Source organism: Besnoitia besnoiti, chromosome VI, assembly GCF_002563875.1.
Source record: "Besnoitia besnoiti strain Bb-Ger1 chromosome VI, whole genome shotgun sequence".
Lineage (NCBI taxonomy): Eukaryota > Apicomplexa > Conoidasida > Eucoccidiorida > Sarcocystidae > Besnoitia > Besnoitia besnoiti.
The window spans coordinates 3019122-3253434 of NC_042361.1; the positions used below are offsets into that span (position 1 = coordinate 3019122).

Here is a 234313-nt window from a genome sequence, read left to right on the forward strand (position 1 = left end):
CATGGAGGCAAACCGAAAAGGAAAGCACGAGGCGTGAATACAGAGGCGAGAAACGGGGATGCTGTCTTTGTAGCTGTAGCACGGAACAAGAAAGAACGCCGGCGTGGCGATCTCTTCTTGTGTTCCTGCTTCTCCCGCTCAAGGTTGTGCTACGCGCTGCCTGAGGCGCACAGAAGGAAACAGGACCAGGCGCTTGGGGATCTCCTTAGCAAAAAAACGTCAGGAAGGAGAAGAGGCGATTCAGAAGACAAGGATAATTGCAACGCATGCTGCTTACCGTGAACCAGAATCGACTGACTGTGGCGCGGGTGGCACAGGACTTGACACTGGAGGTGTAGAGACAGCAGGTAAAGGACAACAGCAGGGCATGGACTCCACGCTCTGTGCATGCATCCCTGCCTTGAAAAAAAACCCAAAAACTCGAAGTGTCACCCTTTCTGGCGAGCCTAATACCCAGTATTGCCAGATGGTGTACGAATGATTAAGCAACCGTCAAGCGTGCCTTCGGTGAGCCACGCTGCATGTTTGGCAGCCGCACACTGGCTGTGCATGCACACGTGGCAGGGACCGCGCGATTCGGCAGGCAGAGCCACTTTGGTGAATGCCCCTGACTTCAGTCCGATTTACACAGGATCCGGTGACCGACTGAAATGCGCTTTCCTAGACGAAAAGCACTCTTTGACATCGGCGGGTACACTCCCTTGTGTACCTGTTTGTCAGCAGTCTGAGAACGAGACGGCAACCCTTTCCACCTCATGAGTGTCGATTACGTCGTGTCTAGAGGTGAACGGCGCACCGTTTGCGAGCATTTACGCGGCGAAGGACGATGCGAACGCAGAAGAAGAAATTCTGGCCAGTATTTCAGGCTATGCAATCTCCACATGCTTCCCGTGCCAGCTGAAAACGAATTCAAGTCGAAGGCGTACTTCCGTTTCTAGGTGGACATGTCCGAGGTACCGGCTGCGTAGGGTAATCGAAAGAGCTTCGATAATAAACGCTACCAACAAAACGCCTTCGGGACGTCTTCTTCTTGTCGCGGCCTCGCTGTTGAGGGAGCTAATGCGGCTCTCCTGTCTTACCCAGTAGATACATGAGCCAAATACCCTCGTCTGCATCTAGGCGCCTTCTGTCAGGTCGGTGAAGGCACGAGTGACATTTGTTGTTCACAGACCATAATTGAGGCCTGAAGTGTGGAGTCCTCCATAGCTTATTGAACGAAATTTTATTGCGCTATTATGGTTTCGAGAAATGATGGCTGGTTTTATAGTTTCTAAGATTGGCTACCTGTGACAACGAGAAGCTGTGCGCCTCGTCAGATTTCGTAAGCGGCTGGCGCACACGATTCCGCATCAGGGGCAGCATTATCGTTCAAGCTGTCTGTCACCGTGGACAGCTCCGCGTTCTTTCGGAGCATATTCCTTTTGAGCATGAAGAGATCCTCTAGCAGCATGGAGAAGCAGAGTGGCTTGTGAAAGTCATTGACGAAGGGCCAGCTCCCAAATGGTAGACTGTATTCAGAGTCTTCGCAACTGAGCTGCTTGCCTCCAAACGGGCTGCGAATGGAGTCCCCTATACCGGTCGAGAAAAAACCAGTCTCATTCCGATGCCCGCTGAAGGCTGAAGCGGCAGACGCGCAGAGGAGTCGTGCAACCTTTTGCAGTCGCTGGCAGAAATCGAGCTTCCCTGCTGTCATTCTCAGTTGATGTTTAATCAATGCCCATGCCCTTCTCAGCAGACAAGTGATCGAGACTGCATTAGCTGCCCATAAATCAAAAACCACTAGATGAGCAATAGGGGAGCACAACGGCAAACTTGTGTGCTCTGGTGGGACCCTGTTTCCAACATTGATGACCCGGTCCCATTTAGAAAGTGAACAGAGCTGAAGGATGCATCATTTCAGCGTACAAAGAGCGACCGCGGGCGCCCGTGTGCGCAACACCGATACATGTTCCCTAGACCGCAACTCTACTGCGTCGGACTCGATCAGGCGCGACCGAGGGCTACGACCCGCGTTACCCATCCCTGGCGCTACACCAGGGGGGTCTCGTTGCATGAGGCGGCCGTCTTGCTCGTACGGCTATTTATTGAAGGTTTCCTTGGTACGCTCGTCACATCCCCTGCTGTCTACACTCTATCGTTTGACTGTACTGTCCCGTCGATTCTCCACATGTCTCGTCGTTTGCCCCTTACGCTCCTTAGTGCCCCCCCTGCATTTGGGGCCCAGGGGTGTCTTCCAAGCCCATTTTCTGTCTGTGGGAAATGGGAGACTGAGTTTTGTCTGAGTGGTGCTACGATAGCTTCATGCTCCGATCCGCGTCGCCCTAGCGGTCGCGATATCGGCGGACGATCACGCGTCACCTGTCGCCCGATGGGGACTGAAGGTTGGCGGGCAATAATCAATGAAGTCTCCATAATGAAAGAGCTGCTACGCAGACGATGCGTCATAAACAGTTCCGCCGTGAAACCATCCATCCTGCAGGTCGAACCCCAGAAAGACAGGAACAGGGAAAAGGTCGCGCGTAGTGCCCTCCGTTACCGGGGTTTTGTCCGCGTGGCACCTGCTCCCCCGATCCTGTGGTGGAACACGGAACTTCGACTCTTTACATAATTTCCAGACTGTATGCACTGGAAACCTACATATTGCTTTGTGTACCCCCGTATGAGCTACGAAGAAGTCGCGCGGCTTGAAAGAAAAAGAACACAGGCCCGCTAGCGCCGGTGTCTGTCTGCCCATGGGTGCCGGAACGCTGTTCTGAAGCTCCCCCTTCTGTCCCGCCGCCACGCAGCCGCCCTCTGCTGCGATCAGTCCGACCTGATAAGCTGCAAAGTGCCTCATCTAGTTCCTGTTTTTTTCGCCGTCATTGTCCGCCTATATTTGTCCTCTTTCCTCCTTTATCGCAGGGCAGCTGCTTCTCGCGTTCGCAGCGTGATTTCCACTGTGAGGTCCTGCTGCCTCGTGGCGGGTCTCATGGAACCCTTTCTCCTTCGCGTACTTCGCTTCGCGGCAGGCTTTTTTTCTTCCAAAGAGACAGAGTCTCTGTTTGCAACTGAAGAGAAGAGAGAAGGATCTGAGGGTTTTTCGCCCCGTTTTCCGTCTCATGCACTTCCCCTCTCCCACCAATGACCCGCGGAAACCAGCGTGACGTGGACCGTGAGCGGTCACAGCGGAGGAATCAGAAGGCGGTCCAAAATTCAACAATTAAGGACGCAAACAAAAACCTTTCTGTTGTCTGCGATATCTGCAAGCAGAGCTTTATGTGTACAGTGAAAAAACCGACGCTTGATCAGCATGTTGACGCCCGTCACCCGAAAAACACGTTCAAGGACTGTTTTCCAAAGTGGGAGGGTTAACGGAGCTTATTGGAGCGCAAGTTTTAGACGGGACAACGTTAGTGGAAAAAAAGGCATATTCGTGGTCAGCTTAAAGTGGACAGTAGCGATGCGAGCACGCTACATGCGCAGGTCCGCAGCATCGAGGGTGCAAATACGGGGTCCTCATGCGCGCACGCACATGTATGTATGAACATGCAGTGCCGAATCGTTGTGTTGTTCGTTCACATTCGGATTCGTGCACGCCCCGGCACTCCTAGACACCGAAGAGCACCACGTGCCACTGCGTGACTTGGTTTGACGCAGGTTCGAGAGTCGTGTTTCAGGAAGTATCCATCGTGCGCGCGGCAGGGCTGTACCCGGGAAGTCTCCATGTCTTTTTTCTCTGTGGTGGGTTCGTCAACCGTGTTAGAGGGATATTATCGTACGGGAAGTCGCACATGCAGTACTTGTGTATGCGTTGAGTGTGCTATGCTTGACGCCATACGTGCGTGCATCTGCACACAGTATTACCGATATCGCGCGATTCACGTCCAGTTGCGAAACTGCGTATTCGTGGAAAGCGTGAGTAGACTGAGAATGAACAACAAAGTGAGCGATCGCCCATATGGTTAATCGCTGTGAGAAGCAAGGGTTGAAAGTACATCGCAGGCAAACGCAGAATGCAGCGAGCGCTTCTTCATTTGGCATGTTGGCAAACGCAAATCTGTTTTCCCGTCACACATATGAAGTGCTTCATGTCTTCCAGTTGCACGACGAATGCATCACAGGGTCACCGATCTAGTGGAACAGACAGCACGAGGTTGTCGCCCTTCAGAATCCGCACTTCTTGTTTAGATGCCTTCTGTGGAGCGTCGCGTAAATCTTTTTGGTGGATGCTGATGAGCGACACGGAGTACCGGATTCTAACTCTCGTAGATTTGTACTGTATTGCTGGCCTATTAAAGCACGTTCACCGCCAACGAATGTGTCAGCAATGGCGATGCATCGCCATGCACATCCCTTTGAGTAGCAGCAGTTGAAAAAATTTTTATTGTAGTATCTTGACAAGGCCACCACGTGACTGTTCCCTACACTCTAAAAGTCTCGCGTTGAAGCGGAGGCACCAACATATAAGACAAAAAACTGGGAAGGCGTCGCCGTGGCGTTCTGCAGGACCAGACGGTAATTTCCGAACCCCCCCTCCCCCCCCCCCCCCCCCCCCCCCTTTCCCGAGAAAAGTGCCATCTTCGGATCCCTCAGTTTCCCAGTTTCGGCGAAGCCATTTGCGAAGAGGTACCCACATGCGTGCATCCATGTATGCATATAAAATCGTCAAAAACACCCCTTGAATGATCGGAAAACTCTCAGGCTCAGGGGTAGCAGGTACATATATATGTACAGATATACACATAGATAGTCTTGCGAATAAAGGCATTTGTGAAGCTCACACATGTGTGCACGTATGTCTACACACAACGGTAGTTTTTATCAACATGAAAGAGTAGTGGCGTATAGTCTGTATTACGGTGGGCCATCTGCGCGGTCTCTACTCCTTCCCATTAATGTGTCTGTCAGCTGCCCGCCCGGTTTCCCTGTCCCCCACCTTTGTTCGTCTTACTGCATTCGTGTTCCTGTCCTAGAGGTGCAAGCGACGTTTGATTCGCTATACAGCGAGTGCCCTCCATTCAATTCCATGGTCCCGCCCGCCTTCAGTCCTCTTCACTCCCTAGTTCTCGCTGAACAATTTCATGCAGTCTACGTCTTTGCTCCAGGTAAGCTTCTGCGCCGCCCCAGTTGAGCCAGCGGTGCTCATTCGTTTCCTCGCGGTCGTGCACGTCAGCGCCCCTCGACATGGGGTATCTTCGCCGCCTGTGGCCTGATCTGGATCTCTTCTCCAAGCTCAGCACCTCCATGAGCCCCCTTTCTTCTTCCGAATCCTTCCTCGTTGATGGCAGGCAGCAGACGGAGTCACTGTCATCGCTCTCTGTTCCCCTCCTGTCTAACCACGCCCCAACAGTTGCCCTTCCTCTGCCGAAGAACACGTCTCCCGAGGTGCGACACCCCTCGCGCCCGCGAGAACTGTGCTCGGCCTCTCGGGGCGCCACCGCGCTTCGTCTCGAGTGCCGTGGTTTGTCGCTTCCTCCGCAAGACCAGTCTCCCTCTTGAGCGAGGGCTTTTCGCTCGTCGGTCATTTCTGGCGGCGGAAGACTTCCCAAAACGCTGAGCGGCTGCCGGGCAATGATTTCGAGAAAGAGGCTTCGCTGCTTGCTCAGCATGTCCTCCCATTCCGTGAAACCAGTCTCTGGCACTCGTGCGCTTTTCGGTCCCTTAGTCGAGTCATTCTGGAGCGTGTGTTGTATCTCGCTGAAGGACGCGATGAGCCACCCAAGCTCAACAAGCTCCTTCGGAGCCCGCAGCCTGTCTCGCAGTTGCAGCCTCTCCTGGCCCTCTGGGCGACCCTCCTCCGGAAGTGTACCTCCACCAGGCAGCTGCCCATCTTCTATCTTGCCTCGAAAAAGCCCTTCTGGCCCTCTCCTTTCGCCCTCCAACTCAGAGGTATTCAGCCGGTCGACGTTCTCTCTGATCCCCTCGTCGGGAACGTCCATCAGCTGCTCGTCCTGTGCGGTGCCTGCAGGTGCAGGGTGCACCCTCGGGGGCGCCTCCGCTCGGTCTTCTTGCTGCTTCTGCGTGAGAACTGCCTCCGCTTCAGTGTAGTCTTCGCGTCTGTCTTGTCCGCTTACCCGCGCGCTTTCCGCAGAGTGCGCGGCTGACAGCTGGTGCCCTTCCTGTCGCTCCGCAGGCCTCCTTCGACCTTGTGCGGCAGGCAGGCCGCCTTCTTCGCGAGGCGCTGCAACGGCACAGCTCCACTCCGCAGTCAGGGAAGCCGCCGCGGAGTGCCCTTGCATATCAGCGAGGGAAGGAACACCCTGAGGAAGAGCGCTGGCGTTCTCAGACGGGCCCGCGGCTGCGTGCGCCCCGGAGCCCTGGGCAGCTCGAGTCTCACCGCAAGTGTCTGCATGCGCTGTTGATGGAAATTTGCTTTCGCGATCCAGAACGGTCGGCGGTTTGTGGAGTCCCTGCCCAGACGCCCGAGCAGCGAGGGGAGCAGAGACTGATGGCAACTCCTTGTCTCCTCGCTCGGAGTCGCCTGGAAGGCCCTTGCTGTCTTGAAGCTGCTCCAGCAAGCGCTGCAGGAGGGGCTGCTGCGTTTGAAGGAGGTTGGTCAGCATGGGCAAGAGCGACTTCGGAGGCGAGATCTGAGTCTGGGTTTCATTATTGAATCCTTCTTGTGGCCTCATCTCAGTCTTTTCGTCCCCTTCGGCGCGTTTGCCGCTTGAATCTTCGTCCTTGCAGTCCTCTGCTCGCGTCGGTACAAGATTCCGAGACTGCGTGGCCTGAACTGCACCTGGAGTCTCCTCACAGTCCACTGATGCATGACGGGTGGCTAGTGAACCTCCGTCCTCCGCTCCGCTCACGCGATCACGACTTCCTTTCTCTGGCTGATCGTTGTGTGCAGCAGCCGCTCTTAGATTCGCGCTGTCTGCTCGCGGAGGACGGGCACGCGCGTCCAGTTCCTCGGACTCGCGCACCGGCAGCCCCTTAGGCCCCTTGCTGCGCAGGCCTCGTGACCCCGTAGAGCCAGAAGGCAGATCGGCATTAATACCGGAGGCCTGATTAACAATCATTTCCTCCTGTCCCAGGCCCTTTCCTTCTTCGGGAGACAGGGACAGCCACGCCGTTTCAGCTGCCAGCGGCGCAAGAGTCTCACAGCCGAGGACATGCGCCGCGTGCGCGGACGCAGGACGGTCGCTCGCCCCTTCGCAGTATTCACTGGTGCCATGACAGAGAGCAGCGAGCATCCCACCCAAAGATGCGCCAGATCGGGAAAGAGATAGAAGATCGTCGGCTTGGCTTTCTGTCGCGCGCTTCCCACAGGTTGCCCTCCCCGGGGCTCGTTCGATTTGGTGCTGTGAACTTTCTGTTCGCGGCGCGGCCTCGCTCCGCCTTCTCGCTTCGTTCTGCCTTTCGGCGCGTTCCTCTCTCGCCGGTTGACTTCGCTCTCCCGGTCCTCCCTCTGCATATCGCGATCGTTGATCTCCGCTTCCCATCGCGCTTTCCGTCAGAATATCTCCTTCCCGTCCCTCTGAGCCCGCCGTCACTCTGTCGTCTAGTACAGCACCCGCGTCTTGTGCGGAGCCTTTCAAAGAAAGCGCCTGTCCTTGTGCGCGGCACGCAGCGACTTGCGCGAGTCTCTCAAGATTAGCCGATTTCGGCGGGCAATCATCAATAGACACATGATTTCCATCGTCGTTTTTAATGGTTTGCTCGCCCTCGAACTTCCCAGCCGTAGGCCCTGCCGGCGACCCGCCGTCGACGAAGCGCGGAAGATGCGGCGCAGGCCCTTCGAGTGCCGCGGCCTCCTCCAAGAGACTCTGAAGCTGCTGAATGTCCGCGAGCTGCGCCGATAGGGTCTGCCCCAGCTCTCTGTCTTCACATGGTCGCACCTCCTCGAATCTGTCGTCGGCATGCGGGAACTCCGAGAACAGATAGGCGCCGGACCTTGGGGAAGGTTGCGACTGCGGCTCTGCGTCGTGTCGCTCAGCCCCCTCGCCGTCTGCAACGCTTTTGTGCGCAGACGTCGCTCCGCTCAACGCGGTCTCACCTCGACACGAGTTAACAGGAGACAGAGAGACGGTTCGCCTATCTGAAGCCCCGCCATTGATTCCCGCGTGCTTCAAACTCTTCGTTTCTTCCTCCTCGTGTGACACTGCGTCAAGCTGCTTCCTAGGTCTTTCCGGCGCAAGTACCACATCGTTATCAGGTGTTCGCAGCTCTCTCGGCATGTCGGGCCTCTTCTCGCTCTCCCCGTGCATTCCCACATGCGCCAAAGGCGCCCGCGTATCGGCTGCTTCGTCTCCTCCATCGAGCTGTCTCGTGGCGCGGTGTGCGCAGAGGAAGACGCGGCGACCGCCAGAAGACGCACCGCCTGCCTCGGTCTGCTGAGTCGGCAGAGACCCGCGCTCGCCAGAGGTCTCTCCTCCGGATTCTGCGAGAACCTCAGACGCGTTGGAGAGAGACCGGAGGAGGGCAGAGACACGGAGAGGCCCCTGGGGGTCGTCACGGCCGCGGAGAGTCGAGAGGTGGAATGTGCCGTCGGCGTGGATCTCCACATCGGGTGTTCCTTTGAAAGTCGCTCTTGGAGCTGGCTGGGGCACCTCGCCGGGTTCGTATGCTTCCTGATGCGTCCCTCCGGCTAGGACCGGTGTGGAGTCACGAGTGTTTCGGCTGGACGCGGTCGGTTTGTGCCTCGCTGCGGAGCCTGGCTCTTCCTCGAGATGCGAATCTTCGGAGACGAAGGAGGAGAGGAGCTGTGAAGACCGTCGCTGCACGGCCTGATGTGCCGTTTCCGCGTTTGGCCCCGTTTGCAGCTGCTCGGCGAGACGCAAGCTCTCGCAGGGCTCGCGGGTCTCTGGTGTCTTCGAGCGCCTGTCCCGTGCATCCGCTCTTGGCGGACGCTCCTGGAGGCGCACGAGCGTGACATCGATCTCAACTCCAGCCCCCGGGGCTCGCTCCTGCTTGCAACCTCCGCGTCTCTGCTCCGCCAGGACGGGCTCGGCGGAAAGAGACAGACGGAGGTCGCCTGAGTCTGAGAGCCGCACGAGGTCGCGCGGATCCCCGCGGCCTCGGTCCTGGCAGCCGGCGGCAGGTTGTGTGACCCCTGAGGCGGCTGCGACGCGGTTTTTCGACGGCGAACACGAGCGAGACGAGGATGAAATGGAGAGCGAGAGGCTCGAGAGCGGGTTCCAGGCGCGGGAATGGCTCGCTCCATCCTCATTCGCCTTCAAATAGGCATCGAATCCTTCCCTCTCTTCGCCCTTCTCTGGGGAAATTGCACGTGTCGCGGCGGGGTGTGCCCGCGGGGGAGGCCGCACCCTTCCTGACTCTTCCTCGCTCCAGGCGAGTCCCACCTCAGCTCCGCGAGCGTCTCGACTAACCTGTGCTCCACGCGGCTGCGGCGTGTCGACCGACGCGGCGACGAAGGCAGGCGAGTCGTGGTCAGGCGCGCGGAGCGAGGGTTCTCGCCTCCGTCCTGGCCACGGGCTGCCAGAACCATCTGTCGCATCGGCTAGGGTTGTGGCCTGTCCCTCCAAGCGCTGCTTCCTAGGCTGCAAGCGTCTCTTTTCGTCCGAGCAGGGAGAGGCACCGACCAGGGACGCTCGATCGGGCGACGACTGGCGCGAGGACTCAGAAGACACAGGAAGACCCAGGCGCTTCTTTATGCGGCGGACAACGTCTACAGGGTCCTCCGTGAGGGGATTGTATCTCTTCTTCGTTTCCCTTGACCGGCCTTTTCTCCCCGATCTCCGCGCCGTCCCGGTCGCCCTAGCGCTGGAGACGTCGGCGCCGCCGAGCCGTAGCCTGGGAGATCGGGAAGGGAACGAAGACGAAGAGAGGGACTCGCGCCTCCGCCCTGCGCGGTCTCGAGAATCTTCCTCACTTTCGTCCTCACTTCGGCGCGTGCAGATTGGACTGCTCTTCTCACGATTGCGGCGCGGATGCAGAGTAGAACCTGTCTCACTTTCTTCTTGGCGCCTTCGGCGTCGGCTCTTCAGACAGGACGGCGATTCCAGCTGAGCGGAGGGAGATTGCGGTTTGCTGTCGGCGAGTGCCTGACTCTGGAGAAGGGTCGCCGAGTAATGGAGCCACTTGGTGATGAGCGACGGCGCAGACGCGCTGCTGGTGCTGCTCGCCAGACTCGCTGCATTCCCCAGCGCGGCTTGCTGGCCTGGAGACAGAGACGAGGGAGAAAAGAGAGAAGACGCCGACGCAGAGGAGGGACCCGCAGACGAGAGCAAAGACGCCGACTCTCGAAAACTGCTGAAGCTCCCCGATGTCGAAGGCGAAGCGGACTCAGTCCATTGCTGCCGGCGCCGCGTCGAGAGCCCGCCCCAGTTTGCTGGGCTCAAACTCTGGCACAGAGAGGGAGAAGAAGCACACACTTTCAAATTTAAATGTTTTTTGAAAGTTCAAACTATCAAAAAAAATCTTAGAAAAATAGATAAGGGGAGCATCTCGTGTGGTCGAAGAGACCGACACGGGAACAGACAATTCACCAAAAAGTCGCAGCAAAATGTTTTCGCCTCTGTATAAAGGCGTCACTTTCGGAACACGTCACACACCGTGTTAGAGCCTGCGTGTCTCCGCTTGGTCGCCAGCGTCTGGATGACTCTCACACGAAACTCGAAAGCGTCCCTGCCGCACGTGCAGTTGTTCGCCGTACCTGGTGTTTGTTGGGACGAAATCCACGTTTCCTTGAGCGTCGCGTCTCACTCTTCGCAGCCCGGTGCCGCACGACTCTGGCGGCGGTGTCGCTCTCAGACGTTGCGGCCCTCCCTGCACTCGGCGGCCTTCGCCGCGTCCGTTGCCCTCGTCCTCGAGCTGTCAAGTCAGGCTTTCCTTTTCTTCTTCGCTCTTCTTCTACTTGCAGAATCCGCCGAAGCCGCCTCACAATGCTCCAGCCACTATCACTTTCGGCACTTGTTCGGGATCTGCTGTCCTCCACACTTGCGTCTTCATCTTGGAGACGGTTTGAAAATAATCCTCGTTCTGCCCCTTGTTCGGATCGCACTCTCTCTCCCTTTTTCCGGCTTGTCAACGAAGCATGCGTCACCCTCGGGCACGACGCTCGCGGGCTCTGCCGGCCAGCCAGCGAATCTCGCCGAGGGTCCTTCCGTGCCTCTCCGCCGAGTCCCTCGTCGTCTTCTTTCCCGCCCACCCGACCTTCCCAGTGTTCGCCCTTTCTCCCCGGCTGCTTCGCCTGGCCCTCTGCACGACGCAGGCGCGCTCTGCCTTGTCCTCCCGCAGACTCCGGGCTGTGGCCTTCAGCTTCCATCTCCTCTGTCTCAAGAAGCCGCGCGCGGAGCATGCGAACAAGCCGCCGCAGTTTTTTGTCGTCCTCCTCTTCTGGTTGATACTGCAGATGTCCTCGCGCCTCGCAGGCGTCCGTGTCCTGTCTGCCCCCGCAACTCAGGCTGTCTCCGTCACGCTTCCGCCTGCTTCCCAGAAGACCCTCGCCGCACACAATCAGCGTGTCTCGCCCCCTCAACTCTCCCTGACCTTCTCGTCGCAGAGGCACAGAGCAAGGCTTTACCGGTGCGACAGACGTTTTGAGTGAGGACGGCGCGGAGCGCGGGTCGGCTCCACTCCCTTTGGAGTGTACGGGGTCTCCTCCCCTCGCGGGCCTCAACCCCTCGCGCGGGGGCTCGTAACCCACCAATGCTGCGGACCGGTAGTCCGCTCTACGAGACGGCACGGGGGCATGGCATTCTCGGCGTCTGGGCTCCACCGCATCAGACGGAGCAGCGGAGTCGGAAGGTAAACTGAGGTTGCCCCCCCTGCCCCCCCGTTCATCACGTTTTCTCCGCAACGCCTGCGGCGAGGCGTCGCCCGCGACTCGGGTCAGGGCAGCCCTCGCGGCGCGCTTCTCAGCGACGTTCACGCCAGACTCTCGCTCCGCTGCGTTGGCTGGCCCTGCTGAGTACGGGTGAGCCAGCTGCCCTTCTCGAGTGCGCACGCGCACTTTCACCGGCTGTGTCCTCACAGTCGCTCCACCGAGATCGGTAGACCGTGACGAAGGCCCAACTGGTTCTGTCGAGCAGCGTATATCACTCGAGTGTAGCCCCTTGGCCTTTTGCGTAGACGCCTTGGCAGTCGTTGGTACGAAGAGGGAGAGGGCGGGCGGCGCCGCCCGCGCTTCGGCTCCTCTGGTCTTGGAAGCCGGTCCCTGGCCACTGAAGCGAAGCGTCTTCGCGTGCGCGGGGGATGGCGTCTGCTCAGAGGGACTTCCGCGCGCGTCCGTTCGCGGAGGCTGTCTCGATTGCCCGCGAAGCGTAGCTCCCTGCTCGGCTTTCTGGGTCTTCCCGCTCGCCTGAGTCGTCCGCTTTCGCGCTTCTTCCTCTCTCCGTTGCTGCCGCTCGAGTCGCTGCAAGCGTTCCTGCTGCTTCCTCTCGCGGAGCTTCAGTTGTTGCGCCAAGTGTTTGTGAGGCGGGCAGATGTCGCGCGACCGCCCGGAAGGGAGAATGTAGCTGATTGGCTGCTGAATGGCGCCCGCGCTCTGTGGGGTTTCGTCGATGGCCCGCGCACTCAGCTCAAAAACCACGGCCCCCGAGTTTCTGGACGCGGGCAGCACGCTCTTCGTCCTTCTCTGGCTCTTGTCTGCGGGGGTAGCTCTCTCGTCGGCGTCTACCGGGTACTGTCGCCAACTCAGACTTCTTCGCACCGCACATCCAGACGCTTCGCTGACCTGGAAGCAGGCCTCTCCGGGCCTAGCAAGAGGAAGGGGCGAGAGAGGCAGCGACGCCGCCGCAGCCCACTCACACTGAAGCAGAGTAGGCGCGCGCGTCTTCCTCGAGTGCGCAAGGGAAGAAAAAACGGACGCGCAGGCGGCGGCATCCGGTGTCTGTTGGGGCCTGGGGACATCCGAATCGACCGGATGGCGGAGGGGACCCGCTGACGCCGACACAGCAACTGGAGAGTTTCCAAAGGAGGCGCAAAGGCCTGAGGAGCCGAGGGAAGAAGAAAGAAACAGAGAGGGGTCGCCGGGCTTGGAGAGAAACGACGGCAAGGCAGAGTCCACGGAATCCACGAAGCAGGGAAACTGCGTCGAAGTGTACCTGCGCGCGCCGACATAGAGGACACAGACACAGCCGATGACTCCTCTGAGGAATGCAAGAGAATGCACCACCGACGTATTGCACAAGTCCTCACTCTGGGATCTCCTTCTCAAAACTGAAACGGAAGCTTCGTACTCACCCAAGGTAAGCTATCTCTAACATCGCATTCGGCGCCGCGACCGGGTGCCGCACAGCGTCAGCGGCCGCGCAAGAGAACGCAACTTACCCATGCCTCCCATTGTCTCTTGGCGCGCGATTCTCTTTGTCGCCGTAGACCTCGAGAGAACGACTCCTCGCCCCGCAACCGGAGAGCGGCTGCAGGCTCTCATCGCCCGCTGGGGGGCACTGTCCGTCTTCTCCCGAGCCCGACAGGAACGAGTTCGGCAGAGGCAGGAGGTCTCCGAAGGAGAAGTCTCGATCGTGGGCCTTCTCCTGCAACGCGTCGTTCTGCAGCGGGAAACGATCGCTAGAAATTTCGACTGTCACTCTTCGTCCAGCGTTCCCTCCTCCTCGATACGAGAGCTTCTTCTGAAACTCCCGGGCGCCGCCAAGGGGCTCGGGGTCTGGGCCTCGTCCCCCCCCTACCCCACCAGATGTGCGGATCGCTGCTGCCCCGAGCTGTTGGCTCTGTTTCTCAGCATCGCTCGCTTTCGAGGGGTCCCCTGGAGCGCTGCTTAGCCCGTTCAGCAGCGCTACAGCGTCTTCGGAATGTGAAGCTCCATCTTGCGCCGTTTCTTGCTCTCGCTGTCGCTGCTCCTCTTGCAGGGCCACCAAGCGCCGCTGGAGCTTCTCCTGCCTCTGCAGCAGGTCGAGCTCCTTCAGCTCCTGCATTCTCTGTCGAGTCGCCAAGGCACCGCGCTGGGGGCCTTCCGGGCTCCAGCCGGCCCCCCCGCGATGGTGGAGAGACTGGAGACACCCGCGACGGTCACCAGCGAGTGCGGGCGAGGCGCCGCGTACGGAGAAAGGAGCGGAGAAAACTGAGCAAGCCCGCGGGCGAGTCTGGGCAGTCGAGCAGCGGAGCCACGCCCAGTATCTCCAGCATCGGAAGACAAGGTCGGAGACGGCCATGGAGAGAGGTCCTCGAACATTTTTCTAGAGAGGTAGACAGCAAGGCTGCACAGCACCAGCCCACCGGTGTACGGGGGATAGTTTAGGCGGGAGAGAGAGAGAAAGAGGCCCTATGTTTTTCTCTTTATCGTCCACATACTCAGCCTCCCGTTTCGCGTCGTGTTCGGCCGCGTGTGTCTTGGATAGACTTCTCCGATACCCTCTTCAACTCTTGCCAATGTCTCTCTCCGCATGTGAGGCCTCAGGGACGCTCAGCGACGGGCATAAGCTGCTGGCCTCCTGTCACCGTCACAGCAGAAGGGCTCGTTGGGGATTTGCCGCGAAGTGTCGCCGGTTGATGCCAGAGGACCCGCTGCCTCGTTGTTTCGCGGCAGTTACTTGACGTTCGGACGATATTGACTGAAGACACCTGCGCCAGCTGTCAGCTGCAACATGACAAGTCATCCGCAGACGAAGAAGTAGGGACGGGCGGACGGAGGAAGACGGGGGGGCGGGGGGGCCGAATGACATCTCTTGCGTTTTTCCGGAGCCAGGATCAAACTCGTATTAATTCCTGAACATTTTCTGAACATTTAAGGGAATTCTAAATATATATTGGAGATGACACGATTGCCAGAGGATGGTAGCTTTAAGGAGGAGGCATGATGGGCGCTCGACTCTCACCTTTGTGGAGACATGCTGGCGAGGAGGTTTTGATGCCGAAGAAAACATGAGGAATGACTCAGATTTCCGGTGCAGTTTCCCTTTCGAAAGGAGATTGCGCTGCAACGCAAAGTGGCCTTGTCCAGCGAGTGTGCAGGTGTGCCCGGAGGCGCTGAGGTATTGAACAGGAACTCAGAGAGAGCCCTTCAGAAGCAGACGCTCAAAAAAGTTCGATATGCAGGTCAACACACGAATTTGGCTCTGTACCGGTTTGTCAGCCTTGGAGGTCCTCAATCTACCAGACGGGCGGTAGAAGACACCGCCTAGGACCAGGCGAACGAAATTCGCAAGAGCTGGCCGCCTTCGGCGATGTGCGCGCGTCTACAGGTGGTTTGCCGGCACCGTACTAGAAGAAAGGAGCCAGATTTCGAGACCGGTGTCTCCCTTGTGGACTCACGACAAGGCTTCCTCCAGCTTTCTTCACTGTATTTCAATTACCGAACCCGAGGACCCCCCCTACGTAAAAAACGCTTCTCAAATCCACCTTCCTCGCGCATGCGCGCGGTGTGATTGTCGCCACTGCCCTCCAGCCTTGTTGCCACGTAGTGAATAATAACTATGGTTCAGCCCAGCGTGCTCGAAAAGATAAACTAGTTTCTGTAGTCACAAACATGGATTGCACGATGGGGCGCATGTGCTTTAGAGTGTTTCTGTGCGGATAAGTCATCTGAAAGGGTGACCTCGCCTCACACGCGCACCCCAACGTCGCAGTATTTGGAGGCGATGGCTCGAGGTGTCACTTCACGTATACTATCGCTGAGTCCCCGCTCTTACTTTTGTTTCTCGTTATGTGTGCTCAGACGTGCCTGCTGCATTATTCCATATAACGATATTTCGTCTATACCATTCTTCTTTCTGAAGTTCAGTGCATGTGAGCCAGCAATAAACGCACCGCGAGGAAACGTAACGGCGTGCGTTGCGCTATGCTAATGCACGGCTGTAGCGTTTTAGGGGTGTGTCTGTGCGGGCATGTATCACTGTGTGACAAAAACTGTCGGAAAAAGGGATAGTCCTCCCTCTGGCTGCGGGCGAAATGCTCTCCTCGTGGTCTGCAGCGAAACGGATTCAGTCTAGACAAAATATTAGTTGACAAAGACAGCACTGGCAAGCACTAGTAAGTACAACGCAGAACTTGTGGTTGAAATGCAGCACATGCACGCACCCAGTACGCTTGTGTCATTTTTTTGAGCAAGGGGTAGCCACCTTCTCGCCAGTACCGAAGCTGAGCACTCCAATCGCCTGACAAAACTGGAGAGTCTCCCACATTCCGAAAGCAGAACGCAGAGAAAATTCAGTGGGCACCCGGGAATCCACGAGACTGACGCCCGCGGTGGAAGCTCGTCAGACCGCGACCCACCTCACGGATGCCACAGTGTGCAGCGGAAAATCCATCAAGCCACAGACTCAGGTGAGAATGGGCCTTGCGCAAACGCGACGGTATATGCAGGGACGCCTGATATTCCCACCGCTCGTCAGTAAACACGAGCGGACCGCTGGGTGATACAAATCGACCGAGCCTCACACAGGACTCCTCATGGATGGTCTAAACAGGCGGAAAAGTAAAACTAGTAAAAGCACGCGGCTCTTCCTTGATTCCGTCAATTCATGCAACGCGCCTCCGCGCGTCTGACAGTGCGTCGGGTATCCTCCCTCGGGGGTAAGCACACAGCGGAAGGGATATCCCCATCACGCGAAGCTGTTCGGCTTCAGTCTCTGGCATGAATGTAATGGTTGTAAGTCATTAAGTTGTGTCGTTTCTTCATGCGCGTCGTCGTATGCCTCAAGACGCCATTGGTCGACTGAAGCGCCTGAGACATCTCCACGATCGCTGCCGGGTTCGTGCCGAAGGAGAAGTAAAAGAGACGTCCGAACCAGAAAATACCTTGGCGTGGCTTGATGATTCTAAGCAAGACAAAAAAAAGAGAAATCGTAATGTCGAGGAGTACATCACACGCAGTGGAGTGAGAATTTCTGCGGTGTCAGAAAACAAAGATTCGTGTCCACAAAACGTGTGAGCGAAAAGACGATTTCCCAACTCAGCATCGCCCGCAAAAATAGGAAGGCAGGAATGCGTAAAGAAACAAGCGGCGATATGTAAAGCATGTAGATTTGCGTGACGAGAAGACTGCCTCTAGATATGCATACGCGAAACAGCTGAAATCTAGGTGTCCACTGTACGTAGGCGCGGGCACACGCACCGCTTTCCTATGTGGCTGATCACAAACGCCTCGTCATCAACCCTCAGTGGTCTCAAATGGATGCAACGTCACGTCGAACTTCACGTGAGAGACGAGAGAAGGAGCCTCGGGCGACACGAAAGGAACGAGACAAATATTGGCTTGATATTGCGTTCTTCCTGCACAAACATGTTTTCCTACGAAAGGAGGTGCACTGACGTAAAGATATTGCGTATGCTGTTGTCCGGGATCAAGACAATCCTTTGTGCGACTCACCTGAAAGCAGTTTTCCTCCAGCCAAGGTCGCGAACAGCCAGCATACTGCCGCTGTGTTTTTCAATGAGAGTCTGTTGCTGCTTGAGAACTTGGCGAATGTCCGCGCGTTGCATACGCTTGGACAATAGCACGAAAGTCTCGTAAAATACCATGGTGGAAAACAGGACAGGACGAAACGTTTGAGGTTGTAGCGGTGACACTAGCGACTGCCTCAACTGAGGGTGTGCCTCTAGGTCTAAGGTTGGAAATTCCCACACCGGTGGCAGAAAGATAGCGCCAGATCCGGCGTCAGTCCTCGTCGGTGTTTCTCTCCCTTTGGGAAGGTGCGAATTTTACACGCATACACAGACTGGATTGTTCATAACGGTACGGAGTTTAGTAGCAAAGTGTTCACTCCACGATAGTTCGGAAGACGTGAGGCCCTTTCGATTCCGGGTCCCCAATTGTCATGAGGGCGAGGTTCATCTTAAGAAAAAACGGGCCAGAGCAAAAAATATGCAGCATAGAGTTCCGTGGTCGATGAAGTTCGGGCGCCCTAGTAGATGAAGAGCCTATCTGTCACAGACAGCCCCAGCACCGGAACCCGACGACACTCGCACGACCTCGACCCAGCGAGGCGCGACAACCCAGAGGAGACAAGACCGCTCACCATACTTGGAAGAAACCTTCTTCTGTGCCGAAGTTGTCAAGAAGCTGGCTGCGAATTTGCTCGGAAACAAGAGACAGTCTCTCGCATGCAGCGCACCTAGCGTGCATGCGCCGGCAGACAGCACCCATAGTTAACTCAACCGCTTGAGCACTCGCCGACTGTGCAGTTGAATCATAAATGTAGTGAGCGAGCGCATCATGGCTGAAGCAACGCCTACGATAACGCTCACAGGTACGGATTACCGAAAGAGACTTGCTTTCGCAATCATGACGCTGCATTACTAACACACGCAAGGCAGTCCGTGTTCCTACACCGACAGGAATGCGGTGCCGACTTCGTTTTCTTCACCAAGTGGCAACGTACTCGTAAATCTGAATTGCTTCGGGGGAACAGCGCCTTTGTTGGCGCGATATAGGCTAGCGGGTATTTGGTCACATGAATGGCATCGTTTCCAAGATCAGAGGGGCGTCGACGACGTTTTTAGTTCGTCGTTACGTGCGCAAGAGGCAGATGGACGTGAATCCGTGTGTCGCAATCGAGGGGAAGTGCCCACTTGAGTCATGTAGAATCCGCGCTGGACGAAATGCGGCACAATCTACAAGACCGCCGTGCTACATGGTCGACTCCCGGCTCTCCCGCTCCATACGTTTCTTCCTCGAGGCTGACGTTTTCCCGCGAAGGGAGTACTACGGTGTGACGAACTCAACGACATTTCTCGGCTTGTTGCACTTCCCCGTTCGGATCTTGCTGTTTCTTGAAGGGAATGGCTCGTTGATGCGAAAAAGGGGTGAACAAGAAAACCTCGATCGAGCAGTGGCGACGGTGATCGCCAGTTGTGAAACGAATCCAGAGGCTTACAAACACACGTTTCAAAAACGCCGGCAACCTTCAGTAGTAAGATCACAAGTACGAGCGTGGACCAAAAGTCCGGTTCGAGTGGGACAGGGAAGAGTGCTTGAGTTGTATTTTTAACTATAAATTCAACTGGTGGCACGCCAGAGTACGCCAAATGAAGGAAGAGCGACCGCATTTTCAGCCGTGACTGTCACAAATCCTAATGAGCATACTGTCCCAAGATCTTGAGCTGTCGCGTTGTCTGCAGAGACACCGCAAAACTATGCATCTGTGAGGAAAGAGAGTCTCAGCGTGGCAGGTGCATTGCGAGAAGTCAATTCACTCGTACTGCAGCACATTCGTGTCGCGTCTCGAGTTCTTCGGGGGAGCGCTCGTCGAGTGTCGATCGCCAGAGCTGAATCGGCAGAAACATGTCCTCAGTAGCATCGCTATCGCTAAAGTCATCAAGCTGCATATACGGTCTAACCTCGCTCCTCAAATAGCCAATGATCAGAGATTCCATGTCCCTGCCTTCCCCGCAGAACACAATCTCAAACGAGTAGCGCGAAAGCCCGTATCTCGAAAATGTGCCACTGTTGCTTTTGCTTTTGCCACAAATTGTGCATACGCGTAAATGTACGTTCGAGCCGACACCGCAGAAAGCAAGTTTCAGAGTTTGCCACTGAAGTACTGTCATTGAGAGACGTGGCTGAAGGTCGGTCATCCTCGCAGCTACGAGGTTGTGTTCTGCACGCCTCATGGTTCGATGGCTGGTCCATTAGCGCAACGTGCAACTTCCTTCTGCGCGGACTGGCCGCCGGGACTGCTGCGACCTGTGCTTAGTTTCAGTCTGACCGGGGGAAGTTGAGTCGAAGAGGCAAGTGGCTGCCGCGAGACAGCTGGATTGACCAGAAGCAACGAATTCGGCTTCCGCATTGTGTCATCAGTGACGGAAACGCTGGCGATAAAATTGTCGAGCTGAATCCTCAATTTGTCGGTCTGGTCTTCAACTAGTTTCTTTTGCTTCTCAAAGGCTATTCTGCAGAGAGCGGTCAAAGCAAAGATGAGGAAACTATTCCTGGGGGGCTGAGCGCATATCTTGACGAATCACCTCGGTTGGCTTGTAAAACGACATGACAGCGGCTAATGAGGTTTTGCCTCCATGCCTGCCATCGGACGCGTGTCACGAGCCAAGTCTTGGAAGCACAACGAGCCTCGACAATGTAGAAGGCCTCTGCTATATCTCAAATGGGTTCCATGTGAGATGGCATCTATCCCAGCATTTTTTTATGTGAGAGAAGTGCGGCTAACCCTCTCCCGGCCGAATATACTCCGGGGTGTACCCTCCGCCATTCCAGCGCAGGAGCTCTGCTGCAGAATGGTTACGTAGCGTAGCTTTGCACACCTTCTATTCATGTTCGTTTTACGTTCGCATATATTTATATGTATATCTGAAGTGTTGCATCCATATAGGTTCTCCGTCTACGCGTGGTTGCCCACGGCTGCAGACAGCGGCTCTTAGACGTGTGTATCGAATCGACTGCCTTCATCTAGCAGGCACCCAGCAGGGCACAAATCTCAAGTTTACTTGTCCAGGAGAACCTTGTTGTAGCGCTTGAAGAAATTGTCCAGATAGTTCCATTCGTCGATACCGTCGTCTCCCAGTACTTCCTTCACATGAACGCACGCTCTCAAAGGCGCTTGGGCTTCTGCTATTCCGAGGTTGGATACAGATGCCCAGGCTGAAGGAAGGCTCTGATCGCCTCCACTACACGCTCCGGCGCCGAAAACACGTGTGTCACCTTAGCTATCGTGCTTGCTCTCATGTGGTCCAGATGCTGATATATTTGTCCTCGGCCTGGATCGACTGAGCCGCCAGCAGGGAATCCCATTCTTACCAGAATTTCTTCTTTGAGTGACTCGCTGACCTCATTCCAGGCCACATCATCCGCTGCGTAGTGCTGCGGTGCTGGCAGGGGGGCGACCTTCTCTCTGTGTGTCTCGAATTTCCTGGCAGCAGTTGAAGGCTGATCGCGCAGTGTAATGAACTGTCACTCATCCCCGCACTGGTGGTGTGTTCAGTCTCTTCACTAACATTTTCTTTATCGCATCATGACACTGCGCGCGAAGCATTTAGGCATTTAGCAACTCAACCTTGCCGCAACACCAGGTTCCAGCGCTTCAGTTGCCTGCCAGCTTTGTACGCTTCCGCGAATGCGTCGATGCTGTTGATGTCCCGATCATACAGCCGTGACTGGCTGTCACGGTCGATGTGCCTTCGGAATGCCTTGAAGAACTATACCTGCAGAGTTCTGCTGTCCGGAGGATTCTTTCCGCTATCTTCAGCTGCTCAGCGAGTTTCGTCTTGCATTCCCGACTATATTTTGAGAGGTCAATTAGTCTCTGTTTGTCGCATTGTCTTGACAGAACACACACAGAACGCGGAAGTGGAAGGTGCCCGTGACGTCCCTATCTTAGGCACCTCGCTCGGTATGCGGCGGAACCCGTTTCGAGCGAGAAGATGAAGGGATGTACCTCGCTCGGTTCATTCTTGCCTTCATCTCCTTGCAGTGTCGCCGCAGCTGTTGGATCTCGCCCTTCATCTGCCCGTTACGGGACTCGCACTCCTAAGCGTACAGAAATCAATGACGCACTCACTCAATTCCTGCCGTGTCCCACCGCTGGCGTCCACGTGTTACGGTACGGCACATCTAGAAAGCGCGCCAGTGAGTCTTTCTTACAACCAGGCCTACCGAATCTGTTCAGATCGTTCCGAGACTAACGCGTGGCCCCATTCAGGTCGTGCGCTACTATGGATGGGGCGGCTACAGTCACCAACCACCAATCAGAAGGGCTGAGACTCTCGCTATCCTCCGAGATGCGGCAGGCGGTCCTACAACATCGTACGGGCCAGGTGCTCTCTACCTGCTTATTTTGGGCAAGTTTTGCCTTCCAGTGTGCAGTGGCTGCCTGCAGCCTCTCAACTTGCTTTAACTTGATATTGAGTTGTTTTGATAGGGACACGTCTTGCTGTAGAAGTTTCTTGTACTCCTGAGCATTTGCGTCTGTGCTCGCTCTATGGTTCTGAAGAGCTGTATCGCAGCGTCCCTTCAAACGATCAATCTGTTCATCTAGAGCCGATTTCAGCTGATGGTCTGACTCGATGTTTCTGTTGCGGGTCAACTCGTACTGAGTATTGTGTTCGGTCGTTTCTTCATGAGCCCGAACTCTTTCTTCATTTTCGATCTGCAAGATACAGCGAGCACAAGGGAAGGCAGAGTCAGTTACGGAAGCGACAGCTACATTTCAGGACATGCGCACAGTTGCATGTACGCCAATGCATATTCTGCACGGTAGATCAGTCACCGTGTATGTGCAGGCCGAAGCAGAGGACGACAGGAAGCCTCGGCGCCAAACGGTGGTGCTTCAGTTAGACGTCCACAGTTACATCTCGCGGCAAATAATACCCTTACATTGTGCATGACGAATGAAAAAGGCGGGATCGCGCTGGGTAGGCCTGCCGGCTGACACGGGTAGTCTACATCTCTGTGGATCCTCCGCAAAGACCCAGGACGCAGGACTGCTTCAAGAGAAAGCAAAGTTTCTGGCAGGACAGAAGAGGTCCGTGCGTAGCGCTATTTGCTGGGCGGGGTTCGTTGTATGGCAAATTGTTCGTATGATCTCGCCAAATTGGCCGAAGGAAGCGATCCGCGGCTAGCGGTGGACATGGTTCTAAATCGGTTTTATTTATGTGCCAGTGTTCATTTGTTTGTGCGCATAATTGTCTGCCACACCTACTTGGGCCCACTGTAGAGGTTTCTAGAATACTCATCATTGACCAATAACATATTCGGGGAACCCCTGCGCATTTTCAATATTGTAGTGTATATTCAAAGAGGTGTGTAGAATCAGGCTACTGCGCCGCTTGAAGCGGTTCCTCGTTCCTTGACGAGCGTGTTTCGCACCTGGCAGCCTTGCGTTCGCTTACAGAAGAATCAGCGGTATCGAGCGTATTTGGCGTCTCACCTGCTGAATAATAAGCTCTAGCTCATGCTTGAACGAACCGTGGGCGTTACTGATGCCTCTTATGTCCTCTTGGAACTGCTGTTGAAGGAACGAGAGATGGTCCCTGAATGACTGCTCCAACTTTTGTATCCGTGCCTCCTGCAGCTGAATAAGTTTACTGATATTGATTTTATGAGAGGCTATTATAGTACTTTGGTGATCTTCTGCATCATCCAAGTCGAGGTCCTTCATTTCCAGCTGGGCGTCTTTCCGTTCTGCCTTTACTTCGCAGTTCGAGATGTAGTCGTCGACGTCCTTTCTTAGCTCTTGAAGCTGCTAGATGAAAGGAACAACCGAGGCCATCCTTGCAGGGAACAGGGGAGCAAGAGACAAGGACTTCACTGGTGATGCCTTTTCGCTCCCCGATGCCACGTACGTACCTTCACGGCCCTCATAACAGGAAGCCAATTTGCAACCACCTTGTTCTGGCTGTGAGTGGCGGCCTGCTTCGTGCTTTTCGCATGCTCCTGACTCGCAGCGCCTCACAAGGGTAACTGATTCTCAGCAGTCGTCAGGCAGAATTTCCTCGCCCCTGCCCCGTACCGCGAGTAGCCTCAGATAAAAATTACTTAGGCCCGCATATCGCAGCTTCACCCTCAGACCGCATTCTTCCGCGACGAGGCACATACATTCTACCCTCGTGTGCCAGGCAGTGCCGGAGATAGGTTCTTTCCAGTATCACGTGCATAGTTGGGGTCGATAAACACGCTGAATTCGTGGCTTCACAAATCAGCCAAAAGTACCTGGAGGTATGCTTTTTTTGCATCAGTCTGCAGCTGCTCCTTTTCGTTGGGCGCTAGCGCTTTGGCGCCTCTGGGGGCGGCAGCTTCGCCTCTAGAACCTCCATTAGTTTTGGCCTGTGGGGACATTTGCCCTAAATAATTAGAATGCATTCAGCCCCGCTCCGGCAGCTCAAAGAGGATACACGTGACAACTTCTGAACACAAAAAGGCAGGCGGCAACGAGGGAGCAGCTGGCGCCTTGAGAGCGAATAACTTCAACAAACAACCAGAGTACTCCTCTCGGCAGCACAGATAACAAGTACGCACGCATGCAGGAAGCCGTTCGCCCTTGCCCCCCGCCCCGCTTAATGGACTTGGCGCGTCTCACACCAGTGGAGGAGCGACAAGATTATAGCTTGCCTCACGTGCTTCGAACTAGTTAAATCAGGTATCTTGCACGGGGAGTACCTTAGAGCTGCACTGAATCCTTTATCCAATGATTTTTTATCGGACCACCCCGCGAATGCGCGACGGGCAAGACCTCCACAAAAATTTGAGTCCACTGTTGGATAGGGAGGGAGAGCAATAGGCAAGATATGACAGGGTAAAGCACAATAGCAGTCTCTGGAACGCAGGTTCAGCAGTGCTTCACAGAGGCTGTCGTGCAGTAACGAAGGCGCCTTGTGGGACACCGCTGAATCTGCTTTCCGTAGATTTACACCGCGGGTGGCCGTGACAATGCCCACATTGACCAGTCGTAACGTTGTATCAAACCAATGCCGTGGTAACAGCCATTGGCGAGTGGACACAAAAATTGGAAGCATCCCTGGTGTGCTGCCAGAGAGCGAAAAGGCTCAGGCAGTGATGAAAGCGGCCACCACGTGAGCGCGCCATTGACAGGGGAGCAAAGAATGACACCCCAAAACGCAGCAAGTGTTGGCTTGACGATGTCATGTCGTAGGCGGAGGGAGTGCTACTCTCAGACACGTGACTACACAGAGGTCATCAATTGAAGCAGCGATGCGATAAATCAAACAAAGCCGGGGGGCAAAGACATATTACAGCACGCCGTCGGGCGTCCTGGAAGCGTAAGAGGGTTCACGCAAGGTTCGGGGTGCGGGCTACGCCTTGAGAGAGCAATTTGTCAACCTCACACTCACAATTTTCTGCATACACCGTCTCCTGCACAACCACACCGCCGGTTCCTCAGCCAGACATACACAGTGCGTCTACTGTAGCGCAGCCTTGAGGAGAAAAAGGGAGCCTGCTTTTTGAGGCACCCGGGGGTGGAGTGGGCGGAGGACGGTCATACCATGTCTCACAGTACCCTATGGGCTACATCTGGCGGTTCGCATTTTCCTGTTCCCCCAGGAGTGATTCACAGGCGAAGGGCATTGAAATCGTCTGCTTTTGCGCAAGAACGAAAGTATGGAATGATACCTTCTTCCAGGCGTAGCATTTCTCCGTGGGCAGGAGCATGTCCACGGATCTTGGAAAGCAGCAAGTCATCGTACTGCAAGATATCCGATAATCTAGAGAGCGGTCACTGACACTGTCAAGCTCCGGAGTCCTGATTTGTTGCGCTTCTACAAGCCTGGCATACAGTCAACTCGCATTATTCTGAGTTGCAACGTGGGGACCTGGGGATCACAGGGATGCTGATGCACTGGAAACAAAGAAGCAAGCTGGCTTCAGAGTGGTCGCACCTACACACAATGCCGGCCACCGTAACTCCTAGTTTGACACGGAATCAGTGCCGTGAGCAGGTTCGTGGCCTCTTCTACGAGGGAGGCGTACAAGCGTTTGACAGCAGCGCAAACGAAACATGTACACCGCAAGGATACACCACACCTCCTACAGACACTGTTTGCCCACATCGCGGCAAGCCATCGGCGGTAGCTCTACTTGCCGCCGTGTAGCACCACGCTAACCTCGGTCCGACACATCCCGACGATGCTACAGCAATTCCTGTCGAAAATAAACAGTTCACTTCTATAATAGACCTGTTCAGCTAAAAGCACAAGAGCCCAGATGCAACCGACTGCAACTGAGTGCGTGATTTCGAGACGAACGGTAGCTCCTTTCGCGTGCCCCCGCAAACGAATCCAGCCACGGGAGGCTCCCAACTGAATGACAGTTTTGCTATTCCCTTCATCGACTGAGCCCGATGACTAGTTATACGGTCAACGGGCGGGAGCCTCACTTTACGATCATTTGATCGCCCTGTCGGGGGCAGTGCATTGGTCGACAGCACGCAGCGAAGCTGGGACCTACACTGAATTTTTGTGCAACATAGCAGCGAGGTGTGCTCGCCATATGGTAGTAATACCATAGTAAGACGATGTGGTGTTTTCTGGATCTGTGTGCGGGCGTTCGCGCAATATCGATCAGCCTTCCTCAGGGTACTGGCTGCGCATGCAAGAAGGCTGGCTCGCCGTCATAGCGGCGCTGACTAGCGCATCGCCACAGGCCGCCCCCAGTACAGTGCATTAGTTACTCCAGTCCCGGAACAGAAACCACAAAAACCACCACTGGAACTGTCACCAAATCAACACAAACTAGCATTTCCAGACAAGCACCTCCCTCGAGTTTTGGGGTGTAGAGAGGTGGGGCAGTGGCATTATCTTAAACTACGTATGCTGCGCTGGTGTCTGTGCCCCCTATGCTCGTGGGTGAAGACAGGGGGTCGGGAGGAGTTGACTTCTGGAAGCCTGGATACGAGTATTTGCCTCCAGTTTCGCATGATATATGGTTTTTTACGTTGGATCTTAGGTTTCTATTTGTGCCATTAAGGCACGCAAAACTTGAAAAAAGCTGCTCCCTTCGGTTGCCGTGCCGCGGAGCGCCAACTGACCCCCTTGGCGCGAAAACGCCACAATGAGCACCTTGCCTCAGGCGCCCATGCATGCAGCACTTGTTCTTGCTGTAGTGTGTTCTCTGGCGGTAAGCGACCCCATTTTTCCGCGCATGTGATTTCGCATGTGCTGAGGCAGGCCGACCCGCACTAATTTCTCGCACCCGGACCTTTTCTAGGGATTCACTGGGCTCCTACGTTCTATCAGTCAAGTGGCTGACATGCACGTGCAGTCGCAGGGAAGTTATACTCTGTGGAGCATACCAAGTAACGTCCATAACACCAACCAGATGATCGCCTATGTGTACTCTTCAACTGTGGAAGCGCTGTTCAGATCTCCAGCTGTATGCCAAGGACGCCTGCCACGAGCCGCACGTGCGTTCCTGCCAACGGACGGCATGGATGACGGCGAGTGTAATTGCCATTTGTTGTGTCTCCCTGCAGATCTGTTTGATTATCGCCTACGTCACTTTCGTCTTCCTACCATGCCGTCGTCGAAGCCGAAAACGATGCGGATGGGAAACTTTCCATTCGTCCCCGACCACGACCTGCACGACTGAGTTGCGACGAAGAGCAAGCATTGAGCGCAAGCACTGTAGTGGCCAATGAGCGTCCGCGCGGACCTACACACGACATTTGCTACGTGTACCGCGGTCGCCGCTGCAGCAGTCTTGTTACTACATTCGCGGCCGAGTCATGTCTCACACCTGAATGAATTCGACAGACAGCAACCATTTGTTTGTGAAATGCTTTTTTGGCAACCCACGGTGTTGCAAGCCGAAAGGGGAGGGATTGAGCTTATGGCTTCACTCTGTACCTGGGGACGAAACAGGCAAGACAAATAAGGTATCTGGTTTGTCATCGCAGGAACAGAGCGTCTTTTTTCTGACGTTGAGAGTCTGAATGAACGCTTGCTCCTAACGCAGCATTATAATAACCGGAGGTGCAGCGTTGGCCCCTGGACCCCTAATTATGATTGCTGCGCACGACCTGCGGGTGGTGTTACGCGCTGACACAAACGCGCTTGAAGCTTATAAGTCCGTGTTTAGACTACAGCGTGGTCGGCGACGCCCAACTGTGATTGCAAGCACATGCGCCAAACTACAGAGCTTTTCATCCGCCGCTTCGCTGGATGAACGCGCTCCCTTCATATTCCATTCATGTGCCCCGCCCAGTCATTCGTAGAAGAATGCCAGAACAGAGAGATGAATTGCCTTGATAGTATGAAATGAAATGATACCGCGAAGCTGTTGTTGACGCGCTAGTCGAACAATAGAAACAATATGGGAGAGCTTCAGTGACGCCACAAAAGCCGGACGTTCTTGAACGTTCTGGGATGAGGCGCGCCGCCATCAAGTAGAACCTTACAAGCATGACACATGGCAGCTCTGCCTTTCCATTTTCACGGCATACCTTGTAGATACACACTCTTCAAGCGTGAACCCCCTTCCGAAACGGAAAATTTCACTCGGAAACCCTCCCTACTTTCCATGCTTACTGCCGACCATCTCCCCCCTACGAGTCACGTTCTCTAGTTCTCGTGCTTTGAGCAACCACGCGACAGGAGGGGCCGGCAAACGATTCGCCAAAAATATTTGCACATCTATGGAGAGACATGAGAGGTTGAATCCGCGCATTACGATTGCTTTTCGTGCTCCGATAGAACACCGCAACCCTCTACAAAGTCGAACTGATGAACGGAAAGATTTGGCATGGCGCGCAACTGTTATCGATGTTATATTAGGCAGCAACTGATGATGCCTCCAGAGGTTTCAAAACCGCACCGAAGGGAAGGACGAAGATCGTCTGCCTTGCCATCTCTTATTGTGCCCCTCTCCCCAGACCCCCCCTCCCCTTCCGACGTTAAAAGGCACATAATTCTTAATCAACGAAGCGAACAACAGTTTGCTCACTGAACGAGAAAAACTATGATGCCAATAAATCCAAAAATGTCCTACTGTCACGCAGTGCCCCCGCTTGCTCAGCCAGATCCCTCGAAAACGCAACATGCGACCCACGGCACATGAACAACATGACTCGCTAGGGTTTTCGCACATAAAATAATAAACCAGAGATCGCAATGGAGGACCAAAAAACAGTAGAAATCTGCAAGTCTTCTGACGATTCACGCAACCTTACGCCTCTACCTCGCGTGTTGATCGAAATCTCGGTAACACACAGGAAAAGTAGAAGATGATACCCCTGACTATTAACATCACGGCTTTCCGCAGAACTCCATGATGCTTCTCCACGGGCTCTTCCGCCCAGGAAACAAATCGGCTCGGTGGCCTATGACCACGACACGGATTACATTGCAGTCGATCCCCTGCGCCCGGCGGAAGCGAGCCCTCTTAGTCAATGCCAAGGGTCTCCATCCCTGGTCTACAGCACCACGAACACCAACCCTCTTGTGGACTGTTTCCTCGACGAGCGACAAGTGACTCGTGGATGGTATCAAGAGAGCGCTTCTGAATATCGAGGTAGTAGATCGTCGCCATCACCGTGAACGCAGCTGCGCGTCTGCGCGCTACACTGTCTTCGAACTGCATACGATGTTCTACCAGGCAGTTGGCCAACGTCAGCGTTAAGTAACTGAACGCAGTTTCCACTTGGTCACGACATCTCTCGTGGACCTGCAAACATGCAGACAAGAAAGCGGATGTAACACGGACACATCACTAGAATAAGAATCGATCTGCACAACTACTGGTTGATTTTTTTCAAAATATACAACACTCATAGACTTTGTCAGAACACTACTTCGCTTGTTGTATCGCCTAACTGTCCAACTTAAGCCGAGACGTGTTTGACTGCTCCAGATGTGCGTTCGGTGCCGTTCTCGGTTCGCCTTCTCCGTCCACGACATCGACCATGCGCACACGGCAAAGCAAAAGCTCTAATTGAGTGCCTCACTATACGCCATCATAAGCAGTGCATTACGGCTTGACTCGTCACTAAATATGATGGACACACCCATCCCCACACGGATAACACGTTCGCCAACCATCACTTACCACATCGGGCAAATCCGGCTCGATCTGCGTGTCCGTCTTTGCGCCACTTAGGCGTGCCATGAATCGATCAACAGTGGTAGGGACAACAATTTTCAACTCCATCACAACCGCATCCGTCAGTTCTTTTAGAGCTTGAACAGCAGTCGCCAGTTCGCGCCGAAGCTGGGCACCTGCAGACATCAAATTATGACCAATCCCACTCAGCTGGAAACTGAGACAAGAAACACTGCCACAGCTGGCTATGTACATCTTCGACTGTTCATCACGATCGAGCACACCGTGCCTCACTCTGCTCAGAACTCCGCAGTTCCAACGGTCAAGTACGGCACTTGTGAGCAGCGCATCATGCGACGGCGTTTATCTCGAATCCTCACCGGATTTTGTCTTGAACAACTCCGTGATAGCTGCCGCATTCCCTTCTTTCAAGACGTAAAGGCTTCCTTTCCTCTTGTGTCCAAAACGTGGTGCTTTCTCCGGGTTAGCAATAGAACGCACGGGAATCGCCGGTGGGGACCCACTCTCTTTTTTCTTTGTATCCTCGACTTCGGTTTCGTTGACCACCTCATCAACCGCCTGGAGGTTTCCGGGGCGCTGCTCAGTAGGAGTTGCTGCGGTATTCACGAGCAGTGGAGAAAACTGATGCGGCGACTTGTCTTCTTCATTTGCCTCAGCACTCGCCTCATCAGCGAATGCGGACACACGCTCGTCAACACTATACCCTTCCGTCATGAAGGCCTTGAGCAAGTCACACATGTTTTCGTTCCGTTTCCTCATGCTTCCCACTGCCAGATATACTTCATCCAGGACTGGATTTGTTCGCCATGGGAAATACCACAACTGGTTGCACCCCTCCTTGTAAAAACGCTGCCCCGCATCCAGATACTCGGCTGCTGGTCCTCTGAGGATTCTCAAAGCCTCCTGCAGGGAATCCTCGGGAACACTGCACACACAAAACAGTGGCAAACCACACGAGCGAAGAGCTATATTTGTACGACAGCATCCTAGAATCCAGGCCAATCAAGCCAACGGACTGTCCTCACCTTCCTTTGTCAGATTGAACCACATACATTTGACACGACGGGTTGCATTATAACGTTTGCGCGTGCATCGCTGTTGAGTACCGTGGTGAGTCGCCAAACAATGATACGCTGTTCTTTCGTCATAGTCACTGAGCCACGGAGTCCCTCGGACGAGGGTGATGGAGTTGATGCGGTACGAAACGTATCCGTTTGATCACACGGGGTTTAACGACTAGCCGAACCTTCACCCTCTCTCCCAGTTGCAAATAAGCCATCAGCCAACAGCCCCTACAGCCAGCTAAACAGCATGTATCTATGTTACTCTGACAAGGCAACCCTCCGACTTACTCTTTATCATCCGTCGCTGCTGCACCGCCTGTATCGCTTTCGTCGCCGACACGTGTCTGAACACTGTCCAACCGTTTCCCCGTGTCGCAGGTGCTAGCGCCCTTGGGTCGGCTCCCTGCACTATTTGCACCACCTGACGACGCCAGGGCTGAGCGCTCGTCTGCCGCATCCGCGTTGATAAGAGGGACAGTATTTTGTGCTGCAGCAGCGACAGTCACTGCACCTGCAGCTGCAGCGTGAGCCTTCGTGCCGAAATAGGCACTACTGCGAGAATCAGACGGGGCAACGGCTCCCGCCTGCTGGGAACCAGCCACTCTGCTTGAACCACAGGGAAGCAAATGCGAACTGGAACGACCCTTCGTTGCGGAATTTGCGTGGTCCGAAGCCTCCAGCAAATACTGAACGGCCTTATCCACGGCAAGTGCGCAGCACTTTAGCGAATCACCGTAGAGTTCTGACGCGGCATTGTTTCCGCTGCATACCGGTGGTATATGCGCCACCACCAGGGCAAGCAAAATGCCGAGCAGATTGGAGACAATGCGCGTCACCGTAAGATAGTCTCGCGATCCTGAACGCAGCACAGTTGCGCTATCGAACCAAACGCATGATCCATTAACACAGGCGATCTGGTTGCGCCGAAACTGAACGTGCATCTTGTTAACTCCGTCACTCTGCTAAACACCATGCAGCAAGGGATGTACGTCCTCTGCCCAATCGCTATAGGTCGCAAACTAGACATGGAATGCCGCGCACAGCTTGCATATATCCACCTCAGTTATCGGTACCTCTCAGCATCGCAGCAAGTCCCCTGTCGCGTACAGGTGTTCAGCGCTTGGAAGATTCACCCCTGACCTGCCGTAAAAATCTGCGACACTTCTGATCAGTATGTGCACTGCAGTGGATACTCACCAGTCAGGCCGCCTAGAGACTCGAAAGCAAGGCCAATGATAAGAGCGTGGGTGTAGGTGAAGACCATGCCGGCATAGCCCCAAACTGAATGGAATCCGTAGTTCGGATTTTTCCAGTCAGTCGTCAGGAAGATATCGAGGAAAAGCAGACAACTGCTGAAACACACGATCTTCGCCACGCTATGACCGCAAACGTACATGACGATCCACGCGGTACCGGACCCAAAGAGAATACCGATCATACGATTCAGACCCCGGAAGACCGTCCCGTTATATGTCGGCTGCAGACAAGTGAGGAAGCCTAGCATTATCCATGGCACTGCTCGTGTCGTGATGCCCTGAGTGCAGAAATCGAGGATGTTGGGATCTGTTGCGAGTTGCTGACCTGCAAATATGCCACATCATACGGAACAAAACTCCGATGGCACGAATGTCATTTTCAAACATTCGAACATATCTGGAAGCCGACCACGTTCCACGACCCGAAAGGAGCTGCACGAGAGGGCGGCCCAGCAACTTGCGCGTTCACCTCTCACATCGACACGGGGAAACTACTGCATCCCCTGATTGAAAAGAATCCCCCAAAATGCGGCGTAATTTCCACGATCGCTCTGGGTTCACTCTGCCAGCTTCCTGTTTGTTGACTTACCCCACGTGTACTGGGAGAAATCTTTGTAGAAGACTGCGAAGGAGAAAAGTAGCATCAAGGGAACGAAGTACTTTACGAGATACCAGAATTCTGGATCCCGCCACCACGCATCCGGGCCTCGCCATTTCTTGCGCCAAAACAGGAGCTGCTGGAAAGGCGTAACCGTCAATCGTCCAGCATGCACCAGCATCGGGAGTAGCGGAAACGCCAAGTTCATCATCAGGTTTTTCCACGATCTGCGCCGCTGCGCCACGTGCAAAGCCTCGACCGCCTTCACCAGAGCAACTGGCTCTTTGTATGTCGCATGAAACTTAGCGACAAGTGCCATAGAGAGCGGCATGTGATCCATTGTTTTACTGACGTTTCTGGCCTCCTTCTGGTCCAGAGAAGCCAAAGGGTGCTGCGCCTTCGCCTCGTACCTGAGGTGCATATGAGACGGGCTCCGCCGCGCCTTCGCCGCCCGCGTAGGATCAGCTCCCTCTTCCTCTGCTAGACTCTCGTTCTTCTTTAGTGACGCCATTTCGACCAAGCCACCTTCGCTGTCGACAACTGCTCCAGTGGCTTCGCCCTCACCTTGCTGCTTCCATGCCGTGTCTGCTGAGTTGGACTGAGAAAACAGTTGAGATTGCCGTCCAGAGACCTGCGAGCCTTCTTTCGAGGCTCCGAGACAAGTTCCGGACGCAGCTGGCGGCACCGCCCCGAACTGCCCTTCAGGCTGGGAAAGCCTCGCGCCGGGACTACCGGCTTCAGTGTCCCGTGTCTCCACCGGTCCCGCTGCGTTCAGAGGCGAGGGCGTCCGATCGTCGACCAGCGGATCTGCCCTCGGTGACGGAGCTCGGCTTGACGACTCCTCGTCGGTGGCCGAATACGGATCCCCGAATTCGTGGAATACTTTGTCGGTCGCTTCGTTCGCAAGCTCGTTGATTTCCTTGTGAAGGGCCGCCAGCTCCAGCTCCAACCGCTTCAGGTGTGCGAGTTTCCCGTCCACAGTTGCGTGGTGCTTCTTACGGAATACCCTCGCCGGCTGCATCATGATCAGTTCTCCGCACGTCTGGTATACTTCTTCAGCCTTCGCGATGATTGCTTCAATCTTGTACATCGTCGGCGTCCAAATGGAAAATTCACTATTGACAACACTGCTCCGGACCACATCGAAGAGAACCCTGCAGAGCTGCTGCACGTATGCCGAGCACTGCAGAAGCCGCTCGCGGACCTCGTTTACTTCTCTTACTACAAACACCATCGGACCCGCACTGATCAAATACGGCTCCATTCCGGACATCAGTACCCGTTTCTGATCCTCATGCAGTTTGATGATAGACTGCTTCAGCGGTACTGCGGCCTCGACGAATTTCGCTGATGAGAAGGAGAGCGCCTTGATGTACGACGAGCTCGACTGCCCCCTTCGCGCAGGAGACGAGGGTATGTACATTCGACCGGCTTCTAAGTCTTGATCCATCGGGCGCGAGCCCTGCTTGTGCATGCCGCCTCCACGGGCGTTGTTGTTACTCCCTCTCGCGCCCCCCCGTAGGCTCGTTCGGGCGTCACGGTCGCATGGGGAGCCCGGCAGCGACGAACCGGACTCCCGCCCTCTACCAGTTTTGTCCATTCCGCGAGTCCCTTCCAGGCAGTGAAGCACCTCCCGGGTCGCGCGAAGGCATCTGCGGTTTCAATACACGAAGACAACACACCAGTTAAGACACTCTACAGAGTAAACACGAGAGACTCGTAACCACTCAATAGGAAGGGCGCCGTACAGCCTACTTGCACAGCGGAGAATACATACATGCTCAAAGTATTGTTTCTGCCTTGGTGAGCTACAAGCGCGTACGAAAGAAAAATTACATGTATGCCTTCTACATAAGCAGGAAGCCTTGCTGTTGCTGCTTGACTACACAGCGCCTGACGCATGTTCCGGAAGGTACACTATTTGGCAGGTCCACACCGACGGCGTTCACCTCCAATTCGAGCATTAAATACACAACGCCTGCTGACTCGGAGTCTCACCTGTTGATGTTGATGGTACAGTCTGCCATATCGCGCCGGACGACATCACGCTGTCGATGAATCGGCGGAGTAATCATTACGAGGACCCATATGGAATACCCTAGACAGGCAAATGCTAGGAGATTGCGGAGGAAGCCCAGTCGTCCCTCAGCAGTCCAGAGAACCTTGACCAACCAAAGGCCCGTCTCCACAGACACGAGGATGCCTGAATTGAGCGTGCCGTACACACTGCACGGTGCGCCCTGGAGCCAGCCGAAATCCGTGTCAAGTTTGTCGAGGTTTTCTATTTTGAAATGGAAGTCGAGGACTTTGTCCCCGGGGAAGAGAGTGAAGAGTGCTTTAATTAACGTTTGCATGACGACGACGGGGTCAAGCTTTTGGGTCCACGGGAAGAGAGGCAGCCCGGCGTGCGTCTGTGTGTTAATTTTCAGAATGATCAGATTAACGAACCTCGGATCAGAAAAAAACTTGGTGACGAAGGCCTGCAATACCGCGGGGTCTTCCCCAAAGTATGCAGCCAGTGCGTGGACAAGCAGTTGCATGACCTTCGGAGACGCGCTTTCGAGGACGCCTTTCATCTGATCGATCATCTCCGGGCTAATAGGGATCGACACTCCCCCCACGGCGTAGGGTAGGGCGATAAGCGATGCAAGCGGCATGACGTACATCAAAATGTACGAGCCAATGATGGTCATCTCTTTTTTCTTGCCAACATTCAAGCCCAGCGCCCATGCCATGAACACGCCGTACATTATCACGGATGCGATCTTCCCCTGTGGATCGCCCAGCGTCATCAAGCTCAACAGTGCGCTTACACACCCACAGACGCAGACGATGCAAAATAACCCAGCAAATACCAAGAGCGGGATCGTGCTCCAGAACGGCGGTGTGAGAGCGGCAACGACCCAGTAGACGAACGGAGCAACATATCTAAAAGAGTAATCTAACGAGGGGATATCAATCATGGACAGAACATACACCAATGCCCCACCTAATGCCAAACGGATGCCTCGTTCAAACCTTCGAACGACATTCGCTGCGACTGATGACTGCGCCGGAAAAATCGTGTAAGTATTCCAGTCAGCGTCCTCCCCTTCCGGGAGGCTATATGCCCCCCGGTATGCCCGAAGGAACCCCGGTAGTTTCATGCTGACTCACGTGCCGTTCCCTAGAGTGCCGGCTGAACACGAACCGGCGATGAAGACAAAAGGAACTTGAAATTCAGGGTCACGTGGTACGCATGGACCGAAAGACAGCAGAGCAGGCAAGAGCGATCATGCCCACAATAGGGGCAACATGCATCTGATCTGGAGGCTGCCCTCAGCCGCTGGAAAAATGAGGGGATGGCACTCGAGAGAACGGACGCTGGAGACTACGCGGGGCGCGGAATGCAAGACAGGTTTCTCGCATTGACGCCTCCGCACCCCCAAGAATGATCAACGGCTACAGCCGTCACGGTAGCAGCATCCGCGACGCAACCGTCCACCGGAAAGAAAAGGGGTCGCAGTGACGCAACGCGTCGTCCGCGGAAAAACGGCCGCGTCCACGACCTGTTCGTCTAGCACATACATTCAACAACCATGTCAATTCACGAATTCCCCTTGTCCGCAGCGGTAGGCCTGCTACGAATAACCAATCTAGCGTGGAACTCGTAGAGCCCGATTGAGGCGGCGTGAGCTGTCCAGGCACGCTCCTCCGCAGACCCCCCCTGCTGACCCCTAATTCTCCGCCTAGAAATGAGAACGAGGAAGCCGGAGCAGCGCTGTTTCAGACGACGTGGGTGATTCTGTGTAAAAGAAAACTGTACGAAAGGCCACAATGGGCAAACAGATTACAACGTCGGTACAGTGCATTCGGACACACAATTTTTCAGAAGACGGCATGCGCCTATGTTCACCATCACCTACCGCACCCAGAAAAAATCCCGCGTAACGATTACTGTAAACAAGAAATGCGTCTTTCTCGACAAGAAACAAGTAAAGGTACAGCCGCGGCACCCGGAAGACGTAGTGTCCCTCTCTGCGGGGAGATGTGAATCGGTAGTGTGGAAAAAACCTACAGCGTTGCAAAGGGACAGGCACCTCACACGCGGTGGCGACAGATCACAAACGCAGTTAACGGAAAAACAGAAGAGGTACTCTGAATAACTCTGGAGAACGAGGCAGCTTCCACAAGGTCTGCAACTCTCCTCGACGGATAATGTGACGAGACTACTGAAACCGTTACGCTGAGCGAGCCGCAGCCCAATTAGCCTTGCGCCGTTCCTCTTCCTACGACGGACGGCACGGAAGATAAAACTGCCGAAGCGACACTTGGCACGCACGACTTTCCTCAATTCAATAATGCTTGGTCTTTTCAGGGAAAGCCACGATGAAGGCGGTCGAGAGATTCCCCGAGCGCGTGCTCTCCCATGCACACTCAACTAGAGAAGCCGCCGTGACAAAGAAACCCTGGGTTCCCACCCCACCAGAGCGGGATGCCGTGCCTCGCATCAGAGGTGTCCTCGGGCGTCGCACCCGTCTGCTCGATTTTGCGCCTGGCTCGCTAGCGCTCCTCACATACCTGGAGTCACACTTTATGGAGGTAGCCCGGGGAATCTCCCCGTCGCCGGGGTACCTTCTTCCACACTGGAAGAGGGCGATTCCCAGGCCGGACGCGTAGACAATCGCTGGGATTTTGGGGATCGGTGCCACAGAAGCGCGGTGTGGTGATTCTCGGTTCGTGAGCGGCGAGTTGCACGGTGGCAAGAGGGGGCAGGGTGTCAAACCGTCGTAGCAGAGGCAGGAATCAGACGCAGAGTCGAGTGCCGATACACAGTTGCTCCATGTGAGAAAATGGACCCCCCACAAGAGACAGCGTTGCGTGTTTTTCTTCGGTCGTGCCGCCTTGCTATGGGAGTTCATTTTAGCGATTTCGGCAGACCATTTGCTTTCCCGGCACTTCATTTTTGCGAACACTGGTCAACAAAGATAAGGGCTTCAGCGAGAACGCGCCGGTACAAAATACCGCAGACACAAGAGCCTTTGCTGCCCTGCCTTCGACGCTGCGCGGCTATCCCATAGAACGGCAACGTCGGGGTCTGAGTGAGAGGCAAAGTTAGCTTCGCCCTGAGTCATATGCCACCAGTTGGTCGCCTATTCTTCGGGTTCGTCGCTTGGAGACTGCGTCTTAGGGGCGGTCCGGTCAGACATCCTGTAGCAGGTTTTGTTGATTCCTACCGTCGAGACGGCAAAGGATCACTGGTCGGCTCGGTGGCCCTGCGGTGACCGGCGCGAGAAACGTCCCCCAATGTGCTGAAAAAGGCACAGCCCGAGAGTTAGTGGTAAAGCAGCTTACTGTGTTTCTTTCACCGGCTGTGAGGCCGGAGGTGGCAAGTGGGTATTGCCTCGTACAACCTGCGACCCCCCTCGCGTAGGCCGTGCAAGCGGCTTCCAGGCTTCTGCTTTCTCATACTCCACACTGAACGAGGGCGTCCCTCTCGTGAAGAAAAAAAAGAGGCAACATTCACCTGTGTGTGCCTCCTTTCAACTGTGGTGCCCGGGTACTGCACCTGCTCAAGTCATGCGTAGAACGCCTGTTCGGCGGGCCTAGTGATCTCGTCTGCCACAGCGTACGGGTCGTGCGACAACCACTGCCTGTTGCGGTTTACAAGCTTGATCTTCTGTAGAAACTCTTCCACACGCGGCAGCTTCTGAAGAGGCCCCAATGTAGCAAGAGAGCTTCCACGAGCCACATCACTTCTGCTTCGAAAGGCGGACACTAGCATCTTTATGTAGGCTTTTTCTGGCAACCGTAGAGTACCCGAAGCACGACGTTTCGTGACAGCCTGAGAACTGTCGACGAGTCCATCTAATACATGACCAATCGAGAAGACGTGCTGGCACGCAACGTTTCTACAATGAATATTGTACCCGGGCACCAGCGGGAAATTATGGTAGTGGGTAACTGTACGGCGGGTACCTGTGCACGGTATGACAGTAGTGTAGCAAAAGAAGATGCATTCTTGTGTTGGTGGCTGCGGCAGTTACAGATATGGCGTGTTGAGATTCCATGTGAATTACACTTCTGACCATGGCTTCCAGCGATGTACAACACAAAGGGGAAACTCAAGGCGTACATGTGTCGACAGTGCACTCATGATGGGGCCGCATTATAGCCATTTGCTAAAAACTCAGCCCGTGCCAGTTGCCAGGCATTACACCGAAGCGTGCATCTTCAAGCACTGCGATGCCAATGCAGTTGCCGTGCTGAATGCATTAGCATACACGCCGTGGGCCGCCAGAAGCTGCGCGTTCAAAATGCTACTTATTTGCAGGCCACTCAATTCAGTGCGCATGCTCATTTGCACGTTGGGAGAGAAATTATGATACTGCCGCGCGGCATGAATTAACTCACAGCGAAGGCCATGGCGCCTCTCTGGTCATGCACGAGAGACTACGTTGGACCTCAAGGACAGGTATGCAAATGGGCAATGCGGAGGCAAACCTGAAATATTAGGGGCTACCGGCCAAGAAATATCATCCCCTATCAAGACCTTCCTCGGAATCAGACTGGCCCCACCTGCAAGGAGGCTGTTTGCAAACATGGCACGTTTCCTCTTCATTATAATACACCGGCAGTACTAAAAACCGTCCCCTGTGGCCTTCCCAAGGATTCGAGAGACTGGTGACAGCAACCTACAACTGTCATGTTCTATTCTTGGCACATGCACATACCACACCGTCGATTTACGGTCAACAGAGACACTCAATGGATATCCAGTGACCATCGCACCTCGCTTGAGTCAGCACATGCGTAGGTAAGTCCTGAGCGCTGCTCCTCGTCAACGCTATCCTAGATTGAGATGTGGGCCGCTCATTTCCGGCGTCAGTGCGCGTCTTCGAGTGGGAGACACAAAGATAAGATGGACTCATCCGCATCTTCTCATCAAACCGTAAAATCCTGCTCATGCATCAGAGACGTCACTACGGGAAGCAAAACCCCTCGATGAATGCTCAAAACTCCTATGTTTCGCGCTTGCCTTCAGAATCTGCAGTGAAAGAAGCGGAGCGCCGGGCTTCGGCAAAAATCACTGCAGCAACAGCACCGCTTGAGAGCGAAGACGCCGAGCTGCCCTCACAACACGCGAAGGATGGAGATTCGTTTTTCTTCAAACGGTCTAACGTATGCAGACCGTGAGAGCTGGCGTTCGTATTCTTATTCTTTGATGAAACGGATCCTGCCGTCGGCCGCCTGTGCTCCACCGCCTTAGCACGGCGAGAACGAGAGAACGAACCAGTGCGCGTGGCTTCTTCAGATGAAGACGGGGGCTCATTTCGACCGCAACCGGCGTCGTGCCCGCCCGGTGTCAGGGCCGCTCTGGGCGCTGATAAGGACAGACCAAGACCACCTGCCTTGCTCTTGTGACCAGCCGGGCTACCATCGCAAAGACCCAACTTCCTCATTTCCCGTGTGCATGCCGCCGCTCGTACCCAAGTACGGACTCGCTCTGCACGCCACCACGACTGCAAACATAAGACCTGCAGGCATGCAACACACATCACATACGAGTTGGGGACTGAGGCACTGTTGCGAATACTCGTCAACACTAGAGCCGGGCGTGCAACCTTCACGAAAACGTGCTGGCTTCTTCGCCGCGCACGCGGTAGCTCTGCATGCATTGTCCCAGCACGCTGGGTTTGCCCCACCATTCCATATCTCAGTGAGACGTTTTTTCCGTGAGAAGGAATCACTACGCACCCACCATGACGATCTGCGCACTGCCGTATGATCCATAGCCACGGCAAGAAGTGCTCAGTTCACACGCTTCTAGCCAAACGCAGACAGTGTAACATGAGCTCTAACAGATAGGAGACAGATCACAGGCACAGCTGTTGCGCCGTCTCACCTTCGCCTCCAATATTTTCGGGTGCATACCCGGTTGGCGATCCCTGGTTTCGAGCAAGGGCCGCGCGCCCGCTGATAATATATCTACCTCCAAGGAGGAGACGACCTTTGTAGCGATTTCCGCTCTGCCCCCTCCGTTCTGCAACTGTTCAGACGCGCCAGATTCCTTATGAAAACGGTTCCGGGACTGGAACCTCCGAGCGTGCGCCGCTGCACCGAAAAACGCCCGCTGCGCCCTCGATGGCTCAGACCCCATTGAACCGTGGGCATCGTCCGGATTGGGATGTGGAATGCTGGAGTGACCAGCCTTAATATCGGGTGCCTTTAATTTCGCCTCGAAGTTGGCTGCACCCCCTGGCGCCTCCTCGCTGCGGGAAGCCACCGGAATCTCTGTGAGCCTCGTGCCACGTAGCCGTTTGGCGAAAGCCCCACCGGGTACAGTTTGCAGTTCTTGCGATGATCCTGCGCAGCGCGCCTTATCGACAGGCACCTGCGCATCTTTTGAAGAAAACCCTGCAGATCGGCGGGCTTCACCGTGGCACGAGGTCAGTGGTGGCAGCTTCTGCGTCATATTTTGCTGGTGACTCTCACGAGAACTGGCGGCTGCCTTTCCCTCCGAACTGAACACCGCAGCTGCATTCCTCTGGTCCACATGTCTCCTTGTCCTGTGAAGCCTCGCCTCGGATTCTCTAGCATTCGACGCGGAGCGATCCTCTACTGCACTCACCGCTGTCAGCGGCCGGTCCCGGCCAACAGAGCCGCCACGTGCGGTTGTTGTCGGAGGCGGCGCTTCGCATGCCGATAACCCAGTTGCCGCACGTAGTGCCTTTCCTTTCGCTGCTGCGTCTGAAGAAGCTGCGGCTTCAGTCTTCATTGCGTGTTGTAGAGGTTTCACCTTCGAAACGGGGGTGGCAGGACGCGTAGTTTCTGGCAGTCCTGCCCGTCTCACTTGGTACTTCCCAGCGCCAGAACGAGCTTTTGCCTCCGGTACCGCGTCCTTGCTACCCACCGCCTTGGCGGCTATCACCTCCTCTGAGAGGCCAACGCTGGCAGACCAACTTCTACTCTGTTCTTTCGGTTCTTCGGAGGCTGCTGCCGGAGTCAAACCCTTCGCGATATGCATTTGTCCTGTGATATGATTGTGTTCTGGACGGCGCGCCGCGTTTTGCTCAACAGCTGCTGGCACCCGATATTTCTGCTGCTCCTTTGAAGCCGTGCTGTTACCCCCTGCATCCTTTGCCGCACGGCCGGAGCGCAGTGCGCCACCGCTAGGGCCGTAGCTGTGACGCACTGAAGTGCGAGACGGCTGCACCTGCTGGGACATCCTCGTATGTGGCACGCCCTTGCTGGGTGCACAGACAAACGAGATGGCGTCACTGACTTTCGAGACATCTCCACCTTCCCTCGGCCGCGCGCTTTTACCCAAAGTGCGGTCTCTGGTACCGGCCAGAGAGGGCGCCCTCTTGTCAGCCGTGGGAACCGTCCCCCTTCCTGTTTCTTCCACATTCCTCTCAGGTGTCGTCCGACGGATGATATTTCTGCTTTGTAGAGAGCCAGCTACGCTCCCACCTATACTCACAGACGCATCTTTTTCGCTTGCAAGGGGTATATCCGCGGTAGTTCGGCGGAAACCAAACATCGCTTTGCTTCCATCCGACCGCTGCGGCGTGACCCCGCGGAGGCCAAAGGTGGATGGGGAACTCGGGCCTCCACCGCTGGTGGCAGTAGACCTAGAGACATTTGTTGGAGTCTCCTGCAAAAGTGTCTTGGCTTTTTCAGTGCGTAGCACGCGCTCCGGGGACTTGACGCCCTCAATCGCCGGTGAAAGCTTCCGCCGAGGTGAAGAACCTGCCGCCGACGCACGCCCAGGTTTTTGTGTCTCTCCTATTTCAGATTCCTGAATCGCCCGTGTCCGTGCCGAGGTGCCACCGCGTCGCTTGTCATGCCCGCTCGCGGCAGCAGAGAGTCGGAGGGGCTCACTCCGGACGATTTGCGCGGCCGGCGGACCGACTGCGAGTCGGCCGTGTCTGCAGGTATGTCGACTCAACACCGTTTTTGAGTCTACCTGACGATCTTTCCTGACAGGGTCCTGAAGTTTCGCGTCGCCGGGCGCTGAGGTCCTTACTTCCGCAGAAATTCCGGGACGAGTGACAGCTGCTGCAGATTTTTTCCCATCTGCGACGGACTCAGACAAGTTTGACGTCTCCTCCTCCTCCTGGCGCGGTGGCAGCAGAGCTCCGCACTCTCTCCAGCTGTTACTAGACTTGGTGTCCTTGTCGGCCTCCAGTTGAGGCCCGGCTCCGAGCGGCCTTCCTCCGAAAGTCTTGCGGAGGGAGGCGGCGCCCGATGTACGTTCGGTGAGTTCGGCTAGCGCAGTCCGCGGCGCGGAGCTGCTGCCAGGGTGCTTATTTAGAAGCTGCGAACTCGGTGACTCGCCCTCAACAGTATCCTTTGCAAGCAAACCTGTCCGCTCCTCATGGAGAGGCTCCACTATTGGCCTTGGAGCTGTGCTGCCCACCGGAGCTTCACCTCTGGCCGAAGCGTTCGCGCGATCGGGCCACCGGCGCGGAGAAGAAGCAGAACCAGAGTGATGTGACACCTGTGCGGTGCCTGATCGATCCACTTCAGCTTTACCCTCCTGCCGGATTTGCTGCCCGAGGTCTCTTCCCCTCTGTCGTTCAGTACGGCTCGGCGATCTGTGGCAGGCGTCAGCAACTCCCTCGGAGGTCAACGTCTGGAATGCATCAGGTGCGCTGCCTCCCTGCGTCGGTGGGCGGTGCGATTCCTTTAACAAGTCATCATCTACTCCCCTGAGGGTCGAAGCCACACATCTCTCCGCCGTTTGCTTGTCCCCAACGTGACCAGCTGCTCTGTCTCTCGCCAGGTTACTCCTGCCAGTCCCCTCTTCCTTCTCCATCCGAATAGGCACGTTTCGTCTCCTATGCTCTTCACCTGCGGGATAGCCGGGCTCTGCACTGCCAGCACCGGAGGCCTCCTCATCACACACCAGCGCCCTAGTGTCGTGAATTGTGGGAACTGTCTCAGGGGGTCTCGCGCCGGTTGGCTTGAGGCTGCAGAGTTCTTCCGCTGTTAGAACTTGCCGTGCAGAGGGCACTTCATTTTTCGCCTCCTCTCGCATGCTCAGATCCGTTTCTCCTTGCTCTTCGCTGCTTCTACTAGCAACTACGGTAGCTCGTTCACCATGTGCTGTCACTCCAGTTGGCTTCTGCATCTCTTCAGTCGGCGTTGACTGCTTCGGGTACGGCAGCCAGGGGAGTACCTCATGTTTGGCATCAGACGCTGTATTCACGGCTCGAGCGACGGTCTCTGCGTTACGCGCGCCGCCGCCCCCTTTTGAGCAGATGTCATTCTGAAAGTGCGCGGGAATCGATTTAGTGACGCCGCTATAGTCGCAGACGACAGGATATCCCCTTCCGCCTGAGCCAGGAACACCTTTCCACACGAGGGACAGCTCTTGAGTCTGACTAGCGCTTGATGAGGCTCCAGAATCGTCAGCACGAGAGACAGGAAAGCGGGGGGGTTGAGTGACATTCGACGATGTGGCCGCTACGTTGGCATCACGAAGCGTCTTTATCGTGGAGAACGCCATCGTTCCGCTCAGCTTCGACCGGGAGTCGTTCTTTGTTTCTCTCGTCGCAGAAGCGGAAATGTTTCTTCCTTGGAGTGCTGAAAGCGGAGACGGCTGCGGCGGGGTCGACTCCAGGCTGGCTTTAGCACTCGGACTCTGGGCACCGTGAAGCCGCCCGGAAAGATCGCTGGACCCAGGGGACGCAGCCGCGTTGGGAAGCTGAGGTAGGCTGTCAACTTCGGATGTATCGTCGTCAAAAAGAGAGGCAACAATACCTGCCTTAATGCCCTCCGGGTCGTCAGGCGCAAGCGTATTCGGCACTTCAGTCACCGCAGAGATACTTGGGCCCGCCTGCTTTCTGAAAGGATTTGCAATACCGCATCTTGCCCTCTTCTTGCCCCCCTTGCCTTCGTTCATGCGCATACGTGAACTGCCTCCGTTGAGCCAGTATAAATCAAGCGGGGGAACCACAGGATGCCGGCGGGCACCCCCGAGCGAGGGAAGATGCCGTACCGAGAAAAGAGGGGAATCGCATACAGACGACTCGTCCCTTCGACCTGCCTCACCATCAGGCGCCGAACAACGAAATACCTCGGATGATACCCCCGACAAGTCCCCGGCTGATTCCTGAACGGATCGCACACCTCCAACCCACGCTGTGTCCGTCGCGCCATCAACAGCTTCTGACGCCGCCCTCGCGCCCACCGCAGCCTCGGGCGCTGCCCTCGCCTCAGCCTCCGACATCGGTCCAAACTCCACTGCCCTTGCGCTCTCGTCACAAAGCGCTGTCGCCTCTGCGTTGGGCTCAGAACGCGCACTCTCCTCCGCGCCATCACCAGCTTCCGACGCACCCGTGGCGCCGGCCGCAGCCTCCGGGCCCGCCCTCGCGCCCTCCGCAGCCTCGAGAGCTGCCCTCGCCTCAGCCTCCGTCATCGGTCCAAACTCCACTGCCCTTGCGCTCTCATCACAAAGCGCTGTCGCCTCAACGTTGGGCTCAGAACGCGCACTCTCCTCCGCGCCATCACCAGCTTCCGACGCACCCGTGGCGCCGGCCGCAGCCTCCGGGCCCGCCCTCGCGCCCTCCGCAGCCTCGAGAGCTGCCCTCGCCTCAGCCTCCGTCATCGGTCCAAACTCCACTGCCCTTGCGCTCTCGTCACAAAGCGCTGCCGCCTCAGCATTGAGCTCAGAACGCGCGCTCTCCTCCGCGCCATCACCAGCTTCCGACGCACTCGTGGCGCCGGCCGCAGCCTCCGGGCCCGCCCTCGCGCCCTCCGCAGCCTCCGGGCCCGCCCTCGCGCCCTCCGCAGCCTCGAGAGCTGCCCTCGCCTCAGCCTCCGTCATCGGTCCAAACTCCACTGCCCTTGCGCTCTCGTCACAAAGCGCTGTCGCCTCAACGTTGGGCTCAGACCGCGAACACTCCTCCGTGCCATCATGCGCTTTCGCCTCTGCGTTGGGCTCAGAACGCGCACTCTCCCTCGCACCGGCCGCAGCCTCCGGGCCCGCCCTCGCGCCCTCCGCAGCCTCGGGCGCTGCCCTCGCCTCAGCCTCCGTCATCGGTCCAAACTCCACTGCCCTTGCGCTCTCGTCACAACGCGCTGTCGCCTCAATGTTGGGCTCAGAACGCGCACTCTCCCTCGCACCGTCCGCGGCCCCCGGGCCCGCCCTCGCGCCCTCCGCAGCCTCGAGAGCTGCCCTCGCCTCAGCCTCGGTCATCGGTCCAAACGCCACGGCCTTGGCGAGCTCGTCACAACGCCCTGCCGCCTCAGCGTTGGGCTCAGAACGCGAACACTCCTCCGCGCCATCATGCGCTTTCGCCTCTGCGTTGGGCTCAGAACGCGCACTCTCCCTCGCACCGTCCGCAGCCTCCGGGCCCGCCCTCCCGCCCTCCGCAGCCTCCGGGCCCGCCCTCCCGCCGTCCGCAGCCGAGGCCGCTGCCCTCGCCTCAGCCTCCGTCATCGGTCCAAACTCCACTGCCCTTGCGCTCTCGTCACAACGCGCTGTCGCCTCAACGTTGGGCTCAGAACGCGCGCTCTCCTCCGCGCCATCACCAGCTTGCGACGCACCCCAGGCGCCGAACGCAGCCTCCGGCGCCGCCCGCACCCCCTCCGCAGCCTCGAACGCTGCCCTCGCCTCAGCGTCCGTCATCGGTCCAAACTCCACTGCCCTTGCGCTCTCGTCACAACGCGCTGTCGCCTCAACGTTGGGCTCAGAACGCGCACTCTCCTCCGCGAAATCACCAGCTTGCGACGCACCCCAGGCGCCGGACGCAGCCTCCGGCGCCGCCCGCACCCCCTCCGCAGCCTCGAACGCTGCCCTCGCCTCAGCCTCCGTCGTCGGTCCAAACGCCACGGCCCTTCCGCTCTCGTCACAAAGCACTGTCGCCTCAACGTCGGGTTCAGAACGCGCGCTCTCCCTCGCACCGCCCGCAGCTTCCGGGCCCGCCCTCCCGCCCCCCGCAGCCGAGGCCGCTGCCCTCGCCTCAGCGTCCGTCATCGGTCCAAACTCCACTGCCCTTGCGCTCTCGTCACAACGCGCTGCCGCCTCAACGTTGGGCTCAGAACGCGCACTCTCCTCCGCGCCATCACCAGCTTCCGACGCACCCGTGGCGCCGGCCGCAGCCTCCGGGCCCGCCCTCGCGCCCTCCGCAGCCTCGAGAGCTGCCCTCGCCTCAGCCTCCGTCATCGGTCCAAACTCCACTGCCCTTGCGCTCTCGTCACAAAGCGCTGCCGCCTCAGCATTGGGCTCAGAACGCGCGCTCTCCTCCGCGCCAGCACCAGCTTGCGACGCACCCCAGGCGCCGAACGCAGCCTCCGGCGCCGCCCGCACCCCCTCCCCAGACTCGAACGCTGCCCTCGCCTCAGCGTCCGTCATCGGTCCAAACTCCACTGCCCTTGCGCTCTCGTCACAACGCGCTGTCGCCTCAACGTTGGGCTCAGAACGCGCACTCTCCTCCGCGCCATCACCAGCTTCCGACGCACTCGTGGCGCCGGCCGCAGCCTCCGGGCCCGCCCTCGCGCCCTCCGCAGCCTCGAGAGCTGCCCTCGCCTCAGCCTCCGTCATCGGTCCAAACTCCACTGCCCTTGCGCTCTCGTCACAACGCGCTGTCGCCTCAATGTTGGGCTCAGAACGCGCACTCTCCCTCGCACCGTCCGCGGCCCCCGGGCCCGCCCTCGCGCCCTCCGCAGCCTCGAGAGCTGCCCTCGCCTCAGCCTCGGTCATCGGTCCAAACGCCACGGCCTTGGCGAGCTCGTCACAAAGCGCTGTCGCCTCAACGTTGGGCTCAGACCGCGAACACTCCTCCGTGCCATCATGCGCTTTCGCCTCTGCGTTGGGCTCAGAACGCGCACTCTCCCTCGCACCGGCCGCAGCCTCCGGGCCCGCCCTCGCGCCCTCCGCAGCCTCGGGCGCTGCCCTCGCCTCAGCCTCCGTCATCGGTCCAAACTCCACTGCCCTTGCGCTCTCGTCACAACGCGCTGTCGCCTCAATGTTGGGCTCAGAACGCGCACTCTCCCTCGCACCGTCCGCGGCCCCCGGGCCCGCCCTCGCGCCCTCCGCAGCCTCGAGAGCTGCCCTCGCCTCAGCCTCGGTCATCGGTCCAAACGCCACGGCCTTGGCGAGCTCGTCACAACGCCCTGCCGCCTCAGCGTTGGGCTCAGAACGCGAACACTCCTCCGCGCCATCATGCGCTTTCGCCTCTGCGTTGGGCTCAGAACGCGCACTCTCCCTCGCACCGTCCGCAGCCTCCGGGCCCGCCCTCCCGCCCTCCGCAGCCTCCGGGCCCGCCCTCCCGCCGTCCGCAGCCGAGGCCGCTGCCCTCGCCTCAGCCTCCGTCATCGGTCCAAACTCCACTGCCCTTGCGCTCTCGTCACAACGCGCTGTCGCCTCAACGTTGGGCTCAGAACGCGCGCTCTCCTCCGCGCCATCACCAGCTTGCGACGCACCCCAGGCGCCGAACGCAGCCTCCGGCGCCGCCCGCACCCCCTCCGCAGCCTCGAACGCTGCCCTCGCCTCAGCGTCCGTCATCGGTCCAAACTCCACTGCCCTTGCGCTCTCGTCACAACGCGCTGTCGCCTCAACGTTGGGCTCAGAACGCGCACTCTCCTCCGCGAAATCACCAGCTTGCGACGCACCCCAGGCGCCGGACGCAGCCTCCGGCGCCGCCCGCACCCCCTCCGCAGCCTCGAACGCTGCCCTCGCCTCAGCCTCCGTCGTCGGTCCAAACGCCACGGCCCTTCCGCTCTCGTCACAAAGCACTGTCGCCTCAACGTCGGGTTCAGAACGCGCGCTCTCCCTCGCACCGCCCGCAGCTTCCGGGCCCGCCCTCCCGCCCCCCGCAGCCGAGGCCGCTGCCCTCGCCTCAGCGTCCGTCATCGGTCCAAACTCCACTGCCCTTGCGCTCTCGTCACAACGCGCTGCCGCCTCAACGTTGGGCTCAGAACGCGCACTCTCCTCCGCGCCATCACCAGCTTCCGACGCACCCGTGGCGCCGGCCGCAGCCTCCGGGCCCGCCCTCGCGCCCTCCGCAGCCTCGAGAGCTGCCCTCGCCTCAGCCTCCGTCATCGGTCCAAACTCCACTGCCCTTGCGCTCTCGTCACAAAGCGCTGCCGCCTCAGCATTGGGCTCAGAACGCGCGCTCTCCTCCGCGCCAGCACCAGCTTGCGACGCACCCCAGGCGCCGAACGCAGCCTCCGGCGCCGCCCGCACCCCCTCCCCAGACTCGAACGCTGCCCTCGCCTCAGCGTCCGTCATCGGTCCAAACTCCACTGCCCTTGCGCTCTCGTCACAACGCGCTGTCGCCTCAACGTTGGGCTCAGAACGCGCACTCTCCTCCGCGCCATCACCAGCTTCCGACGCACTCGTGGCGCCGGCCGCAGCCTCCGGGCCCGCCCTCGCGCCCTCCGCAGCCTCGAGAGCTGCCCTCGCCTCAGCCTCCGTCATCGGTCCAAACTCCACTGCCCTTGCGCTCTCGTCACAACGCGCTGTCGCCTCAACGTTGGGCTCAGACCGCGAACACTCCTCCGTGCCATCATGCGCTTTCGCCTCTGCGTTGGGCTCAGAACGCGCACTCTCCCTCGCACCGTCCGCAGCCTCCGGGCCCGCCCTCCCGCCCTCCGCAGCCGAGGCCGCTGCCCTCGCCTCAGCCTCCGTCATCGGTCCAAACTCCACTGCCCTTGCGCTCTCGTCACAAAGCGCTGTCGCCTCAACGTTGGGCTCAGAACGCGCACTCTCCTCCGCGCCATCATGCGCTTTCGCCTCTGCGTTGGGCTCAGAACGCGCACTCTCCCTCGCACCGTCCGCAGCCTCCGGGCCCGCCCTCGCGCCCTCCGCAGCCTCGAGAGCTGCCCTCGCCTCAGCCTCCGTCATCGGTCCAAACTCCACTGCCCTTGCGCTCTCGTCACAACGCGCTGTCGCCTCAACGTTGGGCTCAGACCGCGAACACTCCTCCGTGCCATCATGCGCTTTCGCCTCTGCGTTGGGCTCAGAACGCGCACTCTCCCTCGCACCGTCCGCAGCCTCCGGGCCCGCCCTCGCGCCGTCCGCAGCCTCGGGCACTGCCCTCGCCTCAGCCTCGTTCATCCGTCCAAACGCCACGGCCCCTGCGCTCTCGTCACAAGGCGCTGCCGCCTCAGCATTGGGCTCAGAGTGCGCGCTCTCACTCGCACCGTCCGCAGCCTCCGGGCCCGCCCTCGCGCCCTCCGCAGCCTCGGGCGCTGCCCTCGCCTCAGCCGCCGTCATCGGTCCAAACACCACTGCCCTTGCGCTCTCGTCACAACGCGCTGTCGCCTCAACGTTGGGCTCAGACCGCGAACACTCCTCCGTGCCATCATGCGCTTTCGCCTCTGCGTTGGGCTCAGAACGCGCACTCTCCCTCGCACCGTCCGCAGCCTCCGGGCCCGCCCTCGCGCCCTCCGCAGCCTCGAGAGCTGCCCTCGCCTCAGCCTCCGTCATCGGTCCAAACTCCACTGCCCTTGCGCTGTCGTCACAAAGCGCTGTCGCCTCAACGTTGGGCTCAGACCGCGAACACTCCTCCGTGCCATCATGCGCTTTCGCCTCTGCGTTGGGCTCAGAACGCGCACTCTCCTCCGCGCCATCACCAGCTTCCGACGCACTCGTGGCGCCGGCCGCAGCCTCCGGGCCCGCCCTCCCGCCCTCCGCAGCCTCGAGAGCTGCCCTCGCCTCAGCCTCCGTCATCGGTCCAAACTCCACTGCCCTTGCGCTCTCGTCACAACGCGCTGTCGCCTCAACGTTGGGCTCAGACCGCGAACACTCCTCCGTGCCATCATGCGCTTTCGCCTCTGCGTTGGGCTCAGAACGCGCACTCTCCCTCGCACCGTCCGCAGCCTCCGGGCCCGCCCTCGCGCCGTCCGCAGCCTCGGGCACTGCCCTCGCCTCAGCCTCGTTCATCCGTCCAAACGCCACGGCCCTTGCGCTCTCGTCACAAGGCGCTGTCGCCTCAACGTTGGGCTCAGAACGCGCACTCTCCTCCGCGCCATCATGTGCTTTCGCCTCTGCGTTAGGCTCAGAACGCGCGCTCTCACTCGCACCGTCCGCAGCCTCCGGGCCCGCCCTCGCGCCCTCCGCAGCCTCGGGCGCTGCCCTCGCCTCAGCCTCCGTCATCGGTCCAAACTCCACTGCCCTTGCGCTCTCGTCACAAAGCGCTGTCGCCTCAGCGTTGGGCTCAGAACGCGCACTCTCCTCCGCGCCATCACCAGCTTCCGACGCAATCGTGGCGCCGGCCGCAGCCTCCGGGCCCGCCCTCGCGCCCTCCGCAGCCTCGAGAGCTGCCCTCGCCTCAGCCTCCGTCATCGGTCCAAACTCCACTGCCCTTGCGCTCTCGTCACAAAGCGCTGTCGCCTCAACGTTGGGCTCAGACCGCGAACACTCCTCCGCGCCATCATGTGCTTTCGCCTCTGCGTTGGGCTCAGAACGCGCGCTCTCACTCGCACCGTCCGCAGCCTCCGGGCCCGCCCTCGCGCCCTCCGCAGCCTCGGGCGCTGCCCTCGCCTCAGCCTCCGTCATCGGTCCAAACTCCACTGCCCTTGCGCTCTCGTCACAAAGCGCTGTCGCCTCAGCGTTGGGCTCAGAACGCGCACTCTCCTCCGCGCCATCACCAGCTTCCGACGCAATCGTGGCGCCGGCCGCAGCCTCCGGGCCCGCCCTCGCGCCCTCCGCAGCCTCGAGAGCTGCCCTCGCCTCAGCCTCCGTCATCGGTCCAAACTCCACTGCCCTTGCGCTCTCGTCACAAAGCGCTGTCGCCTCAACGTTGGGCTCAGACCGCGAACACTCCTCCGTGCCATCATGCGCTTTCGCCTCTGCGTTGGGCTCAGAACGCGCACTCTCCCTCGCACCGTCCGCAGCCTCCGGGCCCGCCCTCGCGCCCTCCGCAGCCGAGGCCGCTGCCCTCGCCTCAGCCTCCGTCATCGGTCCAAACTCCACTGCCCTTGCGCTCTCGTCACAAAGCGCTGTCGCCTCAACGTTGGGCTCAGAACGCGCACTCTCCTCCGCGCCATCACCAGCTTCCGACGCACCCGTGGCGCCGGCCGCAGCCTCCGGGCCCGCCCTCGCGCCCTCCGCAGCCTCGAGAGCCGCCCTCGCCTCAGCCTCCGTCATCGGTCCAAACGCCACGGCCTTGGCGAGCTCGTCACAACGCCCTGCCGCCTCAGCGTTGGGCTCAGAACGCGAACACTCCTCCGCGCCATCATGCGCTTTCGCCTCTGCGTTGGGCTCAGAACGCGCACTCTCCCTCGCACCGTCCGCAGCCTCCGGGCCCGCCCTCCCGCCCTCCGCAGCCGAGGCCGCTGCCCTCGCCTCAGCCTCCGTCATCGGTCCAAACTCCACTGCCCTTGCGCTCTCGTCACAACGCGCTGTCGCCTCAACGTTGGGCTCAGAACGCGCGCTCTCCTCCGCGCCATCACCAGCTTCCGACGCACCCGTGGCGCCGGCCGCAGCCTCCGGGCCCGCCCTCGCGCCCTCCGCAGCCTCCGGGCCCGCCCTCGCGCCCTCCGCAGCCTCGAGAGCCGCCCTCGCCTCAGCCTCCGTCATCGGTCCAAACGCCACGGCCTTGGCGAGCTCGTCACAACGCCCTGCCGCCTCAGCGTTGGGCTCAGAACGCGAACACTCCTCCGCGCCATCATGCGCTTTCGCCTCTGCGTTGGGCTCAGAACGCGCACTCTCCCTCGCACCGTCCGCAGCCTCCGGGCCCGCCCTCCCGCCCTCCGCAGCCGAGGCCGCTGCCCTCGCCTCAGCCTCCGTCATCGGTCCAAACTCCACTGCCCTTGCGCTCTCGTCACAACGCGCTGTCGCCTCAACGTTGGGCTCAGAACGCGCGCTCTCCTCCGCGCCATCACCAGCTTCCGACGCACCCGTGGCGCCGGCCGCAGCCTCCGGGCCCGCCCTCGCGCCCTCCGCAGCCTCCGGGCCCGCCCTCGCGCCCTCCGCAGCCTCGAGAGCTGCCCTCGCCTCAGCCTCCGTCATCGGTCCAAACTCCACTGCCCTTGCACTCACGTCACAACGCGCTGTCGCCTCAGCATTGGGCTCAGAGTGCGCGCACTCACTCGCACCGTCCGCAGCCTCCGGGCCCGCCCTCGCGCCCTCCGCAGCCTCGGGCGCTGCCCTCGCCTCAGCCGCCGTCATCGGTCCAAACACCACTACCCTTGCGCTCTCGTCACAACGCGCTGTCGCCTCAGCGTTGGGCTCAGAACGCGAACACTCCTCCGCGCCATCATGCGCTTTCGCCTCTGCGTTGGGCTCAGAACGCGCACTCTCCTCCGCGCCATCACCAGCTTCCGACGCACTCGTGGCGCCGGCCGCAGCCTCCGGGCCCGCCCTCCCGCCCTCCGCAGCCTCGAGAGCTGCCCTCGCCTCAGCCTCCGTCATCGGTCCAAACACCACTGCCCTTGCGCTCTCGTCACAACGCGCTGTCGCCTCAACGTTGGGCTCAGACCGCGAACACTCCTCCGTGCCATCATGCGCTTTCGCCTCTGCGTTGGGCTCAGAACGCGCACTCTCCCTCGCACCGTCCGCAGCCTCCGGGCCCGCCCTCGCGCCGTCCGCAGCCTCGGGCACTGCCCTCGCCTCAGCCTCCGTCATCGGTCCAAACTCCACTGCCCTTGCGCTCCCGTCACAAAGCGCTGCCGCCTCAGCATTGGGCTCAGAGTGCGCGCTCTCACTCGCACCGTCCGCAGCCTCCGGGCCCGCCCTCGCGCCCTCCGCAGCCTCGGGCGCTGCCCTCGCCTCAGCCGCCGTCATCGGTCCAAACACCACTGCCCTTGCGCTCTCGTCACAACGCGCTGTCGCCTCAGCGTTGGGCTCAGAACGCGAACACTCCTCCGCGCCATCATGCGCTTTCGCCTCTGCGTTGGGCTCAGAACGCGCACTGTCCTCCGCGCCATCACCAGCTTCCGACGCACTCGTGGCGCCGGCCGCAGCCTCCGGGCCCGCCCTCGCGCCCTCCGCAGCCTCGAGAGCTGCCCTCGCCTCAGCCTCCGTCATCGGTCCAAACTCCACTGCCCTTGCGCTCTCGTCACAAAGCGCTGTCGCCTCAACGTTGGGCTCAGACCGCGAACACTCCTCCGTGCCATCATGCGCTTTCGCCTCTGCGTTGGGCTCAGAACGCGCACTCTCCTCCGCGCCATCACCAGCTTCCGACGCACTCGTGGCGCCGGCCGCAGCCTCCGGGCCCGCCCTCGCGCCCTCCGCAGCCTCGAGAGCTGCCCTCGCCTCAGCCTCCGTCATCGGTCCAAACTCCACTGCCCTTGCGCTCTCGTCACAACGCGCTGTCGCCTCAACGTTGGGCTCAGACCGCGAACACTCCTCCGTGCCATCATGCGCTTTCGCCTCTGCGTTGGGCTCAGAACGCGCACTCTCCCTCGCACCGTCCGCAGCCTCCGGGCCCGCCCTCGCGCCGTCCGCAGCCTCGGGCACTGCCCTCGCCTCAGCCTCGTTCATCCGTCCAAACGCCACGGCCCTTGCGCTCTCGTCACAAGGCGCTGTCGCCTCAACGTTGGGCTCAGAACGCGCACTCTCCTCCGCGCCATCATGCGCTTTCGCCTCTGCGTTGGGCTCAGAACGCGCGCTCTCACTCGCACCGTCCGCAGCCTCCGGGCCCGCCCTCGCGCCCTCCGCAGCCTCGGGCGCTGCCCTCGCCTCAGCCTCCGTCATCGGTCCAAACTCCACTGCCCTTGCGCTCTCGTCACAAAGCGCTGTCGCCTCAGCGTTGGGCTCAGAACGCGCACTCTCCTCCGCGCCATCACCAGCTTCCGACGCAATCGTGGCGCCGGCCGCAGCCTCCGGGCCCGCCCTCGCGCCCTCCGCAGCCTCGAGAGCTGCCCTCGCCTCAGCCTCCGTCATCGGTCCAAACTCCACTGCCCTTGCGCTCTCGTCACAAAGCGCTGTCGCCTCAACGTTGGGCTCAGACCGCGAACACTCCTCCGTGCCATCATGCGCTTTCGCCTCTGCGTTGGGCTCAGAACGCGCACTCTCCCTCGCACCGTCCGCAGCCTCCGGGCCCGCCCTCGCGCCCTCCGCAGCCGAGGCCGCTGCCCTCGCCTCAGCCTCCGTCATCGGTCCAAACTCCACTGCCCTTGCGCTCTCGTCACAAAGCGCTGTCGCCTCAACGTTGGGCTCAGAACGCGCACTCTCCTCCGCGCCATCACCAGCTTCCGACGCACCCGTGGCGCCGGCCGCAGCCTCCGGGCCCGCCCTCGCGCCCTCCGCAGCCTCGAGAGCTGCCCTCGCCTCAGCCTCCGTCATCGGTCCAAACTCCACTGCCCTTGCGCTCTCGTCACAAAGCGCTGTCGCCTCTGCGTTGGGCTCAGAACGCGCACTCTCCTCCGCGCCATCACCAGCTTCCGACGCACTCGTGGCGCCGGCCGCAGCCTCCGGGCCCGCCCTCGCGCCCTCCGCAGCCTCGAGAGCTGCCCTCGCCTCAGCCTCGGTCATCGGTCCAAACGCCACGGCCTTGGCGAGCTCGTCACAACGCCCTGCCGCCTCAACGTTGGGCTCAGAACGCGCACTCTCCTCCGCGCCATCATGTGCTTTCGCCTCTGCGTTGGGCTCAGAACGCGCGCTCTCACTCGCACCGTCCGCAGCCTCCGGGCCCGCCCTCGCGCCCTCCGCAGCCTCGGGCGCTGCCCTCGCCTCAGCCTCCGTCATCGGTCCAAACTCCACTGCCCTTGCGCTCTCGTCACAAAGCGCTTTCGCCTCTGCGTTGGGCTCAGAACGCGCACTGTCCTCCGCGCCATCACCAGCTTCCGACGCACTCGTGGCGCCGGCCGCAGCCTCCGGGCCCGCCCTCGCGCCCTCCGCAGCCTCGAGAGCTGCCCTCGCCTCAGCCTCCGTCATCGGTCCAAACTCCACTGCCCTTGCGCTCTCGTCACAAAGCGCTGTCGCCTCAACGTTGGGCTCAGACCGCGAACACTCCTCCGTGCCATCATGCGCTTTCGCCTCTGCGTTGGGCTCAGAACGCGCACTCTCCTCCGCGCCATCACCAGCTTCCGACGCACTCGTGGCGCCGGCCGCAGCCTCCGGGCCCGCCCTCGCGCCCTCCGCAGCCTCGAGAGCTGCCCTCGCCTCAGCCTCCGTCATCGGTCCAAACTCCACTGCCCTTGCGCTCTCGTCACAAAGCGCTGTCGCCTCAACGTTGGGCTCAGACCGCGAACACTCCTCCGTGCCATCATGCGCTTTCGCCTCTGCGTTGGGCTCAGAACGCGCACTCTCCCTCGCACCGTCCGCAGCCTCCGGGCCCGCCCTCCCGCCCTCCGCAGCCGAGGCCGCTGCCCTCGCCTCAGCCTCCGTCATCGGTCCAAACTCCACTGCCCTTGCGCTCTCGTCACAAAGCGCTGTCGCCTCAACGTTGGGCTCAGAACGCGCACTCTCCTCCGCGCCATCACCAGCTTCCGACGCACCCGTGGCGCCGGCCGCAGCCTCCGGGCCCGCCCTCGCGCCCTCCGCAGCCTCGAGAGCTGCCCTCGCCTCAGCCTCCGTCATCGGTCCAAACTCCACTGCCCTTGCGCTCTCGTCACAAAGCGCTGTCGCCTCTGCGTTGGGCTCAGAACGCGCACTCTCCTCCGCGCCATCACCAGCTTCCGACGCACTCGTGGCGCCGGCCGCAGCCTCCGGGCCCGCCCTCGCGCCCTCCGCAGCCTCGAGAGCTGCCCTCGCCTCAGCCTCGGTCATCGGTCCAAACGCCACGGCCTTGGCGAGCTCGTCACAACGCCCTGCCGCCTCAGCGTTGGGCTCAGAACGCGAACACTCCTCCGCGCCATCATGCGCTTTCGCCTCTGCGTTGGGCTCAGAACGCGCACTCTCCCTCGCACCGTCCGCAGCCTCCGGGCCCGCCCTCCCGCCCTCCGCAGCCGAAACCGCTGCCCTCGCCTCAGCCTCCGTCATCGGTCCAAACTCCACTGCCCTTGCGCTCTCGTCACAAAGCGCTGTCGCCTCAACGTTGGGCTCAGAACGCGCGCTCTCCTCCGCGCCATCACCAGCTTCCGACGCACCCGTGGCGCCGGCCGCAGCCTCCGGGCCCGCCCTCGCGCCCTCCGCAGCCTCCGGGCCCGCCCTCGCGCCCTCCGCAGCCTCGAGAGCTGCCCTCGCCTCAGCCTCCGTCATCGGTCCAAACTCCACTGCCCTTGCACTCACGTCACAACGCGCTGTCGCCTCAGCATTGGGCTCAGAGTGCGCGCACTCACTCGCACCGTCCGCAGCCTCCGGGCCCGCCCTCGCGCCCTCCGCAGCCTCGGGCGCTGCCCTCGCCTCAGCCGCCGTCATCGGTCCAAACACCACTACCCTTGCGCTCTCGTCACAACGCGCTGTCGCCTCAGCGTTGGGCTCAGAACGCGAACACTCCTCCGCGCCATCATGCGCTTTCGCCTCTGCGTTGGGCTCAGAACGCGCACTCTCCTCCGCGCCATCACCAGCTTCCGACGCACTCGTGGCGCCGGCCGCAGCCCCCGGGCCCGCCCCCGCGCCCTCCGCAGCGTCGAGAGCTGCCCTCGCCTCAGCCTCGGTCATCGGTCCAAACGCCACGGCCTTGGCGAGCTCGTCACAACGCCCTGCCGCCTCAGCGTTGGGCTCAGAACGCGAACACTCCTCCGCGCCATCATGCGCTTTCGCCTCTGCGTTGGGCTCAGAACGCGCACTCTCCCTCGCACCGTCCGCAGCCTCCGGGCCCGCCCTCCCGCCCTCCGCAGCCGAGGCCGCTGCCCTCGCCTCAGCCTCCGTCATCGGTCCAAACTCCACTGCCCTTGCGCTCTCGTCACAAAGCGCTGTCGCCTCAACGTTGGGCTCAGAACGCGCACTCTCCTCCGCGCCATCACCAGCTTCCGACGCACCCGTGGCGCCGGCCGCAGCCTCCGGGCCCGCCCTCGCGCCGTCCGCAGCCTCGGGCACTGCCCTCGCCTCAGCCTCGTTCATCCGTCCAAACGCCACGGCCCTTGCGCTCTCGTCACAAAGCGCTGTCGCCTCAACGTTGGGCTCAGACCGCGAACACTCCTCCGTGCCATCATGCGCTTTCGCCTCTGCGTTGGGCTCAGAACGCGCGCTCTCACTCGCACCGTCCGCAGCCTCCGGGCCCGCCCTCGCGCCCTCCGCAGCCTCGGGCGCTGCCCTCGCCTCAGCCTCCGTCATCGGTCCAAACTCCACTGCCCTTGCGCTCTCGTCACAAAGCGCTGTCGCCTCAGCGTTGGGCTCAGAACGCGCACTCTCCTCCGCGCCATCACCAGCTTCCGACGCAATCGTGGCGCCGGCCGCAGCCTCCGGGCCCGCCCTCGCGCCCTCCGCAGCCTCGAGAGCTGCCCTCGCCTCAGCCTCCGTCATCGGTCCAAACTCCACTGCCCTTGCGCTCTCGTCACAAAGCGCTGTCGCCTCAACGTTGGGCTCAGACCGCGAACACTCCTCCGTGCCATCATGCGCTTTCGCCTCTGCGTTGGGCTCAGAACGCGCACTCTCCCTCGCACCGTCCGCAGCCTCCGGGCCCGCCCTCGCGCCCTCCGCAGCCGAGGCCGCTGCCCTCGCCTCAGCCTCCGTCATCGGTCCAAACTCCACTGCCCTTGCGCTCTCGTCACAAAGCGCTGTCGCCTCAACGTTGGGCTCAGAACGCGCACTCTCCTCCGCGCCATCACCAGCTTCCGACGCACCCGTGGCGCCGGCCGCAGCCTCCGGGCCCGCCCTCGCGCCCTCCGCAGCCTCGAGAGCTGCCCTCGCCTCAGCCTCCGTCATCGGTCCAAACTCCACTGCCCTTGCGCTCTCGTCACAAAGCGCTGTCGCCTCTGCGTTGGGCTCAGAACGCGCACTCTCCTCCGCGCCATCACCAGCTTCCGACGCACTCGTGGCGCCGGCCGCAGCCTCCGGGCCCGCCCTCGCGCCCTCCGCAGCCTCGAGAGCTGCCCTCGCCTCAGCCTCGGTCATCGGTCCAAACGCCACGGCCTTGGCGAGCTCGTCACAACGCCCTGCCGCCTCAGCGTTGGGCTCAGAACGCGAACACTCCTCCGCGCCATCATGCGCTTTCGCCTCTGCGTTGGGCTCAGAACGCGCACTCTCCCTCGCACCGTCCGCAGCCTCCGGGCCCGCCCTCCCGCCCTCCGCAGCCGAGGCCGCTGCCCTCGCCTCAGCCTCCGTCATCAGTCCAAACTCCACTGCCCTTGCGCTCTCGTCACAAAGCGCTGTCGCCTCTGCGTTGGGCTCAGAACGCGCGCTGTCACTCGCACCGTCCGCAGCCTCCGGGCCCGCCCTCCCGCCCTCCGCAGCCTCGAGAGCTGCCCTCGCCTCAGCCTCGGTCATCGGTCCAAGCGCCACGGCCTTGGCGAGCTCGTCACAACGCCCTGCCGCCTCAGCGTTGGGCTCAGAACGCGAACACTCCTCCGCGCCATCATGCGCTTTCGCCTCTGCGTTGGGCTCAGAACGCGCACTCTCCCTCGCACCGTCCGCAGCCTCCGGGCCCGCCCTCCCGCCCTCCGCAGCCTCGGGCACTGCCCTCGCCTCAGCCTCGTTTATCCGTCCAAACGCCACGGCCCTTGCGCTCTCGTCACAAAGCGCTGTCGCCTCAACGTTGGGCTCAGACCGCGCACTCTCCTCCGCGCCATCACCAGCTTGCGACGCACCCCAGGCGCCGAACGCAGCCTCCCGCGCCGCCCGCACCCCCTCCGCAGCCTCGAACGCTGCCCTCGCCTCAGCCTCCGTCATCGGTCCAAACTCCACTGCCCTTGCGCTCTCGTCACAAAGCGCTGTCGCCTCAACGTTGGGCTCAGACCGCGCACTCTCCTCCGCGCCATCACCAGCTTCCGACGCACTCGTGGCGCCGGCCGCAGCCTCCGGGCCCGCCCTCCCGCCCTCCGCAGCCTCGAGAGCTGCCCTCGCCTCAGCCTCCGTCATCGGTCCAAACTCCACTGCCCTTGCGCTCTCGTCACAAAGCGCTGTCGCCTCAACGTTGGGCTCAGACCGCGAACACTCCTCCGCGCCATCATGCGCTTTCGCCTCTGCGTTGGGCTCAGAACGCGCACTCTCCCTCGCACCGTCCGCAGCCTCCGGGCCCGCCCTCGCGCCCTCCGCAGCCTCGGGCACTGCCCTCGCCTCAGGCTCGTTCATCCGTCCAAACGCCACGGCCCTTGCGCTCTCGTCACAAAGCGCTGCCGCCTCAGCATTGGGCTCAGAGTGCGCGCTCTCACTCGCACCGTCCGCAGCCTCCGGGCCCGCCCTCGCGCCCTCCGCAGCCTCGGGCACTGCCCTCGCCTCAGCCTCGTTCATCCGTCCAAACGCCACGGCCCTTGCGCTCTCGTCACAAGGCGCTGCCGCCGCAGCATTGGGCTCAGAGTGCGCGCTCTCCCTCGCACCGTCCGCAGCCTCCGGGCCCGCCCTCGCGCCCTCCGCAGCCGAGGCCGCTGCCCTCGCCTCAGCCTCCGTCATCGGTCCAAACTCCACTGCCCTTGCGCTCTCGTCACAAGGCGCTGTCGCCTCAACGTTGGGCTCAGAACGCGCACTCTCCTCCGCGCCATCACCAGCTTCCGACGCACTCGTGGCGCCGGCCGCAGCCTCCGGGCCCGCCCTCGCGCCCTCCGCAGCCTCGAGAGCTGCCCTCGCCTCAGCCTCCGTCATCGGTCCAAACTCCACTGCCCTTGCGCTCTCGTCACAAAGCGCTGTCGCCTCTGCGTTGGGCTCAGAACGCGCACTCTCCTCCGCGCCATCACCAGCTTCCGACGCACTCGTGGCGCCGGCCGCAGCCTCCGGGCCCGCCCTCCCGCCCTCCGCAGCCTCGAGAGCTGCCCTCGCCTCAGCCTCGGTCATCGGTCCAAACGCCACGGCCTTGGCGAGCTCGTCACAACGCCCTGCCGCCTCAGCGTTGGGCTCAGAACGCGAACACTCCTCCGTGCCATCATGCGCTTTCGCCTCTGCGTTGGGCTCAGAACGCGCACTCTCCCTCGCACCGTCCGCAGCCTCCGGGCCCGCCCTCCCGCCCTCCGCAGCCGAGGCCGCTGCCCTCGCCTCAGCCTCCGTCATCGGTCCAAACTCCACTGCCCTTGCGCTCTCGTCACAAAGCGCTGTCGCCTCAACGTTGGGCTCAGACCGCGCACTCTCCTCCGCGCCATCACCAGCTTCCGACGCACTCGTGGCGCCGGCCGCAGCCTCCGGGCCCGCCCTCGCGCCCTCCGCAGCCTCGAGAGCTGCCCTCGCCTCAGCCTCGGTCATCGGTCCAAACACCACTGCCCTTGCGCTTTCGTCACAACGCGCTGTCGCCTCAGCGTTGGGCTCAGACCGCGAACACTCCTCCGCGCCATCATGCGCTTTCGCCTCTGCGTTGGGCTCAGAACGCGCACTCTCCCTCGCACCGTCCGCAGCCTCCGGGCCCGCCCTCCCGCCCTCCGCAGCCGAGGCCGCTGCCCTCGCCTCAGCCTCGGTCATCGGTCCAAACTCCACTGCCCTTGCGCTCTCGTCACAACGCGCTCTCGCCTCAGCGTTGGGCTCAGACCGCGAACACTCCTCCGCGCCATCATTCGCTTTCGCCTCTGCTTTGGGCTCAGCACGCGCACTCTCCTCCGCGCCATCACCAGCTTCCGACGCACCCGTGGCGCCGGCCGCAGCCTCCGGGCCCGCCCTCCCGCCCTCCGCAGCCGTGGGCGCTGCCCTCGCCTCAGCGTCCGTCATCGGTCCAAACTCCACTGCCCTTGCGCTCTCGTCACAACGCGCTGCCGCTTCAGCGTTGGGCTCAGAACGCGAACACTCCTCCGCGCCATCATGCGCTTTCGCCTCTGCGTTGGGCTCAGAACGCGCACTCTCCTCCGCGCCATCACCAGCTTCCGACGCACCCGTGGCGCCGGCCGCAGCCTCCGGGCCCGCCCTCCCGCCCTCCGCAGCCTCGAGCGCTGCCCTCGCCTCAGCCTCCGTCATCGTTCCAAACTCCACTGCCCTTGCGCTCTCGTCACAACGCGCTGTCGCCTCAACGTTGGGCTCAGACCGCGAACACTCCTCCGCGCCATCATGCGCTTTCGCCTCTGCGTTGGGCTCAGAACGCGCCCTCTCCCTCGCACCGTCCGCAGCCTCCGGGCCCGCCCTCGCGCCCTCCGCAGCCTCCGGGCCCGCCCTCCCGCCCTCCGCAGCCGAGGCCGCTGCCCTCGCCTCAGCCTCGGTCATCGGTCCAAACTCCACTGCCCTTGCGCTCTCGTCACAAGGCGCTGTCGCCGCAGCATTGGGCTCAGACGGCGAACACTCCTCCGCGCCATCATGCGCTTTCGCCTCTGCGTTGGGCTCAGAACGCGCACTCTCCCTCGCACCGTCCGCAGCCTCCGGGCCCGCCCTCCCGCCCTCCGCAGCCTCGAACGCTGCCCTCGCCTCAGCCTCGGTCATCGGTCCAAACTCCACTGCCCTTGCGCTCTCGTCACAACGCGCTGTCGCCTCAGCGTTGGGCTCAGACCGCGAACACTCCTCCGCGCCATCATGCGCTTTCGCCTCTGCTTTGGGCTCAGCACGCGCACTCTCCTCCGCGCCATCACCAGCGTCCGACGCACCCGTGGCGCCGGCCGCAGCCTCCGGGCCCGCCCTCCCGCCCTCCGCAGCCGTGGGCGCTGCCCTCGCCTCAGCCTCCGTCATCGGTCCAAACACCACGGCCTTTGCGCTCTCGTCACAAGGCGCTGTCGCCGCAGCATTGGGCTCAGACGGCGAACACTCCTCCGCGCCATCATGCGCTTTCGCCTCTGCGTTGGGCTCAGAACGCGCACTCTCCCTCGCACCGTCCGCAGCCTCCGGGCCCGCCCTCCCGCCCTCCGCAGCCTCGAACGCTGCCCTCGCCTCAGCCTCGGTCATCGGTCCAAACTCCACTGCCCTTGCGCTCTCGTCACAACGCGCTGTCGCCTCAGCGTTGGGCTCAGACCGCGAACACTCCTCCGCGCCATCATGCGCTTTCGCCTCTGCTTTGGGCTCAGCACGCGCACTCTCCTCCGCGCCATCACCAGCGTCCGACGCACCCGTGGCGCCGGCCGCAGCCTCCGGGCCCGCCCTCCCGCCCTCCGCAGCCGTGGGCGCTGCCCTCGCCTCAGCCTCCGTCATCGGTCCAAACACCACGGCCTTTGCGCTCTCGTCACAAGGCGCTGTCGCCGCAGCATTGGGCTCAGACGGCGAACACTCCTCCGCGCCATCATGCGCTTTCGCCTCTGCGTTGGGCTCAGAACGCGCACTCTCCTCCGCGCCATCACCAGCTTCCGACGCACCCGTGGCGCCGGCCGCAGCCTCCGGGCCCGCCCTCCCGCCCTCCGCAGCCGTGGGCGCTGCCCTCGCCTCAGCGTCCGTCATCGGTCCAAACTCCACTGCCCTTGCGCTCTCGTCACAACGCGCTGCCGCCTCAGCGTTGGGCTCAGACCGCGAACACTCCTCCACCCCATCACGCGCTGTCGCCTCAGCGTTGGGCTCAGAGCGCGCGCTCTCCTCCGCGCCATCACCAGCTTCCGACGCACCCGTGGCGCCGGCCGCAGCCTCCGGGCCCGCCCTCCCGCCCTCCGCAGCCTCGAACGCTGCCCTCGCCTCAGCGTCCGTCATCGGTCCAAACACCACGGCCTTTGCGCTCTCGTCACAAGGCGCTGTCGCCGCAGCGTTGGGCTCAGAGCGCGCGCTCTCCCTCGCACCGTCCGCAGCCTCCGGGCCCGCCGCAGCCTCGGGCGCTGCCTTTGTTTCAGCCCGTGTTGTCGTCGCAGACACATCTTCTTTGCTGGCTTCTTGATGGCGGTCATGGCAGGCGGAGGCAGATGTCAGGACGCGTAAGTTGAGGTCTTGGGTGGAGGCAGGGTGGAGGTGTCGGCTTCGTCTGGTGAGCGGGGTTTGTGTGCGCCTGTTGGCGTGAGTCGAGGTTCTGTGCTTGGTCGTCAGGGGCACCGTGCCCGCCGGGATACCTCCGCCGTTGCTGGACGTAGGAGGAAGCAATGCGAGAAAGTGCGGCGAATCGTCGGCAGTCCGACTGCGGGGTAGTATGGGACACTCGACAGAGTACTTCAATTCCGACATACAGTGCAACGGCGAGGGCGCATCCAGTGTAGTTGCTTCAGTTGATCGACACCGCACGATAACACCTTCCAAGGCCGCAAGATGATCGCGGATGCTCTGGACGCGTTCATGAAACTGGTCAAAGTGGTGGAAGCGCGACGACAGCGCAGCATCGGGGCCGTCCTCTATATCAGCCTCCGTCGCCCATGCGCCAGCGCGTGCGCCAAAGGATGCATGATCCTGCTCACCCCGCATCACTCCTTCCGCTCTCGACACTTGTAAATCGCGCAGTCCTATTTGACAGTCATCAGTCGACGGCAGCTGCGGCTGCCGGGACGGCTCTTCATCACCAGGAAATGGCACGCGTTTTTTTCTATTACTAACGATGTCAGACAAGACAGCAAACTGGCCGACAGCGACACTTCGTGGTGATTGTCTACCTGGGCGTTCTTCGCGTACACTCCGCGAGCTCACACATCCAGAAATCGACTGCGAAGAAGACGATGCAGCAACTGCTGTTTCAGCTTTAAGACGTTTTGTTGCTACTCGGATAGATTCCTCTTCATCAGAGTCAAGCAGTGCTCGATAAATATCAGCCTTCTTGTCTTCAGGATTCATGGCGGTACCAGCGGGAGACCCTTTAGCGTGTGTGCCTTCACCGAGCCAAAACAAATTCAACGGAGGGACAGAAGAAGCGTCTGCCGGTATTCGCGCGCCATCCGCCGCCACAGAACACGCCGAAAAGGCGGCAGATGACACTGATTCCGACGGCGAAGCCGGCCTCCGCCGAGAGTCTCTACAAGCCGGCTCATCAAGACTAGATGCTCTTTCAGGTCCCCTGTACCATCGTCTTCCACTTGTATCTCCTGAATGTTGTCGTATACGCTGAGTGAGATCGGTCAGCCGTCTCGCCGAACCTTGCATCGACGACGGCGAAATTGTCAAAGATTGATACTCGCCTGGTTGGGTGAGACACGGAAACCGTCAGGCACACGAGGCATTACCTTCTGAGCTCGTAAAATCCCCATCCTCCAGATATCGTCATGGCAACTCACTGGCTGAAAACGGCGAGGCAAATGCACCCGATAAACCTGTAATATCACTCAGAGCTCACTGGGGCAGGCTGCAGAGACTCACGTGAACAGACGCCTCGAACCGGAGTATCTTTTGAGAACACTCAACCAGCATCGATCCCAGATGTGAAACGCATTTCCTGGCGCAAACGGTCATGGTGTCTACAGACCCTGGAAAGCAGCTTCGCTCTCATATCGACAGGGGGGAAAGCCTCACCTTTGAGTGCCGGCACGTCGTCTGATTTATCGGCAGACCGCCCACCGCAAGAGAATGGAGACATGCCAGTTTGCCGTTCAAGAGATTCAAGCGCAGATCCAGGCAGGGAGCGTCCTGTCCGATGGGACGTGGGCGCGCGCTGGAGAATCAGGTTCTGATGCGAGTCTTGACGCGCTGGGGGGCTACTTTCTCTCCTGCCGTGCAGACTACCGAGTTTCACAGTGCCGGACAGTGAAGGGACAACATCAACCGGGGCGATATTGGCAGCGCGTGGGCGCTCCGCCGAGTCCCCTCCAGAAGAGGGGCTCCGGGAGCAGCGCACATAACTGGGAGATGAAGGAGGGGAAGCAGAGGAGCTCTTGGAAATCACTGGAGAAAACGAGTGTCCGCGAGGCGATTCTCGAAAGATGCAGAGAGGACTGACTGCAAAGAAGCAGGAGAGGACCGGAATCCCAAGATCTGTCGTTCGGGCACAGAGCGTAGCAGTGATACCACCCGCGCAGGTGGCGCCGCCCCTTCGTCGCTCTTGCCTCCGTCGTAATTTGAATAGCTAATCGCACTCGATGGATCAGACAATGTCGGAGGCGCGGCACAGTAAAGCATCACATACCTAGCTGATGTATTCCTCTGACACAGAAACGAAAAACAGAACAGGCAACGCTCCTGCAGCACGCCCCCCTCCCGATTCCTCTCTCTCGTCCCTGGTAGCAACGACTCCCTTCGCAGTGATGAAACAGAGCAAGGAAAACGTGCTCTCTCCTACTCGAGATAAACAGCCTGTTCGTCGCTACGACTGCAGGTTCAGCGTTACCTTGAGACAAAGAGGAATAAGATGCAAGAAGTCTGCTGAAGACATTGTCGCTGCTTCGAGGAGCCCCAGCGGCTCTCGGTGCACCAGCACGCCCGGATAGCTCCTCGGTTCGCGCAGCATCCGACGTCCTACTCCGTTTCCCAGATGATCGAGACGAGTCTGCGTTCTGATCGCCGGACTCTGATGGCACAGGCGCATTCCGTTCAGGAAGCTGGAATTCAGCGCACGCGTGAGAGTCAGGGTACATCACGCAAGAAGAGACTGCTGACGCGCGGTACCGAATCTTCCCTTAGGAGGTTCTGTCAGCCCGAGCACATCCCGTACTAGTTCGGGCACCAGTGATGCGGGATGTGCAGTTGAACGATACGTAGGTGGCGGCTTAATCAGGGTAGGCGTCTCTGTTGAGTAGCGTGCATGGCAACTAATTTTTTGGCATCGCGCATGATACGCCCGTGCGTGTGTAAGGTGAAGGCTGAAGAGCAACTGCAACAACGATTGGTAGAGCGCCGGAGAGCGCGAGCGGCAGCCCTGCCAGTGCTTTCGACAGCCGCCTCCGGCGAACGCTTACAAGATGCGATCTAATCGGGCAAATCAGCTCAGTGGAAGAAGGGAAGTGGGTACCCGCGCAGCAGAGTTCTCCGCCGAACGCGCGCCGCTGGGAACACCAGCAGACCGAGCTCTTGCTGTGGGCTACTCCCCGTGTTGATGGCGCCGACATGGAGGTTCGGCGTGTGCGTCACGAGTCGTGCTCTGAACTTACTTTGCTCGCAGGGTACGCCATGAACCGCCACATGCTGAAACTCAGGGTGAGGCACGCGAGTCAGGTCAATGTCAGCCTGCACAGAGAAATATGATGCTGAGTCCGTGTCAGGCCACATGGTCCGGAGCGAACTGCTTGAGCTGTCTCCATTTTCGTCCGCTCCGCTGCTAGCCGCGAAGGCAACCTGAATTGCAGAATAATCGCACAACTGAACAGGGTGCGCTCGCGGGTTCGCCTCCAGTTGTGCTCAACAAACGTGCGTGTTTGTGCCTTCATTGCCTGTGGGATGGAGTTTTGTGTACGATATAAGCTTCGGCAGACTGTGTGTCTCTGTAGACGGTGCGAACCTCAAATCATCGTGAAACTCCACGGCAAGAAATCAGCCGACAAACTGGCATATGAAGGCCGTATTTCTGCAGCGCGCGGTTCGCTAGAATGGAGACGGAGATGTATGATGGCAGAACAGGAATCGAACAGCTGATCCACTGTCGCGAGAAAGGCACCCGCCTTTAGACAGGAAAAGGCAAAACGGGATTTCATGCATCCTAAAGCGACGGATGCGCGCCCGAGGGGGGAGGTTTGAAAACGCGTAGGTATGCGACCTTGAAAAAACAATGAATTATCTTCGCACTAGCCTTCCACAAGCGACACGGGGACGCCGTTGAAGAGCACTGTCAACACTGAATAGGCACAGCCACAGCCCCCATCGCTGCCGGAGACGCCCTCACTTTTCCGCGAGCGAAGCACTAACCCAAAGCTCCATGAGCATCTAGAGGCCGCTCAAAACCAGAAATCATGTTACATGCTCTTAAACCCTCTCTGCACACACCCACCTCAGAAAGAACTTCCTGAGGACTCCATCCGGATCGCTCTAGCGTGGCGCGTTATTCCCTTGAGGAGCCGTAAGCGACTGAGTGGCTAAGGGGGGGGGGGCGGGGGGGAGGGATTGATACAAAAAACATTCGGTAGAGGTTTCCAGCGTTTTATGAAAGAGCACCGGAAGAGTCAAAACCCCGTCACAGGGTCCCGCAATCAAATATTTACGTGACTAATGCACCGAGGACTCGCACTACATTCCCCATCAGTCCGTAGACCGAGCCACCCTACATCTCCCTCCGGCGCCCTGAAAAAATGACACACTCACGGGCGTCTTGCAGCAAACCCCCTTCAATCTTCGCCGGCCCGTCCAGCACACGACAGCTGCCTCTCTGAGTTCCCAGCGGATGTGTATCAAAAGTAACACACTAAGCTGGGAGGTCGTTGTCCATCTCAGAGGACGAATCATCTCTCCAGCCGAATGCCTTGGACGCGCCAAAGGTCTGTCGCAGCTGTCTCTCGAACGTTGCCGTCATTTTTAAGCTCACAAACCACACCCGAGTCCGGTAGCGTCTCCACGCCGCTTGTAGCAAAGTTGCCTGAGCACACAGTGGAGTGCACACTGGACACGAGGCGCCCCGAGTCACGCGCCACCTCCGCCGTCTCCCTTCCCTCCGCCCCCCCTTCAGCCTCTTGTGCTACCCCCTCCCATCCGGTCGACCGGCGTCGACGCTGCACCATTCTGAAGCCACCACAAAACAGAATTTCATGCGGCGGCACTGCCTCCTTTCCCTTAAATGAGGCTCGACCAGACCCCGCTGACACACGCAGGAATCCAGTACCGATTAGAGGCAAATGACGAAAAGCTTTTTCCACTTCAAGCCCAGGCCCAACCCGACGGCTTCACAGGCTCAAACAAGAAAACTTCCCTCTATGGCACGATCTGTACACATAAGAACCAAACGTTTCGTAGAAAACAGAGCAACCCCACTGCTCGGTTTGTCCCCGTGCTGTCATGAGAAACAAAGTACGCATTTGCTTCCGACTTCTCCTGGCAGCCCGTCTCGCGGGAAGGTACGTGGAAACACCAGACGCTCCCGAAGCGACATCAGGGCATGCAAACCAGGTAGTGCGACCATGAATTGTCAACGCATCGTCCCGATTCGAGCGTTACGAGGTGCACGAATGGGACGTCCAGCCAATCGGCACACAAATACGAAGAAGCGCCCTAACCAGGCACACGTAAGGCGTCAACAGGAGTCACACTTGTTCGTTTTCCTCAAGGAGCCCACCACCACGGAACCCACCCAGCGAAACAGAGCGAAATGAGCCACTGAAACTGACAGGAGCACATATCCAGTCTTCCCGCTTACGGTTGGCATGTAGCCGCACAATCAAATTCATCCTTGGTTGTGAAGTGTCTAGAACACAGGGATATGTGGGTGTATGGTGTTATGCTCTGACGCTACAGCTAATATCCGCTATACAGGCGCAGTGGAGACTCACCTTCTGGTCTAGCAACGTTTGTTCCCTCCGAATCCGCGGCTCACCCTGAAGGACACATATGTGCATACTCGATGCCACTTTCTTTTCGCCATCGGACACGGTGAGATAGCATCGCCACACAAACTACAACCAGAAAGGTCCCTCTTCCAGCTGCCGAAACCTTCATCCGGAGCTCGCATTTTGCCGGAGCCGCTCTTACAGCCAAAGCTCGCACCTATTCTCGCTGATTGGGTACTCTGTTGCGACAAAACGAACATCTTGCCTGGAAACGTCCCTATGTTTGCTGGGCAAGTGCAGCATCAATCGCGCGACCCCTAACACTGCTCACCTCCGAACAACGTGCATGAGGGATTGCGGGGCCCCGCCGGGGCGCTACAGTTGCTTCTCCGTCTCCGCGCACGAGACCTCCAGAAAACGCCTCTTTGGTTTGCTGTGGTCTTTCGGTGTCAGAGACGGGGCCTTTGCCAGCGTCCGAACCCTCTGCTGCAAGGTGGCGCCGAAGTGCCTCAGCAGCTGCGTGCGTTACATCCGTGCGTTCTCGCAGGAAGCTGACAGATTTTTCGGCGGGATTCCTGGAAATAGCTCGAGATGCTATACGGGACGCTATGCGGGACACCCGGCGCTCTTCCTCCAACTTCACCATGTCCAGCACTCCCTGATGGACCTGCTCGGCGTGCTTCTTTCCCAGCCGATGCTCTCCCTCACTCCCTCTTCTTTCGCCAGTCCTGGGAGGTACCGCGGTAACGGGAAGAACCGCCGTGCTACTGGGCGTGCCGCCTGACCGTTCAGCAGTTACCAGGCTGGACGGGTCACCTCCCAAGACTGGCGCTTCCATTCCCGCCATGTCCCCGCCTTTATCCTTGGGGAGTGATTCGCCGCCCATCTCCTCTCGCCCACTTACCACGCTGGTACTACTAGATTTCGTCCCTAGCGTACCTCGGTTGAGCAGTACATTGCCAACCGAGGACCGAGAGTTAGCCGATTTACCCTCCGGTGCCCCATCAAATGGTCTTTCTGCTTCAGCGGCACCAACCCTTTTGAACCCTGAGGAATCGACCGCGTCTTGATCCAAGCGTTGCGCCGCGGCACTGGGCTCCTGGAAACCCATGCGCCTTCGATCGAAAGCGCTGGGCGAAAGATGATCCGCAAAGCTGCCGCGGGGTGAAGTCGCTCTGGAAGCAACGTGAGACGCCTGCCTTGACTGGGCTCGAGACGCGCGCCGCCGTTCCATCACTGCATTGGCGTGAGCAAATTCAGCTCGCATAAGTTGAGAGACCGCCGGCCTCGACGATTGAACATGCTGTGTCGCCGGCGGCGACTGCGCTGGAACTGCTGCTGTAGATGCTTCGGAGCAAGCGCCTGGAGCATCGCCTGACGGCGGCGACGGAGTCACGCCAGGGCCAACCAAGTCGTCGGAAGAGCCCACGGGTTCGGCCGAATGCGCACGAGGGCTGTTCGCGGCGCTTGGCACCACTGAGTTTGCTCTACTTCGCACGGCCATCACATTTCTGAATACAACCACAGGACGCACAGATGGAAGTGCCGGGGGGGTTGATGGTCTGCAAGACATGCAGGTGGCCTGCAACAGGACTCCTGCCAACGACAGAAGCACACAGAAGCAGATAGTCGATATAGTGTGCGAGGCTGTACTACCTGAGATTCGACAGACTCTCCGCAGCATCTCCTCAAAAAAGCGTACGGTTCCCCCCTCTACGAGCTGGGTCCGACGGAAACGCTTGGTCGTGGCCCTTAGAGCGCCTTTGAGGACTTACATAGCAGCAGGTGCAGCAAAATAGTTCTGTGGGCGCTGCGCCCGAACTCGAGCTCTCCTAATGACCATCGTGCCGCCGTCCGCGCCTCCCACCTCTACAATCCTGTGAGACACGTCCGCGCCATCGGTGCTCCCAAGGACAGATTCGGGAACGCTCAACTGGCGTGAACCAATCTCTGCACCCCTCGCATCAGCGAGGCTATGCACTTCACCACCCTGGGGCTGTGAAGACGACTGCTCGTGGGAAGCCATTCGAAACCGATTGAACAAATGGCTTGTCGGTCACCGGCAGAGTGGCCTGCGGCAGCCCGTAGGCGAGCATGCCGGTGCGACTGCGCCAGTTAATCTTGATCGCTGACTCGGCACAGCTTCCGACAAGCGAAGAAGCCCGATATATCCGTCAGTGGAGCAGAGAATTTGTCAATTGCTTCTAGTTTTCTGGTGGTGGTACGGCCCTTGCCGCATGTTCACTGGAGATCATCGACTGAACGCCGTAACTTGAGGACCTTTCGACACGCTACAAGTTTCCAAACTGAAACAGGTCCCAGAAAAGACACAAATATCTGGTGAGTCAGACGTGTACTGGTCCAGAAAATGATTGATAAACTATGGGAAGGTGAGAAGGACTGCTGTGAGACGGGCGAAGGCACCGCGGAAGCAGCGTCCAGTGAACAACCCGGGGTGACGACGTTAAGTCTCAAGGGAAAAAAAGCACTTCTTGCGCGGTGGAGAGGAAAAGGCAGCACTCCGCCTTGCGTTGGACTGGTCGTCCGCAGAGGTTTGACCAATTCTGAGCTTGACCGCCAACCCCCCCCCCCCCAGTTGCTCGCCGCGCCCAGCAAGCGTTTCGAGGAACGTGTGTACCGCGTTCATAAGCTTCGTCGCGGACGGCGGGACGTCTGTCACACAGCACGACAGAAGGTATCACACGAAAGAGGCTTACAAAGACTACAGACCTGCTGATTTTTCAGAAGCTAGTGGAGGAAAGTGTAGCGCCCACTTACGGGCCCGAAGGCAAGGGTGGACTGCATTAGGAAAGGTCACAAACGTCACGTTCTCTCGTTTTCTCCGTGGGACCCATCTAGCCGCAATTGTGGCCATTACGGTGAATTGCTTCGTAGAATGACAGCCAAATATCTTACAAAAAAGACTGAAGATGAGACAATAAAGAAAAGAATGAGTGGAGTGCGACAATGGGAGCTTGAGTCGCCGGGAGGCAGGCAGCAGACGCGCGAGTAGCGCCGCTTGACAGCAGGCTGGAGCAGCTCAGAAGCGGAAGAAGTCCGTCCCAGACTTGAGCCGAGATAAAAAATGACAAGATCTCGCAAGCGCTTGTGGTGAAAGATGAAGAAGAAAAGTTGCCTCTTCGCCGAAGCAGCCGTTACAAACAAACGCAAGCAGCGAGCGATGAGCTCGCAGACCGGTCGAAAAGAACCAGGCTTGGCACGAGGCGCGTGTGACCCTGAATCCGTCCCCTGTCAGCCAGACACGGACCGCCATGGTAACTCGCGCTACTGTTCAGGCCTCTGAATGTTTCCTCATACGGCACTTAACTGCACCAGAACGTACACATCGGAGGGTATTCAGCTTACTCACTTGATGACTTTCCAGTCCGGGCTTATTGTCGCCAGCAATTCTTTGTCTGCAGCAGCAGTGCGTGGTTCCGTTGTAGCGGATTCGGCAGCATTAGCGTGCTGGCGTTGGATCCCGATGACGCAGCGCCGGCGCTTTCGATTCTGGTACGTAACGATGCCGCCTTTGTTTTGTCGGCATCTGGGGCCCCCTAAAATGAGTTATGTAGATACGCTTTCTTCTAGTCTCGGTCAAGCGCGTGCTGGTACGCGCCTGACCGAGGAAAACAGCTGCAACAACAGGGCGGGAGGTTACGACTGCAGCATCTGTGGATGGGTTTAGAAAGAATGTGCATTTTTTGCGGGGGGTCCAGAATCGACTATGTTTGAGCCAGTGAATGAATACATGATCAAGCAGCTTTTATCTCTCGGCGGTTACACAATAGTGAAGTAACCGGGGTACAACCACCGCGGCAGTCACCGCCTGTATCAGCATGACACGAGTGAACCACGACTGGCAACGCAAGTGCTCTTCATCGTTTGGACGCCTGCAGCTATCTCTATAGCGTAGGTCGTTTCGTGTATCAATCACATTTGCAGGGTAAATCTGTATCTGGGTAAAGGTGAAGGCGGTCCCCTCTCCTTAGTGCATGTATCATTCCGGTTCCCACGAGGAGAAGTGAGGCTCCAGCTAAATGGGGATTTACTGCACTTCTCGCGAGCTAGCCTCAGCAGTTGTCACCAGGTTCTTGCCGGACATGGCAGAGGAGCGTATGGGGTGCGTTTCGCATATACTCGGCAAGTCGCCGGCTACGTACCTAGCAGCACAGTCCTCTGCTGGTAAAGCGAAGCTCCCGACGCATCAGGATACTTTTAGCATCGCTACGCCTGCGGGCTGTCTCACTAGCGCGCGCCTGTCGTTCCACGGAAACGTGCTGCCTTGCACTGTCGCTCGCTACTGCCAACGCTGGCTTCGTGTTTTCCGCTACTGAAAGCAACTCCCTGCCTGGCTGCATGGAAATCCATGCCAAGTCTTCCGAGAGGCAGTAGCATCGTGTTCTTCAAGATGCGGTCTCAAAACAGCTAACAGCCTCGTGGGCGTTGCGAATGTGACACAGGGTCAAACAGCATAATCGACCGGTGCCTGTTCTCCATCAAAAATCACGACTGAAATGGTAGTTCATGTCTGGAGACCACAAAGAGGAGAAGCGGAGGCACCATTACACGCGTGCCGAAAGTGTTCCATGGTTCTTCATGAGGGGTGTCCATGTCACCAGACGTAATGTGTATGATAAGACGTGTCGAAGTCTAGGCCGAAATCAAGGTGGGGATCACGAGAATGGAATGCTGTGAGGTAATCGATTTGTCGGCTGGAAGGCGTCAACCCGCGTAGACCCCGAATGATTAGTTCTGCTTCCTCTGGTGTGGCGCCGCATGTGTACAGAGCATCCCTGCACTCTCGCGTCGTCAGCCAGCCACGTTTGCCACTGCAGCAACGGGAAAAGGGAAAGGGTTATATTATTTTGGAAGGCTGTGCCTTATCTCTTGTTATAACGAAGTTACGCGGTAGTATCTGCACCCAGTAGCCGTGACGTTTTGTGTGGTTGGTGTCTGCGTTGTCCGCTTGCCATCGTGTTGGGAACGTCCGGAAACACCTTCGAGCACGAGCCACACAACTGCCGCGCATGCTACGTAGGTGGACTGGAAGTATGAAACGGCATCTGTGAATGAGGCTGTCGGCTAAGAGTCGCTTTTGTACGAGCGGCGCAAAGACGGTTGGCCAGAAAAAGTAATTCTACTTGCTCATAACCGCGACAGTGTCTGGTAGACTCTGCAGCAAGTATAATCTGGGAGTAACCACCAACCATAATACAGTTCGTTGCTCCGGTCAGCTGGTGATGGACCACTCATCTTCTCTGAAGACAGCCGTAGTCGCTGCCGTATGCGTTTGTCTGACTCCTACCTATCCATGGCTTGCATAACGGCGAACAGGCTGCTGTGTCTGTAGTGCGAATACAGTCTCTGAGCTTCTAGTGCAACCTGAGGAGCACGGGGATTTCGTAAGAGGTACGTTGAACCACGAGGGGATGACCCGCCTCTCCCCTCCTCCCTCCCTCCGCAGACCTCGTGTTTGCAGTTCACGGGCGCTTTGGTTTCGGTTGCGGTGCATCGGAGAGCAACGGCTTCCCACGAAACCTTGAGGACCTTCTGCCGACTCAAGCATTCCTCCTTAGCCTGCGCTCAAGCCTGCCAGAAAGTTCCAGTTCCCGATTCCAATACATAACGCAGCCAGATTCTTCCCCCATGGAGCGCGTGCATGGAACATCTGGAGCCCCGAGCGCACCTGGACAGCGGCTCGAAGCGTCTCGGTTACGAGCGCCCGAGTCTCCTTCGAGAAAAAGAGGTGTGGGGCAGGGAAACCTCCGCGGTACGACGATTGGCGGTTTAGTAGACATTCCGCACTGCTCCTGTCTAGCGACAGAAAAGCCTTGTTGAAATCGCTGTAGCGAAGCCTATGAACAGACAAACATGTAAGACAAACATGTAATAGTGTCTCTGTTAAGCGTCCATAGGAAGGTGTAAAGCCGTCGTGATTGAGTAACCGCCTTCTGAAAAGTTGGCCGTTCGCGCGATCCGCTCCCCCAAAACTAGTTTTTTTCAACATGGCGGATCTAACACCTTCACCTATCGGAATTGCATAGTCGCGAATCTGAAAAACCCTGCGCAACACGCGCGTCACGACCAAGACTTTCAAGCACGTGTCAGTCGATGGTGACGGCCACAGAGACCGAGAGGAGAGCGGTTTGCCCGCCTCGAGCAAGACGCCTCGTACCATACGAAGACGCCACCGCGGTATGCTGAGGGGGTGTTTGTCTTTCACTTGTGGTTCCCTGCCTACACACGCTGCGGTGCCGGTTCCACAACTTTACTGGACTTACCGACCGTTCCGCAGCAATGAGTGTTTGCTGACAAAGGCATCTACCCCGTCTGGATCGGGAGAGAAGCCTATGCGTTTCATGGCATCAGTGATCTGCGCCGCTGTCGTGAAACCGCGGCATACGGGGTCAAATAGACGCCAGAAATCTAGTAGATTGAAATCCTTTCTGAGGGGAAAGGGAGGTGGAGCACGAGGCAGCCAATGAAGGGGATGTGAGACCCGATGCTCTCACCCTAGGAGCCTGCGGTCGTTGTTGGGCGATGCGGCGACGGTTCCCTGCCGGCTTCTCTATTTTCGTGCCCCGCCCCTTCCCCCCCCCCCCCCCCCCCCCCGCCACATGCGTGTTGGGTTTCAATCACCTTTGCGCAAGCATGCTTTTACAGCATTCGAATTCTCCTCGCGCTTCTTCATGGCTCTGCATGTAGGCGACCAACTGGGCAATGCCCCAGCGGCAGCTTGCTCTGGGCGGGATGCAGGGCCGCTGGCCGCTGGGGGACATTCCCCTGCCCCTGGCGCTACCTGCTGGGCTCACACTTCTGGCCCCTGCTGTTGCGCTCGTGTATCGTGGACCCCTGCGGCGCTCCCACTCAGACTTCGCGCAAGTGTGGAAAGTCGGGGAAGCGCTCAAGCATCGGCGCGCCTTCGCTTGACGGCCAGCAAAGCCTCGCTCTTCAGCGCTGGACTCTGAGGAGAAACGACCCTGCTCACACGCGGACACATCGGAGCAAAGAAACAGAGCATATGTCTAGCCGCCTAGAAGCCATGAGAAAGCCTGTTTATACTCCTGAGGTAGAGAGAGAATCTTCCGTGTGAAACGTCCCGAAGTGTGCAAGATATGCGAGATATAATAACCTGTACTCGATTACCACAGCCTGCGGGTGCCGTCTCAAAGGCGTTTCGTCCCTCAGCTCAAAAAGCTTCGCTGCCTGCGCTCGCCCCCCCTTACGGGACTCTCGTACCTTCCGCACGTAGATACTGCACGAGTCCTGTGCTGACATACACTTCATTTGCGATGTCCCTCTGAAGCACGCACATTGGCTGCAGCGCGCGGCACGGGGCCGTCCTCCTCGTAAGCATGCTCGTTGCGTGACTTCCCTGAACATTGTTCAGAGACCGACAACGGAGTGCAAAGAGGTGATTTAAGTCTTGGCAGTGCGTGCCGAGTGCCCTAGGGACAAACACAGGGCTCCAAGGTCAAGTACGTATTTTGCAGAGTATTTGTTTTGTCTCCAGTAGACGCTTTCGTGTGCAGTTCACTTACTGAAAGGACAGTGTACAGGCAAGCGTGTTTCAGCCGAAAGGTTTGACGCACACGATGTCCTTCGGAACTCATTCTATTTTGTCTTTCTTCTTACGAGATACTTACCTCGGGCACTCCGCGGCGCATGGTCGCGGTAGTGAACAGGAAGACCAGCTTGAGTGCATCTTGCCGCGGAGCGCTTGCGAAACGGAGTCGCAGGCAAAACGCGGCAGGGTATCTGGGGGAGCGAACATCCCTAACAAATCCTCGTACGTGGCGACCCCATCAGAGTCTCTGTAACCATTGTGGACACGGGGCAAAGGGAGAACGACGCTAGAGATGAATAGATGAAGCAGTGCCGTCAGCATGCCTCACGTTCGAGCTTCTCTCGCAGGATGAGACATGCTCACCTATCCAGCCGATAGAACAGGAGACGCCTTTTCTCCTCGGCGAGTTCCACGCCGCCAATCCAAAGGGCCTTTTGTAGGCTACCTGAGAATAAGCGAACGGGCAAACGAGCGTAGTGCCACTTTTGATAGTTATGAGGAGGCCCCGCCTGGGTTCATGGTACAGGTACTGCTATGTACCTGCTTCCGCCCAAGGCCGAAGGAATACCGCTGCAACTGTCGATGGCCTCGTCTTGCTCTAGTGGAGTTTCGGGCTGTCCCGCGCGCCGAGGGCAGGGGCGCAAACCAAACGTCTACACGGAATCGTATCTATGGAGGGCATCATCGAAGAATTCGCGTGTTCACTGTTACGCAGAGCCGCACGTTCTCTACCAAGCTAACAACGCGAGTAGCTCGAGCGACTTTGCCGTTGTAGGGTTTGGATCTTCACTGATTTGCTTTGTCCCTTCCCGAACGACGGCGTGACTGCGGCGGCAGCGACAGGCATGTCTCTTACTATCAGTTATGTACCCTGAGCCGTCAGCGAGAAGCCCGAAGAGAGCGGTTGCGCCATGGAACGTTCCGCTGCTCAATGCAGTCATCCAAGCCACCAAGTATGCCATCACCTCTGCCTCCTTGACGATGAGGAGAGCAACAGAGCTCTCGACTGCCGACCTTCCCCCATCCGCCAACGTCGAGAGGTCGCATTTTGCCAGTTGCACGAGCGATCGCGGAGAGATCCACCTACAGAATCTTTTCAACAGTGGATATACACATTTCGTGCCGAATGCAAGCCCCGGCCGCCCCCCCCTACCGACAACCCCCCCCCCAAAGCGATGTGCCGTCAATCGTACGCGGGCCGTTCCGAGACGTATGTGATTGGTGGCAAGCTCTCGCAAAGACGAAAAAGTCTTTGGAAGTATTTCCCTGTAAACACCTCTCCAGCTAAGCCTCCGGGGAAACTGAGAAACGGAAGATTTCATGGGCCTCACCAGCTGCAGGTCAGATACCCACTAAATACGGTGAAGGCGTCGCTTCCTCGAAAGACGTTATTCGTTGTGAAGGTCCATTACTATAAACAGCAATGCAGTCCCAGAAGTCCCAGGTATCAAGCACCAGCAGGGACCTGATTACCTCGCATACGGGAAGGGGAACGGCGACACATATCCACGACACTGCACTTTTCTGACGGCCGCCGAAGCCTCATAGACTCCCGTCAGAATGGGTGCACATTCCGTCTTTTGAATACAGTTACGGACACCATGAGGTGCAGCCGTTTCGCAGGGAGTGTTTCGCCTTCTGACGCGAGTAAACATGTCACTGTGGAAGATGTTCGAGCACTTGCAGAATATTATTTCCCGTAGAACATACGCAGGGAATCGAACAGTGTCTTGATCTTGTTCCCCGGTAATTCGGAAGATGAGCCGCCGTGCTTCTTCGTTGCTCAGATGTACCTCTCTCTCTCGCAGAAACCGGGCAAAGCTGGATCCTACACCAGATAATACAGCACTGTCACGAGTCCCTTCTAGGGCTGCAACATCGTGCCTTCAGCATAATCACCGTCGCGTATTCGACCGCCCCTGTCTGAGCTTCTGGCCAGCCGGTCCCATGGCTGACAGGAAACGTCGGCAACGAGTCACAAAGTGGCTCAGGTCATTTGGTTTAACGGCCTGACGCGACGATATATGTGCGTCTTCCTATATATACCTGTATTCGCTATGTATGAGACACCCACCTGTTATCTCTCCATCTCCAGAAGAGTCAAGAATCCTAAACAGATGCTCGGCGTTGAATGCGGCATTGGAAAAAATAGTAATCCGGATCTTCTCGATCTGAAAGAGTATTCACCAAAAGCAATCTGACTGCAGCTTCGATTCTCCTTCTCCCCCTCGTGCTGACAGAGATAGGCTCACAATCCCTTCGCTCAGCGTAAGTCACAGGCCGATGCACACGCTCTCAAGGAGAGCCTCGGTTGCCTCGTAGTGTTACGACACCGAGTAACTCCGTGCGCTTCGAAAGCAGAGAGCGTGACACCGATTAAGCTTAGACGGAATCCCTTGGTGTCTTATTGATGATTGCAGTAAAAACACATGTTACGGAGGAGGTTTCGTGATCCGGAATAATGGCACAGTTCCTGATCTGATGCTCATTTCAGTTTGCTACAGTACAGTCTTATACTGAGTACGAACCCCTCTCTCCGCGCGCCACACAACGCAAGGAAGGTCTACCTGCTGTTCTGCGTCAGCCAGAGTGCAGCAGACCCTGAGGAGGAGCTCCCCACGCGCGTGAGAGGATTCAGATTGGCATACGAGGGTGGCCATTACAAGTATGGTTAACGTTTCACATTGGCTTAAAAAAGAGTACTGCACGTGAAGAAAGAGTCCGATATAGACATGCCGCTGCGGCGCCGGGCAGACCGGCTGCGGGATTCAACACAGGATGTATGCGGATGATTTAACTGAGGCAGCTGATGCATCCGCAGAATGGGAGAGAAACCCGTGGCCGCGACCCAGTGAACAAGAACCAAGAGGGGTATATGCAACCTAATTCTGCTGCGGCCTGAATCCGGCCTCTGTCAGAGTTTCGTCCTTCCTGCCCGTAGTACGCTTTTGTTCATGTTATTTCGATTTTCGAGATATCCCGAGATTGTAATCGCTGCACGCGCCATTAATAATGTCACGGACCAAACGACATCCACAGATTAAGTAGTAGAACCAGTCAGCCTCGCTTCGAACTGCGTGGAAATGCGGCATACTTCAGCTTCACACAGAAGAAGTCTGCTTTTAGTTGATCTTCAGTGTATGCTTTCGTCGCTTGCGGAAGTAAATGCTCATGTAACGATGATCCTGTTGAACAATTCACGCCATCTCTCGCGTTTGACACCGTCGCAATCCTTGACTGGCGGAAAGGCATCAAAAGGTGAAGGTGGAAGCAGACAAATTAATAACGGCATGATCGCTGTGAAGAGGCTGTCACCCCTTGACAGCACTGGCTGACCTGCAGTCCTTGTGGCCCCGCATCGAGTGGGTGCCACCGATTTAGAACAGCATTGCCCCGCGTGCGAAAAAACCAACCCGGGGCTAAAGACCATAGCCGCCTGAAAACAGGCAACTAGCGGATCTTTCGCGGCTACGCCCTTCCTTCCACAGTAAGCGTTATATGAGTCACCCTCATGGTTCCCTGCCCCACACCTCTCAGAGCGTACGACAACTTGGCAGCAACTTCGTCCGCGCCGAAGAAAGATGCGGCTGTGACGAGTCTTGACAAAGACTGAATGAGCTCCGGCTCGTAGAGAGACAAAAATTCCGTTGCCATGTTCTATTCTTAGTACGTGGTCGCATGCTCGTCAGATGCTTGCCGTTTTGCGCCAGACTCTACGATGCAGGAGATTTCTGCTGCCACATGCTGCTGCCTCATCGTTCTTTACTGGGCAGCACTGGTTGCGCCTTAACACAGGAACGTGGACTTTCAAGGGGAATTATCTCTAGATAAAACATACGGGCATGCCGTTGACGCCGCTACTGTCCAATCGCTGGCATGATGAACAAGTACGACATGCTCGACCTGGTGGGGGAGGGGGCCTACGGCGTCGTGCTCAAATGCAGAAGAAAGGTGAGAAATCAGTTTCATCCAAGTAAGAGTCATGACTGCTTGACTCTGACAGGCTTAGATGGCCGCCGCGAACACTCTGCAGCAGCGCAGACACAAGTATCAAAGGCGGAGGCAATGAACAGAGCCAACGTCTTCGCCGACTCTCGACGAGTCGAGCGGCAGTCCCTCCGTCATTTGGCTGGAGTTTAATGCGGATCTCGTGAATACTGACCATCTCTCTGCCTATTCCTTACGTTTTCGTGCTCTGTCGTCCGCTTCTGCAACAAACATGTAGGACACAGGAGAACTCGTGGCGATTAAAACATTCAAGGGCAATGAAGGTACGCCGGTTCGGGAAGGAATGGGACAACGAGTAGCCGTCAAGAGACGAACGTCGAGACACAGCTTTCCAGCTCAGTGGCAGAGGGCTCGGCCAGCAGCATGAGCATGCACAACAACTTAGCTGCATAGATGTGGCTTTTTCGCTGCATACGTTTTAGCATGATTCCGTAGTGCACCGAAGGGTGTCAGAATCCAGCAGAACGGACTAGAGCTACAGAAGCTTTGGCTGTTTCGCTAGCTGCTGCCAGCACTCCCTCCGGAGCTCACTGTGCGGTGGACCGTTGCCGAAGCACAGGAACTATTGCGCCGAGTTGATACTGTGCATGAGCAGAAAGCACCAATGTGAAGAGAACTATTGCGCGCGAGATAAACGCTCTGAAAAATCTGAGGCACGAGAACATTGTCTTGCTGAAAGAAGCCTTCCGGTGGTAAGCGCCGGATCCATTGTGGGCTACTTACGTTTTTTTCCCTCTGACACACTCAATGGTCAAGCAGTAGTGTACGTGGATAGCACTACCCGGAGATTCTTTCTGCGAGTTTCAGACGAAGACCTGTCTTCATCGTGCTCATTCTCTGAACACAGTGCTCGCAGTTCCGTCTCAGCCTGTTGTCCATCCCGAGTGGCTTGTTTTTTCTTGAGTGTTTGGGAACTGTGAGAAGTGTAATTACCCGCCCCTCAGCCGGCCAGTAGGGCGTCAAAGGGCAGACTAGACACCTCGTGAGCTCTGTAAACTAAAAAGCCATTGACGCCCCTAGTAAGAGACGGTCGGCCAACGATGCGAATTTGCGGGCCACGGTGTCTTGTGGACCCCTATTTTCAGGAAAGGAAAGCTGCATTTGGTGTTCGAATATATACAGAAAAACCTCCTAGAAATCCTCGAAGCGTCGCCGTCCGGACTGGATGTAAGACGGTCACGGCGGCATCCAAAGAGCACGTCTTAGCGACCATCCACAAGCGCAGCCTCTGGTGCCGGAAAAACTACCGAAAAACCGCAGACCTATCGTCGGTTCCTTAATGAGCGGGCGCTACACATGTTTCGTTGAAGGGCGCTTATACCATACCGGTTGACTCACCTGTGATCTGCACGCACGCTATGTGATACACACACACTCGCCGTGGCCTACTAAGGATTCTTTCACGTGTACGCGCGATCCGCTATGGTTGTCTTTACAGCAAGAAACCGTGCGGCTCTGCATCTGGCAACTCGTGAAGGCGCTGAACCATTGCCACCGGAATGACGTCGTCCACAGAGACATCAAACCCGAGAATCTCCTTGTGAATCCGTGAGAGAAAGGCTGCACGCTACCGCTTCTGGGGGCACAGTCCAACGACCATATCATTCGGTTGTCCTCCACTCCAACATCCGGAAAATGATTTTAGGTCGTACTGGGATCAGGTACACGAAGTACGTGCACGTACACCGCGTGACATGCGACACAACACGCTGTTTGCCGTTTGCGCCGCCACTAGTCAATTCCGCTGCCTTCGCAAGCGACAAACGCAGGACCCTGCGGCTGGATCCCTGGAACCGAGCCAACGTAGTAATGGCCGGTTGTTGTTCGAATCTCCAAAGGTCGTAGAGTGATGACTGCAAGTCGCGGCTCTTCTTATCAATGCGGACCGACACATTCTTGCCTCCAAATCCATTGTCAACTTGCACGTAGACGTGATTTGTAATCCTTCGCAGGGTTCCCTGCCACTGCGCAAGTCGAAGGGCGAAGATAGCTGCAGGGTGGTGCTGCCAACTACACATCAAAGAAAACATACACACATGGGTACACACTTGCGGATGTCTCTCACAGGAAAACTCGCAAACTGAAGCTCTGTGACTTCGGATTTGCGCGCCAGCTGCATGACGCAGGGGGGCCTCTTACGGACTACGTGGCAACGCGGTGGTACAGGTCACCTGAGTTGCTGCTCGGCGACTCCGAATACGGCAGTCCGGTAGACATGTGGGCTGTGGGTGAGTTTAAAGCCTAAAGAACGTTGCCAACGCATGCGTGTTGCTGCGGACAGCAGCAGCTCGTCGTCAATCCACACAATAATTTGAAGACTGCGAATGAAGTATATTCAATCGATATATGGCAAGCCAGCACACATGTCTACCACCGGAGGCGCCACACACGCGTGACCACCGCAGGGAAGGTACACTGCACTTACCACAGCCGAGATCGCACTCTGCAATTTGTTTCGCCCAATGTGGATACGACTGAGCAGCGTTGCATTAGTGAATGGGGGAAGGTGGAAACTGGAGTACATCTCTGCAACAAGATGACCCATCCCGATACTGCGGCTTGCCATCCAGCCCGTGCTCGATAGCTGGCCCTTCACTGCCTCCAGGCGTTGCGAGACAAACGCAGACGACCCTGGGTCACCACATCCGCACACAGAATTAGCTGAGCTTAACCACCTCGCCATGGCACACAACCGCCGCTTCACTTCGCTTAACTTTCTGCCAGGCTGTATTATGGGCGAACTCATTGATGGGCAACCGCTGTTTCCCGGTGACAATGAAGTCGACCAGCTCTATAAAATTCAACTCGTCCTGGGGCCGCTTCTTCCACATCACATGAAAATGTTCAAGGAGAATCCCCGGTGGGTCGTCCGCGACGGCATCCTTCCCACCTTGCAGCAGACATTTAGCCGACCTGTCGCTTTTGCAAATGTGGCATGTGATCGTTTCTCAAAAGAAGCTAATGCCGCATGCAGACGTGCCACAGACACACCGGGCAAGCGCGCCGTGGAGAGCCGCATCCCAATTTCATATTTTCTCTCTGCGGGCAGAGGCTACACCCCCTAATCAGCGTTGAACAATGTAGGAAGGATTCCTGGCTTCCGCTGGGAAGCAGGACATGTCAGTTCGCGATGCGGTTATGACGCGGTCTGCAGGGCTTCAACGCCCTTTGGCGTAAGGATACGCACATGTGTCTTGATAAGCTGCTACGCCGCCTTGTCTGTTAGCGCCTTCTCACCAGGTTTACGGGGCTTGCCTTTCCTGCGCTTCCTCCACGGGAAACTCTGCTGCTCAGGTAGGGGCTGGCTGAGGAGGAATTCCGGTGGCCGGTAGACGCGGCTCCGATGGGACCTCGCTGACCGTTGCAGTGCGAAGAATCGTCTCTGCTGACGGGCGCCAGGCGCCAGCCAGCAAGTGGTGCACTCCCTGGCGCTGTCTGGTGCATGTCCCGCATGTGCCTCAGATACCACAACAAATTTGACAAAATCGCAATTGACTTCATGTCCAAATTGCTCTGCATGGACCCCGCCAAGCGCCTCACTGCCAAGATGGCCCTGCAGCACCCGTACCTGAAAGAGTTAGAAGCTAAAGAGCGCGAGGAGCGTAAGCGTTTGCATCGGTCGCCACCTTCTCTATCTTTGAAAAAGACCCTTTTCCGCAGAGTGACCACGTCGCGTACAGCATCAGGCACGACACTTTGAGGTTAGCATAGACCATTAGTACAGCGGCCTCGCCGGTTGATAATTTATTCGCCTAGCAGACTCCACATGAAGCCTTGGCAATCTCTTACAAGGAATTTCGCCAGCGAGCGCGTCATGCGTTACCTACAGGAGTCTGCCACCCAGCGGTGGCTGAGCTGCTCGCGACAGAAAGGAAGCGCCACACGAGCTCGACTCGAAGTAGCCAATCGAGTCTGTCTTCTTCGGTGTGTCAGCCTGACAGTTCGCCAGCGGTTGCTTTGTCACAAGTACGTCCTGCGCCTCTTTTATCCGCTTACAACTCGAAAAATGCCGCCGTGCAGCTCCGCTGCAGATGGCATGGTACACAATCGTCATCGGCACATACCTTGAGAACCCTAGTTGCTGCTGCATGCCACACCATCTCATACTCGCTCCGCGGCATTCGGGGCCGAAATCGAACCCCCCCGGGGTTGACTCCACGAGGTCCGACGACGTTTCCTCGTCGAAGAGGACTTGCGGAGGAGTACCTACCCTTCCCACATACACCACTCTCCGTTTCTGATCTTTGGTTGTCCACAGGCGCCTCCTTCATTGCCACAGGCCAGCGAGACGTCTCCGTACCCGGGACACAGCCAGCAGCCCTCGCCTCAAAGAAGTGAACAACGGAGCTCCTCTCGCGGGCAGCCAGTCGGAGGTCTGCTCACAGTGAAGATTCAGTCCCCGCCGCGCCTGCCGAGCGATCACGACATGGCGCAGGGCCGGCTCTCTCAGAAAGAACTCTTCAGCGGAGGGAACATTTTTCAACACCACCAGAGGGCGCACGCCGATCAACAGCTTGCAAACGGCTGGGGACGGGCGCCCCTGTCGCTGCAGTTTTCTGAGGAGATGCCGGGCGGGGGGTCGCACGCGGAGCCTTCACACACCGACGTCCGGCGAGCCGCCTCGCGCAACCCGGCTGAGCAGAAACGCCACCGGGAAGAGGCCACCAGTCAGGCAGGCGCACACCAGATTCTGCTGGAGGAATCGATGGAGCATCGCGGCCTTCAATGGCGAGCTGCAGACGACCAGGAGCAGACTGGTCGCCAGCACCACGCGGAACTTTCAGATCTTCCATTGAGGTTACAGGGCCCGTTTGAACATTTGGCTTTAACGAATACCCGCGACAAAGGAGAGGTGCCCAGCTCCGTTCGTAGTGAGCCACAGGGCGAGCGGAACGATCCCAGGTCAGTCAGGGGCTTCGACACGTTGAACCCTTCAAAGATATGGCGACGCATTAGCGGGGACAGCATCACGATTGTTTTGGCAACGAGAGGCCACAAATCACGCACTAAGAGTCCAAGGAAGCCTTCCAACCCTCGCAGGATACGACAACGCTTGCTTGGGGCCGCCCATTCGGTATATCCCCTGAACCAACGCGCCTTATGTATGCCTGCTCCATTCAGCTACACTAGTTTTTTTCTGCCGACTCAGCGGTGAAAGTAGCACCCCGTGGTGTGTGGGGGCCTCCTCCCCCTGCTAAAGTCTTCGGGCGCGAGCTACCGAAGAGAACGTCATCGGCATCTCTGCTGTGCTGCGTCGTTTCCTTCGGTCTGAAGCGCGGAACGACTACCAGGATGCATATCTCCCGAGACGGTAAGCAATGCACACTGTTTGTGCGGCCGCGATTCGCAGTGGGCCCCTTACCGAGTAGCCAGGCCAGCGGCTGAACTCCCACGCGTCAAACGCTTCTCCGCGCGTCCTAGCGCGGGCGTCACCTCGCATGTGGAGATGAGAAACTTTTTTTGCCGGCTAACCGGCAACGTCGTGGGCGCCGCAGGCTTTTAGTGACCCCATTATTTAGCGGAGGATGCTCCTGAATAGCTTGTGTCATGGTGAGTGAGAGGAAGTCTCCTCGTAAGCCGGGATGAGATTCACTCGCGTAGAGCAAGCGCTGCTGCAGAAGAGGCGAGTCCAGTTGCACTGTTCATCTTGACAGGGAGACGAGAGCTTGCGGACGGATGTGTGAACCCGTGTGTGACTCGAAGGCTCGCGTTCTTCCTGGCTTGCAGGCACGTGGCTTCCCTCAGCAGGTGGCGCGGCCAAGCGCAGATGTCGGGGATGTTTTCCAAACCCCTGGTTTCTGCCTCGAAACCGAGACGCTCGAAGAACCAGGCATGCCAAAGAGAAAAGCTGCCTTACCGATACTGCCCCTTCGCCTAGCCGAAGAGGCAGAAGTCCCTGGTGAGCAGAAACGAGGGTCTGACCAGTTGGGGAGCTGTGCACGCAATCCATCTGTCTTCGGTTTCCCGCCGCCTGCAGCTGCAGACGTCTGAATCCGTTTCGAATTCCTGTTTCCGGCGAAGAGATTTAGAGGGCTTCACGACTTGGCTAGGACGACGACAATTCGACGCGTGTGTGTGTACTGGGGAGAAAATCCAACCCCACACACACACGTCGACCCCCCCCCCCCCTAGTCGCGGCGCCTGCAACGCGCTCGCGGACGGCCAAGATCCACGCCAGCTGCCTCCTGCACGCACCGTGCCCCTATAGGTCATACACAGGGGAGGAGTGCGGCAGACTCTGCCAAGAAGTGGAGGAATCTATCAGACCTTGTCTACTTCTGTCATGGGTCTCGCTGCCGACTTCCTCGTGATCGCGCAGGTCACGTCTCCGCTGGCCAACGGCAAGCAGACTCGATTCGAACCGGGTCTACGCTGCCCCCGATGTCAGAACGCCAGCTGACTGAGGTTGGTACGCAGCACGGCTACAGTCCCGACGCTGGTGGAAGCCGCCACCAAAGCGAAGCCGAAGTAGCAACTGCGAGCGGCAGCCACGCCAACAACAACGTCGAAAGTTCCCTCGCGAGTTCATCGCGTGAGCTCAGCTGCGCACAACGCCGAGAGAGTCGCAACCGCTGCGGGCACCACTCCGCGAGGGCGATGTCCTGTATAGGGGATGACGAAGTCGCCAACGGGTAAGAAAAGGGAGTCGATGGAAACACGGACGTGATGCCAGTATAAGCAGTCTTTCCGTGGCTCGCTTGCCGTCGCGGCACCACATTCGGACGCCGCCTTCGATTGATTGGGACAGGATTGAAGCAAGGCGTTTCGGCGGCAGTTTAATCGGGGGCAGCTTTTGGAGGGCATGCTGCAGGCTGAAAGTAGATTGCTGAGGGGTGTCGGCAAACGACACGCGGCGCGCGAGTCTCTGGGGTGGCGGCGGGGGGGCCTATCACACACCTCAAGACGCCAGCGTTTATGCAGCGCCTGACAGCGGATCTCCCACGGCCGGAAGCATAATGAAACGGAGGAGTTTGACTATCGACTTTTAGCATAGACATAGAACCCATCCGGCAGTAAGCTACTTGAGGTATTTACTCGCCAGAGAACGGGAGTTTAGGTGAGTAGAATTTCGAAATCCAAAGCTGTTGGCTGTCGTCAGCTGTCCAGGAGGCTGGCGGTGAGGATCGCATTCGTATCTGACCATTTGTTTTTCCTCGCTGTTGTGATGAGTGAGAGAGGACTTGCAACCGGAGTCCTCTGCCCCAGTGTTTTAGGAACTCTTGCTTCAGACGCACATCGGGACCTGTTCTCGCCCGACGACTATTGTACCCTCGCTTCCTCAGAGCTCCTCTACCTCCCAACGTCTCCCCCCCGGCCGCGTTCCTGCCCGTCGACTCCGAATTAGGTTCCGCTGTCGTCGCTTTCGAACCTCAGGAGGCGGGCCGCCACCTGCTCTCTGCTGACAGCTTGTCGAGAGCCAGCCAGCAGGGCTTGCCCGTTTTCCCGCCGTCTGTTGATCATGCAGCGGAGGCGCGTGCATGTCTCCCCGCTGTCTATCTGTCGGGGAATCCTGCGCTCTGTCGAGGCCGTCCTCTTTTCGCTCAGCAGTCTACCGACGCGCACCAGATTCCACTTCGGCATGCGTGCTCTCCAGGCCAAATGGCGGCTTCTCCGCAAGCCCTACGGACTTTGGCTCGGCACACCCCACCGCGCTCAGGCGACCGCTTGCCTTCCCACGAAGGGCAGCAGGCAGCCGTTGGGAACGCCCCAGACCGTGGGGACGTGACCCAGAGGGAAGGTAATCCGGCGTGGCGGGACGTTACTCGGCCGCGGTCATCGTCTTCTGTTCGGGCGCCCGAGTCTCAAGCTGCGTCCTCGCCACCGCCTCTGCAGTCACGTGGCGACAGACTCGACTACTTGTGGGAGGCCACGGCTCACCAGAGTCGGCGGTCAGGTCAGCAGGAGAGGCCTGCATGCGCTTCGAGCGCCGATCGCCCGTGTGTCGAGCGCCATACTTTGAACACAGAAGCCGGGCTGCCAGTAGCCACTGCTTCACGTCCCTCTCCTTCCAAAAGCAGTCAAAACCTAACGGGGTGTGGTCAGGCCGTGGACGCGCACGCGCATGAACCCCCGACGGCGTTTGCGCCGACAGGCAGCCTCAGGGGCTCCACGCGTCGACGGAGCCGAGCAGACGTCAGCATGAAAGGCGCTGGGGACAAGAATTCATGCGCGACTTCCGGCCCCTTTGACCTGCGCCCGCAGGCTCCCCATCGACGGTCTACCCCCGACTGTGCGTCGGCCTCGCCTGCGCGCCTTAGGCGTCACGCCACGGACGATCATCGAAGAAGGGCCGCAGCGCCGCGCAAGCGAATTCAGATGTCCCAGACGCAAGACGGAAGAGCGCGGAGCGACAGCAGCGTGCCTGCGGGCGACACGCCGGCGCAGGAACTTTCAGGAAGCGGCCCGAGGTGGACCGACGTTCCTGTTGGGGGCGACGGCAGGCCTGCGGCGCTCGCCCCAAAGAAAGCTCGAGGCGACACGCAACTGTCGTGCAGCAGCTCTAGCGGAGGCAGCAGCAGGGTCTCAGGATCCTCTGCCGAGCGCGGCGGCGGCCTGCCTGGCCACCGCACAGTCCGGGGACGACGCGTGGGAGGCTCACGACGCAGTCGAACTATCTCGCAAACGATTCCAGGTGCGGCGACAACGCTCTAGAGCCGCTGCCCTCTCAGCGACTGATGTTTTCGCTGAGGGCCTGCCAACTGCTGTACTCACAATCACCATCAGTCGACTCCCGCAGGCCCCTTAGACAAGCGACTATCATCCTACTCTCCTCACCTTCAGCAGCATCCACGGCTCCACGGGGACGGCGGACACTAGTCAGCGTTTTTCTGTCAGCGACACAGTAGGTCATCCGTGTGAATACAGGTGCGTGATTGTGTTGACTCTGTGGTATATGCAGCGCAAAACGCTTGGATTCATCTCCAACCGACGGCGCCATCTCAACGGGAAACAGCTCCAGAATCCGTTATGGCTCGCGCTCATCACTCACCTCCCGGTCCCCTGCCCGATAACCGAAGCGAAGCCAGGCCTGAGCTTGGCACTTCAGGTTCCACTGCGGCACCGCTGCGATGCCTGCCGCCTCAGGGGAAGCAGGATTTCAGCACGCCACCAGCGGCTGCCTCAACCGCTTCTCCTCACCCTCGACTCCTTCTCAGCACGGGTCCGTCTCGCGTGCCGCCAGTATTTATCCACCAAAAGGCTGGAATGAACATCTCTGTAGCGACAGCCGCTGACCACGCAACTACTCCGCCCCGCGAAGTGCTCGCGCACATTCGGTCAACGGAGATTGCTGGGTCGCCTTCCTCCAGCAGCTCTCGCGATCCAGGCCTGCCCAGCCCCTCGGCATATTCGGGTGTAAATGCCGGCTGCTCTCCAATACTGACTTCGCCGCACACAGGGCTAGGCAGTGACGCGTCGGCCGGCGTAGAAGAGGGGGGTCGAATGCCTCCGAAGGATACCCAGCACTTTTCTTCACCGCTTTGCTTTCGCGTGATGCCTCGATGTCGATTCAACACCCAGGCCGAGTCCCTCGGCAAACACCACGTGGCGGCCCTCGGGCCTCCGCACACACACGCTGCAGCAGCAAAGTCTCGAACAGGTCATCCTGCCACATCGGCGGGCGGGGCGTCTCTGGCGACATGCAGCCCCAGTCTCTTCGTGAAAGGAGGCGCGGTACAGGCCCCAGCAGGACCAGCGCGCTTCCCGGCGACCAACAAGCAGCCTACACACTGGGCACGCGACCCTGTGCTCACGCCAGCCACCAGAGCCCCCACTCTGGGAAGAAGGCACGTGGAGGCCGTGTGCCCACAGCCGGCTGCCGCCGCATTCCCTCGGCGTTCTTTAATAAATGCGTCTTCTCGGAAGAGACACCAGCTGCCCCCGTTCGGCGGACTCAAGTTGCCGACGCCAGCGACGAAAACCGCCATGGCCGTGGCAGTCTCGCAGCAGAAGAGCGCGAAAAAGTTTCCAACTGCGGACTCATGTCGAACTCCCCTGATTGCGGAAACTCTTGTACCGTCCCTCAGACCCTCCGTGTTCCCCTTTTTGCTCACGGGGGCAGTCGGAGCCGCCGTGCCCGTGGCAGGGGGCGTAACGCATCCCCTGCTTGGCGTCCGCTCGCAGCAGGGCCAGCGAGTCGCTGTTGAGGCTGCTGCAGGCAGACAAGGTCCCGATATGCCACAGGCGACCAGGTTTCGCGTGCCTCCAAAGCCTGCAGCTCCCAAGGGACAGGTGTGTGCTGAAGGAGGCAGCTCTCCGTTCTCGCGGTTGGACGGCACAGCCGCCTCTGAAGCGCCTTCGAGCGAAAGCTGCGTCCACGAGAGTTCCCCTGGGCGTGGGCCAGAAGCTCGGCTGAAAGCAGAGATATGCACCACGGTGACTGGCGCGTTGGCAACAGGCAGCCGCCACCCGTCGCCCCTCGCACAGGAGCCACTCAGAAAACGCGCGGATTCAAGACATCTGAGACTTGGCGCCAACGTGCCGAGGTCTCAGAACATCCCCGCGCTGGGGTTGCAAAAAAGGCACCGCCAGTTGCCGGCACTCGTAAAGCCTGGGCACGCAGTTGGGTCAGGGACGGGAGTGCATGCCACTTCAAGCGTTGAGCGCCTCGACTCGTTGCGAGCTGTATATGGGTGCTTACGGCCTTTCAAAAACTGGGGGGCTCCGCCGGGCGCGACCCTCATCCAGGGGACGCCTCGGAAAAGAACGGGCTCTGGGGCGAGCAGGAGAAGCGTCGCGGGGAAGGAGCTGGAATCTGAGGAATCCCCACTCGAGTTCCCCGTAGGCCTTCCTGAAGGGAGGAAGGGGCAGCATGGGCAGAGCAAAGACACAGGCAGAGCAGGTGTGGCTGACCAAGGCGCCGGGGGTAAAAGGGCCTCAGATATCGCCGTGACACAGATAAGGGGCGGCAACTTAGTCAGGATGCTCCCCGTCAAGGAGACCAGACAATGAAAATGGAAAACACCCCCTTTTGGCCGTGTGCCTCTGGGCGGAACCCGCGGGCTCCCTGTCAGAAAGTGGTCACAAAACATAAGAAAAACTCCCGTTCTGAGCTCCACTGAAGCCCCCGCACATGGCTTATTTGCGGAGACTGCAGCGCTGTGTGCCCACGACAACCAAAACTCCAAGTGGGTTTTCTGCTGATGAATCTGTTCCTGTTTTCTGCCGTGAAGCTGGCGGTAAACAGAGCTGTGTGCGCTGCCGTTTCTCGAGATATATTTCTTCGTCGAATGCAGTCTCCAGGAGGAGTACTATACTGGATTTGTCACAGTACTCATGCATGTCGTCCTCTTCAGTCTGCGGAACAAAGTTTCGTGACCCCGAGCTACAGCTTTCTTGCTGCAATGACAATTCCTCTGGAATGAATACAGTCAACGATGTCTCAGCTAGACAAACGTGGTCGCTACGGCGGCTATCTTTTGCAGTCAGAGACGCTGACAAGTACTCATTGCGTGCTACTGATTACTGTTGCGGCCGGAGCGGAAACATGAGAAAAGATGGTTATTTCCGATTCGTTTCCTGGGTGTAGAGCGCCTATTCGATCGGTGCTGGGATTGTTTGCTCGGATTTCGCAGCACAAGTCATCGGGACTCGGGTGCACCAGATCAAAGACTGGTACCCCTTGCTTCAAGAAGGGTGCTTGCTTTGAGATACCCTACGCACGGTTTGCTAGCTGGTGTCCGCTGATTTGAGCTTTATGGGATGGAGCGTGGCAGCTGGAGGAGTTCTGGTGGATTCACGCGCCCATGCTGCGTCTAGTAAAGGAGCACTTCGTTCGTCAGTAAAACTATATGGGCACTCGCTCTCCTGACACGGATCTGTGCTAGCTGAAACGCACTGCACGGAGACGCTTGCCGTCACTGAAAGCCTCCAGCCAAACTTTATACCGATTTTCCGCATCCAGGGAGAAGCGGCTTCCCATGGCACACCGTCCGCCAGCCAGTTTCTCTGCTAGTGTGTCGATACCAGGGGCGGTTGCTCCAGCGTAGAACAGTAGTTCCCTACGTCGGGTGGATCACAACCGTACGCCCCTCCCCCCGTACCCGACCTCCAAGAGAGAATTTGGAACCGGGAGAAGTAGGTAATTCAACCCGAATGCAGAAATGCCAGAGACTGGCCACATGGAGCGCCAAATCGGTTGTGCCGGTGCCTGTCCACGCGCGCTTGCATGCAGCCCCACGTGGCGCGCCTTTGTCTTGATATTCCATGGAATTTGAGTCTTTCGCCTTAGTTGCCTTTCGGCATTTTTGCTTCGTTAACTGATCCGTTGATGGCAGTCCGACGGTGGCGTGTTCACCGTCACTGCCCGGGATAGTGTCATGCGACGGTGTACGACTTATTGCAAGTCATGCACATGCGGCAGTCGTTTGCTGGCTGGGAGCGGGAGAGTAGTGTCTTCTGCAGTGAACTCTAAAAAATACGTTCCTTTGAAGCGTGACATGACTGACGCGTTCCTCCACCAACGCCGCGGGTTCTGGTTTGGTTTCCTGCAGACTCGAGAGTGATATTTCGTGGCATTTTCCTTGGCGTGTTCCTAGTCAGGGCCCGCGTGCCTTCGCGACTTTGCGGCACCAGCGCAAATCGCCGAGCCACAGTCGGCTTGAAGCGCGGATCTTTATCTGAAGTTATGTCGCTTGTACAACACACCGACTCCGAATCCCTTCTCTGCGGCTCAGCTGCCGTTTCGTCCCGAGAGGCGATTCGGCCCCCTGTCGTCCCCTGACTCTCCGCAGTGCTGATTGTCCGTGGCAGCCTGCTTGAAGATCCCTTCACTCGAAAGAGGGTTAGATGCTGCGCCTGCCCCATGCGCGCGGAGTGCGCGGAGGAGGCCCCTGTTCTTCAATTCGGTCCTGATAGTGCGGACTGCTCGAGTGAGCATGCTGTCTCTTCCGTCCCACCCATGTCTCCTGTGCCTGTTATCTCGGCCGCATCGGCGGCGCCCTTCTCTTTCAGCCGAGCTGCACACTTTCTGACCCGCCGGGGTCGAGCTAAGTTGATCACCTGCGGAGGGAGTCCTTCGTGGCGTTTCCCGACGCATCTGACCGGGCGCGACGCACTCCGGCGTAGACCCGCCTTCGGGTTTGGCGATCCGCGCCTCGTCAGCGAGGTGTGGCCTCGTTTTCTTCCATCCGGAGGCGGCGCTGAATCAGACACTGGAGGTCCGTGCGAGTCTCGAAACAGACATCCCTCGGCGTCTCCAGTCCCCGGCGGCTCGCACGCAGCCAGACATGCGGGCACCCCGACGGGGTTGATCCATGAGGTCAGTGATCGTTTCCGCCGATCTCTGCCAAATGGACAAAACTGCCTTGTCGAGCGCGCAGCACGCTCTCATGGCAGCCTCGTTAACTTTTCAGCCGCCCCCCTGGCGCGAACGGCTTCAGTGTGTGAAGCACCTGCGTCGACAGCGTTCTCCTTGTTCGCCGGCAGGATCATGGATTCTACGCGTTCGACGCTCCCTAAGCCGAGGCGAGCGAGCGACCCTATTTCAGCAGACAAGAGAGCGATCGGCGCGTCCTCTGCCGCACATCGGCCGCCGTCGAAATGCGGAGCTTCGCAGACACGAAACCTTTCATCGCTCGCGGAGGGAGGCGCTGCCGAGAGCTCCGTTCCTGAAGGTCAATCAGACGCCACGCCAAGCCATGGGAATGTGTCTGACCCCGTTGTGGGCTCCTGTGCCTGTGTCGTTCACCTGTGCGCCTGCAACGTGCGCACACAGCCGTGATTCTCCCCGTCGTAGACTCGTTTTCGCAGCTACGTTCGCGGTTCACAGTAAATCTGTTTTCCACTGAGACGCTGCCAGTGCGTCTGCCATTGGGCGACGGTTCATGATACCCAACGTGGCGGACTCTAATTCTTTCTTCTCGTAGGAAAAAATCTCTGTTGGCTGTCTATGTTGATGGCCTGCGCTTTTCTGCAGATGCTCAGACGGTGCGCGGCGTGCTGGTTTTGAAGACTCCCGCGGGAGCGGGCGCCACCGCCCGTAGCTCTCGCCCGTCCTCTCCCTGGATTTTCAGCAATGAAGTGGCCTCTTGCTCTCTTCAGAATCCGTTCGAGACCAGCCCGTTGAAAGAGGCGTCAAACCCGGCTGCCGCCGCGAGCTTGTCCGCCTCCAGCGAGGCGGGAGACTCCGCGGCGGCGGGCGAGAGGAAGGTGGAGCGTGGAGCTCTTGTGCGGCTGCAGGACGAAAAAGGCAACGCCTACGGCATTGGATACTACAACCGGCATGCGCTGATTTCCGCGCGTGTCCTCACCGACAAGGCAGACGAGCCCATCGATCAGGACTTCTTCCTCCGCAGGTTCAGAGCTGCACTCCAAAACCGAATTCACCTGAATCAGGCGCTCTCTAGGAGCACCCCGACCTGTCGGTACCGCCAGCCGGCTGAGCCCCGAGAGCACATGGACCTGTTTTTCCGCCTCGTGAACGGAGAAGCGGACGGTTTACCCGGGCTGATTGTGGATCTATATGGCGATTATGCATGTGTCCAGTCCTTGACAAGGGGTAAGTTCGGCACACGCAGAATCAGGAATCAAGCGAAGAGTCTGTCGAGGCTCTCTCATTTAGGAAAGAACTGCAGCGTGCCGCAATATCTCGCACGCGTTTCTGACCTCAGCGTAGTGACAAGCGTACGGGGCAGCCGACGGAGGTCCGCGAGACGTACGATGGGCCTCCTTGCTGTCCAGAAGGGAGACGTTGCAGCATCGGTCTGCAGGCTGCTGTTTTTCGATGGTTTTCCTTATGTGAACAGGTATGGATATGCTGTTGCCCGTGGCGAGTTCCGCCTTACGCCGCCTGTTGGATCTACAAGGCATCCTGGTTCGCAGAGACCTCCCAGACAGAGCTCTCGAGTTCCCCTGTCCATCCCCCAAACTGAATAGCGGTGACAGCGAGAGAGTGATCGCTCCCTGGATCTCCGAACCCCGCGTCATCTATGGTAGGCCCCTGTCGCACCTTGCATCACTCGAAGTAATAGAATTCCAGCTACGTATCAGGTGTTGCATCGTGCGCGCTTGTTAGCTGTCGTCTGCGCGTCAGACCTCGCGAAGTCCGCGACCGCAGGCACCGCGACGCGGCTTGCGTGGCGTATGTGATAAAGCGCTTCGCCCTCGCCGATAGGACGCTCGCGCACTAATTGTATTACAACTTTCAGAGTGTCAGTCGGGGTCGGCATGTTCCGAAATGCGAAGCAAGCGACTGGCAAACATAGTACCGTTGTGACAAGTCTCGGATAGCGCGGAAGGATAGACTAACCTCAAAACAGTAATACGATTGCGACGATGTGCCGGCGCATGCGTGGTTTTGTTTCCTCGACCCTTTGCTGGCATTAGGCAACATTCCCGACGAGGTCACGGTTGCAGAAAACGGCTGCCTGTTCCCCGTGGACATGCGGCGGTCTCCGGAGACAGGCAAGTCGCTGCAGGCCGTGCGTTAGAAGTGAGGAACGCGGAGACAGGGTACGGCCGGCTTTCCTTCTTTGAGAATCCGTGGCCAGGAGTCTCCACCTCCAATTCGTGGCTCTTTCTCTCTGAAGTGGGCCGTCATGTGCGGGTTACGGACTAGCGGCGCGAGCGACGCAGACAAGCACAGGAAACCTGTGACGCGCCTTCAGGCTCGCGCGGGACTCAGGGCGAGGCAACTTATTCACCGCATCTGCATGTTTCAAGAAACTGATACGGCAAGTTGGGGAGAGCGCTGGCTAGCGGATGCGTCGTCTTCGTTTGGCGGCTTCACATGCCGTTGCGGGCCTTCCCTGTGCTGCATTTTGAGAAGATGAGGCAATTGCTGTCGCGCAGAGCCGTATGTGACGTGGCGCTGGGGTGCTCGTGAGCGACTCGCAGGCTGGCGCTTCGATCGAAGGGAGTTCCGGAAACAGGTCACACTCTTGAGCCAGGGCAACCATGTTTTGGAGCTGTTTGGCCATTCATCAGGTGCGTTCTCTCGCAGGAGTCATAGGGTAGTTTGTTGGGAGTCAGAGGTGGGCGGGCTGCCATCTCTGCCGGTGTTTGAAGCCGACTAGAGCGAGGTGTCGGATTCCAACTTCAGCCGCCGCCGAAGCGAGTAACTCTTTCTCCACACTAACCGCAACAGCTCCGATGCAAAAACACACCGCATCGCCACCCAGTGGAGCGCGTTTCTGCAAAGCATACTCGGAAGAGCCATTGGTGGTATGGCTGGTGCGTGGCTACAGCGTGCAGTCTCACTTGCCTCCTGCTGGGAAAAGCGAAGCGATGCGTCGTCGTGGACAGCAGCCCGCGGTCGATGGAGCTAGCCCGACGAGGCATGGAGATGAACGGCATCACTTCCGACCAGCTGCAGATTGAAGAGGAAAATGCCGAGGCTTGGTTAGAGAGCTACGCGCGAAGGATGAACAGAACCAGCCAAGGTACAAGCAACCGAAGGCCACAGCGTGCCAGCAGCAGCTCGGCCTGGCTCCACGTGCCTGGTGGCGTCTCGTCTTTTCCAGCGTAGAATTGTGGTGTTTTCCGCGTCTGACTGTTCACCCGCTGCCTGCAAACCGGAGGAAGAGTCCGCGATAGTATGAGTGGCCCAGGAGATGTAAATATATCAATTTCGGCCTAGAGACGGAGGCCCTTTCAAACGAGCGACGCACATCGAGAAGGCAAAGATCTACTTGAGGTCCTATAACTCAGTTGGTTACAGCATCCGGCTAATGACTGGAAGGTCGCCGGTTCGATCTCGGTTGAGACCACGCATTCTTGTGGCCGTCTCCCGTGCCGCGTCTCACAGGATGCACACCGCCGCGCCCACTGCATGCTTAAGAAACGTATTCGAACAGTCACCTGGAACCTGCGTTCCTGGAGAGTTCCTAGAGCCGCCTGCGAGGCTAGCTCGTGAAGCGTGTCGCCATGCGTAGTGACTAGGTTGTTCTGCTTCCCCAGTAGAGCTTGTCGAGGAGTAAGAGGAGTAAGACACGGGGTGCTTGAGATCGAACTGGCGACCTTCCAATTATAAGTCGGATGTTCTAACCAACTGAGCTATAGGACGTGTGCGGCGCCTTTCCGACGATGCCTTTGTCAGACGACGCACGGACGTGCTTTGCGTGCGAGAAAGCGCTCTGCGCTGCGCTTCCTGCAGGCGCACTGTCTTGTCGCATGCTGATGCGTTTCTGCAGATCCACGCTTGTTCGATATAGTCGTTCTCGACACACCGACCCTCGCATATCGCAAGAGCGACCTCCCGGAAGCGCGGGCGACCGTTCGGCGCTTGGTAGAAGCAGCGGCTCTTCTCACGGCGCCCCGCGGCTACATGGCCATAACAAACAGCAGCCGGCACTACTCACCTGGAGTCTTTCTGGCTGACGTCTCGGCAGCATGCGCTGGCGCAGGCCGGTCTGGTAAGCCGCTGTGGACTCACTTCAGTTAACCACGCAGACTGGGTCGAGTTCCCACCGCGGAAATGTAAGTATTTATTCGTAAGTGTGCCTACGCGTAGAGAGTGTTGCAACTGCTATCCCGCATTACAGGTAGTAGCCTGCAGTACTGACGGGATTCTCCCTGGTTGCCTCTGTTCTTTTGGGTTGGCACGCAAAATGCCTATTTGCACGGACTGTTTGCGCTGCCTGTAGCGGTTCTGTGTGCGGAGGGAGGCGCGGGCTTCGACTTTCCGTGTGACGTCAGACTGCCGCGGTCTACGGAGCTTCAGTGGGCTGTTGTAGAACTCTCTGAGCCCTAGACTGACGGTGATGCAAAAACTAGCCGGTCCTGACGACGCGACAGAGAAATCTGTTATGCTATGAAGGCAGCAGACTGTTCCACAAAGAGGACACCAGAATAAGGAAGTAGTGCTCACGAAGAACACACTACTGTCGAGAAGTTGCTCGTTACAAAAGCTATCATGCACGCTTGCATCGGTATCGCTTCAGCAGGGGTTTGGGCCTTTGTATTGTTGTGTGGTGCCGCCTCTCTGATATTTGCTACACAGAGAGGAGGACAGGTGTTCCCTGAAATTGAAGTGCTCCCCAGTAGGGACAGATATTTCCTTCTAAAACGAATCTTTAGAGCAACACGGAGTGGTGTCAAAGCCACTGGACGCTACTGTTGCTTTCAGAGCAGAAGAAAGCCAACGCCAAAAGGAAACGCTTCTGCAGTCCCTCGAAAGTAGTACGAGTCATGTACGAGTCATGCAGTCGCCAGGTACGATACAGAAAACCCGATTTAAAGTGAGGACTCCAAACACTAGCACAACTCCACTTAGAACTTTTCTGCGCACTGCTCCTTGTGACGTGAGGCACACAGGGCTCCCATAGAACCGTGAGCCACGCAGGTCTCTGAACTCGCTGCTGGCAACGACTTCGCACCATCCAAAACAGAGCTCGTGGAATCTCGAGTGAGGCCGCGTGAGCGCCGAGACACCCGGAAGCAGCCCTTGGCCGCTGCGCCATTTGACGCGCAGAATTCGCAGGTGAACCTATGTCACCGGAGGCCCTCTCTTCCCCCTTTCCCCTCCACCGGCTCTGTCGAAAAAGAATATGCCTACAGCAGCCGTCTCTGTCTCTACAAACACCAATGATCAGCTTTCCTCACTGCGAGGCACGACAGACTGTGCGCACAGAGCTCAATGGACAGACTGACCACAACGCGAGAGACAAATCTAGCTCTTTGTAGGCGGAGGCCCTACCTCAGAGGGCAATCCCCTGTTCAGTCACCGCGAGAACGAACCGAATGCAGCCGCACAGCCGACGCTACTTTTGGCGTCTTTACCCTCCAGCTCGACTGCGGCTGCTTTGCTTCCCGCCCTGCCCGCGGCCTCGGCATCCCGCCACCCCTAGAGACACAACTGTGCTCGCCCTTCGAGACCCAGAAAAAACCCAGCACCGTCACTCGCCTCTCTGCGACTCAGCCAGCCCTCTACGAGTGACGGTGGCCTTCCTCAACTGCACTCTGGGGCTTCTCGCGTGTGGGCAGCGCACGCAGAATCGATTCTGATTCTGACTCGCGCCTGAGACGCTTCAGCACTTGAAGTCCCTGAGCCCGACCTCGTTCTCCAATTCTCCCTTCTGTAAAGATACAGCATCACGCGCTAGTACATGCATACCAGTGATCACCAGACGCTTCTTCTATACGCCCGATACAAGCAAGAATTCGACACGCGCAGAAACGCCGCCCGCAGGTGGGCGCGTTCGCCTTGTCTTCACGGCCTCTCGACTACTCTGCTGCACTGGCGAGGAGGCGGGTCGCCATAGGTGTCGCGGCATTTAACACGCGCCGCTGAGGCGCGACGACGGCGGACGGCGCAGAGAAGAGGCCAGCGCATTCCAGGCTGGAGGCGGCAGCGGCCAGAGCGCCCGCAGAGTCTTCGTCAGTCGCTCTGCGGAGTCGGTCGCGCCCCGTTGTGAGCGAAATTGCGTGTTTGTAAAACTTGAGCTGCCGGCAAGTCCACACGAGAGCGAGGAGGAGACAGAGGAGCATGGTGAAAAGAGCGAGTAGGAGGGCAGATAGTGGCCGCGAGTACTGCAGCGCCACAGCGGCAGACTCCAACGACGCACTGGGCTCGCTAAACAGAAGAACGGGACCGTTTCCTCCTCTCTTCCGCGAAACGCAAACTGAGTCCTCAGAGGCGGCGCACGACGGCCGCAAAGCCGCCGCGCCCTCCTCGCCCACGACCGACCCCGCCGCGGACTCCAGCGCCGACGCCTGCGACGAGGACGCGAGCGCGGACCCGCCTGTGGACGGCGGCGCAGGCAGGGAGGCGCTCAGACTCTCTAGCACCAGCGCCAGACGTGCGCCGCCCAGCGCAATCTGCTTCTCGCAAATCGCCTGGCTCTTCTCCACGTATTCACGGCTCGGCCCGTACGGCAAAGACGCCGACGAGAACGTGGCCCAGTCGAACTCTGCATGCACAGAAACGGGGAACACGGACGCATAACTCAAAGAAGACGACGCCCGCGACGCGAGCGAGAGACAGGCGCACAGGACGCAAGCGACCACACACGGAACCGCCGCGGGGCAGCTTGACAGCCTCAACCTGTCCTCCAGCCTCGCCGACCCGCGGCGCACCGACACACGACCCGGAAAGCCGAGCAAAGGCCGGAAACAGCGAGATGGAACTCCACACGCCTCTGCAGGACCCCCTCCGCCGCGTGCGTATGCACGTAAGCATGCATGTATGCATGCGTGAATGTAGTAGGTATGTATATATGTATGTACATATGAATGCGCGTATGTATGTATGTACGCACATATACGTGTGGAGGTATATACATACATGTGTATGACCAGAAACGTCAATACATGCGCGAACAAGCGAACGCTTGAGCACGTGTCTGCGAAATGAAACGCCTACACATCGCCCGCGAACCGCTGGCGTTGGTGCATGCGAGCTCTCGTGACGCACCAGAGAAGACGTGCTCTCTCGCCAGCTGGTGACTTTCTCGGACGATACCCGCGAAGTCCAGAAACGTTTTCCTCGCGTGAGCGTCGAGAGGATGGAGTTTGACAAGGCGCTGCGCCTGCGAAAGTGAGGATAGACGCAGAGAAGCAAAAAAGAAAAAAAAGGGCGAACCGCGCGGTGAAAGCCGCCTCGAAACTTCGCTTCAGAGTCAAGAATAAGCCCCGTGCCTCCATGACAACGGGATCGTAGGGTAGAGGGACCCACGAGCAGAGCAAGGCCCCTTCATGGAGTTCTTTTCAAATCTCTCGACTCCTATCCGCTAGCTAAAGGGGACAGTAGGCCAGACGAGGAAAGCGGAATGGACAGGAAGCGAGCAAGCCACCAACGCTCTCGCGCCGGTCTCAGCGGCTGAATCTTTAGCGTATTCACCGTCTTCTAGCGTGCACAACTCTGCGGAGGACCTTCTCAGTCGCTGAATCGCTTCGAGCTCGCGCGGCGCCTGCATCCCACCGAGCCACATCCTCCCGCGCTAGCCGAGCACGAGTAGAGACGCTTAAACTCCAGCCCGCGACGACGGCATACTCGCAGCTGCCTGCTTTCAAGATGCGCTAGGCTTCGAGCCAGGCTCTCACCTCCTTCTTGAGCTCAGTCATGTCCACGTCGTAGAACAGCGTATCGTACTGGCCAAACGCTGCATCCCATTCGCTGTGCAAGGTGTGGGAGCTGCGACTGCGCTTCTCGCCGCGAGGCGACTCAGTCCACGCTTCGTCCCCCGGTGCCGAGCCCGGTGGCCCCCGAGGGGCAGTCTCGGTTCCGTCGGGCTCGCCTGCCGACAGCGGGTTCTCCGTTCCTGAACCCGAGGCCGCACCCGCCACCGACCCCGGCAAGATTACGGTGATCTGAAAACAGAGGCGCAGCGTGGGCAGAGCGGACTGTGTGCGACTGGCGCGCTGTCCTCGCCCAACTGACTGGAAAACTTGGTCGCAGCAGGCGCGAGCGCGCGCGAAAAGATGGGACGCACGGTTTCAACGCCCAGCCCGTCGCTGCCGTCTGCCCTCTCTGTCTGCTGCCTCGTCGCTGCTCTTTCACGCCCGCCGGTGAAGCAGCAGCACGGCCGCGCGCGTCCCCCTCTCTCGTGCCTGGACGCGCGCTGGGAACAGCGTCACGCAACCACAAATCGGTTACCGGTCCCGCATCCGACCCGCGCACACCGCCCCCCCCCTTCCCTCTGTCTGTCGAGAAGAGGCAACATCCAGCACAGGTTGTTAACGCGCGGTTTGCAGCGTTTGTCTCACGTTGTTTCCGCCGTCGTCGCCCTTGGGGAAGGCAGTTGAAAAGGTTTCTGTCGAGTGAAGCGGCTGGTGCGCGTCACCGTAGACGTGGAGCAGCACGCGCAGGTGGAGGTTCAGCGAGAGTTTGCTACAGACGGCTGCGGGCGCAGACTCGGCCGCGGCGGCCTTCTCGCTCTTCGCGCCGCCGGCATTTCTCCGCGGCCCCTGTGCGTCCTCAGCGGGGCGGCTGAAAACAAGCGCCGGAGGGACGAAGTAGTCCGCAACTGAGCGCCCAGAAGTGCCTGCAAACTCGGGCGCCGACGTGCTGCTGCTCCACGACAGCAGCGCGGCGAGTTTTTCGCTGAACGCCTGCAGCAGAGGAAAGAACGACGACGACGACAGCGACGAGTGGAGAAACGCGACAGGCATGTCGGCTCCACGCGCAACTTCTTCCTCACGCGCCTGCTCCTCTTGAGGAGGCTCCGGAGGCCCTCCCCCATTCGTCGCTTCGGCCTCCCTCGGCGCGCGAACTGCGGACGCCTTCGGCGAGCTCTCTTCGCTTCTGCAGTTGCGCAGAGACTCGTAGGCTTTTATCAAAATCCACGCGCTACCTGAAACACCAGACGAGACACATGCCGCTGGCGCCGTGCGTTCGATGGCTGCGTGCGCCCACGGAAACAGAAGAGGGTCAACCGCCTACATCCATGTACATACATATGTCAGCAACACGGTACATTTGTATTTGTGTATATATATCTGTATATCTGTGTATGCGTATGTATACATTTATATATTTATGTGTGTATACATGTATGCATATATGTTTATGTATGCAAAATTTATGAATGCGATCTAGCATGGAGTTGGCTCGAGGTGGCGCAGGACAGGAAACCCATGCAAGGATGACTCAACCAGCTGAGTCTGATCCCTGGTCCCTACTCGCGTATAGGTGCTATCCTGCGCACCACCACACGTGGCGGATGCAAGACTTTCAAGTGTTTTCTGCGTGTGAAAAGGGCATGCGCTCGACTTGCCTGACGCTGCAGAGGCATCTCCGCGCTTCTGTCGAGCGCAAGAGAGCTTACCGGTCTGCGGGTACGGCTGAACGGCGTCGCGAGGATCTAGCGTCAGCCCCTGCGGGTTGTAGACGTGGCTCGTATAGTGCCATGGCTTGAAGATCTGCACACGCGCCACGCAACCCCACAGCCAAGCCTGCAGAAGTTGAGTTCCCAGACAGCGGGCTCGCCCCAACTTTCCTCTCCCCCTCCGCCTCCCCCCGCCTTGCGCCTGCGAACTTCGGTGCGTTCAGAGGGGAGCTCTCGAAACTGGCGGCTGCCTCGACCGTCCAGCGCCCACGCAGGCCCGCACGCGCCAGGACTGCCTAGGTGAGCACGTAAATGCCCCACTATAATAAATACACAGAGGCATGAAGGCTGTTGGCTCGCTGCAGGGAAGATGTGGACAGAGGCGCGAGTTTGGCTTCTCAGTCGAGAATGTCTCGGAGGAGGCCACGTACGCGGATGTCGTCCTGCCGAAGGAAGCCGCGGCAGTAGCGGCCGGGCATCGAGCAAGCGACATGGTCTAGCCACACGGCGGCAGTCTCCAGAGTCGACGTCGCTGCAGAGACGAAAAGGCATGCGCAGGCGTGGAGGGGACGGGGAACACTCAGCTTGCAAAGTCCACGCGTCACACTCGTCGCTACAGGAGCCGGGGAGTCTCCCCTGGTCGAGCGAAGCCGAGCAAAAGATCTACACCGGAAAACAAACGACGCGCAGCCCATGCGCACCTGCGACAGCGGCTCTGCGGGCGAGTGGACATGCAGAACGCCAGATCAGCTGGAGGCCAGGCCCCGCTGAGGCGACGTCCGCAGAACGAGCCCTTCTCGCCGCGACAAGCTGCGGACTCACTGGGGTACTCGGCCGTCCACTCCGCCAGAATCGCCTCGATTTTCTCCACGGTGTCTGGCTTCAGGTACTCCCTCGCGACCGCTGCAACAAGCATATGCGCCTGAACGCCCACGAAGCAGAAGCGGAGCGGGCAGCATGCGAAGCAGACAGAGAGGCGATGCAGACTAGATCCTCCTCGCAGGTGAGTCCGAGGCAAAGCGCCATGTGTGAGGTCCAACCAGATGGATACGCCCACAGTGGCTGCCGCACGAGTGAGCGGAAAAATGTGGAAGGCCTTGCCAGACACCTCAGCGACTCGACGAAGAACCGCGAGAAGGCCTCCAGACAGCTAACGCCGCAGCCGGGTCGCCACCGCCTTGCAGCGACGGCACGGATTCCACAGCTGCTGCGAGAGGAGACCTTCTAGTCTGCAGCCGGTCCAAGCGGCGACGAGAAGGCAACCAAGCGGAAGGCGGATAGAGACTTCGCGACGGTGTCTATCCACCCGATTCACAGAAAGCAGCGCATCGGGGTGGGGGGGGGGGGGGGGGAAAGGAGGCGGCGGACCCTTACCTGGTCGTGCCAAGCCACGACTTCGCTCGCGTTCCGCCAGAAGGCTAGTGCGACGAGCGCGAGGCTCCAAAAATTGAGAAGCGTCTTCATGAGCGCCGCCTCTTCTGCAGAATGCGGTCAACGCTGCGCAGGAAGTCAGCCTTCGGCGGTTTAGGACGCGCCACAGCGAGCAGCGAGACTCTGTCCGCCAATGGCGCGGCGGGAGCACTGCAGAAGCCAGCGCGAGAGGAGAAGGCAGATAGTTTAACGGGAATGCCGGGCGCACGCTGGACAAGCGCCGTCGCGGACAGTCGCGCTGCACGCAAGGGCGAGGATTACGCGGGTGCCGGCTTTCCTCGGGTTATTAACGAACCAGACGAGAAGTCGACGGGCTCAGTGAAAACAGGAAAGCGTGCAGACAGTGATAGGAGGAGGGGTTGCTTGCGTGAATGTGTAGACAGTGGCACATACGCCCACGCCACCTGGCGAGCGTGCTCTCCCGTTGCAGCTGGAAAGGCTTTCGGGTTTGAAAAGATGAGCTCTCGGGGGGAGGCGAACTGTCTGCTGACTAGTCTCCAAAAGAAACAGACGCGCCGCATGGACAGTGTGCCCGAGGCGTCTGACGGAATCCGAGCTCCAGTCGCACCTGTGGCAACCGGTTTCCGTAGCGAAGGTAGCAACGCCAGACAGGCGGAGCCCGTCAAAAAGGCGAAAAAAGGCAGGCACAGCGATCGCGCCGCCACGGCGGTCAGGTCTAGCTTACGCGAGTCGCGAATCGCAAGCAGAATCCGAGAAAAGGAGCGGTTGTGTTTCGCGGGGTTCGTCCAGGCCAACGGTGATCCAGTCGCTCCGTTCTTGCGCGGATGCGTCGGCGGGGCAAGCGCCACGCGCCATCGAGACTAGGACAGGGCGCCCTCGGTCACGCGCGAGACACGAAAGAAACTGAGAATGACTCTGCAAGTCAGTAGAGCAGCTCACTGCAGGAGTTCTCGTGGACTCACCCTGCCGCAAATCGAACTAAAGGAGCGCGAACGGCGGAGAAAAACAACGGCCGGTCCGCTGGCTGTCTGCCGCTCCCCTCCGCGCAACGACGCGCTCGAGAAAAGGTTCCGCAGCACGCCACGGCACAGAGACGAGGCAAAAACCCGTGCCAGCCACTGCGCACACCTCGACCGTCCCTTCTCGACATGCACAACGGCCATGGCGGCGCCTTCTTTTCTCCTGCATCCGCAACCAGCGGATAGAACGCTGCGCAAACACCCACCTTTCCTGAGTCGCTGCTTGCTGCTTGATTCACACCGGACTCAAGAAACTGAAGCTCGACCGCTGCCTTCTCACGCGCTGCGTGCGACGAGCTGCCTCCTAATGTGCGCATGGCGACCCTCCTCCGCGTGGACGCGCAACTTTCGCGGCAGGCCCCGCGAAGATATCCCTCTCCCCCCCCCCCGCCGCCCCCCCCCCCCCCGCTGTTTATGAATTGCGAAAAGTCTGTTTCGTCGCTAGAAGGACGACAATTTTGGTCGTAGGGGAGGCCCTGGCTGACGCTCGCTGTTGCTTGGCGAATGATGCTCCCAGGCAGCCCTGGTGGCTTCTCGCGTGTTCAGGCGGCAACTGCCTTCTGCCGTTCAACCCTCTCGAAGAACCTTCCTCCTCTCTTCGACGAGCTCCGCGTCGACGACAGCGAGCTCAGTGCTTGGGCAAAAGGCGCGATTCATTCGCGTGCCGCAAACCTCGGTCACACTGTTGGTCGGGAGTTTCTGTCTGTGTGGACGCCGCAGGCGTGTGACGCTCTCAGCAGCTGCCAGCGCACAACTCAAACAGTCGGGTTTAAACTACAGAAACAACCGAACCGCGACTTTCCGGAGGCGTGTACAGGGACGCGTGTGGCGAACTGTCTCGTTTGCCGCGGCGTGTAACGAGGCATTTGACGTTTCCGCCTGTCGTTTCGAGTCCTGAATTACAGTTCGATCCGATTCGTCGCGGCGCACGTGGCTGTCGATTGCTTCGTTCGTCTCCTTCCAGGCCCGTGTAGAACTCAACGCGCACTGGGTTCGCGCGAACGCGTTTTTTCCTTCCAGGCCAACGGATGATGGGGAACGCGAACAGCAGCGGCCGGGAAGACCACCCCCCCGGAGGTGCTGGCGGCGTCGCCAGCCGTCCAGGAGAGTTCGTCGCAGGTGCACGCGCCGGAGTCGCGGCGTCTTTCCCGCCCTCCACGCGTCAGGGCGGGCAGTCGCATGATCGCCCCGTGATAGGTCAGTGCTACGCGTGTCAGGCGAGGGGGCTAGCCACAGTGGAGCCCTCTTCAGGAGATCTGCGATGCGGCAGGTGCGGCGCCGTCGGTTTCGTCGAGCGTCTCCCGGCGCGCGACGAAACCGACGGCGCCGCAGCGTCGAGCGTGTCGGCGGGTCGCAGTTCCTCTGCGCGCGACGAGTCCGCAGATCCGATCGAGAATGCCTTCGGCGTCCCGCTTGGCGACCTCGTGGCGCAGCTCATGGGCGGGCTCGCCCGCTTGCAGTCCGACGATTCTGGCACCTTCTTCGACGACGAGGGCGGCGCCCGGGCGCTATCCGCGGACGACCAGTCTGCCTCGCTGTGCCCGCGAGTCATCTTCGGCTCAGAGCAGCAGCGGCAGCAACACGAAGAGGCGCGCCGCATGATGAACGCTGTCTTCGGCAGCCCCGGCGTCCGGACGGCCTTCGGCAGCGGAGGCGGAGGCGCCAACGCCGCTGGGGGAGGGCAAGCACCCTTCCTCCAGCAAATTAGCAACGTCGTCATGCAAGCGCTGAATCAAGCGCTCTCAGGCGCAGGAGGTGCTGCCGGCCTCGCGGTCGGCGAAGACGCGATGGATCAAATTCTTACGATGATCATGCAGAACGACGTCAACCGCTACGGCTCGCCTCCCGCGGCTGAGGCGGTGATTCGCAGTCTTCAAGAGGAAACCGTCAGCGAGGAAGAAGCGAGTAGGTTGAGACGTGACAAAGATGAATCCCGTCGCGTGTCTTCTCCTCTGTTCTCCTGCTGGTCGCGCTCTTGCGTTCACAGCTCTCTGTACCAGTCGCTTCCGATTCTTCGCGTGAACCACCAACTCGCGAGGGATGAACTGCCGCGCTTCTCTTAGGTGGCGGTACGGGGGCGTCCGTGTGGCTCCAATCGAATGCGGCTGACTCGGGTGAGATCCATTCGGCGGTCGACAGCTAGCCCGTTGTCGTCAGTCCGCGCATCTCTCAGTCCCGTCCTGCCGCCGGTCTGTGGAGCTTGGCTCCGACGGCAAGCGCTATAAAAAACGACGGCAGCTGTCTCGTATGCGAGACTTGCATGTGCCCTCCGCGTTCTGTCTATGCATGTGGCGCAGGGGAGGCTGGCCCGTGCGCCATCTGCCAGGAGGAATATCGCCGCGACGACGTCGTTCATCGCCTGACGGAGGATCGCTCGCAGTGCTCCCACATTTTCCACAGGCAGTGCATCATCCCCTGGCTGCAGCAGGTGAGACGCGCCGCCTCCGAAAGCCGAACCTCCGTCTGGCGACTCTCTGCACGCGATCTAGGGCTCGCCCAGTCCGCTGTGCGCCGAGGAGGCCCGAAAGAGCGCGGTTGAGCCGGAGCTGACGCAGACGAGGTGCAGTTGTGGACTAACGAGGTTGCCTGTTAAGGCAGCTGGTGAGGGCAGGGCAGGCCTCTTCGACGCTGCTTTCCGCTTCTGGGCGGCTGAGCGTCTTTTGCGCCTCTGCACGAGGTCGCCTTATGCTTCGTCCCGCGTGTCTCCTCCTCTGTTACGGTTTTCCCATTTTTTCGGGCTAGCGCATGCGTTCCGCTTCCCCCCTGCCTTGGTGACTGCGTTTTTTTCGTCGGTTTTCGGCGAAGCCGATTTTTTTCTCTCTGCCGTGCGCTTCAGTTGTATTTGCGGTCTTTGTTTCTCCTCCGCTGCATCCTTCTCGTAGGGAGAATGCTGTGATGTTTCGGCTGTGTGTCTGTTTCGCTCCTCTGTCGCAGCACAACTCGTGCCCGGTGTGTCGATTCGAGCTCCCGACCGACGACGCCGCCTACAACCAGCGCCGAGCCGAGCTGCGGAATCGCGTGCGCAGCACTCTGTCCTCCGTGGCGGCCGCCGCGACAAATCCCTCCGCTTCCTCGCCTCAAACTGCCACAGGGGTGGTTTCGGCGAGCCCTCCTCCTGCGGCTGGGAACGCCTCAGAGACGGCCGCACGTGAGGCAACGGGCTCTGTTTCGTCCATTCCCTCTGCAGCTTCTTCGTCTTCTTCTTCCACCTCTTCGTCATCTTCTTCGTTGTCATCTTCAGGCGCGTCTTCCTCGTCGTCTACCCGACAGGGCGAAGGGAGCGTTCGGCCGGCGACGGCAGCGGAGGGCGGCGGCGGCGACCACCCCGCGGGGGTGCTGGCGCCAGAGGGAGCTGAGCAGCCGTCGACTGCGGCGTCTTCCTGCTCCTCCTCTGCGTCCTTCGCGTCGGTTTCTTCAGACTCTCGCAGCGGCGTGTCTGCGGGGGCTGCGGAAGCCTCCTCGGCGCCGTCGTTCTCATTTCGCTTCTCAGGTGCCGCGGCGCCTGCTGCAGGCTCGACGGGTGGGTCGCGACCGCTTTCCTTCTCCGCTGGGCCACCTTTCTTCGCCGTGGGCGGCTTTCCGCCAGGCCTGTTTCAGGCGACGCAGGCGCCTGCTGCGCAGTTCTTCGGGGTCCCGGCCGTCGCGTCGTCGGCGTCGGGCGGCTTCCCCCCCCGCCAGGCGTGCCCGCCTTCGGGGCGACGCTGAGCTTCAATGACCCTGAGGCCGTCCAGCAGCAGCTGCAGGACGTGATGCAGCAGGTGTTTTCAGGCCTCGCCAACGCGCAGGCAGCCGCGCCGCAGCGGCCGCAGGGCGAGCCGCGTCACCACGGGAGACGAGGCGGCAACGACGGCGACGACGGCTGTCGCCAGCAGTGAGCTGTGTGGCGGGCGAGGCTTTCTACGCACGCGGGCGCGCCACTTCGCGGAGAGAGCTCGGGGGAGGGCGCTTGCGCCGAGTGCCTCGCGACGAGAGAGACAGAGATGGAGGAGGCTGCGAAAGGCCTGGGGGGGCCGCACGCGAGGGAGTCGCCACCTCGCCCCTTTCGCGGGCCTTCCGAGCGCAGGAGCTCAGCGGCGCAAAACAGGCGACACAGACTCTGCCGCCGCGGATGCGTGCAGTCGTCAAGCTTGCAGTACCTCTCTTCAGCATGCAGAATTGGAAGGGATGGCGGCAGGTTGCGGGTTCCCTCTGTGCCTCTGCTCCGGTGATATTTGCCAATATTCGCGCTTTTTAGTGGCGCCACAAACGACGAGGGGTTTCGAACGACATGCGTTGTCACAGGGGCCGCCGCTGCTTGTGTGGGGGTCTGTCGCCGTCGCGTCGTGCTGCCGCAGGAAGAGGATGGCGGGAGGGCACCGCGAAGGGGTGAAAACGATTTTATGTGGCGTGGGAGGGACCTCAGCGCACGAGTCGCGACTGCAGAGGACGACGCGTCCATTCTCGGCCAAGGGCCTTTTTTTCTCCATGTTCAGAGGGCTTTTCCTGCGCCCTCTTGTTTCCTGTCATGTGGCAGGAGTGGAGAGTTCGGTCAGCAGCGGCTTTGTCATTTGAATGTCTTCTACGATTCTCAAGTTCTGGGTAGGTGGTGTGTCTTTGACTCAATTCCGGTTCCAGACGCCCTTTTCGGTGTCACCTATTTTCGGTTGCGTGGATTTCCCGCTTCTCGCAGCCTCCGCGGAGGTGTGGAGCTGAACGCGGCGGCTCTTAAGCCGCGACGCCAGGGCGCCAGAGTCTCCCCGCCCACACCCTTGTCGTCTCCGCGGCTCGCGGCGTTTCACTTCGCGGTCGGCTCTGCTGGGCCATTAGACCTGGCCTGGGGATAGATAAATTTGTCTTGGATGACTGTAGATTAGCGGCTAAATGGCAATCCAACACGGGAATCTTAGGTTTTACGTAGAATCGAATTGGAAGAAGAGGCTCGTAGGAAACCGTGAGTGCACACTGTGCAGTCCCAGCAGAAGCGATTGAACTGTAGAAGAGTCGAGTGCGGGCGGAGTTCAGAGGAACCAGAATCGATGCTGATAAAGAGCAGTATTATCGCCCGAATAGAATCGTGGGCGAGCTCTGAGGTGTCTTTCGTTTGGGAGACTGGCGCGAAGAGCGGAGGACACGCTGCATGAAGGCTCCTGCGTCTTCGCCCTGGCATAGGCATAGCGGTAGCAGGACGGGAATTTGCTGGAGTTTCCATTTCAACGTGCGCAACTTGTTGGACGGTCGGGCGCGCCTCGAGAGTATCGAGATTCACGTCTGCGGAGAATCGCGCTCGCGCGTGTGGAGGTTTCTCCCAGCTCTCGCTCACACGAGCCAAACGCCTGACAGGCTCAGAGTCTCGGGCACAGCATTACGGAGCACAGCTGGCGATAAGCACTCTGTCTCTCAGTGTACCCATACCCCTGAGGCTGTCCAGCGACGGGAACGCTGTTGCCGCTGCCCCGAACCTGAACTCTGTTTGCCCCGAAGGCGTATGTGATGTGACTGAAAACGAGGCTTGACGACGGATCGCGGGAACTGGCGCGCTTTACGAGCAAACGCTAAAGCGGAGGTGCTGATTAAAACGCCCTGCCACCTCTTCGCCCATGGCACCTTTTAATTCTTTCAAGCGGTTCAAAAGCGCGAGGACCCGTCTTCGGGTGGGAAGAGCTGGCAGCGTATCACACACACGCAGTCATGCTTCGGGTATTTATCTTCACACAGAGGCGAAACAACGTTTCGGGCCCGGCGGGGGGCCCTCCTACTGCTTGCAGAATTCGTATCGGTTCACCATCCCGAACAAATGTAAGCTAAAACGTGCGAATCTGCGGGTTTTCGCGCCTGCCTGAGGAGAGGCCCGTAGGTGGGCTAACTGGGAACGACTTTCTGCAACCAGCTCCCTGCTGAAAACACGACCCCCGCCGCCCTCGAACGGGGCTCCAAACGCCCTCTGGATGACGGCGTGTAGCGCCATGGATTGAGTTGCAGCGCATGTGGCAGTCCGTCCACCACTAAGGCTTGACAGATGTTTCCGACGCAGGGCGTAAGCGCTTCCCTCGCAATACTATAAATTGACTAAAAGTTCTCCTCCTTCCTGCGGTCATATCGTGGTTCGCGCTTGCGACTTATAGACCCCCTGCAGGAATTAGCAGATATCAGCACAGAGGATCGTAGATGCCCTGTGGCGGCCCGTTTCGAATAAGTTACGCTTTGAGTCGATTCCGACATCCCCCTGTGGTTTCGCCTCTCCTTCAAAGGCCCACTGTATCTCAGAGTGCGTTTTGTTTGACTAGACCTGAAAGTGCAGGCTACCTAGGCAATTCTGTTCTGCTGTTTATGAAAATCCTCTCTACTGAAACTCCCAAGCGACGCCCCCCCCCAAAAAAGAGGCCAGCTCTATGAAGTAGGTTCTGTAGGCCCAGAGGATCCCCCTGAAACGTTTTTATTCCCGATCTGCAGGCGACTCGAAGGCTTGTGTGTTGCCGAGGTGAAACCCCGGCACGTCACAGATTCATCCAGGACTTCTTCAAATCGCCCGCGCGATTTGAAGAAGTCAAGGAATGATACAGCATGCTAAGGAACGCAGCATCATGAGGCCGGCGTCGTCTCGACAAGAGTTGTAATCATTCCTGGGGCCAGCCTTTGCTCAACAGCGAGCACAGCTGGCAGATGCTCGTCGCCTCCATGTCTCCCATGGGCGCATCATGTGAGACAGACGCCGTTTCAGTCAACTTCTCCATTTCTTTTGTGCGCGTCAGGTCCAATGTGTCTCTGTCTCTCAAGGAGTAGCCTCCTCCCTGATTTCCTGCACCGGAGGGCTCGTCGGTTGTTGCTGTCGCGTCAGCTTTTCTCGGCTGTCATGTATAATGCATGCACACATGCACTGGCACAAAATGCGTTGGGCACAGGCCTCTCTTGCTGAAAAAAGGAAAGCGAGCAACTCTGGCGATCATACAGTGCTCACCTTTCACGGAGAATATTTTCGAATGGAGCCACTTTTCCTCTTCCTCTGCCACCAGAGACCTCCACGAAGTGTGCGGGTAGCTTTTCGCAGACCGGTTGTGGCGCAGACCCAGGCGAGGCAGATAAATTCCTCGTCAGGCTGATGCGGATGAAGAGGTTCTGGCCTTGACAGACATACCGTATCATGTTAGCGGAAACAGGTTTTCAATTCTGAAGGAAAGAGGTGACAGCGGTGGGCCTCGACTCTGCCGAGCGGCGTTGGAGTTTGCTCTCCTCCACCGTCTGTACACCCCAGCGGCGCGTATAGAAGCCGTTCTTTTCTTTTTTCGACTGTTGAGAGCCTGACTTTTCATCTTCTTCATTGCGTCCGACACTGCTTTCGTCGCCTTATCCCCCGCCCCGCCGCTCCTCTTGCTTTGTTTCCCACTGTCTTGGCTGAAGCGGCCGCGCTCTTGCCTCGATATCGCTCAGGAGTCTGGACTACGCGCTTGTCTGCGACTCCCTATTTTTTTAGTAAAAAAATTTGTTATCGTTTATTATATTGTTAAAAAAAACCCTCATCATGCAGACTTGCCCCCAGAGGCGTTTTCCTCTCGTGGAATTTTTCTCTGATGGTTGACGCCTTGGCTGTCTCGAACCGCTCCTTTCCGCAAGTCTTCTTCATTGAGGCTTCGAGCGCATTTCGAGGGAGGGCGCGCTCTGCCGCGACGTCGAAGTTCTGCGCGCCTTGCCTTTCTGGCAGGAACTGTGTCACAGCCTGAGAACCGAACACCATGTATCCGTCGAGTTCGGCCGCCGACGGCGGCCCTCTCCTCGCGGACTGCGCGGGGCAAAACCCCCGAAGCTGCGGAGAAGGCGAGGCGCTTGCTGCCGCCCCTGCGCCGCCTCCCTCGTCTGCCTCTTCGTCTTCGTCTTCCTCTTCTTTTGCGCCGTGTTTTGCGCTTCCCGGGGCTCTCCCCGACCCAGCGACGCTTCCTCCGATGCTTCCGCTCTCGCCTTCGCCGCCGCTGGCCACGTCCGCATCGTCCGCGGCGACGGTGCACATCGACGCGTCTGCGAAGCGCCGTCGGCTCCTTCTGGGGGAAGACTGGGTAGAGATCACGCCGCTGGGGGCGGGCTGCGAGGTAGGGCGGTCGTGCGTAGTGGTTCGCTACAAGGGCCTGACGGTCATGTTTGACTGCGGGGTGCATCCAGCGTACAGCGGGCTGGGCGCGCTGCCGATTTTCGACGCGATCGACATGACGAGTGTCGACGTCTGTCTCGTCACGCACTTCCACCTCGATCACTGCGGCGCGCTGCCTTACTTGGTGACCAAAACTGCGTTTCGCGGGCGAGTCTTCATGACTGAGCCGACGCGGGTGATCTCAAAGCTGCTGTGGCTCGACTACGCGCGCATGAGCGCCTTCGCGACCACCGCCTGCCCGAGGACCGCGGCGGTGGCGCCCCTGGGCGGCGACGGCGGCGAGAAGGGAGCGGGTAACTACTTGTACGACGAGGACGACGTGGACGCGACGGTGCAGATGATTGAGTGCCTCGACTTTCACCAGGAAGTAGAGGTTGGCGGGATCAAGATCTCGTGTTTCGGCGCAGGGCACGTCCTCGGCGCCTGCATGTTCCTCATCGAGATCGGCGGCGTCCGCATGCTGTACACAGGCGATTTCAGCCGCGAGAAGGACAGGCACGTTCCCGTTGCGGAGGTCCCGCCCGTCGACGTCCAGCTGCTGATCTGCGAAAGCACCTACGGCATCCACGTCCACGACGACAGGCAGCTTCGGGAGCGGCGCTTCATCAAAGCCGTCCTCGACATCGTCCTCACGCGCGGCGGCAAGTGCTTGCTGCCGGTCTTCGCCCTGGGACGCGCGCAGGAGCTGCTGCTCATCCTGGACGAGTACTGGATCGCGCACCCCGAGGTCCGCCACGTGCCGATTCTCTTCCTCTCGCCACTCTCCAGCAAGTGCATGATCGTCTTCGACGCCTTCATTGACATGTGCGGCGACGCCGTCCGCAACCGCGCACTCCGCGGGGAGAATCCGTTCGCTTTCCGCTTCGTGAAAAACCTCAAGACCTTCGAATCGGCTCGCGTGTACGTGCACCACGAGGGGCCTGCCGTCATCATGGCTGCGCCCGGCATGCTGCAGAGCGGCGCGAGCCGCGAGATCTTTGAGGCGCTCGCGCCGGATGCGAAGAACGGCGTCATCCTCACCGGGTACTCCGTCAAAGGCACGCTGGCTGACGAGCTGAAGCGTGAACCCGAGACGATTCAGCTCCCTGACCGCGTGCTGCGCAGACGCTGCTCCTTCGAGGTCATCTCCTTCAGCGCCCACTCTGACTACCAGCAGACGCAGGACTTCATCGGCAAACTGAAAGTGCCCAACGTCGTCCTGGTGCACGGCGAACGCGGCGAGATGCGCAGACTGAAGGAGAAGCTTGAAGAGGAACGCCCCGCGCTCTGTGTCTTCACCCCGGAAATCCTGCAAAAAGTCAGCCTTCAATTCACGCCCTCGCGCTGCGTTGTCGCTGCCGGCAAACTCGGCGACGACGTGCAGCGGCTCCTCATCCCCGCCGCAGACAGCGACCTGCCTCAGCACGCCGCGGCGGGAGACGCTGCCCACAGCCGCGGCGCCGAGGCTCCAGACGGCGGCGACGCGGCCCCGCGGGCGGCGGATGCAGACGCCCCGGGGGCTGCCGGCGCGGCAGAAGCGTTGCGGCCCGCGCGCAGCGGGGATGGTGGTGTCTCCGCGGACGTCGAGGGCGTGCTTGTCGTTCAGGAGGGACAGCCGCCGCTGCTGCTGTACCCCGAAGACCTGCCCACGAGCGGCAAGATCGCGGTCACGCGCCTGCGGCAGAAGCTGCGTCTGCCGTTCGTCCGTCCTCTGGGCGCGCTGCGCCAGGCGTTACAGCAAATCTACGAGGAGGTCGAAGACGCGCCCGCCGACGCGACGTGGGCAGACGCGGAGGATGGCGCCGAAGGGGGCGGAGCGCGGCGAAGTCAAGAGAGCCGCGCGCTGCAGGATGCAGAGACGAGTCGCCTGGAAGCAAAGGGCGCTTCGGCCGGCGCAGGAGGAAAGGAGACGCTCCCCGCAGAAACGAATGGCGAGCGAGATGTCGCCTTTGACGCGACGCGCGCGGACGGCAGCTTCGTCGTGGGACGCGCGGTACGGGTGTCCAGACACCCGCGGAAGCGGGAGGAGATCGTAGTTGAGTGGCTCACAAGCCCGACGGCGGACTTGATTGCGGACTCGGTGAGCTTTCTCGCCATCGACCTCATGCGCGACGGCAGCGGCCTCACGGCGGAGGAGATGGTTTTCTCCTCGCGCGAGGCGCAGAGCGAGGGCGCGATTGCCGACGTGCTCATCGCCCAGCTACAGCGGCACTTTGGGGCCGTCGAAGCGCTACCGCAGCTCGAGGCGGATCGCGCGTCCGCGGCAGGCCACGCGAGCCGAGTGAAGACCGAAGTCGAGGATCTCGCCTGCGCCTCCGCGGCGAAGCAGAGAGACGACGACCGCCTGCGGGAGGCCCTCGCCGCAGGGGACGTTTTACTGCGCTTCTTCGTGCGGAATCCCGCGGCCGCCGCCAGCGCCCCCGGGGCGGCGGAGGACGCGCGCCCCCGCGAAGAGGAGAAATCCGCGGCGGAAAGAGACTCCAAGAAGATGCAGGACGCAGGCGACGACCAGCAGATTCCCGTCGAAATCGACATGGCCAGCCGAACCGTAAGTTTGCGAAAAAAAAAGACCTCAAACCGCGACGCTGCGGTGAAAATCCATGCCACTCTGTGCGGTTTCGCTGGCAACGGAGGGGCGTCTGTGCCTTACTTGCGCCGGCGTCTCAGCTGTCCTCTGAACAGAGGTCTCGACACGTCTAGCCACGCATGAATAGATTTGCACATGCGTGTAGAGTCACACATTCATAAATTTGCACGTATCTACATAGTTCTTTCGACCTACACAGACATGCGCTGCCGGCGCATGTATCGGCGTGTGTAGGGTCCATGTAGAGCCGCGCAAATATATATATATATATATATATATATATATATATATATATATATATATATATGCATATATATAGAATTATACAAGAGGATGTACCTCCTAAGTATGCCTCTGAGTGAGTGCATCATGTCCCTCGTGGGAACTTCTATACACGCGCGTATACATATCTACTTTTATGTCTGCATATATATATATATATATATATATATATATATATATATATACGTATCTCTGTATGTATTGATGTGTGTGGCGTACGTGTAATCATATACATATATATTAATGAATGGATTGAGTTAAACGCAAGTGTGTGATTTATGCGTTCATTGTGCATTCTTGTTTTTGCGAAAGCAGCCTGGTGCAACGGCTGCTGTCTCGCGTGTCTGTTCGGGGGATCGCGTGCGCATGCTGTTTGGCGCTGCACCTTTGCGTCGTTCATCACCTACAGCTTTGCCAGTGCATCGAACGCGACGACAGGAGTTTTCGGTGCTGACAGAGGTCCCCAAGAGTTGTTCTGTTTTTGTTAGGTGCGCTGCAAAAATCCCGAGATCCAGCAGAAGGTCTACGCCATGGTTAGAAGAATCGAGAGCGCTCTTCTGCCTCTCCCGCTGTCGTAATATCTCTCACTACGTCTTTGCCTAGCGAACTGGTGTTCACAATCTCTTCTAGAAAGCTAGGCGTGCGTCTCGGTTCGCATCTCGCCCTGCTGAGGCGATTCGGTTTTCTCCACTTTCTGTTGTGAACTCGCTCGTTGGGCTGTGCGACTCTGCATCGTAACATTGGCTGCTTTTCTCTCGGCGGAAAGTCGCGCTGTTGACACAAAACGAAGGGCTTCCCACGTTAGAAACCGACAAGCGCCTGCCTGTTGCAGCCGAGGAATGAAGAGAAGGTGCATATTCGCGCGGCAGGTCGGTTCAGGGTTCAGATATGCTGAGCGAGAGGGAAAATATGCCTTGACGCTCGCAGCGTTGCGGCCTGCGCGTGATGTGAGAAAGTCTCGCTTTGTGCTCCCGCTGGACGCGTCATGCACACGCCTTCTCGCAAACTCTAAACAGCAAATATAGGAAGCTGCGTGTAGCCACAGGCGGGTCCACGGGGAGCAGCCGGCGCGTCGATGGGCGCTTGAGCACATCAGCGATTTCGTTTAAGTTTTTTTGCAACCCGTAGCACTTCAAAACAAGCTTGACAAGGTGAATCAGGCATGGAAAACTGCGATAGTAATGTAAACAGAAAGACACAAGCAGAGAACGAGATCATCTCTAGAGCGAGACAAAGCAGACAACAGACCCGCAATCGCGCCCTTCCTCTCGGCGCCCTTTATTCACGCCAGAAATCCTCAGCCGCGGGTGAGACTGAAAAATGGAAATTCTCCGGCAAACAACCGTGCACGCCCATACCACGAGCATCAGCTTCACAACTCTTCACGAAGATGCATCGATTTGCTTCAAATGAAAGGAGCCCGTTCCAAGCAACTCTACGCGTTTAGCTTCAGAGGGCCGCCTCGCTCAATTTCCATCACCCCCTCCCCAATTCCCCCAGCACCTGTCACCGCCCCGACTAGCGAGCTTAGCGTGTATGAACACCGCTCTCCACCTGGCACAAGCGGCACGCGGCCAACCTCTGACGCTTGAAATTTCTCTCTCTCTCTTCCCGCTTCGTCGTCTTCTCACCCAGAGGCCTTCCTCCGGCCGCCCCTCCAGCAGCCGCGACTTTCGCGGCGCGACGCCGAGAACAACAGAACGCGAAATAGAGCCTTCTCGGCGCTCAAGGTTGCGCCTTTGACGCATGCATGTATGCAGCCGAGTCTGTGTTTTCCCTGTAGAAAACGCCCCCCCTCTCTTTCCGCACCGTGGGCTTCTCCGTTCGGCGTGTCTGGTGCAAGGCGCTACTTAGAGCAGGCATTTCCAAGCTCTCAGCCTCTGGATTTTTGATCGCATAGCTTGGATCGCAGCGTCGTCTTCGGCGTAGGCGCCGGTCGCCAGCAGCCTGTTGAGCTCCCCCTCAATGCCTGCGACCTTGCTCTCGACGTCCGCGCCGCGCAGCTCGTCCCCCGGCGCCCTCCGTCCGCGCGGAGACTCGTCAGCCGTCAGCGGCCGCGCGTGGGGAACCGGCGGCTGTCGGGGAGCGAGGCCGCTGCCGCTGGCGTCTCTCTGCAGCGAGGCGAAGAGCGGGGAGTCTTCCCCCCGCTGCCGCGCCTGCGGGCACCCGCGGCGGCGTCATTCGCGTCCGCAGGAAACGCTGCAGACGGCAGCGTCGGTGGAAGTACGAGAGGCGCAGAAACCGCGCCGCCACCGAGAAGCTGTCCAGCTGAAGCAGACGCAGAAGAAGAAGAAGGGCGCCCTGCCGCGGAGGGCGGCGAGGAGGCGCGGGGAGCGTCCTCGCGTGCGTGCACCTGCCGCTGGTTCTCCATGAGGGCTAGACGGAGGCTGCTGATCTCCGAGCGCAGCGAAGTCATGCGGCTCTCGACCTCCCTCTCCCACAGCGGCGGCGGCACTGGAGGAATCTGAAGAAGGAAAAGGAGACAATAATACGACGCCTATGTATATATATATATATGTCGTTGAGAAGACACACGACGCGAAACCATCCCGATTCCCTACGCACGAAACGCGAGAAAATTCAGAGAAAAGACGCAAGGCATCAAAACGCAAGCGCCGCCTACCTCTTTCACTGCATGCAGCTTATCGAGGAGCGCTGCACAGCTGCTAACGAAGTAGTCGCGGGACGCCGTCATCGCCGCCAAGCGGCTCTCTAAGTCGGCAACCTGAAAGGCAATGAAACAAGCGGAACGTGTGGACACTCACATCGGGCATAATTCTGCAAATGCATGCGTCTGCGAATGAAGTTACATACGTACAAACAAACATATATATTTATAATCTAGATGTGTATATGGGAAGCTGTTTGAGGGATTCGTTTTGCATCTCTCGTTTGGACACTTTACGTATTTGAACAGGCAGCGCATGCATCTGTCTCGCAATTCGACGAAAATCTCGCGGACTCAAATCTCATTCTCTCTTCTTTAACTGAGGAATTTTAAACTTTGAAGCATGGAAATGCGGCCTGTCTCGCGTGTGGAGGCGAGGTACCTGATACGATTTCAGCTTCAGTTCTGATTGAAGCTGCGCGGTAGGGCCGCTAGTGACGCGTTGCCGCAGCTCGGAGTTTTCTTCTTCCAGACACTCCAGCCGCGACCGCAGGCGCGACGCCTCAGTCTGAAGCTCCTCGTTCTGCCTCTGCAACATTCTGCATGAAGGGAAAAGAAAGAAAGAGCGAGCCTGCACACGCAGTTCTCTCTCTCCCCCCAACGCCAAGGTTTCCGGCTGAATCTGAGCGTCTCCGCCTTCCACCATGTACGAGTATACATGGATATATATGGATTAATGAAATACATCCATACGTATACATGCATACATACATACACGCATACCTCAATATGTATATACATACATATACATATAAATACATGCACGCATATATATATATATATATATATATATATATATATATATATATATATATATATATATATATATATATGTATAGGGATGGAAGGGGATGCACTGTGCGCCGTTCTCTGCGTTAAGATGCATGCCTAGGACGGAGACACGTTATGGATAAGTGCATAGAGGTCAAGATTTGATGCGTGTCGCCCGTGGGAGTCAACGCGGCGTACAGGCTCGTCTGTTTCTCAAGATGGACAGCATGGTTCCGTTCCTCTCTGAGGCGCCGCGTTGCATCGGTCGCTTCTTCGCTCGCCCGCGCCGCCGCTTGCATGCAACGTTCCCGCTCGCTCCGCAGATCGTTCTCGCGACTCTGCAGCTGCCCACACACGCCAGATCCCATCCCAGAAAGCCCTAAATCTTCAACATTGCCCAGCCCACCTCGAGCGCACACGGAACGCCAGCGCGAGACGCGCCGCAAAGCACGTCCTCCGCCGATGCGGGTGTGCGGGTATAGATGTCTCTCTCTATATGAACATTTATATACATATATATGTGCGTATATATATGTCGATGTACGTATATATGCATATGTGAGTATGCATGAATGTAGACACACACACATGTCAATGTAAGTGTGTATGTGATTACATATCTGTCTACGTATCTGCCCTGCTTGCAGATCGGCCTTTGCAAAGCCTTCACTGAGGTTGTGTGAGCGTCACCTGAGGCGCCGGAGCGTCTCACGTGGAGAGAAGGACCACCTACCTCGAGAGCTTTTTGCTGCAGCTGCTGCGCCATCTGCTTCAGCTGCAGCTGCAGCTGCTGCAGCGCCTCCTGGCGAGCTCGTAAGTCCTGCCTCATCAGACCGCGAATCGCAGAAAAGGAACGTGAGACGCGCGGCACCCAACAACGCGCCTGGAGGCGCTCGATACTCCAAGCGGAACGAAATCGAGACGCGAGAGCCGCAGCGCACAGGGCGAAGCCGCGGCAGTCCATGCGCCAGCGAAACCGCCGAAACGACATGAAGAAACATGGCTGTGGGCACCTCAAAGGTCGCTTCGAGGCCCCTCAGGGAGGCTCCTGCGAGGCCGGGGGCTTCCGCTTTGGCCGCGCCCATCCCGAGCGGCGCCTTGCGCCTTTGCGTCGGGCGTCAAAGTCCTGTCGCAAGGAATGAAATCGGGTTTCGGTCATCACTGAAGCGGGATGCGAGCACGGTTCAGTGTAACCTCGTCGTTGCTAGAAAGCCAGACGTCTCCACGGCATGCAACGCCTGTGTAGACAACGAGATTCGGTGAAAAACCTTATTTGCGGCCGCTACGCGCTGCGTGACAGTCCTCTGCATGGCCGCCAAGCTTCGGGGCTTCTCGGAAAGCGCCGACCCGCATGGAGAGAGATTTGAGGCTTCCTTCATTAGCTTCCTCTCGGCGTACCTGATTTTTGTGCTGCTCCACGCGGCGCACCTGCTCCAGCAGACGTTCGCGCTCCTGGACTTCGCGGCGCTGAAACGCGAGAAAAAGACACGCAGCGGCATGCAGAGACACGATGCGAGCCCAGAGGCCGGGTTGAAACTGAAAGGTTTCAGCGAGGCGAAAGCGCCAATCCGCAGAGGGAGAAGAAGGGGCTCATCGTGCCGCAGGCGATGCGGCGACCAGCACGGAGCGAGGCGAAATTTTGAGGAGAGCGCGACGCGCTAACGCAGCATCGGAAGCGACAGGCAGGCACAGCAGAGATGGCGTTCAAGGCGGCGCGAGAGGCAGGCACGAGTCCCATTCAGAGACAACGAGGAACAGCGAGAGGTGCTGTCAAGGCCGTGGCGTTGGCGGGGGTGGCGGCGAGCGGCGCTCATGCGCGTACTCCCGTTAAGGCCGCGGAGAAAACGCCGCTGCGGAGATTTGAGCAACGCAAAAGATCATCGATTTTACCGATGACTTCTTTATCAAGTAACGGTGCGGGTCGCGCAGGAATGAAGCGGTTTCACTCCGCAGCGGGACGCGGGTGCGGGCGTTTGTGGCGTTGCTCGCGTGACCGCGTAATCCTTCGAACGAGGCGTGGCGCATCACGAAGGCCCGCAGCGGTAGGCAGCGCGGCGAGACGAGAAGGAAAGCGTACCTTCAGCTCTGCGACGAACTTTGCCTCCTCGGCCTGCTTCCAGAGCTCCAGCTCGTAGGCGACGGTAAAAGACATCTTCTCTTCTCCTGAACCACAAATCAGGAAGACACAGCAGACACGACCTGCAGATTCCTCAGCAGAAAAAAGTGTGGATGCGCGCGCCTCAATCTCGCGCGTGCGACGGCCGAGATCCAGAGAACAGGGCTGATGCTGGCGGGGCGATGACCGGTTGCCCTCCGACTCGCTTCTTCGAGAAAATCACGGCCCTGCGGCGCGGCGTTCACGTCAGCGCGAGGGATGGAGATAGAGATATGGAGGGGGACAGAGACGCGCGTGAGTCTGCATTCTTGCTGCTCCGCGCTGTTGGGACCGGAAGGCGCGAGGCGGGCCTCGCGCGGAATGCAGATCGCCCTGAAGCACCAAGTGAGCTCGACATGCGCGTCCCTTCGCGTCTGGCATCCTCCAGCTCTGAAAGCGCCTCATTTCTCTCAACCCGGAGGACGAGTAGAGGGCACGGGACACGATCATCTCACCTTCGTCGCCGGAGCCAAAGGCCGTCCGCGGGAGCGACGCGCTGCGAACGGCGGCCGGCGAGGGATGCGACACCGACGCAGGCGGCTGCAGGTGCTCAAGGTAGAGCTGAATATGGAGATGTCCTGCAGCCCGACACGCAGCAGCACCGCAGAGAGCGACACGCGGACCGTAGCGCCGACAAAGCGATCCCCACGCCTCTCGAAGGCTGCTCACACCTCTACGCAGGCGCGTAGGGACTGCCACCCGCCTGCGCAGGGAGAGGTTCCAACGCTGAACGCGTCGACGACGCATAGACCCCGATGCGAATACAGCAGGATAGATGCAAAGGCGGCGTCAGCGACCCCAACACATAAAGACTCGCGCCCGCGACTCGTCAGACCTCCCCTGTCCTCCGCCGCGGTGCACAAAAAAAACTGCAGCCGCGGCGGCGCACCGAGGCATCGGCGGGTTCAGGCTGGCGCGCTCGCAGCGTCTGTGTTGCCCCGCCGCCGCGCGTTTGGCGCCTCCGCCGCAGACCTCGCGCTCCCCCGCCTCACCGATAGTCTCTGCGTCTGGCGCGTCGCCTCGCACAGGCAGCACGGCACTGTAGGCCTGGTATTCGTGCGGCGCCTGTCGGTGGCGGCGGAGGGGCTTCTGAACTAGCAGAGCCAGATCCGCGACCGCAGTCCCCAGTCTCTGCGCGCCAGGCGGCGCCCCTGCCGCGGGCGACGAGGCGCGGGCCGCCTGGTGGTAAACGATCAACTCCAGCGGCGTCAGCCGCAGCGACTGAAGCAGCCGCGCGGGCGACGCAGTCAACGTGTATGCGCAGAAGCCCTTTGGCAGCGGCACCTAGCAAGAAATCAGACAGACGCGCAACGCAGCGTAACAACACGCGCGTTCCAGCCCCCACCCCCCCTCCCGGTTCCACGGGGGGGGCGTCGCCCTCCGTGGAACCAATCGCACACACCGTGGAAAGACAGGCCTGCGGAAAAATGCCTACGGGGCGACGAAGCCGCTGCTCTTCCCCTCTCAAGCCGCAAAGCGCCTGCGCAAGCGGCCGGTTGTCTTCCGTTGCGCTGCGTCTCCTTACGGCCTCTCCACTGCTGCAGTCCACGGCGGGCTCCGTCGAGAAGCTGTGCCGCGGGCCAAACGGCGCGTAACTGTAGTGTACGTACACCGCGCGCTGGCTCGCGGGCGGCCTGCCGCGGAGCTGAAGCGAGACGAGGTCGACGGAGAGCCGCCACATGGCCGCCGCGTGCGTCTGCGTCGCCGCGAGCCCGTTCTGCAGCGAGTGCGCCAGCGGCTGCAGCGAGTGAGAGAGGGCTGACGACGACAGGGGCAGCGAGGAGACCGGCAGGCCGGTGTCGGGACCTACGCGGCTCGGCGGCATCGCGGCACCGTCTTGTGCGTGCGACGTAGACGACGCGGGCGCAGACGGGAAGGGCGCCGACGAGCGCGCGAGCCCGTCCGCGTGCTTCCGCCTTGCCTCCGCCTCCGTCGCCCGCTCCGCGCGGTCGCCCTCCACGCCCCTCGGCGAGGCCGCCGGCGCCGTCTTGGAAGCCGCGTCAAGGACGCGCCAGGGCTGCGCGGGCTCCAGAAGGGCGACCTGCGTCGGCGCGGCGCACGGCGCGGCGCGCGGCGCGAGAGCGTCTGCGGCGTCGAGAGCTCCGCAGTGGGATCGCCAGGCCTCTGGGGAGTTCGACTGCGGCGCGGCGCCGCCGGGAGAGGAGGGGGCCGGGCGGAAGGTCGCCTCGGCTGTAGAGAGAGGCGGAGGATGGTGTCCTGCCCGCTCGCTGTGAAGCGGCGACGAGGCGAGGAGGGCAGTCGGCTGCGGCGGCTGGGGCGCGCGCGGAGCCGAGGGAGACAGGCGAGCCGCAGCGCCTCCGGCGTCGGTTGGGACCCCGGCGGAGTGAGCTTGGAAGGCGAGGAAAAGCAGCTGCGCCTGCAGCGAGACGCGCCGAGGCAGCCGCGCGTGGTTGGCTGAGTGCAGCAGCACGGAGAGCGAGTTCGTCGCGCGTAGAGAAGGCGGCGGCGCCACGCCAGGAGGGAACGCCGAGTCGTGCAGCATCGCCAGGTGCTGCGACACGCGCGTCGCCAGCGGCGTCAAGTCGATCGGGAGCTCCACGGGGCGCTGCGCAACAAAACGAAAAAAACCGGGGGTAACGGGGTGGGGGCCGGGGGGAATCGCAGACCCTACACGGAGTCGCGGCGGAAGGGCATGGCTCTCTGCGTCGCCCGCGGTGCGAGGATGAAGACATACGCCGCACTGGGGCACAAATACTTTTCGAACGAACGCATCACTCTGCTGCAATCGCGAGCTTGCAAGGTGCGGTCGAAGCCAAGGCACAAGCGTCGCCAAAGCTATGGAAAATAGCCTCGGAGGGTGGGGAGCGGGGGCCGAGTTGCGCTTGCAGGCGGAGTGCAAGTCCCTCGTGCTTCCCCCTCCCTGCAACTCCCGACAAAGCCGTGGCGAGCGCCAAGCGAGCCTCCCCCTGTGCGCGGCTTCACGCTTCGTTTGCAGGCGGAGGCCGTCTTCCGGCAGCCTCTCGCGCGGCGTCTGACGCCGACGTCTCTTCTCTCAGCCCCTCGCGCGGCGTCTGCGGCGTCGATTTCCCTCCCCGCTTACCGCGTGCGTCGCTCGGAGTCGCGCAGGTTGCTGGGCGCGGCTGCGGCTGCCGTCGAGCTCGTCCCTCCTGTCGGGCGCCTCCTCAAGCTGCACCCACGCGCTGGCGAGATCCCCCTTCAGGTACAACAGCGCCTCCTCCCAGGAGCCCACCAGGACCAAGCCGAAGCGCGACGGAGGCAGCAGTGCGGCGTCCGCGGCCGCCGGCCTCTCGCAGTCTGCCGGCGACGCAAACGCCAGCGGGGGGCAGGCGCGCCGCACGTGCCCCAGCCGCAGCGACACCTGCGGCGCAGGCGACCCTGAAGAACATCCCCGACGGCAGAGGCGAGTCAAAAGAGACACAAAACAGCCGTTCAGGGGGGGGGTTACAGGTCTGAGCGAGACGACGGCGAACAGAAGAAAAAAAAGGAGACACGCACAAAAACTGAAGCCGGACAGCGACGCGTCAAACGCAGCCCCCAGAACGGTTTGAAACCAAGTGAGACAGGCATTCGAATGCGAGAGGGACAGACTTTCAGCCGGGCCTTGCCGCTTTGTCTCTCGTTGGCACTTTGGGCCGCGTGCAGGCGTGTCGTTGGAGGGAGTGTTTGCTTCTCTCTGCATTTCCGCCTGTCTCCGCACACACGCAGACACAGGCGCGGGCTGTTCTGCCTGAGGGAGTGCGACTGAGGGCCCCTTCTGCGTACCTCCTTCCTCGCCGTTTTGCAGCGACTTTCGGGAGGGGGGGCTGTCGCCGAGGAGGGCGCGCATGCTGCGGTTCTCCACGATACTGAGGGAGAGAACGAAGGCGTCGCCTGCCTCCCGCAGCGGCAGCGCAGGGTCGTCGCGGCCGACGCCGTAGGGGACGGCGAACTCCTCGAGCCCCAGCCGCACCCAGAGGAGCGTTCCATCGTCCCCGGGATCCAACTGAACTTGGTTGAAGAACTCGCGAACCTTCCCCCCCCCGGGGCCTCCTGGCCCCACGCGCGTCCCCAGCGTCGGGCCGTCCAGCACTTCTTTCAAACTAAACGTGACGTAACGAGGCTCGTCGTCCTCAGCTTCCTCCGCTTCCTCTTCAGCTTCCGTCTGCGCGTCCTGGGCAGGGTCGGCGTCGCAGGGAGACTTGGGGTTCGCGGAGGAGAAGGGCCTGTGCCGCGTCCTCCGCGCGCGGAGCGGCTGAATGACGAGGTAAAGTTCGCCGACCCGCCAGAGGAAGTCGGAGACGTCCAGCAGCGTGCCGAAGACGCGGCATCCAAAGGTGGTGGCGGGCGCGGCGGCGGCCTCCTCTTCTCCCGCGCCCTCCAGGGGCTGCCCCGGAGCAGAGAGGCCCGCGGACGGCGAGTCGCCGCGGCGCCCACCGCTCGCGGGCGCCTCCTGCCGCCGCAGCAGCTTGTGAAGCTTGCAGACAAAGTACCCTGCGGGAGAGGAGGCGAGGTCATCCAGCACGCCGTCGACCTCAGACAAGTCGATTGAGCAGGGCCGCGAGGCCGCGGAGGCGCGCGGAGAGTCTTCGGCTTGCCCACCCACGATGCTTCTCGCTCTCAACTGCAGCGTGATCGCGACGCAGGGAATGTTTCTCTCGAAGGGCTCACACGCGGCGACAGCCTCGCCCGCCGGCAGGGTCGCCCGCGGCGCAGCGAACTCCATCGGCAAGGAAGGCCGTAGCGGGTGCGCAGCGAAGGAGCTCCGCGGTCAGACGAATTGAGACAGGAAACCACGCAGCGAGGCACAGAGGGAGGCGGCCGGCGCGGGGAGGGCGCACCATCATCTGCGGCTCCTCTGCTGCACACACGGCGCGGAAGACGCTGACTGAGAGGAAAGGAGAAAGCGAAAAAGGGCGATTGAGGAGATAATGAAGTCATTCGGAGTTCTGCGCGCCCCGTGCGCGTCAAGAGCGACTCTGGCTACGGCAGAACGACGAAGGGCGCCACCGCGACCTCTCTTTTCACCCAGACACGAAAATGCGCTGGCAGCGCGCAGCGACTCGCAAACTCTCTACGCAAGGCGGGCGACACCCCGCGGGAGCAACTCGCCGCGACACGCTGGAAAATTTGGTTCGCGAAGGTCTCAGCTTTGCAGGACGGCGAGTTTAGTCGGGGAAGAAGGCCAGATGGTTTGAATCCTCACAAACCGTAATGCAGTCGCAAGAGTAGCCGAACTGCGGAAAGCAGGACTGTCTCTCCGCATGCATGCGCGTGGCCCCCCCGTAGGGAGATTTCGGAGTTTCCATTCACGTGATTGGATTTCTTGCGGCCGACGCGCAGCACTCCTTTGTTCCGTGACAGTGTCTCTTTGCCGACCCCAGAAACACCGCAGACGCAAACTGGGACGTGCTTGCCCACGCAAACGCAACTTTTGCCGAGCGACTAAGAGAAGTTCGCAACTCTGCATGTACGGCCAGCGGCTGGGGGTCGCCGGGGGACTCCGCCGGCAAGGAGCTCTGCAGCCCAGCGAAGCACCTCACTCGAGTGAGGACGTCTGCTTTCGATTCGTTTGACCAAATGTCCCGTGTGACGACTTTGAGGGATGGAGTCAGCTTTAGCGATGCTCGCGTGCCGGCGGGTCAGATGCGCCGGCAGCCAGCAGGCCTCGACAAGGTCTGCTGGCCTCCTGCAGGTTGATTTACCGTAAAAACTGCTTTTAGTCACAATAACTTATCGGGCCTAAATGAGTCCTTGACACTGAACCGGTGTTTGCGTCCGCTGGTGGATGCAACTCCTCACCTATACCTGCTAGCCGTGACGCAGAGCATGGCAATTGAAACAAAAAAAGGCGATTCAGCTGTGCGGAAAAGGAGATCCTCTACACAGAAAACACTCACTCGCAAAGAGCCAGGAACTGCGAGGCGGGCGCCGCACCGCGGCAACCACAGGAAGGAGGCCTCAGATCTCACGGCGTAGAGTTCAGTCGTCCACTGCTGCCTGCGGCGCTGCAAGGGCAGCACCAAACCCATTGTTGTGTGTATAAGCGCCCTCTACTCTGTGTGACTCTGCGCACTCAAGAGAGAAGTCATGCATTTGCTAGTTTAGATGGCAACATACGAGCACATAAAGAGGAACGGGTCACTTTTCAGGAGGCGAGGCGCATTGTCTGTCTTTTGTGAAGGCGCGGCGAGACGCCCTCTCAGGAACGCGGCGCGGCTCTCTGCTTTCGGCTTTGTTTTTCGGCTCTCACTACAGCTCCTAAGAAACTCCATTCGATTCTTAAACTTTGCTCGGAATCCAAGCGTTTTCTGCCATCAAGAGTACCTAGAGATCCGAGAGTCATGTCGACAGCAGGGCGAACGAAAAAGCTTCCCTTCACTCGCAGCGATTCCTGCCAAATCCTAGAGTCGCGTTTTCTGCCTTACCCATTCCTTCCGGTTGCTTTGAGCTACTGCCGACATGCACTCTGAATCTGTGTTGAGCTGTTTGTATGATTGACAGCGGCAGCTGCAGAAATGCGGATTCGTCCGGGTCTACATTCGCATGGGCTGCTCCATTCCAGGGCGGTGAATCGTCGCTGCGCCCTACCAGAGGAGGCGTCACAGCGCGCCTTTGAGTGGTGCAGCATTTCATCTTTGAAAAAACTTTACAACATGCTCTGCGGAGGCGCAATGTTGAGACGTGCGTCGATGCGCGAAGCAGCAAAGGGGTGACCCGCGCATCTTCCGCGAGCCGAGATCGAGTTCAACACGGAAACCACTCTCCACAGCGAGGGCGTGTGGAAGCATCGTGTTCGCACACGACGACGCGCCGCGCGCGTGCCTGCAGCTGAAAGTCGTGAGCGCTTTTTTTATCCAAAAAAAATTGTTTACAAATCCTTGCTGAACACGGGTCCTCGAGAGGTTCCCAGTTTCTAACGCCTGGAGGAGGGGCGTGTGCAGAAGCCTTCAAATCCTAGGCATGTGGGCTGAGGCCGATTTCGCTGCGTGATGCACACAGAACTAGATGAGACGAAGCACAAAAATAGAAATAAATTGACAACATTCCGCTTTAATCTGCTTCTCACGGCCTCTTCGCCTCGCTCTTGTCCTGCACGCGAACGACGGAGCCGTCGCCGACTCCAAAGAAGTCGAGAGACGCCGCGTCGTCATCCAGCGGCGTGCTCACCGGCATGTGCTGACACAGAAAAGAGAGAGAGCGCAGAGAACTGAAACATGGAACCTCGGATACCGGGGGCCTGAAGCTTTCAGAAACGTTCGGTACCGGCGAGCAAAGGTCAAGTTCTAAAGCTCGAGAGCAGCGGTCGGGTGGAGCCCTTCAGAGGCACACGCTGGCAGCTGCAGCTAGTTCGTGTTGACAGCAATAGGAAGTAGTTTCGCCTGCATGCGACACCCACGGCGCACTCTTCTGCGACCTCTCGAATCCTCTCCTCTAACTCTGCAGCATCTTCACAGCCCCGCCGCTACTCTGCGCCTGCGCTGGCATGTCTGAGCCTCACCCCGTCGTTGTACAGCAGCTCGGTGTGGGCCACTGGCAGCCCGAAGAGCCGCATGCAAAGCGTCTTGAGGTCTCTGTTGACGGAAAAGAGACGAACCGGCCGGCGAGTCAAAGTGAGCCGAAATCCTCAAGCACGCTGTCTACCTGTCCACCTGTCTCTATCTCTCGGCCTGTCTACCTGTACGTCTGTCGATGTCTATCTATCGACTACCTATCTTTCTATGTTATTTATCAATCGATCTGTCTATATCTCTCTCCAGTTATCCGTCTATTCAATCCACCTATCTTCCTCTCTCTCTCCGCGCAGGACTCGCGAGGGAAGTGCGTTTCGAACGTTGCTGGTGTTTGCGCATCCGGGTTCGCTTGCCCCGTGCATCGGGGGCCGCTTGGCCGCAGTGTCAATGGCAGGCGTGAGCGATCCGACAGATTTTCTTCTCCAGGTCGCTCCGAAGAGGACGAACTTCAGACAGCCTCCAGGCACACATCCCTCTGGGGCGCCTGCAACCGGCCTGCTCGCCTTACCGGACTCTCATGGACTTGGGCACGCGCTTCTTCACCGGCAGTTTGTGAAAAATTGCCGCCGCGTCTGGCTGAAGGAAAACCTCGATCAACATGGAGGCGAGCACCGCGCCGCCTCCTCCTTCGCTTTTGGCGTCATCTGTTCAGATCGCAGACGAAGCAGCGCGGAAAGGGCCCCTGGGCGCGCGAAAAGGGCCAACGCCAGCCACCGTAGTCTTTTAAGCGAGGCATGCAGACACTACTGTGAGGCATTTCCAAGAGAGAGTGACGCACGCACGTCTCAAGGGCTTGAGATGCTGTATAAGTTTCGTGGGCGCTGCGAGGAGTGCTTTGTCGTTGAGGAGTGCGAGGGGTGACCGCTGGGCCTTCTACGGCAGAACTCACCTCCGAGAGAAAAGTCTCCGTGGGCCTTCGTGAGGCGATCGAGTAGAGCTTCGTGAACCGAGCACGTCTGCAGAAAAAGCAGAAAACGCGCACGCCGGACTCCGCGACTCCAGTGAGAGCGCACGCCTCCTAAAAAGGCCCTACGTAGGACTGATGTCCCCTGGGCACCGCCGAGACTCATACACCACGATTTCAACACCGTGTCTGCGCTGCCTGTCCCGGGGCTCGAAAAACGGATGCCCTCTCTGTCGAGTTTCACATCTCCAGTTTACATACATCCCGGACTCTCCGGTGTACGTACAGCAGCCTCACTTGGTCAACGCCCTGGGCCGGCGGGCGGAGGACCTCCACGAGTCCGAGAGGGACGGGGAGAGCGCTGAATTCGCCTTCTTCGTTCGCTCTTCGGATCCGATGCAAAAGAGACAGGGTGTAGCGTTCAGCCGCACACCTGTCGGCCTTCGAGACGGTGCCACCACTGAGCACCTTTAAGTTAGGAAACAGGGCAATCATAACCTGAGGGGGGAGGGAAAGGGGCAGCGCAGCTGCAAGAGAGACCTCGTGGAGCCCCATGTGCAGGCAAAGAATCAAACAAGAGAACTCAACAGCTGTCGCACCCAAAAAACTCAGACACAAAGACCTGGCCACGCTCCGACCACAAATGCCCCTACGTACATACACACACATACAAACACGCATGCATATATATATGTACATGTACAGCATATTGCTCAAGTTGAAATGCATTGTATCAGTTATCTGTCATCAGAGTGATAGGCGCTCAAGGCGCTTGCTATTCTCAGCGCTTCCGGTGGCTGATTGTCGCGAGTCCCCTCCCTGTTTCGCGCTCAATTCACCATCTTCGGGTTCGCTTTCTGTGCCTTTTCGAGCTTTTTTCTCCCGCGTTCGTACCTGTCGCTGCGGAGAGGAGGCCCCGAAGCCCGCAGCAACCGGAGCAGGCTTATCTCTGGCGTTTGCGCTCGGCTGCACGAGCAGCGGATTTCCTTGCAGCATGAGGCGCTCCAGGCGCGGAAAGAGCCGCGCAAGCCACGTGACAGTTTCCCTGAGGCAGCCACGCGGCCCGCAGACGCACAGACCGCCTCTCGAGACAACTGCATCTTTTAGGAACGCAAATGTGCACCAAACGCTGAAAAACAAAGCCCGAGTCTCCCCCCTTCCCCCCCCCTCCCCGGCTCAAAAGAAGGGCTCCGCTAGTGCATGCCAGCGCCGCGCAAGGCAGCCGCGAACAAACTTAACACAGAGAAGGCAAGACACGTTTGAGGCGCAGAGTTCTCTAGTCGCTGCCAGTGACGGGCGCGCTCAGGCTCGAATGTGGCCGCTTTCTAGCGCTGCGAATTCTTGGGCACTCACCAGGCGTCGAGGCAGTTGTCTTCCAGGCAGAGCTCGGTGACTCGTTCTCTCTGCTCTTCAGACATGGAAAGCGCCCAGCTCAACGCTGACCGCTCGCGCGCCTCGACTTCGCCTCCCCCCTTTCCTAACCAGGAGGCCTGGTCTCCCTCTGGGGCTGCTGGAAGCAGTTTAGCGGAAGAAAGCTCTGGTGTCTGCGCGTCGTCTTTCTTCTCCCCCTGGGTCTCTGCGACTGCAGGGCTTGGGGGCTGGCCAGGCTCCCGCGATGTACGTACACGTGCGAAGTCACCCAGCGCGCAGTCCACGGCGCAGATCGTGGTGAGGCGCGGAAGGTGAATCAGGCAGGCGAAGAGCGACTCCCAGCTGTCGAGGATGTTCTCAGAAATATCCAGCCCCTCGAGGTCGTGGAAGACGCATCTCGGATTCGCGTCCGCCTCTGCGCCTTCATCTTCTTTTCTCTGTTCGCTTGGTGCAGCGCCGTGGGCGGGAAGGCGCGCGGCGGGAGCGAACAGAGGAAGCAACGCAGAAGACGAGAAGCCGTTCGCGCGAATCGACAGCCGCACGAGCTGAGGCGCGAGCGTATCGAACGCCAGGAGCTGTGGAAAGACAAAGAGGACAGCGCGCGAGAGAAAGAGTCGGCAGTGCGTAGCGAGGAGCAAGGATGAAAGAAAAGAAGAAAGGAAACGTCCGCGGAACCTTGGGCTGGAATGCGAGCTGCGAGCACGACAGCAGCTGATTTCCATGACCCACGTTCCTTTGCCCCGATTTGTTGCAGAGTCTTTCGCACGTGTCTCTTCAGGTCGCCAGGCCGAACGCACCGACGAGCTTTCCTTTTACTTCCTTTTCTCGAAATGCCCTGAAACTCTTTTTTCAAAGAAGTGTGCCGCCCGAAGGCCTCGCTAGGCGAAGAAATGTGCCGGTAATTCTCACCTCCTCCCAGGTGATAAAAGTCCGGTCGAGCTGCAGGTCTCTCAACTCAGAGAGAACAGGGGGAACGCTGAGCTCTGGCTCGCCTGCGTTGTTTTCTGCGAGTTCTGCCGACGTGCGAGATCTCCGCGAGAGAGCTGTCGGCAGCGTGGAAGCCTGCAAGCGAGCGCCGCAGAGCGACAGCGACTGGAGGCGCGGCGCCGCGCGCAAGATGCCGAGGAGCTCCTTCCAGTCCGTGATGAGGCTGTCCGACAGCGACAGGAAGCGCAGGTCTGCGGGAGAGACGCGAGGCCACACAAGCCAACTCACAGTCTGAGAGGGCTGAGACGCTCCAGCGGGGGCGCCGAAAGCGGTGAAAACGCGAGGCTCCAGCAGAAACAGGAAAGAAGCAGTCGATTCGCTGACCGCACACAACAGACAGCATCTGAAGGGGGCGTTTCGTGACCAGCATGTTCAGTGCATTAGCCGAGCATAGTTGAGACGATAGTAGCTGTTGCGGGCACAGATTGTAGATCCCAGTCAACGCAAGGAAAATAGCAAGGCATCCTTCGGCGAACGGCAGCCCTGCCCAGTCGCAAGCGCCTTCGCGTCTTGCAGCGCAAACGTCCACCGCAGGCGCAAAGAGCATGCATGGAGCGACGCAGTCGCAACAATGTGAATCTTCACGCATTGCAAAGAAAGGATTCCGTCGAACCTCTGTCTGTCGAGGAGCGAAGGCGTGTGCACAGATGACCCTGCGCGTCGGAGCTGCGCAGGACGTATCTCTGTCGGCGCCCCGTCGAGGCTGCCGCCAGTCGCTGTCCCCAGAGCCCCGCTTTCTTTTTGAAGGCGAGTCGATCTCCACCTCGTCTTCTTTGCGTCCTCTGGCGTTCCGACACGGCGCTTCGCCCCAAAACGCCTCAAAAGTTCTTACTGGGAAGCACGAGGCGCGGCGAAGGCCCCGCAGAACGAATCGCGCAGCTGCCGTTGAAGCTCATCGCGTTCAGCAGGTGGAGGCGCGCGAAGTGTGCCTCGGCCTTCAAGCAGCAGCACACAAAGTGACAAGGCTGCCATGAGAGAGACGCAAACGCAGCATGGATGCAGGGCGAAAGCGTTTGCAGTCTGAATAATCAGAAAAAGTAGAAGGCGAGCGTTCCCAGCATGTGCGAAATTGGAATACAACGCTCGCGGTCACCGACGGGAAGTCCAGTTATACGTCGATTCATTTTGATCGCTACCCTTGTGTACATCGTTGTATTAAGAGAGAAAATACAGATAGATATAGATCTATAAATAGATTCACATACAAATACAGATAGAGATAAGCTGATAGATGTGGCTGTGCATGCCCTACGAGTATGCCACCGCGTTGCACCAGCAAAGCAGAGAGTCACGTATAAATATATGTATATATATATATATAATTAGACATAGGGTTAGCTGGTTTTCACATATTCTCCGCGCAGGCCTTTGCGCATGCGTGAATGAGCATGCAGAGGACAGCCAGGCGCCAGTCTCGGTGTGTGGATCTGTGGCTTCCACGCCCTGCGGCTGCGTGGGCGAGTCTGATTATTCCAGCGTCCAGCGAGAAGCGCAGATCTCTCACTTCTTCGCGGCCGACGAACTCCACGGGCTTTGTGCGGTTCGTAATTGGATTGACGAGAAGCATCGCGTCGACTTGCTCTGCAGCAAACGAGGGGACAACGCACAGGACCTGTGAGCCGATCAGCAAAGCCGCACGCAGAGGGCCCTGTAGACACGGTATTCTTCACGGCGCGAGTGTGGACAAACAGAAAAGAAGCGAGGCGTCATCTGCGCTCCGAGCCGCCTCGCTCTGGGAATGTGTCTTTGTGAGTGAGCTTTGAAAAGTCAAAAAAAGATACGACTGAGTCTCGACGCGGAACCGGGATCGATGTCCGCGAGGGCGACCCTAAGTCTCTCCTCTTTTTCCGGCTAGTCCGCCTCTGGAGTTCTCCCTTTGCATCGGCGTTGGTGCCGATGCGCCTCGTGTTGCTGCCTCTCCCCTTCGGCCCTCGTTCGCTGTCTCTTTCCGTATTTCTCCCTCTCTATCTCTGGACGCACTCGCTGCCGCGTTTTTCTGCATTTCCGGCATCGCTAGCTCCGCCTGCCTGGGCTTCTCACTCTGAGCGCATCCCCCCCCCTTTGTCTTCTTCATCTTCCTCCTTGTTTTCGGCTCCTCGCCGCCTCTTGCGTCTCCGCGCTGCGCGGGGCGTACCTTGGGTCAGCTTCGTGGTGTATCTCTGGACAACGGCTCGCTTGAAGTCCTGCGGCTCCACGAGTTTGCATCTCTTCACGAAGGATCCGGCTGTGCTTCGCTCTGCGCCGCAGTCGCCGCCTTCTGCGGCGGCGTGGGGGGCCCGGGGGGTCGCGCGTCGTCGGGTCTCTGGCGACGCGCAGGTGAAGTAGACCTTCCCGTTGAGCGAGCCGTCATGCTTTCCGCGGCCGGGGTCATCCCACTCGACGCCGAGCCAGAGATCCGCTTCTTCCTCGTCTGCGCAGGCCCCCGAGGAGCTGTCGGGCGCAGCGAGCGAGGAGGCCAGCCGCGCCGATGCCCTTCGGCTGTAGCCGTGGACTGCGCCGATGTAGCGCAGGGTGCCCAGGTGCCCCTCGAGGTCCACGACGCGATCGCCCACGGTGTACGTACACCGCAGCGGCAGCAGAGGGGGCACGGCTCCAGCGGCGGCGGCGGCGCGGCAGGGCTCGGCTGCACGCGCGTGTCTCTCTGACAGAGTCCCGCTCTGCGGCCGCGCCGTCGTGTCGCGAACCTCTCCTGTGCCCATCATGGTGATCCGCGGGGCTGAGGACGCGAGGAGAGAAAGAACGAACAGAAAAGACGGCTACGAGGGGGTCAGATCCTCCACTGAGCAGCCGCAGGAGTCTGCGTTGGGGGGTTGGGTAGCAGCCAGGCGGCGCTCCGCAAGACAGCGGAGGAGAAGCGGACGCGAGAGTTGCCGCGAGAGTGGTGGAGGAGGCAAGGACGAAGGCACACAGAAAAAGAAAGCCTTTCGGCAGCGTACGAAGAGAAAAAGGGGGTTAATTTAAGCGAAGCTCGATAGCCGACGTCTGCCTGTCCCGCGCAAGCTGGCAGCGGAGCCTGAGAAAAGAGGTGAGGACAGGCACACGCCAGACGCAGCGAAAAAAACGACCCGATTTAAGTGGACTAAAGTCCTTGGAAGGCCAGAAAAGGCGGCGAGTAACTTGAGTAGATGTTTGAGAAGAATGAAGACGACAGAGGGTGCTCGCCTTCAGTTTGTCTTGTGCGTGATCGCGGCGGCACGCAGTTGTTTGATCTCTGTGAGATGTAAAGGATGGGGCTAGTAGTCTCCCATGGCGTTCACGCGCTGTTTCCTGTTCTTTAACGAATATTCAGAGAAAGACAAGCCTTCAATCTCTCCCTGAAGGTCTGCTGTTTCGTTGACCTTTTCGTTTTCGCTGTTGTTTTTTCTTGTCCATTTTCCACAGCACATGGCGCGTGCCGCCCAGCGAGTGTTGCGCCTCCCGCCTGTGCCGCCCGCGTGAGAAATCGCGTTTCTGCGACGTCTCGCGAGCACTGCATGTGCGGGAGCTGCGAAGGACGAAGAAAAAGAAAAAGAGAAAGCCGGTTCTCGAGGGCGCCAGACCAAAGTCCATCTGCCTTCCTGCAAAACTCGCGCGTGAGGCGAAGAGGGGAGAGGCACAAGGTTCTGCTGTCTATACACCTCGCACGCAGAAACGCGATTCTCGCTTGCTCTGCGCTGGGCTAACTTCTTTGCCCTCGCCTCGCATTTTCTTTTCTCTTCTTTCCTTTCGCTTCGTCTCACCACCTACGTGCTTCTTTTTTCTTTCGGCGCCGCCTGGACTTCTCTATTTTGTGGCGCCTCGCCTCATTTCTCCGCACGGCGCTGGCATCCTCTCCGCGTGCGTATCTCTGCACTCCTCTGTGAGCGCGCAGCTTGTCCGCCTCGTCTTCAAACTTCTCCCTGCAGTCACTCTCTCCTTTATATCTCCTGAGAGCCTCTGAAGCGACGGGACTGCAGCAGGCTCCAGAGTAGGGACTCCTATTCATCAGGCCGCTACGCGCTCCTGATTGATCTCTCCGTTGCCGTTTCTGGTGTGCTGCATTTCGCCTTTTGTTTTGCAAGGTTTACCGGCGGTTCTCCGCGCTTCTTTTTTTCAATTTCTTGTTCTGGCGCACTCCTTGAGAGGTCTGCGGATGTGAGCCGGCGTCCACCTCCCTCTCATGTCCACAAAGTCGCGGCGCTTCGAGTGCACAACGAGCGAATCCTCCTGCCTCCCCTTCAAATCTTGTATCTTCTACATCTCTAGCAGCCGCTTCTCTTCTTCGTTGCTCGGTTTTTTTTAGGTTTCCTTCTCTCCCCTTTCTTCGTGTTTCGTTTCCGCCTGGGGGACTTCCTCGCTTGGCCTTCCTCGTCGTCCCCAGGGTCGCTTCCGCGTCTTCTCGTTTCTCTTCTCTCCAGCATGTACCCCTACCCCTCTCCCTACGGAGCTACTCCCTCGATTCTCCCCGCGCTGCAGGGGCCGCCGACTGGCTCGTGCGTGCCTCACAGTGCACCCGGTGAGCGGCGAACTCTTTCGGGCAGCTCTCTCCGCTCTTCTTCAAGTCGCATGCGTTTGCTTGGGTGTTGTTGGCTCGTTGCTGTCTCTCTTTACCGACTGGCGCGGGGCATACTCGCGATCAGTCGTCGTTTTCTCTCTTCTTTTTGGGACGTTGCCTCCGCACTCTCCTGTCGGCTCTCCGAATTCTCCGCCGTGATCTTTCGTTCTTGAGTCGCCCGAGTTTGTCCTCCCGATTTTTCCGGCGTGGTGTCTCCGTCCGTCCTTCTCGGGGGGGAGTGTCTCTCCCCGTTGAGAGTCTCGCTTTGTGGTTGTTATCCTTAACTTTTGGATGTCTGCAGGCGGCGTCCCCGGCGCACCGTCGGTCTACTATCCCCCGACGCCTGCGGCACGGGGGCCAGGCGGGGCCCCTGGCGTCGTCCTAGGGCCCCCGACTGGAGCCCCAGCAATCCCTGGCGCCGCGACCGCGGTCGCGGCGCCAGGGGCGGCGGGAGCGTCTGCGGGTGGCATGAGTGGTGCAGGCGTGCAGAGTGTAATGGCCATGGAGGGCGAGGTAAGCAGGCCCGCGTGACGCGCAAGCAAATGCGGCCGATGCTGGAGCTCGCACGCAGAGAGAAAAGGGGCTGCTTCAGGCTCGCTGAATGGACGGGAGTCGACGCAAGGATCGGCTCAAAGCGACAAAGAGAGGACGGGGCTTGTCGCGGGGCGACGCGAGGGCGGAGTTGCGAATCCGGGAGGAGACGGCCAGAAGTGGAGCGGGTTCGCCTTGATCTTTTCGCGTATCGCTTCCGCTCTCGTCACGAAGAGGAGCTTTTCCGTGTCTTGTTTTCCTCGTGCGGCGCGCGTGGTTGTGGGCGCCCCTGGGGATCCCGCCTCAGGGTGGGCTGAGTGTACCTACAGCTGGGCTGCTGTGCGTGCAAGCCGCTTTCCGTTCTTGCGGTTCGTTTCTCAGGAGGATGGTGGCGACACCTGGGCAGTGAATCGATGCCATCTCCACACGAAGCCACAGCTGCACTGCAAATTCTGCCGCAAATACAAAAGTGAGGAAGATGCTTTATCACGAGGGGTCGACGAATCGCCGCGTTCACTAAGCGCGGCGGCTGCAACTCTGTAGCTCTGTACCTCTCGGTGCGCACTTTGAAGGCCCTGGGAGCACGCCGAGTCCACACAAAGGCGAAAAATGCTTCCAAAATCTCGGTTCCAACGCAAAAAGGGACGCATAGAGCTCAACGGCGGGGGCTCTTATTCAAGACAAAGTTAATGCGTGGTGTCTCCTGTGTCGAGACTCGAGCGGGCTGTCCTTCGACTAGAACGACTGGCAACGTGCCGCGGTTCACTGCTAATGCGAGGCCGCGCTGATTCCTCTCGATTCTACCTTCTCTTTCTGTGCCTGTCCTTTATCCGGAATTCTTTAAAATAGACGTAGCTTTACGGGTTTTCACACCGATAGCAGAATCTCCTTGTCGATGTTGGAGGCCTTTTCAGATCCGAGCTTGAAATCAGACTCGGCGTTTGGCTTTTTTCTGCAGGTTTCGCGCAGCAGCTCGGGATCCTGCAGAAGCGAGAGTTGCGGCAGCAGGAAGACGACGACGTGCAGAAGAGAAATATGGTAGAAATGACAGACACAACGACATTCAACGTGAACGCCCTCCTCAGATGTACGTTCCATAAAAGCAAGGGGAACAGCTGGCAACTTTTTTCATTTGTTTCTTTTTTGTTCAGTGCGGAGCGCGCGAGATCCATGCGGGTCGCCTTTACCGCTGTAACGGCACGCGCTTCTCGCGAGGCAGCGTCAGGCCTCATTTCTTCTCTCTCGTAGTCGTTCAGGTTTGCCTTTCCGTCTGCCTCAAGCAAAGGAGGTTTTCGGATTGAAGGCAGACTATCGAAGTTGCCCTGTTTACAGCAGGCCAGCTCTGCATGCGCGAAAGGCATCTCGGTTCCCGCAGGCGCCGGTTTTTTTTTTGCGTATTTCCTTCTCGGCGGTGAACGCGCGCCGTGGCTGAGTCTTTCCTCGACTCAGCGATGCTCGCTTGCGTGCGAGGCCGGACTTGGGGGGACGGGGGTGGGGAAGCAAACCGCCCCGCTGAGGCCTGTTTTTTTTGCTTGCTTTTCCTCTTGAATGCGGATTTGCGCGGCGTGCGTTGGCTGCTACTGCGGGCGTTCAGCGAATATCCTGGCCTCGGAGTACTTTAAGTCCCTCCACGAGTTGAAGACGGTGCCGGAAGTCGTCGAGGAGATCGTCCAGTACGCGCAGCACGCGGAGCCGTATTGCTCGGGCTCGTCGCGGGCGCCCTCCACCCTCTTCTGTTGTCTCTACAAGCTCTTCACCATGAAGCTCGCCAACAAGCAGGTACGTTTTCGCGCGTGTGGCGTGTCAACGTCGGGGGGTTAGGCGCGGCCTCGCGCGCACAGATTCAGCGAGTCAAAGTGAGTCTCCGCTGCGTGGGAGGGCGTCTCTTCGAGGTCGCCTGTCGTCTCCCCGACTCTTCGTGCTGCAAAGTCTCTGCTTCCTTCTCTCTCCGCCGCGCGCGTCGTCGTCTTCTGCGGCAGTCCCAGCTGGCGACAGTCGGTGGTTTCTTGCGTGGAAACGCTGCGCAAAAAAATCTATATACATCGTGTGGCTGCGAGAGCGCCCACCGAGGGAATGGTTGTCTGGGGTGTCTGGCGGGGGTGAAGTTCGTTTTCAGTTTTTAATTGAGTTTCTAGAATTTTTTATGATGTTTTCAGCTGGAGCAGCTGCTCGATAACTACGACTCGCCCTACGTGCGCTGCACCGGCTTCCTCTATCTCCGCTACGTCCATCCACCTGAGAAAGTGGGTCTCCGGGCGGCGCCCGCGTGGAACAAAAGTAAATCGTTATGTAGATTATTCACGTCAGAAGCGTGTTTCTTTCTCCGTGAGTCCACTTCGGACGCCTCGTTTTGTTTCCAGTGGTGCAACAGCGAAGAACGAGGCATAGGGAGACGTTCACAGGTCTAGGGGCGGCGTGTGCGCAGCATGAGCCCGAGGCAGACAGTGGACGAAGGATTTGTAGCCTTAAGTCAGCCGCGCCTTGCAAGGCGCGCTGAGACCTGAAGAGACGGACGACTCCGCCTCCTCTGGTTTCGGTCTTCCACACCGTATCGTGAGGTTTTTCTCCGCATGCATCGCTGCACCTTCTGCGGCCGCTCTGGTGCCCTCGCTCTTTCTTGTTTTTAGCGGGGCTTCGGCATTTTTTCAGCCTCGGGTGGTCGTGTGTCTCTGCAGCTGTGGAAGTGGTTCGAGCCCTACTTTTTGGATGACGAGGAGTTCGCAGCGAGTGCAGACCCGAAGCGGACGACTACCATAGGTGAGGACATGCGGAGCGCGCCAAAAGCATGAACAACGCATGGCTCCTTGGGTGAAAGGATGAAAATCCCATGGCGCGTGGGTGTCTGCATGCCGGGCGAGGGGTGGGTTCGCGTGCCTCAAGGCGAGTGGAGGGCGGAGCGCTGGAAACGGGATGCCCTCTCATTCGTGCCGCGTGTCTCGCCTTCGAATTCGTCCTTTCTCTCTCTCGAGTAGGCGAGGGTGCACCTCTCAGCGACCGTCTGTTCGTCGTCGGCGTCTCTTTCTGATGCGCGTCTTCTGCGACGCTGCGCGTTCCCTTTCTGCGGCGGAGGTGGGACGTGAGGCGTCCGTCGACCTGCGCGACGGCCGGTGGCGCGTTACAGGCCGCGTAGGACGCGCGAGCCCTCACGTGCGCCAGTGAGCAGAGTCTGCCGTCGCGTGTTGAGGCTCCTGTTGCCTTTGAAGGTGCTGGCTTTCTCTCCTCTTGCTCTTTTCTTTTGTCTATACTTATGCATATATCTCTTCTGTGCGACGCGTGTGTGGGTCTCTGTGTGTGGCGTTGGCCTGCAGGTGAATACGTGGAGTCGCTGCTGACGGAGGACAAGTACTTCAACACAGTGCTGCCTCGCCTGCCGGTGAAGGTCAAGAATCTTTACGGCACGCAGGTCATGGCGATGGATGAGCACCGAAAGCGCAAGGCGCATAATATGCAGGACATCAACCGCTTCGTCCCCGGCGCCGCTGTGCAGGCATGCTCGAAGTGAGTCGCGTCGGCGCCTCTCGCAGCGCCAGTTGATGGGGTTTTTTGTCTGTGAAAACGCGTTGGAGCCGCGGAGAAGTCGCCGCGGCGGAGTGCTTCGAGTGCAGGGCTTCGCCGCGTCCGCGTTTTCTCTCTTCGGCGCAGTCATGCGCCTCGTGGCGATCCTCGTGCGTGCAAACGGCCCGCCAGCCGCAGGAGGGGATGTTTTCCAGGCGGGTGTGTCGTCTGTTCTTTCTCTTCTTCGGTTTTTCCTTTTCTCCGCGTTTGGTTTAGTGGAGTTTTGTCTGCTGTTCGTGTCTGCAGGGGGGACTGGCTGGAGGGCGAGATCATCTCTGTGGATCTCGAGAGCCGGCCGGGCGGCGCGTGGGTGCAGCTCGAGGACGGGTCTGAGGAGCTGATTGACCTCGGCTTGGTGATTCTAATCGAGTCGCTCAAGAAGGAGAGCAAGAAGGAGAAGAAATCGAAGAAGCACAAGCGCGAGGTGCACTACTCCCGCGAAGGCCACGGGTCGCACCGCCACTCCGACGACGACGAGCGCCGGCGCAGAAGCCGCTCGCGCAGCGGTAGCCGCGGAGGCGACCGCGAACGCAGGCGAGACAAACACGCCTCCCACCGCAGACACAGAGACGGAGAAGAGCGCGAGGCCTCCGGCCGCTCAGATCGAGGCGACAGACACAAAGGCAGCAAACGGTGAGAGAGAATCGCAAAGAACACTCGCTGGCAAGGAGGGGGGGGCTTAGTCGCGGGGGGGACAGTGAGGCGGACGCAGGCGGGCAGCGGGCGCAGGAAGACGGCGAAAAGAAGGTAGACAGAAGAGGTGAGGCGGCGACGCAGCCGATGCACGTCGGCGGTCAACGGATCCTGTCTCTCCGTTCAGGCGGAGCCGCAGCCGCAGTGGAAGCTCTCGCAGCCGCAGCAGGAGCGTCAGCCACAGCCGCTCGGGGAGCCCGCGAGCGAGGACGCAGCACGACTTGCTCAAAGAGTTCAGGAGAAAGGAACGCGAAAAAGCGCTCGCGACCGGAAAGGTGAGAAAGCCACCGCCCACGCAGACACAGCGGTCTGGATGCGCCGCGGGCGCACGCCGCGCATGACATAGGGCGCAAGAGGGACAGGAGGGGGGACCGATGGGGGAGGCGCCGCGGAAAGGCAGAAAGTGCGGCAGCGCCAAAGATTTTCACGTTTGTAGATGTGTCTGCCTGCCGAATGGGCGGAGGAGGGCGCAGCCTCGCAGCCGGATCAAGGAGCCGCGTATTTCTGTCTTGGTTGCACTGCCGTCGCGCACGCTGGCGCGCCGCGCAGCCTTCGACCGGCGCGATTGGGATCTCTCCGCCAGTGTCTCAGCACAGGTCATGTCTCTTAAAACCGAGGTTCCTCTGCATGCGAACCCTGAGAACTGCATGTGAAGCCTGTGGCGCATGGGTTTGTGCCTGTAATAAGCCGACAAACTCTTAGCATGCGTGACTCGACTCTCCTGAGAGGAAAGGCGGATCGGCTGCGGAAGCTAACCGCGGCAGCATCGACTGCGAGCAGACCAATTCGCAGACAGGGGGGGAGGGAGTGTGCAGCGGAAGATTCAGCGTGTCTGGCTTTCTAGGTCTGCGTGGAGAGATTTCCTCAGCGCACCAGGGCGCGTGTGGGGGGGTTGGCCTGCCTCTGTCGTGTGAGTCGATGCGTAAAGAGCTTTGCGCGTTTTTCTTTTGCTTGCAGGACTACGCACGAAGGCCGACGTCTTACAAGTCGTCGCTGTCCTCTCGCCTTACGAACGCGCCGCACTCGCAGTCGTCGCGCACGCACGTGTCTTCTTCCGCGCGCAAGTCTGAGCGGTGCGTCTAGCTCTCGTTGCGAAAAGTCACCCGATTCGACTGCGGTCGCGCGCAGAGCCGGGCGACCTGCTTGCCGCGGCGGCATCCACTTCGGGTTTGACAGCGCGAATACGGCGCCCTCGCAGCGCATTTCAGGCCTCACAGGCGCGAGGGCTGCGAGAGGGACAGCGGCCCGCACATGCCGAGTTACAGGTGCAACTGCCGGAGGTTTGACCTCCACTTTTTCAGGCCTAGCGCGAGCCCGAGAGGCACGTTGTCTTTCTTTGGGAGCCATACACCTATATATAAATACGTATTTTACGTGTATGTACAGTATTTGCAGTGACATGTGAGAGTTTGTTGGTTCGCAGATCTCCGTCGCGCGGCCGCGGAGGCAGTAAGCGCCCCGTGCAGTCGAGCGAGAGGGAAGGCGCGCGTGCGCCGGCGTCCTCTGCGTCGAGTGAAGCAGCAGCTGCGGCTGCGCCTAAGCAGCCTTCGCAGGAGCATCTGAAGAAAGTTCAGCAGCTCATGGAGCGGTAAGACTCTCAGCTGCGAGAAGGCGGGCTCTGGCAGCGGCAGAATTTCATTTGCAGGCACCTTCCGCCGATGCTGCTCTGCAGTCGGGTCGCAGCAGCGTAGCGTTTCTGGGCGCGGTCGACGGCTCCCATCTCTTTCTCAGGTGTCCATAGACAGGTATTTTTGCCTTGGGTGTGTAGAGGTTGCGAGGAATGGTGTTCGCCCACTCCCAATTTTGTCACGCGTAGCCCAGCAACTCGATCGCGCTCGCAGCGCGTGTGCAGCGACGAGTATTTTGGGGTATCGAGGCGTGCGTGGCGGTTCGGTTCGAGCATCTCTTTTTTTTCCTCGTGGCTCCATCTCGCGCGCGGCGGATGCGGTGTCGCTGCGGTTCGCAGGTACAGCCGACCCGGGGCGGGGGCCGCCGGGGGCGCGCCGCGGACTCAGGACGGCGACCTGCCTGAGGTCATGCGGCTGGGGGGGAGATAGGCCAGAGAAAAGGCGCTCGACCTTGTCAGTTGCTGTCTTTGTTGGAGCCGCGGAGGTTCCCTTTGAAGCCGAAAGTCCCTTGTGGTGCCTGCGGCTGTCGCTCTTGAAGAGAGCTGCTCTTGCGTGACCGCAGTGGCGCGGACGCGGGTCGCCCTGCTGCGCCGGTTGCTGCGTTGAAGCAGAGAGACCTCTACGCAGGACGCAATTGCATGCAGGGGGTGTTTTAAATCGCGCGTGGGGCAAGGCACAAGCTAGTTCAGACGGTATCTGTCAGTCTCAGTGTTGACTGACACGCAGTTCGCACGTGTGGTGCAGACGTCGCTGGGAAGTTTCACTTTTTGATTGCCGCTGAGTCGCTCGAAAGTTTTGGGTCTAGACTGCGGAGCGAGACGCGATCGTTCTTCGAAGCGCTCACACGTTTATGCGGGGGCTCACGCCGAGTCGCAGTTTTTTCCACGATTTTCTCCGCGCACACGCGCCACTGTCGCGCCAGCGAATGTGTCGACGGCGCGAGTGAGCGCTGTCGCTGAGGCACAGTATCCGCTCGTAGCTGGGGCTTTACAGCCACACGCCAGCCGCTCGCTTTTTTTAACCCCACATCCGAAGGAGGAAGGCCGGGGGGGGGGGGGGGGGGGGGGGGGGGGGGGGGGGGGGGGGGGGGGGGGGGGGGGGGAAGGCAGCACACTCTTTTCCTCAGCAGTGGAGCACGCCAGACGCGTGCGTACCCAGTGGCGCGCCTGTGATTCACGTTTGCTGGCGACCGAGATAAGGCATTGGTTGCTGGATGCCGAGGCAAGGCAGCTTCGCACTGTGACTTTGAGGGCGTGCCTCCAGGGGTGGACTTCGACAGGGTGTGCTTCGTTTGAAATCCGTGAAAGTAGTGCCGAGAGATTTTTCTCTGCGTACGTTGCCAGGACTAGTGCAACACGGGCGTAGCATGAATCACGGCTTTTGATCTGTGGAGCCAGAGTTTAACTTAAAAACGCCTGTCGCCTCGCAGAGAGTATCCAATTTATCCGAAGCGGTGGCAATCTGCAACACGCCAGGAAGGCAGCGAAACCCAATCAGGACGCGGAGGCGTTGTGTGCGACTGAGGCTGCTCCCCAGGTTCGCGCTGCCGCTGCACGGCCCTGCCGGCTGTGTCCCTTCTACTCGCTTCTGTATCTGACCACTCTCAGGCCACAAGATGACTTTGGATCGCCGATGCACCGGAACGGCTGAATTCTGCGACCACCGTGGGAAAGAGCTGGCTTTCTTAAGACATTGGTCCTCCAGAAAATCATGTGTAGCTTCTATTGCTGTTGTTGCGCGATGAGATGGAAGCCCGTGTCCCCGCCTCCGCTGCGTCAGTCGTCTGTGAGCAGCGCGGCTGAGCACCATACCTCTATTGGCAAGCGAACGTTTTGGGCGTAGGATCCTCCTGTATGAGCGCGCCTGCTGAAGCCAACGTCGTCGTCTGAATAGGTGATCGTTCCTCGAGCTTCGCTGCTCTCGACATGCCTAAGCTGACTGTAGTTCGCTTCCCTTGCAAGTCCGTTTTTGAACAGACGCGGTGTGTTCAAGGGAAGAAAACCTGCCCCCTCTGCTGGCAAACAGGGCACGTGGTTGCGTCTCTCTTCTTTGGTTAGGACTCCTGACGCAGTCGCGCTGCATGACACACGCGTATATATAGACTCATTTTGGCGCGATCTCGCCTCCTGCCCAAGGTACGCGGTTCGTTTTGCATATCCGCGGCAGCCAAGTGACCAGCGCGTCACCTTGGCGTGCGCTCGCGTCCAGATACAATATACACACTTGCATCTCAGGCAGTTTCCAGCGGGAAAACAAGCCCTTAAGCTCGCTGCAGCCGCCGACGGGCTGCCGCTGTCTCTCTAAGGGCGCTGTGTAGGCAAAAGCTGCTGTTGTGTTTGGGTGGAAGAGAAGGGGTGGTGTTACCACCAGAGGAGAATACGCTCTTTCGCTGGCTAACGCTCACTTTTTGTCCAGGACGGCCTCTTTCCAGATACGCTTGGCCTCGTGTTTGTGAGAAGTCTTTCCGGGCGCTCTTCTGGCGGCCTTTCTCGCGGGAAAAGCCCTCTCGTTTTCTCGCTTCGTGGCTTGGTCGCTTCCCTAGTCCAGTGTCGTCCGCGAAACAGCTCCGTGCTGTCTGCGCTCTCTGCATGCCCGTCTCGTTCGTCGTCTTTCACAACCCCCCTTTTTCTCGCTCTAGCCGGCGACACGCGCGTTTTCCTTGAAAAAAACGCGTTCTCTCGCAGACCGTGCACGAACAGCTGGATTTGGCGTCCTCCAGAAAACTGCTTTCACGCCGGTGTCCGGCGTTTTCGGTCGGGTCGAGACCAAGAGTTTTCCGTGTTTCCCTCCCACAATTCGGCAAGCTAGTGCACCATTCCTGCTCGTAGTCTCTTGCGAACCGCTTCACGGACGCCGCAGGCGTTGTGTGTGAATTTGTGCAGAGGAAACGCCACTGGGAATAGCTCCGTTTGAGTGTATCCCCTGGCGCATCGAGTCAGATTTCGATTTTTTGCTGGCCGGCGAACCGCAAAATGAGGGTCTCGCTCAAGAAACGCAACGGCAAGTTCATCGACGCTTTCGAGCTGAACGATGACTGCACGGTCGGTGAATTCAAGCAGCTCTTCTACCAAAAGTGTACGTCGCTTGCCAGCAATCTGACGCGAAGGCGCATGCTTACACCAGCAGTTTCCCTCCATGGAAAATGAGGAGGGTCCCGTCACCGGAATTTTACGCCGGCGACGGCCCCGACACAACTTGGTGACCCTGCGAATCTCTCGGTGTTTTCCTCTGTGTCACGGCGGAGTGCGATGCGGAGCCACTTTGGGGTGACGAAGCCGCAAAAGCTGCGTTGGGGATCGCAAGCCGGAACAATCGTCCCTACCGGCCTCAAAGGCGCCGAGGCTCGCTGGCGGGTTCTGGAGCATGTTTGCGGCCCGTGTCACGTGTCGTCGCTGCCTCTGGCTCCTTCGGAGTCTCTTCTTCGTTGTGAAAGCGTGGCGTGGTGCGGCGCCAGGGCGTCCACGTAGACATAGTTGGCCTGGCAGGCTAGTCCATTGTCTTTTCGTCGCGTCCTCCTCCTCTGTCTTCGCGTTGTCGCGCGCGTTTCCGCGTGTGCGGCTGCGGCGGAGCTGTGGAGGTCGGCGCCCTGCGACTGCGCCTTGCAATCTGGCGGGCTGCCAGGATTTGTAGACACGAGTCTTCTGCGCTGTGCACTCTCTTCGTGCGCGCGCTGTGTCCTGCCTGGCGCCGCCGGAGAGGGTCTTTCCGCATGAGTTTCGGCTCGAGGGGAGGGATGCAGGATCTGTGGCTAGGCGCGCCGATTCCTGCACAAGGCGCTGCGTGCCCACCTCTGTGCGTTTCTTTCGCAGTCCATTACTACCCAGAGAGGCAATGGTGGACGGTCGGAAAGGCGAAGGGAGCGCCGATCAAGGGTGACGGTCCTCTCGCCGCGTATGGCGTGACCGACGGCTCGACTCTCATCTTCAAAGACCTCGGTATGCCCTTTCGTCTCGGCGCGGCTGCGGCGAAGCGTGCGACGGATTCTGTTCACGGAAGGGGTCCCTAGGCGCGACGCGGCCACACAGTTTACCCGCAGCGGGAGAGGCTGGAGTTGAACGCGTGGTGGCTCGAGGAGGCGGCTGCCTGATGGCGTGCCTGTCGCCCGACGAAAGAGGGCTTGCTCAGACTCGCGAGTGAAGCACCGGGCCGCTGAAGTGGAGACTCAGGTCTTTGCCCTGCTTGTCGGAGGGGGCGCCGGGGTTGTGCCGGGGAGATGCTTCATGTCCAGGGCTGGGAGTCTTTTTCCTTTCTGTGGGTCTGAACAGTGCTGGAGTGCGTGGATGCGGCGTGTTTCCAGGCGTGCAGATTTCGTGGCGGCTGGTGTTCGTTCTCGAGTACTTGGGGCCTCTCTTGATCTTCCTTTTCTTCTACTGCTGCCCAACTCTAATTTACGGCGTACACGCGCCCCCGGAGAAGTGTTTGGTTCAGAAGTAAGTCAGCACGGCGCTTCGCCGTGTGCCTCAAAGTTTTTTGTCTGCGCAGAAGGGCTGTTTTTGTGTCCAAACGTCCGTGGTAAAGCGTGCTCGTTCAACCTCTCTTCGTGCGGCAGAGTGCCGTCGCCGTTCGCGAGTCTTCATTCCGTCGCGTCTCGCACAGAGGACGCGCAGACTTCGCGTGCGTGTGCGAGGGTCCTGGCTGCCGCGGTGTGTGCACGTTCACGAAGGGTGTGCGGCAGACGCGTGAGGATTTCGACTCCTTCGGCGTGGCTCGCAGGGTGGCCTTCTGGCTGACGATGTTTCACTACATGAAGCGCGAGCTGGAGACGCTCTTCGTGCATCGATTCAGCAGCAGCACCATGCCGATCGTCAACGTCCCGATCAACTGCGGACACTACTGGGGCCTCTTCGGTGCCCTCGTTGGCTACTTCCTCTTCCACCCGAAATACCAACCGATGTGGCGTGACGATCAGCCCCTCGTCATCTACGGGCTTGCCGCGATCATGGTGGTAAGCCTCAAAGTGCTCCCCTCGCGCGTCTTTTCAAAGCGCCCGCCCGTAGTTATCCGCCGTGACGAGCAGGATTGCAGTTCCTACGGGTATCACGTCTGCATGCGCACACGCACGTAGGAAGACTCCGCGTGATTGGGTGTGTTGGCCTTCTCGCGTGCCTCCTCAGGGCTTCGAGCTGCTGAACTTCAAGACGCATCTGATTCTTCGCGGCTTGCGTGCGCGCGGCACCCGCCAGCGAGGCATCCCCTGTGGCTGGGGATTCGATCTCGTCAGCTGCGCAAACTACTTCTGGGAAACCCTTTGCTGGATCACCTTCTCTATCCTCGTCTCGTGCCTGACATGTGAGTTTCGTGCACCTCTCTAGCCCGCGGGGCACGCAAATGAACGCCGTTTGAATCGAGTTTCGTCGTATATAAATATATATATATATATGTATATTTATGTCTGGGGCACGGAGCTTCTTCAGCGCGTTGCGTCGGGCACAGCAAGCCAAACATAACTAAAAAGAAGTTTTCGTCGACTGCTGTAAAGCTGCATGTGTGTAGAGATGCGAACGAGCGAAGGGGAGGGCGTGGTGTGGCATCTTGAATGGCGTATTCGCATTTTGGGGTTTGCCTTCTTCCTTCGTTTTGTCTCGTCCGCAGCCTGGATCTTCACGTTGGTCGGTTTCATGAAAATGACTGAGTGGGCAATGAAGAAGCAGCGAAACTACCGCAACGAGTTTAAGGACTACCCTAAGTGAGTGACCTGCTATACGCGTCCTGCGCGCTTCCCAGCAGTAGGCTTGTACGTAGACGTAGTAGGATGCCGCAGCTTCATTTCTCTCGCCAGTGCTCCACCACTGCGGAGTTGCGAGTGCGAACGACTGCAGTCTCTTTTCTGTGGTAGTTTAAACACGCAGGCCTGGGACTTGCCGAGGAAGGACCGCGAGCAAGTTTTGAACTTTGTTGGCATACCGTTTTCTCGCGGATTCAGGGTTACATGAGTGCAGTGGAGGAGGGCGGCGTTGCGTTAGAACGAAGAGGTTTGTTGGTATTTACACTCCTTTCAGCTCACGGGATCGTCAGCTGTGATTGTGCGCGGTGGCGTATGTGTGTTGTCTTGCTCGGCGAAAGCATGTGCAGGTTCTCGACTTGGGTAAAACGCTGTGTGTCTGTTTTCTCTCTCAGGAACCGCCGGGCGATTATTCCTTTTATCTTGTAATACCTCCTGCGCGAGTTTGTGCTTGGAGGGGCCTGCGCGTTTTTCTCAGGTGCGGCCTCTCGCCTTTCTCCTGTCGTTTTCTCTCTCATCGTATGTGTGAGCTGTTGGGCCTTCCTCTTCCGTCTTCGGATCTCACCAGACCGAGCGCGTCGAGTGGCGCGCCCGGTCTCTCACCCCTCCCCCCCCCCCCCTACCCCCCGTTGTCTCTTCGGGGTCTGCGGCGGTCTCTCTGTTTTCTGCAGCCAAGAGAGCGTCATGTGAGGAGATTCTGTGCGCGCGCCAGCCGCGCGTGCGTGGCGGTTGGCCGCTGTGGGGGTGTCGCCGCGCGTGTGGCAGCTAAGAAGGCGGCCTCGGGTTCAGCTGAGAGTTTCCTCCAGGACGCGCCGCTTCACAGTAGGGGGTTTGCGTTGGGCGGGCGCGTGGGGCCGGATCGTGGGGCTGGATCGTGCGGCTGTGGTGGGCGTGCGTCTGTTTTTCCTGTTTGATTTCACGCGGAGGGGCGCCTCGGGGGTGTTGGTTTTTCTTCCGATGAGCGATTCGTCGGCTGGGCTGCGCACGAGGCTCGGTGCAGAGACGAGCCGTGCGAGCGAGTCGAGGCGCCACGCGTTGCCGCGTTTTCTTTACCTTCAAAAAGGGAGAAAGCAACATGTATAGAGCGGAGTTTTTGGTAGTTTTGAGTGAACTGCGAAAATGCAAGGTCACCGCATAGAGGAGACACCTCCTTCTCTTGGGCCAGCTGCTCCCTCCCTTCCCTCTCTGTTTGTTACCCCTTTGTTTTGTCGGTCGTCCTCGTCGTTGACTTCCTCTGCCTTTGCTTCCTCGCTCAAAATCGGTTCCCTCTCTCTCGGCAGCTTCTGCGGGGGCGGCGCGCTTTTTCTCTGCGAGGGTGGCGGCCTCGCGAACCCCGCGCGAGACGTCGATATCTCCCCCTCTCCTCGCGGCACACTGCCGTGGTGATGTGAGGCTAGTAAACGTAAAGCGATGTGCTCCGCACGCGCGTCTCAGGTCTGCGGTAGAGGAGGCTGGCACTACTTGCTACTGTGGGTCGTCTGCCTCGCACGCCAAACGTGCGAGGGGAACTCGTGTCACTGGCGAAGCGACTCGCATAGGTTTAGACACGTTTCTTAAGGTGTGCAACGAAATCATAGGTCTCGCGCGGCGAGTGAGTCCACAGACACACATCCCCGCTCTCTAGAAAAGACACAGGAAACTCGGCGGCCGCCGAGACACACGCAGACACCTGGAGCACGATCTCGCAGAGCCGAGACACGCCCGCCCTTTAAGCAGCCGTGTGCATGCAAACAGTTAAGACATTTCCGTTCGAAGAGGTGCTTCTCGGCTGCGACGCGAAGCCGAGAAAAAATGGCAAGAGAACCGCAGTTTGGGTCCGCTGAGTCGACAAAATCTTCGAACCGAAAAAGAGATTGTCTAAATCCCGAGAGTCTAGGCTCCTTTCCGCCACAAATTTCGGTGGTTTCGTGACTTCAAGAAACCAACGGAGCTCGCAGGACACGTCTTCGCCCTCTTCGCGAACGACAACGCAGAAGGGGGCTAGAAACGCACGACCCCTCGTCTCGCACGGCTCGGCGTTCACGTGATTCCGCGCTCCAACGGGGCCTTCGATGTCGCTCCCCTTCCCCCACCTCCTGCTGGTTCCGCACGAGTGTAGATCACACAAAATCACAATTGACTGCCCCGGTCGACCTGTTCATCCTTTGTTTTAGGTACGAAGAAAGCCGCTCCTCCCACACGTTCCCACCCACCGGGACTGCCATAGAGAAGGTGCTTGATGCGTTCGCTGAAAGAAACCTGCCACGTTTGCGCCGATACTTTTTTTCACGCTTCTCGCAACTCGGAACAGGCGGCTGGTTGACTGAGCGAGACGGGCCGTTGTATGCCCTCACACGCATCGACGAACGTAGCTTGCTTGACTCGTGATGTTCCCCCCTACCCCACCCGGCCCCCCGCCTCCATCTGCACGTTTCGACTTCTCCCAACACCATGGCGCCTTGTCTCCACACGCCTCGCCCTTTGTGATCGGCTGAAGTGAACTTCAACCAATTCGCTCGCCGACTTGCAACACACGGCACCCAAGCTGCCGACGGCGCGTCATCACACACCGGCACTTTTCTGGTAGAATACGCTTCTGCATGGGGACTTGCAAAATAAAAGCACTCCCCGCTAGCTCTCTGGAGCACCACGCGGAGGGGAGCTCTACCTCCTTTGTGCTAGACAGAGGAAAGTGCTGTTTTCTTACAGCCAGAGACTGTTCGCATGGTTGAATGCAGACGGAAGCACAACGGGAATGCAGCTGAAAAGAAGTAAGAATCGGAATGTATAACCTAACATGTAAGACCGGCATCGGAACCGAAAACCTGCGTAGCCCATTCGAGCTGCGTCATCAGCGAGGATGCAAAACACGCCCGAGAGGATGGTGTTTTTCTCTCAAGAAACTTTATCCACCTGCAATACAGTCGAAGCGTGTACTAAGCGCGCCGCATGTAACTAGGCCCCAATCGTATGCAGTCACTACTCACAGGAACAAACACAGGAAGTCCGATTGAAGACTCGCGCTCCGAAAAGCAGCCCGCGACACAGCTGCTTCGGCTAGGACCAAACCGCCGCTCCGCTTCACCCGGATGTTCTACTTCTTCGTGAGGAAAGCACTGAATCCTCGACTGACTGTAAAACCTTTCGTCCAGACCATAACCGAAGGAGCGGCACGACCTCATCCTGCCTCTTTCCGCTGCTGATCTGTCGCCGCAGCATCAACGTCGCTTCACACTGCAGTACCACACTGCAGGATCGTCCGCCGCTCTTCCCAGACAAGAAGTTGCATCTTCTCTTCAGATGATGAGCAAGCGCCAACCTCGCAGAAGTTCTGTCCGCATCCACGCGATAGCAAACGACATCCTACGCTGGATTCCTGTCTGCCCAGTCGCCGAGTGTGACATCGCGGTGGTCAGTTACGCGGCAAAACGCTCGGGCACCTCTCATGGATTGCTCTCCGCCTTCTTCGTCATTCGGGTGCCGTCCATCTAACCTGTACTCGGCCCCGTCTGCCGGCGGTCCGAAGGCCTTGAGATCCCCGTTCCTCTCCCCCCCAAGAGTGGAGGCGTCCATGTCTGCTGAAGCAACGGCCCTCTGGCGGCCGTCTCCCAGCTGCCCGTAAAAATACAAGTCTGCCGTCCCAAAGTCTGCCAGAGGGCTCGACCCGTGGCAGTTACTATCTACTGCATCAGAGGGTGGCGGCAGCAGGCCGCCCACCGTGGCACTCAGTTCCCGTCCATCGGCAGCGCTGGACAGACTTGCTACCTGGCCCGGTGATAGAAGTGTAACGTCAGGGCTACCCCCCGTCTGAAGAGACTGAAATCCCTGCGCGGCCGGTGCCATATGAAAGCTTGCGCTTGCAGCTCCGCCGTCGCGACCGAAGCTGCGGCTTGATCCTCCGTCCAGCCTAGCCGTTTTTAATGCGCTCGCTCGGGCACCTGTTTCTCCCGCCATCATCGAAGCCGGTTCGAGTTCTTCGGACTCCGGATGAATGAACCCGATTCCGGTACTAGGTTGCCCTTCCGCCGAGACACTGCTGCCTCCGTTGAACGAACCTTCAACTGAACGCTCGCTGTCGTACCTCACCACCATCGAGCCTTGCCCATCTGTGTCCCACTTCATCGTTCCGTCTTCGTTCCCTTCGAAAGCTCTACCTCGCGTTCGCTTTTTACCCCGCTTAGTTCGGGTGGGCCTTCCTCCTGTACGCAGGTGCTTCAATGACTGAGTTTCTGTATCTTCCACACCTGCTTCCTCATCTCGTAGCTGCACATGGCTTGGCCACTGAGACGCTCCACCTCCCCTTTCCCGGTTCATCAGACTGTGAAAGTCCCACTGCCCTTCTACTGTTTGTGACTGCTGTGACACCTGTTCACCCGTGAGTTGTCGTTCATGAGCCACGGAATGGGATTCTTCTTCCGTGAGAAATCCGGTGAAATGGACGGGCTCGCGGCCTGCAACGAATTCTGAGTGAGCTCGCGCTGACTGTCCTCCGAGCTGACCCGCCTCAGTTGGTTCCCCCCTCTCGAGCTGTCCTCCCGGCATGCGATGAGGATAGTTCGCTGCTCTATCTTCCAAGCTCCATTCTTTCTCTCCTTCGCTATCCGCCTCGCTCGCAAAACGCCCCACATTAACGTCACTTTTTCCTTCAGCAGGGTAAACCACGTCGCTGGATCCTTGAAACCGTCCGGGCAAGGGCCACTCAATATTTCCCACGGGCTCTTCTTCATCTTCATCTTCTACTTCGTCGTCATGCTCTGCTTTAGCAACCCGGCTGTTCCCCGATTTCGTTCTGGATCGATTTCCTTTTCTTCCCTTTCGGCGTCGCCGGTTCTCCTTGGCACACCACAGCTCATCCCTTCCACTTCCTCCTCTTGCGCCGCTTCCCAAACCGCCCTTGGGGATACGGAGGCCTCCCGCTTTGTACGCCATCGATACTTTCAATGCGAAGCTCCACATGCCCAGCTCATACGCCAACCGGAATAAGTCAGTTAACGTCAGGAATTTTAGCTGCCCGCAAGTACCCGCCTGCATATCGCACACAAGTCAGGAGAATGGTGTGTATAGAGACTGTTTCGAGAAAACATGCTTCTGCCTCTGCGGCGCTGCCAACGTCACTTGATCAGAGCATTCGCAAAAAATAGGGGAAGCAATGCAGACACTCGGCTGCACGCCAGCGCGTGTACGGGGACTAAGACACGTTCACTACAGCTTTATCAAACCGTAATACATCATCGCGTCCCACTGTTCCTTCAGCGAGGTAAATATATACGCATGTATATAAGCAGTGATGTGCACACGCGACTAGGCGTCTGTGGAATGCTGAAGAGCTGGCTGGACCGTTGAGCCCCCACTGCCGGGGAGCTGCACCTTGTCTCTTTGGCGCTGGCTCTCCGAGATGTGAGTCGTTTACGTACCTCCATTTTCTCTCGCACGGCGATCAACAGCAGCTTGCGTCCTAGATCTCCAACTGGGAACTTTACTCCCGGGTAGTAGTCTCTCCTGATTTCCCCTGTGTCCATTGCATCCAGCGACGTGCGATCAATCTCGAGCGCCAACGCCTCCAAATCATACGTCTGACCATATAGTTGCTGCACTGTGGCTCGAGGAGCTCCACGTATGCACCTGTTCCCCTTCGTGAGCTCTGTAATGCACCGATCCCCACCTTCAGACCCTTCTCCACCCTCCGAATGCGAGTCACCCGTTTCACTGCTAGTGCTGGTACCCGTAGTTCGACTCGGCACAATACTAGCTTCATCAGGAGCCGCGAGTGAGCCATGACAGCTGGCCTCGGCCGAGATGCCAGTCGAAGTTGTTGCAGTACAGTTTCCAGTCGGTGCAGCCAAAGAAGACGTTGACGAACTGAAAATGCTACCCGCTGGCGACAGCCCATGCTGTCCCCCCTCTAGGGCCGATGACGCGAGCTCATCAACCGCAGCCACTCGACGGACGACAGAGCTTTTGTCCGAAGGGGCGGATGATGCAGGCGAAACAGCTTCAGATTGACCTGCCGAGAAGTGTGCATCAGTTGTCAGCGACATCACCCCAGAATCTGCACGAGTGCACACACAATATTTATCCAAGAATGCAGTAATAGTCATCACGCGTGACAGAGAAACTGCAAAACAGCACCCTTAAATACTGTGTCACACACATGCATTAATATCAAGCATGTGACGCACGACTATACGGAGTTGTGCCCACAATCGTGCGGCTCACCGAAAAGTATTCAGTGTTAGTGCCGGCCTGCGTCGTCTAATATCTGATTCCCTGATCGCAAGTGCTTACGCTGTAGCATACTCGAACTCTTACTCAAAAACTGTTAGGTATCTCATGAAGACACACTTGCGCCTTAACTGCGATGATTCCACTACATGCAAGATGATACTTAGTACGCACGTACCCTCACCTCTAGTGTGATCCTCGATCTTGTTTAGAACACCTTCGCTAGCGCCTTCAGAGCCATTCTGACCGAAAGACACACTGCCTTTCCCGGTACCGCTGTGCTGCTGCTGTCGCTGTTCTGCACCGAACCAATCTGCGGACCAGTGGTACGCAGTTCCCGCGTAAGGCGTGCCTGCAGGAGCCTGGTATTGTCCTGCGCCTGCTTCCCACTTTCTCTGCCCGTCCGCAACCTGACTTTGATGCGGGTAAACGACGCGATATTGTTCGGGCGCCACCTGCATCTGCGTGTTCCCCTGCCACGGCCCCAAGTACTCAGCTGGCACACTTCCCACGGATGCCCTTTGTGAATCGTCGGTTCTATTGATCTGTGGTCGCTGAGCCGGGGCTGAAAAGAAGCTGTCGCCCCGACTCCCTTGGTTGTTCGACGCACTTGAAGCAGGCGATTGAGATATCTGTGGCACTCGCTCACCGAAGCGAGATCCCGGGCCCTGCACCTGAGCGGAATTTCCAGTTTGGTTCATTAGGTTCTCCATGCTGCCTGTCGTGGAACACGAGTCCACCACAGAAAAGGTTGGCCTCGGCAATGTACTCATTGACGAGGAACTGGCCTCGGATTCCGATGTCTGAAGCACTGACGGACCTTGACTAAAGAAAGAAAGCGGGCCACCCTGTAACAAAACATGTCAGCACCACGAAACGCGCAATAACAAACCAGACTGCGCCGCCTGCCGATCCTGGCCATAGCAGATTGCCGTTTGCAGTGCCACGGGGTGCGCTCGAACTCCGGAGCTACGGCTGACATGACACGCGCTGAGTGATTCACACATACGAACTATCTGCCCCGCAGCGACGTACAGACTGCACGCCGGACTGCTCCGATCCACCACGCCCCAACTTCCATGCATTTGTTTCCTACTGAACAAACAATACATGCTCTTCCGAATACCGCAGCTTCCACTCTTGGTATATATGCCAGCAATCTACAAAGACGAGGCCGCCTTACCTCTTCCAACTGGCCAGCCCCAAATGAAGTAGAGTCTTCCGTCTTCGAAAGCAGTATAAGAGGCTGATCCGACCCCGCTGAATCAGTCCGGCAGAAACTGTGTCCACGCGACGGTCGGTCCCCGCAGCTGCTATCTGTTCCAGCCCGTCTGAGTCCATGCCGCTGTCCCGAAGCATTTGCCAAGATGTCTGCGTGGCCTCCAACAGTTGAATCTGTACCAAACCCGCCTCCACTTGGCATATCTGATCCTGCAGAACTGCCCCCTTGGCTGTCTAAAAGAAACGGAATTCCCGAATGAACGAACAGGTCGCGCGACCCGTTGTAGTCGCCGGAGCCTTTTGAAGACAGCGACGGAAATCTGGATGCCAGCTGGTCCGCCTGACCTTGCGAGTTTGCTCGTGCGATGAGGTTTGCCATCGTGGGGTCAAAGGAGAGGGCTCCAAACCCGTTCCCATTCTGGCCGTGGTGGGGAGGAAGAAAGCTGTCATAGGAGCAACGCCGTCCCAGCATCTTGTGGACGATGCAAAGCTCACGAAAATATTAAAAGGCAAAGATCCGAGCCCCCACTATATCCTCGCAAATTCAGAAGTACGCGAAGGAAGTTTCCGAAAAACGCGAGTGTATACACTCATTCCAAGCAGGAACAGCTACACTGGAAAGCACAGAAAAGACGCCTCAGCCACCACTATTGAGCCTCAGGCTACCACTAGCCATTCAAACTGAACCCGACTCCTGGACTCGCCTTCACGCGCTGCTTCGTCCACAGCAGCTGCTGGTTCCACGCACCACGCACTGCGCAGTAACCCGACGAAAAAACCACAACGCCGGGTCAGCCAACCAAACAATGACTCGTGCAACGCCGACCGATTCAGATCCCTAGCTTTGAGCCCGCAGACCGGGGGCGACGAGGCAACACTGACTGCGCTTCTCAAAAACGAAATATGCGAGAGGACCTGCAGTACCCAGCCCAGCTCACGAGATAAAGGCAACCCGTTGATGACGTCTGCACACGACAACGCTAAGAGTGCAACAGACCGAAAAAACGTGACCTATTCGTGGCTCGAAGGCTACAGTGTTCAACAGAGAAGACAGCTATAACGTTCGACAGCACCGGCATGAACCAACGCTGGAACAGAAAAAATAAAGATTGAACCGCCGCGAGTCCATAGGGCCAGCTGGGGAGTCCCCTACACTTTCTTTGGAGTCTGCAAGGCAAACAACCTCCAGAAATTACAGACCTCACACAACATCCGTGAATGGAGCCTCCCAAAGAATACTGAAGAGCCGTCTGTCGCCTTGTCACAGCTGCTCAGCACAAGCAAGCCAAACTCAACCACCTGGTTTCTCGCTACAGACAACGCACGCGATACAACTCACGAGCACAGCTCGCGCTTCCGAAGAAGCCAGTGAGGCCCAACAGGTTTTTGAGATGACAACCTTCCAGACCACCGGCAAACTACGCTCAGATTCAGTCTCCAAGGCAAGGTGAAGGGCACCTGCGCCAACCCGCCCGCGGCCCAGATAGAATATTTCGTGAAATCCCGACACCCCAAATCAGGAGCGCCCGAACTACTAAAGCATACACAGCAAGCAACGAATGAAAGGCAGAATACTCACAGCGAAAAAATCGAAATCCAGTTTTTCTGGGGCCGGCCTAAACGAACGACTGTCCACTGGTTCGCGGACCGCCCTCCCGCAGGTAGGCTGCGTTCTCTGCTCAATGTTTACCCAAAGCGTGTGACCTACGTTTAGCTGTAGCAGCCGTATGCCACGAAGACACAGCACTACGGAACGAAAAAAACGGAAAGCGTCACTGGGTCTGAACGAAGTGACAGGCTCTGAGGCAGCAGGCCAGACTGAACCAACCTCCCCCCCTCATGCAGCCAGTCATCCTAAAACGTTTCCTTCCGCCCGCAGTTTCCCGAGGTTTTTCCAACTGAACTCCCCACCGCTCCTCACGATAAAAGGAAATCCTCACATACAGAACTAACCGGAACTTAAGAATGGAGAAAACACCGCGTAGCGATTACGCGACAAAAAAACTCTCTTGCTTCACGGGGAAGTCCGAAACTCTGATATGCCTCTTCACGCCACCCTCACCTGCTGACGCTGCAGCTGCGGTACGTCAACGCTGAGCCTGCCGTAGAGTGACCGCGTGTCGTCCTCCTCTCTCGAACACGTGGAACGCGCTGTCCCATGTATCGCGCGTTCCTGCAGCCGCATGATCACCGGGTCGACGGACTGGTGCGCGCGACCCGCTTGAACGGGGGCGACGCCACATCAATATTTCCCCCATCGATGCGCGCCGTCTGGCTAGTGCGTGAGGCAGAGGGATGCGCAGCAGCGCTCGACTTCAGAGCGTGGTCGACTCTACCACGTCCATGCGCCGCCACCAGATTCAGGCATGCCGCTGGTGGCAGGCGGCTCCACCCGGTTGGTACGGCACGCTAAGAGGGGGGGATCGCATGCGCCCGCGCAGCCATTGCTCTGAGGGTCCGGTGGTGCGCGTTGCGACGTCACCTGCACTGCTCACGCCACTGACGCGGTCAACCCCCGGACGGCGCATCTCTCAGAGCCGTACGCAAACCCCGAACCGCAAGTGACATCTTCCAGGTGCCAATCGATATCTAGTGGCTAGCTACACCACCGGCGCGCTGACAGACGGTCCCACCTGAACTGTGGACGTGTACCGGACCCGCTTCTGGTGCCTTTTGTTCTTCCAAAGCGTGTCGCGCTGCGGTCACGTTGCTCAGGTCGCTTGTGCTGGCTGCGCAGCCTTTGTGGAGCTTCGACGTGCACCGCAACCTCGCCCCGCGTCGTATACAGTTGCAAGTGGCAGGACCAGCCGTACCAAAACAGTGCCCTGGCGGTCACTATCCAGACGCCGAATTCCAACAAAAAACGCGCAGGGCCACGTATAGAGAGTCACTTTCGCAGGTACAGATCCCCGTCGCCGTTCCTGGAATCTGGGCACGATACCCAGGGCATTGCATGTTGGGAGCTCGCCTCCCGTTGTCGCATTAGCGGTGCAGGCATCGTCGTCCGTGACCCGAATTCCCTCACTTTTTGTCTTTCGCAGAGTAGTTTGGTAGTGCCCTCGCGAAAGAGTTACGACCTCATGGAGCATAGTGTGAGGCCGAGGCGGCGCTTCGTCGTGCCAGGGCGACAACGGCGACCCAGGGAACCCCGCCGTCAGGGCAACACGTCGTGAACGTATCACGCCTCCGCCAGACAACAGAGGACGGTGCGACTTCTCTGGTGTGCTTCAGTGGGAGTCTCGTCTGATCACAGAGATAGCGAGCAATTTGCCTCACGGGGATGATCCTGCGTCGGCGGTTCACAATGGATCCCTCGTTATCCAGCTCGGGCGACTTTATTGTTTAGAGGCCGCAGGACGGGCTTGACTGCGTGTACCGCGCACTACTACAGTGACAGTGCTGCAGACTTGCGAGAAGCGAGCGCTACTCGTCACGAAGGGCAACCTGCGGTAACCGAGAGTTCTATCTAGTACTCCCCATCACTACTGCACAGGGGGCGCCTTCAACGAGGCTTTGTTGCCAAACTCTGTGAAGCCTAGGCACCGTGAGCGCGACCAACGCATAGGGCCTCGACCATCTCCTCAGAGGAGCGGAGACGGATCGCTGTCCGTGCACAGATGGCGTCCCTGGTGCTGACATGTTGTGAACTCTGGGAGCGTGCGCAGCGAGTTTTTGCCGCGTTTTTGCTTGAATCGGCAGTCGTGTCACGCGCCGTCCACCTATTAGACCGCGCAGACGCGGGTACGGAACAGGAATACTGAGAACGCGGCAAGCCATAGGTCACCGCCGCCTTCGTTTCCTAAAAATGGACAGTCTGGAGGAGCTGGCGCCTCCACTGGCGAGGCTCTCGACGGCGTCAAATCTGCTGCATTGGAATTCGCCGTCCCACCCCTTGAGCCGCACCCGCGCGTACCCGTCGCGCCAATACTGCCGTTCTGCTAACGGCAGCAGCTCAGGAAGACCTTCTTCAGGCTCGCTGTCTGCCCCCTCAAGCCCACCACCAGCTCCCAACGCGTGCGTCAGTCTGAGGCCCTCTACGCGCCGGGCGTCCTCTCCGCTCCCCGTTTCCCCCCGTGGAGGCCCCGGCCTCTTCTCTTCAATTCGCTCACGCCGCGCCTCACGGCGCTGCCCTTCGTCCCGCGCAAGAGGGCCCTCCGTCCCGCGGCCCGACGCAGGTGTGGGGCGGCCACGCTGTGGACTAGAGCGTGGAGCGTGTGAAGAAGTCCCTTCCCTCGTGGACGCGGGCTCCTGCTCTCCTTCGTCTTGGCACCGTCGCTGCTTGGATCTAGGGGAACTCGGCGCCCTGCTGTCTTCGCTGCGAAGTCGAGACTCTGCGCAAGAGTCTGTGCGGCGGAACTCCACGCCCTGTGGAAGACAGACGGTCGCGGGCACGCGCACCCCCCAAGTTTCGAGCCTGATAGACACACACGCGTTCGGAAGCGGCCGTTGACGCCACAAGACGAAGGTCAGTGCGGACGAACCCGTCGCGCGAGGGGCGGCGGGGGTCGCGCACCGTGAAGGCAGAGACGCCGAGCAGGTCAAGCCCTGGAGAGGAGTCTGAGGGCGGAAGTACCTACACTCCACGGACTACGTGGCATGCACATCTGCGCAGGGAGCCTCTTCGCCCGCCAGAAGAGAGAGACTTACGACTTGCCGACGAGGCCGAACTCTGCATGACCAATGAGAATGTACTCGCTCACGCCAGTATCGTCGCCGGCCTCTCTCTGCTCTGTTACACTCGGTTCGCCTGCGCGGCGTTCTGCCGCACGAGCGCTTCGTGGGCTCCGCGATGGCGCTTCTGTGTGCGCGCTAATGTGCGTCGCAGTCGACTGTGAAGGTCGGCTTCGCGTGTCTGCGCGGCTGCGATCCCTACACGACTGCGTTCGCTCCGTTGCTTCCGGGTCTCGTCCCTCTCCTTCGTCCCTCAAGGGGGAGAGAGCCTGCCAGGCGGCGCGCGGTGAGCGGGCCTGCCGCGCTCGCGAGAAGCTTCGAAACGTCTCCGTCCAGTCGATGTTGAAAGGCATCCATGAGCAGATGCAGATGTGTGGGCAGTAGGCGGGAAGGATGTCGCGAAAGTCGCCATAGGCGACCGCGGGGTACAGACACGCCAGGTCGCGTCGCGCCTCGCTCGCTACGTAGGAATACCAGCGGTTTCGCCCTCCTCTGCGCTCGAGAGACGTCTGTTCCTGGGAGTCTCCGCCTCGATCCTCCGCCCCCTCGCCCCCTGAGCCGCTCAAAGCGGATTCATCGTGCGAGGCAGGGAACGTCGCTGCGGCGCTTGCTGAGGCCGCGCCTGCGCCTGCAAACGGGGGGGCAGTGCCTTCGCCTTCCGGCGAATCGCCTGCAATCCTCGCATCGAGGGCACGCGTGAGGTGCCGCGCGAGGAGGCCTGTGCCCGCGCCGACTTCGAGAATGCGAAGCGGAGACCGCGCGCGGGCTCGTCCGCGCGCGGTTCCCGTTTTCTCGAGAGTTGACTCTCCGCGTCCTCCTCCTCCGCGTCCTCCTCCTCCACGTCCTCCTCCTCCATGTCCTCCTCCTCCACGTCCTCCTCCTCCACGTCCTCCGCCGCCTCTTCGCAGAGGCGGCCTCGGGGCGGCGTCCTGCGGCACGCGTGCGCCGCTCTCTTCCACCGGCCGCAGCCTCGCGCAAATCCTACCGTGTAGATACCCCGCGAGCGCGTCGATGAGCTCCTGCCTGAGTGACCCAAAAGAAAGAAACGCAAAATACGCGGCGTAAAGCGCGCGCGCACACGGTTCACACTGGAAAGCCGGGCCTTTTGCGCACGGCGAAACAGCTAGAGCGCGACGCTGCAGTCTGCAGGCGGTCATAAATGCAGAGCGGAAGACAGCGAAAAAACTTACGTGTACACCTCGTAGAATGGAAACGAAGGCGGATTGGCGCACAGCCACCAGAAAGCCTGGTCTGGCGTCACCGCCGGCCCGCCTGTCGCCCTTCTTTCAGGGGGGCTTTCGCACGAGCCGTTTCCTCCCTTCCCCGCGTGCTGCTGGCGTCCTCTCTGTTCTTTGCCAGCCCCCGCCGGCTCGATTCTTGCTCCGTCTCCTTCCCCCCCTTCGCCACTCTTTACAGAGGGAGCATCGCAGGAGGTACTCGCAGACGTTTCCAGCTGCGTTGCGTCGCGCACCTCGCCGACGTCTGGGGCGTTGCCCAGAGGCGTCTCTGCCCGGGTCGCTTTTCTTCGAGAGTTCGACTCCAGATCTGCGCGGATGGCGGACACGACTTCGAGGTACTGGGGCAGGTACAGGGAGTTGCGCATGCGGCGAAACAGCAGCGACAAGGCCGGATAGTCTTCTTCAATTTGTCGCCTCTTCTCTTCGGCGGCCTTCTGCGCCTCCGCCACTAATGCCGCCTGCTCCATCTCCATTCCGGGATCCGCCTCTCCACCCGATTTTTGTCGGCTTTTTCCCTCTTCTCTCAGTCTCTCCCTTGAGATTGCGTATTTCTTGTGGCGGTGTTAATACGCGTCCTCCGCTTCGCGGCGCCTTTCCTGCGTTCGCGGCTGTCTCTTTCTCATTGTCTCCTTTTTGGGGCGCTCCTGCAGCCTCAAGAGACCAGTTCTGTGCGTCTGCCTCCTTCCTTCTTCTCCCTTCGCGGCGTTTGACTTCTCCGCCGATCTTAGGCCGCGGACACTGAAGCCCGCTCGACGGCTGACAGGCCCCCTTTGCGCCGAATTTCCCCACGGGGTGCGAAGCAGCTTTCGAGTTGCCTGGCAATCCAGGTATTTCGAGATCTGAAAGCCTCCTCCTGTCTCTCCTCAGTGCTTTCTTTTCTGCTTGCCCGCTTCGCGCGGCCTCTTCTGGGTCACCTCATGCCGGTGGAGAATAGGCGCGCACAGGCGACGGTTTCCTAGCCGCGCGGAAAAAAAGGAAAACTTGAGGGAGCAGAAAAGTGCGGAAACAAGGTGCGACTCGAGCGAAGACAGTGACAGATGCTGGCGAGCAGACGGCAAGTCTCGCGCGGAATCGGGCTGCGGCGCGTTGTCTACAAGGTTCACAGGTCAGCTGGCGACCAAGGCAGACAGCGACGCCACGCAGGCAGTTCTACATCGATCGCGCCGAGCAAAACTCGAAAAAAGGCATGCGAAAGAGAAGTCAAAGCTGTACGAGGGGCGAAGGAAGAGTATACAAGCGAGACTCGCCGCCTCGCACATGAAAAACTGGTTTTTTTTTCAAGCGAACCTCGGCGTGCATGCACATGCGCATGCAGACTGTCTCTTTAGCAACGGCGCCAAAGGCACGCGACAAAAGACGACGCTGCGAACAGAGGCCCCGCCTTGCAGAAACAGAGGCTAATTCATTCCTGAAAACAGCTGCACTGACGCATGAATGCCTACCTTTTCCACTCCTGCCTTCTCTCCACAGCACACACTGAGAAGCAACGGACGGCCGCGCAGAGTTGCACGAGCTCGCTCTAAAGAAGCAAAAAAGAACGCGCAGGTAGCACGAAACAGACTCGCGCTTCACGTTGCGAACGAAGCTTCCTTGCCAATAAAGAGAAGAGAGAACTGCCAATCTATCGGCTCCTTCTATCGAACTTGCTGCAGTGTCCGCGGCTCGCTTCAATGCATTTTCCACCTCATCGCGTGAACTGCCGAGCACTTCACTACCATGACTGACAGTGTATGCGATTCCTTTTCGATAAAGAGCCAGGAAAAGGCCTCTCAGTCGCTGTGCCCCAGCGCATAGCGTTGCAAAAGAGACATGGTCATCCAGGGGATCGAAAATAGCGCAAGGCTCCTGCTCCGTACATCTGGCTTTGAGCTTCTCTCATGAGACGGGTCAGCTTCAAAAAATGAGGCTCGGGGCAAGAGTTCGTAAACCCCTTTTCGCGTGGGGTATCTGCAAGCTTCAGCTTATAACCAGAATGGCGAATAGAGTCTCTCGCGTTCAGACTCCAACTGGAGTGAGAACAAGCGCAAAGACCTCCAGGAAGAGCAGGACGCTACTCGACTCAAATGAAAAACGGACGCGCGATTCAAAGCTCGCACACACCTCCAGCTCTTCTGCTTCTACCTCGAAGGTCAAGCGTGCCAGACAAAGGGAAAAATCACAAAAGAAAGTCAGAGTGTGTACCTCCAACGTTGCGCGGACTCTGCTGCCAGTGTGTGGACGCACGAGGGCGAGCGGCGGAAACCCCGGAACCGACTCGAACGCTGACATGACTCGTCAGAGTTTCCAGCTGCCTCTCCGCTGAGCAAAGACCGAGCACCCGCGGAACTCTCACGACTTCGAGAAAAATAAGTCGAAGGAAGAAGAAAAACATCCTGCACCCGACTGCTGCAGCATGCGCGAAGACAGCCTCTGTCTTTTGCCTTCGAGACGCGAAATTAGGGTGAAAGTGCGTGAGGAAAATGAGGGAGGAAACTCACAGCACTTTCTGCCAGGAGACCTCTCGCCTGCATTTTCGCTGCAGAGCCGCCACGCGCCCGCGAAAGGCGACAGCAGGCCGCCACCCGAACGTGTTCGAGAATGCGCTGGCGCGTACGCACAGTTTCAAGACGCAGAGGCGTACCTCGTTCCCCTTCCTCGCCTCTCTACAACTTTCCGATCTCCCACGCGAGGCCTTTTTCTTCTCTCAGAAAAGCCACTTCTCCCTTCTGTCTTCAAGGATACATTCACTAAAAAACATCGAGAAGCCTGTCGCCGAGGAGGTCAGCGCCACTCCTGCAGGCCCGGCCTTCCGCGCGTCATTGAGCATCGAATTCCCGCCAGCCATGACAAAGAATAACGATAATCTCGCAGGCAACAACGTCCGAATAGAATCGCACCATCGCCATCGACTCCGCCGCAGCCATTTTCGCTCCGCGCGCGCCTTCTGCCTGCCTGTCCATTCTCCGCCGATGTCTCTCCGCTTCTCCCGATGCGCGCCAGCACAACTGCAGTCACAACAGTCCCAGCAGAGTTACAAGCTCGCGGGGCTGCTTCACTCTAGCGCCAGTTGTCTTTGTAGGACGTGTCGATGCCCTGGATACGCTGCTTCTTCTTCACCACGTCGTCGTCTTTCCGCTGCTCGCGCTGGTGGCGGACTCCGGTGAAGGCCTGCAGCTTCACGTCCTTCGCGCGGATAGCACTCTGCAGCGTAAACAGATATAACAGACAGACTGAGGCTTAGCCGCTTCGCACCGTCTCCTCGCAAGCGCGCGACATCCTCACACACGACACAACCGGCTCCAACGTACAGCATGCGAACGAAAGCACGCATCCCTCGCGGCGAGCGAACGAGCGAGACAGGGCAGCGAAGGTGCCGCTCCATGAAGAGAGCTGCCCAGAGAGCTGACTCTCGGCGCCACGGCCGCCACGGTTCCGCCTTACAGTCCTTTGCCGCCGTCTCGGCGCACGACAACATGTGCGCTTCTGTCTGCTGGAAGAAGAGCCATATGCCACGTCAGAAAATGTTGAATATTCTCATCAAAATATCGGTCTTCGTTTAACTTCAAAAACTTCTTGAATGAGTTCTAATCGACACGATGCTTTTTCTTCTAGGCTGCCTGACTTACCTGGTAGTCTCGCCACGCGCCCACGCGCTCGTCGCGCTTCTCCAGCCACTCTTTCCTCTCCTTGCATTTATCAAGTTCCTCCTGAGCTTGCTTCTCTAGTTGCTGCAGACCCCACACAGCGACGTCGCCTCGCACAGAGTCACTGCTTCTCCTTTTTTACTGAACCACAAATTGAGGGTTTATGGATAAGACTTTTGGCTTAGCACCAGAGAAACCCAACTCAACCTTATGAAAAATGGAAAAAATAAGACTTGAAAATGACACATAATTGTAGAGGCGAACAGACACGTGTCCTCTCCTCCTTTTCTTCCTCCTCGTGGCGCGCACGTGGCGACCTGTCTGCATCTGGATTTCCACGCTGCGAGCTTCCACCCATAACAAACGGATGTGCGCACAGGGACGCATCTGTGAGGAGGAGCCTGGTCGCCTCCGCCCGCAGTGCAGGCGGGGAAAGCTCCCCCGCCTCCTAGCGACGTGCAGCAAGGAGACGCGGCCAGTCTATCGAGGCGACTGTTGGCTGGGGCGTGACCCCATCTGGGGAGAGAGAGACGGCGCGAGACAGACACGAACCTCTTTTTCATATCGCTCGTTCGCCTGGCGGGTGCGCTCCGCGTATTCGCGTCGCTCCTTCGTCTCCTCCAGCATCTTCTCGCACATGTTCATGATTTCTGTCTGCAGCTCCGCCGGGTCCTCGGAGAGCAGCGGCACGTCGATGCCTTCTGAAGAAGAAAAAAAACAAAAAGACGCCAAGCTGCGCAGAATCCCACACGAAGAGACTGCACGGGGTCCGACGGAGTCGCGACGGCCCCTCGACCCTAAACCTTAGAAACACAACAAACCTGCACGTCAACCGCCGACACGAGAAAGAAGGAAAAAGCGCGAGGCGCGATTCAGTGCTCAAGGATCGCCGACGGAGCTTGCAGAATGCCCAGAAAGAAGAGGAAATCCGATTCCAACAAAAGAAACGCAGCACTAACTTAGACTAGGAAGTCCATATTCACGCAGACGGAGCAGTCTGAACACACCAGAAATGATGCACAGACATCAGTGAAGGCTGGAGCTTGAGGATCTACGCACAGAACGCGCCTTTTCGTGCGGGTGTGGTAAGCAATTACAGGCTTGAGATAGCGGCACACGCGCCAGTCGCCAAATGAATTTGAGACACAGGGTTGACTTTTATTTCCTCCTCTTATCTCACGAGTTCGGCGTTTCTTGTTCTCTTTGGCGTTCTCCTTCAGCACGCGCCGTTTCGCCTCCTCAATCACGTCTCGGTACTTTTCTCGCATCTCCGCTCTCTGAAGCTGCTCATACGCCTTGTTCACCACTGCGAACGCACAGCAGAGGACCCTCGCATACGCCGCAAGACTTTAAAATTTAGGGTTGACGTTCTTTCGCGGCCGTCCGCGTGTCCCCTGCACCTGCATCCTGCCCCTTTCTCGCTCGACACCTATACCTCTCTGCCTAACTGGCGAACGATAGACATGCAGACACATACCCGAGCGCTTCCATATATATGTATACATATAAGTGAGCATACATATATATATATATATATATAGGTGTTCACACAAATATGAATAGACTGGTATTCTCTGGTGGCGCAGCCGGTATGCGCAGAAAAAACCGCGCGTGCATGGAGGCAGAGACGAAGCGCGCACGGGAGTGTGGGGGTGTAGAGTCACCGCAGCGTGATACGACTCCTACGCTGCGAGATGTGAGCAGCCTCACCCTGGAAAGCCTCTTGAGCCATTGGATGCTTGCATTTGTCAGGATGGATGAGGAGAGAGAGCTGCGAGACAAAAACAGCAGAGTCCGCGGCTGTGAACCGTTTGCTTTCTTCCGAGGAGGATTCGCGCGCGAAGCCCCTCTCCATTCAGCAACGCAGAGACAGACGGCCCCGCCCGCGAAGCGCACTTGCTTCTTCGAAAAAAAGGCGAGGCACACTCACCTTCCTGTACTGCTTGCGAACGTCGTCCTCCGTCGCCTCCGCGCCGAGCAGAAGCACTTGGAAGGGCGAGGAAAACGTCTGGCAAGTCAGGCGCAGACACTCCTCTTCAGAGCTCTTGAACTTCCTCATCGCCGCCTGCGTCTCCTTCTTGCCGTGACCTGAACGTAAAAAAACTGAATCACCTCGCTGGGGCCGCCGGCGCGCGGGGACCTCGCTCGCGCAGGCCAGGCCGAGGCAACTGCGCGGAAATGAGACCTCTCTCTTTCCGCCCCCTCCCCTCCCCCCGTTGGGGGTGAAGTATGAACACAATACACGCACCGCGCTTCTCCTCACCCGTCGACTTTCCTGTGACTGCTGGCAGGTCCTTCACTTCACTCATGAAGAGTTCGAACGCCGCGTCGAGATTCGCGCTGTCGCCCTTCGCTTCTTCTGCCTCTGCATCTTCCTCTGCTTTCCTTTCTTCCTCCTCCTCCTTCAAGAAATCGTCGTAGGATGGGAACTTGAGCCGCGAAGGCCCCTTCTCTTCTTCTTCCTCCCGCGCGTGCTCTTCGACCTTGGGCCTCTCCTCGTCTTCTTCCTCCGCGGTCTTTGCCTCAGCCGCATCCTCCTCTGCCACTTTCGCGGCCTCAAAGGCCTCAGGCGCCTCGCCGTTCGCCGGGTTTCCTCCTTTGTTGGCCTCCTGCTTCACTTCTCTGTGGAAGCCCTTTGCGGAGGTCTCTGAGCGACACACACCCTCCTCTCGCCCTGCGGTGGCACGCACCTGTCTGTCTTCTGTCTCGCGTCCTGCCACCGCTGAGCTTGACGAAGGCGCACCGAAAGGGTCAGCCGACCCTCCCTCGGGCGTGCCGACATGCTCGTGTGCTGCGTGCCCCATATTTTGCCTTTTCTGAATTTCCTCCTGTTGCCTCCGCTTCGAAGCTGCCAGCGAGGGGTGCGACGTGGCGATGCCTGAGCGACGGGTAGCCACGCGCTGCACTCCAGAGGAAAACAAGAGATTCAGAGCAGAAACACGAAGACGGAAACGAGGAACAAGCTAGAGAAGGGAACAAGAAGGGGCTGGGAAGCAGGAGCAGACAAACAGCTCGCAATCTCGCCTGCGTGTCTGCGCGCGAAGGGCAAGATGCCGCGTGGATCCATACAAGAAAAGCTTACGGTCTACTGATGACGAGTGAGGAGCGTTCACAAACAAGCCTTAAGTAAGCGAAAGCGTTGAAGACCAAGTCGACGCGAGCGAGCAAAAGACGCAGATAGAAGGGATGTAAGCGAACTCTGTCGAGAGCTCGCTCGCCTTCGCCCTAGGTGCCTAGCTCGGCAGACACGGAGGTAGCTGCTGACGACTCCCGCGTTCCTCCTTTCTTGGAGCACACAGGCGAGGCAAATACAAAGAAGAACTCGCGCCAAGGCAACTGGAAACAGGATTTACCAGCGCAGCTGTGGTGCGGCGGACGGCAGAGGACCGGCAGTGCGCTCTGCATGTGCATGCAGTCGGATGGCGATAAATTAAAAACCCTCCGTTGCACGTACCCGGCTGCGGCTGTTCATACTCTCTTCGAATGTCCTCTCGGCGAGAGAAGGAGAATAGGAGAGACATTTTTACTCCACACATTTTCCCGACGTCAGCGTGCGGCCTGAGTCGCGCTCGGCGACTAAGCTGGGCGCCGTCGGCGGCACAGCAGGTGCATGTGCCAGCTCTCAAGAATGAAGCGGGGGGTTGTGTGAATTTCTCTTCCTCTGTTACCCTCGAGCTCCTCACTTTGCCTTTTATCTGCAGCTTAATCCGGAAAGCTCGCGCAGTGCCGAAATCCTGGCGCCGTGAGTGAAACAGGGGGCCCGCTGGGCAGCGAGGTGTATGTACACCGAATCGGATATCAGAATCTTCCCGTTTTGGGCGGGAAATCATCATTTGAACGTCTCTACGCCATCTAGGCTCTTTTGGGGAGTTGCTCTTTTGTCATCGAAAGCCTTTCATGTTTCTCCCGCTCTGCAGTTGGCTTCCTCCACGGCGGTATGCTGAAGGACCCCCCTGAGGCACGGAGCCGCAGCGCCGGCGATCTATAGATCTATAGTTGTCTTTTTGGCGCTCTCGTTCCACAGACATGGAATCTGTTCTGCGACTTATAACGGATTCCTTTTCTTCCTCTATCCGCGCCACCAAGTATGTTTTCTCACACGGGAAGCCAAGCGGCCGTCTTTCGCGATTTTCTGAGAGTCCTCGTTTGCACATGAATCCTACCCTTACGTCAGCAGCAAGAAAAGTCTCCAGAGAGACGACTCCCCTTCTGCCTTCTTGTGGCATCGACAAGGCACCCGGCAAGTGTATTTGCGATCTCTCTCACGTCGTTCCTTGTGAGCGTTGGCGCGTGAGTCCGCGACGCGAGCGAGAAACCGGTTTGCTGCATTTCATCGATTCCAGCTCCGTTCGCCGCTCCCCTTCTCTTCCACCTTCACTTTTTTCAGCTTCCGCTGCACGAGCTGCCTTTCATCCAATGTGTCTCGATCGCTGAGGAATCGCCAGCCGCAATCGAGGGCGGTGCGGCGCTCGCGACTCCAGACGTCAGCAGTCGTTGCAGCCGCAGGCAGCGCAGCGCGTGCGTTTTAACCAGCAAAGCTTTGACGGAATCTAGAGGCGCGAGGCGTCTGCGCTTCTGCGTTGGGTGTCGCTGACTTTCTCGTCGTTTTGGCGCTGCCCCGCTACTGCAGAGAAATACGGTTGTCCTCTTCTTCAACTTTTCACCACAGCAGCTCGTTTCCTCGTCTGTATTCTTGCCCCCTGCGCGCCTGCGTCTTCACGGCGCTCTCCTCGACTTCCAACGCTATCTTTGTGCTGCCGTGGGAGCGTCTCGTCTGTCTCAATAGGAATTCCTGCAGCGCAATCTGCGAGCTGCTCACGCTCTGCCACGTCGCCCAACTCCTGTCTCACTTCATTCAGCGTTACGAGCCAGCGAGTCCTCCTGTCTTTCTCATCTTTATTCTTCTGCGTTTGATTCGCTTCCCTCTGCGTCCACACGCTGTCTCGGTTCGCGCTGGCGGGCATCTTCTGCGAAGAGCATTCTTTCTTTTTTTGGCGCGATGGCGTTCCTTCCCCAGCGCAGTTTTTCGCTGCTGGGCAGGGACTCCGCCGAGCTTTTCCTCGGGCTGCAGCTGCAGCAGAGACGTTGGTGGACTCGCGCAAGCGGCATGCGGAGCCCTGTGTAAGCGAAACGCCGAGGCCGCTGCGCCGAAGAGTCTCTGCCCTCTCCCATCGCCGGGAGGAAACAGGGAAGGCGTCAAGGCGACTGCCTGCGTGCAGGCGTGAATCCCTGCGGCTCGCGCATCCAGAATGTACTTTGGCTCGTTTTTCTGCAACTCCACTTGAAGCGATCCCATATTTGAGCTGCACATGTATATAGCTACATATAGATATATATATATATATATATATATATATGCATGTATGTACATGTATATACTCCTGTAATTATGAGCACCTCTCTCTGCGCCTCTGTCTTGTTCATGTCCATCGTAAAGGTGGCCTCAGCGCATCTGTCCGACAATCGCGTGTAGTCGTCTACGTGCATGCGTGTGCACATGCATCTGCGTGTCGGTGCCCGTCGAGTTGTATGGCCTGCGTGTATCTCGTTTCCAGTCTGCACGTACCCCGTTGTAGAGTCCGGGTATGTCTCGATGTAGAGTCTATATGTGTTTCCTTTCTAGTCTACATGTGTCTTCCGCGTACGTGTTTTCGACTGGCGTTGTGTATGCGCAGGAAATGGTCGCGCGACTGGGAAGTTCTGAACCGGAAAGTCTACTTCGCCTTTGATGAGCGCGAAGTGCGCCGCTCCTTGCTCGACGCCGTCAGCGCCCACCGCAAAAGTGTCTCTATCTTTTATCGCCTGATCAACGTCGTACCCGGCGTCGGTAAGTCCGTCCCTTCCCCGCCCACGTGGGGGTTGCGCCGCGCTGAGCCCGTTCTCCGTTGGCGCTCTGAGCTTTCGCCGCACCGTCGCCGGTGGGCGCTTCTGCCTGCCGACCTCCACGTAGCCGTCTGCGTGCCCTCTCTTCTCCTCTCTTCGCTTCTCGTCTCTTCTCGTCTCCGCGTCGGGCTGCATACGCGCATGCGTGTGGGTGTGTCTCTCCGCGTCTCTGCTGCAGCCCACACGCTCTCGCTACCGGGGCCGCACACGTTTCTCCTGCCGACTGACGAGGCGTGCCGCGCGCACCTGAGCGCCGCGACCCTCGACGCGCTGAACGCGCGCCTCGCGTTTCTAGAGGACCAGCAGACGCAGCGGCTGGCGAGTTCACGCTCACCACTCGAGGGCGGCGCCCTGACCGCCTCGCGCGGAGGCACTGCGGCCGTGACCGCGGCTCGAGTCGTCAACGTGACTGAGCAGCTTCGCGCCTTGGCCCTCTCCCACGTCATACCCGGGGAGTGGAGACTGAAGACGCTCATGCTCGCGGTGAGCCTTGCTGCGCGCCAGAGACCTGCAGCCAAAAAGGACTCGAGCAGCGAGTGAAAAGCCGACACTTGTGTGCAAGTTGGCGAACATCGTGGTGACGGAATCAAATGAGCTTCCACGGTCTGTGTAGTGGGCCTGTCGAGTCGCTTGAGGAGGATTTGATCCTGCGTATGACTTAGGAGATGCAGTGGCACTCACTAGAGGCGGACTCTAAAGCTTATGCAAGCTACCTTTTTTTAAGAAGTATATACTACGAGTCCGAGCGTGTCTCACCGCTGGGCCGGAGTATCTTGCGTGTCGCTTCTCGGATCGTGGGATTTGCCTGCGTTTGGAGGCGTTGGTCATCCCCGTGGTGCCATAATCTCTTGTTTCGAGGCGTATGATCCTGGAGGCCGTTACTGATAAGCGCACTCTTGGTAAGCCGTGCATAGCCACCTGGGGCTCTCGAGAAGGCCAAACGCTGCGGCTACGCCGTGCGACGCGCCCTTCTATTTCCCTCTTTCGTGTTTTTGCAGTGTGGAGCCGGCGATCCGCGCGCCCAGAGTAGCTGGTTGCATCAGGACTCAGTCGGCGAGCTTATCACCCCCGTCATGTACGCGTCGCGCCTCGGCGGCTCCGCTTCCCCTCGCGGGCGGAGGCTGACTCGCGGCACCGCAGGCGCAGCGGGGCAAGGGGCTAAAGACGCACTCGACATCCAAGGGGACGCGGAGGCCGGCAGGCGCCCCCCTGTCGCCCACCCGGTCTTCTCGTTGCCGCCCGCGTTGTCGGCTGAAGAGCCTCTCCGCGTCTGGGTGGAGCCCTCGCGGTACGCAGCGCTGCTCCCCATCACGACCAGCACCAACTTCGCCGCGCGGGGCGCGATAGATGCAGACAGCGAGACGAGTCACGGGACGGACGAGGGCAGGAGCGCCGCGCACGCTGTCGGCGCGCGAAGATTCGCGCGGGTGGGCGGCGCGCTCAATCTCTGGATTGGAGGCGCGCTGGTACTGAAGGGAGACCTGCGGAGCCACAACGGCGTGGTGCACTTGATCGATAAGCCGCTGGTGCCGAAGCAGCTCCTGGCGTCATCGACATAAAGCAAACAGCTTTCTCAGATATGAGAGCGGCCGTTCGCGTGCGGCCAGAGGGGACACGCCTCTCTCCGTGGCCTGTGCTTCTAGACTCCTGCGGTGGCATGTTGCCGTACTGTATTGAGGTTTTCAGCATCAATTATGTTCTAGACGTAAGAAATGGGTTCCTGAGCTCACTTTTCTTAGCAGTGAGAGGCGACTCTTCGTGTGTCCGCGTGACTGCCTCGCGCGTGTCTACATTTGAAGGCAAGAAAAGCTGGAGAGAAAACTACGAACTCCACCAACGATGCACAGGGCGAGACGCAGTGCGACAGGTTGCGCTGCTCGCTTCCTGCTTATCAGAGTCCACTTAGACGATATGGCTGCACGTATTTCGGCCGCAAAATACACAGGAAAACATGTTGAGTCTGGAAGCGGGAGACTTACAGATGTCAGTGAGAGAGTGAATAAGAATGGATCCTTTGAAACAGTGCACCGATTACCAGCGGCGGCGCGCCATGAAATCATAGGATTCCTTGTTTACGTGTAGATTGAGAAGAGTCATAGAAATAATCCAAGAATAAGTAGAGTACTAACATAAGAACGGTCCCCACCCCTGCGGCGTGAGTGGAAACCCTCCACAGTGACGACGTCGCCGCCGTGCTCGCGTCTATCTTCCTACGTACACATTCGCAGAATTAGAGGGATCCATGTCTGCCGTCTCATCGCAGAGGAGATGCGACCCCATGCTTGCCGTGGCAGCGCATCAGTTAGGCGTGTAGCGTGGAAAAATTCCACGTGGGCACGACGAGGTGAATGCTGTCTACGCGCGAAAAGCTGGGCAATCAAGGAAGTTCAGAGAATCGGACGCGCTGGCTGATCCCAACATGTTCAGCCCAGAGAGCATGCGATCCGAGAAATCAAGTTTCAGTGGACTATTGTCTTGTAGGCGAGGAAAAAACGCGATGTCGCTGCCCCCCGTTTGTCCTAGACACCGAGATTGTTCCACAGACACCCGTGCTCGGAATTCTCTAGTCGGTCAGAAGAAAAAACTGGAGCTGAAACTTTTCGAAGTGCATCTTTCCCTGCTGTTGTGGAGTGTTGTTATGCTAAATTTCTGGCGTACAAGCGCGTCGCAGAGCAAGTTTCAGAGCGGGACACAAGACGCAGCTAGATAACGTATCTAACTGGTCCGCCTCTTGGGATGCCGGCTCGCCATTTGAAGAGGCACCCGGTACAAAGGAAGGCGAGTTCACAAACTGGGTGCGCGACCATGCACCGAGCAGGACAGAGAAGTGTGTCTGCTTCGCCTATTGCAGACCTCACAGCTTTTCCTCACCTTGACGCAGGCACGGGGCTAGTGAGCTGCCACGATTTGAACTCGGCTGGCTGCATGCCCTGTAAATCCAGGCGCCGCTCGATGGGGCACGGATGGCTCAGCTGGCCTTGCTGCTCAAAGCTGATACGAGCACGCCGAACGGATTCGGATGAGCTGAATGCTCGGTGGGAATCCAACGTGACATGTTTTGCATTTCGCAACGCTTTTTCCGGTGGAGCGTTTTGAAGCGGAATTCTTTGTTAACGGTCCGAGCAAGCGGGGCTGCGCGATCAAGCGCGAGCGCGGGCCGCCGTTGACTGTTTGCGTACAGACAGCAGCTTTGATCCCGGATTTCGTCGAGAAAATTGCGCTGTCTTGCATGAGAAGTATTTCAAACAGGAAGGCAAGATTTCTGAGGAGCCAGCCTGGCGCGGAAGTGGGGCCTCAGCTGGTTTCCGCGGTCTTCCATGTGTACCGTACAGCTGTTCGCCGCTCTTGTCTTGCCCCCGCGGGCAACAACTCTGTCGCATGACTCAAAGCCTGCTGAAGAACGTCGGAGGAGAAGGTGGCCTCTGAAAACTTGCTGAGCCCCAATGTTTACATGAACCCAGCGAAACAGGCGACTCGTTCGCGACTCAGGGGCCCTCAGCTGCCACCGTCCGGCCTCTAATTGTTTTGCCCGCTGTTGGCTACGCAGATGCGCGTGGGGCACCAGTGTTCTGCTGACATCCCTTCCTTGAGTATGAAAAGAACCTTTTCTTGAGATTCCCTGCTTCACTTGGGGAACTCGTCTCGGTGGCGTCACTCCGAAGATGCTCTGCCTTCCCGCCTGCCCCTTCACGCTGCCATCAGCTCCGCCTCTGAACGAGCGTCAGCCGGAGTGAACACGAGGAGGACACAGTGGGAGCCAGGCGTATATGAAGAGGCAAGGTAAAGCGAGTTGACTCGCGCTGCTATTACGAGCAGGAAGGCAGTCGTGATCCACCCTAACGCGGGCAGCTGTCGGGTTACCAACCCCGAGTCCGGCACTGCCTCGGTCGTGGATGGGCCGTATATGTTCTCAAACGCAACCTACGAAATACAGAAATAAGCCCCTTGCGGAGGCGAGGCCCATCATGAAGCCCTGGATTCAGGACAGATCTGCACGCGCAACGACCTGTCTTCGAGGCTTCTGTGACAGTCTGATCCAGCAAGACTTGCGCCCGTGGCCGCGGCGTTGTGCGCAAGCTGAGGTGTCAGGAAATTCCAGCCAAGGCGTCGCGCATGGTGGAAAGGTTCCGGATACCAGATCAACCAGACGAGACTGATGCGTGCCACGAGTCTGTACGATGTGCCTCTGCGCGCCATTTAGTCGTATTCCTCTAACATGCAGGGCGTCGGCTCTTTACTTGTTCCCTTTTTTCTACTGCTGCTTCCTGGTTGGCTTTCTGGCGCTGCTACCGGCGCCGTTTGCCAACCGCCCCCTCTTCTCGTGCTGTTGTCTCGCCTTCGCCTTCCTCAACCTGCTTACATCGATTGTTGGCCAAATTGGCGTCTTTAAGCGGATGGATGCCGCGCTTCGGGGCACAGTCGTCCTCTTGGTGATGGAGAATCTAATGGTTTTTTTCATCGGTGTCTTCGTGCTCGTCCACCTAGTGTCAATGCGCCCCTCCGCTCTCGCCTTTTTTCAGGAAGGAGATGTCGACTCAAAGTTGCGGCTAATGACAGATCAGCGAGCCTTGGCGCTAGACGACGAAGACGCGGAATTGCGTATGCTCGCCCCAGCTGCCAGACCGATGGGAGAGTGTCTCCTCAAGTTGTCTATCGAGACAAGATGGTGGATCGCTATGGTTGCCAGCGTCATGCTTATCATCTGTAGCGCTCTCACCTCGTGCTGTCTTCGTGCGGTGGCGGAATTCCAAGCAGAGCTTGACGCCGAAGCTTTCGTCGAAGACGCAAGGCTCCTGCGGGATAGTGAGAGGATGATGCTGCTGCAAGCGTCAAAGGGATATGGGCCTCTGCCCGATACCTCTCTTTTGGCCGGCAGCGACTCTTACAGATGGCAAAAGGACAGCACTTCACGAGAAGTTAGTCCACGAGCGGCGTCGGAAAGTGATGGGATCTCCACGCACAGACTGGTTGCCGGTGAATCAAAGCATCACCTGCATCAGCAGCAGTCAACTTCTCAACGAGCAGTAGTAGTCGACGCCACAGCGCACCCTGAAGGGGACAACGGGGGCGATATATCGACGGCATCGGCGTTTCCCGAAGATGCCCATCAAATCGATGCCGTCGCCGAAGCGGATGGCCACGTATGAAGTGAGCTGAGGTAAAGGCAGCACAGTGGACGTTTGCAACGCTGGAATGAGTTCCGCGGCCGCCGTATATAGAAGGCTCAGTCTGTCGTGTACGGCGGTGTGTCTTCTCTCTAGCTTTCTCCGTGGGAATTTAAGTTATATAGACCATCTCCCTCCTTTGAGTAGGCGTCAGTGTGGAGAATTAATTTTTGAAAACTACTTCGCGAAAGCGTGCACAATAAATGCGCGATGGCATTCAGGATACTCTGCCGCTGCTACACACGTTGTTGCGTGGCACTAGCAGAACAAGGAGGGCTTTTCACGCACAGTCCCTGAAGGCTTGACGGAAAGTCGCGTTCACAGCAGCAGGGACGGCCGGAAGGACACTGTGAAGCATCAAGTGGCCGCGCGATCGAAAGACGTGTTAAACCACTGCAGCTTCGCTACATGATGCGCATGGCCTGGATAGTAGAAACATGCATTTACGATAGTTGACGCGTAGACCAATGTCATCCAGACGCACACAGCCACGAGAATCAAAGCAAATGTCTTTGCAGCGACCAGCCTAAGCTTCGACTGGCGCTTCTAGACAACAGGGATATGCAAGGACACGTTAAAGCATGCATTTCCGCATCCCTTGGACGAAATGTTCTGTGGAGAACCGTCAATCGTGGGTCTGGAAGCGCCACGGGCAGAAGCAGGCACACGCAGGTTGAGCTTGGACATCGGGAACCACTGGGATGAATGGCCACGGGCAAGGAGTGCGGAAACATGCTGCAACTCGGACACCGGCGTGCAGCAATATGTCGTTCGGAGAAAGAAGGGTCGCAGTAAGTTTTTCTTCGTCTTTGCCACTATAGAGCTCCTCCAGTCTGATCAGTTCTTCGTGCGTAGGCAGAGGGGCTGATAGCAAAGAAGCCGTACTGACTGTATCTAAAGAGAGAGAACACCCACTTTCGGAGAAAGGCGTATCCACTGTGGACACAGATTCGCTCGGCTGGCATGCAAGCGCTTCTTCATCGAGGTGTATCCCTTTTTGCAGTGTCCTCCTGGCCGATGTTCCTGAATGCGGTGCCGCGTTCCCGCCCACTCTTTCACCCGCAGTCCTTGCCCTGTTGCATCTAGCCGGACGGTGCTCCATCGTGCGTCGGGACGTTTCAGCTCGACTGCACGATTTTGGCTTCCGCAGAGTCAGATGCTGCCGTTCGATGAATCCATCTATCCATGTCTGGCAAATCGCTCCTTTCCTAAGTCTGTAGTGTTTTGCAAGAGATCGCACAAGCCTGTCAACAACACATCTCTTCATTACTACGCGCTCGCCCGTTCACGGGGCTACACACTTACCGGCTGAGTTCCTGCCGAGAATACCGTGCTGATACACCGTCACGAATTCCGAGCTCTTCAACGAGTGCCTGCTCAAACTGGGCTAATGGCACCACCTCAACGCAACGCCTTTCCTCCGGCGGCCGCGCAAGATACTTTGCTCTGTTCCGCCTCCAATATCTTATGGTGAAGGTGGTGACATCAGCTGCGCTAGCAGCGTCGTTGACACTCAGGTGATCTGTGTCCCTCAGGATTTTCAGTCTTTCCGCATTCGAGTAGACGAACCGGGTCATGGTGTACCGGCAGGTAGCACTGACTTGATTTGCACGAGTTGAGGAGACCACGACACCGGAAAAATGGCTTCGCGGTGTATTTGTGAAAGATTCAAGAGGGAACAAGGTGTTAGTTTATTCGTCTCGACTTTTAAGATCGGAACGGTTGCTGTTTTTAAAAGGACTGAGCTGTGGCGCGAAGGCGCAGTTCCAGGCGTTTTGGTGTACGTACACTGTGTATTCAAGCTAAAGGTTCTGAATGAGTTGTTCGATACATACTCCTCGTGTCAGTGATTTTGTTTCCGGTGACTTGGACCAGCGTTTCTCCCATTACGCCCAGTGCTGGCGGGTCAGCTGCAGGCCCTTGGACTTTTTCGAAGAGAGTTCCTTCACGGTAATACCGCTGCGGCTGGGATAGCCGGCCCTCATCAGAAGAAAGCTAAGCGCATCTAACGGACTTTAAAACGTGTCTGCCACCATCAAAGTTGTTGCTCTGAAAGCTTGGGCAGAGGCGGACCTTAGATCCGAAGCGTGGTCTGGCGATCGGTGCGAGTTTTATCGAAGAAAAGTACAATAGTGACCCTCAGCTAAAGCGTTATGTTGACCCAAAGTGACTCGTAAGCTGGTGCAATCGACGGGCAGGTTATTTGAATCGCAGTTACGATAGCTGCATGAAACAAGACGCGTTACCCGCCTGCAGTCGGCTATTTGGAAGTAACTCGGAGCCTCATCATCCGTAGGCGAAAACTGACGAGCCAGGGTTTCCTCCTCAGTGACACGACCACACAATTGACAACTGCGACAATTCGTATGACAAGGAAGGAAGTGGAGAAGACAGAATCGGAACGTGGTAATGCCGTGAACGTGAACCGATGAGTTCTCATGTTTGGGAATTCACGGTTCACATTCACGAACTCATGCGATAACATGGAATGTAGCGTGGTATTAATGCTTGCCCAGTAAGGGCCACTTTGGAAGAATTAGGGAAGCGTTAGAGCCTTTTCTCTCATATCTTCAGTTACCTGCAAACAGTACATCGCGCGGCAGGCTTCATCCAGTAGCTGGTCTCCTCGACGCAGCCGCAGGACCTCCTACTGTAGAGGGCATCAGCTCACTGTTTCTCCGTCTAGTGTTGCTAGCTTGGGTAGTCTCCGAAGCATTTGTGACCGCACATCATCCTGACAAGCAACGGCCCGAGGCAACCCATTAGACCCAAATATTCAATCTTGGACGCCGGTATCCCTTCACTGCATGCAGGCTGAACGGTACATCGCGATGCGAAGGGATAGGACTCTCTTACCACTGTATCGTAGAAAGGATTTCCCTTAAAGAGGACGTTTACTATGGTAGGGAGAGCGGCCTGCCGCAAGCGCCAGCAGACAGGTTTCATAGTCGACATGAGACCTTCAACCGCTTATATGTGTGGAACAGTTACTGGCAGGCGCAGCCTGGCTCCTCAGTTTGCGTATAAGTACAGATCTACGTTCCAGGAGATACACCCTTATACGAGTCCCGGCTCGAGGTCACACACAGCAGATCTGGTATGGACCGTAGCAACCGCTAACGCGTATCCAACTTACAAGCTTTTCCACCTCTTCCCACCCTTTCACTTTATTGTTAGACATGTATAGAACCTCAAGCTTCACGCACGGCTGCAGACCGTCCAGCCTTTCGATCTGGTTGTACGACAGCCAGAGCTCGCGCAAAGTCTGGCCGACTTCTTCCAGGCCGCTAATGCGTTTGATTTGATTGCGAGCGAGAGAAAGAATCTGCAGATTTTCTGAACATGGTACAGAGGAGCGTCCGCACAAGGGTCTTTAATGCAAATTTCCGTGCCTTCCACCAGGTAGCACATACTAGATGTAGTGCAACCTTTAGTCGGCTCGCGGGTTCGTAGATTCCTCCCTCAAGCAGCGACGTTAGTGGAATAGAACGCGAGCGCTTGACATACTGAGGTTTGGCAGGTTTATCATCTTCTCGATGCTGTTTGTTGACAATGACAGATGCCGACAAGTCGTCAATGTGTTCAAAGAGTTATCCATTTTTTCGATGGGCGGCAGCATGCATATCAATTTAACTTCCTCCGCATCGGACGCCGTCTGCCCTGCGGTTACACCGACATACCAACGAAGGCGCAAATTACGCGCACCAACTTACAGTTCCGCGGACACACTCCTAAAAGCAGAAGTGCTGCAGGGAATGACATCCCGCGAGGAACCTTTCACGCGCTTCCCCCGTCGGGAATTTGGCGGTCGACCAGAGGCCTAAATTCACTACTCTATCCATTTTGCAATAGCTGACCGGTTTTCTCCTCGAACAGTTGTATCGCTTTCGCGCAAGTCGTTCCTCCAGACGACTTCATGGTGTCGCACTATGGGTTTTGGTCGCCTGGACTTTTATAGCAAGACTGTTTAAGCCGGGGGCTCTCCGGGAGACACACCCCCTGGGTGTAAATTTAACGAAATGATTTGGCTACCAGTTACAGCTGTGTTCGAAGGGGGGAGGGTTGCGGGAGTAATATGCCACAGCGCGATCTGTTTGGTATTCCTCTGTCTTAATTCCAAATACACGGGGTCTCATCACGTCCCCAAAAAATCTTTGAGGGTGCATGTCTCAGATTAAGTCACAAGACGCCTATTGTGGTGAATCTCCGGGTAAATGGGTAAAGCACCTTCCTGTGCTGTGCTGCAATCTGATCTTTGCGGCAAAAACGTGGCAGTCAGAGCGACACTGTGGGCGACCGAAAGGCGGCCGGTGCAAATTTTTCACAGCTTTCGAGGGGGTTACTAACAACCAGGACGGCTAGTAATTCGCGAAAACACGGGGACGGTTCTTCTGTCGCTTGTAGTCTGCCTCTCATCGGAGTCCAGAAAGCACTTCCGTGCGCCGTGCATGCAGAGGCTCGCTTGCTTTCGCAAAGGAGGCAACCAACATGATCAAGAGACGGCGGTCTCGACTGCCTTAAACGGATACTACAGGACAGCTGCGGAAGGCGCCCAATTTTCAATTGATGGGGGTGTTTTCTGTTGCTAATAAGCTGTTTGTCACTACTTTTTCTGGGCAGTTTTCAGGAGCTCGGACTACAGTGACGTAGAACACTAACACTCGCTCAGGAGATCAGTACAGCATGCTGCCCAAACCCAACGGTGCATAAGTAATATTGCTGCGGAGATCCCCTCTTGGATGCCCACTCATGCCGTGACGCTTAGACTCGGCCAGAGTGGCGGCGTCGATCACAGAGCCTGTTCAGACCGCAAATAACCGGCAAGGACAGCCGTTCCCCCGGCAAAGAAGGCGAATGTGAAACCTTTTCAGCCCACTCATTTCCAGAACGCGAGGCAATTACGCTAACAGCTTTGAGTTCAAAAGCGGACATCAGAGCGCCTGCGTGCAGGCAGAACGTCAGAATGGAAAACGACGGATCGGGGGAAACGGCATCAAGGTGAGACCCCTCGCCTCCTTGACGCCGCGTTTCTTTTGAGCACGGATCCACACAAACGCACAACAACGCTCTAGCCATATCACGAACACAAACTGACAGGAAGGCTTTTGCTTTTCTGTCACCGCCTGTAAACGCGTGCGATGCGTTGTTCTACGAGAACTGGCGATGGCCACGTAGCCGAAGATCAAGTCGGAGGACCAGCAGAGGCACAGGTAAACTTGTTCCCGCGATCTTCAGTCGGAGGTTCACGATAGGAGGCTCGCAGTATCGTCCAGAAAATGAGATGCCCTCCGAGAATCTTTCAAAATAGAAGGAGTGGGGCTGGGACACGGTACACACAGTTGCGTAGTCCCTTTTTCCTCTCGCCTGCTCATCTCCACCGCTGCCGCTGTAACCACAGTCCTGCTGTCAAAATGAACCAACACCTTTTATGGAATCTGATGAACGACCACTTTGGCGCTTTAAGCAAGCGTTAGAAGCACCCCTCGTCGCCAATTCTGCTTACCAAAAATGGCCCACTTGGACGTCATATTTATCCCAGCAGTTTAACGAAGTAACCACTGGATCTTACCCATTTACAGTTTCATAATAGGCACTCTCGTTCCGATACGTTGTTCTGCAAGTGGGGCTTCTTCGTCCCTCCCTGTCCTATGCGGCGCGGCAGGAAGACCTCTCGGGAGATACAGCCACAGCCACGAAAGGCAGGCGAGTGTCTTTCGCTCAGGCCGACTCGCAGCCAGGCGGCGATGAACAGCGGCGGCCATTAGTGAGAGAATGCACGCCGCCACCGGAAACAGCGTTTGCTTCGCTGGAGGAGGGTGTGCCAGCTTCTACAGATCAGACTGAATTAAACCGAATGACTGAGTTTGAGGCAGGAGAGCGCGACGAAGTCATGCCGGTTGCCGCGTCGGCAGGTCATTCTCTCCCAGCGGAAAATGACGCTGGAGACTCGGAACACGAGACAGCGGGCGGAGACAGTTTTTCAGAGTTCCCGAGGACGGCGGGCCGACAAGAAGAGCTACCGCGGGGCAACGAATATTCGCCTCCGCGAGAAGGTCAGGGTGAAACAGAGTCTCCGCCGGAGCGTCCTGCCGGGTTCTGCGGTGACGCGGTAGACAACGGAGACACCTTGAGATCCTCAAATGCCCGCAGGAGCCACGAGTTCACCGTGGGAGCTGAGCCAGGCGAAATGGGAAACGTTCCTTTAAGAGACAGCCGACAAAGTTCGGCTGTAGGGGAAGCGGCTGCTGCTGCTGACAATGGCGCAGCCGTCAGTGCCGAAGTCAGGCGACGCACAGGATTGGCACCCCAAACGGATGCCTCGTCTAGCACCAGACCATCGGCAGCACACTCCTCACGAGGGTCGCTTTCCCGAGGAGGCTCAGCAACTGGGGAGGCCGTTCCAGGGCGTGAAAAAAACCAACAAGGCTCCGGAAACAAGATCCAGCATCGCGTCGCGGTAGTTGAGCCCTTTTTGAGTGAGAAGGAACATGATGGGTTCGGGTTTTCAGACTGGGGATCTGCAGGCGCTTGGAACAACCAAGTAGAGATAAGGCGGGCTGAGGCTGCAGACTATGAGGAGGACCATGTGAACGCCAGTAAGAGAGAAATAACGCATCCGTCCTTCAATGGATCAAGAAAGCGTGCCGCGGAAAATGAGTCAAACACGACACGAATCCCGCCGTTCAGCACTTCTGGTGCTGATGGAGTCGGTCTGTTGTGTGCACCATCGCAGCTGCTGGTGAATGTTTGCATTCCTCCGCGCCAGTTCCAGGTCAAATACCTCAAGAGCGCAGCGAGAATCCAACGCCGACGCCCGAGCCTGCGACCAGCATCAGGCATGCGGAGTCTTCGCCTGAGCGAGGCAATGCCATAGGGGAAGGGGAGCTGAAGTCAGACGACGTCTCAGAAGTCAAGAGTCGCTCTTCGATCGCCTCGCTCACCGCGCAGCCGCAGCGTCCGCGCCCATCGGTGAAAGTCGTCGTCACGTCAGACATGGAGGAGAAGGAAAACCAAGCTTCAAAGAGACCGACTTTCTTCGAATCTCTTCTGCAGGATCGCGACATTAACTATGGTACCGCACAGTGGAGACGGCGTTTCGCCCTCCGGCGCTGAGCGATTCGCGCCGGTAAATGCCACTCCGCAGCGATGCTTTGTAACCCGTTGCAGCTATAACTGTGTTCGATGCGAGTGCGCGGACTGCTGCTGATTCCTTTGCCCCAGGCGTCGATATCGGCAGACTCGACAAACTCCGAGTGGTGTCGTTTTCCGGCGGGCGCGTTTTCGACGCCGTAGAACTGGAGGAAAGCGGCATCATCGTGAAGGACCAGAAGCGGTTCGTGCCGTTTGACCGGTTGAGAGAGTTCGTCCAAGTAATTGTCAACGACATGGAAAAGATGAAAAGACAGGTGCGTCTGCCACCACTCGAATTCTCAACCCCTCTCCCAACCCCCCGTTAGACAAACAGTCGCAGAGGCTCAAAGGCGTGCGTCGTCTTCGAAGCGACGCTCTCAGAGAATGGGGTCATCCTTGTCTCACGCCGCAAATGCTTCAGCACTGTTGCTATAATTTCTGCACACTGCAGATCGCGATACACCGCAGAGTGCGACAGGCGTGGAAGCTGGCTGTAGTCTGTCGTCTTTTCTGGTGACTAGCGTGTCTTTCCTTTGTCCCCCCCCCCCCCGCCCCATCGTCGCGTACGGAGGACGCATCATCTCTTAGTCCGTCGCAGCAGCGATTTGACACGAATCATCGCAGCCAACAAACCCAGTGAAGGCAGTGTCTTGGTTTTCCTGTGGCTGTGTGTCGCAGAGCATCGACGCCATAACTGAGATGGAGTGGAATTTCCGCATTCTAGATCAAAAGATGAAAAAACGGTGCGAGTTTCAGGTGAGCTGTGGCCGCATGTGACGAGGGAAATGCAGCCGCCTACACAGTCTCCTCAGCACTCCCTGGCGTGCGTCAGCGCGCCCGACGCCGAGGTGCTGCACGTTCTCTCTCGCCCTCTCAGTCACGGTTAATTCATCCTTGTGAGATGCCTGCTCCTAACACGAAACTGCTCGACAGAAACAAATCTCTCGAGGCTGACGAGGGGGGGGGGCACGAGGAAGCGCGAGAGAAGACGCTTCACGTAGAGGATCTCACCATCGCTGTCGCCTTCTTCCCACGTTTTTCTCCAGGTCAATGAAGTCAAGAGAAGGGCCCTGAGCAAGCTGTCCCTGCTGAAGACGAAAGTGCTGGAGCATAAGGCTCAGATGGAATATTTCGAAAACCAGTATAAAGAGTTGAAGGAAAGTTTTGACGCGAGACTGCAGGAGTTCAAGGAACAGATGCCAAGAGATATGCAGGAACTCGACGGTAGGACACGAGGAAGCCTCCAGTTTTTCCGCAGCCGAAACCGGGTGACGCCGCTTCGCCGCTTGCACGGTTCCGATCTGGGAGGAGGCTACGCGATTTAAAGAGCCTAACGAGAGGAGATGGAATCTGCTGTCAAGAACGATGCAGTGCGTCCTGTGTCGAACGTTACGCTGAGAGAATCCCTGGCGGTGCCTGAGTCGCGAATTCTCTGCACACGAATCCTGTGTTGTTTTTTACGACGTGAGCGCTGTTTTGCGTCCCGCGCGGGGCTTTTCATTAACACAATAGTCACCCCCTCGCGCCTATGCCTCTCAGTTTTTGTGCCTCACTCACACGGCAGCTTGCCCCCTCCGCCCCCCTCCGCCCCCACCCCCAGGGTGGATTTCCTGATACGGGCGAATGCATGCATTCTCTGGTATAGGCTTTCGAGTTGCGGTAAACTCGCGCAGCCGCATGGATCCAGCGGAGTGTTGTGCGGAGAGTGAAGATAGCATAAACCCTGAACAGCCCAACCCGCGTCGTTGGCACTGCTGTCCGTTCCACGGAAGAAACGACAGCATCGCGCCATCTATCTCAGTGAGACCCTCCAGGGAGGCACGAAGGGACGGAGGGGTTTTCTAGGACTCTCGGCGGCCGCTTCTTCACGGTTCTAACTCTGTGTGTGTGGCTCGCTCGCTGGGATGCAGCTCACTGGATGGAGAGGCTGGGAGAGCTGCAGCGAGTGCTGGACGCGACTCGAGAGGAGTTGAGGGCGAGTCACCGAGCCCAGCGAGAAGTGGGCGAGAAGATGAAGCGGCTCATGGACGAAATAGTGCGCGCAGAGACCGAGCCCTTCGATGCGTCTGTCAACAGCGTCTTGGCTGCGAAGATGGGCGATCTCCTCATCATGGTGCGCCTGCTGATTAGCGACAGCTCTCGGGAGCAAGTTGCCCTTTTCCTCCAGCAGCTGACCAGCCAAGTCGTCGCAGACTACCAGGAGAAGCGGGCAGGGACGCTCGAGCACGAAAACGCGGTGCTGAAGGACGCGTGCGGCCCAGAGATGCAGACGCTCATCGAAAAATACGAAAAGGAGATCGCAGACCTGCAGCAAGCCTGCGAGGCGGCTCAAGCGTCCGCCACCCTCGGCGGAGAAGCAAGCCCCAATCCTGCAGAAGTGCAGCGACTTCAGAACGAGCTCACCGTCCTGCGCGCTGAAAACATGATTCTCCGGAGACGAGCTGCCGGCGGCGACGCGGCGGGGGATGCCTCTCCAGTGAGAAAAGGGCGCTACGAGCTAGCCTGCCGCGGTGTTTCCTGTCGTGGCGTTGCTCTTCAAAGGAGCTGTTGCCGCGGGCCTTGGGCTCTGCCTCTCGCACATTCGATGCTGGGCGGGCGCTAACTACCCGGGGCGGCGGAGGAGACACATCTCTCGCCTTTAGCCCCGTTCATGCACGCGGCTCCTGTAGAGCTGTGTCTCCCACTGAAGCCTCCGAGTCGTCGTTTTCTCTCTGTTAACAAGAGTGACAACAGGAGTCCGTATCTGATGCCTAGAACCTAGCTGCGTGTGCGCATGTGAGCAGCTTCAAGACGAGACGCCCGCCGACAGCGGCGGCGCGGATCCTCTGATCATCCAAGATTTATCGCGCACGATCGAGGAACTGGAGAGACAAGTTCAGTCCCTTAAGAGTGAGAACGAACAGGTAAAAATTTTCTTTCACCGTTAAAATGAGTGAGAAGAGGAATTCCGACATGCCTGTCGGCCGCGCGAATAGTGCGAGCCCCCTGCAGCCGCGAGAGAGCTAAGATCATAGAGGAGCGTCCACGAGCCAGATCGAGAAGCAAACATAGATCGTGTCTGAGATACTACACCGAAAGCGGCTTCCTGTGTACCTTATTAGTCAGTTGGTCAAATTTCCTTGCACACGGCTTATGTTTTGATGGATGTGTCGCACCCAGATAAGTCCATGAGCCGAGCTGTAACTCTGGAGGAACTGATGTTGCGAGGGCGTCAGAAGCTCAAGTCTCGAGTGTGCCGCGTCCGCAGCCTCGCCTGTGGAAAGCGCCTCTTTAGTTTCTGCGCAGCCGTCTAGGGAGACTGCACTTTACCGACCATGACGTGTGTGTCCCGCCGGGGGAACTGCATCCGCGACTCAGCTACAAACTCAGCTGGTCACAATCGAAGAGGAGAAGGAGAAAGGCGGAGGCGCAGCTATCGCGCAAGACGCGGCCGTCGCCAAGGCCGGTAAGGGAGAAAGAGACTTCGTCCCGTCTCTCCAGGCGCACCCGGCTGCGAGGAGTCCCCGGGGCGACCTCGCCCAGACTTAGAAGACAGAGGACGGCCCCCCTCTCACGCTCTCTCCTCGCTACTCGGTTGGCTGCCCCGCTTCGAAACTTCCACGCTCTTAGATTTAGAGACTCTATTCGAAGGACCTTCCGGCGATACAGCATGAGAACAATCATGACGCTGCCTCATACGCGACGATCTGCTGCGGCCTCTGCGTGGTGCCTCGCAGGGGGCGGAGCTGCCGCAAAGATGGTGCAGCAGCTGCAGCAGAAAAACAAAGTGGTAAGCGGCGTGACATCGAACCCGAGACCTGCAGCGTATTGGTCTCACCGGCTGCCGGCGCATGCGCTTCTATCCTAGACTGGCGACCTGCGACTCGAGCCCCTGAGTTCCTGTTGCCTCGCCTCGAGCGCATGTGCGTGCTAAACGCTCAAACCTAAACTCTATTTCTGCTTCGCGCGAGCAGAGAAAGATTCGCCTGCGGCCAGGCATCCTTCGTCCCGAGAGACCTTGCCGGTGTCGCCTGACTGGCTGTAGACTCCCCGTTCCTGTGCTGCTTCGAACCTCAGCTCGAGTCTCAAGTCGAGCCCATGAAGAAGCGGATTCGAGAGCTGGAGATGGCGCAGAAGCGCGCTGGAGGCGACGACGATCACAAGATGAAGGAGCTGGAGATGAAACTCAAAGACGCGGAGGCTGAAAATCGCAAGCAGCAGAAACAGTTCGAGCTTGAGCTATCTAAAAGCACCAAGGTACGGACCCCCACGACACCCCCCAGCCCATCTGAAGCCTCCCCAGGAGAGCTGAGGAATGACCTCGACAAATTCCCTACACCTTGAACTAGGCACTTGTGCGTGGATGCGCTTTGCGATTGGCGCCAGGGAACCGGAATGGAACTGAAAAAACTCGAAAACCAAGTGCAAAAGTTGACTGAGCGCGCAGTGAACGCTGAGACGACCCTGGAGGCCACGGATAAGCAGCTGAAAGACACCTTGAAGGAGAGAGACGGTTTGAAGAAAGATGCGGAGGTGCGATGCGACGATTCTCTCCATGCCACTAAGGCGCGTGGGGGAGTGGGGGAAGAGAGAGAGAGGACGGAGGGGAGTGGCGCCTTGAAGGCGCTCTGCGGGGCGAAGCTGAATGATTCATGTTGACGCTCGCGCGGACTTAAGGCTGCGCGCATGTCAACCTCCTCCGGCGTGAGCGCTGCGCCTGTCTGTAGGACATGAAAAAGCAAATGGGCGCCGCGCAACTCATCGCCGCGGAAGTAGAGACGCTGCGAGCCGAGACGAAAGGTCAGAAGGCCAAGCTGACTGAGCTCGAGGAAAGCTACAAAGTAAGGTCCCCAGGTTCTCCATCGATTCTACGCTGGATAGCGATACGGCCTTGCTTCGCATGAGGCAGCTGAGACCGCGCGCCAGTCCCCAATGGCCTGTAGTGCCTACCATTTAAAACGCCTGGCTGTGGAACCTATCCTAGATCTGACTGGCGGCGCCCTCCCAGCCTTTCCACCTCCAGGCGCCGTTCCCGCGTCTGTCTCCCTGTCCTATGGCGTGCCTCGCATGCGGATGGCGGAAACAGCAAGAGAAGTTTTTGAGGAAGAAGTACTACAACGAAATCGAAGACATGAAGGGCAAGATTCGCGTCTACTGCAGAGTCCGCCCGATGGCCAAGTACGAGATCGAGAAGCAGTGCAAGCAATCTGTGTTCCCGGTCGACGAGTACTCTGTCAAGGTGCTCACATCCAAGGTAGGAAAGCTGCGCGGAGCGGCGACTTCTTGTCGTTTATATGAATCTATCAACGCTCGTTGATGCTAGCTACTTATAATTTGAAAAAAGTAAAAAGCTGATAAATAGTCCTGTCTCAGAGATGGTCACGGGGTACCGCGGTCTGTCTCCTCCGCCTTGCACGCCGCACGCATGCGCGTCGCTGAGGATCTGCCTGAGCAAATGCATGGAAATACCCACGAGCAGATGCAGCAGAAGAGTTGCTTTCCTTCTTCGTCTGCGAGAGGTGAACGCTTCTTCTCCTGCCCCTTGCAAATTCTATTCGGAGAGACGGCCGAGGCAGACTACCCCAAGGCCCAGGCAGAGACTTCGTCTCAAGCCCTGCAACTCCTCTGCTCATCTCCAGTGAAAAAACGCTCCTCTCTACGGACGCGAGAGTGTGACGGTCTTTTCTCTCGCCCTCGTCGGCTGACTGCGTTCGTGCGCGCCTCTGTCGGTCATCTACAGGGCGAGAAAGAATTCATGTACGACAGGACTTTCCCGCCGGACTGCACGCAGGTAGGCGCCGAGACCTTATCCGCGCGGCGCCAGCGCACGCAACGCGTTACGCATAAGGACGCACCGGAACGAAAGGGGGGTGTCCTTCTTTTCCACTCAGCGGACGGTGCCCGTTTGCGACCAAGCCCCCGCCGTCGAGACGCAAGACGCGTGAGGGGGGGGGACTCTTCAGGCGTCACCTGCTTGTCGCAGAGCGCGCCGGCCGCAGCCTCCAGCACATCGGCGGAGGAGGGGCGGCGAGGGCAGTGGTGCGGTGGTCGGGGGAGGCCGTTGAGAGCCTGTCAGGCCACGCATGCAGCTCGCCCACGGCACGCCGCGCCTCTTGTGCTCGGCTGCTGTCTCTCAGGAGGACGTTTACGAAGACACGCAGCGCTTGATTCAGTCGGTCATCGACGGCTTCAACGTGTGAGTGCCCTTCCTCCTCCGCGCGCGTACGCACGAACCTGCGACGCTTCAAAAGAACACGCAGCTCGCGAGGGCAGTCAACCTCGCCGCGCAGCTTCTCGCGCTTCCAACGGCAGGGGACACACTTTCCGCTGGCAATGGAGATCCCAGAGAACACACGAATGATGCCCGACAGGCGCGCCACCGTATCCCTGCATCCTTATTCACGGCGCTAATGAACCGGAGGCGCCGCCTCGACGCATATGCAGAAGCGTTGAGCCGAGAGAGATCCTCCTCTTGCGTCTTCTCTCCGTTGGCGTCGAGAAGGATCCGCAACAGTGAACTGCGTGGTTTGGGCGCCGCCATGAAGACGCCGTTGTATTCCACGCCTGTATGCCAGTAGTGCAGCGCAGAAGCTTCACAGCGGCACACTCTTTCTTCCGTCCTGGCGTGTCATCGCCGTCATGGGATGCGCGCGTCACACGATGGCAGCCTCCGGCTAAAGGGATGGAGCTGCTTGTACCGCGGAAGCAGGAAGATCGCCAGAGTCGATCCCATTCGTGGCTCGAACCGTCGACTTTAGCGGGAGATGGCGGGCGGTTTTCGGTCGTGCAGGTGCATCTTCGCGTACGGGCAGACGGGCTCGGGGAAGACGTTTACGATTCAGGGGGGTGTTGGCAAGCCGGGGATTGCACCTCGCGCGATCAACGATTTGTTCGACACGCTGAATTCCTTCGAAAAAGGCAAATTCAAATACGAAGCGGAAGTCTATCTGTGCGAGCTGTACAACAACCAGGTAGGCCATCGTCCCTCCCTCTTCGCGGATTTTGGTTGTCTCAGAGGCCCCCTTGAGTCACCATAGACTCCTCCAGACACCCTCGCGCGGCTGCTGTCGCTGGTTGTGCGCAGTTGATTGACTTGCTCTTGCCTGAGGACAAGAAGAAGTCTCCGCCGGCGCTGGAGATCAAGAAAGACGCGAGCGGGATGGTGATGATCGCCGGCATCACGATGAAGAAGGTGGCGGACAAGGAGACGCTCGCGAAGACGTTTGCCTGGGGCCTCGAGGCGCGGCACGTCAGCGGCACCGCCATGAACGCAGAGTCCTCGCGCTCCCACCTCATCTTCTCCATCGTCGTGCGCGTCGAGGACTTCGTCGCTGGAAAACGCACAACCGGCAAACTCTCGTTGATTGACCTCGCCGGCTCAGAAAGAGTTAGCAAAAGCGGTAGGAAAAGCCCTATCTTGCAACGCGTGTCCGTGCATGCACTAGGCTGAGGGCATCCCCGCCGCTTGCCTGGCGAAAGTAGCTTGCCCTTCAAGAGGACACAGACAAAGCGCGGCTCAGGAGCGCGCCAGCTTGCCAGACAGCCGCGTCGGGTCAGCCAAACTGAGCCGCACCGCGTCCGGGCCGCTTCCTCTCAAACGCGACGAAGCATTCACACATGCTTTGACGGCAAGATGCACATGCCACGTAGAGAGCCATGCGCGCCTCTCTGCACTCCAGCTCGCCTTGCGAGGTCCCGGTAGAGTACGCATGCGTTCCTCCGCATGAGGTTTGGGTTCTGCGTCTCATCGTGCTCATCGCGTCGCTCGGCTGGGAACTTGGGCACCGCAGAGTCCGCTGAATTCTAGGCTTTCGGACACGTCTACGCAGGTGCCTTGTGGACTTCGCATGGAAGGAGAATCGAACCGACGCTGCTTGTTGGGCGGGCGCTGTCTGGTGTGCCTCAGGCGTGACGAAAGAGAGGCTCATCGAAGCAAAGGAAATCAACAAGAGCTTGTCTGCCCTCGGCGATGTGATCTCCGCGCTGTCTTCCGGTAGGGCGAGTTGTCACGCGCTCAGGGGCCACCTCACCTCGCCTCTTTCGACTATTAACCGTTGCCTCTGTAGAGGCGAAACACGCGATAATCCACAGAAAGATAGACACGCATTCTCCCGCGCATTCTACGGAGCCTTGTGTGCGTTCTACGAAGCCTTGCGTGCGTTCTACGGAGCCTCGCGTGCGTTCTACGGAGCCTTGCGTGCGTTCTACGGAGCCTTGCGTGCGTTCTACGGAGCCTTGCGTGCGTTCTACGGAGCCTTGCGTGCGTCCACGTGCGATCTAAAAAGTGAAAAATATGGGCAGAGCTGTATTGTAACGCCGACGCAGTGGTGCATCCTTGCGGTCTCAGCTGGCTTTCACTATTTGCAGTTAGAGAGACTGTCTGCAAAGGACAATCGTCCCCATCATCTCCAAAAGCGTCTGCGTGTTTTAGGCCCGTCTGTTTTCCCCCACGGCCTTCAGAGCTCGACAGTTCCTTCGAGAACCGTCTGTTTGATTCGTGTGGGCTTGGTGCTTGCGTCGCAGGGGAGGCCTTCGTCCCCTACCGAAACCACAAGCTGACGCAGGTGATGAGCGACTCCCTTGGCGGGTCGGCGAAGACGCTCATGTTTGTTAACATATCCCCGGCCGACTACAACACCGACGAAACTGTGACGTCGCTCATGTATGCTTCTCGCGTCAAGCTCATCACAAACGATGTGAGTCCCCGAAACGGCCGCGTCCACCGAGTCTCAAGATTCCACACGCGGCATTTTTTCCTCGATTCTAGAGTTCTAGGGAGGACTCACTGAGCTGCAAACACGCGGAATGACCGTGCCTGGCGGCTGCGCATGCGCTCATGTGCATGCGTGAGCGGCCACTTTCCATAGAGTCTACGCATGCACTGCTCTCTCTTTCTGTATGAATATACATATATATGTTTAAATACATGTATATTCGACACCCGATTTTCGTGCGACCCGCAGGCCTCGAAACTAGTTGAGTCGAAGCAACTGGCAGCGCTGAAGGACAAGGTCAAGCTGTTGAAGCGCGCGGTGGAGAAACTAAAGAAGGGCGAAGATATATCCGACCTTGAAAAACAATTCAGCGAGACTGCGGAAGCGCCCACTCCGGAGCCTGAGGGCCCGCCGCCTGAAGAGAAAGACGAAGACTTCGAGGAGCCTCCAGACCTGCCGGCCGACTAAGATCCTGAGCGAGCCTCGCTCTGTGTGTAAAGGCTCTTTAGATGGATTCGTCTGCCTCCCCCAGAGAGCGCGAGTTTTTGAAAACACTTTCCTACTCGCGATCGCCCCTGAAGCGACATGTCGCCGGCTGCTGTGCCTCACCATTCATAGTCTGCTCAATCGTCTACAAACCGGCCTGTTACTTCCTCAGGAAGGCCGGGATTCAGGATTCATCCCAAGAGACTGGCGACACGAGTTTACGTCCCGCTGCGTTTTTGCCTCTCCTGGAAAGTCGCAGGCCTTGCAGAAAGCGGCGTGGAGCGAGTACCGTTTGTAATAAATAGTGAATCTCAGCTCGGCATGGCGGCGAAAACACCATGTTGAGCCTCCACTTCTGCAGATGCCCGGTTTCCTAACTGTTTGCGGCTTCGTGCGAAACAATTCGCCACTGCATTTCTGTGTTTGTCGGCGGACTCGTGCTGTCATCCCGTGGCCTCGACTGGCTCACTCGAATCTTGCTGACTACACCGCCGTTGGAAAACAACGAGAAGGCAAAAGTGCGCTATGGAAGCTCCTGCCCAGCCTTTCTGGTTCGCTAACAACACTCGTGGGAGCGCCGCTGCGCCTCCACTAAAACCAGATTCGTTTTCAAAAGAGAAAACATCGATACACACGGTACAGGCGGACACGGAGTTTCTAGAGCACGTAACTGAAAAAAACGACCCAAGGGAAGCGAGGGGAGGGGGCTGTTCCTTCGCTTCTCTGGACACGCGTCGGACTGACAGCCCACGGAGCAAAATCCTGCTACAAGAAGGTACAACAAAAACAAGTGACACAGCCAGAAACCGCTTTTGTAGAGTCTCCCTGCGAGCGCATCCTGGGGGGAACAAAGACATGTGTGCCGCAGGTCGCCCAGAATGATTCCGTGTCGGCTCGTCCAGAAAAGGCGGGCTGTCTACCAGGCACCGACTTCGTTCAGCACTGAAAATCAAGCTTCGCACATGCAGGGTTCAGAAGCCACAAACTGCCTGAACTGCGCATAGCACCTCACTGGCGCCTCCCACAAAAACCAGATATTTTCCCACCGCCCCACAGTGAAGGCCCTCCACGCAGAAGCACGAGATGCGCAAAACGTGAGACGAGGCATCGCGAGTGACTGGCTCTAACCAGTCAACGCCCGTCTCGCTCAGGCCCGAACGGGGGAAGGTCGTCTATTGCATGCCCTTTTCTAAACTTCTTCACCCCTCCCGTGGCGTCGGTTAACACGCTCTCCTGTTTCGATTGAGAAAGAGGAGCTGATCCACCAGCGGGCCGCTGAGCCGCGCGCGCTTCTCCTCCAAGTCGCCCGCAGCGAGGGAGCCCGCCGGAACCACGAGGAGCGTGAGCGCGAGCCGAGCCAGCCGCGGAAACTGCACTCCGTTGATCTTCCACCACTGCAAAATAGACAGGCCCTCCATATGGCGGCTGCGCACGCAGCTCGCGTCGAGGTACCGGCCGATCTCCTCGTCAGCGGCTTCCCCTTCTTCCTCTTCGGTATGTTCTGCTCCCCCCTGCCCGCCAGGGCCTCCGTCGACTCCGGCAGCCGCGGGCTGGAAGCGCACTTCCTCCTCTCCCTCGTACAGAATCGCGTAGAAATCCAAGAGCCTGCGTTTCTTGGCTTGCTGCGCAGCGAGGGCGACCGCTAGCTGCATGCTTCCGGCGCCCGCCGCCTCGTTCCCTCCGCCCCCTGCGAGGTGTCTCTGCCCCTTCTGACCTCTCCCGCCGCCAGGGGTCGTCGCGCCGCCTCCTCCGCCGTTCCCTCCAGAGCCCGCTGCAGGCGTCCGCTGCCGAGGCAACTCGAGACTCCCCACACCGTGGCCTGCGACGGGCGGAGAAGACGCGGTGCCGCTCGTCGCCCCTGCGGCCGCAGCCGGCACAAGCCCTGCAGAAGCCGCGCCGTTCGCAGACGCCACGGCCCCCGCGGCTGCGCCGGCAAGCGCTGGAAAGGCCGGCGAGGAGCTGGGATCTCCCGGCTGCGGCGCGTTGGACACTGGAGAGCCGTTTGTTGCACCCAGCCAAGCTCCGGGTGAAACTGCGAATACTCCACTGTGCCCCCCTGCGGCAGCCGCTAACGCCGCACTCTTAGGCCTGCCTCCTGCGTCGGGGGACTCGCCAGACAACGCGCCATTCAGAGTCGCAGGCGCCTCCGCCCCTGCGGCAGCGAACGGCGCCTGCGAGCATGGCGGGCGCGCACGCTCCTGGGCCCCGACCGCCCCCCCAACGGGCGGCGCGGGGGGGACGGGCGGCCGCTCGCGGGTGTTTCTGAGCGCCTGCCGAAGAAAGGCGACTTTCCACTCGCGGTCTCGATCTACCATGTGTTTGAAGCGGAGATCTAGAAGCGTGGCTGTGAGGAAGATCTCGTGCTCAGATTCGGCGAACCGGCGCTCGAGGGCGCCAAGCAATTTTGAGCGAAGCGCATGCATCGGTGCCGTGAGGCTCGGCCGCACGCACAGGCGCTTCAGAGCCCTCAACGTGGGGAACACGAGGGAGATGGTGCTTTGATCGGAGTCAGACAGGACGTCCGCGGCGTCTTTGAACGTCCGGAGGAAAACGACCAGCTCCGCCAGCAGCTGCTGCTCTTCCTCTGTGAGAAGGTCTTCGCTTCCACTGTCGCGGAGGGCGTGGCTCAGTGCGTGGCCTTGCATTTCGTTCACAACGGACAACAGCTTCAGCACGTGCCTCCAACCGACCGACGCACAGAGATCTCCGACCGCAACCGCTCCCCCGTCGGGCTCCGCAGCCGAGGCGACCCCGCCTGCCGCTCTCCCTTCGGGGGCATCGGCGTCCTCGCCTGCAAGCGCCGCCGCCGACCCTTGAGCGCCCTCGAGGCGTCCTCTGCCGCCCCCGCGGCCGTCCCTTCTGCAGCGCCAATCGAAGAGCGCTTCGCACGCCGCCACTTCTTCCGCCGCTTGCCTGGCGAGCTCCAGCCACTCCGCAGGATCGCCGCTGACTCCTGCGGCAGACCACGGAAACAGTGAGACCCCCTGATGGTGACCTGTCCCCGCCCCCTCTGCGCTGCGCGCGGCTGCGCCCAGCGGCGAACTCGCGCGCAAGATGACGGGATTCGCGGAGCCCGCCGCCGCCGGCGCCCCGGCCCCCCCCCAGCCTGGCCGCCGCTGGCGCCGAGTTCGAACTGAGGAGAGTCGACGCCAGCTGCTGAGCTGCCGCCCGCGCCCGCAGCATTCGCGAGTCCTGCAGCAGCGCCCCCCGTCGAGCCCAGCCCGCTGCCACCGGCGTCGAGGCGCAGACACCACCGCTCCACAGTTGCGCGACACTTTGCGACAATCTCCACGACTTCCGGAACCGCGCCCACCGCATCCCGACAGACGCAGAGATTCAGCGTCGTGAGGAAGCAGTCCACTGGGCGCCACCCGAGCCTCTCGACGGCGCTCCGGAGCGCGGGCGAGCCGGCAAAAAACGCGACTACGTAGCACGGCGGCTTGAACAGGCCCCACTCGTTTTGGAGGCCGCGCAAGTGGTGCAGAAGCGCCTCCGGCGAGGCGCTCAAGTCGAGCTCGCGGGTCGCCAACACGCGCGTGAGCAGGTCCTGATCACCCTTGCCGCCCACGCCGCCCGCCACTGCGGAGCGGTAGTGCGCTGACACCGTCACAAACAAGCCGACCTGCCTTCCGCGCCTCCTCCACAGATCCAGAGAGAGCGCCACAGAACCTGCTGTCGCCGCCCCACACGGTGGCTCAGCGCAACTCGGGAACGCAGGCAGAGATCCGCCTCCGCCCGCCCGGCAGAACGCCCCCGGGCCGCCCTTGCCCGCGCTGCCTGCTGAGGTGGCGGGATGGGACACACCCTGGGGCCGCGGCCGGCCGAGCGCCGCCGAGATTTCCCTCCGGAGCGCGTGCTTCAGGGTCGCGTATTCCTCCTGAATGAGACCCACGCACGCGGAGACATCCGGAAGACGATACTGCGGATCGAGAAAGTGAATGAGCTCCCGAAATCCCACACCCGTTACGAGAAACGGGTCGCGGAGGTCTTCAACGAAAAAGTTCAAAAGGTGCCGTGTCGCTTCGGCAGATCTTGCCGCCCCGCCCCCGGCTCCTCCGCGGAATCGCTCGCTCTCGCCCCCCATGCCTCCTCCGCTGCCGCAGAGTTCGCCGCACGCGGCGGCCGAGCCTGAGCCGGCGAGGCTCTGCTGACCCGCGCCGGCACTGCCTCCTCCCCCTGCGCCGCCCCGCGACCCCCCACGGCCTCCTGCGCCGGTCTTTGCGCCCCCCTTGCCGCCGCCACCGGCCCCTCCGCCGAAATTCGATCCCCCCAGGGCCCCGGCAGCCGCGCCCCCTGCGCCTGTCGAGGCGTGGCCCCCATTCTCTTGCTTTGAAGCCGCGGCGGGCGGCGTGATTTGGTGCATGCGCAGCAGGTGGTAGGCCAGCGACGAGGTGGAGGTGGACGTTTTGAATTTCACTCGGCACAGATTGCAAAGCACGGCATTCTCCTCCGCGTCGTCGCGCTTCATAATCGTAAAATACCGCCAGACAAACGACGTACGCGACTTCTCGACATCGCCGGTCGCCGGCACAAGTCCCGGTGCACCCGAGGACGATGACGCGCCAAGAGGCACAGCGGCCCCCAGCACGGCCCCAGCCATCGCGTGGTGCTGCTTGTTGTTGTTGATCACCGGAAGATGCGGAGAGGCAGGACCAGCCGCGCCTGCCGGGAGCCACGGACAAGCTGCTGCGCTCGACAAAGTCTGCGGCGCCGCAGGGGTTGCCGGTAGGGGGCTGGCGACCTCCGCCGCGGCTCCCGACACTACGGCGAGGCCTCTCCCGCAGCCGCTCGGGGGCGACGCGGGGAGTCCGCAGCTGAGCGGAAGCACCACGGCGGGAGGCGGGGAACAGGAAGACTCGGTGAGACCGGCAGGCACCGCAGATGCCGCGTCGCCGTCGAACTTCTCCACAAGGTGCCCCGGGCCGCCCGCACTTCCCATGCCGATGCACGGGGGCGCCAGGCCCCCGTCTGCGGCGCGAACCGCGGCGTGGAGCAGCGGCGAGATCGGCAGAGGCATGGGCGCGAGAGGAGGCAGGCCGTTTCGGGACGGCGAGACCGCTCGCCCCGACGCGTCGGGGCGAGCGGGCGCAGAAGGCGCCTCAGAAGCGGACGCGGGCGCTCCCCCCCCAGGCCTCACAGTCGCCTGCGGCCCTTGCGGGAGGCCCGACAACCCAGCCCCGAAGAACGGCAGATCTACGTCGAGGTTGCGTGTGGGCTCCTGAGTCGGGGGCGGCGGTTGCGTTTCGAGGGCGGGCGCCACAGAGTGGATAGCGGTCCCCGAGGGAACAAAGGAGAAGAGAGTCAACTGGGCGCCGCCTGCCGCTCCCTCGCTGCCGCCTTTGCTGCCGCCGGCCGGGCTCCGCGCGCCACACTCTTCGAGGGGCGATGAAGAGCGCGACGAGTTCGGCGCAGAACGCGCTGAGCATGTCAGACGACACGCCGACGCGAGGCACGGACCCGACGCGCAAGCGACTGGCGAAGCGGCCGGACGGCTGCCTCCACGCGACCGCGGCGAAGACGCGACCGCAGAGTCGGGCGCCGAAACGCGCCCGCGCTCAAAGGAGACAACGGCGGCGTGGCGAGGAGGAGGCGCGGAGACGCACGTGCCCGCCGGCCCCGGTACCAGGCTGGAGGTCGCAGTCTCGGCCGGCTGCACCGAAGGGGGTTTCACCGCTTCAGGCGCCAGAGGGCTGGAAGGCATCATCGCGCAAAAAGGCGTTCACTGACTGGAGTTTAAGATTTCGCCAATGAGGCACAGGAAGAGTGGCGCGGCTCGAGTCGGGTGCAATCCGTAGCCCCCAGGCAAGAGCCGCAGCTCCGTAGACCAGCGAACGTCGCTACGCACGCATCTTAATCCGATAAATGTCCCGTCAGTCAGCTTTCTCCTCGGAATAGAAGCCATGCAAGGACAGACGAACGAGGCATAGAACATCGAAAAAAGCTGCGTGACACGGAAACCCGAGAGTCCACGGGCGCGTCACCTCTCTGGGTTTCAAACGAGAGATGTGACACAAGGTGCCTCCTCTTCACAAAGGTGAGAAGACTTGGAAGAAATCTCTCAACGCCGCGAGCCGCCAGCCATATCCACCGGCCGGGCACTCTAGGGAGGGAGAAGGAAGCTAAACAAAACTTGCAGACGCAGCCTGCCTGGAAATCTTCCAGTAGTGGAGTCTCAAAAACGAGGAATGAAGGCTTCCTGTGCTAGCTGAAGAGAGGAATGCTGTGTCAACGCATCAGGACGTCGCAGCGAAGACCGGCAGCAAAGCGCCAGACGCGAGGAACTACGTGGCTGGATCCGCTTTCTGAGAAAGTCGCTTTCGCGAGGAGGGATGGACAGCTGACGAGGAGAAGAGCCGCAGAAGGTGGAAGTCCTTCCAAGACGAGGGACTCGAGGCAAAACGGTGAAGGGAAGAGATGCAAGATGAAACAGTTCGAATAGCTGCCCGTGGGGTGGACCGAAATCGCGCACAGGATGGTTCAGCGCGAGAAACAGAAACGGTCATTCCCCACGAAAATTGCAGCCAGAGAAGCGGAGAAGTGAAGCGCGCCGACGCACGGTTAGCCGGCCTTTCGCACGAAGAGTATGCGAGCTGAGATGCGCTACAGCAGGTAGAAGTCCAGTCACTCCAAGTCTCTCGAGAGGAGGGCCGCTGGACGCAGCCTGCTTACACCTGTAAGGAGAGAAGTCTGGCATGAAGACATTGCGTTGGATTTCTGAATCACCGATGATACAGCACGAAAGACACCGAGTAGATGCCTCGCAGGCGATGCCTCATTTCGTCGCGACGACGAGCGGGTTTCGGCTCTGCAGTATCCCACAGAGCCTTCGGATGCCGGCCGTTCAGAAAGAGGTACATGCCGTCGCGGTCGATCACACAGATCCTGCGTGTGGAAGTGCAGAAATCTTTACCACTGCTGCTGGATTCGTTGCACTGAAGGCATTCACCTGCTCTTTGGGAATGTACGGACGTTCCCGCACCTGAAATGTTGGTGTATGACACACAAATGCCCTTGACGACGTGTCAGAAGTAAACAAAAAGCCTTGAAGGAACGCCAGAGCAACGATGAATCGAAAGACGGCCACAATGAATGAGCAGGGAGAGGATGGAGGCGCACCCGCTGGAAAGGGAAGCCCTGAGGATGTCTTTACCGGGCCTCCAGCTGCAAACAGGACCCTCAACGAACAGGAATGCTAGCTTTGAGGAAAGAAACGACGAGCGAAGCCGCTTGAGGGAAACCGTTCACTGCAGAAAAGCTGGAGTTTGACTCAAACCCTGAAGTGCAGCACTAGTGGCAGAACTGAGTCAGCCAGTGGCGGACGAACTCAAGGCCACCACAAACACAAAGCCATGCATGCAGCGTTTCATGGACAGAGACACGGCTGACGCCGAAGGAAGCAGACACTCAGACACACAACTAGAAAAACTAGCAAAAAGGTAGATCCCCTGAAGAGCTGCAGAAGCATGCGGCAAGTTGCATCGTCAAAGAATTTAGGACAGGCGCAGCTCAGGTGTCGCCTTAAGCAGCTCGTTGCCGCAACAAAAAACGCGACAAGGACTAGCGGTCATGCCACATGAATCCACGAATGAAGATATGACGACAGGCTCAAAAGCAAACGAGGCGGGGGTCGTTTCCCCTTCTTCATTCTCGCCATGTAGCGCTCTAGCTCCTCTCACTCGACCCCGTTTTGCAACTGCGCCGATGATGCATATAGGAGGAGGGCAAGGGAGCGGCGCCGACGGTGCGCCTTAAGAGTTGATGGTGAGAATCCGGGCTGCTGCCACGAAGACCCTTTCATTGCTTTCATACCCGCATGCCCTCTCGCCTAAGTCAAAGGACAGAAGAATTGGCGTTCACAGCGGAGAAAAGAACTCGCCCCGTGTCGATTTTTTGCTTTGCGGCCATGGACGGGCTGCCATCGGCAGCTCTCTTCTGGCAGTTCTTGCTGTATTTCTGCCTTTAAACCCCGGCATACTGCTTCGATTGGGGTCTATCTATGCATCACAATGAATCCGTCAGTTTCAATGCTGTATGCATATGTAACGGAAGGACACGTTGTTCAAGGGGGCGGCCTCAAAGTTTGGTACGTCGTTCCGCACGCTCACTTAGGTTTTGCGTAGGCATCTATGGAACGCGACCCTGCAACTGCATTCTCATCTGTCTGGAAAGTGAGCCTTGCGTGGCCTGACAAGCATGGTAGGACTTCACTAGACGGCTACGGCGTGGAAGACCGCTTTTTCGCCGATTCTGTACACTTTCTTCATGGTCAGGTACTACTTCGATGTCTCCTAACGTCTCATAGCAATGCCAGTCGCAAATTGTTCTGTGGATCCCTGTTTCGCATCTGGTTCCCGCAGACACTTTAATGCAGCGCCGCCGAGTACGCAGGAGATGGTTTTTTTTTAGGTGTTTTGACCCTCGACTGGGCTGTATCAACGGGTAGTTCGCTGTGCTACAATCCTCACATTCCTCACATTATTCAGATTCGGGAAAGCGGGGCATGCCTTGGGAACTCCTTGACGTCGCAAACGCCGGATCCGCGGACTAATCCCACATGATACGGCCCACATTACATTCTGATTGGTATCAGTAAAGTTCTCGGTCAATGAAGTGCAGTGGCATATCAATTGGTTCCACCGTGACTCCCCAGCAGCAGCTCCCTTGTACGCAAATTTTGATCAACAGTGCGATCTTCCAAACTGAGCTGAGCACGGTTTCCGATTTGCGCACTATTTCGCTCCAATTCCCAACTACTCAAAATAATATGCAGGCCATGTTTTTGGGGTGTTGTGTTTTTCGGTGGACACGCTCTTAGTGAAGAAAATCCTCCCAACCTCACTCGGCCGGGACTGCGGGAAAGGACGGCATCAGGTTGCGAGCGCCAAGAAATACGCCCAGGCTTATGGCGCTTGCTCATACTCAATAAATATGAATAGCACAGCTGTGCTTACGAAGGAAAGATCTCGACCAGCACTTGAGTTCACCATGGAACTCTTTCTGGCAACCTGCGTATAGTGACGCCCGCGGAGTCGTTAGCTTGCCCGGCGCATGTCGACATTTAACGACCAAAGCGATTCCCCAGAAAGCTCTTCGCCCTGTTGACGACCAACGGTACCCATATTATGATTTCCGAAAGCAGAGAGTAGCCAGTTCAAACTCCTTCAATTCTGACAGCGGCGTGTCGTCTGTCACTGGAGGCGACAAAGGGGCGCGTCAAGCCGTGCAGTCGGGCTAGATAGCTTGCGTGCGCGAGTTTCTTGCCTCTGATACGTTACAGAGCGCTTGGCTCCAGCAGAAACCTCGATTTCTCTCTATATATACCGTCGTGAACATACAGGGCACACCCGCCGCAGCCATTTCCAATATCCGCACTCTGCTGTGTGGATAAGCCCTGGAGGTTGAGCCCGCCTTGAAGACACGCCGTCCGCCGACTAGCAAAATGAGTCGCGCAGCGGTCAATTCCTGGCGGAGCAGCGGGTTCGGCCTTGTCCGTGAGCGTTTTACAATGTAAGGTTTCCGGTTCTGGACGCGTTTCCACGGAAGACCTTTTGCCGATGACAAGAAATTCGTCTCAGTGCCATGGGTATCAGCTGTGGAGGTGAAGGCCCTCGGCACTTCCGGCTGCAGCGCAAGCCGGCGACATGGACGAGCTGCATTTCCTGCGTGGAGTGCGGGAAGGAGGGAAGGCGGTTTAGAAGATCAGATTCTGTTTTCCGTCGTCATGACGGAACCTTCGCATGACTGCAAAGCATTCAGCGGGTCGTCGTGAATGCTTAAACCCGCAAGCAACTCTTTGCGACAAGTTCCTTGCTCGGCGGCCGTTGCGCTGCAGCGTTTTTCCGCCAGGAGGGACAGCACTCAACTGGTAAGCGAATGCGCTCCCGCCGAGGGCTCTAGAGTCTTTATCGGGCTCTCTTTGACGTCCCCTGCAGATTTTGATTCCTAGCCAGATCGTGGCAAACTCGAAAACAAAGTGTCGAATACCGAGACACCCTGGTGTTGAATTTCCTCAGCTCCACAGCCAGCGACTTCCGCGCGGCAGCATGGTTGGTTCAAGCGTCACACCGCGTCGAGACTGCCCGTGGCGCCAATTAACCCCTCGTCGTGTATTTTCAAAATTTGCTTGCCCAAAGCCTGCGCGGATGAGAGCTAGGCGACTCTGCAGGTGAAGCTGATCCTTGCGTTTGTTTGGCTGGCGTCGCAAACCCGGCCCTGCTCTTCGACGTGCAACAGGAGCCTTGTCTTGTGCCAGGGTCCGTCTCTAGTGTAGGGGGCGAAGACATCTCGATAGAGACGAGCGCTGAATCCAAGGAACTTGCCGGTTTGCCTTCTCAACGCTGCCGCGAGCGTATGTGTGACTTGTGTGGGAGTTTTCCCCCGACATTGGCTCTCTAGCCGATTTCGCTCGGTCGACTGGTTCGCAGCCGCAGAAAAACTCTCGTCGCGCCGCTTCTTATTCCACTCAGAAAATCGTCGTCGCGCCGACAGCTTTTTCGCCGTGCATGCTTTTTCACTAGACGCAGGCTTAGAGAATCCGTCAAGGATTTGCAGCTACAAGGGACTCAGGGACCTTGCAGCGCGCCTTCCGAAGGTTCAGCGCAGTCTGCAGCCATCTTTTCTCGTGTCCAGCTGCTGTGCCCTCTCATGCCTCGCGGGGCAGTTCACCAAAGCAGCCGTAGCGCTCACCAGTACGCGCTGTATCGTGAATCTTTCCGCGGGCGTTCTCGCAGCGACGGCGCTCGCTGCGCCAGGAGTCCTCTCTCCGCACAGCAACGAGCCAACTGCGACATGGGAATGCATCTCACCATGACCTTGTGACAGAAAATGACGAACGAGGAGAGCGAGGACAACGGGCCCCGACCGCTTGGTTTCGGGTCTGCGTCGCCTGTGCGGGGATACATGCAGCGGCAGACGAGCGCGCCAGGCCACAGCACTCACGCGCAGATTGCAGCAGAGACGGGTTTGGTCCCCCGCCTCTGCTCTCGCCCGCCTCAGGAGAAGGCGAGAGAGCATCTTGCCTCTGTGCGCGGCCTGCGAGGAGCTGAGAAGAACCGGCCAGACACTGCACGTTTCCGGCTGAGAGTGAAGCTCCTGGACGCCGAGCAAAGCCAGCCAGTCGGCGCGGCGCGACAGGAGCTCGTTGCGGAGGCGCCTCATGCCCTCTGCCGTTCAGGCCGCGATTCCTCTACAGGGGCGGCCGAGGGAAACCAGCACGGATCCCGACACGATGGCGCGCAAGAAGCAGGAGCGATTGCTCCCTCCGCGAACGCTCCGTCGTTGGTGCCTCGCTATCGGAGTCAAACCAGACATCCCACATTTCGTGTAGTATGGGATCATAGCGATGGTGATGGTGATGAGCCGGTTGCAGCCACCTCTCCGGAGCCTAGCGACTGTGAAGAAGCGGGACGACGCCACAGCTCGCTGCCTTCCTCCGCCTCGCCGGCGGACTGTCCCTCCTCTCCATGGTCCACTTGCTCCTGGACTTCCTCCAATTCGTCTTTCTCGTGCCTCTCGCCTTCCTCCCCGGCCTTCTCCTCGACGGCCTCTGGAGCCGGCAAGTCGAGAAGTCGGGGCTCTCCCGGACGCGGGGAAGGCGGAGTGACGCTGACGAGACTGAGGCGCCAGGGGAGGCACCACGTCGACGGTCAGGATCGATCGGGGGAGTCGCAGAAGACTCCGGGCGTGGCGAGCCTCCTCCAGATGCAAAGGGATCGCTCGTGGCTCAAAGACCAGATGCTTCCCGAGAGCTCCAGGCCAAGGCGACGCGGAACCCGGCGGTGCCCACGCCGAGGCAGACTCCGCTCGTCTATGCGGTCGCAGGACGACATCCCGGTGACCCAGGTGCACGCCGAAAACAAGGCGACGGAGATCACCCCATCTGAACGCGCGAGAAAGGGAACAGCGGGAACGCGCAGCAGCGAAGGAGGAAGCGAAGAGGCTGCCGGAGAGGCAATTTCTGGCGCAGATCGAGGACGCAGCACCACAGACATCTCCGCGAGTCTAAAGGCGATTCCTGTCGGGCGGGTAGCCGCTCTGAAGCAAAGGCTGGAGCGGCGCATGGAGAGAATAAGGCAGGTAAGGACCCTGCACGTCTCTCGCTAGAGCAAGCCAGCAGACCAGTGGGGGATCGTGGGGGGGGCTGGAAATGCATCACTCTACGTGTGAGAACTGGTGACCCGCTTGGCGTCGTCGTTTTTCCCTCCGGCTGGTATTTCCTGAACTGACGCCTCGTCGTCTGCTCTGTCACAAGCACTTCCCGGCTTTGATCTGGATCCAGCAAACCCACGTTGAACCGCAGTGGCGGCAGAGGTGCGTCGAGTGACGACCTGCGGATTTCCCTCCCCTTTTGCAGCCGTACCGGCCTGGGACCTGGCGGCGCCTTGTCATGCAAGCAGCTGTCTACTACCCCTTTCAGCTTGCGGGACGAGGCACAAAGGCTACAAAGTTCGCACGGCCATTGTTTCGTACTTCCGTTATTCCCGCCTCACTGGTACTTGTCTCCAGTCTTTAGGGTCTCGGGTTAGAACCGTTTGCTGCCGCGCCACGCCTTTACTCGCTTAGCTTTACCTTTTTACCTGATGCCTCAATGCAGCGAACTGCGGCTATGAAGGCGCTCTCGGCGCAGCAACGCTCAGCGCAAGAACAGGGCTCGGAGGAGCCGGCAAAGCCTTTGCCCGCCATCATTGTGCGATACGACAGCATAGACGAGTGCGCGTCTTGTTCAAAAGACGATTTACCAGGCGAAGTCCCTTCGCCAGACTGCGGCGAAGGCCTGCTGCCAGGCGCCCTCAAGGCCGCGCCTGGCGCCCCGCACTCGCCTCCGGGACAGGACGGCTGCGTCACATTCCGGAGGAGTCGTGCGAACCTCGAACCCGTGAATGCGTCAGGTCAGAGGAATGGCGCCTCGTGTGCTGCGCCCAACACTCCGAGTCCCCAAGCGGCCCGTCCGCCGCGCAGAGCTGCAGCGAGCAACGCAAGCAGGGACGAGGGCGTTTCACCGGAAGTGCTCGATGCATGCGCGAGTCGAGAAACTGGAAGCGGGGGGGTGGTCCAGGGGGCCGCTTCTAAAACTGAGACACAAACAGGATCTTCGTCTGCGGCTGACAACGCGACATGCAGAGAACGAGACGTGACGAAGGAGTCCGACGACAAGGATGTCGCCCGACCTGCCGTGGCAAGCCCCTGCGCCTCAGGTACAGAGCAGAGATACAGGTCTCGTGTACGTTTTCTCTCAGAAGAAGTCTCGTTCCTATACATGTTTGCGAACAAGTAAAGCCGCGATACGGCTGGCTGCCTTGGCCGCTCCCTTCCGTCAGCAAGCCCCGTCCAGTCTCATTAGCTAGGTGTGCCCGACTCTCTGCAACGTCCTCTACCACCGGGTTCCCGCCTCGCACGATTGTCGATTGCGGTCTCGATTGGTGTCTGTTTTTGGTTTTTGGCCTGCATCCAGCATCAGCACCAGCTCCCGACCACGAGGAAGCGTCGCCACCATGTCCATCTGTCTGCCCTGCGCCAGCTGCGCCGTCGGCTCCACTTCCGACCTCGACGTCGCCTTTCTCTTGCGTTGCCCTGTCTGAAGACGTGGCCTCGATCGAACCGGCGTCGCGGCATTCGGGAGGCGAGGCATTCTGTTCTCAGCAGGCCTTGAGAGCTCAGGACGAGGGCGCCATGCGCCAAGCCCGTCCACGCTCGCTTGCTCCTGAATCTGTTGGAGTTATGTCGTCTGCTGTAGAGCCTTCTGGAGAGTGGCTCTCTTTTTCCGCTTGCCTAAAGTCCCCACTCCCGGCGCCCGTCTGCTCCAGTCAACGCGTGCTCTCCGGCGCCTCCGCAGCCGAAATCCACATCGCAGGATCTAGCTCTGGCACAAGGTCGCTCCCCGTGTCTCTCTCTTGTCTTCCGCACGCCCTCTCTTCAGAAGTCTCCTGCTCTCCCCTCCCATCGAATGCGACTCCGTCCGTCGCCAGACGAGAAAACGCGGCGCCATCTACGAGGCTGGCCTCCTCACCAGAAGGCGTGGCTGCTCCTGCCGCCTTGGCGCGTGAGGCAGATCCTCTGGAAAGCCACGTTGAAGCTGAAACACTCAAAGGCCCTGATGGGCGCCACGCTCGATCTTCGCTGCTGCTGGTCCTGTCGCCGACTTCGCAGCAGGTGGATGATTCGACTCAGAAAGCTGGCTGTCAGTCCGCTTTGCATTCGTCCGGCTCCAGAGCGCTCCCGCGGGTGCAGACGTGCCCGACGATTCCGCGTCTCGAGCAGGACCGCGCCGGCGGCCGCGGGGCTTGTCGCTGCATGCAGACGACGTCCGCGCTGAGTTGGGACGAAGTGCCAGAAAGCAGTCGAGGGCGAAGTGCGCTTCATCGACGCGGCGCAGAGGAGGCGGAATCGCCGAAGGAGAACGTCTCAGAATGCCTGGCACCTGGAGCAGAGGCTGCCCTTCAGAAGATCAGCGAAGATGAATCAACCGTGGAAGGGTCTAGTAGTCAATCGGGTGCGCCGGCTGCGGAAGCACCGGGCGAAGAAGGGCTCGTGGAGGGGAATCAGGAGTCCACGCAGAGTGGCAACCAAGAGGACACAAGCGAGAAGCCGGGACGGATCAGGCCGGAGGATGCGGGAGACACAGAGGCAATCGAGCAGCGAGGAGGGCAGGACCGCGATGCAGAGACGGCAGAAGAAGAAGCTGACAGACTTGTTGGAGAGGATCAAGCCGTTACCGCGACGAGCCAGCGTGAGACGCAGGAGGCACAGGAGAGAGGAATCGGGAGCAATGAGACACCGAGTGAGCGACACAAACCGCACTCTCCATCGTCAGACTCCGTCTCAAGCGAGCCACAGGGAGATTCTTCTCTGGAAGAGGGTGAGCCGCCCGTCTCCGCGTCTGCGTGTGACCCCCACCAGAATGAGGGAGGCCGCGATCATTCAGCAGATCACCTGGACGGCGAGCCAAGGATACCCGAAAGAGGAGACTTGCCTGACACACCCTTCGAGGACGGGGGAGGGGCTCAAACGGAGCAACAGACAGAATTGAAAAGCGACCGGAAACACCGTGAAGGCGCATCTGCCGAAGACGTCTCCGCGGAAGCAGCGACTAAAGATCGCAGACGACACCCGGAGGAAAGACGCGAACCCCAGTGCCAGCTTGAGCCATTGAGCAGCCATCGAGCGTCCCGATCTGACGAGGCTGCGGTTGGGGACTTCCTCGTTGAGCCTGCTGATTTTTCTCCGAAGACACTGCCGGTCTCTCTGCCGCCGGCTGCGTCTGCTGCATGGGACAAGGAGGTGGAGAAGCCCGCGCAGGCGGAAACCGCCCGACAATCAGCGTGTATGCTGCCGTCGCACACGCATGGAGAGGCAGCATTTCCTAATAAGAGCCAGGCGCCCGGAGAGCTCTCGAATGCAAAAGACAAGCAGTCGCCCGCTCTGGCGCCGCCGTGGACTGTAAGACGTGCCGGACTCGTGCTCCCAGTCGACTTGAAGCCGGTGGAGCGCGGTCGCGAGCACGCGAGTCCTCCGCGAGGATCCGCGTCTTCGGTTGACCTCCTCAACGGCGTCGCCAAAGAGGAACCGCGCGCGCAAGAAAAGGATGCGGCTGCGCCAGAGACGCACGCGCCGACCTGCAGCGGCGAAGGCGGAAGGGGGGAAGAGGAGGGCGAGGACGGACGCGGTGCGCCTGCGCCTCGTGGGCTGGCCAGTGAGGGCTCGCGTCGCGGGGCGGGTGACTCGCGCAGCCTCCCAGGGACTCTTGCACCGTTGACCCAGAGATCTGGATTGTTTGCCGTGAAGGAAAAGCCGCTGATCTCGCAGCAGACTTTCAGAAGCGTGAGGAAGTTTCTTGGACAAAGAGAGGTCTCCTCCGCGACAGTGTCGGCGGGATCTGCCCCTTACCAAACAAAGCACCGTGAGACGCTCTCCGCTGCTGGCGTCGCCAGACTGGGCGAGCCGCGGCCGCCGGGCCTCTCTGCGGGGCGCCCGCGGATGCCGAAGCTTCCTATTTCGTCGCGAGTTGTACGCTGCAATACGAATCTCTTCACGGCTCGCGTGTGCACCATCCTGGAGAAGGAGTTGGAGAGCGAAATAAGAAAGGCAAAGCCGTCGCCCATCAAGGTGACGCCGGAGCGACTCGTGCACCCGTTTCTCTCCATCGGTTCACAGAAGAAAGAGGCACGCGGAGCGAACGTTGTGTTGGGAGGAGAGAAGCATCGAAGACGAGAGGCCGCCGCAGAGACGCTCGAGAGGAACGAAGGCACACAGAACCAAAGCGTGGCAGGCAGGTCGCATGTGGCTCAAGGTTCGAAAAGCCAACACTGCGGCATCAAAGACGAAAACGGTGGCGCCGGCATCGGCGGCCGGGCTCTCGCGCGCTACTCGAAGAAAGTTGAGTCTCCATTGTCGGGGAACAGCGAGGCTGTGGACGCGCAAGCACCCTCACAGGTCTCAGAGGAGCAGACGTTGACAGCCCACCGCAGTGGAAGGAAATTGAATACCGCTGAGAGCGACAAGCATACCCTAGACGGGCTCCGTGATGGCCCTCGCGCGTCGTTAGCTTCATGCGAGGACAGGAGGGCGCTTCTGGGAAGCAGCGGGGAGCACGACGATCAGTCTGAGGTGGACTTGAAGCTGTCGGCCTCTTCTGCGCTGGGCGCCACCACTCGAGACTCAAACCGGGGGGACATCAGGGCAGCCACTGCGGCTACCAGCGGATTAGAGTCCTCCCGCGCGCCATGTGGCGTCTCGTCGCCTTCGTCCCCGGCTGCGGCTTCTCGCGTGCCGACAACTCGTGAGCAGCCGGACTCAGCCACGGGCCGTGCGCGCAGCTTGTCAGCTCCGGAAGGCTCCGCGAGAGGCAGCGAGGAGCTGAAGAGAAGGGCGCCCTTCGCCCCTTGCGATGGCTGCCACTCCGCGGCCTTCTTGGAAGACGCGGGCGAGATTGTTTCCGTCTCCGCTCTGAGGAGACGGGCTTCAAAGGCATGGAAGGCCAGGCGGTCGCGCTCGGCCCATGCTGGAGGCGTAAAAGGCGAACTCGGGCTCGTCAGCGACAATGGTAAGCCGCGCTGCGACAGGGAACTGAAGGAGGACATGGTCACGCGACGCCTGTATAAAGAAACGGACGCAGCAGCCCCTGGCGCAGGATGCCGAATGAAAGCCAATCTCTCGACCGAGGGGATCCGCCATGTGCAGGCACTGGGCAGCGGGGCGAGCCAGACCGAGCTGCGCGACTCCGCCGGACTTTCCGCTGCTGCCGGCTTTTTCGCTGCGCCTCTAGGTAAGGGTGCCTGCCCAAGAATCACATCCAAGGGGAAGAGGGCTTGTTGGGGAGACCGGGGCAGTCCGGAGCCCAAGAAGGCCGCTGCGAAAGGAGCGCTTCTGGAAGACAAACAGGCCTGCGACGCAGATGATTTAACGGAAGACGCCTGGAGCCTCGACAACCCGTTGTTGAAGCAGCGTCTCGCCGTGGATACCACATCTCTGGGCTCGAGCTCCGCCGGCTCCGCGGATTCTTCTGATGGGAGCGCGAGCGCATCCTCTTTGGAGCCGTCTTCTGCAGATTCTCTCTCTCCTCTGCTGGACACTGAGCGTCCAGTTCCTGGGGAAGCGGCTTACGCTTGCGCGGCGACCTCGCCGGCGGCGGGCTCAGCGCTGACCTCCCCAAAGCATCGCGGCGTGCACGGCGCAGGCCGGGAGTCCCGGCGCGAGAATCTTAACTGTTTCCCTGGCGAAAGCCCTTCGGCGAGAGAACGAATCGATTCTCCCGCAGACTCCCTGCGGTGGATGGCAGACGCCTCTTCCGGCGACGACAGCGACGAGCCCTGCAGCAGCAGCAACGACGCAGAGGGCCCGGTGCGTGGCTCAGCCACGCGCCGCATGCAGGCCGCGGCAAGACTCCGAGGCCGAGGCGGCCCGGGGGGGAGCGATGCGACTGGATGTGAAGCGCCAGTCGGGGGCAGGGCGCCGGTGGAGGCCGACCGAGGGCGCACAACAGTTTCGCGTGGCAGGAGCTGCCGAAGAATCACACTCACATCGCGCCATGGAGACGCCGGCGCGCCAGATGGCGCAGACTCGGCAGACTGCCACAGACGTCGCACAGGCGGAAACGCTGACCAGGTACGGAAAAGCCGCAGGGCTGTGCTGATAACCTGCTAGAGAAGCGTCTCCGCGACCACGGCCATGCCTGGTGTCCGCGTACACACTTGTGCCTCAGTCCGTCGAAAGGAGTGTCGAGGAATTTGAATCCCACCTGCAGTTTACGTAGCGTGGAGGGGCACCAGATGTCGCTGTCCCGACTGCCTTTCTTCGCGCTGACTGCGTGAGCGTGTCTCCGTGTGACGGTAAGCCTCACTAACCGCATACGGGCGTCCTGCGTGTTCCTGCGCTGTGATGCTGGGGCTCTGCATCCGTTCTCTGTCGGACTGTTTTCGACTCCTACATGTATATGTATACATATAGATATATATTATCATACTGCGTTTATCACGAGGTGGCGCCTTCCCTGTAAGCTGATCTCTACGGTTTAACGCGCTTGATGCGCCGCCGCCAGGTCGTCGCAAACGGTAGCCGCTGCGTTCTGAACCAACATTATTTGAGTCGCAACTCTGTTGCCGCTGTGCAGTTTCTTCTTCTGCGGCCAACGCGAAAAACCGCGGGTCCCGCCCCGAGTTTCTCTAGAGCGACCGCCAAAGGCATCGCGGAGCCTCTTGCCGCAGAACAGGGCGCAATGGAGGCTCGCGTAAGTCCCTGTGCTTCTTTGGCTGCATCATGATTTGATGCAGTGACTCCGACCTGGAAGCAGCACTTTGCGGCAGTCTAGACGTCTTCTTGTTGCAAGTGACCATTCGGAGTCGCTGTCTTGCATGCAGCCTCAGGAAAGCTGAAAAACATCCGACCACCGAAGAGGCCGCAGCGGTCGGCGCGAGGGGCTGTAGAGCACAGTGTGGACGCATGCTGTCTTGATCACCCATGCAATGTGCCGCTAGAGAGGCCCGGCGAGAGCTCTCAAGTCCGAAGCATCGCGTCCGCTCTTGATGTTTCAGATTTAGGTTTTTTGTCGAATCGTGGAGTGTAGTTTGTTGGAAAGCAGTCGGATGCCGTGGACGGTGTTACTCACGTGGCATCTGCCTCGGTGTCCCCATGCATCTCGGCTTTTTGTAGGCATGTCCGGCCTCGGGTCTCTCAATCCCGCATTCGGGAAGTCCAAGCGCGGGTTCCACTAGCAACGAGGCGAGCAGTCCCACAAGGAAGGAGAGCCTCACCTCACGAGGACGGCGATTCGGCGAGTTCCTGCCTGATGTGTCTCAGGACAAAAGACAGTTTTCTCCGGGAAAATCCGCTTCCCGGGTCCACCTTTCTTCTGGCGTGGCTTCGGCCTCGGGTCAAGCTGGCGGGACCTCGATCGCGCAATTGCCCAGCGGAAGCAAACCAGGTCAGGCAGAGAGCTGCTTCCCTCCTCGGAGTGCACAGCGCGGCGGACGGTTCGCCGAGCTCTGCGCGCCTTCAAGTTCACACACAAGCAGCAGCCGCATGTATCGATCGGGGTCCTCAGCACCCTCCGGCGGCCCAACCAGCGGCGGCGGCTCGATACTAGGCAGGCGTTCTGTGGCGCAGCCGACTGCTTGGTCGAGGCTTCACGGCGCGAGAAATAGTGGAGAGTGCTCCGCTGCCAAAGGCACTCTTGCGGACTCGTTTGCCTTTTTCGAGAGCGCTGGCGCGAGAACGACCTCGTCCGCGACGGGAGAATCGCATCTCTCGGGTTTAGCCCTTGCACCACGCTCGGCGGTATCCTCCTACGCCGACGCGGCTTCGCGCCTCCTCGCTGAGCGAGCGGGCGCCATCGATCCGACGCCAGATGAGGGCGGGGCTTTGGCAGGGGACGAAAGCAACTCAAGGGCGATGTCAGACTGCAGAGAGGTAGCGAGCACAGGCCGCGCCACGCCAACGGACTCTCGCCGACTCGGCACCTCGGTAGTTCCATCGGCAGCCGGGCTGCGCACAGGACTCCCGACAGGCCAGCAGGCGAATGCCAGTTCAGACGCTGAAGCCGAGGACGGCGCCAAAGGCGGACAGGCTCGCAGGGATCGCTTAGTCGTCGGTGAGGAGCCGCGAGCAGGCTCGACGGAAACTCGGGGAGGTGGTGGAAGCAAAACGGCAGCTGCAGCTTTCGCCTCTGCGCAGGACCCAGCTCATCCGCACCTACGTAGCCTTGCAACCGAAGCAAAGCATTCGTTCCTGCCCGCGGACATGCCTCTGGCATCGTGGCGGCGATGTCAAGCGCCGCCGCCGACCGCCGGGCGAGTGGGAATGGCTGCAGACGAAGCGATTCTTGAAGAAGATGCGTCGGGGGGCCGCGCAGTCCTGCCGGAAAAGGAAGGCGGCAAGTCGCCCCAGCGACGAGACCAGTCGCGAGTCGGAGATGGAAGAAACGTTTACTGCATGTTACGCCGCAGAACTACGGTTGACGCAGGACGACGTGGAGCCGGGCAGCGCGTAGAGAGTCGAGAAAGTATTGCCCTCCGCGGCGCCAGTGGAGCTCCGCGCCGAGCTGCCGAGGCGCCCGATTTTGGGAAGCCCCGAGCTGTTCCACTGCAGATTCGTGATGGCCTGGAAGAGCCCCCGCCAGCGCAGCAGGCCAACAACAGAGGATGGCTTAGCAACTTTCTCGAATCTGCTCAACATGGAGGTTTCAATGGGTGGAAAGGGGGGCCTGCCTCGGTCGATGAGGGAAGTCCCCGAGAAGGGTGGAATGAGAGGGGACTCCTTGAGACGAACCGTCGTGTCCTTCCAGCTCGATGGCTACACCCAAGAAACGCGTCGAGTGAGCGGAATGAAATCCAGTTGACGAAAGGAGGCGCACGCTTGTAGGGACCGTTCCCGTGCGCGCACTCACTGCCGATCGCAGATCCCTTGAGAGATAACCCATATAGCGCCGCGTGAGTGAACTGTGTCACGACGCCAGGGCGCTTCACCATTTCGACCGGAATTTGTTCGGTTCTCTATTTTTGTGACTGGGTCGACAAGATTTTGGGACTGCAGACACTGTAGCGTGTTCGCTCGCTGTGTAGCCGGGTGGGTAGACTCCGCCCCGTGAACGAAATGTGGAGTGATTGCCTCGCATTTATTTCCGTTTCCTCTCTGTTGAAACCGTAAAGGACCGCCCTTCTGGCAGACCAGCCTCTGGGAGAGCGGCATGGATAGGTAATTCGTACTTTGCCATTTGTGTCCGTCACGTGAACCGGGCGGCTCCCTTTTTTCATGGATACGAATGCTGAACTTGTCGCTCACCATTTCTTAGCGCCGCCAGCGTTCCGGCGGTGTTATCTAGTAAGTGTGACAAGCTCCGCATTCTCACGCAGAGGATTTTAGCTCTGACGGACGCGTGCAGAAGAGAGTATCTGGGTCCACGGTGTCTTTTTTTTTAGTGCCGTGTGGTCCCGGGCAAACTGCGGTGGTCGAGGGAACAAAACGCCTTTGGAAGCATAGCTGTGCAGCCCTGGAACGAATGCTGGATGCATGCTAGTAAAGGCCTTGTAGATTTGCCGCAGTGTTGATAGCATGTTTTTCCCCTTGTCGGATGGAGCGGATGAGGTGGACCAGTGTGCCGGTCGCTACTGCGCAGAGCATGAATTTCACTCTTCAAGCGTTCTGTGTCGGTTACACATCGCAGTCACGCCGTGGTTCCATATTCGTATAGCGACATAGTTGGAAGCTGCAGCGTGTTAGGACGGCGATCCGACGAAGTAGTCCGCTCTGCCGAATGGCATATCCGTGAGATTCCTTCTGACACGGTAACCCTAAACCCTAAATGAAATGTAGCACTCAGATGCGTAGGGGAAACGCAACTGTGTGCGCTCCTCTTGGTTTGAAAGGTTTGCGAAGCTCGTTTCGATGAGGACTACACAAAAAATCGTACTATCCCGTCCAGAGGCAACCACATGACTGACTTATGCCACCTGCAACAGAGCTGGAAAGACTGTCATCGTGGTGACCTGAAACTATGATTCCTTTCAAAGACTTGAGCTGTATACTGCTGTGGCACTTACCCTAGTGAAACCGAAATGCGCAACTCGCTTTTGTCCGACCCCATGCGTTTGACAGCGATGAAGAATACGTGCTCAACAGATTACGAAAGTGGGAGGGAAATCCCCTCTTGTACCTGGTATGTGATGTTGTTCAGTTATTCACCGCCGTCGACACATGCAGAAGCTATCCTAGCTTTTGGATCCTTCAGAGTGTGCCGGTTCCAGGAGAGGAGGCGGACTTGCGCAGCAGTAGGCTCGGTGATATGAACTAGCAGAGTGGTACGTGGGGGAAGGCAAATCATGACGGAGTGAAAAAGCACCTCGAATTGTCTCAAATACGGGTAGTCGACATCACTTTCATCGTCGATCTGGGCATTTGGACGAAAATCAAACTTGGTGGCAGCAAGATAATGGCTTCACGCATGACGTGTGTAGACGGCGGGCATCTTTTTTATGCATTCCATTGTGCGCTTTGACCTTGCTCTCAGCACTGCATTTTTTCCAACTGGCTCCCCCTCCGCCGTGATACTATAGTTCTTCAAAGATAATGTTTCAGTTAAACATGTAACAGTTCACATCGTTGGGATCTGCAGAATGTGTGGGGTATTCACTCCTAGAGGCATACTGGATATTCGCCGCTGTTGCCTTGCAGAGGTACATAGTTGATCCACCTGCGTCCGGATGCTACGTAAACTGATGCAGTACGGGCTCTACAAACGCAAAAGAGCCTCAAATATGCGGGGGAAAATAGAGCCTCCGTGACAAAACAGGGCATTCTAGAAATGAATTCCTGTTGAGTTAGAAGCCGCACCCTAGCTAATTCTTCCAACCCGTAGCTCTCGCAGCATCCGTTGGAATTATTTTTGAATCCAGAAACTGATACTACTGCATCATCCGGAATGTGACAGGAATAAAAACGTTGATCTCAGTCAATCTGGATGACAAGAATATTGCACAGGGGAACCTCTTGTTATGGGCAGACTCGGCAGGTCCGTATCTCGTGTGTTTTTCGGCTCAGGGACTCTCCCGGTAAACTCCCCCTCTATCATTCACTGAGCAAATAACTGTGAAGAGAAGCGTACGCCAGAAAGTGCGCGCTGCTCCTTCCTCTTGTCTGACGTTGCCCGTAGGCTAGGTATTTAAGGTGCAGTGCCCCATCAAGTAAACGTCGTGAACGACACGTGAAAGTTGCCACCCCGGCAACTGACCTGGACATCAAAGATTCTAATTCCACTGAATATGCCAAGACTGGATGTCTAATCTCTACTTCTTTCCTCGCAAACCGCTGCGCAAGGTTGATTCCGGATGTAAAGGATGCCCAGTCATCGGAGAAGCCTCGGGGGGCATGCACAGCGGGCCAAGGCCACGCACGACATGTGGTCGCTAAACTACGCTCCTTCCATCACACGTAAGGAGCTCTCTGTTATTTTTCGTGCAAAACGGCTACCACAAGCTAAACGAGGAAGGATCGTTAGAGCGGATACCGGGGAGTGCAGGTCGACAACTGCAACAGAGCGATGAGAACGCCTCCATGCTGACAGACAGCTCTGTATTCATTTAGTGCCCGACCAGAACAACCGTGCTCAAGAACGCGCGGCTGCGCCGATCGCCTCTCTAAACAGAAAACAACCCTCCTCTGTCTCTCATAATCTCTGAACCCAAAGGCTGTTACGGTGGCAGCCATAGACACAGATAAACGTTTCAACGCATTTGCCGGAAGTGCTTCGTTGTCACCCATTCCCAGAGCATTACGAACTGCTTTTTGTCAGTATTCAAAGTTGTGCCAGACGGTGTGGCCGTGGGCGAAGTGCATTGCAACAATCATGTAAACAAAAAGCTACAGGCTACTAGTAACAGTACATCCTGTTCGGCTGCAAGAGTAATACATTCCGTGCTCTCTGCCGGTGAGCCAGTTTGCTTGTCGACGGGCGGCGGAGAAGTAACGCTCTTTAAGAATGCATCATGCTGCTTTGCTGCAGCTGAATGCTTCGGACCAGCGCCAAGCACGTCCAAGCTGATACCTAAAAAAGTCACACACGCATATGGATACTTACATACAAAACGAAAACGTCGTGCACCAAACATGCAAATCAACTTTGTAATCTCAGGCGTGTTTTCCCAAGCTTCCCGTTTCCTCGGCTGCTTAGCGTGCTACAGGTTCTGACGCCTTTCGCGCAGAAGGATATTTCTGGTTCATTCAACCCCTCTTCACAATAGCGATGACGCTTTCCCCGGTGACGTTTCGTTGTCAAGGCGCTTTAACTGTCGTCGTACGATTCCGTTCTCGTCGCCGACGGGAACCGTATCCACTCAGAATCCTGACTTTTTCTCGTCCGTAAAATCACTTTTCCCCTTCTGGGCTCCCCGGACCGCACTAACGATGAGCCCCTCCCGACGGAGAGGGCTTGTTTTCACCGATACGGTTCGACTGGATTTTCTCATGCACCTACACACACCTTGGCGATCATTGTAACAGACTTGTCCTTCTACTTCTGTTATGCAGATCTTCATAGCTGCTGCATTTTCTACCGTACCGTGGCCGCCGTTTCCAAAAGATAACACGACTCCCCCTGTTTTATCTCGCGCGTTACGAAGCAGAGCTCCAGAATCCTTGTGTTGGGCATCCAGTTCACTCTCGTGAGGAAGAAAAATTGCAAATCTACTAGGCCGAGAGTGCAGCCGCTGCGGGCTTGCCAGGACTACGGGTGTTTCAGAGTGATTCACATCGTTCGGCGTTCCAGCGCATGTTAGACATTCCTGCAAGCGTGACCTCATGCCTCCGGCGCGTTCCGCTTCGTCAGCAGCGTCAGTGCGTTTATTAAGAGCGGTGGTCAGTGTCATCGTTAATTACTGTTTCGCGGCTTCTCTCAGTCTACTTAGTCGTCGCCTGTATCCACCTACGCATCAAGGAAGCGGCCTGTAGTACTTTCGATCTCTGCGTCTGAGTCTCCAGATACCCATTTGAGAAGGCCCCGCGCGCGCGTGTCTCTCTTTCGTTCGCTGCCCTTACCCTGCGCTCTCAATAATTCCATCTCAGGCTCTGAGCTCCTCGACTGGGCCGCGCCAAGCAGTAACTGCTGGTAAAAGTTTGTCTTCCTCGTTCTAGGTCATTGCTATCAACCTCTTCCGCCACTACTGTCTTCGCATTCCCCCGCTGCAGCGCCAAGCTGTCACAAACCTCCGTCGCAGCGGCCTCCCTCTTCGAATTGTTTCCTCTCTCGCTTTCCGCATCAGTGCGCACTGCATCCCTCCGTTCAGGCCTGCGAACCTCCCTGGAGAGAGTCTCCGCGCGATAAGCCGACGCATGCAGAGGTACGATAGTCCGCTGAGTCGAGCGCTGACTTCTCTGGCCTCCAGCCTCCTTCCACTGCGGCGCCCCGGTCTCTCTCCGACATGGAGGGCAGCCCGCCATACCCACTCGAAAGTGACGTTTGGCGTACCGGCCGGGACGCACGGGGGGAGGCGCCGCGCCCAGTTGGAACGCGCCGCAGCGGGCAGCAACTGTCTCATCTCGCTTCAGGTGTTTTGCAAGCGGAGGCACGCGCTCTCTCACAAGCAAGCGAGCGAGAAGCAGGTGGAAGCGTGCCCGCGCCGGCGAAGGCTTCAGGAAGCTCAGAAAAGAAAGAGATCGAGGCAACATCAGAGAGAGACACGCAGCCGCTCGACGCATGCCCCGTCGCCCATGAGATACCCATCCAGCATCAAGGCACATGCAGAGACACTTCTCCGCGCGTGTCGCAGAGGCGAGCCGCACAAGGTGATGCAGCCGCGGAGAAGGCGGCCGAAAGGGCAGCGTGGGGGGGAGAAAGCCCAGCAGGCGCCGGAGGATGTCGAGTCGACTTCCGACCCCCCCAAGACGCCTTACCGAAAGGGGGGAGCTCGCCCGCGCAGGAGAGAAAACGTGAAAAAGCAAACGACATTGAGATCGCACACAGCGCAGCTGCGCGAGCAACCAGAAGGCGCAGCCCACAAGGAATGCGGCCCAAGAAGAAAACAAGAACGTCTCGCGCCGTAGCGCAAACGAAGTGCCCTTCTGTTCCACGCGGCGATCGCGCAGACACTCCCCTAACCCCAGCGCCTTCCCGCCCCGCCGCAGGCAGTCCAACGCCGCATCTCGATGCAGCTCCGCCAAGCGCGCCTCCCCCTTCCTCTGCTTCTCCGCTCCCTTCGTCGGCTGCCTCTGCGCCTCCGCCCTCGTCGCCGTATCCTTCGCCTCTCCGTCCGCCTCTGTTGGCTTCGTTTCTTTGCGCAGAAGTGAAGCAGGCTTCCACAGAGCGCTCGTGTGCCGCCGAGGAAAGCGAGGCGCCGCGGATGACCTCGAACGAGGTGGCGGAGGGAGTTCGAACAGGCAATCAGGCGCTGCTACAGAGCCGCGAAGAAGAGCTTGCTTCCGCTGCGGGGCGTGGGGGGGGTGAACAAAGACTCAAATCCCGAGTTCAGGCTTCTGACGGAGCTATGTGTGCGCCAGAGCGGAAACGCAGGAGAAAGGGAAGCGAGACGCAGCCGCACGCGAGCCACAGGGTTAGAGGTGCGCCGTCGTCGCCTTCGGCGCTGTGCGCCTCTCCCTGCCCTCTCCTCCGTCACGCAACTCGCCCGCCCGGGAGCGAACGTGTCCTTTTTCAGCACATTGTCTGTGCAGTTCTGCAGCCGCTCAACCGTGCCCTCGGCGCGTGGCGTGCATCGTGCATCGAGAGGCAACTACGAGATTACGCTGAGTGCGGCACTGCCGTTAGAAGAGGCGCCCTCGAAAACCGTGAGAATGCCATCACGCGTCGAACCACAGGCTGGCGAACCGCGGCGCCAGAAGGAGACGAAGTCTCGCGTAAGTCCGAATCGCCAGAGAAAGCGGATGAAACTTCGGCTGAAGGAAGGCGAGATGGAGACGGCGACGACGAGCTGTTCCCCGACGCGCCCGGTCTACCCATATCGCAGCTCTCTGAAGCTTACTCACGTGAGGCCAGAGGCAGACACGCGACTCAGGCTCTAGCATGCAGAGAGCTTCAACACGTTTCGCGGTTAGTCTCTCATTCGTTTGTGTGAAACCAGACAAGCATGCAGTCCGGCCTGAAGCCATATCCACACGCAGAAGCCCAGGTACCTGAAACCGATCTGCGGACAGGGGAGGGGTGCGAAGAGAGGATGATTCGTATGCTGTTTTACTCATATGCCTGCGCTGGGGCCTTTCATCGACTCGCCAAACGCTCCTCGTTGAGCTTTCGGAGGCGCAAGCCGATTCTGCACCCTCGCATGCAAACACTGAAGAGAAGCGAAAGTCTCTTGCGTCACCTCGAGATCGCCGGTTTCTCGAGAATTTGCCAGCTTTTCGCGGTATTCGGCTTGCTCTAACACTAACAAACGTGTACCTTTGTGCATGTGCACATATACCTCTAAATATGTATGGATATGATTCATGTGGATGGTGTGCCCGCATGGGGAGCCATGCGTGTAGGGGCGCCCGCAGCGATGCACAGATCGAATGTGGACGCGTCAGCTCGAGTGGACCCCTGTATGTGGTCTTTTGGCGTTCCTCCTCCCTGTTTCGGCGCGTCGGGATCGTCGTTTCGTTCCCTGTCTGACTCTCCATTCAGTAATTTGGAGTGTTTCCGTCGCCGACCCGCGGGCTTGCCTAGGCGCCTACGGCCTCTTCTGCGCGCTACTCTACGTCTTTGCGCACCAGCGCCTCCGCCAGTGCCCCGCTCTCGATCGTCTTCTCCGCCGTCTCTATCTGCCTCCTTCCAAGACTTCTTCGTCTTCCTCATCTGAAGCGCCTCCCTCGTCTCTCGTATCCGCCCGCTCTGAACCCGCGTGGTCCGCGCCGCGCCCCGCCGCCCCCTCCGCGCCTCCTTCCCTCTCTGCCGCTGCACTGCCTCTTGACTCGTCTCCGCCTTGCTCTCCGGCGCACGAGGCACCCGCCCCCGCTGAGTTCCTCATCCGTGTGGTTGGCGTCTGGCGGGAGTACCTGCACTTTGCTTATGCCCTGCTTGGCATCTTCTCCTGCCTGCAGACCGACACCGCGTCGCCTTTCCTCCGCACTGCCTCGCATGCCGCCCTGCGCCCTCCGGTATCGCCTTTTCAGCACGTGCCGCCGCGCGACCTGAAGGAGTCCTGCCGGCGTGTTCAGCTTCCTCGCCCGCGCGCGGAGACTCGCGAGCCTGCAGCGGAGCCGTCGCATGCGGAGGCGAGCGCCGCCGCTCTTCCGACGTCGCGAGTCTCGTCTGCCTCGTGCGCACGCGAGCTGTCTTCGTTCGGTGATTCGAAATCTGAGGCGCAGCCGGCCTCTGGAGCAGCTGCTTCGCATTGCACGCACCGCCCGAGAGCCGGTGGAAGTCTGCGCGCTGCCGCACTCGCTGAGGACTTTGCGCCCCTCCGTGAGGACGGGAAAGGAGACTGCGAAGGCCGAGGGGCTGAAGGAAAACTTGAAGAGTTCGAGGGCTGCTTCGCGTCTGGACGAGAGGCGCAGAGCGCGGAGAGCGACCGCGAAGCAGAGGGCGAATGCAAGCCGCAAAACAGAGACTTCTCGAGCTGCGGAGAGAATGCAGGCGGCGACAGCGAACTGCCCAATGCCTCACTGTCGCCGACCGCCGTCGGGGCGCTCGTGCTCCAACACCTCTGCTCGCCTGACTTACCGCCCTGCATGCAAAAGCAGAGCGAAAAAAACGAGACTTCAACGGGGCGAGAAGGCGCCACAGAAGACGAGGAAGAAACATGCCGGTCGCGAGTCTTCCAACTTCAGAAAGATCTCCCAGGCTCAGTGAGGAACGACATAGTATCCAAAGTCTCTCTCGGCGCGCTCGTGGCCTCAACTATGGCAATGCAGGAGGCCGCGCTTCCTCTAGACGTGGCGGCGCTGCGAATCTTTCGAACCCTTGTAAGCCCCTCCCTCGTTTTCAAAGCCACTCAGCTCCGACTCGACTCCGCATGCCTGCGGAGACACCAAAGGAGACGCTCTCCGGACGGTCAGAGCGCCGAGATCTTCGCGTGTTTCGGAGGGAACTCCGAGACCCCCCACGACGCGAAGCAGCCGCTGCGTGCGGCTGCAAAACCTGTCACCTCGCGGACAGCATCATACACACATCTATTTGTGTTTTTGGCTCTATGCAACGCGCACGAAAAGGCAACCAGCCCAGCGCGTTTTGCATTTCGAAGTGCTGCACTCGAGCTTGCCGTCGGCGGGCGTCCCACCGCGGACTGAGAGAGAGCTCAGCCTAGCACCGCCGGCGGCGTCACTTTCCGATCTCCCGTGACTGATGTGTGTCGCGCAGCTCAGCCCGGCCTGCCTGACTGCCTTCCGCGCCGCGGTGAGTTTCTGTTTGAAGGAGAAGCGAACCTGCGCCCTCCGCGCAGTTCTCCTCCGATGCAGGCCCCCGCCGCCAGCGTGTCGCAGTCTCCCCTCGGCACCCTCCTCGCCTGCTTCTTCGATTCCACCCTCTTCATCGGAATCGCCTTCGTCGACTCGTGTCTCTTCTAGAAGCGCGGCGTCCCTGCACGCTGGCGCCGCCGCCGCCCTTTCGCCTGGGGCGCGCAGCGAGTCTCCCGGGAGGTCCGCGGCGCGCCGCGAGCCGACTCGAAGGCAAACAGCTTGCGCAGAGGAGGCCGCGGCCTCCTCTGCGCCATCGCCCGGCGCAGCCGGCGGCGGTATGCATCCGCGGCTTCTGCGCGAGGCCGTCGTCTTCCTCCGCCGCGTCTGCGACTCTGACTCGGTGCGCCTCCTCTCGCTGCCCGCCTGGGAGCGCGAGAAGAAACGCGAGGCCGCGACACGCGCGCAGCTGAGGGCGAAGGACAGACACGCCGCACCCGCCTCTGCCTTCGGTAGGCCGCAAAAAACACCAGAGTCTCGCCGCGACGCAACGACTCCCGATAGGCTCGGGGGAGGCATCGCGGGGGGCGGAGGCAGCGGCGAACCTGAAGCTCGACACGCGCGCGAGAAGCAAAACCCAAGAGACGCACGAGGGCACGCAGCAGACGAGAGAGAGAGACGAGGAGATCCAGATCGAGGAGAGACAAGCCAGCGGGCGAGCGGGCCGTCGGCGGTGGCTGCGGCGGTGCCGCGGCTTCAGAGGGAGACTGGAGACGGAGGAGTCCACGCGTCGCCGCCGCAGAAGGCCACTCGGCCGCCGCCGCAGCCGCCGGCAGAAGCCGAGAACTCTGAGAGGCGCGCGAGGAGAGTCGTGGCGTGGGGCACGCCGCAGTGGATCGCTGGGGCCAGCGCAAAGAGCGTGTGGGACGGCGACGTGAAGGAAGCAGAAAAATTCAGACGGTGAGAGGAGACCGGCGAAACCAGGCTAGATCTCAATGACGACGCGGGGGCGCACAAACGAGACGCGGAGCAGGTATTGAACGGCTTCTAGTCTGCGCCCGTCGGGTCGCTTGCGTGACTCCTCCGCTCTCGGAGTGGTTGATGTCTGCCGCAGCGTAGAGTGCTCATCTCGCTGCCCCCCGCCGCTGTTACGATTCCGCCGCGAGGCTGCCTCTGGGGGTCGGGCCTCAGGCGACTCTAGGTGTCCTGAACCCGTTTCGATTTCGTTCGTTTTGACACGGTTCATGTTTTCCTTAAAGCGATATCTTGCGTTCTTCCTCGCCACTGCGCGTCTTCTCTGCATTCTCTTGCACCTTATCCCGGCCGAATCTGAATCTCTTCTCGATCTTTGAGGATCTCTCGAAGCGACTATCGCTGATGTCTTTTCTTGCTCCGCCACCGTGTTTGCAGGTGGCTAATGCAGAAGGCGGGAAAGTTTTACATGACGACTGCAGCCTGCCTTCTTCGGCAGCGCAGCTTGCCTCTCCAGGCATACGTGCAGCTGGGCCTTCACCTCCTGGAAGCTGAAGCGGCTCTTGCCGAAACGTGCCTGCCCCCGCAAGCGAGTAAGCGGAAGATCTGCTGATTCAAATTTGCTCTTTCGGCGAAGAGGCCGGGAACCAGAATAGGGGTCGGGAAGAGTTTTGAGCCCTAGTGACTCACCGCAGCTGCCTCGTCTTCGCCTAGTGCATTTCCAGTCTTTGATGATATCATATTATATTTTTCTACCTCGACCTTTTCTCGAACTACCCGTATGTGTTTATCTATATCTATCTATCTATCTGTCTATCTATCTATAACTATCTATATACGCAATAGATTTTATATCTTGAACAGGCTCTCTGTGGGACTCTGGATTCATTCGGACTCATGCATCCCTTGTGAGATGCCATGAGACGCCGCACATGCGCAAGTATCCGCATGTCTGCATTGGCGGTGTTTGGAATTCTTGCGAGTTGCGGGCGCTCAGGAGAAGACATGCTAAATGCCGCAGCTTCCGCGCTCTTCCGCTTCCACGTGGAAACAGTCCTGCAGCTGCCGCCCCGCCTCGGGTCGCTGCTGAAGTTGGGCGACTGGCTCAGTAAGGGGGCGAGACGAGACGCGCGTCGTTCGCGTCGGTCTGCAGTGAGGAGGGGTGTGTCGCGCGCGCGAAGAAACGCAGAGAGCTCTGGCGCCGCTTGTACCTCATGGGGCGGCGACGCCGGCGCGCAAGGCGCTCCGCGTGTGCCTCGGGGGCGGGCTCGTGACCACGCTCTGTGCCGCATCTCCGCGGATGATGCTGCGTCTGCAGGCCGTCATCTGTCCCTTCAACGGCACACCGCCGAGCAAGCACGGCGCGTGGAGGCTGACTCTGCGAAGGCGGCTCCGCCTCCGAGTCCACGCGCACTCCCATCAGGCACACCGCCGTAGATAAGCCAAATAAGAGCAACTACTTGTATTTAGGCTAGTGTAAACAGTAGTACGTATACATATATATACTTATATATATAAATATGTATATATATGTACATGTAGCGCCTGTGTGATGCGCATGCGCAATGGCGGTGTCGTTGCAACTGTTTTGGATGCATGCGTTGTCACCTTGGTGGACTGAGGCTCGGCGCCGTTGTGCCTGCTGCTGCATTCAGCGGTTCGCTCCCTTTTCGCAACGCTGAGGCGCTGGCCAAAGGACGCGCTCCTGCGCTTCGTGGCGGAGTGTCGCATGCACTGGCAGGAACGATTCTCCTTCGTTTTCCTCTCGACTTCCTGCGCGGACTCGCCGCCGTCTTCCTCCCCGCTCTCGAGACCTTCGCAGACTCCGTATCCCACGAGCGCGAAGCGCGCCGACCCCCTTTCGGCTCTCTCCTCTTGTCCCGTCTCTCCCTCAGATTCGGCTGCCGCGCGCTCGCTCCCAAGTACGTCGAATTCCGCCGCGGCTTCCACGCATGGAGCGCGAACGTCAGAGGGCCCACGCAGCTCGTCGCAGCGCGCTTCCGCTGCGCTGTCGGCCTCCGTCGCAGCTCCCGCGCGTGCGGCAACTGGCGCCGCCTGCGTGCCTGGCGGCTTGCCTTCTTCGTTTCTTGTTCGCCGCCTCTCGGCGTTGGTGAAGGAGTGCAGCGCCACGGAGGGAGAGTTGAAGACGCACTTCGGGAACCACCCCGCGCTGCGAAAGGCGCGCGACGAGGTCAGCAGTTGCGCGCATCCATGCGCCGTTCGCGGCAAGTTTCCTGTCGCAGTGCGTCGCCTGCGAAGCGCGCGCCACAGAAAACACCTCGAATCGCGATGGGATACGTTTTTAAAAATATAGGCATAAATATGTATATATATGCAGCACCGCGGCCGGCGGCAAGGACATGAGGCCTCTGTCGCATCGAAACGAGTTCAGCGAGGGCTCTGATTCGCATGTAAAAGGGTAACAAGAGAAGAGTTTAATTCTGGCAAGCTGCCGTGAATGGGCTGCGAGGAGCGATATAACTCATGCTTGGCTCAGCTGGCAACGCAACAGAGAGGGCGTGGAGAAGCCGACGGAAAATCCGGAATCTGCTGCCATATGAATTTATATATTATGTGTGTATGCATGCATGTGCATATGTACGTATATATATGTATATGCATATATATATATATAGCCTGCGGCTTTCGTGGCCCTATAGCTCTCGCTGTGCAGCCTCCCACGTTGAGAAGACGATTACAGGTAAGCGAGGAAACAGCATAACCGTGGGGATGCCCTACGGGAATACATCGCGGCTTTCATCGCGGCTTATCTGTAGATGTATCTTAATGCAGCCTTTTTTGAAAATTTTCGCAGGCCTTTGAGGCTGTGTTGAACGGCGAGGACGTCTTGAAGCTTTTTTCTGCGTATCAAGCTCGGCTCACCTCCTACGCGACGCCCTTCTCCGCGCCGGCTCCTTTGCGGCACTCGAGTTCTTCTTGTCTGTGCTCGCCGCATGTCTGCGCGGAATTGGCACCAAATGTCCACAACCAGCAAACGGGGTCTTCGCTCATCGCGGCGTCGCCGGCGTGCCGCAGCGACGCCGACGGCAGCGCCCCTGAGCGCGTATTTCTTCAGTCGCCCTCCTTTTCCTTCTCCGCTTTGACTCTGCTGTGCTTCTCTCTGCGACCATCGTCTTCTCTTTCTCGCTCGTCCTCGCTCCTTCTGAGCGCGGCCGTCGTGGACTACGTGGCGCAGGTGCTGCAGGGCGCGGATTCCGCAGGGTATGCGTGTACCCCCGAGGCAGATCCGGAAAGGGTAGACAGTGGCTGTTTTCAGACAGAAGAGGGCGAGGCGATTGCCACCGACGCGTGCAGCCAGAAAAGACGGCGCTGTGGAGGCCAAATGACCTGGCTGGTGAGTCCTTGCGGGAGGTGCACGGCGCCCGCAGGAAGAAGCATCGCGTGCCTCAAAGCGTCGCAGTCGATTGTTGGCGCCGAGAGAGGAATAAATCGCGACGCTCGAGGTACGAGACGGGCGCTGCAGCCGCTGTCCATGAATCACTAGAAAGGCGCCGCGCGCTGACTCTAGAAGAAGCCTAGAGACTCCGTTTCAATATCTCTAGTGGACGTCGCGACGAGCCAAACCGACTCTGTTTCTTGACACCCAACACAGAGATTACACATGTGCTCCCACGCCATTCCTGCATTTCAACCGCATATTCATGTGCCTATATGTTTATATATTGATCTCTCCACTTTCTGGCACCCACACGAATGCATTTGAAGGGGCATTTATCGTTCTGTTAGAGTTTTAGTCGCTGGCATTAATAGCGACAACACACTCACGGATTGGCGCGTCGCTTTTGCCTGCTTTTCTGCGCGGATGCTCAGCCGCTGCAGCTGACGCCTTTCCTCCTCACTCCGCAGCAGTCCTCGCTTGCCTCCTCGGAAGCGTCCTTTCCTGTCGCTGCACCTTCGGGGATTTCGGCACGGCATCGATTTTTCCTTTTCTCTTCAGGCGAGCATGCGCCAAGTGCTGCACCACATGCAGGAGCGAGACACATTCTGCAACTTCTTCCGCCTCAGCGTCGCGCGACGCCTGCTCGCGACAGCTCTCCTCGACTTTCGCGCGCAACGCGAAATCCCCTCGTGCCTTCCTGAGGCTGCCTTTTCCTCGGCCTCTGCCTCGGGGTCGCGCCCCCAAGCCGCGACGCCTTCGCCGTTGACGGCGGCAGCCTCGAGAGAGGCAGAAGACTCTTTTGCGGCCTTCTCCTCTGGCGACAAGTCGCCACAGTCTGGAAACAGCGAAACGACCCGAACGGCGGCTCACCATCCAGGCAGCCTCCATGCCGCGCGCAGCAGAGGGCACCCGCTCCCGCCGCAGCAGCGCCATCACGACGGGCGAGGCTCCAGTGGCGGCGGACCGCGCGAAGAAGAACAGGGCACTGTGGAGGCAGAGGCGCGCTTTGGAGGAAGACACGAAAGGGCGGAGACTGGCGGCGGCCGGCAGGAGATATCCCGCGCCGGGGATCAAGGCGACTCAGGAAGCGCCTCTGTCAAGAATGAACATGAGCGTCGCGAACCCCCGTTCTTCCAGCAGCAAATGGCGCAGGCGGCGTCCTCTGCTTCACCAGCCTTCTTCCTCAGCGTTTCTGCGCGCACGCCAGACGCTCCAAGCGCCCCCGCGACAGCGACGCCAAGGCGAGACGCGCAACTTGCGCTCAGTCCGTATGTGCTTCGCGGGATCTCCGCGGCATCTGAGAGCGTGCGCCAGCTGCAAGGGCGCGTCAACCCCGCCGCGCAGAGCACCGGAAGAAGTCGGGGGGCAAGCGCCGTCCTAATCGATGAAGAAGCGCGGCTTGCGGCAGGCCACCGGGACGCGGAGCCCAGCAAGCAGGCGAGACTGAAGCTGGAGAGGTGCGCGGCTAGAGAGATGCTCGAGGCAGCCGTGGGTGAGGGCTGCAGACAGCAGGAGGCGTGGAAGCTGCGGCAGATATTCGAAGACCTTGACGCAGCGGAGAGCGTCGAGGCTGAGTTTGCTTGGTCCTGCAGAGAGCGATATGACCTTCACACCGGGCGAGAGACCAGCCCTCTAGGCGTCAGCTTGCACAGCGGCGACGCTGCCTGCCTATGGGCGGATGGAGGGACAGACGCAGGGGCCTGGGGCGGGAGCACGGAGAGCGAGGCCGCAGAAAAAGAGACAGATGAGCGGTCGACAATCGCCCCCTCGGTCTCGCAGCACGCATGGGAAGACGATCCACGATCAGCCGCTAAGCAGGGAGTTGAGGGTCGCGGCGTCCCTGGCAGTCTTCCCGCCTCAGATGTCGCTTCGCGTTCTGCTGTCTCTGATCGGGTGGAGGCGACCCGGCCTGCGTTCGAAAGGGGGCGAAGCCACTTCATCTTCCACCCTCTCATCCTCACTCAGCATGCGTGGACGCATGCGCTGCCTCATAGGGATCTCTATCTTGCCCCGCGGACCACCTCATCTGCAGCTGCCTGCTTGAATTCTCGCGCGTTCTCGGCTGCTTCTCCACCTCCTGCGCACTCCCCGCCTCTCTTGACGCCGGCGGCGTCCCTTCACCAGGCTGCTGCCTCGCCGTCTTCTGCCTACTGTGACGTCCCGCGTCCTCCGTCGGCAGAGGCTGAGGTCGCCTCGCGGGTGGGCGAGTTCACCGAACGGGTGTATTCGCTCAGGTCGACAAGCAGGCAGAAAAGTGGTTTTTCGCCTTCTCGGCAGAGCGGCCTGCATGCGCGCGGCGGGAGAATACTAAACGCGAGCTCGCTGAAAGGGGCGTCCGCGGCGGAGGACGCCGAAAGCGAGCTGACGCGATATACAACCGGGAGGAGTCTAAGCATTCGGCTGATGAAGATAGGCGACGCCTGGGTGCCTCGGGATCTTGGGATGCCGCTGAAGGTCAGTCGCACTCATCCCCTGACTACGTTTTGACTCATAGAATGTTGCCGCTGTATCCACATTCGGGTACTCAGAGCTCGAGGTTCAGATGATAGAGATAGATTATTGAGTGAGGACATAAATACTATCACACGGTTGATTTATGCTAAAAAGTTCTATCAGGATCCGTGAATACACAGGCGCGGCGTCCAGTGCGGCGAAGCCCACAGAGGTGCCGGCACTGCGCGAGCCCGCGATATACGGAGGGCGCTTGGTCGCAGCGGAATGGCGGCACATTACCGCCGCACAACAACCATGAATTTCCCTTTCCTCTCCTCGCCTCCTCGGTGCGTCGTTTTCTCCTTCAGGCCTTCACAGCGTTCTATCGATCGCGCTTCCCAGAGCGAAGACTCTCGTGGCAACTGCGGCTGAGTCGCCTGGAGGTTTCCTGCCTCAGTGCCGCGGAGGCAACCGCCTTCATCGCTGCAAGGGGCAGGCCTCGACCGACACTTCGCGTGAACCTGCCTGCCCTCGCCGGCGTCATTCTGCTTCTCTTCAACGCGTGAGCTTCAACGTTGCACACTCTCTAATCGTCTTGAGTCCTGCAGGCGCGTGAGCTCACATGCAGATCAGGATTTGCAGAGCGTGATCTCCAGGGGTGGAGATTCGTTTCTCTTCTTGCGTGGAAAGCATTCAGTTGTCAGGCCGCCTCCCTGTACAGCAGATATGCGAGTGGGGACGGGGGTCTCTCGCTCCATTTTCGGCGCGTATGCACTTCGTTCCGCGCTCGCTTTACTCTTTTCGCGCTGCGATTGTTCTGCTGCGCCGCCGGTTTCCAGGCGCCCCTTGTTCTCCCTCCGCGAGATCTCAGAAAGCACAGGCCTTTCGCGCGCCGATGCGGCGAAGATCGTGCTGAGTCTGCTGGTCGCCTCCCAGCAACTCTTGCAGCTCCTCCCCATCGCCTTCCAGGGGAGATCTGAAGCCGCACAGCGCTGTCGTGCCGCAAGCGGAGACTCTGCCGCCTCCGGCGCTGCAACTGCTGCATGCGGCGAGGCGTCCAAGCCGACAGCAGGCGGAGAAGGCGGAGAAGAAAGCGGCGCAGACGCCTGCGAAGGAGCGCCGAATCAAGATAGGACCACGCTCGGCGAGAAGGAAGCCAAGCGCTGGGATGAATCGAAGAGCCGATTGCCTCTGCCCTGCGATCCGCTGGCGCGCCTTTGGAGGGAGCTGACAGGGAATGAAGACGACTGCCGAATTTGCCTCAACGAGGCCTTCTTCGCGCCGAGAGAAGAGGAGACCGTGGTGCATGCACACCCCCTGGAGGTGAGAGCGTTGCGGCGTAGCCAGCAGCGAGGCGACAGAGTTCACTGGAGAGAGGGAAGATCAGACGAAGGCTGAGGATTTGCCGGTAGCGAAGCGGCGACGCACCGGAGACTCCCGCCAGAGTGCCCGCGCTGCCGTGCAAAACAAAATTTGATTTGGTAACTTTATTCTCCGCCCTAGACGGGAGCGTTGTGACAGGGTGTCTTCTCCCCGTGTGGGAGGCGGGCTCGAGCAAGAGTGGAGTTTCAAATAGCCTGAGATTTCCGGGGTCGTCGTGCTGCGCTGAGTAGGCTGGGTCGCCTCCGCGATTTGCCCGATTCCATTTTTCTACGGAATTGGCGCTCCCCTGCTCGGTTTTCTCAGGATGCGGCGCTGGCGCTCTTTGTGCCAGACATTGCTGAAAAGGCTTTCCTCGCCGGCGATCCCCTTTACGAACCTTTATCTTCTCTCTTCCCCTCCTGTCCCCCCGTCGCCTCCCCGGTGTCGCCGCCTCTCCCTGACGGATACCCTTGGCGAGTGGACTCTGCGAGGGAGACTGGGAGCACCGGCGGCACCCGCGTGGACTTCCAGGTTTCCTCTTCTTTGCGCGTCTCCGCCGACTATCAGGCGCTTGTCGAGGCAGCCGTTGTAAGAGTGATGAAGCGCTACAGGCGGTTGCCTCACGCGCGTCTTTACCAGGAAGTCCAGAGTTACATTCACCGCCGACTCTCCGCGCAGTCTTCGCACATGGCGACGGCCTCCAGGGAGTCAGCGGGAGGTTTTCTGGAGAAACAAAAGGGTACTGATGCGAGCGCGGCCGCAGTAACCAGCCGAGAGACAGGAGAAGTGCCAAGAAGCAGCTGCGGTGTAGCTACGCAAGGTTTAAAACCCGAGGAAGAGGGAACGAGTAAGGCTCTCCCGCCGCCGAAACCGACTCTATCAGCCGAGCGCGGCGCGCTGCAGGAGGAGAGGGTCGAAACGCCTGAGGAGGAGATCGTAGCCGAGGCGAATGCGGCAGACCGGACATCTGGCGACACGGCAACTGCTTCCTTGCTTCAGAGCAGGCGATGCGGAGGCTTGAAAGGCCGTCTGGCGCGGGAACATGCAGCAGCTGAAGCGAATCCAAACACGACGCGAACGAGCGACGGCGAACTAGGGGGGGAGTCTTGTCCCGCTGGAGGTGATGCCGAGCGAAGCGCCCGGCACCGCGCGGGAGGACGCCAGGCAGTAAAGCTGCAGATGGAACAGAAGGAGTTGCCGAGACAAGCAGGCCTTGACGCGAAAATGGAGGCCGTTTCGCCGCACAGAGAGGGAAAGGAAATCAAGAAAGCAGGCAGCTTGGGAGAGCGTGCGCTTGTCCCGATGGCATTGTTCAAGAAGAGACTGGACAGCCTCTTGGAGCGCGAATTCATCGCCAGAGATGGAAATGACTCGTAAGCGGTTTCGCGCGGCGCTCCTCTACACAGAACGAGCTACTTGAGCTGGAGCTGAGGCATACATGCATAGTCCGCAGAAAAAACGACACTTGGGGGTTGCTACATTCGTGACAAACGAGAAAGTGGGCACAGCCAAACCCGTTCCAACCGTACAGATCCACTTGAGCAGATGCGTCTATCTGCACGGTTACAGTCGAGAAATGTACCTTTCTCACGGTGTTGTGCAAATCGAAATAGAAGCACTGCGCCAAGTGTGACTTACAGCGAGGTATTCAGTGCAGGCAAAATGACCACGACACTTGTTGCGCATAAAAACTCGCTGCAGTACACTATTCAGGAAGGTTGAATTTGCTGCAAAAAATGCTGAGACGTGCAACCTGGAATTTTCGGTCTTTTTTCTCGAATGTCACCTCAGCGCTGTCTACATCTACCTCCCCTGAGAAAGCCCGCGAAGGACTCTACAGACGCGCCGACTACGACACTGCATGGCAGCGGAAAAAAGAGTGATGTGTAATGCATTTCTGTTTGCCACGTTGAAAGCGTTAATTTGTGAGTCGATGTCCATCTGTCTATGATGGGAACGGGTTCATGTATACATATGTATATATCTATACATTCATATAAATGTATATACATGCAAATATGGTGTGCCTACCGAACTTTTAACAAGGTGAGTACGCAGTCCTCGCGGCATACACAGGAGACTGGGCCATCTGTGCGTACGCAGCCCCGGTCGCTCTCCAGCGCTGGGATAATAGTAGAACGAATGAACCGTGACACGAGGAGGGGTGTTCAATTTCGGTGGCATGCCGCTCTATATGGCGTCTCAGGGGCTCAGGCGCGAGATGTGCCGTGATGGTTGTGTTTTCGAGGCTCTAGGATGCCGCTGCCGCAGAAACGGGAGTGGTTACAGCCAATCCCCTGTGTGAGAAAATCATGGCAAAACATGGTGAGAACAATCGCTGACAAAAAACGGTTGCCAGGCACAGTCTTTTTTCGACAGAGGTGTGCTTCATCCATCACACAGCGCCTTGCAACACCGCCACTAATTCTGCCACTTCGCTTCACAGCCGTACCAAACTGATTCCTGCGGCCGGAACGTGATTTTTTGTTGCAAGTGAAGCTTCCTCTAGTGTGGCACTGGTGGCGTCTTGTTTGCCAGGGCTTCGCGACAGAAGTACGCGCTTAGTTGTGAAGCCCTGCCTCAGCGTAGTGGACGTATCGCCATTCATGGCAGAAGATGAAAGCTCTATGTCTCACCCTTCTGTCTTCTACACCCCGTGACTCTGGCTGGTGCTGTAGAACTTGATGTCCCAATGCGCCGCTCAATAGAAAACATATCAACAGCGGAGGTCGGAGTTGCAATTCTAGGGTTTGCTTTGTGTGCCAGATGGGAATCTGCATGAAGACCGGCGTACGCCGAGGCACGTCAGAGTTGACGTTTCTAGAAGGCTTGCGAAGCAGGAGTAACTGGTACTCTGTTCAGGCTGATGTCCGTATGCAACCGTGCTGCGAAATCCCACGCGGCGACTTCCATTTGCGGCCACGCAGTCTGAGGGTATGCACGTGCGTCTTTGCCCTCCTGAGCGTCGACCACCGCCAACACACGTTGAAAACTGCATGAGCTAACAGGTCCTACGTGCGGCTCGCCGCTTCCGGCAATGAGATCGTTTCTAGAGTGCAACGCGGGGGAATGTGTGACAGTCCTCGCGAAAAGAACACGCCGGAAAGACGGCTTGCTTGGAAATGCTGGCTCTACTCCTGCTGCGTTGTATCTACAATTCCTCGTCTTTCTGGATGTGTTGGGAAAACTCGAGCGTCCAGACCACTATCGTTTTGATGGGAAACTGCCTGAGCAGAGGACAGTTTTTGAATCGGGAGAGGCACGTAACGAGGATGGGAAGAACGGGGTCGCGTACAGCGGCGGGGTTGCTCGGAATACAACCAGAAAGCACTCCCGCTGTCACACGGGCAGTAGAGGCGAAGTCGGGGAAACCTCAAGACTGAAAAGGCGCGTTGTGGACGCGCCTTCTCTGCTTTTCGATGCTTTCCTTCCCGAGGGCAATACAAAATGTGTTGTGCCTCTGAACGCAGCGAACCGCGGACGTTGAGCATCCTTTTTAATCTGTGTGAA

General features: G+C 58.7%; 30 protein-coding genes and 1 non-coding gene across 31 annotated transcripts; 14 read left to right on the top strand and 17 right to left on the bottom strand.

Moving 5' to 3' along the window:
- Window positions 1-3120: 3120 nt before the first annotated feature.
- On the top strand, window positions 3121-3351 carry BESB_068350 (uncharacterized protein; the record flags this gene model as incomplete). Its single annotated transcript, XM_029365228.1, has 1 exon — window positions 3121-3351. The coding sequence occupies one exon, from the start codon at window positions 3121-3123 to the stop codon at window positions 3349-3351; it is 231 nt and encodes a 76-aa protein (XP_029218811.1).
- Window positions 3352-5021: 1670 nt separating this feature from the next.
- On the bottom strand, window positions 5022-14054 carry BESB_068360 (uncharacterized protein; the record flags this gene model as incomplete). The annotated part of the gene is made up of 3 exons (XM_029365229.1): window positions 5022-10283; window positions 10595-12986; window positions 13213-14054. 3 exons carry the CDS (start codon window positions 14052-14054, stop codon window positions 5022-5024), a joined length of 8496 nt encoding a protein of 2831 aa, XP_029218812.1.
- Window positions 14055-16462: 2408 nt separating this feature from the next.
- Window positions 16463-17361, bottom strand: BESB_068370 (putative ribosomal protein s6-2; the record flags this gene model as incomplete). Its single annotated transcript, XM_029365230.1, has 2 exons — window positions 16463-16658; window positions 17210-17361. The coding sequence occupies 2 exons, from the start codon at window positions 17359-17361 to the stop codon at window positions 16463-16465; spliced, it is 348 nt and encodes a 115-aa protein (XP_029218813.1).
- Window positions 17362-19448: 2087 nt separating this feature from the next.
- On the bottom strand, window positions 19449-23626 carry BESB_068380 (flagellar associated protein; the record flags this gene model as incomplete). Its single annotated transcript, XM_029365231.1, has 9 exons — window positions 19449-19731; window positions 20281-20363; window positions 20591-20702; window positions 20995-21111; window positions 21228-21319; window positions 21618-21938; window positions 22719-23030; window positions 23138-23224; window positions 23501-23626. 9 exons carry the CDS (start codon window positions 23624-23626, stop codon window positions 19449-19451), a joined length of 1533 nt encoding a protein of 510 aa, XP_029218814.1.
- Window positions 23627-28684: 5058 nt separating this feature from the next.
- BESB_068390 (uncharacterized protein) lies at window positions 28685-35426 on the bottom strand (the record flags this gene model as incomplete). The annotated part of the gene is made up of 7 exons (XM_029365232.1): window positions 28685-28966; window positions 29348-29517; window positions 29722-30287; window positions 30715-31282; window positions 31624-32007; window positions 32272-33932; window positions 34279-35426. 7 exons carry the CDS (start codon window positions 35424-35426, stop codon window positions 28685-28687), a joined length of 4779 nt encoding a protein of 1592 aa, XP_029218815.1.
- Window positions 35427-39693: 4267 nt separating this feature from the next.
- BESB_068400 (uncharacterized protein) lies at window positions 39694-66108 on the bottom strand (the record flags this gene model as incomplete). Its single annotated transcript, XM_029365233.1, has 7 exons — window positions 39694-39797; window positions 40195-52242; window positions 52309-64173; window positions 64505-64830; window positions 65115-65131; window positions 65316-65495; window positions 66076-66108. 7 exons carry the CDS (start codon window positions 66106-66108, stop codon window positions 39694-39696), a joined length of 24573 nt encoding a protein of 8190 aa, XP_029218816.1.
- A 2563-nt stretch (window positions 66109-68671) lies between these two features.
- On the bottom strand, window positions 68672-70420 carry BESB_068410 (uncharacterized protein; the record flags this gene model as incomplete). Its single annotated transcript, XM_029365234.1, has 2 exons — window positions 68672-69905; window positions 70170-70420. The coding sequence occupies 2 exons, from the start codon at window positions 70418-70420 to the stop codon at window positions 68672-68674; spliced, it is 1485 nt and encodes a 494-aa protein (XP_029218817.1).
- A 3549-nt stretch (window positions 70421-73969) lies between these two features.
- Window positions 73970-76926, bottom strand: BESB_068420 (uncharacterized protein; the record flags this gene model as incomplete). Its single annotated transcript, XM_029365235.1, has 6 exons — window positions 73970-74252; window positions 74679-74843; window positions 75037-75377; window positions 76044-76155; window positions 76328-76409; window positions 76821-76926. The coding sequence occupies 6 exons, from the start codon at window positions 76924-76926 to the stop codon at window positions 73970-73972; spliced, it is 1089 nt and encodes a 362-aa protein (XP_029218818.1).
- Window positions 76927-79843: 2917 nt separating this feature from the next.
- On the top strand, window positions 79844-88624 carry BESB_068430 (uncharacterized protein; the record flags this gene model as incomplete). Its single annotated transcript, XM_029365236.1, has 15 exons — window positions 79844-79915; window positions 80190-80235; window positions 80568-80664; window positions 81058-81139; window positions 81411-81520; window positions 82040-82200; window positions 82697-82832; window positions 83213-83266; window positions 83435-83574; window positions 83802-83938; window positions 84252-84874; window positions 85247-85283; window positions 85700-85871; window positions 86292-86604; window positions 87256-88624. 15 exons carry the CDS (start codon window positions 79844-79846, stop codon window positions 88622-88624), a joined length of 3549 nt encoding a protein of 1182 aa, XP_029218819.1.
- A 315-nt stretch (window positions 88625-88939) lies between these two features.
- BESB_068440 (uncharacterized protein) lies at window positions 88940-90922 on the top strand (the record flags this gene model as incomplete). The annotated part of the gene is made up of 1 exon (XM_029365237.1): window positions 88940-90922. One exon carries the CDS (start codon window positions 88940-88942, stop codon window positions 90920-90922), a length of 1983 nt encoding a protein of 660 aa, XP_029218820.1.
- A 1948-nt stretch (window positions 90923-92870) lies between these two features.
- Window positions 92871-97661, top strand: BESB_068450 (putative ribosomal RNA large subunit methyltransferase I; the record flags this gene model as incomplete). The annotated part of the gene is made up of 8 exons (XM_029365238.1): window positions 92871-93230; window positions 93896-94469; window positions 94717-94902; window positions 95297-95374; window positions 95807-95896; window positions 96157-96351; window positions 97102-97323; window positions 97555-97661. 8 exons carry the CDS (start codon window positions 92871-92873, stop codon window positions 97659-97661), a joined length of 1812 nt encoding a protein of 603 aa, XP_029218821.1.
- Window positions 96605-96678, top strand: BESB_069840. Its single transcript has one exon. It is a non-coding gene; the product is annotated as a tRNA-Ile (tRNA).
- Window positions 97662-99133: 1472 nt separating the features above from the next.
- BESB_068460 (uncharacterized protein) lies at window positions 99134-105403 on the bottom strand (the record flags this gene model as incomplete). The annotated part of the gene is made up of 9 exons (XM_029365239.1): window positions 99134-99819; window positions 100323-100437; window positions 100952-101218; window positions 101615-102201; window positions 102676-102769; window positions 103107-103207; window positions 103498-103597; window positions 104050-104153; window positions 105196-105403. 9 exons carry the CDS (start codon window positions 105401-105403, stop codon window positions 99134-99136), a joined length of 2262 nt encoding a protein of 753 aa, XP_029218822.1.
- A 714-nt stretch (window positions 105404-106117) lies between these two features.
- On the top strand, window positions 106118-109909 carry BESB_068470 (zinc finger, C3HC4 type (RING finger) domain-containing protein; the record flags this gene model as incomplete). Its single annotated transcript, XM_029365240.1, has 6 exons — window positions 106118-106991; window positions 107384-107514; window positions 108021-108606; window positions 108684-108957; window positions 109600-109668; window positions 109756-109909. 6 exons carry the CDS (start codon window positions 106118-106120, stop codon window positions 109907-109909), a joined length of 2088 nt encoding a protein of 695 aa, XP_029218823.1.
- A 2883-nt stretch (window positions 109910-112792) lies between these two features.
- BESB_068480 (cleavage and polyadenylation specifity factor protein) lies at window positions 112793-116628 on the top strand (the record flags this gene model as incomplete). Its single annotated transcript, XM_029365241.1, has 2 exons — window positions 112793-115729; window positions 116539-116628. The coding sequence occupies 2 exons, from the start codon at window positions 112793-112795 to the stop codon at window positions 116626-116628; spliced, it is 3027 nt and encodes a 1008-aa protein (XP_029218824.1).
- A 1469-nt stretch (window positions 116629-118097) lies between these two features.
- On the bottom strand, window positions 118098-126328 carry BESB_068490 (uncharacterized protein; the record flags this gene model as incomplete). The annotated part of the gene is made up of 12 exons (XM_029365242.1): window positions 118098-118514; window positions 118674-118775; window positions 119101-119257; window positions 119688-119833; window positions 120223-120309; window positions 120888-120956; window positions 121567-121734; window positions 122173-122222; window positions 122637-122928; window positions 123170-124210; window positions 124706-125001; window positions 125389-126328. 12 exons carry the CDS (start codon window positions 126326-126328, stop codon window positions 118098-118100), a joined length of 3765 nt encoding a protein of 1254 aa, XP_029218825.1.
- A 2339-nt stretch (window positions 126329-128667) lies between these two features.
- Window positions 128668-135080, bottom strand: BESB_068500 (CAP-Gly domain-containing protein; the record flags this gene model as incomplete). Its single annotated transcript, XM_029365243.1, has 11 exons — window positions 128668-128781; window positions 129104-129176; window positions 129625-129742; window positions 129994-130072; window positions 130318-130518; window positions 130915-131065; window positions 131374-131966; window positions 132301-132569; window positions 133211-133313; window positions 133883-133959; window positions 134513-135080. 11 exons carry the CDS (start codon window positions 135078-135080, stop codon window positions 128668-128670), a joined length of 2346 nt encoding a protein of 781 aa, XP_029218826.1.
- A 1675-nt stretch (window positions 135081-136755) lies between these two features.
- BESB_068510 (PRP38 family protein) lies at window positions 136756-143727 on the top strand (the record flags this gene model as incomplete). Its single annotated transcript, XM_029365244.1, has 13 exons — window positions 136756-136852; window positions 137253-137404; window positions 137804-137891; window positions 138381-138509; window positions 139017-139201; window positions 139579-139665; window positions 140098-140179; window positions 140731-140920; window positions 141224-141610; window positions 141849-141945; window positions 142628-142743; window positions 143094-143258; window positions 143637-143727. The coding sequence occupies 13 exons, from the start codon at window positions 136756-136758 to the stop codon at window positions 143725-143727; spliced, it is 1866 nt and encodes a 621-aa protein (XP_029218827.1).
- Window positions 143728-146270: 2543 nt separating this feature from the next.
- BESB_068520 (3-oxo-5-alpha-steroid 4-dehydrogenase) lies at window positions 146271-149449 on the top strand (the record flags this gene model as incomplete). Its single annotated transcript, XM_029365245.1, has 7 exons — window positions 146271-146373; window positions 147108-147233; window positions 147596-147728; window positions 148012-148243; window positions 148413-148587; window positions 148891-148984; window positions 149416-149449. The coding sequence occupies 7 exons, from the start codon at window positions 146271-146273 to the stop codon at window positions 149447-149449; spliced, it is 897 nt and encodes a 298-aa protein (XP_029218828.1).
- Window positions 149450-152362: 2913 nt separating this feature from the next.
- Window positions 152363-156914, bottom strand: BESB_068530 (uncharacterized protein; the record flags this gene model as incomplete). The annotated part of the gene is made up of 4 exons (XM_029365246.1): window positions 152363-154024; window positions 154414-155048; window positions 155406-156069; window positions 156405-156914. 4 exons carry the CDS (start codon window positions 156912-156914, stop codon window positions 152363-152365), a joined length of 3471 nt encoding a protein of 1156 aa, XP_029218829.1.
- Window positions 156915-160222: 3308 nt separating this feature from the next.
- BESB_068540 (uncharacterized protein) lies at window positions 160223-162818 on the bottom strand (the record flags this gene model as incomplete). Its single annotated transcript, XM_029365247.1, has 3 exons — window positions 160223-160856; window positions 161090-162136; window positions 162304-162818. 3 exons carry the CDS (start codon window positions 162816-162818, stop codon window positions 160223-160225), a joined length of 2196 nt encoding a protein of 731 aa, XP_029218830.1.
- A 2569-nt stretch (window positions 162819-165387) lies between these two features.
- BESB_068550 (DnaJ domain-containing protein) lies at window positions 165388-168778 on the bottom strand (the record flags this gene model as incomplete). The annotated part of the gene is made up of 7 exons (XM_029365248.1): window positions 165388-165531; window positions 165957-166058; window positions 166527-166675; window positions 167155-167280; window positions 167685-167745; window positions 167905-168062; window positions 168238-168778. The coding sequence occupies 7 exons, from the start codon at window positions 168776-168778 to the stop codon at window positions 165388-165390; spliced, it is 1281 nt and encodes a 426-aa protein (XP_029218831.1).
- A 2195-nt stretch (window positions 168779-170973) lies between these two features.
- Window positions 170974-173416, top strand: BESB_068560 (uncharacterized protein; the record flags this gene model as incomplete). Its single annotated transcript, XM_029365249.1, has 4 exons — window positions 170974-171095; window positions 171650-171801; window positions 172036-172340; window positions 172856-173416. 4 exons carry the CDS (start codon window positions 170974-170976, stop codon window positions 173414-173416), a joined length of 1140 nt encoding a protein of 379 aa, XP_029218832.1.
- A 2619-nt stretch (window positions 173417-176035) lies between these two features.
- Window positions 176036-177004, top strand: BESB_068570 (uncharacterized protein; the record flags this gene model as incomplete). Its single annotated transcript, XM_029365250.1, has 1 exon — window positions 176036-177004. The coding sequence occupies one exon, from the start codon at window positions 176036-176038 to the stop codon at window positions 177002-177004; it is 969 nt and encodes a 322-aa protein (XP_029218833.1).
- Window positions 177005-178323: 1319 nt separating this feature from the next.
- On the bottom strand, window positions 178324-178599 carry BESB_068580 (uncharacterized protein; the record flags this gene model as incomplete). The annotated part of the gene is made up of 1 exon (XM_029365251.1): window positions 178324-178599. The coding sequence occupies one exon, from the start codon at window positions 178597-178599 to the stop codon at window positions 178324-178326; it is 276 nt and encodes a 91-aa protein (XP_029218834.1).
- Window positions 178600-179558: 959 nt separating this feature from the next.
- Window positions 179559-180940, bottom strand: BESB_068590 (putative dynein light chain; the record flags this gene model as incomplete). Its single annotated transcript, XM_029365252.1, has 5 exons — window positions 179559-179600; window positions 179879-179938; window positions 180159-180393; window positions 180526-180682; window positions 180880-180940. The coding sequence occupies 5 exons, from the start codon at window positions 180938-180940 to the stop codon at window positions 179559-179561; spliced, it is 555 nt and encodes a 184-aa protein (XP_029218835.1).
- A 1936-nt stretch (window positions 180941-182876) lies between these two features.
- BESB_068600 (putative calmodulin-binding carboxy-terminal kinesin-like family protein) lies at window positions 182877-193314 on the top strand (the record flags this gene model as incomplete). The annotated part of the gene is made up of 20 exons (XM_029365253.1): window positions 182877-183618; window positions 183789-184094; window positions 184244-184428; window positions 184832-184909; window positions 185200-185377; window positions 186064-186629; window positions 186937-187056; window positions 187511-187598; window positions 187870-187922; window positions 188210-188389; window positions 188519-188665; window positions 188860-188973; window positions 189219-189386; window positions 189873-189923; window positions 190270-190328; window positions 190923-191103; window positions 191217-191532; window positions 192039-192125; window positions 192656-192828; window positions 193096-193314. The coding sequence occupies 20 exons, from the start codon at window positions 182877-182879 to the stop codon at window positions 193312-193314; spliced, it is 4011 nt and encodes a 1336-aa protein (XP_029218836.1).
- A 1238-nt stretch (window positions 193315-194552) lies between these two features.
- On the bottom strand, window positions 194553-195977 carry BESB_068610 (uncharacterized protein; the record flags this gene model as incomplete). Its single annotated transcript, XM_029365254.1, has 1 exon — window positions 194553-195977. The coding sequence occupies one exon, from the start codon at window positions 195975-195977 to the stop codon at window positions 194553-194555; it is 1425 nt and encodes a 474-aa protein (XP_029218837.1).
- A 23-nt stretch (window positions 195978-196000) lies between these two features.
- Window positions 196001-199036, bottom strand: BESB_068620 (uncharacterized protein; the record flags this gene model as incomplete). The annotated part of the gene is made up of 1 exon (XM_029365255.1): window positions 196001-199036. The coding sequence occupies one exon, from the start codon at window positions 199034-199036 to the stop codon at window positions 196001-196003; it is 3036 nt and encodes a 1011-aa protein (XP_029218838.1).
- A 5120-nt stretch (window positions 199037-204156) lies between these two features.
- On the top strand, window positions 204157-214182 carry BESB_068630 (uncharacterized protein; the record flags this gene model as incomplete). Its single annotated transcript, XM_029365256.1, has 5 exons — window positions 204157-205407; window positions 205925-206525; window positions 206783-211431; window positions 211937-212053; window positions 212476-214182. 5 exons carry the CDS (start codon window positions 204157-204159, stop codon window positions 214180-214182), a joined length of 8325 nt encoding a protein of 2774 aa, XP_029218839.1.
- Window positions 214183-218732: 4550 nt separating this feature from the next.
- BESB_068640 (uncharacterized protein) lies at window positions 218733-232619 on the top strand (the record flags this gene model as incomplete). Its single annotated transcript, XM_029365257.1, has 12 exons — window positions 218733-220290; window positions 220928-222207; window positions 222602-223596; window positions 224047-224201; window positions 224606-224716; window positions 225264-225799; window positions 226424-226963; window positions 227567-229462; window positions 229810-230003; window positions 230281-230764; window positions 231128-232176; window positions 232595-232619. 12 exons carry the CDS (start codon window positions 218733-218735, stop codon window positions 232617-232619), a joined length of 8823 nt encoding a protein of 2940 aa, XP_029218840.1.
- Between the last annotated feature and the right edge of the window lie 1694 nt (window positions 232620-234313).